Source organism: Pelophylax lessonae (genome assembly GCF_965119305.1).
Source record: "Pelophylax lessonae genome assembly, chromosome: 6".
In the NCBI taxonomy this organism is placed as follows: Eukaryota; Metazoa; Chordata; class Amphibia; order Anura; family Ranidae; genus Pelophylax; species Pelophylax lessonae.
This window is the reverse complement of record NC_138773.1, coordinates 182457171-182745528: the sequence shown is the minus strand read 5'-3', so window position 1 is coordinate 182745528 and position 288358 is coordinate 182457171. Positions and strand designations below refer to the sequence as shown.

General features: G+C 41.6%; 1 protein-coding gene across 1 annotated transcript; it reads left to right on the top strand.

Moving 5' to 3' along the window:
• Nucleotides 1-161002: 161002 nt before the first annotated feature.
• On the top strand, nucleotides 161003-288158 carry COL3A1 (collagen type III alpha 1 chain; the record flags this gene model as incomplete). Its single annotated transcript, XM_082261750.1, has 51 exons — nucleotides 161003-161024; nucleotides 194550-194752; nucleotides 198475-198534; nucleotides 207544-207651; nucleotides 211541-211621; nucleotides 230970-231029; nucleotides 232850-232903; nucleotides 235647-235700; nucleotides 241298-241351; nucleotides 241466-241519; nucleotides 242503-242556; nucleotides 244387-244431; nucleotides 245120-245173; nucleotides 246749-246793; nucleotides 246904-246957; nucleotides 250235-250333; nucleotides 250420-250464; nucleotides 251925-252023; nucleotides 255133-255186; nucleotides 255263-255370; nucleotides 256854-256907; nucleotides 256997-257095; nucleotides 259472-259525; nucleotides 259824-259922; nucleotides 260352-260405; nucleotides 260487-260540; nucleotides 262574-262627; nucleotides 263159-263212; nucleotides 263357-263401; nucleotides 264417-264515; nucleotides 264933-265040; nucleotides 265140-265193; nucleotides 267756-267809; nucleotides 268870-268923; nucleotides 269793-269846; nucleotides 269939-270046; nucleotides 270161-270214; nucleotides 271454-271507; nucleotides 272887-273048; nucleotides 273340-273447; nucleotides 273589-273696; nucleotides 275549-275602; nucleotides 275712-275819; nucleotides 276646-276699; nucleotides 276843-276950; nucleotides 280527-280580; nucleotides 280691-280798; nucleotides 281310-281598; nucleotides 284399-284586; nucleotides 284824-285066; nucleotides 287062-288158. 51 exons carry the CDS (start codon nucleotides 161003-161005, stop codon nucleotides 287206-287208), a joined length of 4344 nt encoding a protein of 1447 aa, XP_082117876.1. The 3' UTR covers nucleotides 287209-288158.
• Nucleotides 288159-288358: the final 200 nt, after the last annotated feature.

Sequence of the window (288358 nt, the reverse complement as noted above, 5' to 3'; positions counted from 1 at the left end):
GTCACATGATACCGGGGAGGGAAAATTGCTAATTGGGCCCAATTCGGACATTTTCTCCTAGGGGGTACTCACTTTTGTTTCCAGCGGTTTAGACAATATTTACAAAATCTTCAGGGGTGTAATCACTTTTGAGAGATACTGTAGATGTCTTTTATACTGTAGATCTACAATGCACTATATGATCCCCTAAAGGTGTCCATCCTCTCTTTGCCTCTGGCCAGACCCCTCCTCTGTGGTATTATTATGAAAGTGTGGACTGATTGCCACCAGGGATGCCATCTTATTTTAATCCTTGTATATATCCACAGATGTATCTATATCTGTGATGTTTATGTTAAAGTTTCAGCTGTCCTTACCCACCAAGAGGAAATATTTGGCAAATTTTTAGTACACTGTATTTTTAGTACACCTCCCACCATTTCCTGTAAGAAGCACATCCTGACCTCAGAAATGCATTCAATATGAAGTTCCCATATTTACCTACACAAAACAATAAAAATGCAGATTGCATTCAATTATGTATAAAGATTATGTATTTGGGTATTTGGGAGAAATACTTTGAAATCAGTGTATATATATTTGATAATCAGCATCTATGCTTGTATTAAACTGAATGTCTACGTGAATTATTCTTTAGAAAATGTGATAAAATATCTTTAGCTTTACAGAATAAGTGCAGTTGAATGTGACTAACTACTACTAGATATAACTACAGTTGTTGTTGACACACACAAAAGGTCATTCTGGAAAGGACTGTTGGGTCTTTGATCTGTAAACAGGGGTGTACACAAGAATATGTAGCCAACCACACTGCAATGCTCTGTAATTTAACACAATTTAGCGCTGCATAGCAGCTAACTTTCCTTACACATACTGTCAGCTCTCCCTAAACTACTCCAACACTCGCTGACAAATGGCTGCTGGGAACCTACCTTTTTATAGTGGGGATGGGTGCACATGCCTCACCCCTGTCATTGGACATTCTAAGGCAGATGACGTAAGCTTGTAGGTCAGTCAGTGCATTACGGGTTCAAAAAATTTGGCATGGTGAAACTCGTCATAAATGTACCTAATGCCCTGGATCTCAAATGTGCAAAGTTCGCCTTGAACTCATGGTAGCACTGTACCCAAACCTCATCCCTAAAAGAGATCCCATCAACAAACCATTAATTTAAACAACAATCATTCCATATAGGGTTTAATGTATTTCAAATATATATTTTCCTGCAAAAGCCTTTCTTTTGTTGATATCAAAAAGCATTGAGGCTTGCAGCTGGTGGCCCCATTTTGGATGCAATATGATGAAAGTTCCCTTTGCTTCTCACCAACTAAGGTTAGGGGTGGGGCAGAGGAGCTGAGCCAGCACAGACTGTAATAGGATTTGTCCAGATGAGGAGAGGGCTATGGTGTGCAAAAAGGGAGAGGGCTTGTTAGTCAATTGACGCTTACTGGAGTATGAATTCCCCATCAGGGTCAGAGGCACATTGCATGTCAATAAAAAGTAATTTATGGAAAGGAAAAAATAATAAAGTAAGCATTTAAAATATTTGATTTTTTTAAGGCAAATACTGCTTTAAGAACTCAATATATTAATTTTCTGATAATACTCTGGACTTTTCCTTTAAATGTTTTTTGCTCTGATGATGTACTCGGGAAAAAAAATGACAAGTTCAAGCATGAGCATGAGCTCTCTTTTCTATGAACCAGCTTAAAATATATGTTTATTGACCTTTTCAAATAAAATGTCCTATTAGATTCTAAAGTAATTTAAGAAGAACATTCACAAAAATTACAGGTTTTTTGACAAGAGGTATGTAATGCCCATTAAAAGCTTTGCTGAATGCAACGAACTGTGAAACCAATATGATTTTAGTATGCTACTACCTCTATAACATAAGCTAAGAGGGTGGTCGTAATGTGAGACTTCTGTGGGGGCCCCTCACCATGTTTCCTAGTACATTAAATTATTAAGTCCCAGGAAGTAAAGCTTCAGTCAAGAAAGCACAATATTTATAATATGGTGAGAATTGTTAAGAACAAAGTAAATCATCTAGAAAAATGTTTTCCGACAACCATCCTTAGGATGACAGACAGAACATGTGTTGCATAATCAGCCATGCAAAATGTAATGCATATTTTGGGTATGGATGATAATAAAACCCATAAAACACACGTACTGGTCATAACTCATGTTAGTAACATGTGTGAGATACATGATAAAGATGTTTTCACTCATTAAATTTCTCTCAGTGGCTATGTTATTTATCCATTTTGCTTCAGCCTATGTAGAACGCTCAGCAAAGGAATGTCACTTTGAGGCACCCAGGGTGAGATAAGTACACATGTAAGGCTTGGTAAGAAGAAAAGGTATGTCTATTGCACTAATGCCTGGGCTATCCTTCCATTTTTTTTTTTTTTTAACCATTCTCCATGTTTATTTTTTACGATCATGGAGTCGAATGGCTGTTAAACAAGAAAGGGCATTTACAGCTCGAGTGACCTTCAAATGTCAGTTCAGAATGGTATTACCATTGCTCATCTCTCAAGAATAGCCAGTGCTGTAGTAAGGCAAGATCACTGCATTAAAAAACTATCATTACTAAAGAATTATGTAATCTGACCAAAAAAATATCAAAAACTAACAGTAACATGGTTAGGAGACCAAACATATAAAAACATCTCTGACCCCTTTATCATAATCAAGATTGCACAAGAGAAAGTATTGTTGGCTCAGATGCAACATCCCAGGAATTATATCCGTTTACACCGTTTTTAAAAACTCCAGGCTTTCACACCTCCAGGGCTTCAAAAAGCTATCTCTGGGCAGGTGCCACCACTGAAGTCTTAGGGATATTGAAGTGACTCAGTATAGAGAAAGGGAAAATTATCTGAAGGAGATGGAGAAACTGAGATTTCATACATTGGATACAACTGAACAGATCTGTCTTATCAGGTTATGGCCCATAAATTAATACAATAAAGATTATTTTGGTTTTAGAGTACAGTATTTAGATACAAGGGACACCATTGGATCCCTGATATGTTTGAAAGTGTGGAGGATTGTTTATGTGGGCAAGTGCGTTTTGCACATTGTAAGACTAAAGTGGAGGATTGTTTGTGTGTGCAGCATTGTTTTCTATACCTTGAGACCAGAGTGGAGAATTGATAATGTTGGCAGCTATGTTTTTTTAAGCTGTGGGATAACAGTGAAGGATTATTCATGTTGGCAGCTATGTTTTGTGCACTGTGAGACAGGAGTAAGAGACATGGCAGACTGGGGGCCTAACATTACAGCAGCAGACATGCCTTCTTCCTCCCCCTTCAAAGGAAGTACTTATTCACTGCAGCAGTCACTAGCTGTCATATATTCTGCTTTAGCTCTACTTCGTCTTTTAAAATAGTAACTGAAAAATAGTCAGTAAACAAAAAAAAAAAAAAAAAAAAAATATATATATATATATATATATATATATATATATATATATATATATATATATATACAGTAAATAATCAAAAGTATTATTTTAGTGAAAGAATCCAGATGTATTACACACATTGGATGCACACTATGAAAGCAGCTTTAGTTTTTATCAAGGTAGAGAGTATTATATTACAGAAAAATACATAAGTATTAGATAGCAGACTCAAATTAGACAATATTAGCAGCTTTATTAGGTCTTGGTTTGAGAGATAGGGACAAGAGAAATTGTAAGTAATGACAAGCAAAACCTTGGTTTGATTCAGGTCACACTGAAAATATTGCAGGCAAACACACCAAATATTGTAGTGAGTGCATTTCCAGTATTCATTCATTAAACCTCAATTTAAACCCTTTGACATCGACCTAACACAAATATGCGGCCCCAATGGACTGGGCTTTTTGTAGTGGGGCCCTTATATTTGTATATCTCCTTTTGTGCTGGGAGCGCACCTCAGTGCCCTCCCAGCACAGAGACTATGATCTCACGGAGATCCCTGGGCCCTGTACTAATGATCGGAACCCAGAACTCCTGATTTCGGGTCGCCTTATCGCCGTGGTAGCCTCTGATTGGCTAGCACAGGGATCAGTCACTGTGAAGCCTGCCCATGTGTTTCTCTCTCTGTGAATGGAGAGGAACGATACACTGTATCTTTGTCTCTCCTTGCAGAGAGAAAAAAAAAGTGTGTAAAGAAAATAAATAAATAAACATTAAAAAAAAAAAAAACCTAGATCAAGGTTTGATCTTGGTCAGTGCCAGGGTTAGAGTTTGGGATAAGTAAGGGTCAAAAGTCAAGGTCAGGGTCAACAATATTTTTGGCAGGATTTTTTTTAACTTAGTAACAGTGTCTAGTGTCAGTGTGTTTTAGGTAGGACAAAAAAAAAAGCAAAATATGCACTTGTTTCTGTGCTATACTACAAGTACAAACAAAAAATAACATACACATATGTGGTATTGCTGCAATTGAAAGGAGCATGAGAATTTATTTTGGGTTGTTCTTTGGTAGTAGGTTATGATGGTAGCAAGAAATATAAAGCTACATTTAAAAAAAAAAACATATTTTTTGTACTATTTTGGGCCAGTTTTCCTTTGATAATAAAAAAGAAGTCAGTAGATATCCATACCCATTTATCACCAAATCAAAGTCCATTTTGTACTGAAAAAAGCAAGGTATAATTTACCTGGATGTACAAAGTAGTTGTGATGATATGTACGGTTTTACTAAGAAAACAAAGTTGCAAAATTGTGCTTGGGCATTAGAAATTTGTTTTACTCTTAGGCGTGAAGGGGTTAAAAAGGACCCCAACAGCCATTTTTAAAATCTAGAAAGCAACATTACAGTATGGTTTATTCCTAGTAAAAAAAAAAAAAAGCCCACAGAAGATTGCATGCCTGTCTTCCCAGTATTTATTTGCACTTAGACCCCAATCAAAACAGGGCCCCCAAAGGCAATTGTAAATCTAAAAATAATAGTACAGTGTAATTTATACCCAGAAAAACACCCCAAATATTTACCCCAAGTATGTACATAGTCTTTAAACACTTTTACTAGTGGAGTGAAGGTCAATACAGTCAATAACTAAGCCCATTACTAAGCCATTTAGTGTTAACTGTTAACAGGGCTCGCAGCAGTCAGCTTTTCATTAAAAAAATAAAAATAAAATAAAAATCAACATTTCAGTATACATGCTTAACAATAAACAATATCTTAAAAAAAAATTTGTATCTGTCAGGAAAATTAATCTGGGATGCCTTTTATCTTCTATAGGAGAGTACAAACACACACATGAATGTTTTCTGCAATCACCACCAGCATGTAATAATAGAATTACATCCCATTCCTACCACTATCCAGTGAAGCATATTATGACAGTACAAATAAGTGCAGTTATAATCCAGAGGCAAACATGCTGTCAGATGGTCCAGCTGCAAAAAAAAAAAAAAAACAAAAAAAAAAAACAAGGACAGGAACAGGAAAAGCAAACAAATGATGAAGCCCCATCCTCATAAAAATGACACTGCAGTACATTGACTTTAAGAACACTGGCCTACTATAGAGTGATAACTTGAAAGTCCAACCATGACTCACACCTAGTTATGTGATCACCACCTAGTGGCAAAAAAGCATAACACTTTTGACACAGAGTCCTTTTATGCAGCAGTACATACTGTTAATAACTTTACCATGGACATCAGTCCTAAAAAAAGAACATACCCTTATCAACTACAAACTAAGCACATGCAGGAGCAAAATTAAACTTTTCCTGTAAATCACCCACCAAGATTCACTGCCTTCTTTTTTCAGTAAAATACTGTTGCTACTGGCAAACAAAATAGAAGGCAGTAGAGCACAAAAACAAAAAACAGCAATGCCTTCAGAAAGAGGTATGTACTCCAACAGGACATATTCTCCTTCTTTGCAAAAGCAGAACCTACTGCGCTATCTGTGACAGTAACAACCATTATTTTCTCACCCGTATTTTGGGAAGTCTTCTCAGGAGCAGGTCTACTCTCTGGTTGAAACTCTGGTACACAACGTTGCAGGCCCCAACCATATGAAGCCAAAATGTAGTCCAGCTTGCAGAAGGTGGATGAGGGCCATGCACTCTTTAGAGGAGGCTGCCTCCAGACAGTATCTCTTTGCAGAGCATTAGCTCCTGGGCTCCCCAAGTTTTGCAAGATGTTGAAGGAGATTTCTGAGAGCAGTTGCTGTACCTATCAAGAAAAATCACCGCAATTGCATAATTGGCATTTATTGTTCTAATTTCTCACACAGCATCTTTTCTTGGCCAAATTGTTCATCCCACTTCTCATATAGATAGTGTTTGTTCGGTAGACTGTCATAAGAATCTGCTTTTACTTAGATCTCTTTGTTTATACAATACATACATAAGTAGTTGAAATATACTTTTATGTCCTTGTCTTTTTTGCTGTACCAAACACACATTTCTTATACAAAAGTAAATTTTGAACCTGGGCAAAAACGCGCTTAGATTCAAGACATGAATAAATCACTAAATATTCCTATCTGCAAAAACTTTTCTAAGGCGTATCAGTGTGATTCTGTATTAAGGTTCATGTTGTTGAAATACCAATTTAAAAAACAGTTATCATATTGTAAATCATCTGAGCATCACCCTTATTTGTGAATAGAAAGATGAACCTTTGGGGAGAAATATAGCCCTACAATTGTCAGTCCATCTGTCTGAAAAACCCAACACTGCTTGTGTATCTCCAGGTCATATAAATTAAAGCATAGTTTAAATTGTACTATAATATTACAGACATACATTTTCCAATGCCACTTGTAGAAGCATAACATTTTTTTCTCTAACATAGCCTTTGAACCATAATTATTTGTGTAGTCTGAACAGATGCTTTGACAGCCCTTTAGCTACATAAAATTTATAGTCAATGCTTCTTCCTTTCACCTGCAGAGCTCACATCCTCTCCCTCTGTCCTCAGTCTGTCAATAACGTCCTACTCCAAGTTTAGAGAAATTTCTTGGATATTAAGTTGTCCAGCTCCAGCTGCTTATATTTTAATCTATGAAGACACCCATCTGCAAAAGGAGCTTTCCAAATGTATCAAATCTCACAGCGCTCTGTCTTCCAAATTAACTGACAATCTTCTTCTCTGATTTTAAAGCTGAATTCCAAGTTGACATTAAAAAAAAAAATCTAATATTGTACGTATTCAATATAAATGATTAAATGTGTTTTTATACAACGTTAGCATACTGTATATGCCTGACTCTGTCTTAATATCTGTCTCCTGTGGGCTTTTGACACCTGTTAAGTTTTTATTGCCTTCTTTAACAAAAAAAAACAGCTCTTTAGGTGAACAATAGAAGACATAAGCAGAAAAAGAGCACCAAAGGTAAAACAGTTTTAGTATACTTCTTAATTCACAGAAATAACAAGACAAAAAATAACACAAAATAAAAGTGTTTCAGGAGCTACTATGCTCCCCCTTTATCAAGGCTCAAATTGTTGGTTGACTCAAGCTTCTTGTCATATGGACTTGTCTATATTACCATCGTACACATTCCTGGATTACAGACTCATCAGTAGTGGGTGCTATAGCGATTACCAGCTGGACACTGAATATATCACATGCCTGACGAAGGGGTCATGCGCGGCTCTGAAACGTTGCACTGATTATTTTTGTGATGTGATCTTTATGCAATAGAAGTTTTCAACTGCAAGTGAAGATCCATGGTGTGCTGGCTAATAGGTGTACTGTTCTTGTCATATGGTTCTTTTTAAAAATTATTAAATCAACAACAGGGTTGCTTTAAGGGGACTGAATAGAAAGGCATAAATTTATAAACAGAACATGTCTGCCCATTGATTGTACCTGTGGAAAGAGCACAACCAGGGTCAGGCTTCATAAAGCCAATCCCAGGAGTGCTGCTTGGAGATGGGAACACCTGAAATGACTGCAAGAAACTAAAGCTGGTAGTTTTGACTGTCAGTAGGGGGGGGGGGTGATACAGCCAATGAGGGATATCTGTTAGTAGGTGTGGGGAAGTAAGAAAGCTGGAGAAGGACAACTTGGCAGTGAAAATGAGGTGGCAGGGGAGTGATGAAGCAGCCAGGAAGGGATGTCTGTCAGCGGGAGGGGTGGAGGCTGCTGGGGGAGGGATGTGTTTCAGTGGTGTTGGGGAAATAAGGATGTATGAGATGAGGCAGTCGAGGAAGGATGTAAGTCATTGGGGAGTAAGGCAGCCATAATGGTAATGTGGTGGCCTGGGAGAGATGTCTGTCACAGGGGGTAAGGTAGGGCAGGTAGGAAATTAAGTGTTGTTAGTGGGGTAGTAAAGCTGCCAGGATGTCTATCAGTGATCTTTTGGGGGTGGAAAATCACTGGATGTCACTGGAATAGAGGGCAACTGGAGAAGCGAAGTGTAGATAGAGGTGAATGTTAGTGCAAGGGATGGGGTGGAATGTGGTGGCTAAGTAGCAAGATCTATCAGCAGAGGCTGTTCCTTACACAGGAGTCAATCCACCTCTTCATGAAGCAGCCTTCACTTGTAATTCACTGGGCAAATCATGAACTGCACACATATTATGTGCCTTCGGAGAAGAGAGAGGAGAATGACACATCCACCAACTCAACTGTATATCCTTCCACTTGCATTACATTGGTCACTGCCCCCCCCCCCCATTTATCACCTATAGGAACCTCAGTAGGCAACACCTTTCAGCTCACTATTGCGCAACCACCCACAGGATCTATTGATTGAGAATTCCCAGAATTAAAACCAGGGTAAGCGGTGCTTGTATGTGGCACAGCTTTGAATTTCATGAAGGACTGCAGCATTCAGCATGCAGCCAACTGTGCTCTGAACCTGAATTGGGGTCTGAGGCTAAACAGGCTATGTGTTGTCCTCTAGGGGGCTGCATGAGGTCTGTGAGTCATTTGTTGGGCACCAATGCATTAGATCATGAAATCCATAGTAATTGTAGTATTATTTAACCTGTGCATACTAATCGAAAGACAAAGAAAAAACAACATTAGTGCTGGGTGTCATGAATTCCATAATAGTTGAAAAAGTAAAAAAAATGTAATTAGTTAATTAGTGCCTAATTGCATATTTCAGTTCGACTACTTTAGTCAGGTATGGCTTCTGGTTGTACTTTTTTTTTTTTTACTGGATACTCATTGCTAATCATTATGGGGGATTCTCATAGTTGTCAGGATGTTATGAAAAGTCAGAACATATGTATCCAGCTTCAAAATGTGCAAAAAAAAAAAACTACATTTCCTATGATATTGTGTGTTTCCTTGAATAAAAAAAAAATTACTTTGGCTTTTTATTGTCATCATTTTTATTATTTTACTCATTGAGATTGATTTACAAAAGGTAATTAGACTGTTTATTTTGCATTGGAATATTCCACCGAGCTTAGGGAATATAAGGAAGCTCTGCCAACTTTCATCCTCCAATCACATGCAAGCAAAAATATTGTTTTTTTTTTTTGTTGTTTTTTTTTCCTTGAACATGATTGGGTATTCTCTGCAAAGGGAAATATTACACTTTCACTAAGCTCTAGGAAACATTCACACACAGCTCCCATTATAAAGTGAACGACCTTTTTGTCTTTAATAAGTCGACCCTCTACAGTTGCAAATTTAGTATATTTTAAAATTAATTGTAAATCAAACGTGTATACTAACATTTACCTATTCAATTCATACAAAACTCATATAACAATACCACAAGAACTTTTCTGTGAAACAAATAACAAAGAAGACCAAAAGTATATATACATATGTAAGTATAGACAGTGTAAAAACTCATATATTTGTGCCACAACACTTTTACATTAAAAATGGTGTTCATCATCATTATATATCTCCCAATAATCCCCACAGTAAAAGATAGTTCAAGTCTCTTATATTTAACTCTGATTCAGCTGTGTCACATTGTACACTTTCTAATGTGTCTGCGTATAAATTCCACAATTCTCCTCCATCAGTGCTGCTCAGGTGTACTCTCCCCTATTTAGATGGACCTCTTTAATAACAATAAACAAAATATAGCATACGTCTTATCGCTAGACTTGGTAGCAACTTTCTACCTAGTCCCTTTAATTATCCTCTCCAGAAAATTTGCTGCTCAGAAAAAATAAATAAGAAACTCCATAGTGCACACTGATTTCATTTTATTAAAAGTATTGGGAATTGTCTCTTAATGCGACTTTAGGAAAACTGCCCAATTACAAACCTCTTTCCCCTTTCTCTGACTAACACCATTAACAAGCTATAGATACATCCCCCCATTCTATCCCCCCCTTTTTTTTTTTTCTACCATGTCTCTATGTCCAACATTTTTACTGTACTCCGATGTCTTGCTTCCATCTCAACTTATCAGTTCACAGTTACATGGACTATTAATTCGACGAAGGTGGCTTTCATCCTCGGGCACAATATGTTCTCATTTGGGGCGTCCGAATGGATCCCACACCTGGTTATACTGACATTTCCATGGATGTCCTTGTGATGATGTTTTTGACTTTACACTACTATGAAGATTCATGTTGTATAACATACTGAATATCTGATTGTTTTCTTGCTTTTTATAATGTTACTTCAGTACTTGTGAAATTGTTACCCTTCTTTAAAAACGAATAAAAACATTTTTGGAAAAAAAAAGTATTGGACTACAAATACCCACATGTGAAAAACAAAGGCAAGCATACTGTGCATATATGTCTCTGTAACAACCCTCTGTCACATCAATAACTTTCTGTGTAGTGGGTGGTGCCAGACTCACTCTGGCCCGAGTAATAATTTCACAGCACCCTCCCCATAGGTTGGGGGTCTAAGCATTTGAAAGCACGCTTCCAGATCTTCCAATGACCCCCCCCCCCCCCCTCACCACCACTTTTATACAACACTAAGATTATCCTACAGAAGTTTTTCACCTGGTCTGAGTTTATTTAATTTCACCAAAGAAAAAAAAAATCCTTTCATGGTCACAATTCCTCATAATTCCTCTTGCACGTGTGCTGTTGTTTTACTCATGGATTTCCTATTCAGGCACTATCATGGAACAACATATGAACTGTAGAATGCCTACAAATTTGCCTCAACTAAATTCAAAGAAATGTTGATTTTGAAGATCTTCTTTTTGCTCTTCTCATGTCTCTTTAATCCACAATTTAGGTAACTAAAAATTTTAAACAATTACAGAATATCATGGAATGCATGCCTCTCTAGGTACAGTAATGTTTACTAATATCTGTTAGTTAATCTCTGTTTTTGCACCATATAGCAATGGAATGGATTACTTAATGTAAACTCTCACCTTGTTCTTTTATACTTTGTATCAAAGAAAATAGTATATTCAGCGCTGAACCAAAAAAAATATGAAGATGAAATCAGCAGCTGAACACTCAAAGGTAATCTATATCTCCTTCTAGAACAGTATAACATTAATAGTGCAGCGCAATTTCAAATGTCTCCTAAAATACTTGCAAAGCTCATTTATAAAATAAAGTCCATCATAGAAAGTCCAATGGTACAAGAGGCAGGTGTAACAGGCAAATCCTTGGTATTGAAATCAAACACCCCAGTGTTGGAACAACTTCAAGTCATGCAAAGGACATACAAGGTGTATTCAATCCCATCACCACAGCTATTGCTGCCTCTCACCTCCACTAGGTGACCCTGCAGGGTCTATGGGCATGTAAGCATGTAAAAAGAGAAGCGATCCTCCACTCTTTCACTATTGCTTCCAATGGGTCCAATGCGAACAACACCTCCCAGTACATAAAGGAGACAATAATGGGAGATCTAAGTGCTTTCTGCTTAAACTGCACACACTTTATTTAATAGATAAAAAACTTATGCACTCACATGGTAGTAGAGTATTTCATACATCTCTAATGATTATACAAGTATCGATGGCGTGAGGTCGGCGTATCCCTGCCTCTCTCCTACGAGCTTCCGGGATGGCTGACGGGTCATGCAAGATACTGTGTGTCTTTGGCCCTGTTTCAGGTCTGATTTCAGGCAAAAATTCTGACCTGATTTGTACCTGAAATGGTAAACAGGGATGCACTGGACCCCCTGCTGTGACCCGCACCTCAGCTAGTGTGAACCCAGCCTTAGAGTCTTAATGGGTGTCAGTGTGTGCGGGACCACGGCATGTATTGAATGAATCAGACTCCTGGCTTGTCCATCTAACTATGATGTACAGTTAGCAGACCTGAGAGTCTCAGACTCCTGGTCTGCCTTGCCCACTGTGCAGCATAGTTAGATGGACAAGCCAGGAGTCTGAGCCATCTCATACACATTTTCATCCCATACATGTCCTTAGTCCCACTCACATTGCCGCCCATTCAGACTTTATATTGTCTCAGTACTGTTTCAGGACTGTTTACTGTCTCAATAAAGCTAGCTCTTGCTATAGTGGGCAGACCGGAGAGTATCAGACTTCAGGTTCGACCATCCCACACAGGCCGGGAATCTGATTCATACCATACACATATTCATTCCACGCACACTCAAACTCCCACCCATACTGCCACTCATCCAGTGTAGTCCTCAGTAAAGAGACCTTTTACTGCAGTGGAGGACCAAAAAGTCTCAGATTCCCAGTCCGGTCCACCCACAGTCTGAATGTGTGGTAATGTGGGCAGGACTGTGGGCGTGTATGGGATGAATATGTTGATGGGATGAATCGGACTCCTTGCCTATGCAGTACAGTGGGAGGATCAGACTAGGAGTCTAAAACCATCAGGTCCAACCACTGAAGCAAGTGGTGATGTAATCACCTCACCACTCACTTTACTGAGAACTACGGGGGGGGGGGGGGGGGTGTACAAGACCAGTGGCCAGAGGGATAGAGGACACAGATGCCACTGGTCTTTTGAACAGGGTATAAGGGGAACAGAGGGCTCATCACAAGATAAAGAAGGCTGGAATTCCAACTTCCAAGGGGATTGTGCAAAAAAAATGCAAATAAATTATTTAAAGGTATAACACCTGTATATATAGCAGACATTTCTTCCTGGAGTGCAGCTTTTAAATAATATTTGAAAATACACATATAAAATGTTTCTTTTTCTCCCAAATATTTTTTACAAACTATGAAAAAAAAAACTATATTCAAAATGGTCAAAAATGAACATAAAATTGTAGTTTATATAAGGGATAGACCGATATGTTTTTTTCAGGGCCGAAACCGATATTTTGGTCACAACGTATTGGTATCGGCCGATATGGGCCGATATTTTGTACATTTAAAGTTTTGAAAAATAAAGACAATTTTTGACACAAATCTGGTACTGAACATATTAATTTTTGTTTAATGCTTAATGGCAGGCTTGCTGGCACCCTGTGGTGGGTGGCTGGCTGGCTGGCACCCTGTGGTGGGTGGCTGGCTGGTTGGCACCCTGTGGTGGATGACTGGCTGGCTGGCACCCTATGGTGGGTGACTGGTGGTCTGGCACCCTGTGGTGGGTGGCTGGCTGGCACCCTGTGGTAGGTGGGTGGCTGATACAGGGCCTATGGGTAGCTGGCTGGTACAGTGCCTGTGGCTGGCAGGTACAGGGCCTGTGGGTGGCTGGCTGTCTGGCACCCTGTCTGTGGGTGGCTGGCTGTCTGGCACCCTGTGGTGGGTGTCTGGCTGTCTGGCACCCTGTGGTGGGTGGCTGACTGGCACCCTGTTGTGGGTGGGTAGCTGGCACAGGGGCTATGGGTGGCTGGCTGGTACAGGGCCTGTGGGAGGCTGGCTGGCTGGTACAGGGCCTGTGGGTGGCTGGCTTGCTGGTACAGTGCATGTGGCTGGCTGGTACAGGGCCTGTGGATGTGGGTGGCTGGCTGGCACCGGGCTGCTGTGGGTGGGTGTATGGCTTTGATACACTCCTGCGAGGCTAATCCCGACTCCAGAAGAGGCTGTCCAAGGCGAGGGAGGTGGCCTAAGAAGGCAGAATGATGTCACAAAAACATTGGCAATATCGGCCAGTTCAGGGGCCCATTCCGATATATCGGGGAAAGTGCACAATCGGCCCCCGATATATCGGCCTTGCGAATAATTGGTCTATCCCTAGTTTATATGGTGGAAAAAATGTAACAGTTAGATCTACAGCTCAGAAAATATTCTTTGCAATTAACTGTATTAATCGACTTCCGGTTCCGGCGCCGTATGGGAGAGGAGTGAGCGCAGCGGCTCCGACACAGCCTTCATATAAAATCTCTCCGCACCGCTCACCGACTGCCTCCTCTTGGTCCACGGGTGCCGGTGAGTCTCCCCGCACTGCTCCGCATCGATGGACCGCTTCGTAGTCCACGGAGCTGCCGGCAACTCAGCTGTGCTGCCTCAGGATCCGCCGCTCCAGGCCACCCCCCTCCCCCTGGGCAATATGGCCGCCGTGCCTGTTCTGGATGGCGCGGCCTCGCAGCAGCAGCAGCAAACGGAGGTCACTTCCATTGCAGCCACAGACCCCCAGTACCTGCTAATGGCGCAGGCGGTGGCTACCATAATCGCACCCACTATAACTGAGGCGGTGGAGGGGGCGGTGTCCGCAGGGATCACCCAGCTGCGCAAAGAGCTGGATGACCACGCTAAACGCTTAACTGAGGTGGAATCTAGAGTCTCGGATCTGGAGGAGAAAATGCAATCCTCGTTCACCAATGAAGCCAAAACAGCGCAAACGCAGCAATATCTCTTGGAGAAAATTGATGACCTTGAGAACAGGTCTCGTAGGAACAACTTGAGACTCATTGGCCTGCCAGAATCCTTCAACACGGGTCATCTCTCTGATATTTGCTCCATCCGCATCCCCCAGGCGCTTGGTCTCACAGCTCCATGTACAATTGAATGTGCTCATCGCCTGGGAGCGCCCTCCAACGAGCGCAAGACCCCCCGCCTGGTCATAGTCCGTTACCTGAATTATGCTGACAGGCTGTCCATCCTACGGTCTTTCAAGAATGCCAAGTCGCTGATCCTGGATGGCAATAAACTGCTCTTGTTCGCGGACTACTCCCAGGAGGTGGCTCGCCGACGTAAAGCATTCCAACCGGCTTGTAATGCCCTGTTCCAAAAAGGCCTTAAATTCACCCTTGCCTATCCTGCTACTCTAAGATTCACTGATCAATTTGGCGAGTCAAAAGCCTTCACCCTCCCAGAGGAAGCCATGGACTACTTCCAAAACCACCTGCACCTCTCTATGGATACGCAGCCCTCTGCGGTTCCGTCTACATCACCGGCCCTTAGGGATGTCCGTAGCCCCCGCAAAGAGTCTCCTAAGAGGGGCCGCTTTTCTTCTAATCCATCTTACAGGGACAGACGCCACTGAACCTTTTATCCTCTTCATTACCTGATGCCTTACTCTGGCTCTGCCCGAGAGAACTCCATTGCCACTAATGTCTAGTCCTTTCATTACTGCCAATGCCCGAGTGAACATTGGTCTCTGTTGAAATTCTGGGCCCCTGAGTACCGCCATCTGTATCCGTACCATGTTTTGTCAATGTATTTGTCAGTACTTCGGTTATGATGTTTATGCTGTTATATTGTTATTCCTCTCGTTTACAGCCTTACCGAAGTTCTGGTTCCTCACGGCCTCAGCATCTGGGGTACCGTGCCTGGACTGTTATCTATTCCTTTTCCTGCAGCGCACCTCACCTGACACTAGAGTGAGCGGACCCAGCTATCATTCGGTAACGCTGTAGGAGGTGGTTCTATACGGAAAAAAGTGAAGTCCACATCTCTCATGGTATGTTTTACCTATGTGTTTCTTTCCCTGTTTGTTCTCACTCTGCGTCTTTTGGAGTGTGAACGGTACGAAACTCCTCCCCACTGCACCCCCCATTTTCATGCCACCCTCGAGTCACCCCTCATAACACCTTCCCATTTTCTCAGAGTGTCCCACACTGCTATTGTTGAATTACTACCTTCAGGCAAGCCACTCATCTTAATGAGTTACCCCCCTTGATTTAAACATAATCTCATGGAACGTAAAGGGTCTCCGCTCTCCTCACAAAAGAATGGCTGTTCTGCGTCACCTCCGCTGCCTCAATGCGGATATAGCCCTCCTCCAAGAATCCCACTTATCCCAGGCGGACATTGAACGTATGAAAAAACTGTGGGTGGGTCGGGTTTATGGTTCATCCTCTACCAAGGGTAAAGCAGGCGTGCTGATACTGATTCACAAGCGGGTATCCGCTGACATTTCCACCTTACACACAGACATGGATGGCAGACTATTGCTCCTCCTCCTGACACTGAACTCGGAATCCCTAGTACTGGCCAACGTATACACTCCCACCCCCACCTCAGTGCCCTTCTTTCAGCAACTCACTGGTCTTCTGGCTCCTCATCTTCATCTACCTCTTCTCCTGGGAGGGGACCTAAATGCAGTGATAGATCCTCTCATGGATAGATCATCCTCTACTCCTCTACTTCTGCGACGACCCGCATGCCCGGTGCCTCCCCCACCCCTCTTGCAAACTTTGTTGACAGCCTCCAGCTCACTGATATTTGGCGCCTGGCTAACCCCATTGATCGGTCCTACTCCTTTTATTCACCACCTCATGATTCCTTCTCCCGAATAGATTACTTTCTCGGGAATCACACCATCCTCCACTCGCTACACACGCCCGAGATTACTGACATGGTCATATCTGACCACTCCCCTCTTTCGGTCACCTTCTCGCTCTCTACCCTGGCATCCACCTATAAACCATGGCGCTTCCCCTCTTATTTGGCCGATAACGCCGACTTGCGTGCTACACTAGAGGACACATGGCGGGAATATCTCACACACAACGCTCAACACACCAATGACCCAGTCCTGCTCTGGGAGACGGGTAAGGCGGTGCTAAGAGGGCGCATTATCGCCTTCGCATCTGCTTACAAAAAAAGAGCGGCGGCTAGCTATCTCAAAGCTAGTGCGACTCTGCAAACAGCTCACGCCCGTCTCCAACAGCAGCACTCGCCCCTGCACCTAGCGCATTGAAAGGAGGCTAAACGGGACTTTGATATGGGCATTGTCACAGGAACAATTTCATAAATCAGTCCTTGACCTACAATACCACAAATTTGGGAACAAATCGGGTAAACTTTTAGCTCGCCTCTGCAAGGGGCAACACACTAACATGCCGATTAAGGCTTTAAAGGATCATACGGGCTCCCTAATCTCTTCCCCAGAAGGCATAAATTTAGTCATGGAAAAGTTTTATGCTACTCTTTATGACGAAGACCCCATAGATGAGGTTGCAGCTACCACATTTCTACAAAACGTCACCTTACCCGTGATCTCGGACTCCCAACTTTCCCAACTCAATGCCCCTATTGACATCTCGGAAGTCTTGGATGCCATCTCCTCTCTTTCCCCTGGAAAGGCCCCGGGTCCGGACGGATTCTCATCGGAATTTTATAAATTACTCAAGGAGATCCTGTCTCCCTCCCTGTTATCTTCTTTCCAGTCTATACTGGGGGGTGGTCCCTACATTCCTACAGGCTCCCAAGCATTCATAAAACTCATCCCCAAGCCGGGAAAGGACCCCTTGGAACCGGGGTCTTACCGCCCCATCTCCCTGATAAACCTTGACGCCAAGTTATTATCAAAAATTATAGCCCGCAGACTCGCGCTCATAATGCCCACTATTCTTCACCCATCCCAATCAGGCTTCACCAAAGGCCGTTCTGCCACTGCCAATATTCGTAAAGTCCTGGCTGTGCTGTCCCAACAACAAACTCACCCTCAATCAGACATAGCCATACTTACAGTGGACGCTGAAAAAGCTTTCGATAATGTCAGCTTCCAATGGTTACACTTGGTACTTCGCAAATTTGGTTTCTCTGGCCCCTTCTTTCACCTTATAACCGCTATGTATAAATCCCCAACCGCAAAAGTAGTCACCTCATCCCTCCTGTCTCATGACATTCCATTACACAAAGGCACTCGTCAAGGATGCCCTCTCTCCCCCCTCCTTTTTAATTTGGCACTAGAACCTCTCTCCCGTTACCTTGCGAACCATGCGCCTCTCTCCGGAGTTCGGATAGGTAATATGGAATTGCGATCCGTCTTGTTTGCCGACGACATATTACTGTTCACGTCTGACCCTGCGCAAGACATCGGGACGGTCAAATTCATTTTTGACAGGTTCAGATTGTGTTCCGGGCTTCGCATAAATTATGCCAAAAGTGAAGTCTTGTCCACATTGGCAAGACTCCTTCCTCCTTGTACAATTTGAATTACTCCCCTTTGTTTCTGAAACTCACCAGGGAGCTGGCTGGGTGGTCTAAACTCCCACTCTCCCTTATTGGGAGGTGTCACCTTTATAAAATGGTCTCCTTCCCAAAATTGTTATATGTCATCCAGACCCTGCCCCTACTAATCAAACACAGAGATCTGCTCATGTTTCAAAAAGCTCTTAAGGTATTCTTATGGTCCTCAAAGAAACCCCGCATTGCATTGCATAAACTATACCCTCCCCGACTCAGAGGTGGCATGAATCTTCCTAATCTCAGATTGTACAACCTGTGTAGCTTGGTAAGGGTAGGCCTTGACTGGATACATGGCACCTCTACGGTCTCCAATTTCCTACTGGAATCACAAGTGGCTTACCCCTACAGTCTTGGTGCTATTTTACATTGCAAACTAGGGGAATTACCCCTCCACCTACGTCAACATATCTTGCTCAGGGACACGGGTGCAGCATGGAAAGCACCACGCCAAAAACTGGGCCTCCCTAAACACTTATCCCGGCACCTACACATTGGTGGACACCCTGCTCTCTTCCATCTCAATTTGGAAAGGATCTACTCACTATGGGCATCCAAGGGACTACACTCACTGTCTCAACTTTATGACCCTGCCACTGGTTTCCCGCTCTCCTTGACTTCTCTCCAAGCCACATATGGAATACCCCCGATACACTTCCTCTACGTACACCAACTACATGCCTTTGTACACTCCCTGTGTTCTAGGTCAGCTGCACGCTTCGCCCCTGACCCACTAGATTCTCTGAATCTAAAACCCCCCTTGAAAATCTCACAGCTCTATCGCCCACTTCAACTCGAACTGGAATCTAGATCTAAAGACTTCAACACCTCCTCCTGGGATAAAGCACTTTCGATCTCAGACACAAAGCCTCTCCTGCTAGCAGGATTCAACGCCACCTGTAAGTACATCTGTAATGCCTTCTGGAGAGAGCAGCAACTTAAGATTTTACACCACGCATACGCCCCTTTCTCGGCTGGACTCCCCATATCAAGCCTGTTCCTGGTGCCTGTCTGCTCGTCCTACTCTTCTACACAAGATGTGGTCCTGCCCCCACATATCTAAGTTCTGGGACCAAGTAAAACTGTTGGCCCTCCGGGTCACCACCCTTCAACCCACCAAAGATCCTTTTCCCCTTTTATTTGGACACTTGCCTGGGGCGCCCAACCCGGCCTCAGGGTACGACTCCAAGCGCAGATCTAAGGTTTTACGAACTCACAAACCCTGGCTTGTCATTTGTTTTATGGTCGCTAGAAGAGTCATCTTACGCCATTGGGTGTCCTCCACACCACCCAAGGTTGGGGAAGTCAAATCAGACCTTGATGCTCTTTTACAGAAGGAACACTTGGATCTGTCCATTCACAAAGCTAATGCTGCCCTTTTCTGGAGGAAATGGAATGCCTATGCGGAACTTTATACGCATCTCCCCCGTAGCCCAAATGACTCAGACACCACTTCCTTATTTGGGAGACCCCCCCCCCCTCCCATGTATTGCTTGACTGGTTATATACTCCATGCTTATGTGATTGACACATGATATGTTGAAGTGCTCTATGTCCTTAGCTTGCATATAAGGTTACTCTCCCTTCTCTCTCCACTTTTGCTCACTCGGATTTCTCTTCCCCTTTTCCTACCCCTCCCCCCCCCCTTCTCCCCCCCCCCTTCTCCCTCCATTACTCCCCCTTTTTGGCTCCTCTAACTCTATTACTACTCTCCAAGTGCCTTAATTGACGTATGCCCTAGTCCCCTTGTTCTGGGGGCATGTTTAACCTGACGTCCCTTATCCATAAGATGCCTTCTGCATCAAGAAAATAGTCCCCCCCACCCTCCCCTCCCACCTCCCCCTTATGGTTGGATTTTTTCTTATTTGGTTAAATAGTGCTCCTGCGGGTAATGCACACTGTGGAATGTTAATGCTTGTTATATTTAATGTTCTGAGTTCCCTGCATCTGCACGATGTTCTGAATCTTGTTGTAAAATTTTGAAATGCAAATAAAAACTTCTTTAAAAAAAAAAAAAACGGTATTAATCTTTGCTTTGTCCTTGTCATTTGTTGTTTTCAATAAATATTCATAAAGACTTTTTCACACAGGGTGGATCCATCCGAGCGGAGTCCGCCTACTCAGCGGGGGATCTCTCCACTGATCCCCACTGAGCAGGCGGATGACAGGTCCTGTCCGCTCCGCTATGGAGAGCGGACAAGGACGGGGCCCGCTCTTCTCTATGGGGCGGTTGGATGGAAACGGACTGCATGTCCGTTTCCATCCGATTGTCATCCGATCCGACCCGCTGGACCGATGGCAAATTTATCACCATACGTCTGTTTTCAGTGGATCTTTTCGGATCGGATGCCAGGCGGGTGTCAGCAGACACATGTCTGCTGACATCCGCCTCCCCATAGAAGACAATAGGTGGCCCGATCGGATCCATCTGAAAAACGGACAGGCGGACCCAATCAGTCCGATCGTGTGAAAGGGACCTGATACACTCCCGCGAGACTAGTCCCGACTCCAGACGAGGCTGTCTAAGGCGAGGGAGGCGGCCTAAGAAGGCAGAATGATGTAACAAAAAAATCTGCAATATCGGCCAGTTCAGGGACCCATTCCGATATGTCGGGGAAAGTGCATATCGGCCCCCGATATATGGGCTTTGCGGATAATTGGTCTACCCCTAGTTTATATGGTGGAAAAAATGTAACAGCTAGATCTACAGCTCAGAAAATATTCTTTGCAATTAACTATATTAATCTTTGCTTTGTCCTTGTCATTTGTTGTTTTCAATAAATATTCATAGAAGACAATGGGTGGCCCGATCGGGTTCCTTCTGAAAAACTGACAGGCGGACCCAATCAGTCCGATCGTGTGAAAGGGGCCTGATATAGTATGTTATTATTATTGGGCAGCACAGTGGTGTAGTGGTTAGCACATTCACCTAGCAGCAAGAGGGTCGCTGGTTCAAATCCCAACCATGACGCTACCTGCCTGGAGTTTGCATGTTCTCCCTGTGCCTGCATGGGTTTCCTCCGGGCACTCCGGTTTCCTCCCACACTCCAAAGACATGCTGGTAGGTTAATTGGATCCTGTATAAAAAAAAAAAAAATTGGCCCTACTGTGTATGTATGTGAGTTAGAGACCTTAGATTGTAACCTCCTTGAGGGCAGGGATTGATGTGAATGTACAATGTATATGTAAAATGCTGCGTAAATTGACAGCGCTGTATAAGTACCTGAAATAAATAAATTTAAAATATTAAACGAAAGTGTTTAAGAGTAACTGTATCTGTTTTATTCATATAGTATATGCAAGCAGAAACATAAACAAAATGAGGAAATATTAGACATAATAAGGAATGGACATATGAAAGAACACACTTGGTTGCTTCTCACTCTGGGGGAGATTTACTGAAATTGGTGCACATATAATTTGATGCAGCTGTTTCTATTAGCTTGTTTAATTAAGCTTTGACAATAAACCATAGAAGCTGATTGATTACTATGCAAAGCTGCAGTAGATTCTGTGTGCACCAGTTTTAGTAAATATCCCCCTTCGAGTCCTTCATCATCATAGGTAGGAGGTAAAAGAGGAAAAAGAATAGGTGATAGTATTAATAAAAGTAGATATTATCAGAGACATAACTCAGAAGATGTTACAAAAGGCAATAGATCTACAAAAATATGAAGTACAGAAAAGGTAAAAAAAAGGAGGGGGGGGGAGTTAAAATACAGACTTTAAACAGAGTCAAGGGAAAAAAGGTTGAGGAAGGAGATAGAAAAAGATGGGGCAGTCTTAGAAAGAGGTCTATTGTGCTACAGTTTTCTTACCAAGGGCTGATATTGATGCTCTTTTACAGAAGGAACACTTGGATCTGTCCATTCACAAAGCTAATGCTGCCCTTTTCTGGAGGAAATGGAATGCCTATGCGGAACTTTATACGCATCTCCCCCGTAGCCCAAATGACTCAGACACCACTTCCTTATTTGGGAGACCCCCCCCCTCCCATGTATTGCTTGACTGGTTATATACTCCATGCTTATGTGATTGACACATGATATGTTAAAGTGCTCTATGTCCTTAGCTTGCATATAAGGTTACTCTCCCTTCTCTCTCCACTTTTGCTCACTCGGATTTCTCTTCCCCTTTTCCTACCCCTCCCCCCCCCTTCTCCCCCCCCCCCTTCTCCCTCCATTACTCCCCCTTTTTGGCTCCTCTAACTCTATTACTACTCTCCAAGTGCCTTAATTGACGTATGCCCTAGTCCCCTTGTTCTGGGGGCATGTTTAACCTGACGTCCCTTATCCATAAGATGCCTTCTGCATCAAGAAAATAGTCCCCCCCACCCTCCCCTCCCACCTCCCCCTTATGGTTGGATTTTTTCTTATTTGGTTAAATAGTGCTCCTGCGGGTAATGCACACTGTGGAATGTTAATGCTTGTTATATTTAATGTTCTGAGTTCCCTGCATCTGCACGATGTTCTGAATCTTGTTGTAAAATTTTGAAATGCAAATAAAAACTTCTTTAAAAAAAAAAAAAACGGTATTAATCTTTGCTTTGTCCTTGTCATTTGTTGTTTTCAATAAATATTCATAAAGACTTTTTCACACAGGGTGGATCCATCCGAGCGGAGTCCGCCTACTCAGCGGGGGATCTCTCCACTGATCCCCACTGAGCAGGCGGATGACAGGTCCTGTCCGCTCCGCTATGGAGAGCGGACAAGGACGGGGCCCGCTCTTCTCTATGGGGCGGTTGGATGGAAACGGACTGCATGTCCGTTTCCATCCGATTGTCATCCGATCCGACCCGCTGGACCGATGGCAAATTTATCACCATACGTCTGTTTTCAGTGGATCTTTTCGGATCGGATGCCAGGCGGGTGTCAGCAGACACATGTCTGCTGACATCCGCCTCCCCATAGAAGACAATAGGTGGCCCGATCGGATCCATCTGAAAAACGGACAGGCGGACCCAATCAGTCCGATCGTGTGAAAGGGACCTGATACACTCCCGCGAGACTAGTCCCGACTCCAGACGAGGCTGTCTAAGGCGAGGGAGGCGGCCTAAGAAGGCAGAATGATGTAACAAAAAAATCTGCAATATCGGCCAGTTCAGGGACCCATTCCGATATGTCGGGGAAAGTGCATATCGGCCCCCGATATATGGGCTTTGCGGATAATTGGTCTACCCCTAGTTTATATGGTGGAAAAAATGTAACAGCTAGATCTACAGCTCAGAAAATATTCTTTGCAATTAACTATATTAATCTTTGCTTTGTCCTTGTCATTTGTTGTTTTCAATAAATATTCATAGAAGACAATGGGTGGCCCGATCGGGTTCCTTCTGAAAAACTGACAGGCGGACCCAATCAGTCCGATCGTGTGAAAGGGGCCTGATATAGTATGTTATTATTATTGGGCAGCACAGTGGTGTAGTGGTTAGCACATTCACCTAGCAGCAAGAGGGTCGCTGGTTCAAATCCCAACCATGACGCTACCTGCCTGGAGTTTGCATGTTCTCCCTGTGCCTGCATGGGTTTCCTCCGGGCACTCCGGTTTCCTCCCACACTCCAAAGACATGCTGGTAGGTTAATTGGATCCTGTATAAAAAAAAAAAAAATTGGCCCTACTGTGTATGTATGTGAGTTAGAGACCTTAGATTGTAACCTCCTTGAGGGCAGGGATTGATGTGAATGTACAATGTATATGTAAAATGCTGCGTAAATTGACAGCGCTGTATAAGTACCTGAAATAAATAAATTTAAAATATTAAACGAAAGTGTTTAAGAGTAACTGTATCTGTTTTATTCATATAGTATATGCAAGCAGAAACATAAACAAAATGAGGAAATATTAGACATAATAAGGAATGGACATATGAAAGAACACACTTGGTTGCTTCTCACTCTGGGGGAGATTTACTGAAATTGGTGCACATATAATTTGATGCAGCTGTTTCTATTAGCTTGTTTAATTAAGCTTTGACAATAAACCATAGAAGCTGATTGATTACTATGCAAAGCTGCAGTAGATTCTGTGTGCACCAGTTTTAGTAAATATCCCCCTTCGAGTCCTTCATCATCATAGGTAGGAGGTAAAAGAGGAAAAAGAATAGGTGATAGTATTAATAAAAGTAGATATTATCAGAGACATAACTCAGAAGATGTTTCAAAAGGCAATAGATCTACAAAAATATGAAGTACAGAAAAGGTAAAAAAAAGGAGGGGGGGGGGGGAGTTAAAATACAGACTTTAAACAGAGTCAAGGGAAAAAAGGTTGAGGAAGGAGATAGAAAAAGATGGGACAGTCTTAGAAAGAGGTCTATTGTGCTACAGTTTTCTTACCAAGGGCTGATATTGAGATTCCAATGAGTTATTTTAAAATTCATTTTTAGGAATGGGATATATTTGACAGGGTGATTAAACCATTCTTTTAGGTGGGTAATGTCTTTGTCTTCTAGTGTTGAGGAAAGAAAAAAAGACCATATTAGCAAGATGACTTTTACCAAAATTGATGTGTGCTGAAGAAAATTGATGAGTAACGGGTTGTATGGGAAATGAATTGCAAGTTATGGCTTCAATTAGACAATTAATCTTTGGCTTGACAAAGTATGGCTACCAAAATGGGAACAAAGATTATAGTACTTACAGTAAGTGCATCTCCAGCGCCTAAAATATGCGGCTTGAGAATTGTGAAAGTTTTGGACTATTTTGATATAGTCTTGCAATAATTATTGGACTCTGCTTCTTATGGAACATTTGTAGGTTAGCTGACTAATGTCTGCCTGAAGCTGACTGCCTGAGAGCAATATTTCTATTTTTTCCCATTTCTTTTTCAGTGAAAATCTGAAGGTACAACAATAATGTCTAACCATTATATTATTTTACAACACCTAAATAGATTGTTATTGATGGAGAGTTTTTTTCTCCTATATTTTCCAATCATTCAGATAATATCTGATGTGAAAATTGCTCCATAATGGTAATAAGTTCTATTACAGCTGTCATTTTGGTGCTGATAAGGCTCAAGTCATTTGAAAGCTTTGGTTGGAATTTATCAGGACAGGAATTTGTGAGCTGCTTTTGCTAATGTGACTTTGTTGGTGTAAGCTCATAATAACTGATAAGCACAGAGTTGTTCTAAGTCAGTGATATATCTAGTAGAGATAGACACAAAATAATGTTTGGCCTACATAAAAGAGACAGCACCAAATCAATAGTGAACTCCAATTACAGTATTACAAACCTATTTATTAGAAAAAGTTTTTTTTTTTTGTTTACATTTTATGTGTTGCAGGCTTAAATAAAAAGTCCCCTTCATTAAGGCTTTAGATGATACCTGGACTGTAAAAGCCTAATTTAGAATTAATTTATTGGTGCTAAGATAACTCTAACAGTTTATATGAAAAAAGCCATATTCTGATGTCAGCAGCCACCTGAATTTATAATTAATTAACTAGAGAAGCGTTGGAATCTCTGTTATTTTTTTTTTATTTTTTGTTCCCACCACATTCTTTCTCTCTATATGTCATTGTGACCATTGTCACTGAGGCAGGAAGTGAAATCTAATAATTTTGAGTCACCAGATAAGGAATAGTGGGGACATCTTCAACCTGAGACCTGTTCTAAGACAGATATTTCACTTAAGTTTGTTCTCACTATCTTTAGTGTCTCTAAGACAGAAAGTGAAGGGCAATCTTTCCAATGGATCATAAAACGAAAACTGAAAGGAGTTTGAACCCTTCCCTACTCGATCCAAGACAAAAAAAAAAGTTTTGGCTATATGTACGCTTTAATTAATTGTAAAAGAACTAAAAAGTTAACAAAATATCCTAAAAATTCTTAAAGACATAATGTAAGAGAACAATTCCTAAGGATAGCAAGGTTTTATGAAATGTTTTCCTAAAACTAAGATGGCCCTTATGTCTTCTGCAGATACAAGTTGAATGTGGCTGCTTAAAGGACAATCAGAAGTAGAGAGTCTAATTTTGTAATCTTCATTATGGGACCTATTCATGTCTATATTTTAGTTTTATATAATATATTGCTATCATGCTCTATGTATATACTGACATAATTATATGTCTAACCAATTGAGTGTTTTTGGGCACAATGTATGTAATTAATCAAGTGTATTCTACAGATCAGTTTTACATATCATGCTTAATACAACTTACTGAAATGTTGTTATTTAAGAGAACCTCACACTAAATTTGTTAGCCTCAGTCAGGATGAGAAGAAATAAAGTAGGTATCACGTACCTGGTGCTAGAGGCCAATGGAGAGAGAGGGCTTCCCTTGCGGCTAAGTTCCAGACCCCCCTGAGGATGAGAACAGGAGAGGTCAGGCCCAAAGTAGCACGGGTCGCCTGCTGGATTGTGTGCAGGAGGATCCAGAGTACAGCTGGAGTGCTGGAGTGGAATCAGCAGACAGGTGGCGCCCGTGAGGTGTTTGCAGGACTTGGATAATGCTGAGACTGGAACGTGGTCGGGTGGATAGCCAAGATCAGGAGCCAGGTGGATATCAGAGCAAGCGTGGTCAGGTGGATAGCCGAGATCAGGAGCCAGGTGGATATCAGAGCAAGCGTGGTCAGGTGGATAGCCGAGGTCAAACACAGGAAGCAATCAGGAGACAGGTCAAGGACAAGCCGGGTTGGTAACAGGAGACAGGAACTGGAATATCACAGGGATAACACACTGGAGGAGCTGAAGATCAACCAGCAACTAAAATCACTGGCAGGTTTCCTTAAATAGGCCCAGGTAAATTGCTGGTAGTGCTGCTGGGTCCTAAATTCCTTCTCCTGCCAAAGTGCTGATAGCGCTGCTGGGTCCTAGAGCCCTTCTCCTGGTGTTTGTGCCCTGACAGTGCCCCCCCCTGACGGGCAGCCTCCGGATGCCTATTTGAGAAATTTTCTCTGGGTATTTGTCCTTAAACTCTTGGAGGAGTCTGGGGGCATGTACATTGGCTTCGGGTTCCCATGAGCTTTCTTCGGGTGGATACCCTTTCCATTTAATCAAGAATTGGGTTTGTCTCCCTCTCTTCCTGCAGTCCAGGATTGCTTCCACCTCGAATTCTGTGTCCTCACCAATCGTCACTGGCGGTGGAGGTGGCTCCACTCTCCCTGGAAATGGATCTGGAACAGTTGGTTTAAGCAAGGAGGTGTGAAAAACCGGATGGATCCTATATGAGTCAGGCAAAGATAGTTCGTAAGCCACTGGGTTAATTTCCCGTTTGATCTGAAAAGGCCCAATATACCTTGGCCCTAGCTTCCGTGAAGGGCAGGCCAATTTCAGGTTGGCAGTAGACAGCCACACTTTGTCCCCAACCTTGAAGGAAGGATTTCCCCTCCGTTTCCGATCAAAGTGTTTTTTGTAATCCACTTGGGCTTTCTGTATGGACTCCCGGAGGACCTGATAATTGTTTTGAATGAAAACAAGTCTGTCCTGCAAGGTAGGTACAGAAGTTTCAGGCATAATTTCAGGCAGGGCAGCAGGGTGGAATCCATAATTAGCCCAGAATGGGGACTGATTTGTAGCTGAATGGACAGAGTTATTATAGGCAAATTCCGCCAGCGGAAGCAGGGATGCCCAGTCATCTTGGGAAAAAGCTGAAAAGCATCGGAGGTATTGCTCGAGGGTTTGGTTAGTACGCTCCGTTTGCCCATTACTTTGGGGATGGTAGGCAGAAGATAAGCAGAGTTCCACTTCCAAGGCTTTACAAAGGGCTCTCCAAAACCTAGAGGTGAATTGCACCCCCCGATCCGAAACAATGTTCTTTGGTAGTCCATGAAGTCTTATGATCTCCTTGATAAACATGTGAGCGGTTTCCGCTGCAGAGGGAGTACCAATCATTGGTATGAAGTGGGCCATTTTTGATAATCGGTCTACCACAACAAGGATGGTCGTGAATCTTTCAGAGGGAGGAAGATCAACAATAAAATCCATAGAAATCATTTCCCAGGGGCGATTAGGGATAGGCAAGGGTCTTAATAACCCCCAGGCTTTGACTTTGTCACTTTTGCTACGTAGACATATGGTGCATGACTTGACGTAGGATCTACAGTCCCGACTGAGGTTAGGCCACCAAAAGGACCGCTGAATGAGCTCGTTAGTTTTACGGGCCCCAAAGTGCCCTGCAAGTCGGTGGTCGTGGAATGCCCTGAGAACCAGAGACCTAGCTTCTTGAGGTACAAAGATTTTGTCCTGGTGCCAAAGTAATCCACCCTGCCTCCTTAACGAGTCATGTTCGGATTCGGGGCACGATACAGAAGCTTGTTCAATGGATGCCTTTAGGTTAGGTTGAATCAGCAAAAAATTTTGGGCAGATAAGATAGTGCTTGGAGGAGCACATTCAGCAGATTCGGGGAACATCCTGGACAGGGCATCGGCTTTCCCATTTTTGGAACCTGGGCGGTATGTCAAGTGGAAATTAAATCTCGAAAAGAATAAGGCCCACCTGGCTTGTCGAGGTCTTAGGCGTTTTGCAGATCTTAAATATTCCAAATTTTTGTGATCTGTGAAGATCATAATTGGATGGTTAGCGCCCTCCAGGAGGTACCTCCATTCTTCGAGAGCGACTTTAATTGCCAGGAGTTCTCTGTCACCCACGTCATAGTTTCTTTCGGCCTGATTCAGCTTTCTGGAGCAATAGGCTACTGGGTGGAGCAGGGCCTTTGGGCCCTGACGCTGCGAGAGCACGGCTCCCGTAGCTACTTCGGATGCGTCCACCTCAAGGACAAAGGGAAGAGCTGGGTCAGGGTGTTGCAACACTGGAGCAGAGGTGAAGAGAGCCTTCAGTTTTTCGAAAGCCGCTTGAGAATCTTGGTTCCAGGAGAAGCGTGAGTGCAGGCGAGTGAGCTGGGTGATCGGGGCAATAATAGTTGAGAAATTCCGAATAAATTTCCTATAAAAATTAGCGAAGCCCACAAACCTCTGGACCCCTTTCTTGTCAGAAGGTGCAGGCCACTCCAAGATTGCTGATACCTTCTGAGGATCCATGGAAATCCCTTTTGTGGAGATTATGAGTCCTAAGAACTGGATAGATTGTTTCTCGAACTCACACTTTTCTGCTTTAGCATATAAGCCATAGGTTCTTAAGGTCTTTAACACTTTTCTGACGTGCTCTCGATGGAGTTCAAGCGAGGCTGAGAAAATTAGTATGTCGTCCAGATAGACGATTAAGAACAGGTCAAGGTATTCTCTGAAAATATCATTCACAAAATGTTGGAATGTGGCGGGGGCATTACATAGCCCGAAGGGCATCACAAGGTACTCAAAGTGACCAAAGCGTGTTCGGAAGGCGGTCTTCCACTCATCACCTTCCCTAATACGAACCAGGTTATAGGCCCCCCGCAAGTCCAACTTCGTGAAAACCTGGGCTGTTCGGAATCTTTGGAATAACTCCGGGACGAGAGGGAGTGGGTATCTGTTCTTGATAGTAATTTTATTAAGGTCCCTATAGTCAATGCATGGTCTGAGAGAACGATCCTTCTTCTCGACGAAGAAAATGCCAGCTCCAGCAGGTGACGATGAAGGGCGGATGAATCCTTTGGCAAGGTTTTCATCTATATATTGTCGGAGGGCCTCCAGCTCCACTTCGGATAACGGAAAGATGCGCCCAAAGGGGACTTCTGCTCCAGGTAGCAACTCAATTGGGCAGTCGTAGGACCGATGTGGGGGCAAGGCATCGGCACCTTTTTTGTCAAACACATCAAGGAAGTCAAGGTAGGCTGAAGGAACAGCATGACAGGGATCCGGTGTAGGTTGAACGGAGAGACACACTGAAGAGTTGACAGGCGTGGGGACGCCACAGTGTTGCTGACAATAGGAAGATGAGAAGATGATTTCTCCCTTGGGCCAGTCAATTTGCGGGTTGTGGGCCCGTAGCCAGGGTATCCCTAGGATGGCTGGGAAAATAGGAGACCTGATGACATCAAAGCGGAGGAATTCCCGATGGCCTGCTTCTGTTGTGGCAAGGACAGGGATAGTCTCCTGAGTGACTGGTCCAGAGCTAGGAGCAGTGCCATCTGCTAAATGTACATCAAGTCTTTGTTCCTTCAGTTTCAGGGGTATGCGCAAGTTCTTGGCTAGGTTGATATCCAGGAAGCAACTACAGGCTCCAGAGTCAATGATCGCCTGCAGCTTTACTTCCTTTCCATCCACCTGCAGAGAGATGGGGAGAATTAAATGAGTGGATATAGTCCCAGACAACTGAAGGTAAGAGGGGCGTGGAAGGCTGGACTTCCTTGGGCGAACAGGACAACTGCGAAGGAAGTGGCCCGAAGTCCCACAGTAGAGACACAAGTTATCCTGTCTTCTGCGTGCTCTCTCTTCAGGGGTTAAAGCAGGGCGGAGTAGGCCAGTTCGCATGGGTTCCCCATCGGACATATTCATGGACTGGGGAATAGAGGCTGGGAGTGTTGGTCCTGGGACCTTTGGCATTATCCATGTGGGTCGAAGGGTCTGAGTGCGTTCGGACCTTCGCTCCCGCAGCCGTCGGTCTAGTTGGATAGAGACTTGGATGAGACTTTCTAGTGAGGCGGGAGCCTCAATCCTAGCCAACTCGTCCTTGAGAGACTCAGATAAGCCTTGCCGGAACTGGTATTTTAGGGCGGCATCATTCCACCCAGTATCAGCTGACCACTTGCGAAATTTCACAATGTAATCCTCCACAGGTCGTCTGCCTTGTACAAGAGCATGAAGGGCCGACTCTGCGGTGGCCGTCCGTTGTGGATCATCATATAAGGTAGCCATAGCTTCAAAGAAGGTGAAAACTGAATCCAGGACTGAGTTCTTTTGCTCAATGAGATTATGAGCCCAGGACTGTGGCTCATCAGATAAGAGTGAAATGATGAAACCCACCTTGACAGTCTCAAGAGAAAAAGTCCTTGGTTGCAGGGCAAAGTAAAGGTCACAAGCATTTTTGAAAGCTCTAAATTTCCGTCGGTCACCTGAAAAGCGATCGGGAGTGGGAACTCTGGGCTCCGGAGGGGGTAAACCCATAGCAGGTGTGGCTGTAGCAGAACAACTGAGAGGGTGAAGGCGTCCTTCCAGCTGAAAGTAGCCATCTTGTAAGCTCTGGACTGTTTGTGTAAGAACTGTAATCTGCTGACATAGGGCCTCTAATGCGGAAGCACCTCTCTCGGCCTCAGACATCTTGGCTGGTTGATACTATCACGTACCTGGTGCTAGAGGCCAATGGAGAGAGAGGGCTTCCCTTGCGGCTAAGTTCCAGACCCCCCTGAGGATGAGAACAGGAGAGGTCAGGCCCAAAGTAGCACGGGTCGCCTGCTGGATTGTGTGCAGGAGGATCCAGAGTACAGCTGGAGTGCTGGAGTGGAATCAGCAGACAGGTGGCGCCCGTGAGGTGTTTGCAGGACTTGGATAATGCTGAGACTGGAACGTGGTCGGGTGGATAGCCAAGATCAGGAGCCAGGTGGATATCAGAGCAAGCGTGGTCAGGTGGATAGCCGAGATCAGGAGCCAGGTGGATATCAGAGCAAGCGTGGTCAGGTGGATAGCCGAGGTCAAACACAGGAAGCAATCAGGAGACAGGTCAAGGACAAGCCGGGTTGGTAACAGGAGACAGGAACTGGAATATCACAGGGATAACACACTGGAGGAGCTGAAGATCAACCAGCAACTAAAATCACTGGCAGGTTTCCTTAAATAGGCCCAGGTAAATTGCTGGTAGTGCTGCTGGGTCCTAAATTCCTTCTCCTGCCAAAGTGCTGATAGCGCTGCTGGGTCCTAGAGCCCTTCTCCTGGTGTTTGTGCCCTGACAGTAGGCTTCATGGCAATCATCAGATCATCACTAGAGTTGAACGGACACCTGGATGTCCGTGTTCGGCGGGTTCGGCCGAACTTGAAAAAAAAAGTCCGGGTGACCCGGACTTTTTCCGGACTTTACCCTGACACGAACCCCATTGAAGCCAATGGGGACCCGAACTTTCAGGCTCTAAAATGGCTCTAAAAAACCAATGGAAAGGGCTAGAGTGCTGCAAATGGCAGCAAAATGTAGTTAAGAGCATGGCAAGTGCTCTGCAAACAAATGTGGATAGGGAAATAACTTAAAACAACAACAAAAACAGAAAAATAAAACAATGGTGGATGTGGCGGTGTAGGTGAAAGCGGCGGTGGAGGGGGACGAGGTAGCCAACACTGCTTTTTTTAGTCATTTTAAATTAGGGTACACCCCAAAAGAGTGAGAAAGATCAAAAATATAAAAATGGCTGGGTAAGGTCGGTATCCATCTCTATTCTGCACAAGGTACGGAAAAGTCCTGTGGGATCCATGCCTGGTTCATTTTAATGAATGTGAGCTTGTCCACATTGGCTCTGGACAGGCGGCTGTGCTTGCCTGTGATAACGCCCCCAGCCGTGCTAAATACACGTTCAGATAATACACTGGCTGCAGGGCACGCCAGCACCTCCAAGGCGTGTGCACACATACTGCTCCACCATGTTGGTGAAATGCTGCCTCCTGCTAAGACGTTCGATATGAGCTGCTGGTGCTGCTGTTTGTTGTGGCGTGCTGACAAAGCTTTTCCACATTTCGGCCATGCTAACCCTGCCTTCTGAGGTGCTGGCGGTGCCCTGGTTGCGTTGACAACCTCTTCCTCCTCCTCCTCTGCCTTGGCCTTGTGCTTCCACTGTGGCCCCGCTGTCAGGTGGGAATGCCAGCAGCATCCCGTCTACCAGCGTGCGCTTGTACTCGCGCATCTTGCGATCACGCTTCAGTGAGTGAATTAAGGACGGTACGTTGTCCTTGTAATGGGGATCCAGCAGCGTGACCACCCAGTAATCAGCACAAGTTAGAATGTGGGCAACTCGGCGGTCGTTGTGGAGACACTGCAGCATGTAATCGCTCATGTGTGCCAGGCTGCCCAGAGGCAACGAAAGGCTGTTCTCTGTGGGAGGTGTATCGTCTGTGTCCTCTGTATCCCCCCAGCCACGCACCAGTGATGGCCATGAGCTGGCCTGGGTGCCACCCTGCTGTGAACATGGTTCCATCTCCTCCTCCATCTCCTCCTCCTCATCCTCCTCATCCTCCAGAACTGTGCCCCTGCTGGACAATTGTGTACCTGGCGTTTGTGGGTGCAGGAACCCACCCTCGGAGCCACTTGTGAATGACTGCCCTGAAAGCCTTGGAAATTATCCCTTTTCCTCCTCCTTCCTCCTCCTCCTGTGCCACATCCTCTTCAATCATCGCCCAAATCGTTTTTGAAGGAGGCATAGAAGTGGGATAGTTAAGCTGACAACGGCGTCATCGGCACTGGCCATGTTGGTGGAGTACTCAAAACAGCGCAACAAGGCACGCAGGTCTCGCATGGAGGCCCAGTTATTGGTGGTGAAGTGGTGCTGTTCCGCAGAGCGACTCACGCCCTCCGTGCTGCAGCTGAAAACTCCACTATGGTCTGCTGCTGCTCGCACAGTCTTTCCAGCATGTGCAAGGTGGAGTTCCACCTTGTGGGCACGTCACATATGAGGCGGTGAGCGGGAAGGCCGAAGTTACGCTGCAGCGCTGACAGGTGAGCAGCAGCAGGGTGAGAACACCGAAAGTGCGCACAGACGGCCCGCACTTTCTGCAGCAGCTCTGACATATCCGGGTCATTTTTAAGGAACGTCTGCACCACCAAATTCAGCAAATGTGCCAGGCAAGGGATGTGCGTCAAACCGGCTAGGCCCAGAGCTGCTATGAGATTTCGCCCATTATCGCACACCACCAGGCCGGGCTTGAGGCTCGCTGGCAGCAACCACTCATTTGTCTGCTGTTCCATGCTCCTCCACAACCACTGCGCGTTGTGTGGTTTTTTACCCCAAACAGGCAAGTTTTAAAACTGCCTGCTGTCGTTTACCCCTGGCTGTGCTGAAGTTGGTGGTGAAGGTGTTACGCTGACCGGATGAGGAGGTGGTAGAGGATGAGGAAGCGGAGTAGGAGGAGTTAAGAACAGGAGGCAAACTGAAGCGCCCTGCAATCCTCCGTGGTGGAAGGACATGCGCCAAATTGCTATCCGCCTCAGGCCCATCTGCCACTGCATTTACCCAGTGTGCCGTTAGGGAGATATAATGCCCCTGACCATGCTTACTGGTCCACGTATCGGTAGTTAGGTGGACCTTGGCACAAATGGCATTGCGCAGTGCACACCTGATTTTTTCCCCCACTTGGTTGTGCAGGGAAGGGATGGCTTGCCTGGAAAAGTAGTGGTGGCTGGGCACGACGTACTGTAGGACAGCCACTGACATAAGGTTTTTAAAACTGTGCGTCTCCACCAAACGGAATGACAGCATTTCAAAGGCCAAGAATTTTGAAATGCTGGCATTCAGGGCCAGGGATCACAGGTGGGTAGGGGGGTACTTCCTCTTCCTCTGAAGTGTTTGGGAGATGGAAAGCTGAACGCTTCCACGGGACATTGTGGGGATGGTTGGTGACCCAGGTGGTGGTGTTGCTGACAGATCGTCTGTTTGCGGGGTGGCAGGTGCCGGTATCACTACAGATGTGGCTGGAGCGGCCGAGACTGCAGCAGAAGAGGAAGCAGGATGAGCCAGAGACGTTTCTTGGTTTTGAAGGTGTCTACTCCACTGCAGCTCGTGCTTTGCACTTAGATGCCTGATCATGCAGGTTGTGCTCAGGTTGAGAAGGTTTATGCCTCGCTTCAGGTTCTGATTGCACAGCGTGCAAACCACTCGTGTCCTGTCATCAGCACATTGTCGGAAGAACTTCCACGCTAGAGAACTCCTTTGAGCTGGCTTTGGTGCGCTCAGTCCCTTGCTGCGTTGGGCAGTAGCAGGCGTAGTGTCTAGGGCACGGCCGCTCCGCTTCTGCACCCTGCTCCCTCTTCTGCTGTGCTGGTGGCTCTGTGCGACCACCGCCTCTTCCTCCAAACTACTCAGGTCACCTGCATGACCTTCATTCCATGTGGGGTCGAGAACCTCATCGTCCTCCACATCATCTTCCACCCAGTCTTCACCCCTGCCCTCCTTGTCGGTCTCCACAATTCTGAGTGCCGCAGCAGTTGGCACCTGCGTTTCGTCATCATCGGAGACGTGCTGCGATAGTCCATCCATGTACTCATCTTGAGAAATAAGTGGTTGGGCATCGCTGCACTCAATCTCTTACACTTCTGGGGCAGGGCTAGGTGGATGGCCCTGGGAAACCCTGCTGACAGAGTCATCAAAAAGAAGAAGAGACTGCTGCATGACTTGGGGCTCAGACTGCTTGCCTGATTTGCAAGGGGGTGAGGTGAAAGACGGTTGGACATCGGCTGCAGGTGCCAACTCTGACCTTTCTGCAGTAGACTGGGTGGGAGACAATGTGAAGGAACTGGAGGCACTGTCAGCAACCCAATCTACTATCGCCTGTACTTGTTCTTGCCTCAACACTTGTAGAGGCGCATGATGCCCTACCAAATACTGCTGCAGGTTCTGTCGCCTACTCACACTTGAGGAAGGTGTTTCACTTGTGCGTGTAGCTGGCACAGATCGACCACGTCCTCTCCTTGCAACAGGAGCTCTAGCAGCAGCATCACAACCCAGGCCACGGCCCCTATTTGACGTTCTCCTCATATTTCTGTAATTTATGATTTTGCCCTAGAAAGGTGTTTATTGAATAGTGGAACAAAACAACAACAGTATCGCACGGTGTATCTCACAGTCAAATGTGCAAACTATGCCGCAATTTTATTTTTTTTACCCCAAAAGGGTGTTTATTAAATAGCGGAATAGAAAAACAGTATACAAATATAACGGGTGTATCTCACAGTCAAATATGCAAAGTATGCCGCAATTTAATTTTTTTCACCCCAAAAGGGTGTATATTGAATAGCGGAATAGAAAAAAATTTATAAAACGGTGTATCTCGCACGTACAAACACAGACTAGGCCCCGATTACAAGGGTGTATATTGAATAGCGGAATAGAAAAAAGTATATAAAATTGGTGATTTTTCAATAGCACATGTGAACACAGCAGTGTCTTATGTTTTATGTTACGGTCAGCAGCAGGCTATGAAGGGAAAAAAAAATTCCCCTTTAAATTTGTAATTTTTAAATAGCAGATTAGTACAGACTATGCCGCAATTAAATTTTTTTTACCCCAAAAGGGTGTATATTGAATAGCGGAATAAAAAAAAGTATATAAAATTGGTGATTTTTCAATAGCACATGTGAACACAGCAGTGTCTTATGTTTTATGTCACGGTCAGCAGCAGGCTATGAAGGGAAAAAAAAAAAATTCCCCTTTAAATTTGTAATTTTTAAATAGCAGATTAGTACAGACAATGCCGCAATTAAATTTTTTTTACCCAAAAAGGGTGTATATTGAATAGCGGAATAGAAAAAAGTATATAAAATTGGTGACTTTATAATAGCACATGTGAACACAGCAGTGTCTTATGTTTTGTGTCACGGTCAGCAGCAGGCTATGAAGGGAAAAAAAAAATTCCCCTTTAAATTTGTAATTTTTAAATAGCAGATTAGTACAGACTATGCCGCAATTAAATTTTTTTTACCCCAAAAGGGTGTATATTGAATAGCGGAATAGAAAAAAGTATATAAAATTGGTGATTTTTCAATAGCACATGTGAACACAGCAGTGTCTTATGTTTTATGTCACGGTCAGCAGCAGGCTATGAAGGGAAAAAAAAAAAATTCCCCTTTAAATTTGTAATTTTTAAATAGCAGATTAGTACAGACTATGCCGCAATTAAATTTTTTTTACACAAAAAGGGTGTATATTGAATAGCGGAATAGAAAAAAGTATATAAAATTGGTGACTTTATAATAGCACTTATGAACACAGCAGTGTCTTATGTTTTATGTCACGGTCAGCAGCAGGCTATGAAGGGAAAAAAAAAAAATTCCCCTTTAAATTTGTAATTTTTAAATAGCAGATTAGTACAGACTATGCCGCAATTTAATTTTTTTTAGCTCAAAAGGGTGTATATTGAATAGCAGAATAGAAAAAAGTATATAAAATTGATGATTTTTCAATAGCACATGTGAACACAGCAGTGTCTTATGTTTTATGTCACGGTCAGCAGCAGGCTATGAAGGGAAAAAAAAAGAAAAATTCCCCTTTAACTTTGTAATTTTTAAATAGCAGATTAGAACAGCACTCTGTAGTAAAATATAGCTGAATGCTGCACACAACAGACTGATAAAAATATATATTTTTCTCCCTCCTCCTCCTCCTCAGTGGGCTCAAGTGAGGGCAAAAAGATCGTTCGCTGCACTACCCCCCACACAGCAAAATCAATGTAGATCGCTAACGGACGATTGTTCTGTCCTGTGTCTCCTATCTGTCCCTGCCTACTCTCTCCAGCCTGTCCCTAAAATGCTCAAATATCTTTCCCTGCCTACACTCCGACCTGTCCCTGCATTCTTTTCGGACACAATGTTGTTTTTCCCTGTCTGTCCCTAATCAGCAGCAGCCAGCACCGTTATGTGTGCTCTCTCCCTACACTAGAGCAGACTGACGCACAGCGCGCTGGGTCTCTAGCTTATAAAGACCTGGGTCACATGCTTCAGCTGGCCAATCACAGCCATGCCATTAGTGGGCATGGCTGGGATGGCTTCTAAGGCACACCAGTTAAACGCTTGTTGATTGGCTGTTGAAAGCCCGCCATTAAAAGCGCGCCATTACATACAAAACAGGAAATAAAATTACCGAACACGGATTTTAAACCCGAACATACAGTAAAGTTTTCGGGTCCGTGTCCGGGTAGCAAAAATCCAATTATCCTGTACGGACCCGAATAATACAGTCCGTGTTCGCTCAACACTAATCATCACTCATTGAGCTTTCTATTAAAGCAGGGTGGTGTTTCTAAGCATTTGTTTGTGATCAGGGGAAGTAGGTATATTCAATAAATCTATTTTTCTTTATATCTTGTTTATTTTAATCACACTGACCAAAACATTCCTGCAATACTTCAAACTAATAATACTTCAACTTCAAAAATAATCAAACTGAGCATTTGTATGTACGATCAAAGGTAATGCAATTGTGCAATGATTTACAAGAAAATTCAAAAGTGCAAGTAAAGAAACTCAAATGATATGGAATACTGACTATTGTGTAGATATTCTATATCAGAAATCATAATATTTTCCCTCTGTCTTGTGAGATTAATTCATTATGAATATGCATGACCTTATACTTTTATATAAAATAAGTAGAACAATACAGAGGTATGTCTTACTTTAATCAGTCAATGACATTATAACGTTTAACAACTCAGACCAGGACTGTTCTGCCTCAGTTTGATCTCTACAAACAATGTCAAAGTATTCCAATTACTCTACTGGCTGTATTCCAAGATAAATTGCAGATGTGTTCTCTCATAGAGCTTTCACCATAGAAATAACTGCTTATTATGGAGATGAAGTTGAACATGAATTGTGTCTTTCTAGGAGCGAACCATTTTATTAGAAGTAAAAGTGATACGTAATATAGACATTGTTCACAATGAAGAAGGCAAAATGAAAAGCTATGTTTTATTGGTTGACGAATCCAAGAAAAAGAGATCAAACTGGTTTATATTTTCCTCATTATATTCTTAATTAGCAAAAAAAAGAAACAATATAGAAAAATAAGAGGGACTTGCAAAGTATATGGGATAACAATGCGGTGTTAATACATCTTGATTTCTAATGAAAGGAGAAAGTTAAGCTTGGGGTGGGGCTGGGGAAAGCAGTGATAGGGTAGTAGGACAAGGGTGAAAGAGAATAAATGGGGCCCCTGAGGTTGTTAGAAAATTCTACAGCCTTGTGGGTAAAAGCACCTGTGGAGTTCATGAGTAGGGATGGCCTTACGGTTCGCCCGGTGGTCGGTTCGCGGCGAACTTTGCTCATTTGCAGCCCGCTGTTCGCAGCGGCCATATTCATTTACATTGGGGAGAGCTTTGACCGATGACACAGCCATCAGGTGGAATGGGACAGCCAATTGAAACATTTCAGCACATAGACATACCCCCTACCCTATAAATAGACCTGACCTGGCGGCCATTTCACATTCTGCTTTTAATCAGTGTAGGGAGAGGTTTGCTGTGTGCACCAGGGACAGATTGTCAGTGACACGAATCGCTCTGTTAAGGTCCACAAAAGTCCTTTTAAGGGCTGGTATTTGGTATAGGTGTACTGTCTCTTTTGTCAGTGTAGGGAGATGTTTGCTGTGTGCACCAGGGACAGATCATCAGTGACACAAATCGTTTTGTTAAGGTCTACAAAAGTCCTTTTAAGGACTGGTATTTGGTATAGGTGTACTATTCCTTGGTGTACAGTGCACTATATAGGGGTGTAATACACTTATAATATACTTTCTACTATAGAAAGCATATTATAGTAGATTTGTATTGTGCACTGTGCAGCATTGTGACTGGTGTGTTGAGTGTTTCTGCAGCAATACTGCAAACAGTGACAAAAGCACTTTTAAAAAAGTATTATAACTGGTGTGATAGATCAGTGGCCCCCCAATACCACATACTGAAGTGGGGTGTTATCTGAGTATACTTTTATAAGTGTATTTGTGTCCTGCAACAATATTGACTATTTTGCTGCGTTAACTCTGCTACACACAGTGCCAAACTCACTGGCCAATTTTTGTACAACTGGTGTGATAAACCAGTGGTCCCCCAATACCACATATTGAAGTGGGGTGTTATCTGAGTATACTTTTGTAAGTGTATTTGTGTCCTGCAACAATATTGCCTCTTTGCTGCGTTAACTCTGCTACACACAGTGCCAAACTCACTGGCAAATTTTTTGTAAAACTGGTGTGATAGACCAGTGGCCCCCCAATACCACATATCGAAGTGGGGTGTTATTTAACAGTATACTTTTATAACAGTGTATTTTAGTCCTGCAAAAATGTGGCCTCTTTTGCTGCGTTAACTGTGCTACACACAGTGACAACAGTTACTGGCCAATTTTTTTGTAGAACTGATGTGATAAATCAGTGGCCCCCCAATACCACGGATTGAAGCGGGGTGTTATATACATTGTTCCACATATACTGCGCTTCTCTAGAGACTTTTGTCACAGGGTAATTTAAAAAATGACAGGCAGAGGAAGAGGCAGGCCCTTACGCAGGGGTGGTAGGGGTAGTACAGAAGCAGTAGGCTGGAGCCAAAGTATGAAAATTCAGAAGGTGCTTTTGATTACGTAAAAGGACGCACCAGACTTGGTTGAGTGGCTCACTCAGCCTTCCTCTTCTGCACCCTCCTCATCCTCTCTATCTTCACTCTCTGCTGTGTGCACCCCCAAAGACACCTCCACCATATACCCTCCGCTTGAGTCACTGGAATTATTTTCCGATCCATCACAAGTCATTTGCGATGCGCAGCCATTGTTGGCATTGGATCAGGAAGAGGAGGTAGCAAGAGCCGCCATTCAGCAGTCTGACGACAGTACCCAGATCAGCCCAAGGAGTTTGACTGCTGGCTTGTTGGAACTGATAGCCTGCCAACTACTTCCATATAAACTGGTGGACCTTTCGGAAATTTGTGGCCATTGGAACACCACAATGGAAGGTCCCAGGCAGGGAATATTTCTTGCAGAAGAGCATTCCAGAGCTGTATGGCCATGTTCAGCGGCAAGTGAATGTATCTCTGGCACACAGTGTCGGTGCCAAGATACATCTGACCACAGACACATGGTCTAGCAAACATGGGCAGGGAAGGTATATAACTTTTACTGCCCACTGGGTGAACCTTCTGACGGCCGTCAAGCATGTAACCCGTGGCACCCGTGTAGATTTGGATGTACCGCCACGGATTGCATGCAGGCCTGCCTCTTCTTCTCCTCCTCCTCCTCCTCCTCCATCCTCCCTCTCCTCCTCGGCTGACTCCTCCTTTTCCGCTGCTACCGTCTCTTCCGCTGCACCACCCAAGATCCCCAGAACCTATTCAACATGCTAGGTGAGACGTTGCCATACTGTGCTGCGTCTTTTGTGCCTGGAAGCCAAGAGCCACACTGGTCCTGCACTCCTTTCAGCTTTGCGTTCACAGGCAGATCAGTGGCTGACACGGTCAATTTGACAGTTGGTAAAGTGGGGTGCGACAACAGTGCCAATCTGCTGAGCGCGCTGAATCAGGGCAAAATAACACTTGTGCCATGCATTGCACACGTCCTGAACTCTGTTGTGCAGCGATTCGTTGCCAAATACCCTGGGGTCCAGGACGACTTGCGGCAGGCCAGGAAAATCTCGGGCCATTTCAGAAGATCTAACACAGCCATGGCTCGCCTTGCCGACATTCAGCGGCGGCACAACCTACCTGTCAGGCGTCTTATTTGTGACTGCTCGACACGATGGAACTCAACGTTGCATATGCTTGATAGGCTGCTCCAGCAGAAACGTGCAGTTTAAGACTACCTGTACGAACTCTGCGGCAGGACAGGTTCTGGGGGTCTTGGGCTTTTTTCACCTCGCCAGTGGCTGCTCATGCGGGACGCATGCAGACTTCTGCGGCCATTCGATGAGCTCACCAAACTGGTCAGTCACGGCCAGTCACGGCCAGTCACGGCCAGGGCACCATCAGTGACATCGTACCTTACGCCTTCTTCGTGTCATTGATCAAGCCGTCGAGAAATAGGAGCAGGAAGATGAGGAAGTCGCAATGTTGGATGAATTCCCAGTGGGTGCTACTCCATCTGAGACAAGTAAACAACAGGAGTCTTAAGAGGAGTCAGAGGAGGATGGTGTCGGGGCGGATGAGGAGGAGCAAGAAGAGCATGCTTTAAACCTTTCTGGGATCCCTGGTGTTATCCGTGGATGGGGGGAGGAGAACGAGGACGACATTATCCTGGATGATGAGCTGGAGCCAGGCCACACCGCTTCCAGTTTAGTGCGAATGGGGCCCTTCATGCTCCAGTGTTTTAAGGGGGACCCCCGTATAAAAAGTATAAAAGGCAAGGGCCAGTACTGGGTGGCAACGTACTTAGACCCCCCGTACAAACAAAGAATGGCGGAAATGTTACCACCATCACAGAGGGCGGTCAGAATGCAGGACTTCCAGGCCTCGCTGCGAGAAATGCTGCATTCTGCTTTTGCATGCACTGGAAGAGGAATTTCCACTCACAGAGAAACAGTTGCGGGTAGCAATCCAACAGCGCCTGCAAGAAGAGGGCGGTTTGAAGATGTGTTGGTCATTTCAAATATGAGATCCTTCTTTCAGCCGACCCATCGACAGCTGTACTCCGGATCCAGCATCAGGGAACACCTAGACCGACAGGTGTCCGACTACATCAGGTTAACGGCCAATGTGGACGCTCTGAGGAGTGATGAACCCCTGGACTACTGGGTGGGCAGGCTTGACCTCTGGCCAGAGCTTGCACAATTTGCAATGGAACTGTTGGCTTGTCCCCGTCCAGTGTCCTGTCCGAAAGGAAGTTCAGCGCAGCAGGGGGATCGTGACCGTGCACTCGTCTAGCTCATGACAGTGTTGACTACCTCACATTTATAAAAATGAATGAGGCATGGATCTCTGAGGAATTCAACACATGTGACCAGTAGACCATGTTTGATTACAATTCCTCATGACAGGCCACAAATATCCGCCATCCACCCACAACAATTCATGGTCCTTGTCTTCAGTAAATACAGCGGCATAAAAGGAATTTCATGTCCATTGAATGCCTAATTTTTGGGTTCTTTCATGGCCCCCAATTATTTTTTCTATCAATGCCTAATGTACCTCCAGCCACAGAATACAACATTCTTAGCTGTCTGGTAAAACCATGTGGGCTAATTTTTGGGGCCTTTCATGGCTGACACTTACTTATTTATCCTGTGAATGCCTAATGTACCTTCAGCCACAGAATACAATGTTCTTAGCTGTCAGGTAAACCCACGTGGGATAGTTTTTGAGGTCTTTTATGGCCAACACTTACTTCTGTATGCTGTGAATGCCTAATGTACCTTCAGCCACAGAATACAACGCTCCTAGCTGTCAGATAAACCCATGTGGGCTAAGTTTTGGGGCCTTTTATGGCCGACGCTTACTTATTTATCTTGTGAATGCCTAATGTACCTTCAGCCACAGAATACAACATTCTTAGCTGTCAGGTAAACACATGTGGGCTAATTTTTGGGGCCTGGAATGGCCGACCCTTACTTCTTTATCCTGTGAATGCCTAATTTTTCAGACTGGAATTGAAAATCAATGGGTCTGTAAAAGTTCCACCAAATTGTGGAATGGATGCTGACTCATTTTACAGATGTGTGAATGGACCCTATATGTATTTGACATGCATTTACCGGCTGCTGTCAGTTCTGGCTGATTTAGGAAAAAAAAAAAAAAAAAACATTTTTGCTGTATAAAAAAAACAAAAAATAATTTCGGGCAATTTTTTCAATTGCAGAACTTCTGTTACAAGATTGTCCATGTGGTGGGACTATTTGTGCACAGCTAGTAAGTCTTTTGTGGCTGCAAATATGACCTAAAGGTTTTTAAAGTTTGCCTCCCATTAAAGTCAATGGGGTCTGCCGCGAACTTGCGGTTTGCAGACATTTGAGAAAATTTGCGGCTGACGTTCGCGAACCGCCCCGGCTGATGTTCGTCCATCACTATTCATAAGTCAATAAAACAACATTCAAAATTACTCAGGAGGAAGTGGGTAATCCATGGATCTCAGGTGTTGTAAAATTTGGCCATGGAATCCGAAAATTCTCTGTTATCTTTTCTTTGGAATATATTAAATAAATACTGGATTTCACCTCAGCAAATGTCAGTGTGTTGGATAGCCACACCTTCACTATAGACAATGTGGGCTATGTGGGACTTTAGATGAGACACCGGCAGGTATGCCCAGCGTCTCCATCCCTGTATCGGAAAAACCAAATTGAAAAGGATTAAAAGAGGTGCATGGAAGCCAGCCAGCAACCAGTCTGATGTACTCACCCTCCAGTCTGCCACTAACCAAGTAGACCTGTCTCAATATACATAAAGAACAGGGGTTTAGTTGACACGCATTTGCAAACGCATATGTAAGCTGCAGAGCCACGACAAGGCACCCTGTTTTATCTGCAGTCCCTAACACTTTTAAATGTAAGTGTCTCCACTCTGGGAGCACATGGATGCTAATGGGTGGATAGGAAGCAGGTGGGAGGGAGCAGCCCAAACTTCCCCCACCCCACCAACCAAGTAGACCTGTCTCAAAACCCCTGTTCTTTATGTATATTGAGACAGGTCTACTTGGTTGGTGGCAGACTGGAGGGTGAGTACATCAGACTGGGGGCTGGCTGGCTTCCATGCACCTCTTTTAATCCTTTTCAATTTGGTTTTTCCGATACAGGGATGGAGACGCTGGGCATACCTGCCGGTGTCTCATCTAAAGTCCCACATAGCCCACATTGTCTATGTAACTAGGGATAGAGGCACCTCGCCTACAGGCTGGTGCTTCATTTAAAGTCCCACCGTGCGATTTTCGTGCGTTTTTGGTGGATGCAGTCTAATTTGACCCCAGTTTTCTCATATACAGGGATGGAGACCATAGCATGACCTGCTTGTCTCATGTAAAGTCCCAATATTTTATGAAATTAGGGATGGAGGCACTGAGCTATACAGGCAAATTGCCTCATATAAAGTCCCAATCTGTGTTTTACACTGCATCCGCCAAGGGATTGGAGGTGTATGCTTCTCAGCTGGTCGTTTTCAGTTTGTACCATCTTAAGAACATTGCTATTAGAGCATTGAGATACCATACCAGTCGTGGAAGAAAGTGGGGTGGGGGAAGTTTGGGCTGCTCCCTCCCACCTGCTTCCTATCCACCCATTAGCATCCATGTGCTCCCAGAGTGGAGACACTTACATTTAAAAGTGTTAGGGACTGCAGATAAAACAGGGTGCCTTGTCGTGGCTCTGCAGCTTACATATGCATTTGCAAATGCGTGTCAACTAAACCCCTGTTCTTTATGTATATTGGGACAGGTCTACTTGGTTAGTGGCAGACTGGAGGGTGAGTACATCAGACTGGGGGGCTGGCTGGCTTCCATGCACCTCTTTTAATCCTTTTCAATTTGGTTTTTCCGATACAGGGATGGAGACGCTGGGCATACCTGCCGGTGTCTCATCTAAAGTCCCACATAGCCCACATTGTCTATGTAACTAGGGATAGAGGCACCTCGCCTACAGGCTGGTGCTTCATTTAAAGTCCCACCATGCGATTTTCGTGCTTTTTTGGTGGATGCAGTCTAATTTGACCCCAGTTTTCTCATATACAGGGATGGAGACCATAGCATGACCTGCTTGTCTCATGTAAAGTCCCAATATTTTATGAAATTAGGGATGGAGGCACTGAGCTATACAGGCAAATTGCCTCATATAAAGTCCCAATCTGTGTTTTACACTGCATCCGCCAAGGGATTGGAGGTGTATGCTTCTCAGCTGGTCGTTTTCAGTTTGTACCATCTTAAGAACATTGCTATTAGAGCATTGAGATACCATACCAGTCGTGGATGAAAGTGGGGTGGGGGAAGTTTGGGCTGCTCCCTCCCACCTGCTTCCTATCCACCCATTAGCATCCATGTGCTCCCAGAGTGGAGACACTTACATTTAAAAGTGTTAGGGACTGCAGATAAAACAGGGTGCCTTGTCGTGGCTCTGCAGCTTACATATGCGTTTGCAAATGCGTGTCAACTAAACCCCTGTTCTTTATGTATATTGAGACAGGTCTACTTGGTTAGTGGCAGACTGGAGGGTGAGTACATCAGACTGGGGGCTGGCTGGCTTCCATACACCTCTTTTAATCCTTTTTAATTTGGTTACACCTTCACTATAGTTTCTTTGGTGGCTGTGAAAACATGAGTCACTAGGGTAAAGTGGGATTTTGTGAGACCCTCCGATTTTAGGTTAGGAAGTGCACTACATAGACCCTCCTTCATAGTTCCAGAGGTATAGAGCAGGTCCACCATATGTGGAGGAATGTACTTGGTTCCCAGCAACCACCGCAACCATTAAAAATAAATAAAAAAATAAAACAGTTAGAGAATAAAGTTTAGGGTATTATCACTACTACTTTTGAGAACACGCCATGCCCCATTGAGGTGTGACTTACCAGTGTTTTCAGTACTCCCATCTGTATATCAGCTGAACTGTATCAGCTGCTGACCGGGGGGGGGGGGGCTTCCCCCATCTCAATGGCTCCCAACCATCCCCGCTACCCAGTACAAGGTGTGAATGGAAGTGTGCATGTGAGCCCGAGCATCTGTTTTAAGTATTTGACAATGTTGTCATACTTGTTTTATTAATTTGCGGTGAAGGTGTGGTGATTTTTTGCATATTGTTTTAAATAAATGTTTCAATAAAGTACAAAGTACTTTTTAAACAAGATATACCGCTGCTTGTTGCTTAAAAAGTGGAACTTCTGCTCATCTGCTTCCTCCCCCCCTCCCCCGGTGCCACATTTGGCATCTTTCAACAAGTACCATCCCCCGAAAGTTCAGTCTCCTTCCCCTGTCTCCGAGCCAATGAGAATGTGAAGCGCGCTTCACGCATGCGCAGTAGGGAACCAGCTCTGCAGCTCTGCAGCCAAAAGGCTTCATTGCCGGTTTCCCTTAGAATAAATGGTGGTGGCAACACCTGGCAGCCGATCCGAAAATTGGCTGGGGTGCCGACATTTCGGGCTCCCTGGGCAGGTAATTGTCTATATATTAAAAGTCAGCAGATACAATATTTGTAGCTGCTGACTTTTAATTTTTTTTTCCACAGCTGCAACTCCATTTTAGGCACCCCTCTGAGTTCCCATTATACTCCCTTTTTCTTTAACTACATAGACCCTCCTTTATAATTCCTGAGCTATAGAACAGGTACACCATATGTACCTGGTTCCCAGCAATCCCCGCAACCATTGAAAAGGAATTTAAAAAAAAAAACTTAGAGAAAAAAGCTTACGGTATTGCCATAAATAGACCTACCTTTTTAATAGTAAAAAAAAAAAAAAAAACATTGTTGCGCAAATATTAAATAAGAAAAAAAAAAAAAAAAAATTGAAATTCAAAGACTGCTGGGAAAAACAAAAAGGTATAACTGATTAAAAAAGAAAAATCTCAAATCCACTGTGACTACCACCCCATTGGTGATTCAATTTTAATATAAACAGATGAAAAATAACTGAAAAATAAATATCACAAAAGGAAAATTCAAATATTGCACACTGGTCATGTAAACTCCTGTCAAAGATTGTGTTGAGTCAGTTCATCATCCAAACCACAGGACAGTTTGAGGTCAGAATCCACTTGTAAAAATGGCAAGAGAGTAGATGTTGATCTCGCAATGATGAAAAAGATCTCATCACTATCTATAGTGGCTTGTTTAATTACGATAGTTCACCATTGTCTCACGCCCCTGCAATCAAAAACACATTGCAGAGCAAATGCAAATGCAAAGCAGAAAAGAAAGTAGCATAAGTTCTTAGAAGCAAAGAATATGTAGGTGAAACTTGTATGGTAGCACAGTTGGATAATTAATAGCATAGTTGTAGATTGCATGCAAACAAGAAGTAGGCGTAACACAGACAGACAAATCTCAGCAAAGGCATATCTCCGTAGATCAATAATGGTGAAAGTGAAATGTGCGCAAATTGAAAGTGGAGAAATGGAAAGCAGCACTAAACAGGTTAAAATAATGATGAATAGACAAATAAATAGTGCGCTAACAATATAAATTGAAAAAAATCAATAACTGATGAAGGGAGTATATGAATAAAATAATTCTCTCATATAAACGTGTCAGAACTATAATTATTACAAACAATAAATGGTCCTTAATACAAGTCCATGCATAGGTGAGGTTCCAACATAAAATGCAAACTATGGATGAAAAAAAGTCTCTCAAATGACGTGAAACAAATATGACATCAAAAGTGAAATAAATGAATCCGTGCCAAAGTGACGTGCCACAGTGTGCAGATAAAGGTGTTTCACATGAACTGATGTTCTTAATGCCATGGTGGCCTCTTACTGCAAAAGACTTCTAAATTAGCATTCAAGTGATGGACGTGACAAGGTGATAAGGTGATAAAACCCGGTGGTAAAGGTGGATTCTTACCGAAAATCAGGGAGATATGAGCTTGGACTGCTGGAAAACAGGAAATCAGACGAAGAATCCTGGAAGCTGATCCACTTCACAATGATATGGTTCCGATGTTTCAAGGAGCAATATCCACGGAGAAGGTACCCAATATAAAAAAAGAGGACTGATAGTGCATTACCCTCAATATTTTTAATGAAAAAGAAGGCAGCTACTTACATCAAATAAAACCATACACATACAAAACGCTCAAAATAAAACATGCACGGCCACCTGCAGAACAGTCCGTGACATATGGTGACGCAGCTAGCCCCCTCCGACGCGTTTCCACTTAGGAGTCGTCTACTGGGAATGGAGCTGAAAGCTGCGCTGCCATTCTCCCTGTTAAAATATGAAATGAATGGGCACTTCCGGTCCGGCCGCAGCGGGGTTCCGGGAGTCTGATGACATCACTTCCCGTGTTGCGACCTACTCATACGGCAGATGGAAACCAAGAAGTGAATCAGCAAATATGTATGGGGAAACGAAAAAAGAAAAAATATAAGAAAAAAATGTATTAGAAAGCTCAATGTGAAAAGACATTTTTTATCCAATGCCAATGAGAGGAATTATACATCATATAAGGTATCACCTTATACACATTCAGATTTGAAAAATGCTTCTCAATTCAACCCCCCCGGGGGTAAAAAGTAGTAATATCACTGTTTTCAGAGACTTGGATGAAGCTCAACTTCAATTCCGACCTCAGAAAGATTTTATGCTGGGGGTCAAATCACTCTGCCGACAATTATGCCCTTCAATTGGTTTATGTGCCATCCAATCACTAGTGGTGGGAAGTTCCGTCTCAGCGCTGATTCACTTCCTGTTTTTTCTTTCTGCCGCGCGAGGTGGTTTCAATACCAGAAGTGATGTCATCTCGCTCCCGGGTCCACGCTGCCGTCGTAGTGAGACAACAAAATGTGAGAGGATTGGTTTAGAGGCACTAATTGGGCCAATACATATGTAATGGGGAGCCTTTTTTCTTATATTTTTTCTTTTTTAGTTTCCCCTTACATATTTGCTGATCCAATTCTTGGTTTCCATCTGCCGTATGAGTAGGTCGCAACACAGGAAGTGATGTCATCGGACTTCCGGGACCCCGCTGTGGCCCGGACCAGAAGTGCCCATTCATTTCATATTTTAACAGGGAGAATGGCGGCGCAGCTTTCAGCTCCATTTCCAGTAGACGACTCCTAAGTGGAAACGCGTCGGAGGGGGCTAGGACTGTTCTGCAGGCGGCCGTGCATGTTTTATTTTGAGCGTTTTGTATGTGTATGGTTTTATTTGATGTAAGTAGCTGCCTTCTTTTTCATTAAAAATATTGAGGGTAATGCAATCAGTCCCCTTTTTTTATATTGGGTACCTTCTCCGTGGATATTGCTCCTTGAAACATCGGAACCATATCATTGTGAAGTGGATCAGCTTCCAGGATTCTTCGTCTGATTTCCTGTTTTCCAGCAGTCCAAGCTCATATCTCCCTGATTTTCGGTAAGAATCCACCTTTACCACCGTGTGTTATCACCTTATCACCTTGTCACGTCCATCACTTGAATGCTAATTTAGAAGTCTTTTGCGGTAAGAGGCCACCCTGGCATTAAGAACATCAGTTCATGTGAAACACCTTCATCTGCACACTGTGGCACGTCACTTTGGCACGGATTCATTTATTTCACTTTTGATGTCATATTTGTTTCACGTCATTTGAGAGACTTTTTTTCATCCATAGTTTGCATTTTATGTTGGAACCTCACCTAAGCATGGACTTGTATTAAGGACCATTTTTTGTTTGTAATAATTATAGTTCTTACACGTTTATATGAGAGAATTATTTTATTCATATACTCCCTTCATCATTTATTGATTTTTTTCAATTTATATTGTTAGCGCACTATTTATTTGTCTATTCATCAATATCTCCATAGATGCAATATTAGCCTGTAAAATATCAATAAATCCTTCAGCGTAAGACACATGCATATAGAGCTCATCCGTTGGCTATAGAGGGGCTATAATACTTCTCTACCACAGCTCAAAAAGAAGCCTAGGCACCATCTACATAGAAAATCTAAATTTATGAATGAAGGTGCCATGCCAATAAAATTGGTGATGACAGATTGTTCAATCCCAAGTATAATATATCTTCCATTGGTGGAGATACATACAAATAATATTTTTAGGCAGAAGCATGTAAATTGACCTATATGAATGCAAATAATAATAAGCATAATCATTTTTGTTTTGTCTTCTTGAATTTTCACTTACAATAAACTTATTTTTATATAACTACTTGCAGGTGCAGGGGTCTGGAATCGGCAGTGAGGGTAAGATCTGTTTGGCAATATTTATTTTGAAGTTTTACCATGACTTAAGACGCGGTATACTTGACCTTGCAGGATTTATGTCTGATTAAGTGACCAGATGGTTCTATTGCAACATTCTTATATTGTAAACCAACAGTTGTCAATTCTCTGTTTCGCTTTCACATGCCAAATATGAAGAAGGGCATCCCTGTTGGCCAATATCAATATTCTGTATTTCCAAAAACTGCTCAGGTGATTTAGCTTTTGAAGAACAGGCAAAAGACTATGGATAAGATTCAAAAGAGTCCAAGGAAGTACCTCGTACCTTGAAAACGTCATATCTGATGAAACATACGTCGGTCACGGCGTGCTGACGTCACCAATACGAGATTGAGGACGGGCGGAAGAGTCGACCGGCCGGCGGCTCATTCAAACAAACGCTCTCTATTTCTGATGTTTGTAAGTTGCTTCCCTTATTTTTTTTGAATAAATGTTATGGTTTTACACTATGGGGCTCCTTATTCTTTTTTATATGAACCTGTGACTTGATGCCTGCTGGGGATATCATTTGGAGGCATTCCTCCATGTTGGGACCTGCTGAATTCTATGATCCTGAGTTTACTGGCATTGGACATTGGCTTATTACTAAGTATATCTGGTAAGAAGTTTTGTATGTCGGTGGTGGTCACGCTCCTGACTGAAGTTTCCACACACCTTGGGAATTCCCTCAAACAAATTGTTATCTGATACTGGCACTTAATTGTGTACATCTGGTAAGCAGCTTGTGCATGTGGGTGTTGATCGCTTCTCTGACTGGAGTTTGGCACATACTTAGTTATTTGCAACTTCCTTTGGCTATACTCATTTGTATGTCTGGTAAGCAGCTTGTAATATCGGTGGAGGTCACTATCTTTCACTTCAGCACTTTATTCCTTATTAAGTGGATTGCATTTAAAGTGTAAATTTCACCAATGGGTGTACATTTGTGATATATGCACCCATAACACTTATATAGTGTTATGCTATGGGATCTTGTATCATTTTTTACACGCACGTGGTCCATGTTTGTTGAGCTTTTCCTGTCGACTGAGGTTGGAATTTATCCAGAGGTCTATCCTATTGAGGATCCTGGGAGCATACACCTTTGAATCAGGCACTTGATATACCTCAATCTGGTAAGCAGTCTGTGTATCTAGTGGCTGTTCCTTGCAATAGGAGTGATCTAACACTTTGGAATCTCACACGGACTACTGGATTGATCCCCAGGAGTTTTCCAGCAGTTTTTGTGGTCAAGATCATTTTTGACCTTTAGACATTTTTATTTGTCACTGTTGATTTTTGGGTCCTTATAGGGACTATTGAACTTTAATTAACTCTGCACACAACTTGCTTTACACACTTCCTGGTTGGGTGTATGTCACATTCAAGTTGTTGTTATTAGAGTTGAGCGGACACCTGGATGTCCGTGTTCGGCGGGTTCGGCCGAACTTTAAAAAAAAGTCCGGGTCCGTGTCCCGGACTTTTGCCGAACTTTTCCCGGACACCGAACCCCATTGAAGTCAATGGGGACCCGAACTTTCAGGCACTAAAATGGCTCTAAAACACCAATGGAAAGGGCTAGAGTGCTGAAAATGGCAGCAAAACGTAGTTAAGACCATGGCAAGTGCTCTGCAGACAAATGTGGATAGGGAAATAACTTAAAACAACAAAAAAAAAACAGAAAAATAAAACAATGTTCTTCATCTCTGAAGGACGAGGCCCATATGGAGTAGGAGGGAGGTTGAGGTGGTGGTGGATGTGGCGGTGTCATAGGCGTGCGCACAGGGTGTGCCGGGTGTACCTGGGCACCCCCTAATCACCTAGGGCACATATCATTATCGCTCTGTTTGCCAGTGAGGAGATGGGAAAGATCTCCCTCGGACCTGCTCTGCTCTATTTCTCTTTGCCAGCAGGGAGAGTAATGTATCGGGGCCACGTACATGTAGGCAAACACATGCATGTGTATTTAAACTTTGGGGTGCACACCCTAATGCAATAGGCTGCGCACACCTATGGGCGGTGTAGGTGGAAGCGGTGGTGGAGGAGGACGAGGTAGCCAACACTGCTTCTTTTCAGAAATTTTAAATGAGGGTACACCCCAAAAGAGTGAGAAAGAGCAAAAATAGAACAATGGCTGGGTAAGGTCGGTATCCATCGCTATTCTGCACAAGGTACGGAAAAGTCCCGTGGGATCCATGCCTGGTTCATTTTAATGAACGTGAGATTTTCCACATTGTCTCTGGACAGGCGGCTGCGCTTGTCTGTGATAACGCCCCCCAGCCGTGCTAAATACCCGTTAAGATAATACACTGGCTGCAGGGCATGCCAGCACCTCCATAGCGTAAAGGGCAAGCTCAGGCCATGTGCCCAACTTGGAGACCCAGAAGTTGAAGGGGGCAGACCCGTCATTCAGTACGTCTAGGCTTGTGCACACATACTGCTCCACCATGTTGGTGAAATGCTGCCTCCTGCTAAGACGTTCCATATGAGCTGCTGGTACTGCTGTTTGTTGTGGCGTGCTGACAAAGCTTTTCCACATTTCGGCCATGCTAACCCTGCCTTCTGAGGTGCTGGCGGTGCCCTGGTTGCGTTGGCGACCTCTTCCTCCTCCTCCTGCTCTGCCTTGTGCTTCCAATGTGGCCCCGCTGTCAGGTGGGAATGCCAGCAGCATCGCGTCTACCAGCGTGCGCTTGTACTCGCGCATCTTGCAATCGCGCTCCAGTGAGTGAATTAAGGACGGTACGTTGTCCTTGTAACGGGGATCCAGCAGCGTGGCCACCCAGTAATCAGCACAAGTTAGAATGTGGGCAACTCGGCAGTCGTTGTGGAGACACTGCAGCATGTAATCGCTCATGTGTGCCAGGCTGCCCAGAGGCAACGAAAGGCTGTCCTCTGTGGGAGGTATATCGTCTGTGTCCTCTGTATCCCCCCAGCCACGCACCAGTGATGGCCATGAGCTGGCCTGGGTGCCACCCTGCTGCGAACATGGTTCCATCTCCTTCTCCAGCTCCTCCTCCTCATCCTCCCCATCCTCCAGAACTGTGCCCCTGCTGGACAATTGTGTCCCTGGCGTTTGTGTGTGCAGGAACCCACCCTCGGAGCCCCTTGTGAATGACTGCCCTGAAAGCCTTGGAAATGTTACCTCTTCATCCTCCTCCTCCTCCTCATCCTGTGCCACATCCTCTTCCATCATCGCCCGAATTGTTTTTTCAAGGAGGCATAGAAGTGGGATAGTTAAGCTGACAACGGCGTCATCGGCACTGGCCATGTTGGTGGAGTACTCAAAACAGCGCAACAAGGCACACAGGTCTCGCATGGAGGCCCAGTTATTGGTGGTGAAGTGGTGCTGTTCCGCAGAGCGACTCACGCGTGCGTGCTGCAGCTGAAACTCCACTATGGCCTGCTGCTACTCGCACAGTCTTTCCAGCATGTGCAAGGTGGAGTTCCACCTTGTGGGCACGTCACATATGAGGCGGTGAGCGGGAAGGCCGAAGTTACGCTGCAGCGCTGACAGGCGAGCAGCAGCAGGGTGAGAACGCCGAAAGTGCGCACAGACGGCCCGCACTTTCTGCAGCAGCTCTGACATATCGGGTAGTTTTTAAGGAACCTCTGCACCACCAAATTCAGCACATGTGCCAGGCAAGGGATGTGCGTCAAACCGGCTAGGCCCAGAGCTGCTATGAGATTTCGCCCGTTATCGCACACCACCAGGCCGGGCTTGAGGCTCGCTGGCAGCAACCACTCATTTGTCTGCTGTTCCATGCTCCTCCACAACTCCTGCGCGGTGTGTGGTTTTTTCCCCCAAACAGGCAAGTTTTAAAACTGCCTGCTGTCGTTTACCCCTGGCCGTGCTGAAGTTGGTGGTGAAGGTGTTACGCTGTCCGGATGAGGAGGCGGTAGAGGATGAGGAAGCGGAGTAGGAGGAGTTAGGAACAGGAGGCAAACTGAAGCGCCCTGCAATCCTCGGTGGTGGAAGGACATAGCGCCAAATTGCTATCCGCCTCAGGCCCATCCGCCACTGCATTTACCCAGTGTGCCGTTAGGGAGATATAATGCCCCTGACCGTGCTTACTGGTCCACGTATCGGTAGTTAGGTGGACCTTGGCACAGATGGCGTTGCGCAGTGCACACCTGATTTTTTCCCCCACTTGGTTGTGCAGGGAAGGGATGGCTTGCCTGGAAAAGTAGTGGCGGCTGGGCACAACGTACTGTGGGACAGCCACCGACATAAGGTTTTTAAAACTGTGCGTCTCCACCAGACGGAATGACAGCATTTCAAGGCCAAGAATTTTGAAATGCTGGCATTCAGGGCCAGGGATCGCGGGTGGGTAGGGGGTACTTCCTCTTCCTCTCAAGTGTTTGGGAGATGGAAAGCTGAACACTTCCACGGGATATTGTGGAGATGGTTGGTGACCCAGGTGGTGGTGTTGCTGACAGATCGTCTGTTTGCGGGGTGGCAGGTGCCGGTATCACTACAGATGTGGCTGGAGCGGCCGAGACTGCAGCAGAAGAGAAAGCAGGATGAGCCAGAGACATTTCTTGGTTTTGAAGGTGTCTACTCCACTGCAGCTCGTGCTTTGCACTTAGATGCCTGATCATGCAGGTTGTTCTCAGGTTGAGAAGGTTTATGCCTCGCTTCAGGCTCTGATTGCACAGGGTGCAAACCACTCGTGTCTTGTCATCAGCACATTTTCTAAAGAACTTCCACGCTAGAGAACTCCTTTGAGCTGGCTTTGGTGCGCTCGTTCCCTTGCTGCGTTGGGCAGTAGCAGGCGTAGTGTCTAGGGCACGGCCGCTCCGCTTCTGCACCCTGCTCCCTCTTCTGCTGTGCTGTTGGCTCTGTGCGACCACCGCCTCTTCCTCCAAACTACTCAGGTCACCTGCATGACCTTCATTCCATGTGGGGTCGAGGACCTCATTGTCCTCCACATCATCTTCCACCCAGTCTTCACCCCTGCCCTCCTTGTCGGTCTCCACAATTCTGAACGCCGCAGAGGTTGGCACCTGCGTTTCGTCATCATCGTAGACGTGCTGCGATGGTCCTTGCATGTACTCATCTTGAGAAATAAGTGGTTGGGCATCACTGCACTCAATCTTTTCCACTTCTGGGGCAGGGCTAGGTGGATGGCCCTGGGAAACCCTGCTGACAGAGTCCTCAAAAAGAACAAGAGACTGCTGTATGGCTTGGGGCTCAGACTGCTTGCCTGATTTGCAAGGGGGTGAGGTGAAAGACGGTTGGACATCGGCTGCAGGTGCCAACTCTGACCTTTCTGCAGTAGACTGGGTGGGAGACAATGTGAAGGAACTGGAGGCAGTGTGAGCAGCAAACCAATCTACTATCGCCTCTACGTGTTCTGGCCTCATCACTTCTAGAGGCGTATGATGCCCTACCAAATACTGATGCAGGTTCTACTAACACTTGAGGAAGGTGTTTCACTTGTGCGTGTAGCTGGCACAGATCGACCACGTCCTCTCCTTGCAACAGGAGCTCTACCAGCAGCACCACGACCCAGGCCACGGCCCCTATTTGACGGTCTCCTCATATTTCTGTAATTTAAGATCTTGCCCTAGAAAGGTGTTTATTGAATAGCGGAACAAAACAACAACAGTATCGCACGGGTGTATCTCACAGTCAAATATGCAAACTATGCCGCAATTTAATGTTTTTTACCCTAAAAGGGTGTATATTGAATAGCGGAATAGGAAACATTTTATAATACGGTGTATCTCACACGTACAAACACAGACTAGGCCCCAATTACAATTTTTTGTACCCTAAAGGCAGGATGAGGAAGAGGAGTAGGAGGAGTTGGGAACAGGAGGCAAACTGAAGCGCCCTGCAATCCTTGGTGGTGGAAGGAGATGCGCCAAACAAATTTAAAAGGTGTATCTCACACGTACCGATACAGACTATGCCGTAATTTAATTTTTTACACTCCAAAAGGGTGTATATTGAATAGCGGAATAGGAAACATTTTATAATACGGTGTATCTCACACGTACAAACACAGACTAGGCCCCGATTACAATTTTTTGTACCCTAAAGGCAGGATGAGGAAGAGGAGTAGGAGGAGTTGGGAACAGGAGGCAAACTGAAGCGCCCTGCAATCCTCGGCGGTAGAAGAAGATGCGCCAAACAAATTTAAAAAGGTGTATCTCACATGTACCGATACAGACTATCCCGCAATTAAATTTTTTACACTCAAACAGGGTGTATATTGAATAGCGGAATAGGACAAATTTTACAAAACGATGTATCTCGCACGTACAAACACAAACTAGGCCCGATTACAATTTTTTGTACCCTAAAGGCAGGATGAGGAGTAGGAGGAGTTCGGAACAGTCAGGAGGCAGGCTGAAGCACCCTCAAATCCTCGGCAGTATGAGATGCGCCCCAAAAATTGGAAAGGTGTATCTCACACGTACCAACACAGACTATCCCGCAATTTAATTGTTTATACCGAAAGGTTTTTATTGAATAGCGGAATAGAAAATATGATCAAAAAAAGTGTATGTATCTCACACGTACAGAACCACACTAGGCCCCAATTACTATTGTTTGTACCCCTAAAGGCAGGATGAGGAGTAGGAGGAGTTTGGAACAGGCAGCACCCTCAAATCTTCAGAAGTATGAGATGAACCCCAAAAACTTGGAAAGGCGTATCTTACACGTACCAACACAGACTATCCCGCAATTTAATTGATACCCAAAGGTTTCTATTGAATAGCGGAATAGAAAATATGATCAAAAAAAGTGTATGTATCTCACACGTACAAAACCACACTAGGGCCCAATTACTATTGTTTGTACCCCTAAAAGGTAGGATGAGGAGTAGGAGGAGTTTGGAACAGGCAGCACCCTCAAATCTTCAGAAGTATGAGATGAACCCCAAAAACTTGGAAAGGTGTATCTCACACGTACCAACACAGACTATCCCGCAATTTAATTGTTTATACCCAAAGGTTTTTATTGAATAGCGGAATAGAAAATATGATCAAAAAAAGTGTATGTATCTCACACGTACAGAACCACACTAGGCCCCAATTACTATTGTTTGTACCCCTAAAAGGCAGGATGAGGAGTAGGAGGAGTTTGGAACAGGCAGCACCCTCAAATCTTCAGAAGTATGAGTTGAATCCCAAAAACTTGGAAAGGTGTATCTCACACGTACCAACACAGACTATCCCGCAATTTAATTGTTTATACCCAAAGGTTTTTATTGAATAGCGGAATAGAAAATATGATCAAAAAAAGTGTATGTATCTCACACGTACAGAACCACACTAGGCCCCAATTACTATTGTTTGTACCCCTAAAAGGCTGGATGAGGAGTAGGAGGAGTATGGAACAGGCAGCACCCTCAAATCTTCAGAAGTATGAGATGAACCCCAAAAACTTGGAAAGGTGTATCTCACACGTACCAACACAGACTATCCCGCAATTTAATTGATACCCAAAGGTTTTTATTGAATAGCGGAATAGAAAATATGATCAAAAAAAGTGTATGTATCTCACACGTACAGAACCACACTAGGCCCCAATTACTATTGTTTGTACCCCTAAAGGCAGGATGAGGAGTAGGAGGAGTTTGGAACAGGCAGCACCCTCAAATCTTCAGAAGTATGAGATGAACCCCAAAAACTTGGATAGGTGTATCTCACACGTACCAACACAGACTATCCCGCAATTTAATTTATACCCAAAGGTTTTTATTGAATAGTGGAATAGAAAATATGATCAAAAAAAGTGTATGTATCTCACACGTACAGAACCACACTAGGCCCCAATCACTCTTGTTTGTACCCCTAAAAGGCAGGATGAGGAGTAGGAGGAGTTTGGAACAGGCAGCACCCTCAAATCTTCAGAAGTATGAGATGAACCCCAAAAACTTGGAAAGGTGTATCTCACACGTACCAACACAGACTATCCCGCAATTTAATTGATACCCAAAGGTTTTTATTGAATAGCAGAATAGAAAATATGATTAAAAAAAGTGTATGTATATCACACGTACAGAACCACACTAGGCCCCAATTACTATTGTTTGTACCCCTAAAATGCAGGATGAGGAGTAGGAGGAGTTTGGAACAGGCAGCACCCTCAAATCTTCAGAAGTATGAGATGAACCCCAAAAACTTGGAAAGGTGTATCTCACACGTACCAACACAGACTATCCCGCAATTTAATTGTTTATACCCAAAGGTTTTTATTGAATAGCGGAATAGAAAATATGATATAAAATTGGTGTGATTTATCAATAGCACATGATAAGAACAGCAGTGTCTTATATCATTCAGCTCTGCTGCAGGCCACAATTTAATTTTTTTTAACCCAAGGCTGTATATTGAATAGTGGAATAGAAAAAAGTGTATGATTTTTGAAACCACTCAATAATAGCACATGGGAACTGAACACTGAACACAGCAGTGTATGATCAGAGTCAGCACAGCACAGCTGAAGGACAAACGCTGCACACAGTGACTGATAGAAAAAGACTTTTCTCCCTCCTCCTCAGTGGGCAAAAAAGATTGTGTTCACTGCACCCCACACACAGCAAAATCGATGTGGACCACTGACACCTGCCTATCTCCAGCCTCTCCCTAAAAGGATTGATAAGATCGGTCACTGCAAACCCCCCCACACAGCAATATCGATTGTAGAACACACTGTCTGACCCTAAAAATCAGCAGCCTCTCTCCCTAAAAGGATTGATAAGATCGGTCACTGCAAACTCCACCCCACACAGCAATATCGATTGAAGAACACACTGTCTGACCCTAAAAATCAGCAGCCTCTCTCCCTAAAAGGATTGATAAGATCGTAGATCGGTCACTGCAAACCCCCCCCCCCCACACAGCAAAATTGATCGTAGAAAACTGACCCTAAAAATTAGCAGCCTCGCCCTAAAATGCCTACAACTCGCCCTGCCTAACACACTCCGACCTGTCCCTCAATTCTATGCGGACACAAATGAGTTTTGCCTGCCTGTCTGTCCCTAATCAGCAGCCAGCACGTATAATGTGTGCTCTGTCCCTGAACTACACAGCAGAATGACGCCGCAGCGGCGCTGGCTCGAACTTATAAAGACTTGGTCACATGCTTCAGATGGCCAATCCCAGCTACTAATACATTTGTAGGCATGGCTGGGATGGCTTAAGGCACACCAGTAAAACGCTTGTTGATTTGCTGTTGAAAGCCTGCCATGAAAAGCGCGCCAATGCATACAAAACCCGGAAATAAAACGACCGAACACAGATTTTTACCCGAATATACAGTAAAGTTTTCGGGTCCGTGTTCGGGTAACAAAAAAACAATTATTCGGTACGAACACGAATAATACAGTCCGTGTTCGCTCAACCCTAGTTGTTATTATTATTATTTTTATTCACTGTATATTTCAAGTATTTAACTTGGTATTTTCACCATATATAATATTTTGTGTGTTATAGCACAAATTCACTGCTTAGCGCGGCTTACCTTGATATAATTTTTGTTTAAGTGTTTGTCACACTATAAGCTGCTGCTTATTTGTACATTAGCATAGCGCGGTTATCTTCCAAATTTACAAATGTACTTTTGTTGCACCCGGTGACCCAGGGGGACCCATATCCAGCAAAACGGCTGGGAATACTGCTACAGGAACCTGAGTATAGATACTTTTAACTTGGCCGTGAATTAGCACCAAAAAATAGGCACAAGTTTAGTGGCAAAATAACTCATTGAATTGTCAGGGTTATAATAAATGGTGGTTTGAGCATAAATGAGCACACAGAAGGTAGGTCCGGATACAGTCGTCAAACGGTATAATCACTATGCTAAGGTAACTTAGAATATAGTTCTGTACTGCTAGCATAGGCATGCACCTGGGCACTCCCTAATCACTAGAGTGCCCATTCCCCCTACTGCCCGGGCTTCCCCCTGCATTGGTCCCCCCTGCACCGCAGTGCTGCTGGCTTCCCACCTCTCCTCACCCCCCAGTTGCTGTGGGGGATGTTTCAGGATGGAGAGTGGGGGAAGGGGCTAGTAAATATGTCATTTATCAGTGCCTTCCTTTTCTAAATGAACACAGTGAACACACTCAGTCACTGTGTTTGTTGATAACTAAAGCATAGTAAACTACATTTACTACACTTCAGTTTGTGAATGAGCAGGAAGCCGCTCAGCACAGAGCACTTCCCATCCATTCACTGCCCAGTGCAGCTGAGGTTGCAGAGAAAGGTATGTGTATTTGAGCTTTGGGATGCACACCCTAATGCAGTGTTTCTCAACTCTGGTCCTCAGGGCACACTAACAAGCCAGGTTTGCAAGAAAACTGAAATACATCACAGGTGATATCATTTGCTGCTCAGTGATTGCAGTATTCTAGTCTGCATCTCCCCAAGGTAATACTTAAAATCTGGCCTGTTAGTGTGCCCTGAGGACCGGAGTTGAGAAACACTACCCTAATGCAATAGGCTGTGCACACCTATGACCACAAGACATAGATTACCTCATGATTTAGCAAAGTCAGCAATATAAAGTGCATATAAGCATTAGCTGCCATGTGAATAATAATACTATAATTAGTCTAGAGTGCACTAGGATATGGTGCAATATCTAGTGAGAGGTACCTCTTAGCGGTGTAGCAGCTGGAAAGGCAAAATCTTTAATTCTAACTCTTCAGTCGGGTAGCATTGGGGCCCAGTCGTATCTTTGGTGCCCATGAGAATAGTCCAAGTCAGACCTGCAGGTAGCAATAAGACTACTAGATGGCTGTATGGTCAGTTGATAAAGGGCTCAGTCTCCAACTCTCTCTAGAAGAAGATAATAAATCCCCATGGCAGCAACTCACTAGTCCCAGCAATATTGCTGCTCATCTACGCTCTCCATCCAGGTGACTCTGGCTGTCGGCACATCTGGACTCAGCACACCGGATTCCACTCAGGCCACCATTATGCAGCAGTGGTGGTGCACACTGGGCAGCATTGTGTACTCTCCAGGCAAGAGGAAGCCATGTCCTGTACAGCCTAAGAAAATACAGCTTTTTTCCTTATTTCTGGCAATCTCCCTCTAGGAAATGCATTTCAAAAGCTCTTGATCACAGCAGAGTCTCTCTCATCTTGACTACAGTTCCCACATTTCCCTCTTACTGACATAGGTGTTAACTAGTTCAGCACCTGCAGGTTAGCAGCTACAGAGAACATCTGCAGCCAGTGTTTCTCTCACTCTTCATCTTTGCCAAGCATCTGGCTAAATAACAGCGGGGACCAGGAGGGCGGGGAGGGGGTTTGGTGTTAGTTTACCTTTACATTTTTTCAGTAAAGACAAACAAATCCTTTAATAACGGCATGAAGTGGTGATATATTTTCTCTTGTGCAGCTGCGGGGATGTTATGTGGGAAAGACAAATCACCCTTTAAGGGCATGAATTTTAGAGTAGGAATTTTAGATCATGATTCTAATATGCCTGCAGGTAACTTAAAATCACCCCTATCTCACTATATATCACTATAAATCACTATAATCTTTATAAACACACAGAACATCCTTTATTTGGTTCTTTAATATAGTGTACCAAAGTCAGGGACAGCAGCTTATACAGGACCCCCCACACAGTAATGAGAATTTCTCCCTAATTCCTGTAATACATGTTCAGCTGTACTATGCCTGGGAGATGGATGAGAAACGCGCAGCTCCAGAAGCTGGACGGATTCTTCTTGATGCTGCCCAGGAGACCACAACAGAATAGCAGTGGCGGCCACTCTGCTTCTCCCTTCTGGCTCCAGAAGCAGGCAGTATGAAGGTGCAGTAGCTTCTACACCAGGCTCATTTGTATCTGGTGCCACCACCCCTTAACAAAAGATCTCAGCTAAATCAAGGCCCTGCAAGCATGGAGTTAAGAGCTCAGTAGAAATCTACTGAAGACTAGATATCCTCCTTTCCCACTTACAGCCAATCTTTCTTAGGCTCCACTCTAAAATATATGCTGTTGACTTTGGGAGCATCTTTTCAATCAGACATGATGTCCTGTATCTATCAGATCAAAGTGGACTTACACGATATTAGAAATGTGTGGTTTGTTTTGTTCCAAATAAATATTCAGACAACTTTTTTGTTATTCGGAGATTCGGATATATCCGAATCCCCAAATTACAGTGCAAACAAATTTTACTCTCCGAATAACAAAACAAAATTTGTCAGAATTTCCTAAATTTTAATTTAAATTCCACGTGGCCTTGACGCATTTCAGCAGATATGCCTTTCTCAAAAGATATTGCCAGCCTGTAAACAATGACTACATAAGCATCCAGCATGCATCTAGATTTAAGGTCTACTCCCCATGATGGGTACTCCTTTCCCTGGTCTCTGTGGAATGGGCAGGGAATGTATAATATACCTTTCTCTCCTATCTCTCCATGGAAAAAATATGTCTATTAGTAGCTAGGGTTTGAACCAACAGGCAAATGTTTCTCTTTGTAGCAGGAAGCCTGTTCTATACATGCTCACATCTCCTGTGCCCAGTAGACTAATTTTCACCTTCATGCCACCCCCAAATGTGGGTATAAAGATTTTCCTCATATATTGAAGACACCAGTTCCTGTGAAAAAGAGAGGAATGCTTATTGCCATAAAGAACACCATCTCCTTCACTGTACAAGATTCCTTATTAGATGAAGATTGCCACTACAATATTCTTTGCTGTGACCTTGACGAAAAACCATACACTTTGATGGGGGTCTAGGCCCCAAACACCCATTAACTCCACATTCTCAATTGCCAAAATATAGATATTGTAACCTTCTCATCTGCAGAGACCTCAACTTACACAAGATCCACAGCAAGATTCTACCTCTCCTGCCAATAGTTGGACTCCCTCCTTAAAGTGATTGTAAAGTGTCGTTTTTTTCTTCTATAAAAATAACAAACATGCTATACTTACCTGCTCTGTGTAATGGTTCTTGCACAGAGCAGCCTGGTATCTCCTCTTCCTGGGTCCCTCTTCAGCTCTCCTGGCCCCTCACTCCTGTTGAGTTCCCCCCAGCAAGCAGCTTGCTATGGGGACACACGAGCCAAGCTGCAGATCCATGTGTTCATTCAGACACGGAGCCCTGGTTTGACCCCTTCCCCTCTCTCTCTTGATTAGCTAACTGACTTTTATTGACAGCAGTGGGAGCCAATGGTGCCCCTGCTCTGTCTCAGCCAATCAGGAAGGAGAGTCCCAGACAGCCTAGGCACTCGTGGACTGCGCTGCATAGAGATGGGGCTCAGGTAAGTATTGGGGGGGGGGGGGTTGCTGGAGCAGCTGTTGCACAATTGTGCTGTTTTTTAATCTAGCTCCCCTATGTATCAATAAACCATAATGTACCTCAGTTGCAGAAAAATGCAAGCTTTCTTTTATTTTGAGAACAAGGCCTTACCTTAGCCCTTGTTGTGTTTCCTAGAAAGTTTCAGGGACTCCCTGTATACAGACAGAAACAGAGGAACCTATAAGACACAGGAAGGAGTTTACCAGCTTACCTCATTAACATACCTTCACCCATTAAAGTATTACTTTATTCACTATTACTTTAATACTGCATTCACTATATCTGGTCTCACTACACAGAACATGAAAATGCAACCGTTTTAGTAAGTATAAACTGCTAAATACCTTTTCTCATCAGCAATTAAAGCAGTCTTGTGACTTATATCAGTGTCTGGGTTAAGCTTGTTGGAGAGTTTTCATTCTGCTCTCACCATCCTATCAGGCTGCAGTGCTGATTGGCCCTGTGCTGATCACATGCACCCTCCCAAGAAAAAAAAACAAAAAACTCTCTAGCAGTATACACCAAACTGAGCATGTGCAGCTTGTCCCCTAGCTTCTGATCGATCAGGAGATGGATTGGGGACAGTGTAAGAAGGGGAGGAACAGAGAAGACTGGATCAACCAGCCTTTTTACGAAATGCAGAGGATTAACCCCTTAGGTTCCACAGTGAGTATAACAAGCATGCTTTACTGCATATACACACTGATTTTACTGTTGTGGGTTTAGTAACACTTTAACTAAGTTTTCACTGCACCCCCGGCATCTCTCCATGCATGCATTTGCCTGACTTCCTCAGGGGGCTTCAGACGAACTCGGACTGCATGCTAAACTTCCTGGGGCCATGAGGCACCCCTGATGTAGTGAAAGGGCCTGCCTAATGGGATACAGGGTGATTTAATAGATGGTGTGTCCACTATACAATCTGATTGCACAACATCTGTACAATCTCCTTTACATTTACCAAAACTATATATACAGTATATACAGGGCTTTTTTTCTGTGGGAACGCGGGGGAACGCAGTTTCGGCACCTCCAGCACTGAATGTATGCCATGGCAAGGGGTGCTGGAGGGTCTATTGATGCTGGCTGCTGGAGGGGATCTATTTTTGCATGCCAATCTAATGTTGCTGGTGGAGGATCTTTTATTACTGGGGGTTAATTGTTGCTGGAAGGCATCTACTGTTTAGGGAGGAGATCTATTTTATTGCTTTTCTTGTTATTACCAAATTCCAAACATTACACTACAAAATAATACTTGGCCCTATATTCTCCAAAATGGGCTGTATTGGGAGCTGGGTAGAGGGTGGAACCAAGGGTCAGTGCTCGGAGGTGGGTAGGGGGCGGAGACACAAAGTGACTTGGGACGGGATAGTTCCTGCACCTATTCTCTGAGAAAAAAAGCCCTGAGTATCTATCTATCTATCTATCTATCTATCTATCTATCTATCTATCTATCTATCTATCTATCTATCTATCTATCTATCTATCTATCTATCTATCTATCTATCTATCTATCTATCTATCTATCTATCTATCTATCTATCTATCTATCTATCTATCTATCGTATATATATATATATATATATATATATATATGTGTGTGAAAGAAAAGTGCGCTGATCAGTGATATGCTGCTCCCAGAAAAAATGTAATTAAATGTGTAATGAAGTGGTGCGCTATATCTAAATAACTGTGCAATAATTTGCAACCAATAAATTATACACCTTCGAAATCAAACAAAGAATATGGTGCAATGTGTACAATATACAATATTGTATAAAGAAAAAAGAAAAAAGTCCCAAGACACCAACGTGTCGATATTAGACAATCTTCAGTGATGTGATAAGTGACAGATGGTGTTGAAAACAAATGGTGACTTGAATTCCCTCCACCTGTTGGAATTCCTCCTTACCGGACGGAATAAAGTAAGTGCTCTCCTTAGCAAAATTAAACGATCCCAGTGCTCTAAAATCAAACAATGGTGATCCCCACCGTGCGTTCAAAGTGGCCCGCTGGGCTTCTTACCAGATGGATAGAGATAACATGCGTTGTTATACTCCTCCCAAACGAGTGTGTCTCTATATCCAGTTGGTATTGACGGCCTCTGATGGATATGGATACCAGATACTGCTACGCAGCTCTCAGGCGAATCAGACCTTGTATGCAGATGGCACTGACAGCCGCTTGTTCAAAGCGTTAGGAAAGATCGTTGCATTCCAGTATAACATGTAAAAAGAATACTGCTATAGTGCATTACCCTTATAGGTGTACTTTATTAAAATATATTGCATTTACATGATATCAGAAAAAACTTCGCATTCGTATTGTGGAGCGATGAGGGATTCCTGTATAGCTTGGGTCCGGCTGCAGCCCGGGTCCCGAGCGACGTGGTGACGGCACGCCTCCTGTCTGACGCGTTTCCACCTATTGGCTATCTTCAGAGAAAGGAGGTTCTCGCGCGCCGTCACTTCCGTCCTATTTATTCTAAAAGAAGCCGCGTCACTTCCGGTGTCAGCAGAGAAGGCGCCGGAAGTCGATCGCGGATCTTACGGCTTCAGTTTTCTAATGTATTGCACATAATAATGGTCCGATATCGGGGTGGCCTCCTATATCCAATTCAGATTAGGATAACATATTTACGGCACTGCAATACTCTACAGCATCTCGTGCCCCTGCTTTTTCCTGTGTTGGCTCCTCCCCGTCGGCCGCTCTCATTAATAAGTGTATTATTGAATAAAAACCTTAAAGGGGTATATTCCTAAATTAGGTTAAAATGTCCCTAAAATAAAAACACTTAATTTAAAATTATTTTAAAATATAAAATTTATGTGCAATTCCGACAGTGCCACCAGAAGTATTCTATGGATACTTTTATGGTGACGCCAATCGAATTCCCATTGGGATGTATTAAAAAACTGAAACCTTGATTCCAGCATATGTAACATCTTAAATACAATCAATCTTAAAATTAGATCATATGTTCATATTAAAATTATACATCTGTTAAAAACATGAACCTGCATGTAAATGTGTATTGAACATATATGAAGATGTACCATGCCCATGGGTGATATGAGGGAGTATATACTAGCTATATGTATATTAACTATTGTTGATGTGAGAATTAATATCCCAGTCTATGTTGTGGCCTTTCGGTCTATAACACTTCAGCTCATAAATCCAAAAGGTCTCACGTCTCGAAATAGACCTCTGTAGGTTGCTGCCTCTCCAGTGTGGGACATGTTTCTCTATCACTGTAATTTTTAGTTTCTTGGAATCCTTATTATGGCATGTGGCATAGTGTTGAGAAACACTGTGCCCTGGGAATCCATTATGGATATTAGTTAGATGTTCTCCAACGCGAATGCCAGCTGTTCTTATTGTTCTCCCTACATACTGTAGGTTGCACTCGCATTGGAGTAGGTAAATAACCCCTTTAGTGTCACATGTAATGAACTCTCTAATAGGGTATTCCTTCCCTGTTACAGAGGAACTGAATTTGTTTGTTCTCACAGTGGTGGCTTCTAAACATATGCGACACCTTTTGCAAGGATAGAAGCCCTTCATATTTGGAAATATCTCTGTTGTTAATGGCCTTTCTACTGGGTTCCTAGCTATCAGATCTTTCAGATTTGTCGCTTTTCTGAAGATTATCTTGGGTTGAGTCGGTATAACGGGTCCCAAGACTTTATCCTCTTGCAGGACACCCCAGTATTTCTTGAAAACATAATTGAGCCATTTATAATTACAGGAAAATTTTGTAGTAAATGCGTACTCAAAGTGAGGGGAAGTGGATTTAGTTTTGTATTTTGGTTCCACAAGGTTCTTCTGTTCCATAGGGGTAACGTTTACAATCTCTCTGTCCAATTCGGAGGTGTCATACCCTTTTTCAACGAACCTCTGCCTCAGAGTTCCTACTTGTTGCTGAAAGTCTTCCTGTACAGTACAATTCCTTCTGATCCTCCTAAACTGGCTTCTAGGCACCGAGCTAAGCCATTTAGGGTGATGGCAGCTATCTATGGCGATGAAGCCATTACGATCGGTTGGTTTAAAGAAGGATCGGGTAGCAAAGCCCGAATTTTTTCGATAGATCACCAAGTCTAGGAAGTTGATAGAGGTATTGCTGTATTGGTAGGTGAACCTGATACCCCAATTATTACAATTTAGGTTATCCATAAAATTTTTCAATGATGTTTCGTCCCCTTGCCATACAAGCAGTGTGTCGTCTATATACCTCCTCCAAATAACCAGTTCTTTGACACGATTGGTAAAAATATTTCGGTCTTCCCAAAGGGCCATGAACAGGTTGGCCAAGCTGGGGGCAAATTTTGCCCCCATGGCCACCCCTGTTCTCTGGCGGTAGAAATTCTGGTTATAATAAAAGTAGTTGTGATCCATCCCAAAAATTAGGAGATCCAAAATGAACTGCTTTTGTTTGAATGGAATTTCTTGGTTAGCATCAAGGAATGTACATACAGCTTCGTAACCCATTTCATGTGGTATAATGGTGTACAATGATGTTACGTCAGCTGTGACCAGCAATGCATCACCTTTAACTTCAATTTCTGTTAAATCCTTGATGCATTGGGACGTGTCTTTGAGGAAGGCAGGTGTCTCTTGCACTAACGGCTGCAAAAAGTAGTCAACATACTTTCCTATCCTCGAAGTTATGGATTCAATTCCACTAACTATGGGCCTCCCAGGTGGATTCTCCAGACTTTTGTGGACCTTTGGGAGGTAGTAGATAGTTGGAATTCTAGGTGAAACTGGGACAAGGTATTCTTTTTCCTTCTCACTTAAAATCCCCATATCAAAACCCTTGTGTATAAGTTTTTCCAGCTTCTTCTTATATGTGAATGTGGGATCACTTCTCAAGATCTCATATGTGGTTGGATCTGCTACCAGTCGATCCATTTCCTGGATGTAATCATCCTTATTCAGTAGCACGATCCCCCCACCTTTATCTGCTGGCCTAATCACAAGATTCTTCTTCTCACATAGGGATTTGATGCCCTTTTGTAGATCTCCTTGAGGCTTGAATTCCAACTCTTTCTCCTCCAGTTCTTTAAGCACAAGGTCCCTGAATACAGTAACATGATGACTTGGGACTCCTGGAGGGTTGAATAGTGAGGCATTCTTCAAGCCTGAAGGGATAATCGTGGAGGTTTGATAGGAGACGTAATTCCTCTCCCCAGCTTTTGACAAAAAATGTCTCTTTACATTGAGCTTCCTCACATATTTGTGGATGTCCACAAATGTTTCGAATTTATTTAAGGGTTTCTTAGGGGCGTATTTCAACCCTTTGCTCAGTGTATGTTTTTCCGAATCAGAGAGATCTACCTTACTGAGGTTGAAAATCCCTTGGGTTTCATAACTCTTAGTTCTTTTCTTTGAACCCCCTCTACATCCTCTGGTTATTTTCTTCTTTTTTTGGCCTTCTTTTGGCCCTGTCCTAAAAAACTCTTCTTATTGGTTGTTTTGGGTGTTCTAGTCTGTGGAGGTTCAAAAACCTCTTCCCTTTATTCATATCCATTATGTTGTAAGGGTTCGAATCTATTTTGAGTATATTGAGAATAGACCCGAGGCGTGTGGGGAGAATCATTGTAGTTCCCCATATAGTCCATTGAGACTCTTCTTGATCGCGATCTTGATCTTCTGGGCTGTCTCTCCCTCGAATTCCTTCGGTATTCCTGTTTACTCCTATAGGAGTCACGTCTAGGAGGTCTCTCTCTTTCTTTCTTATTATTATTGTTACTATCTCCCCCATTCTGCTGTCTCACGTTCTGAACTGAACTCATGTCTCTCAAGGGTTTGAATTTATCAAATCCTCTATGCCCTTGTTGTTCGGCATCTCTCTTGGGGGGCTCTCGTATTTTCACCTCTTTTCTGGGTACATCCTTAGGTTCTTTGAAACCGAACAGTTCTGAACTCTTCTGGGAGGTCCCTTCTCCTGGTGAGTCTTGAATTTCCATGTTATTTTCCTCTTCCACTATGAGGTTTAATTGCCATTTAAATACCTTTGAAACCTGGTAATCTTCCAAGTCCCTCAGGTATTTTTTTCTTTTTTTTGGCTTTTTGTTCTTCGTCTTCCATAGCTAGTATCTCCCTAAGTTCTTGGTTGTATACCTTGTATGCTTCCTCCTGCATGGACGGTATAAGTTTCTCCTTTGTTTCTAATATTTCTTTGTTTCGTTTTAAAACCCTCTTTCTTTTCCTATCAATGAGGAAGTTTAGTAGGCCCATACCTGCTCCATTAAAAAAATGGAACCACTCTTTGAGGTCTGGATCTCCTTGGTCTGGGTATAAATTCCACCTCAGACTCCTAGGGACCATTTTCTCCTGGACATATTTCTCGAGAAACGCTATGTCCCAGGAGGCATGTAATTCAGATATCATTACATTTTTCAGTCTCATAAAAATTCCTCTTAGGTCTGTGGTTTCATGGGTGGTTTTAGTAAAGATGTCTTCTACTAAAAACAGAGATATTTCCAAATATGAAGGGCTTCTATCCTTGCAAAAGGTGTCGCATATGTTTAGAAGCCACCACTGTGAGAACAAACAAATTCAGTTCCTCTGTAACAGGGAAGGAATACCCTATTAGAGAGTTCATTACATGTGACACTAAAGGGGTTATTTACCTACTCCAATGCGAGTGCAACCTACAGTATGTAGGGAGAACAATAAGAACAGCTGGCATTCGCGTTGGAGAACATCTAACTAATATCCATAATGGATTCCCAGGGCACAGTGTTTCTCAACACTATGCCACATGCCATAATAAGGATTCCAAGAAACTAAAAATTACAGTGATAGAGAAACATGTCCCACACTGGAGAGGCAGCAACCTACAGAGGTCTATTTCGAGACGTGAGACCTTTTGGATTTATGAGCTGAAGTGTTATAGACCGAAAGGCCACAACATAGACTGGGATATTAATTCTCACATCAACAATAGTTAATATACATATAGCTAGTATATACTCCCTCATATCACCCATGGGCATGGTACATCTTCATATATGTTCAATACACATTTACATGCAGGTTCATGTTTTTAACAGATGTATAATTTTAATATGAACATATGATCTAATTTTAAGATTGATTGTATTTAAGATGTTACATATGCTGGAATCAAGGTTTCAGTTTTTTAATACATCCCAATGGGAATTCGATTGGATATAGGAGGCCACCTATATATATATATGATCTAATTTTAAGATTGATTGTATTTAAGATGTTACATATGCTGGAATCAAGGTTTCAGTTTTTTAATACATCCCAATGGGAATTTGATTAGCGTAATCGATTAAATCGATTAAAATAATTTTAAATTAAGTGTTTTTATTTTAGGGACATTTTAACCTAATTTAGGAATATACCCCTTTAAGGTTTTTATTCGGTAATACACTTATTAATGAGAGCGGCCGACGGGGAGGAGCCAACACAGGAAAAAGCAGGGGCACGAGATGCTGTAGAGTATTGCAGTGCCGTAAATATGTTATCCTAATCTGAATTGGATATAGGAGGCCACCTATATATATATATGATCTAATTTTAAGATTGATTGTATTTAAGATGTTACATATGCTGGAATCAAGGTTTCAGTTTTTTAATACATCCCAATGGGAATTCGATTAGCGTCACCATAAAAGTATCCATAGAATACTTCTGGTGGCACTGTCGGAATTGCACATAAATTTTATATTTTAAAATAATTTTAAATTAAGTGTTTTTATTTTAGGGACATTTTAACCTAATTTAGGAATATACCCCTTTAAGGTTTTTATTCGGTAATACACTTATTAATGAGAGCGGCCGACGGGGAGGAGCCAACACAGGAAAAAGCAGGGGCACGAGATGCTGTAGAGTATTGCAGTGCCGTAAATATGTTATCCTAATCTGAATTGGATATAGGAGGCCACCCCGATATCGGACCATTATTATGTGCAATACATTAGAAAACTGAAGCCGTAAGATCCGCGATCGACTTCCGGCGCCTTCTCTGCAGACACCGGAAGTGACGCGGCTTCTTTTAGAATAAATAGGACGGAAGTGACGGCGCGCGAGAACCTCCTTTCTCTGAAGATAGCCAATAGGCGGAAACGCGTCAGACAGGAGGCGTGCCGTCACCACGTCGCTCGGGACCCGGGCTGCAGCCGGACCCAAGCTATACAGGAATCCCTCATCGCTCCACAATACGAATGCGAAGTTTTTTCTGATATCATGTAAGTGCAATATATTTTAATAAAGTACACCTATAAGGGTAATGCACTATAGCAGTATTCTTTTTACATGTTATACTGGAATGCAACGATCTTTCCTAACGCTTTGAACAAGCGGCTGTCAGTGCCATCTGCATACAAGGTCTGATTCGCCTGAGAGCTGCGTAGCAGTATCTGGTATCCATATCCATCAGAGGCCGTCAATACCAACTGGATATAGAGACACACTCGTTTGGGAGGAGTATAACAACGCATGTTATCTCTATCCATCTGGTAAGAAGCCCAGCGGGCCACTTTGAACGCACGGTGGGGATCACCATTGTTTGATTTTAGAGCACTGGGATCGTTTAATTTTGCTAAGGAGAGCACTTACTTTATTCCGTCCGGTAAGGAGGAATTCCAACAGGTGGAGGGAATTCAAGTCACCATTTGTTTTCAACACCATCTGTCACTTATCACATCACTGAAGATTGTCTAATATCGACACGTTGGTGTCTTGGGACTTTTTTCTTTTTTCTTTTTTCTTTATACAATATTGTATATTGTACACATTGCACCATATTCTTTGTTTGATTTCGAAGGTGTATAATTTATTGGTTGCAAATTATTGCACAGTTATTTAGATATAGCGCACCACTTCATTACACATATATATATATATATATATATATATATATATATATATATATATACATATATATATATTGTACAGATATTGTATAATTAGATTGTATAGTGTATGGCCACATTTATACACCTAAAATTACCTAGTTGCACTTTCAGTGTAATTGGTAACGGCACACCAAACACAGAAGCAAACACCAATTTTACTACATGAAAAAACAGATGACAAATGCTGTAAAAAATGTCCAACTCGCACCACACCAAAATGTCCCATGATCTATTTTTCCATGTGTAGCACAACACATTGTAGTCAACGGGCTGCCCAATGTGCGTCACTGGCAAAAAACAGTGAATGGGACCTGAAAGTGAAATTTGTGCATTTACACAGAAACAATAAGGGCTCCATTGACATATGCGTGTTTCCGAACGCATAGCAAACTGCACAGAAAATGTGTGCTTTGTCTTGCATTTCAGAAACGCTGCAAATGTGCATTGTGCTTGTGTTGTCATTACATGTTAAAGGCTTCTCGAGTTCTGCAAATGTACCAAAAACTGCGAAACCGCACCATGTTCCGCTTAAAAAAAAAAGTTCTGGAGCTTCTATGGGGTGATTATTGCGTGTAGGGCATCCCATTAAAGTAAATAGCCATATATTATGAACTCTGATTGTACAATCTCTGAACAATTTTCATTTCGATTTACCAGAACTATGAAATAAGAGGACCCACCTGACCAATCTATTAAATTTGTATCAAAAGAGACAGGCCCTTGTGCTACATAATTGATGGGAGATCTAAAGGAGATTGAACAATCAGATTGTATAGAAAGTGGGCAGAAGGTGGTATTGTAATGAGTGAGGTGTCATCCAGAGTGGTGAACATACCCTATTACACCCTCTTCTGTGATGCAACAAGGACGTGAAGGCTTCTGGGAGCCTACAGAAAGTGAAAGATGAGAAAGTGATAGAATCTGAAATTTTTTTTAAAAATACAATAAACTAACAAGATTTGAAACCCTCTGTGGATAAGGTAAGTGAAAGATAAGCACAATGGGATAGCTGGGCCAGAAATAACATTGGAAAATTCTTCTATTTATCATGAATACTGAAATTATGCCCCAAAAGGAGAACGTATCCTCTAAAGACCATATTCCATAATAAAGATGACATTGCTTCCATGCGTCTGAAAAGGATTTTACCTTCTCCTCTAGGAATAATATGTACTCACAAATTGATATGTTTATAGTAGACAAATGGTTACTTCAACAGATATCCTCTTCTATCATTTCTGCTATGTTCTGGTGAGATTACACAATGCACAGTGCACTATTACTATAGATCAGGGGTCTTCAAACTATGACCCTGCAGTTGTTCAGAAACTACAATTCCCATCATGTCTAGTCATGTCTGTGAATGTCAGAGTCTTACAATGCCTCATGGGATGTGTAGTTCCGCAACAGCTGGAGGGCCGTAGTTTGGAGATCCCTGCTATAGGAAGAGGATAATCGTGGCCCCATATAATAGAGATGTGATCTCTGGGAATATTTCATTAGCAATGGGACCTTGTTTTTAGAGATATTCAATGTATGGGCTGCACATAAAAAGTATATAGGGGGTATTCTCCTCCAATTGACTGCAAGGACTAAAAACAATACAAATCATGCCTTAGCAAAATTTTAGAGAACTGTTCTGGCCCGTATAATAATGTTCCCTATAGTGACCAATTGAACGGCTGCAAACAAACTAATTGTGTTCCCACAATGCTCATCACCAAAAAAATAAATGAATAAATGTTGCTGCACCTATTCCTTTACTTGTGCATAGTGATTATACCTCTTACTATCACATTTTAACTATAAACTATTCAAAGCTTCCTTGGTGTTCCAATAGGTGTACTGATGGTGCAAAATGATAATAAACGTAAGCATATATGATCAAGGACTTCCTTGGTGTCCCAGCTAATATGCTATACCCTACTGTATATACAACATGTGTACAATAATTAGGCACGTTGTATTTTTTAGGATTTTATTTCATTATTGAACAACTACAGTGCTCTCAGTCAATCCAAAATGTTAATAAACCTCAAACCTGAATATTTAAGAAAGTAAAAGTGAGGCTTTCTTATGAGGATATCTATGTGTGCACAAATATTGGGTGACTTTTAGTGTGCAGAATTACTATGCTACTAAATGAAATACAAACATTTTCCCATCTCACTCTGTTAGGCCCCGTTCACACTGTGGCGATCCGACTTGCCGGGGCGACCTCACAGGTCGCGGCGTGCAGCTCGCACCGCGACCTCGGAGTGGCCGTCACGGACTTCATAACATTGAAGTCAATGCAGGTCGCTCCAGGTCGCCCCAAAGAAGCTCCGGACCCTTTTTCTAAGTCGGAGCGACTTGTGTCGCTCCAACTTAGAACGGGTCCACAGCTTCTGTATGGCAGGCGACCTACGGCGACCTGTCAGGCGACCAGGTCGCCTGACAGGTCGCCCCAGTGTGAACGGGGTCTTAAAGTGAGAATAATAAACAAACAATTCAAAATGTACAAATAATCGTTTCTGACATTGCAAAAAAAAAAAACAGTGACCAATATAGCCAATGGGCTCTGAGGAAACTGGCGTTGTGCCAGTGAAACGCGTCAGCATCTACGTCATCTGACACCCTCTGATGGGACCGTGACCACCATGACCGCCGGGTGCCTCATGGCCGCAGCGATTACGTTCCCCGCCTCCTACGTAGGTGTGACTTCGGGCCGCAACTGAACTGTCCGCCCCTTGCTACAGGGGAGTTCACGGAAGGAGAGCCAGCTACTGGGAACACCGGGCCGGGCTGCACCGCTGCTGTGTCGAAATGGTCCAACTCTCCTGGGATTTCTTTCACGGCTTGGATCAATACTTCAAGGACGGTAACAAGAGGCACATGGTTCGCTACCTGGTGCTTACTGAGTGATACTACATTATATATTGTCTATATGGGATTCCTCCATGGTTACAAAGCTTATTTGTTTGCCTCCAACCTGTCGCCTATCTGGTACTACTAGATTCAGCCCTCACCACTGGACCTCTACATCCCAACAATTAATCCATTCTATGTGGTGCTTTTTTTCTACTCCTTATATGTGGGACTGTTTCTATAAGGAACTCTCTAATTACCCTGCTGGTTTTTGATCACTGCCATTGGGACTGCGCAATTTATTATACAGCTTTCACAGGCTTTTCATCTATTAGTTACTGCATACCCCATGTTACTAGCCCCTCTTCATACAACCCGGGTTGATGTTATCCCATTGTGTGTAGCCTTGATTTTAATTATGTTTTTATTCATGCTGTGTCACATTAATTCACACTGCTTTTGTTAGTATTGGCATATGTGCCTTAATAAAGTTTATAATTTTTTGATCTTCAATCACCTGGTGTCCCTAGTTGACTCAATATGGCCACCCTTCTTCTCAATAACAGTCATAAGCCTTCCATTCATGGAGTCTGTCAGTTTCTTGATCTGTTGACGATCAACTTTTTTTGCATCTAGGACACTTAAAGAGTCGCACATCAGTTTTTTTTCCATGTTTTTTTTTACCTACTTAAAGTGTAACTCTACTTTTGTTGAAAAAAAAAATCCCCCTCTGGGTGTTCTCTGAACATTACAAGGGTTTTACCAAACTTTGTTGCAGATTCCTACCTTTTATTATTCTGGAGAAACCATTGTTTGTTCCTCTGTGCCTCTGTGCTGAGTGGGTCAAATGGAAGTGGTTTATAATTATCTATCAGTTGTGGCAGCTGCAGGGCTCTAATGAGGAAAGCTGCTGGGCCTGACTTGTATCTTAGTGCAGACTTCTGGAATATATGATGAACCAATCACATAAGCAGGAAATTATGTTTCTGGGGTGTGGTCAGTACACATTCTGTGTATAGAACAGTTCCAGGTAGCCATATTGCATTGCATTTTCAGAAAATTGCAACAGCTGCAGATTGAAAAGGAAATGTAGTTTTTAATAATATTCAATTACAATATGATTTGTGTTGCAATTGTGTACGCTATATTGTTTTTTCTTTGTATCACCTTTCTAGCTAGGTAGGTGCTAGGTACAGCATCTATTGCTCCTGCTGCTTATCAGGGGAGCCTGATCTATTAGGTTACTTGTCACATGTTTCCAGGTGTGATTCACTGGGTCTAAGGGAGTGTCCCCACAGTATCCAATGAGGGAGGTTGTTGGACAGTGGAGGAAGCATAACCAGTGACACATCATATTTTATGGCAGTCCCAGTGGGGGGGGCATTCTGCAATGCATCCTGGGATTGGCCAAAAATAGGAGGGGACACGTGACAGGGCGTCTTTGGCAGAAAGCAAAGTCCCAGGAGGAGGTGGACGGCTGTCTCTCCTCCTTCAGAGTGAGAGGAAAGTGGTCTTAGGCAGTTGGACTTGTGAACCGGGTGTGGCGCTGAGCTGCAGAGGATCCAGAAAGCTGATGGAGCTGCTAGCAAAGTCTCTTGGGAAAAACAGTGTCCGTGAGTACTGAGGGACCTACCAAAGGTTCTGGCCCAGGAAGGGGGACCACTCCAGTGAAGTCAGGGGATCAAGGAGCTAGCTCACATGAAGAGTATGATAGTAAAGGGGGTGCCAAGTACAAAGCCCTGAAGAATAGGAACAAAAGGGGGTGCCAGGAAGGGCCCTGAAGTGTGTTCTGCAGTACAGTACAGCTTATCTAAAGCTTCCCATTTATCACTATTTCATCGCTATTGCCAAGGTGAAGCAGTGGCCTTGCCGCATTCAGTAATATTCAGTCATCCCAGCAGATTGTGCATAGTTACATAAGTTCAGGTATCCCACTCATTCCCTTCTCCTACCCAAGTTCTCAATAAAAACACAAAAAACAAAGCTACTGGACTGTTTCCTGACTGAGCTAAAACACTTGGGAAAATGTCGAATTGTCATGCTGTTGCTAATGGCAACCCAGGGGAACCCGTAACCAGCAGCTCCCAAGGGAGTAGTGCTACATCTTGATGATTTTTTATCCCACGGAAGTGAAGTTACCCTTTAACAAAATTTTGCCAGCCATACACAACTTGAAAAGTCTCAATAAAGTGCAACTTACTGAGGATAAAGTATCTTCCCTCTCCAAACATAGACATGAGCTCAGATGACTATTAAGTGACCAACGTGACAAATATGTGACAAATATGTCCAAGATCTCAAGCTTAACCTCTTTTAGACTGTATACTTTATATACATGGTGGCAAGGCTGCTCTTTAGCACCTCTGGGTCTAGGGCGTGCATGTGCACCACAGGAGACCCACTCCTGCTGTCATTAGACACAGCGGGAGCTTATCTGCAGGTACCGTGGACTCGATGTCCACCGGTACCCATCGATCATTAGGCAGAGGGCCAGAACACCGATCTGCTGTAAACAAGGCCGATTGCCCTTCTGTCAGTAGGTAAGGCATTGATCCTGTGTTCCTGCAAAGCAGGAACATGGATCAGTGCCTTGCCATAGTTCCATCGCCTGTAGACCCCCACAACCAGAGCCCAGGGGGAGGTACTGGTAGAGTAATAGGCACTGGTAGGTGACACTGATAGGCAGCAATGATAGGGCACTGATAGGTGGCACTGGTGGGCATTGATAGGTGGCACTAATAGGTGGCACTGGTGGGCGCTAATAGGTGGCATTGGTCGGCACTGGCAGGTGGCACTGACCTGCGCTGGTAGGTGGCGCTGGTGGGCACTGGTAGGTGGCACTCGGGCACAGATGATCCTCTCCTATTCTGGACTCATGTCCCTCTGATGTCCCTCTGAAAGCAGCAGCGATGGGCTTTTTTTTCTCCTCACTCTGACAGCATAAGGAGAAAAAAAAGCTGATCTCCGGCTGCTGTTTACATCATGTGATCAGCTGTCATTGGCTGACAGCTGATCACGTGGTAAGAGGTCGGGATTGGCCTCTTACTCAGATCTGGGATCAGCTGAGTCTCATGGACTCGCTGATCACAGAGTGAGCCGGGAGCGCACAGGCAGCTCATGCACGGGAGGACGTACATGGACGCCCTCCCGGCAATTAAGGTCCGCGCTGTATCTGTCTTTTGGCTATAGCGCGGACGGGAAGGGGTCAAGAGCAATATTTTGTCTGCCATTCCAGCTTGTTTCCCATGTCCGTCCACCCAGCTCTACACCTCCAAAATGTTATCAAAATATTTTTCCATAACCAATGGCATGCAGCAGGGATACCCTCTTTCGTCTTCTATTTTTAATCTTATGATAGAACTCCTTGCACAGGATATATGTTCTCACCCTTCTATTTCAGAATTCCAATTCCATACCAGGACCCACACAATTAACTTATTTGCTGATGATGTAATTTTACTCCTCATTTACCCGCCTAAATCATTATCTTGTGCCTACCAAATATTAAACCATTTTAGCAGCCTATCCCTCCACAAAATCCATTTTACCAAGTCTCTCATATTGGATCTGGAAGTACAGGCATTGACTTAAAGGATTTTGTCACAATCCCTGTCTTTTTTATTGAGCATTAAAGGCATACCATATCTAGGCATTTGTTGAACTCTGAACAATGCCACCTTAGTCTAATTACAAACCCCTCACAGAAAAGATAGCAAAGGAGCTCAAACATCTTTCACAGTTTTATATGTCATGGCCCGGGAGGCTAGCCTCCTTTAAAGTGTCTAAACGGTGTCATGAACTCTGCAAGATCCCTCAGGGTAACTGCAACAGAAAGCTATGAATGCTTTATGACCATAACCATCTGGTAACATATGTCAAAGGTTATTCTGTTCCTTGTTTGTTGTTTATCTATAGTGGGACATCCCAAATTTATTATAGGTACTTATAATTTGGCAATCTGTTTTAATTGGTTAGGGACCTTTCACATGGCCGCTCCGTGTGTCCGCAAATCATCCCATCCGTTTGCGGATGGTTTGCGGACATAATGTAAGTGAATGGCATTGCGGATGTCAGCGGAATACCATCTGCTGACATCCGATTTTCCTCCTTTCAGTTCTGTTCCGTTTTTTTGAATGGAACAGAACCCTATTTTTTCATCCGTGTAAAAAACGGAAAGGAAGGAAAATCGGATGTCAGCGGTGTCATCCGCTGACATTCGCAGTGCCATATACTTACATTATGTCCGCATATCATCCGCAAACGGATGGGATGATATGCGGGCACACGGAGCGGATGACAGAAATGTCATCCGCTCCGTGGAAAAAAAAAAAAGTCCCGCAGCGGACCTTTCACACGGAGCGGCCGTGTGAAAGAAGCCTAATTCTGTTTAAGCATTCCAGCGTTTGTAAATACTGTTGACCGATTATGTATGTGCTCTTTACACTATAAAACTACCTCTGTCACTAAACACGTAGTTATATTACTCCTTTAAGATAATAAGAGTGTCAGAATTTCTCCCGGTTTCACTGTAAAGCAGGTGGTCTTTGGCTGAATTCCACAGTATTATCTAAAGGAGTTCTGGATACCAGTTAAAACCCAACTTCAAACCTTCTCCGTTATATCCAAAACTAAAAACAAAGTTTTGGCTGAATGTACACTTGAACTGTTACAGACCCAGGATCTTACTTCCTTTTTCGGAGCTTAGAAAAAAAGAGGAAAAAATGCATTTCCTATAATATTTCCCAGTACAGCATTTACATAATTTGTGTACCCCCAAATATTTACCCCAAAATCTAAACAGCAAAGGTTGCTGATTAAAATGATATTTTATTTGTGCAACTTTTGTGTAACGTATAGAATGTTAAAGTTTATATTACTTTGTTTATTGCTAGTGCTCATGCTTGTGCATATTGCATACGTGATCATTTTAATGATTGATGGGCCAATGTTACATATTCGTGCGTGAGCATGTGCACACACCAATTAGCACTTAATTCCCAGTGGCCTATTTAAACTGGTCTATCACTATGAGCAGTTGCTGAATGGTCTTCAGCTTGTTCCTGTGTTCCCAAGACCTGATCTGCTGTACCGGCTTACCCGTGTATGACGTGGCTTGCCTTTGGACTTTACTTCTGCTCTCACTCTAGCTCTGTTACCTAACTACTCTGGCTTCGGCCAGTTTACTGCACCTGATCTGCCTGTTTCTGTATCTCTTTATTTGGCTGTTACTGACCTTGGCCTGCCTCCTGGACTTGCTTTGCCGAATGATTTGGTTCCTCACTGCCCGGTTGCTACTGACTGCTATCCGCCTCCTGGTTCTGCTCCCCTCTCTCACTCTGATGCCAAGCTGCTCCTGCAGCCTGTCATGAGGACTGCGATTACCAGCTCTACCCACCCACAGAGTGGACATCACCAGCCAACTACTACGGCACTTGTGCCACTCGCTTACACTCTCTCCACCTTCAGGAGTGTTGGGCGAAAGGTGCAAGAGAGGCCTCTACATGATTCCACTCTTCACCAGGTGTGTGATATAGGTGCACAGCAGGACCCTATACCAGCGATGCTCTTGGCAAGTGGAAAGGGCATTTGCTCTGTGTGTCCTTCTAAAATGCAGCCGTGACAGTGTCCATCAATACGGGATGGGTTAAGATGTAACTAAACTACAGTCATATACTCAAATGTACACAGTGCTCAGCAGAAAACTTAAGGTACCCCATGTGAAAGGCAAGCAAACCCAGTAAAGTGCTTAGCGTAGCCCAGAACAACCCACCCTAGCGTGGACCTCTCATGTGACCCTTACCTGGCACCTGCTTACCCCTTACAAACTTAATACAAGCAAAGGTTTGCCTTCCTCTTTTATAGTCTCAGGAACGAGCACCTCCTTGCTCTCATGTCCCTCTCAAATAGGCACTTCTTGGTTTTTGTTTGTTTGTTTTCCAAGACACCTAGCTCTTTTGGATAAAAACTGGAGAAGACGACATACAATTTTTTCTTGTCCCTGTGATGCCCATACAAATAACAGGGAAGCAGTTGCCCCCAATACTAAAAGGCAAAGAGAGCAATAATACCTCATTAGAAGCCCTAACCCTTTCTCATTTTACTAAAAATTTGTGTTTTTGTTAACTTTCCTGTCCGCAGTGTCCAGACAAGAAGCAATCTCTCCAATGTTGACACAGATTGATATAAAAACCGACATAGGCCTTTTTAACTACTCCAATCTATCCAAAATAAATGAAAGGTTTTGGCTGCATTTGGACCTCGAACCAAGACCTTTTTTTGTTTTATTTCCATTTTTTATAGACTTCTCTGGAAACATGTCAGTTCCTTTCTTTAAATACTGGAGTTCTGTCTTTCAGCTCTATCCTGGTGTGACCAGCTTTGTGAACACAGTTGGAGATATGCCAGTTATTTTCTTTGATCATTGGAGTTTTGACCCTTTGCCCTCTCTTGGTGTGACCTCATTTGTGAACTTCTTTTGGAATGAGGTGATAGCTAGATAGGATGGTCATGACTGATCTTATGTGTATGCACTACCTGCTTAAAGAAAATGCTGAAAGCACTATTAAACCCACAAACAAACATGTTGAGTCAGACTATTTAACACTAACAGTGGTGCTTACAACAATCAGCTTTTATTTATTCATGTTAAACCTTTATCCCAAAAGGTTAAAAAGTGTATCTAAATTTGCTAGTCCATCTTAGGCCTGGTACATACTGATCGTTTTTTTTCATTCAACCCAGTGGTAAAGTCAGCTCTTGTCTGTGCCGCTGTACTAATTATCTGATGTTAGTACAGCGACCTCCCCCACCAGAACACTCTGGTCAGCACTCTCATGCCTTGGTTTTCCAGTCAAATGGCCGACTTCTGTTGGACAGGCTGACATACACATGGGCCATTTTTTTTTTTAACCGGTTGATGTCTCCCAACATTTGGCCTGTGTGAACGGGGCTTACCATTCCCCTCCCCCGGATAACAATGCTGCTGTCTACTGCACCCCTGTGCTCATACATCCAGAGTGAGTGCACTCTAAAATAAATTTAGCCAGAACACCAGGTGAAAACAACGGGAAAAAATCCTAAAAACGAAAACAAATTCAGCCAGCACAACTAATGATTGGAAAGCTGCAACATATTACATTTTTGGTTTTGGGTCTAATGACGCTTTCATTAATGGATCTGCAGACTGGACCAGTTGTCTTAACTAGTACAGTGTGCCATAAGGGTGCTTTGCTTACCACCCTACAGCCTAATATAGCCCCAACACTCCAAATCACAAACAAAAACTGTTGGGTATTCACTAGTAATGTATGTTTTGGGTCTGATTTGTAAAGATCACATTTTTGATTTGGCTCATTTATCTCTACCAACTATTGTGTTAAGTCACCTAATGAATTTCAGATGTATTTAAAAAAAATGCTTGACTCCCAGCCACTGTCACCAGTAGCAACCTTATGATTTCATTGTGTTTATTGATTTTCTCCAGGTATTCTGGTTTCCTTGGAACAGCCAAAAACATGCTTAGCAGGTTAAATGGCTTCCTCCCAGATTGGCCCTACTGTGTGCATGACTGTATGACTGTAATAGGATTGTCAGCTCTCCTGAAAAAAGAAACCGATGTGGATTATGTACTTTGTGCAGCTGGAGCTCAGCCCCAACCACTCGCAATTCTAAGAAAGATATGTTCAGACAATATGCTTTCCTTCTGCAGATATGAATATTTTAGCATCCCAGTGGGGAATTTCAGCTAGTTCACTTTTCCTGGGTACCATCAATCCAACAGACAAGCTGTGAGGATGATTCAGACTGCAAATTATCTTTTCAAGAAGACTTTCAGCACAGATGTTGATCTACTCTTAGGACCACTTCTGCTCTATTACTTTTTTTACTTTTTTAACTATGTTAAAATTGAGTGAATTTGATAGTCTCAGAAAGTACTGTAGTCCTGCGCCACGAGTCCTCAGGACTGTTGTGGGTCCCACAGACGTACATTTTGAATGACTCCATTTTGTTGCATTTTAGGGTAAAAGAACATGTACTGTTTAACGTAACATGTTTGTAAAGCTGTTATTTAATTTTGAATAGCATGTGGAAGGTTTAGGACCTCTGTCAGGTTTTTTTTTTATAAATTCTTGATTTTTAGAGACAATGTGTATCATCTATACAGATGAAAAAGCCATCAATTGGCTGACAAAAGTGGTTCTTGCATGGCAAATGTTGTGTAGTACAGGTAATATGGATCATCACATCAGAGAGAAATGCAAAGAAGAATGTCACCTTAGGAAGCGATTGCCCAAAATTGATCCATCTCTTACAGATATGCAATAATTGACTGGTGGATTTAGGTGATATAAAAGGCGTATGTCACTGACAGAGAAGCATAAAGTGTCACTAAATCCACATCATAAAAAAACTATAAATAAATGCTGTATTACATGCTGTTCATACTCACTCAATCACTATGAGATTCATTTTCTATATTCTGAAAACAAAAACTGGTTGATCTTTTTGCTCTCTATCTCCACCTGCTGTCCATGTCCCAATTCAGCTAGGGATTTTGCAGCTGTGGTGGCAACTCTGCACATGCACCACTTTCAGCAAGTTTCTATGCCAAGCATTTCTTCCCTATCACATCTATAGAGTCACACATGTGGGCGTATACACAGTGGTAGATGACAGCCCCATCACTCCCTCCCTCCTCCTCCATGCCCACTAACCAGATAAACATGATGGGGGCAGGATATTACATGTAGATTGTTGAAGGCTTCACCTCTCTCTTATTCTAAGACACAGGCTGGAGGGGCGTGACACAGTCTGTGACTGGTAGACATCCTTTTTTGGCAACCATCTGACTAGTGGCTGAATGTTCTTAATATTGGAAAAAAGGGGGGCATCCGTCTCAATTAGTTAGCATACTTAGCCCACAAGGGACGAGGAGGGGAGAAAGCGGGACTTTGATGACGCCAAGACAAAATATACAATAGAAAGAATCTTTTTTTAGAAAACAATATATGTTTTATTGTTAACAAACCATATTAGAATGACCCCAAAAATGGGGGTAGATAGGAAACATATAAACCCATGTATCATGCCACAACATAGACTTAACAATATGGATACACATCAAGGTGCAATACCAAATAATTTTGTCCAAAGCGTTGACGCATTTTAACTTGCTAGTCTTCCTCAGGGTGATACTGGACATAGAAGTCACATTCGTTTTTTCTAAAAATATAAGCAACATATTCAGAGAATATACATGCATCACAAATCATAGCAGAGAACATACAAAATCAAAAAGTTTTTTTTACCAAATAAACAACAAGGTTACATAAAATACCAAATAACAACTGTGAACTGTTAGAAAAGGACAATTCGGTTTGTTTCTTTGCTGTTTTTAGAACATAATCCCACCAGCTGTGGCCTCCACCATATTGTGCCCTGCTCCTCGCCATAGGCCTCCTCACCACATTCTCGGCCATGTACCTTTATATCAGAAGAAGGAATGTCCACATGGTAGTTAGCTTCACTGCAATTTACTGTTTTTTTCAGGGAATGGCAAGACAGATACATCACTGGGATATACATTCCAGAGTCACTTGACATATAAATTCAATAGCATGAAGTGGACTATCTGCAGTATTCACAAGTGAAAGCATGTGCAGCATCACACAGACATCTCCCTCTAGTATCCCCTCTGCCCAGAGTCATCACTACTCCCAGGACTGTGTTCTCTGTAGAAATCTCCTATAACACCTCTCCCATGAACTCTCCAGAAGCCTCATACAGGGATCTTTTGCAATGTGCCCTTGCCCCCACCTCCTTAAGGGACAGAATTTCTACAACTAGTTCCTGCTGCATACAGGTCCACTCTTACCCTGTCCATGGCCTAAGCGCTGGTTACATCCTCACAGGTGTGCTCCTCTCCTCAAGAGAGTGGGCGCTCCTTTCTCACCTTGTTTATATATAGGAGCTGGCCCACCCCTGAAATCACTGTAGGATGCCAGTAGGATGCCATTAGCTAAAAGGGAAACTATCACTTTGTTTTAACTTTCCTCTTCAGTGGCTATAATGGGAACAAAACCATCTAGTGGCCAGCCAGCTAACTACACCTGCTTACATGTGTGCTTGCACCAGTCCAGGAGCCTGAACAGGTGAGATAAGTGGTTGAGTTGGTCTTAATTAGCTCTGATTTTACATCTAGCACATTTAATATGACACAAAGTAAAAGCAGCACATTCAATGAGACATATTGTAAAAGTGGCACATTTTAGAACAGGATATAATAATTTTATATTTCCCAGAACATATATAATAATATTTTTAATAAGCTGCTATGGAGGGGGCCCCTTAGAACCCCCAAAATGCATTGGCATTTTGTTTTATATGACTCCAATTTAAAAAAATCTAAATAACAGATTTTGATGCTATTCTTCATACACCTCCATCATTATACAGTATTGTATGTTGCATGTGACAACACTGAAGAAATGACACTTTGCTACAATGTAAAGTAGTGAGTGTACAGCTTGCATAACAGTGTAAATTTGCTGTCCCCTCAAAATAACTCAACACACAGCCATTAATGTCTAAACTGCTGGCAACAAAAGTGAGTACACCCCTAAGTAAAAATGTCCAAATTGGGCCCAAAGTGTCAATATTTTGTGTGGCCACCATTATTTTCCAGCACTGCCTTAACCCTTATTGAGCAAGATGTTCACTAGAGTTTTACAGGTTGCAACTGGAGTCCTCTTCCACTCCTCCATGATGACATCACAGAGTTCTTGTGCTCCTCCACCTTCCGTTTGAGGATACCTCACAAATGCTCAATAGGGTTTAGGTCTGGAGACATGCTTGGCCAGTCTATCACCTTTACCCTCAGCTTTTTTAGCAAGGCAGTGGTCATCTTGGAGGTGTGTTTGGGGTCGTTATCATGTTGGAATACTGTCCTGCGGCCAAGTCTCTGAAGGGAGGGCATCATGCTCTGGTTCAGTATGTCACAGTACCAGTTGGCATTCATGGTTCCCTTAATGAACTGTAGTTCCCCAGTGTCGGCAACACTCATGCAGTCCCAGATCATGAGACTTCCACCACCATGCTTGACTGTAGACTTGTATTTGTACTCCTCACCATGCTTGACATCATCTGAACAAAATAAGTTTATCTTGGTCTCATCAGACCACAGGATATGGTTCCAGTAATCCATGTCCTTAGTCTGCTTGCCTTCAGCAAACTGTTTGCAGGCTTTCTTGTGCATCATCTTTAGAAGGGGCCTACTTTTGGGACGACAGCCATGCAGACCAATTTGATGCAGTGTGTGGCGTATGGTCTGAGCACTGACAGGCTGACCCAACACCCCTTCAACCTCTGCAGCAATGCTGGCAGCACTCAAACGTCTATTTTCCAAAGACAACCTCTGGATATGACGCTGAGCATGTGCACTCAACTTCTTTGGTCGACCATGGCGAGGCCTGTTCTGAGTGGAACCTGTCCTTTTAAACCGCTGTTTGGCTACCATGCTGCAGCTCAGTTTCAGGGTCTGATAATCTTCTTATAGCATAGGCCATCTTTATGTAGAGCAACAACTCTTTTTTCAGATCCTCAGAGTTCTTTGCAATGAGGTGCCATGTTGAACTTCCAGTGACCAGTATGAGAGGGTGAGAGCGATAACACTAAATTTAACACACCTGCTCCCCTTTCACACCTGAGACCTTGTAACACTAACAAGTCACATGACACCGGGAAGGGAACATGGCTAATTGGGCCACAACTGGACATTTTCACTTAGGGGTGTACTCACTTTTGTTGCCAGCGGTTTAGACATTAATGGCTGTGTGTTGAGTTATTTTGAGGGGAGAGCAAATGTACAGTGTTATACAAGCTGTACACTCACTACTTTATATTGTAGCAAAGTGTCATTTCTTCAGTGTTGTCACATGAAAAGATATAATAAAATATTTTCAAAAATGTGAGATGCTGTATATCGGGAAGTGATCTTTCCTAAGGCAACTCATATATGTTTAAATAATGTCAATGTTTCCTACCACTTTATGGTTTTCCTACTCTGTTAAAGCAGAGTTCCGGCCTATTTTGTAACTTTAGTGATTCCTGGAGTGCTCGCTATGCTGATCAACAATTGGGCATTGTCCGTTTTTTTCGGGGGTCCCTTACCTTATTTTCAGGGCATTTTTGATTGTACTTCCTCCTTCTCCCCCCTCTTGTGGCCGCGGCCACCGACATCATTTCCGCCTTTGCATTGCATCCTGGGAGCTGTTTGTCATCACTCCCAGGAGGCTGGAATAAGGAAGAACTCGAAGAACACTCCCTGGAATCAGAAAGAAGGACACAGCAGATTACACTGTTGCTTCAGATGCCCACATCCAAGATGGCCGCGCTCACACAGCGTTTTTAAAAGTAAGATTTTGACTAAAATCCAATACTATACACCTTGTAATTATGAGAATAGCGGTTCTGTAAAGGGCGATGGATTAGTATTATAGGGGTATTTTTAGTTAAAAAAGGTATTTGAGGCCGGAACTCCGCTTTAAGTTTATTACTTTGCCATTGTAATACTGCACTGTGGACTTAGAAGCAAGCATGATGCATATGCTAAAAGTTATGATAAAGCCATGTATATGGTTCAGTCCTATAATGACTGTCTGGTGGTGTGTGAAAGAAAAGGGTCATCGCAAACCATGGGAAAATACATATTCTTAGAAAAGGAATATTGCAACAGCTATTACAAGAATGGGCATGTTTTTCATGAGAGCACTTTCTGCTTATTTATACAATGATCACTCAACAGCACAGTCAAGAAGTACAGCGTGTCTAGGGGAAACATACTGTACCTATAAACTGTCATGTTTAAAAATGAAATAAGATATGCCTATTGTTTTTCTACATCCAACAATAGGTTAACTATTTTATTAAATGAGGACATGATGTGATCTCTTGAAAACCACATCAAAACCAATTTAGACTATATTACCAAAAGTTGTGGGATGCCTGCCTTTACATGCACATAAACTTCCCAGTTTTTGTCCGTAGGGTTCAATATCGAGTTGGGCCACCCTATTCAGCTATAACCACTTCTACTCTCCTGGGAAGGCTGTCCACAAGGTTTAGGAGTGTGTCTTTGGTAATGTTTGACCATTCTTCCAGAAGCGCATTTGTGAGGTCAGGGACTGATGTGGACGAGAAGGTCTGGTTCGCAGTCTCCGCTCTAATTCATCCCAAAGGTGTTCTTTTGGCTGAGGTCAGGACTCTGTGCAGGCCAGTCAAGTTCCTCCACCCCAAACTCCCTTATCCATGTCTTTATGGACCTTGCTTTGTGCACTGGTCCAAATAATTTGGTGGAGGGGGGATTATGGTGTAGGGTTGTTTTTCAGGGGTTGGGCTTGACCCCTTAGTTCCAGTGAAAGGAACTCTTAAGGTGTCAGCATACGAAGACATCTTGGACAATTTTATGCTCCAACCTTTGTGGGAAAAGTTTGGGGATGGTCCCTTCCTGTTCCAACATGACTGCGCACCAGAGCACAAAGCAAGGTCCATAAAGACATGGATGAGCGAGTTTGGGCTGGAGGAACTTGACTGGCCTGCACAGAGTCCTGACCTCAACCAAAAGAACATCTTTGGAATGAATTAGAGCGGAAGTGATAAAATAAATGATCAATAATAAAGGTGCAAAATATGCAATGGAGCAGCACACAAAAGTGACTGTGAAAATTGCTGAACAGCAAAAGAATAATTAATATATAACAATAAAGGTGCAAAAATTGCAAAGAAGCAGCAAACAAAAACACTGTGTAAAAGCTAGCAACATAAGTTGCTAGCTTTTTCACAGTGCTTTCACAGTCACATACACATATTGTTATTACTTCTGGACACTCTTCAACTACTTTAAGTGTCTTGTGGCCCACCAATTTTAGAAATTGAGTGCTGGTTCCCCCCTTCCTTACTCTTGACCAGTATGTGGTGGCACTACTACAATCGGCTGCTAATTTCGGTGCTCCACATTTTCTTCTTTTTAACCACTTTACCACAGGAGGATTTTGCTGTCTTACGTCCAGGCCACTTTTTGCGATTCGGCACTGTGCAAATTTAATTGACAATTGCGCGGTCGTGTGACGCTGTACCCAAACAAAATTTTTACGTCCTTTTTTTCCCACAAACAGAGATTTCTTTTGGTGGTATTTGATCACCTGTGTGATTTTTACTTTTTGCGCTATAAACAAAAAAAGAGCATAAATTTTGAAAAAATAACAATATTTTTCACATTTTTTTATATGAAATTCCCCCCAAAAAAATGTAAAAATCAAATTTTTTTTAAATTTTTGGACAATTTGTCTTCTGCTACCTATGTTTGGTAAAAACAAATCACAATAAGCATATTTTGATTGGTTTGCGCAAAAGTTATTGCGTTTACTAACTAAGGGAAAGATTTCTGTCATTTTTGGTGTTTTTTTTTTAAACGAGTAATGTCGGCGATCTGCGATTTTTTTTGCGGGACTGCGACATTGCGGCAGACAGATCGGACCCTTGACTGACATTTTTGACACTTTTGGGGGTACCAGTGACATTACTACAGTAATCAGTGCTATAAATATGCACCGTTACTGTAAAAATGACACTGGCAGGGAAGGGGTTAATTTTATTGGAGAGGGAGGGGTTAATGTATGCCTGGTGCTTACTAACATGTGTGGGGGGAGGTGACTGAGTGAAACAGGGACAGATCGCAGGTTCAGCTATGCTGAACCCTGCAATCTGTCACTGTCTGTCACTTAGGAGATCCGCCCGCTTTGTTTACACAAGCGGGCAGATCTCCAAACTCGATTCCCCGACGATTGGGGAAGAGCAGTGGCGATCGCCGCTCCTCCCCTGGCCCGACTCCCGCTGTGAATGAATACAGCGGGAGTGAGCCTCCGGCGGCGCGCGTGCGCCGCCCACAAGGGGAGGAGTCCAGCGAAGTAGGTCTACGTCGCTGGACGATAACTAACCACTTTGCCGCAGTAGAGCTCGAGTGAGCGGTCAGCAAGTGGTTAATAATCATTTTAGTTATTCATTTACCTCATTGGTAGCGCATTGGTTCCTCACACTTTTTTAGAAATTGTTATAGGTGCAAAGGGTGGTCCAACTCAATAGTGAACCCTACGGACTAAGACTTTAAACCCATTAAAGTTCATGTTCATGTAAAGGCAGGCATCCCAATACTTTTGGTCATATAGTGTATATACTGTACAAGCCATGAACCAATGTTAGAGGCACATTATTATTACCATGAAAAAAGTTTGTCGGTTGTGTATATAGAACATACCTATTTAAAGAAGACTGCATATGCTTACATTTCAGATGGCCTGTTTCTTGAAAAACTGCCACTTTATTGCCCACTATTCTCTAACAGTATTCGACAGATCAGATGACAGATGGCAGCCAATTACATTACTTTTAAAAACGTAAGTGTGGAAACGGGGTACCAGAGGAACATATGAAATGGGAATGTGGCAAAATAACAAAACAAAGGGACGATGATATACATAAGCGTTTGTTTGCTTGATTGCTTGAAGATAGCATTGTCAGTTTTATAGGAGGGGGCACTTTAAGAACCCCCACAAGGTTAAAATGTCACAACAGATCCAGTTAAGATACAGTATATTAAATTGCTGTATTTTGTGACATGTCATTTGTTCATTTAGGGGCTATAGTCACATTGATGCACTCTATTTCAATGCATTAAACTGTCATTAAAGTGTAACTCCACTTTTGTTGAGAAAAAAACATTCCCCTCTGGGTGTTCTCTGTAGGATTATGACAACCTTTGTTGTAGATTTCTACCTTTTGTTATTCTGAAGAAATCATTGTTTGTGCCTCTGTGCTGAGTGGGTCTAATGGGAGTGGTTTCATAATTATATATCAGCTGTGGCAGCTGCAGGGCTCTAATGAGGAAATCTGCTGGGCCTGCATCCCTTTACACGTGATCTCCTATTGGGAGTATCTCACTAAAAATTACATTTTTGTTGCAGGGGATGCCAGAAATCTGACTTATATCTTAGGCAGACTTTTGGGAAAATTGGTGAGCCAATCAAACAAGCAGGAAATGATGTTTCTGGGGTGTGGTCAGTACCAGGGGTGGACTGACAACTCATGGGGCCCCCGGGCAATCAGAGTTCATGGGGCCCCCTATGTCCACACTTAAGCCACACAAAACCCCACCTACAAATTGCAGCTCAGCCACATAGAGTGGGCATTTAAATATCTACCACAGCATAGCCTGCATGGAAGTTCCTGGCTTCTTTCTGTAGTGTGTAGCCTCTCATGGGGCCCCCTACTGACCCTGGGCCCTCGGGCAGTGCCCTAATCCCCGAATGGTCAGTCCGCCCCTGGTCAGTACACATTCTGTGTACAGAACAGCTCCAGGTAGCCATATTGCATTTTCAGAAAATTACAACAGCTGCAGATTGAAAAGGAAACGTCATTTTAATAACATTCAATTACAATATGATTTGTGTCGCAATTGTATACGCTATATTGTTTTTTCTTTATTTGCTGATTTTTTTTTTCCCCATGAAAGTGGAGTTACCTTTTAAATCCACAAGAATAAAAATGTGTATATGCAGTAATGCATCCTTGTCACACTCATTTTGGCGCCTAAGGGGTTAATCCTCAGCAATATGTGAAGAAACCTGGTTGATCCTGCCTAATCTTCTTTTCTTTCACTGTCCCCAGTTCAGCTGCAAAATCTACAGAGCAGTGTTGGCAAGAAATTAACATGCCCTGTTTTATGTGTGTTTCAGTACAGGACATTTCCTCGGTGGTCAGAGCTGTGCAGGTCACATGACTATGACATCATACATGTGGGCGTATATGCGGATGAATGACAGCCCACATGAGTTCTCCTCCTCCATGCTTATTATCTAGCAAAATATACAATGGGTGGGATAGTGAAAGAGATCATAGATGTGTAGCTCCGCCCATACAATGTTGTTGATGAATAATAACAAAGCTTCCATTTCAAATATGTACTTGTATGATTATTTTATACAAGGCTGTAATGTTAAATCTATATTTTTCTACTGTATAAATAAAGACTTCTTTTTTCTGGGGCTGTCATGTGACCAGGACAGCACCAATCAGCACTGTCAGGGCACAAGGTTCACGCTTCCTCTTCTGATGTACATAGACATATAGAGCTGAATTGAAGCGCCTCCTATGATCTCTCCCAGCATTTGGCTCAACATTAGATGTAAATCCTGTGACCACCGTATACAGCTATGGCATACAGGTACTTTCTATCTTAGTTTAACCTCTTCCCGACCACCCACCGGCTTTTTACTGAGGCAGAGTGGCTCTCCTGCGCAAACCGACGTAGATCTATGTCAGTCGCACGCGGGAAGCTAGGGGGTGAGCGCTCCCATCCCCACTTGGCAGCGGGGAAGCCGATGCGCGGGTCAGGCGGCTCCGATTGCCACCTGACACCCATGATCCCTCCCTGCTGAGAAAAAGGGGCAGTCGGCTGTTGTAAACACAGCCCACCGTCCTTCTCCCTGTGATATGCTATAAAGGAAAACATGTCTCTATGGTCATCTCAAAAGTCACGCCCCCCACAGTTAGAATCACTCCCCTAGGTTCATATTTAACCCCTTGATCACTTAAACTGTTAACCCCTTCCCTGCCAGAGTAATTTTTACAGTAACAGTGCTTATTTGTAGCACTGATTACTGTAGTAATGTCACTGGTACCCCCAAAAGTGTCAAAAATGTCAGTCAAGGGTCCGATCTGTCTGCCGCAATTTCACAGTCCCGCAGAAAATCGCAGATCGCCCTTATTACTAGTAAAATAAAAATGACATAAATCTTTCCCGTAGTTAGTAGACGTGACAACTTTTGCACAAACCAATCAAAATACGCTTATTGCGATTTTTTTTTTTATACCAAAAATATGTAGCAGAAAACAAATTGGCCTAAAATGTTAAAAAATGTAGATTTTAAATTTTTTTTTTGAGGATGTCATATAGCAGAATGTGAAAAATATTGTTTTTTTTTCAAAATTGTCGCGTTTTTTTGTTTATTGCGCAAAAAATAAAAATCGCACAGGTGATCAAATGCCACCAAAAGAAAGCTCTATTTGTGGGAAAAAAAGGACGTCAATTTTATTTGGGTACAGCGTCGCACGACCGCGCAATTGTCCGTTTAAGTAATGCAGTGCCGAATCGCAAAATAGGGCCTGGTCAATTCATTAGGGGGCAAATCCTTCCGGTCTTAAAGTGGTTAAGGGCTTTTGATTGCTGTTCACTTTAGGTGCATTCATTAAATTATCTGGCTGGATCCATCCTCCTTTTTATCTACTCATTGATTTAACTAAATTTACCACTTATACATTCCACATTTGTTACATTTGGAACGTTTTTGCAGGCAGGTTTCTCGTTGTCCCACAGAGTGTTCCCAACGTGAACCCCTGCAAGTCAGTTCCTTCTGCCCCCGGGCGAAGGAACCCCTTTTTGGATAATTTTTGGACCTATGGAAATACTCTCTGGTGAACCCATATCCATCAGCTTTATGGTAAATATGCAAATGCTATTTTTATAGCTAGTTTATTATGTGATGTATATTATATTTCTAACTCCTCAATGCATTTTATAGATATCACATACTCCCTGAAGAAGACCTTACTTCATAGATTGAAACGCGTCGGTGTACCATCATGTTGGTTATGATTGTCAAATTATTTTTGTTTTTGTCATTACCTATGATGGATTAACATTGTAACCAGAGCTCATATTTTATCCTATGTAAAAACTATTTTTTTTTAAATATTTGCTAATAAGATAATTTTTTTACCACCGCTCAAGAAGATTTAATTGCTGCTAAAAAAAAAAAAAAAAAAACCCTGGGGGTATTTTTTCCTTTTTTGGCATACAGGTACTTAGCAGTTTACATTTTTAAAACCAACTACAAAATGTGGTGATCCGACTTGTGATCAGGACCATTTTAATGGAAAGTCGGAACCAGAAAAAAAAGATAATTTTTCTTATAATTTTTAGTAGCACAGGCATATGGCTCCGCTCCACCTGGGCGTTTTTGTTGCAGGGATTTATCAGGCATTTTTTGGGCGTCTTTGGAGGCATGCCTGCCTCCAAAGACGCCCAAAAAATGCCCGATAAATGCCTGCAACAAAAGCGCCCAGGTGGAGCAGAGCCATATGCCTGTGCTACTAAAAATTATAAGAAAAATTATCTTTTTTCTGGTTCTGGAAATGCTACAGAGCTGAAACATCACAGGTACACTTTTTAGACCCCCCAGACACTAAATCCAAAAAAAGTCATGCCTGCCTCCAAAAATGCCCGATAAATGGCCGCAACAAAAATGCCCAGGTGGAGCGGAGCCACTACCCTGCTCTATTAATAATTATAAGAAAAATTATCTTTTTTTTCCGGTTCTGGACATGCTACAGAGCTGAAACTTCACATGTATACTTTTTAGATTCCACAGACACTAAATCCAAAGAAATCTCATTTTTTTTTTCAATAATTTTTTCAATTGGCTCTCTATCAAAAATGACAATTTTTAAGAACTTTTTTTTGTGTGATTCAGCATGACCCAGAACCATCATATTCTGATTGGCCAAATACAAAGTCGTCTATCATACAAGTCGCGCTGAATACGCTGAAGTCGCGCTAAAAGTCACGCTAACAAATTGCCCCTTATGAGGCGACTTAGAGGTTGCGGCAGTGTGAATCGGCTCTAAAGGCTCAGATTTATTTATTTTTTTAAATAACAAACATGTTACATTTACAATGGATTTGCACAGAGCAGCCGCAAATCTTCTTTTCTCGGGTCCCCCTGGCCCCTTCCCCCTGCTGAGTGCTTCTATAGCAAGCTATGCTATGGGGGCACTCGTATGTGCTCGATTCCGAGCCCGCTCTATGTGTTAATAAGACATGCAGAACATGGCTCAGCCGAGCCCCCGCTTGCATCCTCACTGGCTGTGATTGACAGCAGCAGGACCAATTGCCTCGGCTAATGAGGAACAAGAGACCCGGGAGAGCCGCTGCTCCTGTGCACAGCACTAGATCAAGATTGGGCTCAGGTAAGTGTTAGGGCTGTGGGGGCAGCAGTACGCAGAAGGTTTTTTTTACCCTCAGGCATAGAATGCACAAAGGTAAAAAACACCTTTAGCCTTTACAACCATTTTAATGTATGCTTGTTAACATGCACTACGTGTTGCTTTGAGGGTGTTTTCAATTTATTATGAGTGGGGCTGCCAATGGAACACAAAGGATCAGGAAATGCATATGAGTCTTATTTTCTAGCACAGTGCACAACACACACATGACAGTGTCGGTTCACACATATATATATATATATATATATATATATCAGAAGAAAGGCTCCTAATCACTTTGTTTATTTAAGTGGTCACAGAATGTGGAGCAATTAGAAAATGCCGTAAATAATATAAGGTTTGAAAAAAATATATAAAGCGCTATGCTGCTTTAAGAATGGGTTACATTAACACAAACTTCCAACAACACAAAAATATCTTTCCTTTTAGTAAGCTGTGAGATAGCTGAGAGGGAGGCTGGGAAAAGTGAAGGGAGGGAGCGGACAGCCTTAGCCAGGCAGCTTTTCTCTGACTCATTGTTGATCTAACACAGCTGTATATCGTTGTACCTCTCAACAATGTGAGTTTGGTCCCACACCCCTCCTTGTTCCTGCACAACTCAACTGGCCGTTTTCCTTCTTGTTCATTAGTCTCCACACTACCATACCCCTAATGTGAATCCCAGGATTCAGAAACACAACGATTTGGTTGATTAGAGCAGAAAAGTTGAAGAATAAAATATATGTATCAGATATCATAAAAGTAACATTTTTTTGTTTCACCGCATTAAAAGTCAGCTTAACATTATTATTATACAGGATGTATATAGGGCCAACAGTTTGCACAGCGCTTTACAACAGTTGGGCAGACAATGCAGTTACAATACAATTCAATACAGGAGGAATCAGAGGGCCCTGCTCGTTAGAGCTTACAATCTAGATGGGGGGGGGGGGGGTCAAGTGAAACAATAGGCTATAACTGTGGGGGGTGAGCTGATGGGGAAAATAATAATACAGTTGTTGGGTGTGGGTAGGATAGGCTTCTCTGAAGAGGAGGGTTTTCAGGGATCATCTAAAAGCTAATAGAATAGGAGTTCCATAGGATTGGAGAGGCTCTGGAAAAATCCTGGAGGTGAGCTTGGGAGGAGGTGATAAAGGAGGTAAAGTGCAGAAGGTCTTGGGAGGAATAAAGAGAACGTTTAGGTCAGTATTTTGAGACTAGTGATGAATCTGGGGGCTAAGTTGTGGATGGCTTTGTAAGTTGTTTTTTGTATTTTGAATTTAATTAGTTCGGTGAGCGGAAGCCAGTGGAGGGATTGACAGAAAGTTATAGCAGACACTGAGGGATTGGTAGGGGGAGGAGTCTGGCAGCAGCATTCATGATGGATTGAAGGGGGAATAGCCTATGTAGAGGTAAGCCAATGAGAAGGGAGTTGCAGTAGTCAAGGCGAGAGATGACCAGGGAGTGAATTAAGAGCTTTGTTATGTCATTGGTTAGAAATGGACATATTTACATGAACCTTAGGACTTTCACTTTTATTTATAGAACAACCCTTTTGATAATGCATATAATAAAATAAAATAGTTCTTGCAGTGTCTACAGAAATGTTTGCTTTTACTTTAAAGGTACTAGTGCCCAGGGCAGCAGGTTTAGAGATAAAGGCAACAAGTCTCAAAATAGGCAATTTTTCCTTATTTTACTCCCATTTCCTGGTCACCTGTGGACATTAGTGGCCAAACTCAACAAATCTTTGAGAGAAGGATTTTGTTTCAGGGTAGCAGTGCCAATGTAACCTTGTACTTATTCCCCTGTGAGGGGGCCATATCTGGGGGGCCCACTTATTAAAAATATGGCTTACAGATTCATATGTCTCCTTCATATCCCCTACATACTTATTGAGGGACCAGATGTGGGGAAGATGCCCATCCCTCAACATTAGAACAATTTGGGTTTTCCATTCCTCAATTTTGAAAGGCATGTGACCTGGTATACTACAGGAAGGAAGGAAGGAAGGAGAATGCTCTTTTTCCTGGCCACCCAGGCTGCGTGCCTGGATGAGGGCCTAGGTGGAATTTTAAAAGTGTATATGTATATGTTTTTCTTTTACTGTATACTGTCTTTTTAAAGGGCTACATTGCACTATTTCCAGGCGCTTTAAAGGCATTGTGCATTGTGCAACCATGTTATTTAAATGATTTGTGCATTTTCAATGTTGCCCTTGAAGCACATGAAAAAAACCTCTCTCTATGTAATTTTTTTTAAAAAATTGTATTTAATGGTATGCATCAGGAAACAATAGCATGACATGAAATAACATTCATGGTCAATTACATCAATGTCAGTTTGCATTAGATATATGAGGAATGAATGGGGAAAAAACAAGTTAATGTCCAACACTCCACATCATCAAAAATAAACAACCGAACCTGAGAGTCTAAATACTGATGTTGGAGCAATCTATAATATAATTGATGACATGGAGGAGCCCATGGGGACTATATACTTCCCAGTAACGTTTATCAGCCTGCAGGCATGCAACTAAAGGAGGGAGGGGGGACAATTAGTTGTTATAACTTGTCCCAAGGCCTTCTTGTAGTCTGTCAGGGCACCACCCAAAACAAAAGTACTCAAAGACCTGGCAATCCTGCCAGTACTTTGCATAGCTGTAGGAATTCGCACTGGTGCATAAGAAATGTGCAGTTGCGCATTAGAATACGCATTGGCGAATGGGCACGCGCCAGACCACGCAGACACACTGGTGCAAAAACCACACATGCCACAACGTAGTTTGGTGCCAAATGGTCTTTAAATGGAAACCTGTCAGTGGCCATATGTCAGGCAAATGGCCGTAGGAGAACTGGCAACATTTCCAGTAATAGCAATGGACGCTCCTGGCTCAATCGACACAGCCCTCTACTGGCCGGTCAGGGAAATGGCTGTAGGAGAACTGGCAACATTGCCAGTAATAGCAATGGTCATTCCTGCCTCAATTGACACTGCCCTCTGCTGGCCTATAAAAGGTGGCCATAGGATCAGACTCATTGCTGGATTATCTCTCAGCTTCCTGTGTTCACAGTATAATCCAGCCATGTCAGAGGCCGACAGAGGTGCTTCCCCACTCGAGGCTCTGTACCAGCAGGTCACTGCCCTCACCCAGGCAGTACAGCGTCTGCAGGAGGGGTACTTCCAACTGGAAGGTCGACTACAACATCTGACAACTTCTCATGCGGATCCCAGTCCTCCATCCACCAGCACAGTTTCTGCTCCATCCCTAACGGGACATCCAGTTTTCTCCCACACTATGGTGGTTCCTCCTCCTGAGCCATGGGTGCCAATACCTGAATGCTTCTCCGGTGATCGGAAGAAATTCAGGGCTTTCAGAAACGCCTGCCAATTATACCTGGCCCTCCAGCCTAGGACTTTCACTTCAGAGACTGTAAAAGGTTGGGTTTGTGATTTCATTACTGTTGGAGGAGCCCCAGACCTGGGCCCATGGCTTGCTGGAGCAAAAGGACCCTGCTCTCAATTCTGTGGACACCTTTTTTGATTTAATGGCCCAATTTTATGATGATTCCCCAGCGTGTGGCTACGGCTGAGGCTACCTTGCATTCCCTCCAGCAGGGAAAAGGTCCCGCTGAAGATTACACAGTAGAGTTCCGCAAGTGGCCCGCTGATACATGTTTGAATGAGGCGGCCCTCAGGTACCAATACCGTCTGGGACTATCCGAATCTCTTAAGGATGAGCTGGCCAGGGTAGAGACCCCCACAACTCTGGAAGGACTGATTCAACTTACTATCCAGCTCTATAGGCACCTCCGGGAGCGTCAGTCTGAGCGCTCACAGACTTCTCACCCAACCTGGATGTTGCCTAGAGGCCCTTACCCCTTTACTCCAGCACCAGCACCTTCTCAAGCTACACATGCAGAGCATGAACCAATGCAGATTGGCCTGGTGCGTTCTTCACTGAGTGCAGATGAAAGACAACGCCGCCGACAAGCCAATCTTTGTCTCTATTGTGGAGGGTCCGGACACTTCCTACGAAACTGCCCTGTGAGACCCTGTAAGTTCCTCCCACAAAGTTCTTCTTCCAAGTTTCAGGATCTTCTCCTTCTCATCTGGTTCTTCCTGTGTCACTACAGGTGGCGGAAGAGGAGGTCCAGCTCCTAGCCATAGTTGATTCGGGGGCTTGCTGCTGTTTTATGGACTTGACTTTGGCAAGAAGACTCCGTGTACCCCTCTGCAATAAAGGTCAGCGACTTGAGGTGCATCTGGCCGATGGTTCCCTACCCAGCTCTGGACTAGTTACCTAGGAAACTAAGCCCATCCTTACGATAACAGACTCTGGCCACCAGGAATGTATTTGTTTTGACATCCTTTGCTCTCCCATGTTCCCCGTCATCCTGGGAATTCCCTGGTTGCAGGACCATAATCCACAGATCAACTGGGCCAAGAAGGAGATCCTTTCCCTCTTCCTACTGCCTGCAACACTGCTTCGTTCCCGAGGTTAGCAGTCCCGCCAGTTGTTCAACCATCCAATCAATTCCAGATGTTGGTCAGACTATACCTACAGTCTATCATGAGTTTTTGGATGTTTTTGATGAGAAGAAGACTAATGTTCTCCCACCTCATAGGCCTTACGACTGCCCCATTGAACTGCTTCCCGGTGCCGAGATACCCTTCGGGCGTATATTTCCATTATCCGAGGTGGAACTAGAGACTTTACGGCTGTATATTAATGAGAACCTTGAAAAGAGATTCATCCGCCCTTCTTCCTCCCCTGCTGGAGCTGGAATTTTTTTTTGTCGGGAAGAAGGATGGTTCACTAAGGCCGTGTGTGGATTACAGGCAACTTAACAAAATCACTATTAAAAACCAATACCCACTTCCCCTCATCCCTGAACTTTTCCAAAGGTTCCGAAGCGCCCAACTCTTTACTAAACTTGACCTACGGGGCGCTTACAATCTTGTTCATATCCGGGAGGGGGATGAATGGAAAACAGCTTTCAGGACCCGGTTCGGACATTTTGAATATTTAGTTATGCCATTCGGATTATGTAACGCCCCAGCCACGTTCCAGCACTTCGCAAACTATATTTTCCGGGAATTTCTGGACTATTTCCTAATCATTTACCTGGATGACATCCTCATCTTCTCTGCTACCCTGGATCTCCACAGAGCCCACGTGAAAAAAGTCCTTGTGACTCTAAGGAAGCATAAAAGCAGAAAAGTGCGAATTCGAAAAGTCTTCCATCCAATTCCTGGCTCTTATCATCTCTACCGAAGGAATCGCAATGGATCCACAAAAGGTGAAAGCTATCCTTGAATGGCCAGCCCTTTCAGACAAGAAGGGTGTTCAACCATTCATAGGATTTGCTAATTTTTACCGAAGATTTGTAAAAGACTTTTCAGCTATCATTTCACCGATTACTCAGCCGACTCGTCAGCAGACCAGATTCAAATGGTCCCCGGAAGCTCAGGCAGCATTTGACAAGCTCAAAGGACTGTTCACCTATGCACCAGTCTTACAGCACCCAGATCCAGCTTTACCCTTCGTATTAGAGGTAGACACCTCAGAAATAGCCACAGGAGCCATCTTGTCTCAGCGCCAAGGACCTAAGGCCCCACTCCACCCTATTGCCTTTTTCTCTCAAAAGATGAGCCCCTCAGAGAGAAATTACGACGTGGGTGACCGAGAACTGTTGGCCATTAAAACCGCCTTGAGTGGAGATATTTATTGGAAGGTGCTGCCCACCCAATTATGATCTTCACGGATCGTAAAAATTTAGAATACCTGAGGGCCGCTAAATGTCTAAGACCACGACAGGCCCAGTGGGCTTTATTTTTCTCGAGATTTAATTTCCACATAACTTACCGACCAGGCTCCAAAAACGGGAAAGCAAACGCCCTCTCTGGGGAACCAAGTACCATTCTGTTAGCACAAAATTTTTTCCTGATTCAGCCAGAATTAAAATCTTCAATTTAACAGGCATCCACCCAGTATTCGGACACAGGAATACCCCCCTTGCAGAGTCGAGACGGGTTTCTTTGGCACCAGGACAAAGTCTTCGTTCCCCAACCAATCAGACTACCAAGACTTTCCATGACCATCAGCTGGCCGGACATTTTGGTGTACGAAAGACCCTTGAGCTTATCCAGCGCTCTTTCTGGTGGCCCAGTTTAAGGAAGGATTGCCAGTCTTATGTTAGCTCCTGCGTTGTCTGTCAGCGCAACAAGGGGTCCAACACCAAGTCCTGGGGTCTGTTAAGGCCTCTACCCATCCCTGAGCAACCCTGGAAGATGATCTCATTGGACTTTATTGTTGACTTACCTTCCTCTGGGGGTTTTACTACCGTCTGACCAAAATGGCCCACTTCCTGCCCATGACTGGCACCCCATCAGCCCCAGAAACAGCAAACATTTTCATCAAGGAAATAATCAGACTACATGGACTTCCAGATAATATTGTTTCCGATAGAGGAGTACAGTTCACCTCCAGATTCTGGAAAGATCTTTGTAAGACTTTGTCCATTAAAATATGTCTTTCTTCTGCTTACCATCCCCAAAGCAATGGCCAGACAGAAAGAACAAACCAGACTCTAGAACAGTATCTTTGTTGTTTCTGTACTTTTGCCCAAAACGACTGGATATCCCTTCTCCCATGTGCGGAGTTTGCATACAATAATTCAGTACATGCCACCACTAACCAGTCCCCATTTTGGGCGAATTATGGGTTCCATCCCTCTTTTTTACCCAATACCCTTCCTGAAGCAGCTGTCCCTGCAGTCCAAGACCGGATTGATTCTATCCAGACAAACTACTTATTCCTTCAGGAGGCCATCCAGAAAGCACAAACGGATTACAAAAGGTTCTATGATAAAAAGAAAAGAAACAAACCTACCTTTAAAAAAGGGGACAAAGTGTGGCTCTCCTCAACCAATCTTAAACGTTCCTGCCCATCCCGGAAACTGGGTCCAAGATTCATTGGAACCTTTGAGATCAAAAGGGAGGTCAATCCTGTGGCTTTTGAACTGGTTTTACCCAACTCCTATAAGATTCACCCAGTATTTCATGTATCTCTGCTAAAACCAGTTGTACCCAGCCCTTTTTCTGGTAGGGATGAATTGCCTCCTCCTCCAGTCCTGGTGGAAGGCGAAGTGGAGTACGAAGTGGAGGCCATAATGGACTGCAGAAAGAGGGGTGGACAAACCCAGTATCTCATCAAGTGGAAGGGGTATTCTGCAGACGAAAATTCCTGGCAGCCTGCAGATAATGTACACGCTCCTAGACTGATCTGGGAGTTCCACAACAGACACTCAGAGAGACTGGCCCATCTGGGCATCCGGAGGCTGCCCCTTGGGGGGGGGGGGGCCACTGTTAGGGAAATGGCCGTAGGAGAACTGGCAACATTTCCAGTAATAGCAATGGACGCTCCTGGCTCAATCGACACAGCCCTCTGCTGGCCCGTCAGGGAAATGGCCATAGGAGAACTGGCAACATTGCCAGTAATAGCAATGGTCATTCCTGCCTCAATTGACACTGCCCTCTGCTGGCCTATAAAAGGTGGCTATAGGATCAGACTCATTGCTGGATTATCTCTCAGCTTCCTGTGTTCCTGTGCTTCCTGTTTCCTGTTTGGACTTCCTGTTGTGACCTCGGCTTGTTCCTGATTCCGTTTGATCTCCTGCTCCTGGTTTGACCCTTGGCTTCTTCCTCTGACCGTGCTTCTGTTACCTACCATGTATGACCCCCGGCTTGCTTCAAGACCTCGGCTATTCTGGTTGTCTCCTGTGCATTACCTCGGCTTGTACCACGGTTCCTGCTACCAGAGACTATTTCTTGGCACAAGGTAACCCGTGCCACTTGGGGTGCTACACCCTCTGTACCATCTCCAGGGGTGTGTCGCACTGAGCCGCAAGGGGAGCCCTCTCAGCACCTCGGCCTCGGATCAGGTAATCCTGACACCATAATTGCTGATTGATCAAGTGTGTTACCCTTGTGATATTCTTGTTCTTGCGATCTCCTGTTCCCAAGCCTACTTGTCCTTGACCTGTCTCCTGCCTGCTTCCTGTGTTTGATCTTGGCTACCCACCTTAACACATCTGCTCTGATACCCACCCGACTCCAGACCTTGGCTTGCACCCGAACATTCTCCAGTCTTTGCTTTACCTTAGACCTGCAACTTCTCATGGGCACCACCTGTCTGCCGCCTCCACCCTAGAATATCAGCTGTACTCTGGAACTCCCTGCACACAGACCAGCAGGCGAACCTTGCTACATTGGGCCTGACCTTTCCTGTTTCCACCCTCTGGAATTGCTGGAATTGAGCCGCAAGGGAAGCCCCCTCTCCATTGGCCTCCAGCACCAGGTGTGTGTCATAGTCATACCCTGCCATTAGTGCATACCAGGTGGCATTTTTTTTAATAATTTTGGGAATAGAAAGAGGACACTGCTAAGTGTTCAAAAAGAGGAAAAAGATGAAGGGGAAAAAAGAGGGGAGAGAGGAGGGAAAGGAAAGGGGGGAAGGAGGGAAGGGGGGAAGGGGGTAAGGGATTCACAGTGGGGCGACAGCACCAGGAGTCAAACCCACATTAAGGAACAACATCAGTTTAGGAATAAGATAAATACTCGTCTGAGAAATGAAAAATATCCCAATAAAGCCAGCGTGCATTATGTTCCTCCTTTTTGTCCCTGAGGCCAGCAGTCAGGTGTTCTAAATGTTGAATATCATTCACCCTGGCAGGCCATTGAGACACGGTGGGCAGGGATTGTTGCTTCCACATGCTGGGGATGCAAGCCCTGGCGGCATTCAATAGGTGTTTTAGTAATGACTGTATCTTTTACTGGACATAGGGGGCGGGCTAAGAAGCAAAATCGGGGTTGTCAAAAAGGGAGAAATCAGTACATTTGTGTATAATCTGCAGAACTTGTTGCCAGAAGAGGACATAAAATGTGGAGCAGCATGTCTACCTGAGTACCACAAAGATGGCTGTGTCCAGGCAACAGCGATACTAATACTGGCGGAGTCTAGTACCATCACGTCAATATTTTGTAAATAGTTAAGATTGTATTTGCTGTAAAGTGAAGACTTGTGAGCAAATAAAATAATTATTTTCTTTTGGCCCTACGTGAAAGTCATATTTAAATCTTTTTCCTACCTGCACAAAAAAAGGGGTCATGCTGCGATGTGGTTGCGAGAGGAAATAAGAAACATCCTCATAGGTCTATTCCCTTTACACAGGTTCTCAAAAGTTGTTAGTTGTCTACTGAAGCATGTGTAATCCAGAAGGGAGTGTAGGAAGTAAGACAGTTGTAATAGCTTCCACTGCCTTAGGATGGAAGTGGTTAGTGCACCAAGGTCAGATGGTCATATCCAGTCAGAGGAACCTAAAAAAGTAGAGGCATTGACCGAGTTCAAGTCTGGTTAGAGTTGGCAGGCCTTGCCCGTGTGGCCTGGAACAAAGTCTGGGTGGCCAATTACAGGTGTCAGTAGGAGGAAGGAGCTTGGTGTCACTACCAGCTTATAATATCTGAGAAGTTCAAGTAGATTGGGCTCAGTCAGGGGGTGTGAGTGAGGAATGCAAGAAAGCTGGTCCCCTGTCCAAGGGAGGCCAGCCAAGAAAAACAGTATTAACGCCTGCTCCAGGAATACTCAGAGCTTATAGAGAGTATGTCTGCATCAATCACTTTGGTCAAATATACTGCCAAGCAGTATATGGCCAGATTGATGATCATGTTAAGGACGTTGCATCTACCAAATCAGGAGATAGCTAAGAATTTCCATTTCTCCAAATCAGTGGAGAGGGATGCAAACAAGGGCTGAAAATAGACTAAAAAATAGGTTGGAGATTAGAAGGGATCCTAGTGCCCAGGTCCTGAATAGCTTGAGGAGCCCAGTGAAATGGAAAGGTACTACTGATTTGAGCAAGCGCCCAAGGGTAGGAGTAACATTAAGGGCTTCAGATTTTTGTAGATTAAGAGATCTAGGTAATTGGAAGTGGTAATTGGGTCTGAGATGTAAAACAGCAGGTCGTCTGCAAAAGCTGCAATTTTATAATGGTTAAGAGGATCTCCAGGCACCTATCAAATAAAATGAAAAAACTGCCACTCACCTGTCCCACGGTACAGCAGTGAGCTTACTCCCGGCTGTATTCATCCTCTGTCCTCCCTCGACGGTGCCGGCATCTTCACTATGGGCACCTGACTGTGACAGCTTGCGGCTTCATAGCCGGGTGCCCACTGCGCATGCACAAGTCATGCTGCACATCTTGACATGTGGATGGAGTTCTCTGGGTCCTGTCAGTGTCCCAGAAGACTGCAGGGGGGAGATAGGGAGGAGAATTTCCGTTGCAGCGCTTTGAACAAAAGTGGGAGCAGGTACCTGTCAAAATCGGGTACCTGCTCCCCCCCTCCACTTCTCAAATTTGCCAATTGTGCAAGATGAGCGGGGGACGAGTCCTAAAAGCAGAACTTCCCCTTTTGGGTGGAGTTATATTTAAGTGTCAGTAGAAAAGCCTCTCATGTCTGAAATATTGCACATATGTTGCGGAAAAATTTCCAACAAGAGTATAAACAGGAGAGGAGAGAGGGGGAAACCCTGTCTGGTATAATTACCAATGGCGAAAGATTTGGAATCCACGCGGTTCACTTGGACCGTAACTGTAGGAGTCGAATAAAGGGCAGAGACCAGGGCAAATGGGAGCTGGCATCCCTATGTGATACAAGTAAAATAAAAAATTCAAACTGCGCTAACAAATACAACTGAAAAAAAGCTGCTAGCACAATCAACCGACATAAAGTTGCTCAAAATCATGTGTAAATTCAGTGCAGCGCTAAAAAAAACAAACAGTCTATTGAGAGTAGACAAAATTAAAAGTGAAAATAGAAAATATATATAATGGTGAGTCCCAAGTGAGGAGGTGAAATTGACTGTCCAAGGTGATGTAAGAGATCAAGGAAGCAGATAGGTCCCCACACCTTCGGGATAAAAATCAAATCCGCTCACCAGAAGATGTAGACCCAAAATACCATACAGCAAATGAGTCAGGTAGGCTAAAGATGTTAACCATAGGTCACCCCAGCAACTGCTGTGTCTCTGGATGCTCCAATGTGTAACCGTGTATTCTGACCAAGGATGGCTGAATCTCCCAGTTAAACATTTACATGTAGGGATAAGTCAAACGACAAAAACATAGTGTAAAACCGCTAACAAAACAGTTTATTCAAAGGTGTAAATACACTTACAGACATCCAATGACACAGCATATTCAATGAGAATGAAGTTATGCTGTGTAAGGCATAGTCTGACGCGTTTCATTAAACCTGACTTTCTCAAAGGATATGGCAATATCCTTTTGTAAATATGAAATTCCAAAAGAGTCTGTGCATCAATAAAGACCACTGGTAATCCCACTTTGAACAGTGTGTATCTCGTAGCCCAAACTCCTTATAACGATAAGTAAAAGGTGCTCCATAAATCCCCACATGGACTGACACTCACCAGATAAAGTGGACCTGCTATTGTTAGCTGGGTAACTATGCACCTTTTGGAGTATCCCCTTCAGATATGTACCACCGTCCACTCTGCGGATAGCTTTTTCCTCTGTGCACCTTTGGGGTATTCCCCTCAGATAAGTGCCATCATCCACACTGGGGGAGCCTCTTCCACTTGTTAACACCTCTTCTCCGAAAAGAATACTTGTGCAGGTAGCTATGTAAACTGGTACTTGGTATAAACAGCCTAGGATAGGGCAAGATGGCCGCCACCACCCTAAATGCTGGAAGGCGGCACGCATTCTGCAGACCAGATGTTGCATCACTGGAAGTGACGTCACGGCACATAAACCACGCATCAACACATTTCATCCTGATTGAACATCTTCAGGAAGCTGGTTTACCGCCATCCAACCATCCTGGATTTTTAACCAAAAAGGCGAAACCCCTTCCAGCCTGGACAATCCAATCAAGGATAGCACACCTGGATACACCAAATGTGACTGCATAATTAAAACAATAAATATAAATGAAATATTAATATATAGTATGAATATCGATAGACAAATAAAAAACATTAAAAACTGTGGATAAATACCAATATACAGTGCTGTATTTGCCCCATTCCTGATTTTTTTATTTTTTTTTATTTATTTATTTGTCACACACAAATGATTCAGATAATCAAACAAATTTTAATATTACACAAAGATAACCCGAGTAAATACAAAGTGCAGTTTTTAAATGATGATTATAAGGGAAAAAAGCTATCCAAACCTGCTTGGCCCTATGTAAAATAGTAATTGCCCCCTAAACCTAATAACTGGTTATGCCACCCTTGATGGCAACAACTGCAGTCAAGCGCTTGAGCCTGAGGTCAGAAACTGATGGCTGGACATTTTCCTTCAGCATTTTCTGGTAGAGAGCAGAATTCATGGTTCTATCAACTATGGCAAGCCGTCCAGGTCCTGAAGTTGCAAAGCAGCCCCAGACCATCACACTACCACCACAAGGTTTGACTGTTGGTTGTCTGTTTTTATGAAACGCTGTGTTAGTTATACGCCAGATGTAATGGGACACACACCTTCTAAAAAGTTCAAGCAATCGCTGTAGACTCATCAGTGGCACTGCCCGTGGGAGAAGAGAAATATACAGTAAGTTATATGCAATAAAGGTTATATGCATAGAACTTATGAAAAGTCTTGGCTATCTCAGAGGAAGAATGGATCTTAACGCCCAAGTAAGTAGTCAAAGCTGGTATATATGATAAATTGCATTTGGCACAAATGGTGTTTGCTAAAGACCTACTGCACTTGCCACCAAATCCATAAAAATACAGACGAGCTTTCATAAGCTTGTTTTTGGCTTGGAATAATGAGTGCTCCCTGATCTGTTTTCTTATACAATTAAACTCATCTTCTAATAAATGATCAGGTTAGGTTTTGTGACGTTTCTCAAGGTCAAGTAATTGAGCCAGTAAGTGATGTAAATGTGGGTGTGCTGCTACCTGAACTAAACCTAGTGAAAATGAATGTTGAAAAAATAGGTGCGCTAAACAAGAGTGCTAAAATGAATTACCATATTGGCACATATAAACACAATAAATAAACAATCAAGTCACATGAATTGTGTAAAAAAAAACAATAAACCAAAGGTGAACGTGATCCAATTGAAAAAATGGGGAACCCAAAAAGGTGCAAAAACCAGTATAAGTCCAATTAATATAATCTTCACCAAATGTGTATTGTGAAAGGATGTGAGAAATCAACTTCGAATGATGTTTCCAGTGATATAAACAGTGATTCCCACCGCCGACAGGCTTTCCTCCTTACCAGAATAAATATGGTAAGATGCAGAGTAAAACTCAAAATAGCCGATTGGGAAGGAGGAAAATTTCACTGCAATTCCACCCTGTGAGATGACGCAAATTGGCCTCTTACCAGATGGTATATATCAAAAGCACAGGAAAAATCTCCTAAGTCGATGTCCCTTCTGCTGGTCGGATATCGGTAGTCCCCTCCGCTGACCACGTATGTCCGCTGTCTTCTTTGCTGCCACTCTCAGTGATGTCTCCTCGCTGTCTCCTCGGGACGAAGTAGCGAGGAGACATCACTTTAGCCCGCTGTCGGCTGAAAAAGGGTCACAGGAGTGCAGAACGAACTGCACTCCTCTAATCTATAGAAGTATGGTCAAAAAGTCATTGGCCATACTTCTCCTTAATCTTCAGTCAATCAATCTCCTTTGATTTTAATTTATATAGTAAAGTTGAAAAAAGAATACCACAACCTACTGATTAGGTGGAGTAGTATAAACATAGAAATCATTTTCCATCATGCCATTAGCCGATGGTACATCTGGTTTATGCTGTATTGACAGATAAAATAGAGCAATGATACAGATGGCGGTAGAAATCAACCTCATCATCAGTTACAGGACTCATAGTTGTGCGATTCCAAAAAGGTTCTCCAAGCTGGAAACTTTGCATAGCTTCAATTATTACCTTGAGTTTCTCTTTGCTAAGTATTTAAGCATGGTATTTATTTATTTTTTGGTAAGATAGAACAGGGAATAATTAGAACCCCCATCATGTGTTTTGGATTTTTGTAGTTTAGGGAAATTGCTTTTTATTTCCTTTACTGGAGACACAATAGAGAATGAGAGGAAATCTCCTATCCTGTTCTAGTGACATTGTGAATCTCCCAAGAGGCATCATAGACAGCAATAAAATCCGTAATATATCGTAACCCCCTCCCCAAAAAAAAATGTTGGCTTTAGATGTACTTTAACACAAACCCATAACTTGTGCTCTTATAGTAAAAGTTTAGAAGAGTAGTCACTCCTTTTGTTTAGCAGCCAGAGGTGGGACATTATACTTTTTTTAAATCGGAGTTCTGGCCACATACACATTTTTTAGATGAAAATACCCCTAATCCTAAATTAACACCAATTACACTAACACTAACCCCACATTACAGTACAGGACAGTAATTTAATTAAGATAAATTCTTACCTTTAAAATTGATTGCATAGCGTGGCCATCTCCGATGTGGGCGTCTGTAGCCGCTGTGTCCCCTGCTGTGACCTTCTTCCTGGCTCCCAGAATGCCGATCGCAATCTCGCGCATGCGCTGTAGATTGCGTTCGGCAATCAGAGTAGCCGGCCATTCCCATTGCATCCTGGGATTGATGACTCACATCTCCCAGGATGCAATGCAAAACCGGAAGTGACATCCGGGGCCATGGCCGCAGAAGGAGGAAGTCGGACAGAGATGCCCCTAAAATAAGGTAAGTGACCCCCCCAAAAAAAAAAATGTCCAATTCTTTTTTAACCTGCTTTTCCCCACAGGAATCCGGAAAGAAGAAAAAGAGGGTGGAACTCCGCTTTAAGCATTATCTACGATCAACATCTACTCCCTGTATTGAGATGCCAACTCAGAGATGACCCAATGTAAATCCTGTTTCTTGTACAGTTCTTAACTGTGTTCACAATATGTCTGATGCAGATCCTCCATCTACTGCATTCTCTTGTATTGTGATAAAGTTACAATGTTGTAGTCTGAATACTGGGGTAAAGGAGACTGAAGAAACTCTTCCTATTGCCTGCAGCATACTGAAGACATCATCTTAGACTATGCCCCTGCCTGAAGCTCAATAATGGATTATGAATGATAAAAGGTACAGCATTTTTAGAAAATGATACTGTTTATAGATTTTATTTATGTAGGCTTGTAAAGATGCTGACAGCTCGACTGAGCTCTCAAGGTCTCTGCACGCAGAGGGTAGAGTGAGGAAAGAAGAGGCGTTTTCTCTAGACAGCAGCAGGCCAGCAGAGGTGACTCACAGACATGACACTCTCCCCATCTGGCCTTTGTTGTAAAATTTGGTGCATTCTTGTCTCCTGGGTCTCAAGTATAAGGAGACTCCTCTGAGCAGATCTGATCCCTTCCAATTTCCCTTTATAATTTCATTATTGTTTTGAAACCTGAGTTGGTTTAACTCCCTAATGCCTGAAGGTGATACAAACCTAAATGCAGTCTGGCAGCTCTGGCATGTGTTATTAAAGCCGTACATATCATTTTTTAAGCATTAGCTGTATACAACGTATTTCTTGCCATTACCATGACCCACCACTAGAAAAAACTGAATAAATTCTCATATTCCTGCTATTTCTGGCAATATCTCATATGCATATATTATCTGTTGTCTGTACCTATAGCATAGGGTGACTAGACGTCCCCAGTTTCCGGGGATAATCCCCAGAATAAGGACACTGTCCCTGGTTCAAGTCTGTCCCCAGTTTTGTCCCCGGATTCAGGGCCAGGTTAGTGTACACAGGGCATGTTGTGGGGGAAGGGCTAAGAGGTGGCTGTAGAGATAATCTGTAAGAGAAGGGTTGCAGAGGTGAGCTATGGATGTGGGGTAGAAGTGTCCTATGTGCATAGCAAACCTCTGAAACCTGCACTCTATGCCTAACACTCTCCTGTATATTATGTAGTTCTGTGCCCAGCGCTCTGTGTGTTATGTAGTCCTGTACCCAGCGCTCTATGTATTATGTAGTCATGTGCCCAGCTCTTTGTATTATGTAGTCAGTGCCCAGCTCATTGTATTATGTAGTCCTGTGCCCAGCTCTTTGTATTATGTAGTCAGTGCCCAGCTCTTTTTATTATTTAGTCAGTGCCCAGCTCTTTGTATTATGTAATCAGTGCCCAGCTCTTTGTATTATGTAGTCCTGTGCCCAGCTCATTGTATTATGTAGTCCTGTGCCCAGCTCATTGTATTATGTAGTCATTGCCCAGCTCTTTGTATTATGTAGTCCTGTGCCCAGCTTTTTGTATTATGTAGTCCTGTACCCAGCACTCTGTGTATTATACAGTCCTTTACCCAGCGCTCTGTGTATTATGTAGTCCTGTGCCCAGCTCTTTGTATTATGTAGTCCTGTGCCCAGGTCATTGTATTATGTAGTCCTGTGCCCAGCTCTTTGTATTATGTAGTCAGTGCCCAGCTCATTGTATTATGTAGTCCTGTGCCCAGCTCTTTGTATTATGTAGTCAGTGCCCAGCTCTTTTTATTATGTAGTCAGTGCCCAGCTCTTTGTATTATGTAGTCCTGTGCCCAGCTCATTGTATTATGTAGTCCTGTGCCCAGCTCATTGTATTATGTAGTCAGTGCCCAGCTCATTGTATTATGTAGTCCTGTGCCCAGCTCTTTGTATTATGTAATCAGTGCCCAGCTCTTTGTATTATGTAGTCCTGTGCCCAGCTCATTGTATTATGTAGTCATTGCCCAGCTCTTTGTATTATGTAGTCCTGTGCCCAGCTCTTTGTATTATGTAGTCCTGTACCCAGCACTCTGTGTATTATACAGTCCTTTACCCAGCGCTCTGTGTATTATGTAGTCCTGTGCCCAGCTCTTTGTATTATGTAGTCCTGTGCCCAGGTCATTGTATTATGTAGTCCTGTGCCCAGCTCTTTGTATTATGTAGTCAGTGCCCAGCTCATTGTATTATGTAGTCCTGTGCCCAGCTCTTTGTATTATGTAGTCAGTGCCCAGCTCTTTGTATTATGTAGTCAGTGCCCAGCTCTTTGTATTATGTAGTCCTGTGCCCAGCTCATTGTATTATGTAGTCCTGTGCCCAGCTCATTGTATTATGTAGTCAGTGCCCAGCTCTTTGTATTATGTAGTCCTGTGCCCAGCTCTTTGTATTATGTAGTCCTGTGCCCAGCTCTTTGTATTATGTAGTCAGTGCCCAGCTCTTTTTATTATGTAGTCAGTGCCCAGCTCTTTGTATTATGTAGTCAGTGCCCGGCTCTTTGTATTACGTAGTCCTGTGCCCAGCTCATTGTATTATGTAGTCCTGTGCCCAGCTCATTGTATTATGTAGTCAGTGCCCAGCTCTTTGTAATATGTAGTCCTGTGCCCAGCTCTTTGTATTATCTAGTCCTGTACCCAGCACTCTGTGTATTATACAGTCCTTTACCCAGCGCTCTGCGTATTATGTAGTCCTGTACCATTTGCCAATAGAAAAAATATGTCCCCAGATTTAATTTTTAAAATCTGTTCACCTTACTATAGCAGGGTCAAGAAACCTAATAGCATGCAATTAGCTTTTTCTTTCATCTTTATCCTACATAAACACACAGGCAGTAAAAAATGATTATTTTTTCCTTAGACCCTTCAAAGTGTCTTTGGGTATGGTCATGGGTAAGACTCCCACAGTTCCCAACGCCCCCGATGGCTCTCATTTTATACAACCATATGATAAACCTTGAGCTGATTTGTGAGCATGCCAAGGTAGGGATCCCCCTTTTTTTGGGGGGGCTTGCTCCTCTCTTTACCTTCTCTTTTTTCTGCATTTGGGTAAACTATTAGACCATAACATTGTTTATTACTTTTTATAGATTTGCATCTGCTCCTGAGGAAGTGGAATATACTCCAGAAAAAGAGTCGAGCCATATAGATGCAACTCCTTTAGTAGAATCCTGCGTTTCTTTTGTTTGTTCATTTATAATAAATGTTGCATATTATAGACCAATAATACAAATGTAGAATTGAGATTTTTTTTAACACAATCAGCTCCTAATTCCATTCCTATTATTTTAGGGGCCTTTCACACGGGCTTTTGGCCCAGCAGACTTTTGCTCAGCGGGGATCAATCCGTTGATCCCCGCTAAGCAAGTGAATGACAGCTCCGTCTCCGCTTATTTTGCAGAGACGGAGCTGTCAGATCCCTGCTCCCCTCTATGGGAGATCGGATGAGAACTGACCGCCTGTCCATTTTTATCCGATCCAATCCTCCAGACGGAGGTAAAATTGGGTTTCCATCCGTCTGGATTTCATGGACCACATCGGATCAGATAGTAGCGGGTGTCAGCGGACATGTCACCGCTGACATCTGCTGCCCCATAGAGGTACATGGAGCATCCAATCAGGTCCGCCTGAAAAAAACTGACAGGTGGACCTGATCAGAAATCTCATGTGAAAGGGGCCTTAGTGCATTATGATCTAGCTGAATGATGATGCATAAGTTTATTACTTGAATGAAATATTGTAATCATGGACACATCTTTGCTGATAAAACTCTGTAACAATAAGATGTGTTTCCAACATTACGGTTTATTATTGTATTACATTCTAATTATGTATACATATGAATCAATGTACCTATAAATATCTACCAATTACTGACTGTAGACTATGCACCTCATTTAAAGTCCCAAATTGCTCTCTTTCTTCAGGTATGCACAGGGATGGAGGTATTTAGTTATGCATACTATATGCCTCATTTAAAGTCCCAAACCCTCTCCTTTTTAATTCCTTATCCAAAACAAAACCCGCTGGCCTTTGACCTCTGACCCTTAACAATGACCCCTGACATTTGACCTTAACATTGACCCTAACACTAACTTAGACCAAGTCCTGACTTAGTTTGTATGTACAGTATTTCGTTTTATTATGTTTTTTTATGCATATGTTCTTTTTATTTACACTTTCTTCTCTGGCCGGGAAAGAAAAAATACAATGTATCTTTTCCTCCATTCAGAAGGAGAAACAGAGTACAGGGGCAAATTTTACTGTGTCATTACTGTGATAGCCAATCACTTGCTATCAACGTGATCATGTGATCATACGCTGTCAGTGACAACCTGGTCTCTATAATGGGAGTGTGGGAGTGTACTATGTTGCATGCTTTCAGTCCAAGCCTCTGTGCTTGTATATGCAGCACCTAGGAAGAAGAGGGCCCACTGCAGCAATGACGCATATATGGGTTACATTGGTGTCAATTAGTTATCCACTTGCTGACCAGCCGCCGCAGTTATATGGCAGCAGGTCAGCAAGTTCCTGCAAATTGCCATACCTGTACAGAGGTCCGAGGGAGCGATCCTGGGGGCGCGTGCACCCTTTTGCCAGCAGGGAAGCCGTCGGGCACCCGCGATCACTCCCCATGAAGAGAGAATGGCGGTCTGCTGTTGTAAACACAGCAGACCGTTGTTCTCTCAGAAATCAATGCAGAGCTCCTGTGTTGCTCCTATTTAGGAACCCAGGTCTCTGTATTGATTTTACAAGACCACCCCCCCTCACAGCTGGAAAACACCCCCTAGGCTCACACATAACCCTTTGATTGCCCCTGGGTTAACCCTTTCCCTGCCAGTGTCATTATTACAGTAACAGTGCATATTGTTAGCACTGATTACTGTAGTTATGTCACTGGTCACCCCCAAAATTGTAAAAAATGTCAGTTAGGGGTCCGATCTGTCCACCGCAATGTCGCAGTCCCGCTAAAAATCGCTGATCGCAGCCATTACTAGTAATAAATAAATAAAAAATAACGACATAAATCTTTCTCCTAGTTTGTGGACGTGATAACTTTTGCGCAAACCAATCAAAATACGTTTATTGGGATTTTTTTTACTAAAAATATGTAGCAGAATACAAATTGGCCTAAAATTATGAAAATTTTAGATTTTTTTATTTTTTGGGGGGAATGATATATAGCAGAAAGTGAAAAATATATATTTTTTTTTTTTTCAGAATCGTTGCTATTTTTTTGTTTAACTCGCAAAAAATAAAAATTGCAAAGGTGATCAAATATGATCAAAAGATAGCTCTATTTCTGGGAAAAAAAGGACATAAATTTTATTTGGGTACAGCGTCGCATGACTGCGCAATTGTCTGGTAAAATAACGCAGTGCCGAATCACAACAAATGGCCTGGTGATTAACCCCCTCCCATCCGCGCTACAGCCTATATACGGCTGCAGCTCGGACTCGAATTTTTGGGAGGCCGTTTTTAAACGGCCTCCAGTGACACGCCCCCCCTCGCGCTCCCGCGAGCGCGCATCGGGGAGAATGGCCAATCACAGCGGCCATTCACCACGTGATCAAGCCGTCCAATGAGAGATGATCTCATATGTAAACATATGAGATCATCTCTCATCGCCGGCGCTCCTTCCTCACACAGACACTGCAGTGTGAGGAAGGAGGGGGAGCCGACAGCCGCTGGGGACACAGACAAATGTAATCAGGGCACTGATCACCAGTGCCCTGATTACTGAAGGTAAAAAAAACACACACATTGCCCCCCCATCAGTGCCCACCATCAGTGCCCCCATCAATGCCCACTATCAGTGCCCATAGTGCTGCCAGTCAGTGCCCATCAGTGCCTGCTCATCTAGGCACTGATGAGCACTGACTGGCAGCACTATGGGCACTGAGTGTGGGCACTGATGCTGCTGCCCATCAGTGCTCATCAGTGCCGCCCATCAGTGCTCATCAGTGCCACCCGTCAGTGTCCATCAGTGCCATCCGCCAGTGCCCATCAGTGCCGCCTATCAGTGCCCATCAGTGCCGCCCGTCAGTGCCACCTCTCAGTGCCCAGCAGTGCCACCTCTCAGTGCCGCCTATCAATGCCGCCTATCAGTGCGGCATATTAGTACCTCCTCATCAGTGCCCATAAGTGCCACTTCATCAGTGCCCATAAGTGCCACCTCATCAGTGCCCATAAGTGCAGCCTATCAGTGCCCATAAGTGCAGCCTGTCAGTGCCCATCAGTGCCGCCTCATCAGCGCACATCAGTGAGGAAGAAAAATTTATTTTCAAAATTTACTCGCAGAAAATAAGAAAAACTTTTTTTTTTTTTCAAAATTTTCTGTCTTTTTTATTTTTTTTTTGTAAAAAATAAAAAACCCAGAGATGATTAAATACCACCAAAAGAAAGCTCTGTTTGTGTGAAAAAAAATGATAAAAATGTCATATGGGTACAGTGTAGTATGACCGCGCAATTGTCATTCAAAGTGTGACAGCGCTGAAAGCTGAAAATTGGCCTGGATGGGAAGGGTGTTTAAGTGCACGGTAGGCAAGTGGTTAAGGGGAAAAATCTTCCGGTCCAGAAGTGGGTAATAATCATTTATCATGATTACTTACCAAAACTGTTTAGTTCCTCATCAGTGTCACAACCAACAAAATCATTAAGCTATACTTTGTTCAATGGGCTGCAGCTAACAAGGGCAGCAGATTCAGTTATGTCCTTTGGTAACATCTTACCCGCATCACTCTACTTCCTTATCAAGGCAAGCATGGTTGGTTGTTTAGGCTACACCTCTCCTTTTCAACACCTCCAAATGTCAGCACTCATTTTTTTTTTTTTGTTCAAAATAGAAAAATATCTTTATTAAATATCCAGTGCAAAAAAAAAATAAAAACCTAGTTGACGTATTTCAGCTGTATGCAGCCTTAGTCATAACCACATTGTAACAGGAAACAGAAAATGCCCATCCCCTGTGAAAACACTTAAATCAAATTAAATGCTTTTTTTTGGGAACTCAAACAAATATATATACACTGCTCAAAAAAATGAAAGGAACAATTTTCAATCAGAGTATAGCATCCAGTCAATTACAGTGCATCTGGAAAGTATTCACAGCACTTCACTTTTTCCACATTTTGTAATGTTACAGCCTTCTTCCAAAATCGATGAAATATATTATTTTCCTCAAAATTCTACAAAGAATACTCCATAATGACAACATGAAAGACGTTTGTTTAAAATATTTGCAAATTTATTAACCACTTGCCTGCTGGGCACTTAAACCCCCTTCCTGCCCAGGCCAATTCTCAACTTTCAGCGATGTTGCACTTTAAATGTATATTGCGCAATCATGCATCACTGTACCCAAATGAAATTTTTATCATTTTGTTCAAACAAATAGAGCTTTCTTTTGGTGGTATTTATTCATTACTGGGGTTTTTATTTTTTGCTGAACAAACAAAAAAAGACCGAAAATTTTGAAAACAAACACCCCCCCCCCCCCCAAATTTTGTTTATAGTTTGTTATAAAATTTTGCAGACAGGTAATTTTTCTACTTCATTGATGTGTGCTGATGAGGCGGCACTGATGGGCCCTGATAGGCCCTGATAGGCACTAATAGGCCACACTGATGGGCACTGATAGGTTGCATTGGTGGTCATTGATAGGCGACACTGATGGGCACTGATAAGGTGGCACTGGTAGGCACTGATGGGCAGCACCGATGGGCACTGATGGGTGGCACTAAAAGGCGGCACTGAAGGGCACTAGTAGGTGGCACTGAAGGGCAATAATAGGTGGCACTCATGGGCACTGATGGGTACTAATAGGTGACACTGATGGGCACTGATAGGTGGCACTGATGGGCAATGATAGGCACTGGTAGGTGACACTTATGGTCAGCACTCATGATGGGGCACTGATTGACACTGATATGTGGCAGTGGTGGGCACTGATAGGTGGCACTTGTGGGCACTGATAGGTGGCACTGGTGGGCACTGGTAGGCGGCGCTGTGGGCACTGGTAGGCCCTGGTAGGTGGCACTGATATGTGGTGCTAGTGGCTACTGGTAGATGGCGCTGGTGGGCACTGGAAGGTGGCACTGGTGGGCACAGATGCCCCTCTCCTCTTCGGGACCGATGTCCATCTGACAGCAGCGGCGATCGGCATTTTTTTTCCTCACACTGACAGCGTGAGGAGAAACAAACAGCTGATCGCCAGCAGCTGTTTACATCACATGATTAGCTGTCATTGGCTGACAGCTGATCACCTGGTAAGGGGCCGGGACCAGATATGCAATGAGCCGAGTCTCATGGACTCGCTGATCACAGAGCGAGCAATGCGTGCTCCGCAGGGAGCGAGCAACACGCGCTCCCCAGGGAGCGCGCAGGCAGCTCATGCACGGGAGGACGTACATGGACGCCCTCCTGGGAATTAAGGTCCGCGCTGTAGCCGTTTTTCGGCTATAGCATGGACAGGAAGAGGTTAAAAATAAAAAAATAAAAAATCATATCTACATAAGTATTCATAGCCTTTGCCATGACACTCAAAACTGAGCTCATGTGCATCCTGTTTCCAATGATCATCCCTGAGATGTTTCTACAACTTGAGTGGAGTCCACCTGTGGTAAAATCAGTTGATTGGGCCTGATTTGGAAAAGCACACACCTGTCTTTAAAGGGACCACAGTTAACAGTGCATGTCAGAGCACAAGCAAAGCCATGAAGTCCAAGGATTTGTCTGTAAACCTGACAGGACAGGATTGTATTGAGGCACAGATCTGGAGAAGGGTATAGAAAAATGTCTGCAGCATTAAAGGTCCTAATGAGCACAGTGGCCTCCACCATCCATAAATGGAAGAAGTTTGGAACCACCAGGACTCTTCCTAGAGCAGGCCACTCAGCCAAACTGAGTGATCGGGGAGATAGCCAAGAACCTGATGGTGATTCTGACAGAGCTCCAGCGTTTCTCTATAGAGTGAGGAGAGCATTCCAGAAGAACAACCATCTCTGCAGCACTCCATCAATCAGGCCTGTATGATAGAGTGGCCAGGCGGAGGCCACTCCTTAGTAAAAGGCACACGACAGCCCACCTGGAGTTTGCCAGTAGGCACCTGAAGGACTCTCAGACCATGAGAAACTCAATTTTCTGGTCTGATAAAACAAGATTGAACTCTTTGGCCTGAATGGAAAGTGTCATGTCTGGAGGAAATCAGGCACTGCTCATCACCTGGCAAATACCATCCCTAAAGTGAAGCATGGTGGTGGCAGCATTATGCTGTAGGGGTGTTTTCAGCAACAGGAACTGGGAGACTAGTCAGGATTGAGGGAAAGATTAATGCAGCAATGTACAGGGACATCCTTGATAAAAACCTGCTCCACGGCGCTCTGGACCTCAGACTCGGGCTAAGGTTCATTTTCCAACAGATAACAAAGGGGTGGCTATGGGACAACTCTGCGAATGTCTATGAGTTGCCCAGCCAGAGCCAAGACTTTAAACTGATTGAACATCTCTGGAGAGATCTGAAAATGACACCCCCTATCCAACCTGATGGAGCTTGAGAAGTCCTGCAAAGAAGAATGGGAGAAACTTCTTAAAAAAATCTGTGCCAAGCTTGTGGCATCATACGCAAAAAGACTCGAGGGCGTAATTGGTGCCAAAGTATTGAGCTGTGAATACTTATTTACATGTGATTTTTTTTTTTTTAATAAAGTTGCAAAGATTTCAAACAAACTTCTTTCATGTTGTTATAATGGGGTATTAAAGAGGAAGTAAACCCTCCTCTACAACTTGTACCTATAGGCAAGCCTATGATAAGGCTTACCTATAGGTACTGTAAATATCTCCTAAACATGCACCGTTTAGGAGATATTTACCTTACATGTCGCCAGTGACGTCACTGGCGCATGCGCTCTGAAGGAACGGCCGATCGTGCCGTTCCTTCAGAGCCCCGTGCCGTGACTGTCGGCTCCCGCGCGCGTGCGCGGGAGTGACGTCACCGCGGCTCCGGCCAATCAGATGGCCGGATGCCGCGATCCCGGAAGACGGGCGACTAGACATGTCGCCCGTCATAGAGGTGAGTGAGCGGCACGGCGGGGGCTCGTTCTGAGGTAAGTATTGCATAATGAGCTAATATGCGATGCATACTAGCTCATTATGTCTTTCTTTTGCAGGGTGTAAGAAAAAAAAAAAAAAAATTATACGAGTTTACAACCTCTTTAAGACCCGGTTCACACTCATGCGAGTGCCGGGTTCGCATGTAATGTCGGAGCGCACTGCTCCGACATTACATGCGATCAGCTGTGCGGTGCGAGTTTAGCCATACAGTTTGTATGGCTAAATTCGCATCGCACCCGGTGCAAACACGCACAGGAGGCATTTTTGCAGCCGCATCAGGATCGGATCGCACAGCGGTTCACACTTGTGCGATCCCATCCTGTGCGAACTGCACGATCGCACTGCGATATGCGATCAAACTGGGGGTGTCGTTAAGATTACATTGACACCCCCAGCGTATCGCATATGGCAGTGTGAACTGCCGGGGGTGCGTGTGCGATGCGGGAAAAGGCTGCGAATTCGCAGCCTTCCCGCATCGCAATAGTGTGACCCGGCTCTAATACCAAATGCCATTAAAACCAATGCCATCTATTTTCGGTGACAAGTTCACAAGTGGTGGTGTTGGTTTCTTTCTCACTGAAGAACTGCACGATTGCATAATCTTTTTTGTTCACTTCTATTCATACACGATTATATGGACTTTTTTATGAGGAATATGAATATTATATTCATTCGTGTTTAATAATCAATATTATTTTTGACACATTAATTAGCGCAACCTTTTTGGTATTTGTATTTATTGTATCTGCCTTACACATTTGGTTGCAGCTTTTTGTTTTCATATGGTTTGTGTTTTTCTAATTTCATTTATTTGTCATTTCTGATGTAAGCGCAGATTCCCCCCCCCCCCTTTTTTTTTGCCATAATGTGGTATTGTTTGTAGAATATTGAGGAACATAATGAATTTAATCTATTTTGGAAAAAGGCTGTAAGTTAACATAACAAAATGTCGAAAAGGTGAAGCCCTGTGAATACTTTCCAGATGCACTGTAAACTCCTGGGATATTGATCTGGTCTGTTAAGTAGCAGAGAGGGTTGTTAATCAGTTTCAGCTGCTTTGGTGTTAATGATATTAACAACAGGTGCACTTGATGGGCAACAATGAGACAACCTCCAAAACAGGAATGGTTTTACAGGTAGAGGCCACTGACATTTTTTTCCCCCTACTCATCTTGTCTGACTGTTTTTCACTAGTTTTGCATTTGGCTAGGGTCAGTGTCACTACTGGTAGCATGAGGCAATACCTGGAGGTTGCACAGACAGTCCAACTCCTTCAGGACAGCACATCAAAACATCAAAACATCAAAACGTGCTATTGCCAGAATGTTTGCTGTGTCTCCCAGCACAGTCTCAAGAGCATGGAGAAGATTCCAAGAGACAGGCAGTTACTGTAGAAGAGCTGGGCAGGGCTGTTGAAGGTCTTTACCCATCAGCAGGGCTGGTATCTGCTCCCTGACTGCTGTTAGGAATGGGTATGAATTCCTTGGACTCATCGTACGACCCTACGCTGGTGCAGTGGGTTCTGGGTTCCTCCTGGTACATGACAATGCCCGACCTCATGTGTAGAGTATGCAGCCAGTTCCTGGAGGATGAAGGAATTGATACCATTAAATGGCCCCCATCCTCGCCTGACCTAAATCCAATAAAACACCTTTGAAACATTATGTTTCGGTCCATCCGACGCAGCCAGGTTGCACCTCAGTCTGTTCAGGAGCTCAGTGATGCCCTGGTCCAGATCTGGGAGGAAATGGTTCAGGACACCATCTGTCGTCTCATTAGGAGCATGCATTTACGTTGTCAGGCATGCATACAAGCATGTGGGGGCCATACAAACTACTAAGTACCATTTTGAGTTGCTGCAATGAAATTTCAGCAAAATGGACTAGCCTGCTGCATTATTTTTTCACTTTGATTTTCGGGGTGTCTTTGAGCCCTCTGTAGGTCTATAATTTTCATTTCCATTAAACTATGTGGCATCCTTTCATTCCTAACACATTACCCAGTCCATATCAGTATAGATATCGAGCATGAGATTTTTTCCCATTGAGATATGTGTTTTCAAAGTGTTTCTTTATTTATTTATTTTTTTAATAGTGTACAAAGAAATGCAGGAATAAAATGTTGAAACCAAAGTGATATTGCAATAATAGCCCACCTATAACCAACTATATGCTATATTACAGTAAATAAACATAGCTCCAAACTGTCCCTGATTTCAAAGGACTGTCCCTCATTCAGAACAAAGTCCCCCAGACCCTCTTTCGTCCTCATTTGTCCCTAAATTTCAATCGCCAATATAAAGTAATAGTAGTGGTGAAAAAAGCACTTGTGGGTTAAACTAATCATTTTATTTGTATAATTTTCCTTTCAGGGGCGTGGCAGGGGGGATGTGTCCCTTGCTTACATACTTTTGCTAATAGGTGTCCTTTGTTCCTGTCTTAAAAAGTTGGGGGGTATGAATAAACAATACTGTTAAAAGCACCTAAACATGTAAAGCCAAGTCCCATTTGCTTTATTTTACTTTATTTACTGTGTTGTATCAGCTTTTATCCTTATTTTAGGTATGCATTCCATAATATTCTCATGCATTCGTGCTTTCTAGGTGATCTGCATCTGAATTTTTCAGCTCTAATGCAAATAGAATAGTACCCCCTTATCTGTCTGCCTTTTAACAATATTTTCACTCCCATTTGATCCCACATTTATATCCTGCCAATACCTTATCTTCTATCTCCCACTGAATTCCAGACTTCAGGAATTTGTACAAATTCCATCCCTACTAAGCACACAATAGTACATTTGCACCTCTGCAAATTCAAGTACTGAAAGGAGAGCTGCAGGCATAATGTAGTGATACTTAGTTGGAAGGTGAAGTACTTTTTAGAGGTACTTCCAATGCTCATAATAAAAAAGTTTTTACCTATGACTGTTTATTTGGTGAGTTTATCCTGCGGGTATTTTGTCTTTAAAGATGCATATCACCCTATAAACTGTTCAGATTTGTTAGAGTTTTACAATGCCTCAAAGGACGTGTAGTTCTGCAATAGCTGGAGGGCCATAGTTTGGAGATCCCTGATCTAGATAGTTACTTCATGCCTACCCTTGATATTACCATAAACATTTGTGGATCTCGGTAGTTCCTTAATGCCTACCCTTGGTATTCCCATATGCAGAGATAAATTATATAAACCTTGCTTTAAAGTTTAAGTTCTAACATCTATTGTAGTTTGCTCATGGCCTGAAAATCTGAATATGATAATAGTTGTCAGGAAATAGAGTAAAGTTCTTAGCATTGCCAATCTGATACATAAGGCACCTAAACATTACGTTAAGCATTTCACATTTCCCAGGAGGCATAGTCCTTCACTGACGAAAGAGGAGGGGGCACATCATTGGGAGTCCTGCCGGGTGAACCTAGAAGAGCTGGTAATCTCTCAATGATGTCACACACGAAGATGGTGGCACGGTACTGAGAAGAGATGAGGATCTCAGCAGGACAATGCTGGATCTGCTGGATGAGTGAGTACCTGAAGTATAAAGAACACAACTTAGGTAATCAAGAGTTTAAAAAGGGGGGGTTAAAGAGCCACTTTAATCACCACTGTTTGTATACTTTTTGCTATATATAAAAAAAACTTTGCAAATAAAGAATCTTTCTTCATAAAATTGGGCCAAAATGTATTCTACTATGTTTCTGTGGTGGAAACATTGATGTGCGCAGCCTATTACATTACAGTGTGCACCCCAAAGCACAAACACACATGCAAGTAAATCAGCAGAGCAGTGAACTGTGTCAGTAGAGTAGAGATTGGTGTCTGTAGTTTTTATTTTTAGTATCTTTTACAATTTTATTTTTCGAATTATTTTTTACATGATTATTATTTTTTAGTTTTTACATTTTTTTTAGGAGCCCCGTTGGGGGGCTTTGGTCAAATATCAAGGTACACACTGTGTGCACGGGTCGAAAAAAGAGGCCCTAAAATGTAAGGTCAGTACAAATACCCCCCTTTTCAGAAAGAAGACAGTGCAAGGTATTTATTAAGAGGCATGGTGAATTTTTCAAAGTTGTAATGTTTTTTTGCTCACTTTGGAAACTGAAGAAATAAAAAAAAAAAAAAAACTTTTTTTTTCAGAGTTGTCATTTTAACAAGTTATTTCTAACACACAGCATAGGCTAACTTATGCTTCTCATCCTGAAACACATTCTGCTACTCCTCCAAAGTGTAAGTCTGTTTCTTCTCAAAAGGTGTGATATTTTTTCACAACCTAGACACATAGAGGGACCCAAAATCCAGGGAGCACCTTTAGGCTTTCAAGGAGCATAAATGACACATCTAATTTCATGACTACCTATTATATGTATTGAGTTCCTGAAGTGCCAGGGAAGAGGAAACATTGACAAAATCACTCCTTTTTGATAAGTAAGCACCCCAAGGATTGTTTTCTGAAAGGCATAGTGACCTAATAGTGCAACCAGTCACAGAGTCCCAAATCACCACACCAGTTCAATTGTCCAAAAATGTGATAGGTAGTCAGAAAATTAGATGCTTAATTAATGCCCCTTAAAAGCCTGAAGCTGCTTTTGGGTCTCTCTATGTGGCTAGGCTGTGAAAAAATCTCACACATGTGCTATCGCCATACTCGGAGAAGTAGCAGAATGTGTTTAGGGGTGTATTTCTAAGCATACCTATGATTTTGTATTAGAAATGTCTTAAAAAAATGATAACTTTGTGTAAAAAACACATTTATATTCATTCTATGTTTTCCACATCCAAAATTTGGGATGTTTTGATGCATTGGCAAAGAAAACATATCAATGGACTGCCTTCATGCAATGCACCTTAACCACTTAAGAACTGGAAGGTTTTACCCCCTTAATGACCAGGCCATTTTTTGCGATTCAGCACTTTTTTACTTTAACAGACATCTGTGCGGTCATGCGACGCTGTACCCAAATAAAATTGATGTCCATTTTTCCCCATAAATAGAGCTTTCTTTTGGTGGTATTTGATCACCTCCGCGTTTTTTTTCTTTGAGCTATAAACAAAAAAATAACATAGGCAGACCGCCGTTCTGTCTCCATGAGGAGCGATCGTGGGTGGCCCACTGATTGGCTCCCCCTCTGGCCAATCGGCATGTGTGCGCGCTTCCAGTGGCCCCACTATCTATTACATGAAGCGACGTGCAGTAAAACTATGGCGGCTGATCCGCAAGTGGAAAATTTGTGCCAAAATGGGCATTAATGCACCACATATAATGGGTCCTAAAGATTTTCAGCAATTGAACTGCCACATAGAATATCCTCCTCGTCATCAACATTCAATTGCAGGGCAATAATAATCTACTTTACCAGTTCCAGACCACTCCATAACAGATATACTGCTAAAGGGCAGCCCTCCCATGCAGAATCACACACACACATATATATTTTTATGTGTGTGTGTGTGTGTGTGTGATTCTGCACTTCCAACTAGGGTGTGTGCGTGCAAGTTCTGCTGTGATTACTCACAGCAGAAGCCAACCTGCAGGTACTGGGCAGTGGATATTTGCCGGCACCCACCGATAATCAGGCAGAGACACAGAGCAGAGCTCTGCCTATGTACACAAGGCACAGCTCTGTTCTGAAAGGGGGCAGTAATGGATTTTGTGTATCTGCAAAGCAGGGAATAGAATCAATCACTTCCCCCTAGTAAAAGCAGCACATACAGTACACAAAAACTGGCTAGACACACAGTTAACCCTTTGATCGCCCTGGATGTTTAACCCCTTCCCAGCCAGTGTCATTAGAACAGTAACAGTGCATAGTTTTAGGACTGATCACTGTATTAGTGCCACTGGTTCCCACAAAGTGTCAGTTAGTGTCAGATTATCTGCCGCAATATCGCAGTCCCGCTATAAGTCAGTGATCGCCACCATTACTAGTATAAAAAAATTAAATAAACAAAAATTCTAGTACATTTACCATAGCTTGTAGACATTGTAACTTTTGCAAAACCAATCAGTATATGCTTATTGGGATTTTTTTTATCAAAAATATGTAGCAAAATGCATTTTGGCCTAAATTTATTAAGAAAAGTGATTTTTTTTTTATTTTATTTTATTGGATATGTTTTATAGCAGAAAGTATAAAATATTGTTTTTTTTTTTTTTTTCAAAATTGTCAGTCTTTTTTTTGTTTTAGCGGTTATCAAATACCACCAAAAGAAAGCTCTCAAATGAAAACTGAAGGAAAGCATTGATTTAAACGACTTCACTGCTTTTTTTGTGAACTTTAAGAATGACTTTCTCCTTGTAAACTAAAGACATAGACTGTAGACAAAGACTAAAGATATCAAGATTTTAGTTTTTGCTGTATTAAAAAATCAAGATTTTAATTTTTTGCTGTATTAAAAGAAGCAAAATTACCAGTATTGCATTTCTCATGGCACACAATATGAAAGGCTAATTATACTTGTATGTAAAGCATGGTAGAATGTTAATTAGGGAGATATCTTATTCCCTTTAGGGATTAAGAATGATCACGCTTCATGGAATTTATTTTCCTTCCTCAGAATCAATTAAACTTTAAGGGTCCTGAGGGTTCTGCAAAATGTTTTTATCTATTTATTTAGACAGTTATCTTTTATCATTGGGCTGAACTTCATAGGAATTTGTCTCTTTTTTTTTTTTTTTTAAGATAATTATGCAACTGTGTACATGTGTGCTTTTTCCATGATATTATTCTCCAATATCAAAATCTTACTGCATCCACAGATTTTTGATTGTATAAATGCTTTTAGTTTTGTAAATTAGGAAAGAAGAAAATATGTTATTAATACAATAAAATATGTTATCATTTAAATCATACAGTGGACAGAACACTGATATTACAGTAAGGATAAAAAAAACTTCTGTGTGCCCCCTTATACTTACCTGAGCCAAAACTTTCTCCAGCAATGTGCATGTGAGCCTCAGCTGTCCAGGGACTCTCCTTTCTCATTGGTTGAGACAATCAAAGTCAGTTAGCCAATGAGGAAAGAGAGAGGGTGGGCCGAACGGCGGCTCCATGTCTGAATGGACACACAGAGCAGCGGCTCAAGAGCGAGCCTGTTTGGGTGTCACCATAGCAAGTTGCTTGCTGTAGGGGCACTCGGCAGGAGGGAGGGGCCAGGAGCGCCAACGGGGGACCCAAGGAGAGGGGGGTCTGGGCTGCTCTGTGCAAAACCAACTGCACAGTGCAGGTAAGTATAACATGTTTATTATTTAAAAAAAAAAAAACAAGACTTTAATATCACTATTTTACTGAAATGGGATGCTTTTTTGGGGAGTTTCCTTCACTTTCTGCATTGTAAAAAGGTTTTCCCTAGGACAGATGAATGTAAAAATGTTAGAACCTCTGACAATTTTTATTGCCATATGTTTACCTGTTGCAGATTTTTTTTCACTTTCTGTCTGGTAAAAATGTCCCCAGAAAAGAATGTAAAGGAAAATCCCTCTAACAGAACACTGGATAGCAGTAAAACCATTAACCTTCTTCCCTATTCTATCCACAGCTAAAAAAAAAAGTTACACATAAATTCTGAGATTTAGTTGTAAACCAGTCATGGGTAGGGATGATCGAACTTTTGAAAAGTTCGGTTCGACCAGAACACCCGAACTTCCCGAAAGTTCGGGTCCGGATTCCAGAACCCCATAGAAATCAATGGGACCCGAACTTTGGTAATCAAAAAACACCATTTTGAAGCCCTAAAACCCAATAAATACCCCTAAAAAGTGCCTAGGGTTCTGAGTCATGCCCCAGGGACTACTAATCACACAAAAAAAGTTCTTAAAAACTGTCGTTTTTGATAGCCAATTATTGAAAAAATTATTGAAAAAAAAAATGAGATTTCTTTGGATTTAGTGTCTGGGGGGTCTAAAAAGTGTACCTGTGAAGTTTCAGCTCTGTAGCATGTCCAGAACCAGAAATAAAAAGATTGTTTGTCTTAGAATTGCAGTAGAGCAGGGATAGGGCTCCGCTACTTTCACACCTGGCCGTTTTTGTTGCAGGCGTTTATTGGGCTTTTTTGTGGACGTCTTTGGAGGCAGACATGACATCTGAACTTCTGTGTAGGGGTATATACATACACACATATATGTATATATACACATACACACATATAGGTGTGAAAGTAGCGGAACCCTATGCCTGCGCTAATGAAATTATTTGCAGGGATGTGGCTCCGCTCCTATCACACCTATATGTGTGTATGTATATATATATACATATATGTGTGTGTGTATATATACCCCTATACAGAAGTTCAGATGTTATGCCTGCCTCCAAAGACACCCACAAAATGCCCAAAAAAAACACCTGCAACACTTTCCCTACAGAAACTAGATTATTAAATCTAACTATAGTGGAAAATAGTACCCTAACTACACTAGATATCCCTTTCCTCACACTAATAATTGCTAAATGACACTTTTGAAGCAGGAGTAACAGAACTGCTTCCACTCTCTTCCACAGCCCCTGTATTACAGTGCTAGAGATTTGGCGGGGGGGTATGTTATATACTGGGGGGCTTATTCACTACTGATTGGCCTCTGGACCCCCTAGTCACTCCAATCACATTCCTAGCACCCTCCTGCCCTCTCAATTGGCTTTTTCTGTTTTTTCTGATGGTTCTGGTCCAATCACTGGCTTTTAAAGCCCAGTTCCTGTCCCATTGCATTTTGGTCGGTTCTGGTTGCCGAATTCCGAACTTTTTCCGCAAAAAGTTTGGAATTCGGCCGAATTTCGAACAGTCAATGTTCAGGTCGAACCGATGGTCAACCCGAACCGTTCGATCATCCCTAGTCATGGGCACACTTGCTTCAACATGTCTACATTAAAGGACCAAGCCTATTTCTGACATTTGTTGTTTACAAGTTAAAATCAGTATTTTTTGCTAGAAAATTACTTAGAACCCCCAAACATTATATATTTGTTTAGCAGACCCCCTCTTCAGTCTATTAACCTTCTTAGCGGTATTCCCGAGCGTGGCTCGGGGTTAAATTTCAGAGCCAAAAGCGGTAACCCCGATTATTTATTTGGATTGAGACACATAAGCACCTTATATATATATACTATTTATACCAAGTGACAATATTTTACACATTTTTGTGATTATAATCTATATATAGAAGCACTTTGTATATTTTAAAATTTTATATATTTAATAGACTGAAGAATTGTTTTCATAATCCCTGAAGCGCAGTACAACCCCCCTATACATATAGTATCTTTTTGTTGGTATCAGTTACCGTATATGCGGCATCAGGGTGATATAATCATTCCAGGATAGCGCATGAACCATACTCTTAGAGTAAAATATAATATCTATTTACTATATATTGCTAGAGGTCGACCCATTTCACAAACACTGCTTCCTCAGGACCTCTTTGTCTTGGCAGCAAAGAGCATGTATAGACAGTCCTAACTTCCTATAACAGCTCCAGTTTTATCCCACTGGTCAGTGATTGGTGAAAAAATTAAAACATCGGCTGGCAGAGTTGGGGCCCTTGAAAAAAGCATAACAGTTCCCAGAAGACATGAGATCAAATTGTATGATGTTAGTCTTTTAACTTTCTCGGGGCACTCTTCTCTGGGTCTCCGGACACACGCTCTGATTCAGTAAAAGTCCAGTTATAGTCATACAGGGATACAAGTTGCTGATGCTTTCTCTCTCTTGATCGATTGAGGCAATCCCCTTTTTCTGTCCTTACAAATGGCGGGAGTGCTCTCTTTTACAGTCTGATCTTAGCCAAATCACACCCTCCCAGGGAGGGAGAAGGTGCACTGCTTAGTCTGTTTGCTTCTCTGAGTTCTCATCTGATTGTGATCAGCTATGGCAGGGACCCATTCATCCTGCAGCAGCAGCTCAGTCTCTGCATGTTTCCAGGACTGTCCCTCACAAGTAGCATTACACAGAGTATGACAGCAATAGCAGTCTCTGATCAGATCAACCCTCTTCTCCCAGGCAGCACAGCTTCATATAGCTTCAGCAAACTCTGGCCACATACAACTGTTTCCCCTTCACTGCAACCTTGTCGTGGTCTCCCTCAGCTGCTCAGCACAGGAAATGGGCACAGCTTATTGACTTCCTCCATGCATTCTGCAGGCTGGTGGCGCAACAGAGCTCCCTTTTGTCAGCAGCCCAGGTCACTGTCCCCTTGCCCTGTTCAATCAGCCAATCACTGTCCTCCAGATGCAGGCAAGATGGCTGCCTCCTGCACTGAAGGCACTCCATAGACAAACAATACAAAGTGATCTCTTTAAAGATGACTGCTGCACTTCTTAATTCATGAAAATTCAGATATTAGCTACAGTCCAGATTATACTTGAATACATAATTTGGGTGTAATCCTTGAGCAAGTGGGGTCATTGAAAGTCACCAAAACTTTAAAGCATAGTCTACCTTTCATACCATAACTAAGGGGTGGAAATAAAACACTGTCATAATCCCCAACCCAATTTGTTTCTTCTGGAATGAGTACTGGAGGACAATTGTACCTAGTATTTTTAAACTGACTGTTTTGCAGTATTACCAGTACTACCCCAAAAGCCTGAGAAAATGGTCAAAGTCTTTTGGGGATTAATATCCCTGCTGGAAACAGGAATTTTGAGGACTAGTTTTACCACAATGATACTTGAGTTTTGTTTTTTATTTTGCTAGAGTCAGAAAGTGGGCAGCATTTAAAAGTCAATAGATAAGAGGATATCTGCATGCTATCCATAAGTGCCACTGAAAGGTCTGAGAAAGAGGCATTAAAAGAACCATCAACAATTGGGCTTATACAGAAATCTGAAGTCTGACCAAAGCTGACTGACATCACACACTTTACCCAACTATTGAGTGTGCATCTTATGACATCACACAGCTGACGGGATTGAAACGTCAAGTAACCTCTTACTCATTGGCTCAAGCTGAGTTGCTACACAAAATAGAAAAATAAGGGAAAAATGTATACATCATTTATATACTGTATACTGTATTATAATAATTCAAAGCTGAACTTCAAGCAGATATCAAATACATACATTTATGTAGCCCTATGTTTATCAATAAATTATTAAGAGCCCATTCAGATCAGAGACCATGGTGGTATGTTAACAAATGCGCTGTAATGCGCCACTTGTACACCATTTGAAGTCCAACATATTAGCTGCTTCCTGCCAAACAGTTACAACTCAGTAATTTTCAAATATACTGTATTTACCATAGTTAGTTTGTAAACTCTATAACTTTCACACAGACTAAAGAATTTACACTTGAATAAAAATATACATACACATACATACATATACAGGTACATAGTGGCGCAAGCAAAGGGCGTGTGGAAGCTGATAAATGTCTATAGAGTAGTCTTACATACTTCCCTTATTGTCCATTTAAAAGATGGGATGCGATCTCTGGGCTCAGGGCCAGCCTGAAGGGGAGCAGAAGTGATCTCCAAACATGAGTAAGAGTATAAAGGTTTAATTTTGCAGGATACAATAAAAACTTACATTATAGTAAGTGGATGCAGGTACATGGATGATCTGGTGTCCAGGGTCTGCATGGGGCCGCCTCTTTGGTCAGTGAGGTGCCTCTCGTCTCGTGGTCCTGTCCAGGAGGAAGTAGTGATGGCGTGAGAGGATGAGTGTGAGGGCTGGGCCGCAGGTGGGCCGCAGCGTCTGCCATCTGGGAGTCACCGGCAGAGGCCAATGAAACAACACTGTTTTCACTGGCCAGAAAGTTCAGGAGGATGAACAAAGCGTAAACAAAAGAGTAACTGTTGTTCAAGGAATGCAGTAGTCTGGAGTGGATAGCTGGGAAAGGTGTCTTGTAAGAAGAGTATCTCTGGGTTGTGCAGAGGGGTCAGTACAAGCAGCAGGCGTTGATATAATTAGAATCTTTACAAAAAGTGCAGCGCTAAAGTAATTAGAATAATAATGTGACAAGTGAAAAAACACAAAAAATGATATACAATATAAGCAAAATAGTGTCCAAAATATTGAATAAAGTCCCAAAACAAAGATGCAAATGAAAATGAATCCACATGCAAAGTGTTGAGAAGAACAATCCTTTTCAGTGACACCCAGGGAAAAGTGAAGGATGGGGACACCTCTGTGCACAAGTATCACAAGAAGCTTACCAGAACTCCTTGGCTACTCAATTTAATGAGACAGCCTCTCCCAGCAAGATGTTATACTAATGTCACCAGCGGTTGTCAAGCTCCAATGCTTCATAATAACTCCATCATATAAGCATTAGTATATAAAAAGAATAAGAGCCCATAGCGTAATTCCGTAACATATTATTAAAAGAATACTACTCACAATGAGAAGGTAAAAAACAGGTACAGGTACATAGAACGTGCTGTTTCCAGGACCAGGTAGCGGCGTCCCGCAAATGTCCAAAGCAGCATCAAGCAATGTAGAGCAGCCGGCTCCATAAGGGGGCGTGTGGACGTAGCGTCTGGAGTCGCCAACGTTTCGTCATCAAAAGACTTCGTCTGGGCATAGCATCTTGCTAGGAGAGGCTGTCTCATTAAATTGAGTAGCCAAGGAGTTCTGGTAAGCTGCTTGTGATACTTGTGTCATTTATTTAATTTAGCGCAGGAATTTTTTTTCCCCTTTATGTTGATATAATTAGCAAACTGACAAATGATTGGTCCAGGAAGCAGACAGAAATTTGGTCAATAAACAGGCCAGGGTCAGTGCAGGCAGCAGGCAGATATGTGGTTGGCAAACAGTCAAAGAATTGATCCAGAAAGAAGGCAGAAATGTACTTAAAAAGAGGCCAGGGCTAGTTCATGAGGCAAGAAGAGACATGGTCAGTTTGCAAGCAAATGATCAGCCCAGGCGACAGGCAGAATAAATAGGGTAGACTAGGGTAGATAAATAGGCCAGGGTCAGTTCATACGGCAAACAGAGACGTTGTCGGCATGCAGGCAAAGGATTAGTCTAAAAGGCAGGCACAAATGTGGTCAATAAGCAGGGCAGGGTCAGTGTTGGCACTAGAAAGAGACATAGTCAGCATGCAGGCAAGGAATCAGTACAGGTAGCAGGTAGAAACACAGTCAATAAACAGGTCATGGTCAATTCAGATAGCAGAATGCAGGCAAAGCATTTGTTCAGACATGGTCAGGCATGGACATGGCATTTTTCGGTCCACTTGGGTGGAAGGGAAAAGATCAGGGAAATGTCTCTCATGCAGCTTCCTGACTGCATTGGATCAATTGCTTTCAGGTGCAGGGCCATCCTGATAAATTAGGGGCTGTTAAAAAATCTTCCTAATATTTTAGGAAGGAGCCAGGTCTTCCTATTGACCAGGATGTACCACAGTGTTTGTTTGCTACAACTCAGTAGGGTATTTAGTGTTTGGTGACATAGTATACCTGACTCTTTTAGCAGGGACCCCTTCATCTTCTCAAATAGAGGTGGCCATTAATGATGAACAGCTACTATCCACAAGTTCAGACCTCAAATCTCAGTCAGACAATGAGGTTTCCTATCCACGGCTCTCATCAATCATAGTAAGAATTTGAAAGGCCTCCCCACTATTGTACCAGCTGTACTAGTACCTGATTACACTCTTGTGCTGGTTGATGATCAGGATACCTGTTCCAAATACCAATGGTTCTAAACAATATTGTACTGGTGTGGCTGGCACTCAAGTTACTGATGAAAGTGTTCACTGGCACTGTGGCTAGGGGCTGTACTGAGATAAAGCAAAGTGGCTAGGTGTGTACCTTTGTAAGTGCCCTGCAATTGTGTGCAAAACACATGGTTGTGGCATGCTATTGTGGAGTAAATCAGGTGATAAGGTCAAATGTCAAATTCTCTCTGAAGAGCAATTCAAATGCTGACCGCCCCTCAGAAAGCAAAACACATATGAATCAGCCCTCAATTTTTTAAAACTATTTTTTAGGATTTTTTTTCTTTTTCATTGTATTTATTTATTTATTTTTACATGTTTTTTTTTAACTGCCCTGTTGCCGGGGCTTTGGTGAAATATCAGGGCTCTAAACATACCCCTGATCTCTCACTTTTGAGACAGGGAAAGGGAATGATTCATCAGTTTTTCTTTCTCTGCAGCCTCAGCTGTACTAGAGATGAACGAATAGGACGCACCCTGAGGCTTCCTGATCATTCACAAAATGAAACACAGTAAACACTGTTTAGGGGGATGGGGGTGCAGACACTAGAACTAATCCCCCTGCAGCGCAGCCTGAGGGAGGAAGAGAAGAAAAGCTGTCAGTATTGCAGGGGGAGCCGCAAAAGCATCAGTGTCAGCAATAAAGCAGTACAGCTGGCTCTCCTGCTCGGCAGGTACCCAGGTTCCCCATTTGAACTGATGTGGTCCCAGGCTTAGTACAGGGGGCCAGCTATATTGTCTTATTCTCAGCAGCCTGTAGAGATTTCCACTAGGGGGACACAGAGACATGGGGGCATGTAAAAAATATTTGTGCTGGGAGGAGTGACTTGGTGATAGGAGGATTTATGCTGGGAGGGAAGGAATGGGGGGAAAAGCATTTTTTTCTGAGAGGAGCGATTGGGGAAAGTGGGATTTGTGTTGGGGTTGATTTGGAGGGGAAATGAATTTGTGCTAGAAGGGGAATTTGGTGTGGGAGGATTTGTGTTGGGAAGGGGGATTGGGGGATTTGTGCTGGGGAATTTTTTTTTTGGTGGGGGTGATGGAGACCATACATGATTTTTTTTATTTTCTTTCAACCAGCAGGTCATTTCCTGACTACTTATCAAATTTTTGGATAGTGGAATCACCTACAAAATGACTCAAGGTACAAACACTGCAAGGTATTTTCTAAAAGGCATTTCTTTTGAAAATGTAATTTTTTTGCCACATGTTTTTAAAAAATGCAGGAAAGAAAATATTTTTCTTTTACACAAAGTTGTCAATTAATAAGATATTTCTAACACACCATCATAGGCATACTTAGAATTACACCCCCAAACACATTCTGCTACTCCACCCGAGCATGGCAATACCAGACTTTTTTACAGCCTAGCCATATAGAGGAAGCCAAAATCAAAGGAGTTTTAAGGCAGTTGTCTCTCCCCTGGCATCCTTTTATAAAGCCCACTTGGTCTGTACGGATCCATCTTGGCAACAGGGGTTTAACCCTTTTTGCTCATATTTTTGAGCATACCTTAAATCTTTATTTAATAGCGATAATGGCCTATAAGTTGAGGATAGCGGGGGGTCCTTACCCTCTTTTAGTAAAACTGTAACGTATGCAGTTATGGATTCCTCTTGCATATTCATCCTTTCACTCAATGAGTTCAAATATTCACTCTAGGAACCAATTGCTTCTGGAAAATCCATCTGGGCCTGGACTCTTGCCACTTGCTATACCTCAATCGCTCTAGGGCTTCCAAGTTGTCTTTAGGTAACTTTGGGAGCTTCACTGTCTTTAGATAGCTTTGTATGGCTTTCGCTTTCTTTTCACTGGATAGAAAAGCGGGCGGATCTCCTAAGTGACAGGCAGGGTCAGATTGCAGGATTTAGCATAGCTGAACCTGCGATCTGTCCCTGTGTCACATAGTCCCCTCCCCCCACACACGTCAGTAAGCACCAGGCATACATTAACCCCTTGATCACCAATAAAAATTAACCCCTTCCCTGCCAGTGTAATTTTTTCAGTAACAGTGCATATTTATAGCACTGATTACTGTAGTAATGTCACTGGTACCCCCAAAAGTGTCAAAAATGTCAGTCATGGGTCCGATCTGTCCGCTGCAATGTTGCAGTCCCGCAAAAAAAATTGCAGATCGCCGCCAGATCGCCGCCATTACTAGTTTAAAAAAAAAAACAATAAAAATGACATAAATTTCCCATAGTTAGTAGCTGCGATAACTTTTGCGCAAACCAATCAAAATACGCTTATTACCAAAAATATGTAGCAGAAAACAAATTGGCAAAAGAATTTAAAAATTTTTAATTTTTACATTTTTTTGGGGGGGAATTTCATATAAAAAAATGTGAAAAATGTTGTTATTTTTCAAAATTGTGGCTCTTTTTTTGTATATAGCGCAAAAAGTAAAAATCGCACAGGTGATCCAATACCACCAAAAGAAAGCTCTATTTGTGGTAAAAAAAAGACATACATTTAATTTGGGTACAGCATTGCACGCCTGCGCAATTGTCCGTTAAAATAACGCAGTGCCGAATCGCAAAATATGGCCTGGTCAGGAAGGGGGTAAAATCTTCCGGTCTTAAAGCGGTTAAAAATATGCTCATTGAGAATTTTTTTGTCAAAGACATGTAGCTAAATACATTTTGGCCTAAATATATGACAAAAATTGAATATATTGGACATTTTTTAACTGTCAAAGTAGAAAAATATTGTTATTTTTTCAAAATTGTCGCATTTTTTTATTATTATCGCAAAAAATGAAAAACGCAGAGGTGATCAAATACCACCAAAAGAAAGCTCTGTTTGTGGGAAAAAAAATGATGTAAATTTTTTTTGGGTACGGCGTTGCATGACCGAGCAATTGTCAGTTAAAGTCGCACAGTGCCGAATCGCAAAAAGTGGCCTGGACGTAAGACAGCAAAATCCTCCTGTGGTAAAGTGGTTAATAGTGTATTTATCTTTTCCCCCCTTTCTCTTTTCTTTTGTGCCCCTACTGCTATCAATATACCTCTTATATACACCTTGTGGGCTTCCCACACTGTTACAAATTAAGTTTCTCCTGGATCGTTAAGAGAAAAGAACATATCTATCTCTTCTCCAACTTCTATAGTACCTTAGTGTTTTGTATAAGAGAATTGTTTCATCTCCACAGGCAGCTCTTTTAAGAGTCTGCTGTTATAACCAGCATTGGAGGTGACGATCTAATGACAGCTTGACGCTGAAACACGTACTGTGAGGATTGGATTGTGATAGAGACAAAGCGTGTTTACTTTAGTATGGGGCTGACATTCTCAGATTGTAAGTGCAATACTTTTTATGTTTTTAATAAATACGAAGTTAATGTAGTACCTACCCAGTTACCATACCAGGAGGTCCGGGATGTCTGCAATAAAAATAATGTGAAAAGAATGTGAAAAGAATTAAAAAAAAAAAAAAAAAAGAGGGAAAAATATACCCTTTTCTCCTTTTTTTTTCTCCCTTGCTACCTTGTTACTTAGGTGATTGGCTCAAACACACTATTTGTCTAGGGATCACCCCCCCCCCCCTAAAAAAGGGTTGTGAGGGGATTCCCCTATAAATAAATGTTACATTTACAACTTATGATCCCTTTAATTTAAATTTTATCACATAATTCTTTACTCTGAAGTTTAGAAAGATAGCATAATTCAACATACCCTAAGATACTTTTGACTAGCACGACTGCCATCGACACATATGAGTGTCACTTGGTTCAGGCTCCAATTCTCAATTCTTTTGAATGAACACACCTCTTCTTTATTCTTGATATTCCCTTGCCTATCTATTCTAGGGAGTAAACGTGTGCCAAACCAACCGCTGTGTCCCCCCTATTCCTTATATACTGCTTACCACCTCCCTACCCCCCCCCCCCCCTTCGCTTCCTCCCCCTTGGTCTCCTATATGTTTGCTACATGCATGTTTTGTTAGCTATCGTTTATATGATGAATCGGGTTGTAAAGGATTACACTTGCAGCTCTGATAAAGTTTGTATGCCAATTGTTGATTTCTAGATGTATACCATTCCTGTATTTTGTTACTTCTGTTTGTACCTTAATAAAATAAAGTTTATGGATAAAAAAAAAAAAAAAAAAAAATGTGGATCAATTACCTCCCCATCATTGATTGTCCAACTAAACTTATTCCAGGGGCAGAACTACCCTTTAACCACCTTTTCAACCTGTCTGAACGTGAGTTAAAGGTACTCAGCTCACTTCTTAACTGTCACCTCAGGTATTCCCGTCTCCCAGCTGCCCTCCTTGCATTGGCTGATGGGGACCTGCAGTTTTCTGCTCTCTCTTTACGAGTGCCAATCCCAGAACACAGAAGCAAGCATTTTTCCAGAATAACTGGACAGGCCCTAGGCATTTTATGTTCAGGCCCTTCACATTTTCATTCACCTGGGTGTGCTGTGTGATGGGCTGTGGAAATCTCAGGGCTGAATGGGCAGAAGTACAAATATTTTAACAGGTAAAACATCTTCCATATGTGTATCTTATCATGTATCTCATGTGTATTAAGTGGATTGCCTGAAGTTAAGCTTTAAGCCTGGACATTTAGATTTTTGTATTAGTCCACATCTCTTTAAAGGGTTGATACACTTTTACAGTACAATTGCCCATGCATTCCAACAACCCCAGTACATAAAAAAGACTGTTAAGTTTTTAAAAAATAACTTTTCGTTGTCATACCTGTAGACCATGTGCTGAGCTCAGCAAGTGCTGCACATGCATGGGTTTTGAATGAGCCAGAGCACCCAATGTCAGATGTGATCTGCCATCAAGGCAGGAAGATTTGCCTACCTAACCACACTACCTGTCTTTGGGTCTGTGCACCTGCTCTTGCACGCCTGTCAAATTTTGACATCTGGCTGTGTTCATGCAGCTGCTGCATCTGCATCCACTTCTATAGGCTACTTGCATGTAGCTTGGGGTAGATGAAGGCGCAAAGCAAAAGGCTCATGCATGCTTGATTGGTGCCAGCACTTGTCTGAATAAGCCCTTGCAACGCATACTCTGATTGGATGAAGTGATGAGGCAGAGCAGTAATGTCACACTCTCTACCTCATCCAATCAGAAAATGTTTTGCATTCATTCAGAAAATAAAAAGCATTCTCTCAACGACAACTGTGTTCAGCGGTTGACCTCCAATGTTCAGAATGCATCAGGACAGCTGCTTGGTGTAGGACCCAGAAGTAAGTGAAGATCACTGGAGCAACGATGTCTGAACGGCAATGCATTCCTCTGGACAAATAGTGTTAATGAATGAGCATTCGTTTACTGTTTGTTTACATCTATACCCATTCTGGCACGCTTTTTTAAACATACAAGGGTAGGTTTAGATCCACTAAACCGAATGTAAACAGACATTAACGGACTATGTCCATTAATGTCTATTCAGTTAAAACCCGTTTATCAAAATATATTACTTTTATTTATTTTTTTTTGTCTAAAGTCAACCTATGACTCAGGTAGTGGATAGAGTAGGAAGTACATCCCCTTCCTTCACATGGAGAACATGGCCAGAGACATGTCCCAGGAGCACCTCATAAACCTGGTGCATGAAAGGCCACAGGACACAACATGTCGGGATCACAGTGGCAGAGTGACAACACAGCAACTGTGGGAATATATGTTTCAAATTGTGACACCAAATTGGTTCACCATGACTGCAAACAGTGTGACAAATGTGATAGGTGTGGCATGCCTGCAGCATGCTCCCTCCTATTGTCAGTGTTTTGATGTTGTCAACATGAGAAATGTTGGACTGCCATGCATATCACATATGTACTGTTCAGTCTCTCACTGCAGTTGAGCAAAAGCGTGTCCCAATCAGCTCATCCATGAAGGGCATCACTGTGTAATGTTCTGGTACCTTTGGGTACCCTAATTACTCTTTCATAAGTGTATGCGCCCCACCATTCTCTTTTGGTAAGGTGCGCATACACCTTTAAGACTGATGCTGTCATCACTGAGCGCCGGACTGGATGGCTATTTAGATCGCCGGCTCTCACTCACATGTGTTCGTTCAAACTGCTTTGTGCCTTGATGCTAACCTGTCTTGAAGCTCTCATGCTTGCAAGCATACCTCGCTGTCGGAACCACGCTGCGCTGATCCCTGTATCCCGCTACCGGATCATCCGCTCTTGCCGAACCTCTCCTCTGCTACATTTGCTATTAGTGATAAGTACCCCACAGGGGAAACCTCTATAACCTTTATACTAAAGCTTACACTATCTAGCTCTGCATACTAAGGACTATTACTACATCTGCATTATCTAAGATTGCTAGCTCTTGAGCCTACTACCACCTGTTCTTGCACTGGGTTGATCTCTCTTGTATGTCCACCTGCTACTCTGTCATCTGCTACCATACATGATTGCTAAACCTATCTGCATCCCATCTGCTACTATCTTACTTTCAAGAACATTTCCTTTCAAGTGTCTGTCATCTACCATCTCTACCCAACCTGTCTCTTCAGCCTATCATCACTGTGTTACTATATACATAAGTCACTCTAGGAAACATCTTATTGAGTGTGTGTATTTACTTGCTGAATTGAGATCCTCCACACATGATGAGTCATTGGGAGTTGGGATTGGTGTCTCAGCGTTTCTCTACATGACTACTGAAGTGGAATCCACATCATACGTAAAACGCAGGAGTGTTACACACTGCTGTGTCCATCTCAACGAGTTTCTTAATGTGGTTGGTCTAACACGATAAATCTTAGAGGATAAAAATCTTCATAAAACATAAAACCCCTTGACGACGACTGCTGAAGTCGAAACGTGCGTCGGGTGGCGTGCTAAGCGACGCGTGCCGCAGCGAGGAGGATACAGAGCGGCCATAGACCGAGCACTTGACAGCAGGATGCCTAAGAACTGGCAGGGAGACTCTGGTTATTCATGCGAACATTTCTTCTGAACCCTGTAAGTGGCTCTTTTTAGTGGGAATAAATCCTTGTGAAGCAGTCTGCGCTATGTGATGTTTTTTCTTTTTCCATATTAAACACACACTATCTCTGAGCCTTTGCCTATGAATTGGATATCTGAGTGAGAAGTCTCTGATCCTTCATTTATGCGCATTTGATCCCTGTTGTGGGGATCAACGACATCTGGTAAGGAGTGGTGGTGTTTTTGAGTGCTTTTCTGGTGGTGGTTTACTCTGGATTCGCCTCTATAAAAGTGAAGATACATCTACATGGACTGCTTCCCCATTTTCACGATATATGTTATTGGGTTTAGCGCTACATTTAGTGTCCGATAAAAATCTTCAACATATGCCAACTTAGCACTGCAATGATGCCTTAGTGTTCATCTGAATATGTTGATTAGCATTCTGTGCACATGATGATTGTGAAAGGCGAGGGGCATGCTGACTCCTCCACAGACAAATGGAGGAGAGTACTAATGGCTATGTATAGGTTTTTTTCTTTGCCCCTTTTTATTCAAAATTTTGCTCACTGCATCTTACAGGAGAAGCAATTAACACTAAATGGCAGACTGTTTCACTGTTTTAGAAGAGAGTTGAAGGATGAGGAATTATAGAGTCATAGTGGTTCTGGAACAACTAAAAAGAAAAAATTAGTCTACATCGAAATGTTGTCTATCCTAGGGAAAGTCATGGATGTTAGATTGTAAGTGAAGTTTTGATGTTCCATTCGGTAAATGAAAAATGTTGGTAAGATTTTGTAACTATATGTTCCATTCCTCTTTTTTTTATTACATTATCCAACATCTCTGAGGGTTAGTACAACGTAGAAGAAAACCCTGATGAGACAGAAGCAGTGAAGGGAGGTGAGGAAACTATTACGCAGGAGGGAGAAAGGCACTTCCAGTCTGTGGAGGAGACAGGATGTCCGGGCCCTTCGCCAAGATCCATACATGTAAGTATACTATTAAATAATTAAGCACAATCAGATGTACACCAAGGCATCATTGCAATGCTCAACTTGCATATTATCCTTTACAGATTGGTCATGACAGGTCAACAGCATCAAAATATTTTTGACATGGAAAAAAGACTGAAAATAATGAGATGAACCAAGCCATGAAGTCCTTCATGAATGAGATGAGCACCTCTAGAAAAACAGGAGAGAAAGGATCCATTCTGTGATACCAATAACGCAAATGCGTCCTTCTTGAAGACAATTTATCATGTGCTACAAAAAGCTCCAGTAGAGAGGCAGTTGGAGATCCATCTGGGTATATTTGATTATGTGGGGGGATGTGTTAGAGCCACCGTGTCATAAAGTCCATTGCAATCTTTGCCAGGCCAGCCATATCGCCAAGCTTATCCACAACTCCCTTTCCATTCATACAGCTCTATGCACCATACCCACTTCTACCTTATTTTGCCCATCTCCCACCCCTTTTTATCAGGATTTGTAACTGACCAGCACAAAAAGGCTTTGTTAAATTTGCATATGCGTTTTAAAAAAATGCTTTGATAAATAAAAATAAAAAGAAAATCAGCCTAAAGAAAGTTTTAAGTGGTTCTAAAGGCAGAAGGTTTTTTTTCTTAATGCATTTTATGCATTAGGATAAAAAAAAACCTTCTGTGTGCAGCAGCCTCCCCCAGTTCCCCTAATATTTGCTTGAGCCCTGTCTCGATCGAGCAATGTTGCACGGGGCCTCGGCTGTCTGGGACTCTCCCCCCTCATTGGCTGAGACAGCAGTGGGCACCATTGGCTCCTGCTGCTGTCAATCAAAGTCAGTGAGCCAATGAGGAGATGGAGGGGGTGGTTCTGAGCTGTGGCTCAGTGCCTGAATAGATACACAGAACAGCAGCTTGGCACAGGTGCCCCTACAGCAAGCTGCTTTCTGTGGGGGCACTTGGCAGGAGGAAGGGGCCAGGAGCTCCGGTGAGGGACCTGAGAAGGGGAGGATCTGGGCTGCTCTGTGCAGAACCACTGCACAGAGCAGGTAAGTATAACATGTTTGTTATTTCTAAACAGAAAAAAGCAAGACTTTAATATCACTTTACGTTGCATAAAGTTTGTGCATTTTGTATAGATGTTTCTCATATGGAAACTGGTTATGAAAGCAGAATAAAGCAAATCTGTTTTTAACATATCATGTTAGTTTGTGTATTTTTAAATGCTAATAAACAAAAAAAGATCTATGAAATATGTAAATAGCAGAAATAGCAAACATCCAATTAACAAAACTTCATTAGTTCCCATATGGCATCAAAGGACGTTTTTGGGGGAAATATAAATAACAAATGTTTACAGTATCACACATATTGGTATTGCCATGGAACCCCTCCTAATGGAGATATGAAGTAATCTGGAAATTTGTTCCGCTTTGCTATGTAAGAGCTCCTTGTGCACACTCTGCTATACTGTACGTAGGGCAGGTTGATCTCATCCTCTTCTTCAAGGTTTATACCCTCCTTATCATGGAAAATATTAAGCAGGACACAGCAGCCCTGAATTCCTAATGCAGCATTTTCAAGGCTAAGTTGCATGGTTGTTTGGAAAACACTCCATTTACTCGCCAATATGCCAAAAGAGCATTTAATGAGGCGCCTTGCGCGGCTCAGCCTGTAGTTAAAGATCCTCTTCTTATCGTCTAGATTTCTTTTTGCATAAGACCTAAGTAGGTATCTAGAAAGTGCAAAGGCCTCATCTGCAACAAGCATTAAAGGTAGTTCTGGTTCTTCTGTTCCAGACAGGGGCTGATCAGATGGTATGTTGAATCGCCCTTCTTTAGTCTTCTACCTATTGCTGACTCCCAAAACACTTTTGAATCAGAACTGCTGCCATATGCCTCAATGTCCACTGCTATAAATGTATAATTGCTATCACAGATAGCCATGAGAACCAATGAGAAATATCTCTTGAAATTATAAAATCTTAATTTCAAACCAGGAGGCATTTGTATGTGGAGTCCAAAATCCATCAGCTATTCTTTGCCACATGTTTTCATCTGGTAATGGCATCGCTGATTGATACAGCTCTTCTCATATGGCTAATAGTGATGAGCAGAACATCCCCTGGTTCGGTTCGCACCAGAACACAGCGAACAGAGGAAAAGTTTGTTCGAACAATTGAACTCTATTGAAGTCTATGGGACTTGAATGTAAAAAATCAAAAGTCCTAATTTTAAAGGCTTAAATGCAAGGTTTTGCCCAACTAAGGCGTATGAGGGTCCGGGCACTGACCTGGGGAACATGTATCAATGCAAACATTTTTTTAAAAAATTATCGCTTAACCACTTTAGGACTGGAAGGGTTTGCCCCCTTCCTGACCAGGCCATATTTTGCGATTCGTCATTGCGTTACTTTAACGGACAATTGTGCGGTCTTGCGACGCTGTACCTAAAACAAATTGCCGTTCTTTTTTACCCACAAATAGAGCTTTCTTTTGGTGGTATTTGATCACCTGTGCGATTTTTTTTGTTTTTTGGCGCTATAAACAAAAAAGAGCGACAATTCTGAAAAAAAAAACAATATTTTTCACATTCTGCTCTATAACATTCCCAAAAAAAAATTTACAAATTAAATCTTTTTAACAATTTAGGCCAATTTGTTTTCTGCTACAAATTTTTTGTAAAACAAATCGCAATAAGCGTATTTTGATTGGTTTGCGCATAAGTTATCGCATCTACTATCTACGGGAAAGATTTATGTCATTTTTATTGTTTTTTTTTTACTAGTAATGGCGGCGATTTGCGATTTTTAGCGGGACTGCAACATTGCAGCAGACAGATTGGACCCCTGACTGACATTTTTGACACTTTTGGGGGGACCAGTGACATTACTACAGTAATCAGGGCTAAAAATATGCATTGTTACTGTAATAATGACACTGGCAGGGAAGGGGTTAACACAGTGGGTGATCAAGGTTAAATGTGTACCTAGGGGTGTGTTTCTAACTGTGGGGGGCGTGGCTTGTGAAATTATCATAGAGACCTGTGTTCCTATATAACAGGATCACAGGAGCTCTGTGATCATTTCAGAGAGAAGAACAGTCAGCTGTGTTTACAACAGCTGACCGTTCTTCTCTCTCAGCGGGGAACGATCGCGGGTGGCAGGCGGCAATCGGAGCCGCCTGGCCACTGCATCGGCTTCTCCGCTGATGAGCGGGGGTAGGAGCGCGCCCCCAGCTGCCTGTGCGTGACCGACGTATAGCTACGTCTGCCTGCCGCAGTATAAGCGGTTAAAGTGAAACTATAACAATGATAAAATTCCTAAAAAATATCGTGCCAGGGGGGTCCCCTTAATGTGCCTGTAAAGTAGCGCATCCGTACAATGTATGTAGCCTGCTGCAGCAATACTGACATTTTATTTAAACTTGCTTGCGGCTGTAATGTGTAAAGTGCTGGAGTGTCAATGGAGAAAGGATGCGCTGTATTGTAGCAGAAAATCATATCTGCTTTACAGTAATCTGTGCAAGTGTGCTTTCAAGTTATAGTCAAGAAAGCATTGTCCCGGGATGCAAGGATTGGCGCGTCAGAGCAGGGTTGTGTCAGTACATGTGCTGTGGAAGAAAATTGTCTGCCGTGCAGCCGGTAACAGCAGGACAATGTCTAACAGCAGTGAGGGAGTTTGGTTGGCTTGTGAATGGAGAAGTGTAACTGGAGCTCAAGTACAGACAGAAGAGGCTGATGTGTGTTTATCTGTGGCAGGAAACACAATCTGCATTGCAGTACTATTTGTGCCGGCTGGGCAGCGTTATGGCAGCGGCGAAGGGAAAGAGCACGCCAAAGAGATCTGCCTTGCAGGAGGAGCCATCGCCAGAGAGTCAGCTAGTCTGGGGCACTAAATTCTGAGTGCAACAGTTAGTAAATTTCCCCTTGTGTGTTTATATATATAGGTATAGAGTTCTGGTTCACACTATGCGGTGTGGGAACCGCATGCGATTTTGAACAGGAATCACACTGCATTCCTTTTCAAATCACATGTGATTCTTCAAAAGTGTGATTTAAGCCATTATTCTGTATGGTTCAAATCACACCAAGTCCGCACCAAAATCATGCAGGACCCTTTTATTGGCCGCACCAGAATTGGATTGCATCGGACCGTTCACACCCATGCAATCCGATTCTGCCTTTTGCAAACCTTTTTCGAGGTGTGGTTAACTTAACATACACCCCTGCAGCGGTTTGCATAAACGGAGTGCGATTTGGATGTGGTACGGAATTACCACAGAATTTGCTGCGAGTTCGCAGAGCACAAGTGTGAACCGGCACAAAAAGAAAAATGTGGAAACTGGATTTTGTTCCACTTTTGTTATAGTTGATTGGTTGATATTTGCTGTTGGTTTTAATACAGTAAATGTGCATACCATTAACTCATTGTACTCATAGTTCACACAATGTATGCATTAATAAGTAAAAAGTATGCATTTTTGATTATCCACAAACAGGATATGAGAAACTGTGAGCATCAGTGTGTGTGTGTTTTTCACATAACATAGAGAAAATGCAGTAGATGTAAATGGACAAGGCAAAAGGATGAACAACTCAACTGGGTGTGTATCCCATGCCTGCCTCTAATGGCCACCACTCTTCCTAATACTGTATACCTCGTGCAAGACAGCTAGCCATTTTAAACTCTTCCTTTCCTAGATACCCCATACCACAGTACAACCACTGAGTTTGCAGTTTAATACAGTAAATGGTCTAAGCAGTATCAAACACTGCTAAAGGAAGGTAAGACAGTGTGTCTCTCTTTTATATCATTTTCAAGGAAATTGTCGATTTCATACTTTTGCACAGCTATCCAGATACAGTATTCTTTTCATGTCAGTCATAAATATGCATGCAATTACAAAAGTGTTCATAGAACATAAAAGCAGTTTTAGAGTACTGGAAGGCTAGTGTATATGTCCATAGTTTTAGATGCATAAAATAGTGACACAAGGAAATGTCAAATGCCTTACTTGTGTTAATGCCCAAGATTCCCAGTCCACAATGTAATCATGTAAGGGTGGTTAAATTGAGGTTTTTAACCATTATGATATACCAAAATGAGAGATGGGCTATCCACAGTTCTTGAACCCACAAAATATCCCATAATTACTGTGCCCAAGAGAGTTTCCAGGAAACACATAAACCTCAAGACAAGGGATCATTAAAAAAAAAAAAAAAGAAACCTTTTCAGTACATATGCTTTTCTGCTCACAGAAATACAGGATATACTTAGTAATAACATTTTGTATTAGTATGTTAGTCTACCTTAAATAAGAACTTCATTAAATAGCGCAGGACTACTTGGCAGTTGGTAACTATTGAGATAATGAATACTTCTGGTCAGGAGTATGTAACATGCATCACAGTCTATGGGTATAGTAGTCAGGACTGTTAAATGTACTAAACAGCTTACAAAGTTCAGCAATAAGGAGTTTTTTTTTTGGGTATCCACTGTGCAGAGTGTATAGTACCCAATTACATTGGTGGCAAATGGAAACGTGGTCCCTTACAATGGTCATGGTGCCCCTTAACATTAGTGGTCAATGATAAAGTGCTCCCTTACATTGGCATTCAGTGTAGGCTCCATTGGTGTTTACTGGTGTAGTGTCCACATGTTGGAGATCAGTGGAGGCCAAAAAGCTCACTGATGTCAGTAGTTACTTATAAAGAGCTTGATTGCCTAAAAGTAGTTGTTCAGTGGTTTATTGAAATACATAAAAACAAAAGAACACATGACCTAGCGCATTATCAGAATAATTTGTTGTTCTTTATTCATTCTCATCTCTACGTCCAGATCAGAGCAGTATGTAGCATTGGGATGAATCCAAGAGCCCAATGCTACATGCTGCTTTGATCTGGATGCGGGATGAGCTTTTACATCTGCCCTGATCTATCAGGATGTGAACTGAGAATTTATACAACTAGTAAGGTTCTAGCCTTGGTGTTTCCTCAGCCAGCAAGGCATTTGATATGTCTGCACATACAGTATCTCACAAAAGTGAGTACACCCCTCACATTTTTGTAAATATTTTATTATATCTTTTCATGTGACAACACTGAAGAAATGACACTTTGCTACAATGTAAAGTAATGAGTGTACAGCTTGTATAACAGTGTAAATTTCCTGCCTCCTCAAAATAACTCAACACACAGCCATCAATGTCTAAACCGCTGGCAACAAAAGTGAGTAAAAGTGTCCATATTGGGCCCAATTAGCCATTTTCCCTCCCCGGTGTCATTTGACTCGTTAGTGTTACAAGGTCTCAGGTGTGAATGGGGAACAGGTGTGTTAAATTTGGTGTTATTGTTCTCACTCTCTCATACTGGTCACTGGAAGTTCAACATGGCACCTCATGGCAAAGATCTCTCTGAGGATCTGAAAAAAAAATTGTTGCTCTACATAAAGATGGCCTGTGCTATAATAAGATTGAAAATAGAAAGGAATAGTGCGCTTCTAAAGCAATTGCGTATAAAACAATGTGAAAAACAATGCATATAAATATTAAATGCAGATGATCAAATAAACTTGAAAAAGAGAATGGAGTCTCTCAAAAGAATATGAAAAAAATTTCAACTTCAAATCATAAGAGATGAAGACATGATAAAATGGTGATATAATAGGATCGAGAATCCAAAAGTCTTCCACCGAAGTGTGATTCAAATCATACTGTGCATGTGATTGGCCCCTTACCACAATAAAATGAAAACGTGACTTCAGTGACACCCAGTGATAAAGATGTATTCTTACCAGATGATAGGGAGGTGTGAGCTTTACACTGATGGATAGAGGATCCTTAGATGGAGATGCATGAGTAGTTCTCCCTGCATATGTTACTCCAGGACCTATCAGCTCCCCTTGTTTGTGGAGCTCAGGATGGCTCGGTGGCAAAAATACCAGTAAAGCTATTCCCAAATTAAGGGAAAAAGGACTATAGTGCATTACCCTTAGTAACTATTTAATGAAAACACTTACATCAATATAGACATACAAACGCGGGACAGTGGCTCCTTAAAAGATCGTGGCCGTCTGCAGAATGGTCCGCGACATGTGACGGCGCGGCTTGCTCCCCCGACGCATTTCCACTTACGAGTCGTCGGCTGGGAATGGAGCTAATAATAATATAATAAGATTGCCAAGACCCTGAAACTGAGTTGCAGCATGGTGGCCAAGACCACACAGCAGTTTAACAGGACAGGTTCCACTCAGAACAGGCCTCGCCATGGTCGACCAACGAAGTTGAGTGCACATGCTCAGCGTCATATCCAGAGGTTGTCTTTGGGAAATAGATGTATGAGTGCTGCCAGCATTGCTGCAGAGGTTAAAGGGGGGAGGTCAGCCTGTCAGTGCTCAGACCATACGCTGCACACTGCATCAAATTGGTCTGCATGGCTGTTGCCCCAGAAGAAAGCCTCTTCTAAAGAAGATGCACAAGAAAGCCCAAAAACAGTTCACTGAAGACAAGCAGACTAAGAACATGAATTACTGGAACCATGTCCTATGGTCTGATGAGACCAAGATAAACTTATTTGGTTCAGATGGTGTCAAGTGTGTGTGGCGGCAACCAGGTGAGGAGTACAAAGACATGTGTGCCTTGCCTACAGTCAAGCATGGTGGTGGGAGTGTCATGGTCTGGGGCTGTATGATTGCTTCTGGCACTGGGAAGCTACAGTTCATTGTGGGAACTATGAATGCCAACATGTACTGTGACATATTGAAGCAGAGCATGATCCCTTCCCTCCCTCCCTGGGCCGCAGAGCTGTATTCCAACATGATAGCGACCCCAAACACACCTCCAAGACTACCACTGCCTTGCTAAAGAAGCTGAGGGAAAAGGTTTCGGACTGGCCAAGCATGTCTCCAGACCTAAACCCTATTGGGCATTTTTGGGGCATCCTCAAACGGAAGGTGGAGGAGCCCAAGGTCTCCTCACATCCACCAGCTTTGTGATGTCATCATGGAGGAGTGGGGGTGGACTCCAGTGGCAACCTGTAAAGCTCTGGTGAACTCCATGCCCAAGAGGGTTAAGGCAGTGCCAGAAAATAATGGTGGCTACACAAAATATTGACACTTTGGGCCCAATTTGGACATTTTCACTTAGGGGTGTACTCACTTTTGTTGCCATCAGTTTAGACATTATTGGCTGTGTGTTGAGTTATTTTGAGGGGACAGCAAATTTACACTATTATACAAGCTGTATACTCACTACTTTACATTGTAGCAAAGTGTCATTTCTTCAGTGTTGTCACATGAAAAGATATAATAAAATATTTACAAAAATGTGAGGGGTGTACTCACTTTTGTGAACTACTGTATTATGCTCTATGCGGGTGCAATTATTGCTTTAACCACTTGCCGACCGCTCACATGGAGCGTACTGCGGCAAAGCGGCTCGTAATCGTCCAGCGACGTAGAACTACATCGCTGGACTCCTCGCCTTGTGGGCAGCGCGCGCGCGCCGCCGGAGGCTCGCTCCCACTGTATTCAGATACAGCAGGAGTCGGGCCAGGGGAGAAGAGGCGGCGATCACCGCCGCTCTTCCCCGATCTTCAGGGATCGAGTGAGGAGATCCCCCCGCTTGTGTTAACAAAGCGGGCGGATCTCCTATGTGGCAGGCAGGGACAGATTACAGGATTCAGCATAGCTGAACCTGCGATCTGTGCCTGTGTCACACAGTCCCCTCCCCCCACACACCTCAGTAAGCACCAGGCATATATTTAACCCCTTGATCACCAATAAAGTTAACCCCTTCCCTGCCAGTGTCATTATTACAGTAACAGTGCATATTTATAGCACTGATTACTGTAGTAATGTCACTGGTACCCCCAAAAGTGTAAAAAATGTCAGTTAGGGGTCCGATCTGTCCGCCGCAATGTCGCAGTCCCGCAAAAAAAATCGCAGATCGCCGCCATTACTAGTTAAAAAAAAAACAATAAAAATGATTAATTTTTAACTAGTAATAATAACTAGTTAGTAGCTGCGATAACTTTTGCGCAAACCAATGCTATCAGGTCTGGCTATCTTCTGTGTAGATATTGATCTGATATATATTATATTAATACTATCCAGTAAAGTATAACCAGTGAATAAATGTGGGTTTAAACTCAAATCGTATATAATACCTTTTTTGTGTGAAATAATATGGTGTGAAAATTCAAATAAAAACCCCAAAAAAATGATAATAAATGACCTGTCACAAAATATGAAGATAGCCAGACCTGATAGCATATTATCCACAACAAAATTATAACAATCACTTAAATAAACCCACACGCCCACCATTACCAGCGCCCATTTTCATTGTTTAAGTATTCAAAAAAATTTTGGTACCCTTACCACTCAAATAAAAGGGTAGCAGGTATTCCTACGCATATAGGGCTACTTATCAAAACCAGGCACCTTCACCTTTATAATAAACTATTTCAAGGTATAAATGTGCTTGATTGGCCAGCAAACAAAAAAAAAGAGAAAAAAAGGAGAAAACAAGAGAATGGGAGAAAGAGAAAAAAGAGAGAGAGAGAGAGAAGGAGAGAGAGAGAGAGAGAGAGAGAAGGAGAGAGAGAGAGAGAGAGAGAAGGAGAGAGAGAGAAGGAGAGAGAGAGGGAGAGAGAGAGAAGGAGAGAGAGACAGAGAGAGAGAGAGAAGGAGAGAGAGAGAGAGAGGGAGAGAGAGAAGGAAAGAGAGAGAAGGAGAGAGAAGGAGACAGAGAGAGAAGGTGAGAGAGAGAGAGAGAAGGAGAGAGAGAGAGAGAGAGAGAGAGAGAAGGAGAGAGAGAATAGGAGAGAGAGAGAAGGAGAGAGAGAGAGAGGAGAGAGAGAGAAGGAGAGAGAGAGAAGGAAAGAAGAAGAGAGAGAGAAGGAGAGAGAGAGAGAAGGAGAGAGAGATAGAGAGAAGGAGAGAAAGAGAGAAAAGGAGAGAGAGAGAGAAGGAGAGTGAGAGAGAGAGAGAAGGAGAGAGAGAAAAGGAGAGAGAGAGAAGGAGAGTGAGAGAGAGAAGGAGAGAGAGAGAGAGAGAGAAGGAGAGAGAGAGAGAGAAGGAGAGAGAGAGAGAAGGAGAAGGAGAGAGAGAGAAGGAGAGAGAGAGAACGAGAGAGAGAAGGAGAGAGAGAGAGAAGGAGAGAGAGAGAGAAGGAGAGAGAGAAGGAGAGAGAGAGGAGAGAGAGAGATAGAGAGATCAAATGTAACCAGGAGAGATTTCTATTCACTAAAAAGGCAGGCACCATTTTACCAGTACCACATAAATTTTTTTTTACGGATGCCTACCTAGCTACCTTTGCTATAACAAAATACATATCATAAATGGCGACCTTAGACTCACCTATAATGTGCTGTGCAGCTGTGGGGGCAGGCAGGCAGGGCGCTGTGGTGGCAGGCAGGCAGGCAGGGGGTGCAGAGGCGTACCTACAGTCTCCAGCGCTCTTGGCGAGAAGCTGTATCGACATCCCCCCCAGAGAGAGGGGGTTTGACAGAGAGAGACAAAGGGGGGGGGGTTGACAGAGAATGGGGGATGACAGGGAGAGGGGGAAGGGGATGACAGGGAGAGAGGGAAGGGGGTGACACAGAGAGAAGGTAAGGGGCTGACAAGGAGAGAGAGGGGGATGACACAGAGAGAGGGAAAGGGGGTGACAGGGAGAGAGAGAGGGGGTGACAGGGAGAGAGAAAGAGAGGGGGTGACAGGGAGAGAGAAAGAGAGGGGGTGACACAGAGAGAGAAAGAGAGGGGGTGACAGAGAGAGAAAGAAAAGGGGTGACAGAGAGAGAGAGAGAGATAGGGGGTGACAGAGAGAGAGGGAGGGGGTGACACAGAGAGAGAGAGAGAGAGGGGGTGACACAGAGAGAGAGAGAGAGGGGGTGACACAGAGAGAGAGGGAGGGGGTGACACAGAGTGAGTGACAGGAAGAGTGAGAGAGGGGGGTGACAGGAAGAGGGAGAGAGGGGGTGACAGGAAGAGTGAGAGAGAGGGGGTGACAGGAAGAGTGAGAGAGATGGGGGTGATAGGTGAGAGAGAGGAGGGTGACAAGAAGAGTGAGAGAGAGGGGGGTGACAGGTGAGAGAGGGGGTGACAGGGAGAGAGGGAAGGTGGTGACAGGGCGAGAGAAGGGGCTTACATGGAGAAAGGGAAAGGGGGTGACAGGGATAAAGAGAGGGAGTGACAGGGAGAGAGAAAGAGAGGGGGTGACAGGGAGAGAGAATGAGAGGGGGTGACACAGAGAGAGAAAGAGAGGGGGTGACACAGAGAGAGAAAGAGAGGGGGTGACAGAGAGAAAGCGAAGGGGTGACAGAGAGAGAGAGAGGGGGGTGACAGAGAGAGAGGAGGTGACAGAGAGAGAGAGGGGGGATGACAGAGAGAGAGGGGGTGACATAGAGTGAGTGACAGGAAGAGTGAGAGAGGGGGTGACAGGAAGAGTGAGAGAGGGGATGACAGGAAGAGTGAGAGAGAGGGGGTGACAGGAAGAGTGAGAGAGAGGGGGGTGACAGGAAGAGTGAGAGAGAGGGGATGACAGGGGAGAGAGGGGTGACAGGGAGAGAGGGAAGGGGGTAACAGGGAGAGAGGGAAGGGGTGACAGGGGAGAGAGGGGACTGACGCGGAGAGAGGGAAAGGGGGGTGACAGGGAGAGAGAGGGGGCTGACATGGAGAGAGGGAAAGGGGGTGACAGGGAAAGAGAGAGGGGGCTGACATGGAAAGAGGGAAGGGGGTGGCAGGGAGAGAGAGGAGGCTGACAAGGAGAGAGGGAAAGGGGGTGACAGGGAGAGAGAGGGGGCTGACATGGAGAGAGTGAAAGGGGGCTGACATGGAGAGAGGGAAAGGGGGCTTACACAGAGAGAGGGAGAGGTGACAGGGAGAGAGAGAGGGGGGTGACAGGGAGAGATGGGGTGACACAGAGAGGGGTGACATGGAGAGAGGGGATGACATGGAGAGAAAGAGAGGGGGTGACACAGAGAGAGAAAGAGAGGGGGTGACAGAGAGAGAGAGAGAGAGGGGTGACAGAGAGAGAGAGAGAGGGGGGGTTACACAGAGAGAGTGACAGGAAGAATGAGAGAGGGGGTGGCAGGAAGAGTGAGAGAGGGGGTGACAGGAAGAGTGAGAGAGGGGATGACAGGGAGAGGGAGAGAGAGGGGGTGACAGGGAGAGTGAGAGAGAGGGGGGTGACAGGTGAGAGAAAGGGTGACAGGGAGAGTGAGAAAGGGTGGTGAGAGTGAGAAAGGGGGGTGACAGGGAGAGTGAGAGAGAGAGAGGGGGTGACAGGGACAGAGGGGGAGGGGGCGACAGGGAAAGAGAGGGAGGGGGGCAACAGGGACAGAGGGGGAGGGGGGATGACAGGGTCAGAGGGAGAGGGGGGACAGGAAGAGTGAGAGGGGGGCAGGGAGAGTGAGGGGGGGGACAGGGAGAGTGAGAGTGGGGACAGGGAGAGTGAGAGGGGGGAGAGGGACAGAGGGGGAAGTGACAGGGAGAGACAGGAGGTGACAGGGACAGGGGGGATGACAGGGACAGAGGGCGGGGGGATGACCGGGCAGAGAGGGGGGATGACAGGGACAGAGAGGGGGGGTGACAGGGACAGAGAGGGGGTGACGGGGACAGAGAGAGGGGATTATGACAGGGACCGGGGGGGTTACAGGGACAGAGGGGGGGAGACAGGGACAGAGAGGGGGATGACAGGGACAGAGGGGGAGATGACAGGGACAGAGGGGGGGTTACAGGGTAGGGAGGAGTAAGTCCGGTCATCTTACTCACTCAGTTTACCATGTAGCTGCCGGCTGCCTGAATTAAACTTTCCCGCCCACACATCTCCTTCACATAGAGCTCGCACGGGCTTCACTGTGTGTGGGCGGGCACAGGGACAGAGAGAGGGGCGGGAGAAGGCAGAGCAGATGCAGCCTCTCCCATTCCTGGAGGGGGGGCTGCTCACTGGAGAATGAAACACACACACAGCCACAGGCTGAACGAAGGAGCCACACTGCCTGCTTCCAATCATTATGGAGGTAGCTTCAGCCGGCGCCCCCCCCTTTTCAGCAGTTTGGAGGCGCCTGGGTGCGGTGCACACCGCGCACCTGCCCAGGATCGGCCCTGCCTTCATAGTCTTTGGAACCTGTTAAATATAATTATATAGTGGCTCTCTATTTCTTGTCTCCTCTTACGTAGATTTAATGCAGGGCCTCTTTAAGTGTAGGGGAGTCAAGAGGATTGCCTTAGACCCTGAGCTTTTGAAGGCCTTCAGTTTTTTGGAAGTGCTGTCAATTCACTCCTCTTCTGTAGATGCAAAGCAGCTGTTGGTGTTGCAACCAAAACATACTAAATTTCAACACATGGTACAAGAACGATCAACAGAGCCCTCTCTCCCTAAAGTCAACTGTTACCACTAAAATCTTTTGCATAGATGCCCTACTAAAGTATTTTCAAGTCCAAAAGAGAATGGGACTTTCACAACAAGACATCAGCATTGAGGCATTAGTGAGTAGGTTCTCTATCCCTATATGCAATGTACCCCTGAAAAAATGAAATTTTTCCTATTAATAGTATGTTAAATATCTTTATCTTTGATATTATTCATTTTTTTGGCTAGCTGCTTTTGTAGCTTAGAAAGTCTTATCTAAGCTGGACAAACAGCTTCTTCCTGTTCTTCACTGACTACACTATCTCCCTTTATCTGAATTTGCTAAGCTACCTTTCACTTCCTGAAAAGGTTGCCGGTCTTTCTTACACAGGCATGCCTAGACCTGCCCAGCCCCACCCCCATCCCTCCTATCCTTCACCACGATCTCCTCCTAACTTCATAGCCCTGTTTAGGCAAGCGGCTTCTCCTAAGAGAGAGGGGGGGGGGGGGCTTCTGTCTTTAGATGACTTTGCATTGGTGCACAATATATGAAAGAAATAAGGTACAACGGAACATTTTTGAAAGTTTAGAAGTATAGAGATCAATTTCTAATGCTCATTACATGTGGGTAATGAGTCTTAGGCTCCACTAGTGTAACTTGTCATGTGACTTTGATTTCAATGACACCCATTCCCATCTATGCCACTTTGAAAAGTAGCGAATTTGAAAAGGTGCCTGCACAACTTTGATGCGACTTTGATCCGGGGGGGGTGTAAAGTTGGATCAAAGCTGCACTCAAGGTCACACTCTTAATTGCACAATGTAAGAGTTGCACTAGTGGAAATGTAGCAACTAGACTAGTGCACGACTTTGGAGTGCGAACTTGATTCTAGGTTTGATCCAACTTTACACTCTCTGGATCAAAGCTGCATCAAAAGTTGCATCAAAGTGGTGCAGGTACCTATTCAAGGTCCCTGATTTTCAAAGTCGCATAGATGAGAACAGGTGCCATTGATATCAATGGGCTGTGACTTGTCATGCGACTTTGTGTGTCCAAAGTTGCATGCCAAGTCACACTAGTGGAAATGGAGCTTTAGTCAACGTTTTCACTACTGCGACTTAGAGTGCAACTTTGATCCAACTTTACACTCTCTGGATCAAAGTCGCATCAAAAGTTGCATCAAAGTAGTGCAGGTATCTTCTCAAAGTCGCTGATTTTCAAACTCAAATGCATGGGAACGGGTGCCATTGATTAGTTTTACTAGTGGAAACATAGATTTAGTGTGGTTGCCTGTGCTATAATCATTGTAGACTGTGAGCTGAGACCCCAGGGCACTTCAAGCTACACTTACAGCCCCCCACTCCCCCCACCCGTGTCCAGCTTCCTTCTCCTATGGTACTCTTCGTTCAAAGCCCAGCACTGCTTTACTGTCTATGTGTAGCATTAGGCTGTACTTCTGCTTTAAGGTCCCATTTTATATTGACCCAAGACTGTCCATAAATATTACAGGCCAGTTGGGCATGCAGGCATAATCCATTTGTCCTTAAGAAAGAACATCCCCAAATGCTCCATAAACCTGCTAGGACATTTTAGTAAGTGAGGGATAATGTAGAGGGGACTGGGAAATCAGAAGTTAGTGGAATATGTAGACACTGTCAGTGCTGCTTATCTCAGGGGAGACAGATACCCAATAGGTCAGGTTTTTCATCGCAGTTTTCAGTTGATGGCCATTTGCCTGCCTCCTTAGACATAAGATCACAGACATGGCCAGGACTGTATTTACCATAATGGCACTCATGAGTCAATACATACGGAGAACCAAACCTCAACATTTACAAATTGTGAAGATTTTTTCCTTATCTCATTTCCATTTTCTGATCACCCTTGGACATTTGTGGCTAAATTTAATAGGAAAACTGTAAGGGAAGAGGGTGCATGCAGAGAATAGTCAAAAGATTCATTATAGTTTAGTAAACCATTTCCCGTTTTTCCTACCTTTGTGCTATGTTTCACATGTAAAGGAAACCACATGGCTGGCAAAAGGGTTTATTATTGAGTCGGCCCACCCTTTGCAGCTATAACAGCTTCAACTCTTCTAGGAAGGCTGTCCACAAGGTTTAGGAGTGTGTCTATGGGAATGCCTGACAATTCTTCTAGAAGCGCATTTGTGAGGTCAGGCACTGATGTTGGACAAGAAGGCCTGGCTCACAGTCTCCGCTCTAATTCATCCCAAAGGTGTTCTTTTGGGTTGAGGTCAGGACCCTGTGCAGGCCAGTCAAGTTCCTCCAGCCCAAACTCGCTCTACAAATTACCAGACTGCAGGTGACCTTGTTTCTCATTTAGCTCTCCTTCCTCTCTGAAACTTGTGCCCTTTACCTCTCCTTTTCACAGTTGCAGGCTCTCTCCTTAAACTTTTCTTCACCCCTCTTTTCCACCCCACAATCTGTATATATCACCCTCACCTTTCCTTATTACTGCACTCATCACCTCCTCCTAATTCTAATCCCACATACTAATAAACCACCAGGATGCTGAGGCACGTCTCCTCATATACAGTCAGGTCCATAAATATTGAGAGATTGACACAATTCTAATCTTTTTGGCTCTATACACCACCACAATGGATTTGAAATGAAACAAACAAGATGTGCTTTAACTGCAGACTTTCAGCTTTAATTTGAGGGTATTTGAACGGTGTAGGAATTACAACACATGTGCCTCCCACTTTTTAAGGGACCAAAAGTAATGGGACAGATTAACAAACATAAATCAAACTTTCACTTTTTAATACTTGGTTGCAAATCCTTTGCAGTCAATTACAGCCTGAAGTCTGGAATGCAGAGACATCACCAGATGCTGGGTTTCATCCCTGGTGATTCTCTGCCAGGCCTCTACTGCAACTGTCTTTAGTTCCTGCTTGTTCTTGGGGCATTTTCCCTTCAGTTTTGTCTTTAGCAAGTGAATGCATGCTCAATCGGATTCAGGTCAGGTGATTGACTTGGCCATTGCATAACATTCCATTTCTTTCCCTTAAAAAACTCTTTGGTTGCTTTCGCAGTATGCTTCCGGTCATTGTCCATCTGCACTGTGAAGCGCCGTCCAATGAGTTCTGAAGCATTTGGCTGAATATGAGCAGATAATATTGCCCGAAACACTTCAGAATTCATCCTGCTGCTTTTGTCAGCAGTCACATCATCAATAAATACAAGAGAACCGGTTCCATTGGCAGCCATACATGCCCACGCCATGACACTACCACCACCATGCTTCACTGAGGAGGTGGTATGCTTTGGATCATGAGCAGTTCCTTTCCTTCTCCTTACCCTTTTCTTCCCATCACTCTGGTACAAGTTGATCTTGTTCTCATCTGTCCATAAGATTTGTTGCTCCAGAACTGTGAAGGCTTTTTTAGATGTTGTTTGGAAAACTCTAATCTGGCCTTCCTGTTTTTGAGGCTCACCAATGGTTTACATCTTGTGGTGAACCCTCTGTATTCACTCTGGTGAAGTCTTCTCTTGATTGTTGACTTTGACACACATACACCTACCTCCTGGAGAGTGTTCTTGATCTGGCCAACTGTTGTGAAAGTTTATTTCTTCACCAGGGAAATAATTCTTTGGTCATCCACAAGAGTTGTTTTCCGTGGTCTTCCGGGGTCTTTTGGTGTTGCTGAGCTCACCGGTGTGTTCTTTCTTTTTAAGGATGTTCCAAACAGTTGATTTGGCCACACCTAATGTTTTTGCTATCTCTCTGATGGGTTTTTGTTTTTTCAGCCTAATGATGGCTTGCTTCACTGATAGTGACAGCTCTGTGGATCTCATATTGAGAGTTGACAGCAACAGATTCCAAATGCAAATAGCACACTTGAAATTAACTCTGGACCTTTTATCTGCTCCTTGTAAATGGGATAATGAGGGAATAACACACACCTGGCCATGGAACAGCTGAGCAGCCAATTGTTCCATTACTTTTGGTCCCCTAAAAAGTATGAGGCACATATACAAACTGTTGTAATTTCTACACCTTTCACCTTATTTGGATGTAAATACCCTCAAATTAAAGCTGAAAGTCTGCAGTTAAAGCACATCTTGTTTGTTTCATTTCAAATCCATTGCGGTGGTGTATAGAGCCAAAAAGATTAGAATTGTGTCGATGTCCCAATATTCATGGAACTGACTAAATCGTACTCTCATATTACCTCCCTCACTCTTCTGCTTCTCCTAACCCCTGGGAATATATCCCCAAACCCTGGGACCTCTGGAATGCCCGCTCTGTCTGCAACAAACTCACCACTGTTCATGGCCTCTTTGTCACTAACTCCCTTAATCTTCTTGCTGTCACCGAAACCTGGCTTCATGAACCTGACATTCCTTCTCCTGATTCCCTGTCCCATGGTGGCCTTCTATGGACTCACTCGCCTAAACCTAGTGGACACAAGGGAGGTGGAATGGAAATTCTCCTATCCTCACAGAGCACTTTCAAGGTTCTTCACTCCCCTCCTTCTCTGTCCCTCTCATCATTTGAAGCTCACTGTATACATCTATTCTCTCTCTAATTTCCTTAAGAATTGCTGTGATATACAGACCCCCCTGGACCATTATCAACTTTCCTTGATGACTTCTCTGCCTGGCTACCCTACTTTCCTGCTTCTGAAATTCCCACAATCCTTCTCAGTGACTTCAACATCCCTTTTTAATACGAACACTCCTGCTACTTCTAAACTTCTAGTCTAACCTCCTCATTTGACCTGAAGCAATAGGTACAGGCTTCTACGCACTCTGATGGCAACACCCCTAACCTTGTATTCTCCTACCTATGCACTCCATGCAACCTCTCCAAGAACCCTATTCCTCTCTCTGATCACCACCTTATTAGTTTCACTCTCTCCGTGTCTTCCGCCACCTTTCCCTCCAATCACCTGTAGAAACCTTCACCGCTTTAACTCTTCTCTGTTCTGCTACTGATCACCTTTATGACAGAAAGTGTTGTGCAAGGGAACGACCTTTTGAGTATGGAGTTTCCACGCATCCATGGAGCACTACACCAAGACTGCAGGACTACCCCCCCCTTCCACTGCCACTTTGCACTATTTAAGGGGAATCGGGTACCTGGTTTTGACAGGTACCCACTCTCAATTCCAGGTAAGATCGCCACTGAAATCTACGAGTATGTCCAGCTCCTCCTCCTTTCCCCGCTGCCTTGTGGGACACACATAGGTCCGAGAAGAATACGGGACCATTCAGAAAACCCATTGCGACTCACGCATGTGCAATAGGATGGCTTCACTGCCATTTTCCCTTGGTGAAGATGCCGGTGCCTGCACCCGAAGCTGATTGAAGATTTGGCTCGGGTGCCAACACCACTGAATCCCTGGACGGGTAAGTGTCATTATATTAAAAGTCAGCAACTACAGTAATTGTAGTTGCTTACTTTTAATTTTTTTGGGGGAGACTGGAGCTCCTCATTAAGTATGGAGAATGTGACTGTGACAGGTATGTATTATCCTTACACTGAGGCCCCTTTAAACAAGACTCTGCATCCATCAAAAACCCTACATCCACATCAGATCAGGTAGAGCCATAAACAGTAATCTCCAATGATCATATAAAAATATAGTGATCTGGACTTTTAGAGGTAACTAGTGCTAAAAAATGTCTGGTGAAAGCGTTGACCCGGCGACAACCAGAGAAAGTGGTCAGGAGGAATTTGATCAAAGCAGTCATTCGTTTACCACTTCAGAGGTCTTTGACATGTTTAAGGTAAGGGGAGAAATACTGTCCAATACCCTGCACACATGTGCTGGCACAGAGGAAACCACAGGAAGAAATGCCCCTGCTGTAGAATTCATTACTTCAGACATAAAAGGAATTGATCTTTGGATCAACAAGAGCGACTTTTACATTTCTACTTCTAAGGGATTATGCATGCTTAGCCACCCATGGAGAAGTGACTTAAATGTAACCAATGTTTTTGGACTTAGACTATAAGTTTGCACATTTGTCTTTGTTTTTGTGTCTTCCAGGTTCAGAGGACAAAACATCCACATTCATAATTTTATATTTTGTTAGTTCTATCTCACCTAAAAGTATTTTTTTCTGCTGCTGTACTAAACTGTATCATGTTATTATTATTTTGATGTCTGCTGACATATAGTTGTGGTTTAGAGCCACATTAAAGAAATATATAAATAATAAATGCTTTTTTTTTCTCTGCAAAAATATGTGAACACACACCTGCAGCGACCTCCCAAGTCCCCCTGTTATGGTTAAATCCTGGGGAGTTCTGATGAGCAAGACTCCTGACACTTTCAAGTAGTGTCAGAATTTTCAGCTAAGCTCCACCCCCACACATTGCTATTGGCTAATCAGTATAAGGCGCCATTCACACTTGTACAACTCCAAAGTCACTTGACTTTAAACTAGTCATCGACCGATATCGGTTTTTCATTGCCGATACCAATACCGATATTTTGGCCAATGCATATTGGTATCCGCCAATATTAGCAGATATTTTTGTACATTTATAAAATATATATATATATTTTTTTTTGACAGGTACTTTTGTGGAGGGATCTGGGAGTCTAAAAGACCCCAAACCCCTCCTCTGCACTTAAAAGCATTTAAAACGCCAAGTTTGGCCGTTTTGAATGCTGTCATTTTTTTAAAATCTGGTGCCAGACAGTACCCAGAAGTGATGTCACTCATGACATCACTTCTGGGATTTTGCATGGAGACCCGCTCAGAGTCGAATGCGGTCTTCGGTGGCCATGCAGGCTGGTTGCCCGGGTCTCCCGGTGGTATGGGAGACCCGGGCGAGCCGCGGAAGGCAGCGGGAGGGGGGGACGTCCCCTCCCGCTCCTTGTAATGACAGCCGAGCGGCTTCTCAGCCGCATCCGTTGTCATTACATAACAGGCGACTGTCGGCTATGGATGCCGGTACGGGGTGATGCCTCTAGCTGCAGGCATCACTCTGGTACATGCACTTTCCCGAAATATCGGCAATATCGGTAACCTCCGGGGCCGATTCCGATATATCGGGAAAAGTGCATATCGGCCCTCGATATATCTGATTTGCCGATAATCGGTCGATCCCTACTTTAAACTGCATCTTTGGTGCAACTTTGATGCAACTTTAATGCAACTTTGACAAAACTTTGGATGGGTGTGACTTGGATGCAGCTTTGGCTTTGACCAGTGATAATGGATTTTGGATTTTGGATAATGAATTTTGCACAACTGTTGCATATATAACATTCAGGTGCCACTTTCATGCAACTTGTGAGGGTTTACATTGCAGTCTATGGAACTCAAGTTGCAGGTTGCAAGTAGGACAAAAGTAATGCATGAACTACTTTGAAGTCGCTACAACTTTAAGTTGCACAGATATGAATGGTTATCATTGGAAAACTTGGGGTACGATTGCACGACAAGTTGCACAAGTGTGAATGGGAACTTATGGGCATCTTCACTGATCTCCCTGCATGTGCACTTTATGCCTGCAGCAGTTTGACCCCCATTTAATAAGCACAATATTTTGTATAAGTAGATTTTCAAAGAGAGCATTTTGGCTAAAAACTAACACATGGAGCACACAGTGGGGTTGATTTATTAAAACTGGAGAGTAAAAAATCTGGTACAGCTGCGCATGGTAGACAATCGGTTTCTAACGTCAGCTTGTTCAATTCAGCTTTGACCAAAAAAAAAACCTGGAAGCTTATTGGTTACTATGCAGAGCTGTACCAGATTGTTCACTCTCCAGATCTAATAAATCAACCCCAATGACTAATACAGAAGGGTAGCCAAACGATTCAAGACCAAGCCTATAAAAGTGTTGCCAGAGTCAGCTGCAGAATGCGTCTACTCAAACGCACTGCCCAGAAAACAGTATAGTGCCTATATTTGCTTAAAATTACCAAACTTACACAGAGCATGTAAGAAACACAACCACCTTTTTTTTATATATATAAAATTAGCACTTCATTTAGTTAAAGTGGATTTAGGTAACTTTTAGCCGACTGGAAAAAACTCTTTGTAAGCATCCTAGATTTTAAAATGAAATGTTACCAGATGCATTGAGTTGTTTTTTTTGCATTGGACAAGGTATTAATAATGACATTTCCCAGCTTATAATGTTTACAATGAAACATTGCAAGTAAAACACAAAGCCAGATTCCAGTAAAATCTGATTAGACTGGTTGATATGAATCATATAGAAAAATATATCTGCGCAAATGATGAAAATATAGGAAATAATCAGCAGCTGTGCACAATCCAGACACCAGATTATATAAACACAAATAAAAAAAGTGCAGCGCTCTAAGTGATAAATTAATAAATACATAAAATAAAAGTCCATGCAAATAGTTTCATCAAACACTGTGAAAGATAGGAGACCCCTCTATTCGTGATGAAAAGATTTGCAAAGATGCCATCAGCCTGTGATTTCACACCCCGCTTACCCTAATGCTTACCTTTAACCCGACGTGTTTTGTCATACATGACGTCATCAGGGGTCTCCGAAACACGTCAGGACTTTTAGCCGACTGAAAAAACTCTTTGTAAGCATCCTAATTTTTAAAAAGAAATGTTACCAGATGCATTGAGTTGTTTTTTTGCATTGGACAAGGTATTAATAATGATATTTCCCAGCTTATAATGTTTACAATGAAACATTGCAAATAAAACACAAAACCAGATTCCAGTAAAATCTGATCAGACTGGTTGATATGGGGTTGACTATGGGGTCCCCGAAATGTGTCGGCTCTAGCTATGAACACACACTACCATGCATGCACAGTCAATGTCAGCCATCTTAATTACTGGTTGGAAGGTTATTAATACTACATGCTTCTCCTAAGGCTTTTATACGTGTTACTCTTTTTTTTGCACTATATTAAAATTTAAAAGAGATTACACTATGTGGGCTGTTTTACTTTCATGAAACCCTGGTCATCTGAGCGCTCCTTGGTGTAACTTTTCAATGAGGGACGCGGATGCTGCTTTATTGTGTTTGATGCCATCCATCTGATTGAGGGGACATCTCCCTGGTGATTTGGATTCAGCTTCCAATTGTAAACAAAGTGAATGTGACCTGCCTTATTTGGGGGTCCATGCATTAGGGTAAGCGTGGTGTGAAATTACAGGCTGGTGCTCCTTGGTGTAACTTTTTGAATGAGGGACGCAGATGCTGCTATATTGTGTTTGATGCCATCTATCTGATTAAGGGGACATCTCCCTGGTGATTTGGATTCAGCTTCCAATTGTAAACAAAGTGAACGTGACCTGCCTTATTAGGGGGTCCATGCATTAGGGTAAGCATGGTGTGAAATCTAAGGCTGGTGCTCCTTGGTGTAACTTTTTGAATGAGGGACGCAGATGCTGCTATATTGTGTTTGATGCCATCTATCTGATTAAGGGGACATCTCCCTGGTGATTTGGATTCAGCTTCCAATTGTAAACAAAGTGAATGTGACCTGCCTTATTAGGGGGTCTATGCATTAGGGTAAGCGTGGTGTGAAATTACAGGCTGGTGCTCCTTGGTGTAACTTTTTGAATGAGGGACGCAGATGCTGCTATATTGTGTTTGATGCCATCCATCTGATTGAGGGGACATCTCCCCGGTGATTTGGATTCAGCTTCCAATTGTAAACAAAGTGAACGTGACCTGCCTTATTAGGGGGTCCATGCATTAGGGTAAGCGTGGTGTGAAATCTAAGGCTGGTGCTCCTTGGCGTAACTTTTTGAATGAGGGATGCGGATGCTGCTATATTGTGTTTGATGCCATCTATCTGATTAAGGGGACATCTCCCTGGTGATTTGGATTCAGCTTCCAATTGTAAACAAAGTGAACGTGACCTGCCTTATTAGGGGGTCCATGCATTAGGGTAAGCGTGGTGTGAAATCTAAGGCTGGTGCTCCTTGGCGTAACTTTTTGAATGAGGGATGCGGATGCTGCTATATTGTGTTTGATGCCATCTATCTGATTAAGGGGACATCTCCCTGGTGATTTGGATTCAGCTTCCAATTGTAAACAAAGTGAATGTGACCTGCCTTATTAGGGGGTCCATGCAATAGGGTAAGTGTGGTGTGAAATTACAGGCTGGTGCTCCTTGGCGTAAATTTTTGAATGAGGGACGCATATGCTGCTATATTGTGTTTGATGCCATCCATCTTATTGTGGGGAAATCTCCCAGGTGATTTGGATTCAGCTTCCAATTGTAAACAAAGTGAATGTGACCTGCCTTATTAGTTGGTCCATGCAATAGGGTGGGCGTGGTGTGAAATCACAGGCTGGTGGTATCTTTACAAATCTTTTCATCTTTTCATCACTATTCACAAATAGAGGGATCTCCTATCTTTCACAGCATTGGACGGGACTATTTACATGGACTTTTTATTTTATGTACCGTATTTATTCATTTATGACTAATAGCGCTGCACTTTTTTTTATTTGTGGTTTGTTTGATTATTGCCTTTTGGCTCTTTGCACTTTATCCCTTGCACTTTAATAATTCTAATAGCATGTACCTATGTTTTCAATAATTAGACAATGAAAAGAATCATTGTTGGTACTCAGTGTGTGGCAACAGAAACAAGAACATCTGCTGTCCCTATATTTAGCGAGAAGTGAAAATTTGTAATCTACTCATTCACACAAGCAGCATTTCTCCAGATGTGTTCTTTAACATCTCTTCCTGCTCTGTAAGGTCATTCGCAGGTCTCTGCATGTTAACTCTTCTACAACTTCACTTGGCAGAAATGTACGGTGGAAGCCCTATATGGGATGCTGCAGCATTGAATGGGTTTAGTGATGGAAACACCTCTCAAGTTTCAGAAAGGGGCTGGGATTTAATACATGCCAAAGATTTCCCTATTTAAGAACACTGCAAGGGAATCTCTGTGGCTAAGTTCTGTTTAAGGGCCCATCGTTGAAGGGGGTAGGGGAACAATTGATGGTGCTAATTTGAGAAGATTCTTTTACATATTTCATCCCCTAGTCTGCACTTAGAGTCTCATGTCTAACATTTAGACATGATGAGCTTTGTGCAAATATCCGCCCTCCTCTGCATCCTTGCAGTGGCTTACCCGTCCCTTGTTTTGGCACAGCAGCAAGGTGAGTAACCGTCACAATTTTATATTCTTCGCTCACCTTACTGTACCTAACTGCTCAGATATCCAGGGGTCTGAACGCAAGCTTACTCAGAAGGAAAAGCAAACTTTGTTTAGTTTTCTTTTTTTTTTTATGTTTTACTGGTTTATATTTGTTTTTTTGCAATGTCGTACTACCTAGTACATTGAAAATAACATGTTATGCAAACTTTACTTTTAGTTGCTATCTACTTTTTTTTTGCAAACAAGCACACTGAACTTAAAAGAGCAACAGGTTGTAGAGGACTTAGATGTGCTTGTCTGATGCAGATACTACATCCTTCTCCATCCCTGACGGCAGTGTAATCTGACCTTCCCTAGGACAGCTAAAACAACACCATCGAGGCAGAGAAGGACCAAACTTTAACAATGTGTGAAAACTGTGCAGCCATGTGGTTAATAAATCCCTGCTGGAATCACGACTGGTTCATACAAAAGCACATGACATTATTCAATAATAGTAAAAAAAAGTAACTTTTTTAAAGAAAACTTTTTCTCTTGAAGTAGCATACTTTCCTCTTACTAGCTTACTTGCAGTATTAGTATACTGATCACTTAAACAAAAAAAAAACATACTGTTTTAAAGGACTGCTTTTAACCAAAATATTCATCAGATACACAAAATCTTTACAATGCAGCATGCATGCTGCGGCTTGATTTATTTGATGTTTGCTTGCATATAAGATTTAGTTACTTAAATATAATATGGAATGCAAAATACTGGGCACCCTTCTTTTACTCTTTTTTTTTTTTTTTTAAAGGAACCCCTTTTTTTTTTTTATAAAACAATTATCTTTATTCATTTTTTTTCCGTACAACATGAACATATAGAATACAACATTTCTTTTACTCTTATCAATATACCATATTTAAAATACTGTAAAGTGTTAATCAAAATTGTTAAAGTTATGCAAATAAATGTTACAATATTTTTTAAGCTGCAAATATATAAGAAATGATTTAAAAGGAAAATATAACCCATATGGTCTTAAAATGTGCATTGATTTTAGAAAATTGGTCCAACTGGTTTTAGAAAATTGGTCCTGCTGATTTTATAAAATTGGTGCAACGAAGATGTAATTTGTAGCAATGTTTGAGTTAAAAATTCTTAAAATTTACTTTTACAAACTTTTACAAAAATTGCATCCTATGAATGTTATCTAAAAGTATACATTTTTTTATTCAGTGTTGCAGCTTATTGTAAAAATGATGAAAAGATCACAAAAAAAATAAAAATTATAGGCTCATAAACGCAACTGCATTCTGTAGGTGTTTGGGTATTTGAATGTTATTATTGTAAAGCTCTGCTACCTACATGAACATGTTTCTCTAAAGTTATCATCCCAGCAACTGGCTCTTTGTGTTAAATCACAGCGCAGGATTAATGTGTCACGACTAGCTGTAACAGTTTCCATGTAGTCATAACTTGCTCTAGGCTATGAATATTCATCCTATGTTGTAACAGCTGGAAGGCACTGTGTAAAGTATTCCCTCTGTAGTCTGAAAAAGCTGGCAATGAGCAAAATATGATCTCATGAGTTCTAATGTACAGCATGTCGGTATAGAAAACCATTTGCAAATGGGATTACATTTTCTCTTCGCATGTCAAGAAGCATATGAAATAAATCCGAGACCTATATCCTGTACTAACTAATATTGTTCTTTTGTTACAAGACAACCCACGGCTAGTGTTCATTCAATCATTTTGTATTCCAGATTTCCAGTTTCAGAATCTGCTGACCTTTCTTAGGAGGGAGTGACTGAGAAAGGGAAAGATTCTGAAACCGATCTAATGTCGCCATCTGGTGGCTCTTCTTTGTAATTTCTGTCTATGAAAGACGTGCCACACCTATTTTCATTGCTCTCAAAAGAAATACATATTGGAGATCATTATGTTTTAGTATCTTTTCTAAAGAGACGATATAATCTAAAGATAATTGTCTATGTAGAATTCTTACTGATTTTAAATTTTTATTTTATGGTATGTATTCATATGTACATTATTACACAGACCTTCTCTTCTTTGCAAAAAAATAGACAGATTAAAGAAGCAAACATAAAGTTTAATAACACATGTATGAGTGCATAACATGTAGAAGTAACTTTAGCAATGACAGTCATTATAATAATGTTCATGATGTTTAACATGAATTCTCTAGCAATACAGCTACATAGATTGGTTAATGGTAATAAATAAGCCTAATATACCCTAAAGCATTAATGGCAAACTTTGGCACCCTAGATGTTTTGGAACTACATTTCCCATGATGCTCAACTTTAATGCAGAGTACATGGGAAATCATGGGAAATGTAGTTCCAAAACATCTAGGGTGCCAAGGTTCGCCATCACTGCCCTAAAGCATCACTTATGTGTATATACTTTGAGAAAAAATACCCATGTAACAGAATGTATAGTTTTTGTCTCATTTGCCCTGTGCTGGCACAATTTCAACACCTAAAATGGTATGCATTGACACATCCTTATTGCCATGGATGGTGGCAGCCTTTTTTGCTGGTATAGGAAAACAAATCATTTTAATGAAGACACATTGACCACACTATGCCCTGGACCCTAAAGTTAATTTGTGGACAGGCTACAGAAATTCAAGTATTTTAAACCTTTTTTTTACTGCTTGTTTAGAATATATACTTAAAGAGGTTGTAAACTCATTTAAAAATTTTTTTTTTTTTTTACAACCTGCAAGAGAAAGACATAATGAGCTAGTATGCTTCGCATACTAGCTCATTATGAAATACTTACCTTAGAACGAGCCCCCGCCGTGCCGCTCTCTTACCTGTATGACGGGCGACATGACATGTCGCCCGTCTTCCGGGATCGCGGCATCCGGTCATCTGATTGGCCGGAGCCGCGGTGACGTCACTCCCGCGCACGCGCACGGGAGCCGACGGTCACGGCACGGGGCTCTGAAGGAACGGCACGGTCAGCCGTTCCTTCAGAGCGCATGCGCCAGTGACGTCACTGGCTGCATTAAAGGTAAATATCTCCTAAACGGTGTAAGTTTAGGAGATATTTACAGTACCTATAGGTAAGCCTTATCATAGGCTTACCTATAGGTACAACTTCCTGAGGAGGGTTTACTTCCTCTTTAAATAGCCTGAAGACAAATTAGCTTTCAAGAACAAATTTGGTGCATAATATTGCAAAGGAAGATAATAGGACAGGCAGATACTCGATTTTCTTCTTCTTTTAAAGTATATTGTGAATTTTACATATGTCTAAATGATAAAACAGATACATACATATTCGCCAGCACACCAAGGATCTTGCACAGCAGTCCGAAGAAACTTTTTATTGGATCATATCAGGATAGGTGCAACGTTTCGGAGTCACACAGGACCCTTTGTCAGGCATGTGAAGAGGGGTCCTGAGTGACTCCGAAACGTTGCACCGATCCTGATGTGATCCTTTTGCAATAAAAAGTTTTTTCGGACTGTTGTGCAAGATCCTTGTGGTGTGCTGGCGAATATGTATGTATCTGTGATAGATCCAGTGTCCAGCTGGCGATCGTTGGAGCACCCACAACAGATGTGCCTATATCCAGGAAGGTGTGTGATGGGAATATAAACTATTCTGAATGATAAAACATGCTGCACTTTCTAGACACTCATACTTGTTCATGTATACAGAAGTGGGATATGAAGTCTGAATGGCATGTAATAGTTGGTTTACTAAAGGCAAATAGACTGTTTTGCAAGGGAAGTTATACTTTGCCAAGGGAGTTTCCCCAGAGCGTAGTGAATGAGCTGAAGCTCTTCTGACTTCTTCATCTAATCATGTGCAAGGAAAAATGCTGTTGTATTTTCCTTGCATGAGATGGGTATCCTTTGCAATGTGAAAGTTAACCACAGTCACTAAGCTCTAAGAAAAAATGCTTTGAAAAGTGAAACTTTGCTTGCAAAGTGAGCCGTCTATTTGCCATTAGTAAATCAAACCAATAGTATCAAGATGCAGACAGATTGGATTTAGCATTTTGGCTAAATGGAGTGAAGCTTTTTATGGTACCCATGTTAAAATGTCTTTGGTGGTAAAAAAAAAAAAAAAGGATGACAGCATGATTTTGCAGTTTTCCAGCAAGTTCTGGAAAGTTAGTGATGTTTTTCCACTCTGCAGTATGTACGGGAAGGAAAATCTACAAGGTATAATTTTTTTCCCAGCTTGTGGTTGATTAGTCTACTGCAAGCTAGAAAGCTATAAAACCAATGCTTTGCAGTTACAAAAGTTCTTAACATTAGGTCTTGGAACAGAATATCTTGGATAGATCTCCTTTCTGCTGTAGTTCTGGCCAAATATTGAATTATCCTGCTGGATACCTCATGGCTGCCCACCTAAACTGGGAGGGGGGGCGTCAAAGACGCTGCTTCTGTTACTTCTATGGAAAGTTAATTATATTCCATAAAACAATGGCTGCCTGAAAGCAACTTGAGAGCATACATCCTGAATTTTGCAGAGATTGATTATGATCTAAATTTTACCATCCTGCACCATGTTCATAGTTCAGGATGGTAAATTTTGCTGATGATGTACCATATAGGTCTAATTTGTTTTTTTTTGCTATGCAAAAAACCTATACAGAGGAACTGGAGGACATGTCAACACATGTCTGTGAACAAGAAACCTGACGAGCAAATGGCTAAAGACATTGCCAGTCAGTCTTTGCAATACCCCCAAGTCTGTTTTGGGTCATTTACTTTGGTAAGGTTGTGAGACAGGTTGAAGTAACTTAAAGTGGAGCTCCACCCAAAAGGGACAGCTCCATTTGTATGTTTCCTTCCCCCTTCCGCTGCCACATTTGGCACCTTTCACAAGGGAGAGGGGAGCGGGTACCTGTTTTTGATAGGTACCCATCCCTTCTTCTGGGAGACCTCGCCGCGGCGAGGTTCCCCCGGAAGCTTGGCCCCCCCTCCTCCTTCCCCCGCCATTGAGCCATTCACAAAGCGCAGCGCACTTCACATATGAGCAATAGGGAGCAGGCTGTGAAGCCGCAAAGATTTACTGCTGGTTTCCCTTACAAGGAATGTTGGCGGCAGCACCTGAGAGCCTATTGGAAAATTGACTGGGGTGCCAACATCAGGGGATCCCTGGACAGGTAAGTGTCCTAATATTAAAAGTCAGCAGCTACAGTATTTGTAGCTGCTGGCTTTTAATTTTTTTGGTGGTGGGGACAGAATTCCTTTTTAACTGCTTGCCGACCGCCGCAAGTAGATTTACTGCGGCGGTCAGCCCCTGCCAGGCAGAGTGACGTTAATTAACGTCACTAGCCTGGGAGGGTCTGGGGAGCGAGCGCGCGCCCGCGGAGGCGCGCTCCCGCTCCCGCGCGGTCACGCACCCCCCCGCGCGTGTGACCAGCGGACCCGATGTCCGCCGGCCACTCGGCGATCGTCGGGGGAAGAGGGAGAATGTCAGGCAGCTTGTGTAAACAAGCTGCCTGTCATTCTCCTCGCTGTAAAGACACTGATTACACGGATCTAGTATGTAGATCCGTTGATCAGTGTCCTTACAGCTAGAGCCACAGCCAATCACAGTAAGAATCACGCCCCTAGGGACACACACAGCCCCTCCCTCCCAAATAAAGTTAACCCCTTCACTGCCAGTGTATTTTTACAGTAACAGTGCATATGTATAGCACTGATTACTGTAGAAATGTCACTGGTAACCCCAAAAGTGTCAAAAATGTCAGTCAAGGGTCCGATCTGTCCGCCGCAATGTCGCAGTACCGCAAAAAAAATCGCAGATCACCGCCATTACGCGTTAAAAAAAAAACAACAAAAATGACAAAAATCTTTCCCTTTGTTAGTAAACGCGATAACTTTTGCGCAAACCAATCAAAATACGCTTTTTGCGATTTTTTTTTACCAAACATAGGTAGCATAAAACAAATTGGCCAAAAATGTTAAAAAATTTTGATTTTTACATTTTTTTTGGGGGGAATTTCATATAAAAAAATGTGAAAAATATTGCTATTTTTGCAAAATTGTCGCTCTTTTTTTGTTTATAGCGCGTGATCAAAAAATCGCACAGGTGATCAAATACCACCAAAAGAAAGCTCTGTTTGTGGGAAAAAAAGGACGTCAAATTCGTTTAGGTACAGCGTCGCACGACCGCGCAATTGTCCGTTAAAGTCACGCAGTGCCGAATCGCAAAATACCCCCTGGTCTTTTAGCAGGAAAATCCTCCGGGGCTTAAGTGGTTAAGAGATGTTCTCAGCATTCTCCAGTTCAACACAGTGACATGTTTCTTCCATTTTCCATAGTTATTACTAAATACATTGTCAATTTTCAGTTAACTCACATTATCCCATTTCCCCTTTTCCTCAAACTGCAATTTTCAAAAAAAACATCAGCTGTAGTCTGTAAAGGAATGCTGTACTGTCATGCTGATATGCAAGGGAAGTTTGTCTTTGTCTTTCAGTTATGCATTAATGCCTCTCCACCGTCTCCATTACTTTATATTTATCAGCTTTTCACAGATAACAGAAGGCCTGGATTGTGTAAAGAATTGTGTAAAGGGCCTAACTTCATTTGTTACTTACGTAAATCTTAAAGCGTATGTCAAAGCAAAAACAAATGCAGTATTTCTTTGCAATACTGAACATGAACATTTTCTCATGCTTGATTTAACCACTTAAGCCCCGGAGGATTTGGCTGCCCAAAGACCAGGCCCTATTTTGTGATTCGGCACTGCTTGAATTTAACGGACAATTGCGCGGTCGTGCGACGCTGTACCCAAATTAAATTGGCGTCCTTTTTTTCCCACAAACAGAGCTTTCTTTTGGTGGTATTTGATCACCTGTGCAATTTTAACTTTTTGCGCTATAAACAAAAAAGAAACAATAATTTTGAAAAAATAACAATATTTTTCACATTTTTTTTATATGAAATTCCCAAAAAGAAATGTAAAAATCAAAATTTTTTAACATTTTAGGCCAATTTGTTTTCTGCTACATATTTTTGGTAAAAAAAATCGCAATAAGCGTATTTTGATTGGTTTGCGCAAAAGTTATTGCGTTTACTAACTAAGGGAAAGATTTTTGTCATTTTTATTGTTTTTTTTAACAAATAATGGCGGCGATCTGCGATTTTTTATCGGGACTGCGACATTGCGGCGTACAGATCGGACCCTTGACTGACATTTTTGACACTTTTGGGGGTACCAGTGGCATTACTACAGTAATCAGTGCTATACATATACACTGTTACTGTAAAAATTATACTGGCAGGGAAGGGTTAACTTTATTAGTAATCAAGGGGTTAAGTGTGTCCCTAGGGGCATGCTTCTAACTGTAAAGGGGCATGGCTAGTGATGTAGCCACAGAGACATACGATCCAACATAGCAGGATCGTATGATCTCTGCAGTTAGATCAGGGAGAATGACAGACGGCTGTGTTTACATCAGCCGCCTGCCTTTCTCCCTCTGCACCGGGAGATCGCGAGTGATCAACGGACATCTGGTCCGCCAGTCACACGCGCGGACATGTCAGGGAACGAGCAGGGGCGGGAGCGCGCCTCAGGCGGCGCGCGCTCACCCCCTAGAGGCTCTCAGGCAAGCGACGTAGTACTACATCACTTTGCCTGTACGGGGCTGACTGCCGCAGTAAATAGTCGTGTGGCAGTCAAAAAGTGGTTAAAGGCTCTGTAGAAAAATACCCTTGATGTCCCAGAAATTCACTCAACTTCTAAGCCCTGTTGTGGGATGACAACACAGGATTTTGTCTCCCTGCCCAATTGTCTATTGCTAAACTACTCAAATCCTCCCACTTTCCTATTCTCTACAACATAAAGATTAAATCCTGGTACATACTATAAGTTTTTTTTGGGTTGAAAGTAAAAAAACTGTCACCTCCGGTCGGAGCCACTCTACTAACTATCCGTTATTAGTACAGCAATCTCCCCCACTGAGCTGTTGTGTTCTGACAGGGAGATGGTCAACCCCACCCCACCAAAACACTCAGGTCAGTGCTGTCAGCCATTGAATGGGAGCCAGTTGACCACTGGTTTTCCAGCATGCACGTCCAACAGAAACCGGCCAAACTACCTGGTTTCTGTTGGACTAACTGCTATACACATGGGCCGTTTTTTTTTTTTAACCGGCGGATGTCTTCCGGCATTTGACCCGTGTGTCCTAGGCCTAATTGTTCTTTAATCCAAGATAAGTATCAATAGGACTAACAACACTTCTTGAGATAACACATGAAGTGTGCAAGGGACACAGGGCAGTAGAGTTGGGCCGAACACGCCCTGGTTCAGTTTGCAGCAGAACGCTCAAACATCGCAAAAGTTCGGACCCAAACCGCAAACCCTATTAAAGTCTATGGGAACCAAACTTGAAAAATCAAAGATGCCCATTTTGAAGGCTTATATGCAAGTTATTGGCCATATGGTATGGGGGCCTGGGTACTGCCCTGGGAGACATGTATCAATGCAGAAAAATATTTAAAAAAAAGATTGTTTTTACAGGAGCAGTGATTTTATTGATGCTTAAAATGAAAAATGAATCTAAATGTAGTGCGGGGGGGGGGGGGCCTTAGTCTGCCTGTAAAGCAGCGCATCTGTACCATGTACCATCTGTACTATCCAAATCCCCCTTATGTGAATGAGTATAGGGTACATAGTACCTCTACCTGTTAGTCAAACAAGTGTCAAAAAGAAATAAACACACACACACAGTTTTTGACAATTCTTCTATAAAAAATAAATGTCCTCTGATGTAGATTCATCATCAATCATGACGCTCGCCACCACGGCGGGCCCAAAAAATTAAAATAAAAATGCCTTGACCACAAAGGCTAACCTCCGACTACCTGATAATCTAAAATTGAACTTTTCTATTGGGAACAGTTTTTTTAAGAGGGGATCTCCTCTCAATTAGGAAGACTTTTGTTTTCATTTCCAAATGAGACACAGAATTTAAGGCCCCTTTTACACGATTGGACCAATCGGGTCCTCCTGTCCATTTTCGATTGAGCCACCCAATGACCTCAATGAGGAGGCGGATGTCAGCGGACATGTGTTCGCTGACACCCGCCTGACATCCAATCCGACAAGATCTGCTGAAAACAGACGAATGGCGATACGTTCGCCATCCATCCAGCGGGTCGGATCAGATGGGATTGGATGAAAGCAGACAGGCTGTCCATTTTCATCCATTCTCCCCGTAGAGGAGAGCGGGACTCTGATAGGGTGGTCTCTGCACAGTGAGTGGAGATGGACCTGTCATCCGCCTGCTCAGCGGAATCAATGAAGCGATTCCCGCTGTGCAAGTGGAGTCCGTTCAAACAGGTCCACCCCATGTTAAAGGGGCCCCAAGGTTTTTACCCTTCACTGCTGTATCCAAAACAAACAAAAAAATGGTTTGGCTTTAGATATGCTTTAATGTTTAGGGTAGTTTAAACAGGACTAAATAGGAACTTTTTGCATGATTCAGTGTAGGGGTGGGTACAGAAACAACATTTCTTAAGATATCAGTCATTAGAACTATAAAACATCAATTAATGCGGATATGTAATCATTAAAACATCATGAAATGCATCCAGTGTACCAATCTTATAAATTCCTCTGCACATTAGCACTCTGGAACTGGGAGATCGTGGGCAGGACTGGGGGAAGGAAGGTGACCAGGATTGTCTTGCTAGACTATATTTTAGAAAAGTCAGGTCACCAGACTGATTTTGCTGTCAGCAGGGAGGTGTAAATCTCATGGCTGCAGAAGCAGGAATACAGATCCTTTGTGAGTAAACCGCTCCTACAACTGTACTTCAAGTATGTAATAAACTGTTTTCCTGGAATTCAGCTTTCAGGTACGATAAAAGTTGTAATTGATTATATCAAGAGATTTTAGCAGAATCTCAATTCAAAATATTTTCAACATTTATTTTAGATTTGCATTTGTCTGGAATTCCTTGTTAAATTGTGCAGTCTTTCAGTTATTTTTAAAAAGGTAAAAAAAGAAGAAGTTTGAGGTATATAAAAAAAAAAAAAAACATCTATACTCAGCATTGGTGTGATGCTGCAGCTGACCTACGTTGGTTCTAAAGCCCCGTACACACGTACTGATCGTCTGCCGAACGATCGGCCGTCTTTTGTCCAGGGCTGTCGTGTCTGTTGAAAACTGCAAAAGACTGCACACGAATTTTGTCGGCCAAAAACAGCCGACTGCAGAAGTGATGTCATGTGATGGTTAACTTTCCTTGTCTTTTTTCTTTTCTGAGCATGCCCAATCTTGCTAATCGGCTGTCTGTCGGCCGAAATCTGTACTGACTGGCGAACAATCGGCCGTTCTGGTGACGGACAACAAAAATTTTAAAGTCTGCACGACAGATTCTGTTCGCCCGAAAATGCGCTGTCGGAAGCATCATACTAACAAGCCTACAATCGGCTGATCGGTCGTCGGCCGAATATTTATGGCCGACAATCGGTACGTGTGTACGGGGCTTAAGCCTGAGAACTGAATGATCATATGACAGCTGATTGCTCAGTTCCTAGGCCCCTTTCACACTTGTGCAACTTGTCATGCAACTTTGGACATCAGAGTTGCATGACATGTTGTTCCCCATGTTTTCCAATGATACCCAGTCATATATGGGCAACTTAACCACTTACTGCCCGCCCACTGTCAAATGACGGCGGAGCGGTGCAGCCTGCGGGGACGCGGTTCGGCGATCTAGGCCGCACCATGTTGCTAGGACACGGCGCGACCCCGATCTTGGTAAAGAGCCAATGGCATAGCTCTTTACCCATATGATCGGCTGTGTCCAATCATAGCCAGTCACATGTAAATAAGGAAGTGCCGTTTATCAGCTCTCCTCGCCTCACACTGTGAGTGTGTGTGGCGAGTAGAGCCGATCAGCAGCTTCTCCTCAAAGGGGAGACTAGGACAGGTAATCAGGGCACTGATCATCAGTGCCCTGATTACAGAAAAGTGAAAAAACAGTGCCAATCAGTGCCCACCACCAGTGCCCATCACCAGTGCCCACCATCAGTGCCCACAGTGCCCACAATCAGTGCCCATAGTGCTGCCAGTCAGTCCCCATCAGTGCCTGCTCATCTGTACTGCCCATCAGTGTCCATCAGTGCCGCCCATCAGTGCCCATGAGTGCCACCCATCAGTGCCGCCTCTGAGCGCCCATCAGTGCCACCTCTCAGTGCCCATCAGTGCTGCCTTTCAGTGCCCTTCAGTGCCGCCTATCAGTGCTCGTCAGTGCCGCCTATCAGTGCCCATCAGTGCCACCTCATCAACGCACATCAGTGAAGGAGAAAAATTACATTTTTTAAAAAATTACTCACAGAAAATAAGAAAAACTTTTTTTTTTTTTTTCAAAATTTTCTGTCTTTTTTTTTGTAAGAAATAAAAAACCCAGCGGTGATTAATTACCAGGAAAGCTCTATTTGTGTGAAAAAAAAATGATAAAAATTTCATATGGGTACAGTATAGCATGACCGCGCAATTGTCATTCAAAGTGTGACAGCACTGAAAGCTGAAAATTGGCCTGGAAGGGGGTGAAAGTGCCCTGTATTGAAGTAGTTAAAGTTGCAGCAACTTCAAAGTAGTTCATGCACTACTTTGGTATGAATTTCATGCAACTTGAGGGACTTCGATGTTAACCCTCAGAAGTTGCATGAAAGTCATACCTGAATGTTATACAATGCAACTTGTGTGCAACAGTTGTTTATTAAAACTGGTCAAAGCCAAAGTCATATCCAAGTTACACCCATTCAAAGTTGCGTCAAAGTTGCATCAAAGTTGCACCAAAGTTTCATCAAAGTTGCACCAAAGTTCCATCAAAGTTGCACCAAAGTTCCATTAAAGTTGGACCAAAGTTGCACTCCAAAGTCAGAGCAACTTTGGAGTCGTACAAGTCTGAAAGGGGCCTTAGTCTGCGGAGGGTAAAGACTGTCAGTCACTGCTCTCCGCTTTGCTCCTTCAACATTTATTGGAGCGCCGAGCTGTGGAGTTGGCTTTCAACCTTACACTGAAAGCTGGAGCCAGGTGTCAATCAGGCAACCAGGTGGATCTTGACAATATTTCAGAGCCTGGCATGGCTCTGCTACATCAGATGATAGTAGGCTACAGCTCGCTGGCAACAAATTTCTGGGTCACAGGAGTGCAAAAGTAAGTGCACTCCTGTGATCCACAAGAGAAAGATGGACAAAAAAAGCTTTGGCCATACTTATAAATCTTTTTTTAATATGTAAAGGCAGGGAAGACTGATGACTGTAAATCAAAGATCTTAGGATGCTCAGTGCCATGAAACTGACAGCAGCCAGCAATAAACTTCCATTGTGCTCTCAATATGGTGATTGTGTGTTGGATTATTTTTTTGTTAATTGCTATGCGATTTTTCCACATAAAACACTGACATGATTCATAGAAAAAAGGACAATGAAAGTGATCAGAACGATGCTCATTTTCCAACATTATTGCTTGTAAAACATTCAGCTATGGAGAATGCAGCCTCTATGAAGAAACTGTTCACATGACACCATCTGGTTACAGATCATTTTGCAAAATAGGAGCAATTATGACTTGGAAGAATTTCTTTGCATTTCTACTAACATGAAACACTATGACATCAAGTAATTAAAAACAAATCATTTTCACAAATAAAAAAAAATCTGGAAACCATTTTATTTTGTAAAGATTACTAAATATTTAAAGGGAATGTCATATGACTCTATTTGTTGTTGTCAACTGAAATGGCGTGTATGCATTTAAATCATATCTATATTTTAGTTGTGGATAGAGTAGTGAGGGGTTAGAACAGCTGTCATGTTTTTGTTGTTGTCCATGTCCCCAATAGAGAAATTCACTCTATTTGCCCTGGTAAGTGGGATGGGAAAATCAAACATTTTTAACCACTTCTAGACCAGAAGGATGTACCCACTAATGACCAGGCCATATTTTGCGATGCGGCACTGCGTTAAATTAACTGACAATTGCGCAGTCGTGCGACGCTGTACTCCAATAAAATTTATGTCTTTTTTTCCCACAAATAGAGCTTTCTTTTGGTGGTATTTGATCACCTGTGCGATTTCTATTTTTTGTGCTAGAAGCAAAAAAAAAGCGAAAATTCTGAAAAAAATATATTTTTTTTTTACTTTCTGCTATATAACATTCCCAAAAAAAATTAAAAATCAAATGTTTTCATCATTTTAGGCCAATATGTTTTCTGCTACATATTTTTGGTACAAAAATCACAATAAACGTATATTGATTGGTTTGTGCAAAAGTTATTGCGTCTACAAACTAGGGGAAAGATTTATGTTATTTTTCTTTATTTATTTATTTTACTAGTAATGGCGGCGATCAGCGTTTTTTGTGAGACTGCAACATTGCGGCGGACAGATCGGACAACTAACTGACATTTTTTACACTTTTGGGAGGACCAGTGACATTACTACAGTAATCAGTGCTAAAAATATGCACTGTTACTGTACTAATGACACTGCCATGGAAAAGGTTAACATCAGGGGCAATCAAAGGGTTAAATGTGTCCCTAGGGGGTGCTTTCTAACTGTGGGGGGATGTATTTACTGAATGAACACGGAGACCTGTGTTCCTAAATAAGAGGAACACAGGATCCCTGTGCTCATAACTGACAGAACAGTGGTCTGCTGTGTTTACAACAGCAGACGGGCGTTCTGTCTCCATGAGGAGCGATAGCGGGTGCCAGGCTGCAATCGCAGCCGCCGGGCCCACAAATTGGCTTCCCCTGTGGTGAATGGGCGCTCCCCCACTAGCGGTTCCACGAAGCGACGTACATGTACGTCGTTTCACGGGACAGAGCCGACCTGCCGGCAGCGGCTGGTCGGCAAGTGGTTAAACTGTTACCTTAACAGCAATAGAGGGGAAATCCTCCATTTGGCATATTCTTCCAGCAACAACTTTCTAAGATATTCTCTTAACTTCCTGTTGTGTCAACACACTGGAATATAGATGGCAAAAAAAATTTAAAGGGTTTTTAACCATTCCCTTACTCTACACAAAATAAAAAATATATATACTATATGCTGTATATATGAGATACAGCAGTGGTATAAGTGCCATAAATATTATAGAGAGACTCTTTGGAATTTATTTTACTTCATCTGACACCAATAATAGTACCTATTTTTTTCCCAGTGACACCGATGATGGGACCTTTCTGTTTCCATTATCTCTTTAGTGTAGGACTGAGTTTGTTTAAAACACTGCAAACTAGGGAAAGGTGCAACACTACGAAACCTGCTGCAGTAAAACTGACATTTATAAAGTAAAAAAAAAATGACATATAAATTGCTGACAATACAATACCATTGCTGGCAATACAAAATAGTTTAAAAAAAAACAGCATAGTGGTCCCCCAATCTATACTAGGCCCTTTGGGTCTGGTATAGATTTTAAGGGGAACCCCACGCCATGTGCCCATGTTAATGGGGACAAGGGCCACTTCCCGACAACCCTGGGCTGTGGTTGTGGGAGTCTGTGGGCAAGGGGCTTATCGGAATCTGGAAGCCCCCTTTAACAAAGGTTCCCCCAGATCCCAGCCCCCTCCATTGTACCACATCCATTCACCAAAAAAGTGTCAAAAATAAGTTAAGACAGAAGGCAGTTTTTAACAATTCCTTTATTAAAAAAACCAATGTCCCCAATGTAGATACATTGTCAATCATGACACTGCCACCGCCACCGCTGCCGGCCCCGAAAAAAGAAAAAAACCTGCGTACTCAATGAAGGCTAACTGCCCACTGCACCACTGCAGGCTCTACAATTTGACAGTTCTTATATAGGTAAGGGGCAGGGCCACCTGGTGACATCACCTGGTGGCACCCCCCCATGTGTGGTCACTGGCCGGTGCATGCTCGATTGGTGACATCACAAGGGGGTGGTGCCACCACCCAAAACTCATTCCCATGGAAGGACAGTATCCAATGGGCCCCTAGTTAAAGGGGGCTTCAAAATTCCAAAAAGCCCCCTGCCCACAGACCCCCCGCAGGGTTGTGGGGAATAGGCCCTTGTCCCCATCAACATGGGGACAAGATGCTGTGGCAGAGCCCCCATCCCAAAGAAGCCCCCAATATTAAAGTGTATGTGTCCTGGTATGGTTCAGGTGGGGGGCACTCCCTCACACCCCTTTCCCTGGCCTGCCAGGCTGCATGCACAGATAAGGGTCTGGTATGGATTTTGCGGGGCCCCTATGCCGTTTTTTTTTAAACTTTGGCGTGGGGTTCTCCTCAAAATCCAAACCAGACCTAAAGGTCTGGTATGGATTTTGGGGGAATCCCACGCTATTTTTGTTAACATTTTGGCATGCGGTACCCAAAGTGCCTGGTATTGATGGGGGGACCCCCACGTAGTTTTTTTAACAATTTTGTATTGCCAGAAATGGTATTATATTGCCGGCAATTTAAATGTCATTTTTTTTCTTTTCATTCAGCTGTCAGCGGGGAAGCCCGTTGACAGCTTATAACTCCTTTGACAGCTGATGACTCCAATCCTTTGTTATGAATTCTGCGGTCAGCTTCCCAGCCCATTCCTTAACAACCAGCTATTCACTATGTCCTGATTGTGCAAAGCTTTTGAGAAATTCAGGGCTTAGAATGCAGTGTGCAGTGCATTGTGGGTTGCTCAGCAGGCGAACATCCCGCCGAGCGATCTGCAAATTCAGGTGTTTGCTGAACAGGTGAACAGGCGATGTTTGGGTTTGCCCATCTCTAATCCTCAATCAACAGCTACCCAAACGTAGCCCTACCTAATGCTTTCTGTATTGCCAGCACTGCATCTGTTGCTGAAACTCCCCCATTGTGAGCTGCAGTGTCTGGGAAAGGGAGCAGGTGAGACAAAAATAAAGAATTGATTTCGCTTCTTCAGGTGAGTTAAAGAAAGGTTTTTGTTTAGATCATAAAGCTTATGCATAGCATAGTAACTAGATTTGGAAAAATTTTGAAAAGTCACAAAGGAGCTTTCAATTGTACTTTATGTTCATTAAAGTGATTGTAAATGCTCTTGAAAAAAAAAACAGGTTTATACTTGCATGCTTTGTGCAATGGAATTGTACAAATGGCCCCAAACCTCTTCTTCTTGTGTTCCCCGCTGACAGTCCTGGCTTCTCCCCTCCGCCGAGTGTCCCCACAAAAAGCAACATTCTATGAGGGCACTTAGGTGGGCTCCCTCCTGTGTCTCATTTTCTGAATCTATTGACGCAAACAGTGAGACTCATCCCTGCCCCCTACTACCCCACTTCCTCATCACTGGCTTTGATTGACAGCAGTGGGAGCCAATGTCTCCCTCTACCTAAGCAAAGCCTGATAGACCAGGAAGTGAGGGGAGGGGAGAGAAGAGCTGAAGATGGGCACAGCGCTGGTTTGAATGAGGGCTCAGGTAGACAAAGGGGGAGGGGGAGGTGAGGGGGATATTTATGCTTACATTTTTTTTTAAGTTAATGCAAGGAGTGCATAAATGTAAAAATATTTAGGGTTTATAACCACTTTAAAACATAACACTCATTTCATTTTGAAATCACTGCAGTCGTGACCATTGGGACAACATTTTAGTGAATGTGTGTGTGTGTGTGTGTGTGTGTGTGTGTGTGTATAGCTCAAGCTGACTATGTATGAGCAAATAATGTTCAGTTAATAAATCTGGACATGACATCCTTGCTACATCCTTGGGGGTTCAGAGCCAGCCAGCAAGCAAGCTTTAAACCTGGTTAAATAGGCCCATTGTCTGTTTTCTGTCAACTTGACAATGGAAAACAGAAGATAAGTCTGGCTGTAGACATTTGTTAGCTGAAATATGGAGCATTGACTTTGGACATGAAATTTTGGCAATGTTTACTGAAAGTGAATGCCTTAAAGATTAGCTAAGAAACCACTTCCATTTTCCATAATTTATGCCCTTGAACAATGTTTGTGTTAGAATTAAACCAGAAAGCTATGTCTTAACTCCACTGAAGCTCTCTCCCTTTCCCACAAGGTTATTTAAGCAGAGTTCACACGTTAAAAATGATAATACTTAAAGAAAAAAGGACTATTATAATGCTACATAGATAATGAATACTATTAAAGTATCAAGATCTAACTGGTTGACATTTAATTTGCTAAAATCTATATTTAATCACTATGCATTCTCATTTCCCATCTGGTTCTTTCCCTGTTAGTGGCTACACAAAGAAATACAGTGATAAAAATCTGACTATATAGTGAGTCATGAGTTTTTCCATCTAATTTAATTTTAAGGTCAACTATAACATTTTTTTGTGAAAGCTTAAAGCTCACTGAAGCAAAACATTTTTATTTTTATTTGTTTTGGATAAACTTGGAAAGAGCAAATGCTCCTGTCAAGTTTTTATTGCTCTCCATGATCCAATTTCACCTCTCTTCCTGACCCCTTTGAAAGCAGGGCAAAAAATTAGGGAAGCATTTGTCACAGAGGCAGGAAGACATCCTGGGTTTTGGTGTATTCTTGTCCCTACTGGGGAGATTTCAAATAACTGCCTGATCATGTTCTAACATTTCTTTATCAGGGAAGATGTTTGAATTGAAAAACAAACATCTATAGCAGGGATCCTCAAACTAAGGCCCTCCAGCTGTTATGGAACTACACATCCCATGAGGCATTGTAAAACTCTGATATTCACAGACATGACTAGGCATGATGGGAATTGTAGTTCCTGGAGGGCCATAGTTTGAAGACAGCTGACGTATAGCATAGTTTTAATTGAATTATGACACATTAAGAATGAGAAAGTGTAATAAGATATTATTTTACAGTTCACTTGTATTTTGTCCATATTTGGCAAAGCATTAAGTTAATTTTACTTCGGGGATCCATTAGGAGGATTTCCTTACACATCTAAATGGATGTAGCTCCCCCATCTGTCTTTGGTGTCTGGAGATACTTGATACTTCAGAGCGTGGGGGGGTTTGTAACACTCCCATTCCCTTGAGTGCTCAGTGTCTGACCAGCCAGTTGCAACTTGGACTGCCATATTATAGGGACGTGCACAGCCTGTGTAAAAGCTGACTAAGTCAAAACTTTTACAAGAATTTGGGGCATTCTTTCAGCAGACTGGGGTAGCAGGAGAGCAAGTAGAAAGTAATGGAACTTACAGTAAAGTATACATGTTTTTTTTGACTAGTATGGACAAAGTTTTTGTTAAAGTAAATCTTCTGGCCACTTAGTATGAACAGGTAAGATTTTCATCTCAGAGCCCTGTGGAAAGAAGAATCTAAGAATATCTATAAGCAGGAATAGTTTGAAGGAACAGAGAATTCCTGTACTGATATAAAGGAATACTACCAGACATATACTTACAGGTATCACAAAGAATATATATATGAAAAAGTGCACTTATTGCATTGACACCAAATTTGACACCAGTCACCACAAGGCAAAGGAGAAGTAGGTTTCCACTTAAGTATTGCCTGTCTGGCATAATAGGATGCATAGAATAAGAAATGTTTACCAATGCTTTTTAGTGGAAAGGTTATCTTAGATACCTAATATAAACATGGGGGGGTTTAGTGTTAGGGAACGCCCTACACCGACGCAGCCTAGCTATCACCTAAAACCAATAGTCAAGAGCTAGGAGGCAACTCCATACCACGATTCAAGGTGTCAATGTCACACCAACATTTGTTGCAAATAGGGGAGAGGGTTGGCCTAACACAATGCAACCTCTGGGGAGTGTATCATATTTAATGAAGACATTTCAGTTGAACAAATTGGTCTCTAGCAGAGATTATCAGTTTAGTGTATTTTGTTACCCATCTTCCCAATTCTCCTCACAAAGGGTGGGTATATCGCCCTTCCACTAATGAAATAAAGCAGAAGTTTTGAAGCTCTGGAAGGTCATGAGTAGGTTATAGACAGAGGATAGAGGTTTTAGGAGGCTTTGTGTCCTTAGCAAAGATTTAAGGGGGTTTTGTTGAAGGGAGGTTGAGTGTGGGAATTAGGCTCTAATAGAGTATCTGACTTGACAATATTGTAAAAAAAGGTCAAATATGAAGTCGGTATTAAGGAGTCAAAGGTGTGGAGTTCACCTGCCTGGATAGTTGGAGTGTGGAGTTGTTTGCCTTTGAATATATAGCTGGATTTCCTGGAGGAATAATAAACCACCAACTAATAGGGACCAAAATGATGCCAAACAATAATATTGCATATTAGATTGGGCCAGGCCTGCCTTATCTGCGCTGATGCCATTATTATCAAATGAAATAGAAACCTTTGAATGCCATACATAATGAACACAATGGTTTTAAAATGAACAAGGTTTACATACAGAAGGAAAAAATAATAATAAACCCAATTTACAGAAATACTGTTGCTATTAAAAGAAAGGGAGGGCGGCATTGAAGTGGAATTAAACTCCGCTGTTTTGTCATTATATAAAATAGGGATCAGCTTTTAGGTCAAATCAAGTCTGCTTACAATTTGGAGAACTATTGTACAAACTGGCCATATTAAGCCAGTTCACCTATGTGAATCCCTGGTTGCTGCTTGTACCAGGGATCTGTCATTTAGCAGTGGTAGCACTAAAAAGACAAGAAGAAGAAATTGTTATTGATCATCAGCTTGGTTGGGGATATAAAGAAATACTACAACAGAGAGAGAGTGCTGCTCAAGTGAAAGCTGTTCCACCTTCAACAGTCAGGTGCGCGTCCAGTCCGCGGTCCTAGCTACATCCAGGTAAAAGAGAAAGATTTGACAGCACTCCGACATCGAAGGTGAAAAGTAGATTTTATTATGTTAATGTCTTGACAGCAGTACAAACATCATGGACAAAACAGGCATGGGAAAAAGCAGTTGACGCGTTTCACAAACTAATTTTGCTTACTCATAACTGATTAGTAAGCTAAATTAGTTCATGAAACGTGTCAACTGCTTTTTCCCATGCATGTTTTGTCCATGATGTTTGTACTGCTGTCAAGACATGTTTTAACATAATAAAGTCTACTTTTCACCTTCGATGTCTGAGTGCAGTCAAATTTTTCTCTTTTACCTCAATATAAAGAAATACCCAGGTGTAATGCACCTCCAAACTGCATGGGCATTATTATGTGTTCCTTGTACTATTTAACTCAGGCAAGCAAGGCTGGTAGCTATAAATTACACATTAAACAGTACTATTAAATAGCTGTGCAAAATGGCAGAATGGAAACCCTGTAAAACCCTTTTCAATCAGCCTGTTGTATTCAGTGTAGCTTTGATCTGTTTTGTGCTTTCTATTACTGAATGTGCGCCAACTATATCAAACATCAATAAAAAGCAGCGGTTTGATCATAACTCAGCATGTTTTATATAACTCTGCCCCATGTTTCTGTTGGCAGTGCAGAACTGATATAAATCAACTTTCTTCAAACAACAATGTTCCAAATAATAACTTCAGAATGTTAAATTCTTCTTAAAATATGCACTTTATTTTAAAAGTAGTGTTTTTAAATTCATACACGGGAGTCTTGTGCAAAATCAGAAAGTAAATGTTCTAAATCCAAAGTGCAATATAAGATGGGAGACTGATTAGAGCACAAAAAAACAATGTAATCTGATCTAAATCAGTCAAATATTTGTTATGGACAGAACCTGGGATCCAAAAACAATTTTTTGGGTGTGTACTGGGGTAATTATCCTAAGAGTTTTTACTAAATCCCAAAAGTAATTTATTCATTGAGGGGGTACTGGTGTATTGCTAGCAGGTCTTGCAACACGAGGCATGCCTTCTAACTGCAGTAGGCACGGACAAAAAATTAAACCCATTGTTTAATATTAAAGTGATTGTAAAGCTTCTTTTTCTAAACAAACATGTTATACTAACCTGCTCTGTGCAATGGTTTTGCACCGAGTGGGCCCAAATCCCCTCTTCTCGAGCTTCCCTTAGTGGTCTACCGACATTTGCTGCAACAAGAGGTATATTGGATATATAAAAAACACACAAGAAAATCCTGGCGCTGAAAACTGAATGATCAGAAAGCCCAAAAACCTGTGGTCTCAAGCTGTAATGGGATGGACGGCCATGTGTAAGGTGCCAGTTAGTCCATGTCAGGGGTGCAGCTGTCCCATGCTCAGATCCAGCTGAGAAAGGTACAGAAACACAACAAATGGATGGGAATATAAGCGCTTCCAAAAACAAATACAAATGGGCACAGGAGTCACTTATGGAGTATCACAATGATGAATGGTCACAATGACCATTTTATCATTTCATCATTGTGACACTCCATAAGGGACTCCTGTGCCCATTTGTATTTGTTTTGGGGAGCACTTATATTCCCATCCATTTGATATTTGGATAGTTAGACTACAGATTCACATTCCCCCTTTTTTTCTACCTTTTTTCTTGTTCATGTTTCATTATCCATTTATTTTTTTGTTTATGGTTTGTTTGGCATTCTTTACATATCTTTTTTGTAATTTGGATGATGTAATTGTTTTTTTGTTTTTTTATTCATACAGTAGTCCATTTGGGTAGATTTATTTATATTCTATTTATAATATTCTTATATTCTTTATATTATTTACTTTTGTTCTTATATGTATACTTGTTTTTTTATAAATATATATATATACGTTTTAGTATTGAATAATTTATTCCTCGCTCCTAGAGTCATGTGAAGCCAGGAGGCAGGATGGGTAGTTATGTTTGTACTATTTATAAGACTCATATACATCTGTTTGCTAGCCATAATTAAAGCATGGCATCTGAAACAACATGACTGTATACATGACTTTATACACAAACGTCAATAAAGAGCATTTGATCATAGCCGATTCACTGAAGCGTCACTTTTTTTTTTGCATATTATCTGTTGCATCCCTATTGGAAAGATTTTTCTGCTGCTCATGACTTCCTGACAATATTATCACCAGGATGCCAAGTAATAAAAAATCCTCCCAGTAAGGCTCCAGACACCAATAAAATCCTACCCTTACCTACTACTTCAAAAACTAATATAAGTTTTGGTTGGGGCTAGGGTTTGAAACAACATTTGAGATATGCCATAGTCGTAGTTAATACTAACTGAGCCTAAAATATATCTCCTTGAGAGACCATGATCCTTCCTCTGTGGTGGTTGGAAACATGGTCATGTCATGTTTACTAAAGGTAGAGAATATTGTTCAGGCAGAGCCATTGGTTGACCGATTGGGCCTGAGCAACTGTTCCTGAAGCCCCTTTAGCAGAGACAATAACATGATTACTGGAAAAGCCTGAAAAGTTCCAATGTTTTAGGGAAAGGTAGGTTTTTTTCAGAGGCCTATATTGTATTTACCCATTGTGAAACCGTTCAGCACCCAGCGTGAGTTCTTCCATCAGTATACAGCTTCCTCCAGTCTGGACATATGAACCGGATATTATAGCAGGCCATACAAGACTAGCCGACAATAGCTTGTATGAGAACTGGAACTGTTAATTGAAAACTCATACAGAAGTTATATACCACACCAGGTCAGGTGAGCCTGCATACATTATCGTATGCAAAGGAAATTGTATAAAGAAATATAATTAACATAACTAAGAAACAGCCAACATAAACTATGCTCATTCACCTCTAGCATCTAATAGCTGACGGTGATATAATTACCATGAGCTAATTAACTAGTCACTTCGCTAATTAACTGGTCACTTAAACCACAGACTATTCGGCCCCTACAACCTGGATACAAAGTACTGTGCAATACACATTCTTACAAGTATAAACACATAGATGACTTAATTATCAAAATTAACCATGGGACTGCACCCTAGAAGGCAAACCATGGGAGAGACACACATTTGTGTATTCTGTCCCCTAGACAAGTCATTAGAAAACATGTCACAATTAACAATGGGAGAGACATGCTTACAATAAACACACTAGAGCACCATAGACCACTAGCACTGGGTGCTTTGCTGATTATATTACTATCTGCTTCGAGTCTCTCAGTCTGATACAGGGGAATAAATCTTCATATATTTCTTGAGGGATATTGTGGTTAAATATTACTGTCCCATTTGAAGTAATCCAAACCAAACTCTCTGCATCCATTATATAGCTGTCCATCATTTTCTCAGAAACATTGTGCCCCTAATAGACACAGAGTGACTTACACATAAGAGGGGCCTGGGGAGCTGAACAAGGAGTTTCCCGACCTCTCTAAAGTAAGCTGGGTTCCACGGACCCCCTCTCGAATATCTTTAATGTAGTTTAAGTATAGGCATATTAAGTATAGATTCATATTAAGGTTACTGTTTTGTATTTTCTATTGACGTTAGACTTCTTTTGGGTATGTACACATGATGGATGACAAATGGGGGGGGGGGGGGGGTGATGGGTCATCTGCTCCACAAGTGATTCGGGACAAAGGTTAATGGGGTAAGAATCTCTACTCCCATCCCCCATGACATGGGGGCATGCTTCCTTATTAGGTGTTATTTTATAGGAAATATAATACTTTCTCCAATGAACAGTAATGTCCTACAAGGTCAACTGACCAGAGGTCCTCCATCTGGCAGGGAAGGGTTTGCAGGCTTCCTGGTTTGGGGATTACTGCACATTCCTCAGTGGCTTCTGGAATGAACTAGCAAATGGCCTTTCAGACAATAGAAAAATCTGCAAATTCAGCACTAGCTCAAAGTACAAAGATTCCCAATAGGCTATCTTTGTGGTAGGCTGTAAGTTTGCCAAACATATCACAAAATAATTGAGAATCCCATTGCTATTTGCTAAAACACTATGAGACATGAGTACCCCTCTGCAAATACTGCCCCACTCAAATAAACGTTTTACAGTAAATTGGGTAATGTTTTTCGGTATATCATGAAATTATTATTATTATGTTTGAATTTATCATGCTAATACCATAAAGTTAAAATGCATTCACTTTCCAATATCTAAGCATATTCAGCACAAAGAGAAGAAATGTCATCTTTCTTGGCATTTCATTCATAACATCCAAATTAAATTTTGTAATAGCAGTATACATTAATGCAATTTAATCCTCAGCCCCTCAATTTGCAAAGACAGCTGTTTTTAGCTACACATCCGCCCATATAATTACATTTCACCGTGCCAATATGTTCTCATGAATACATTTAACAACTGTTTAGGACCCTTTGTTCAATGTGTCTGTGCAACGTATGCTTCATTGTGCCATAACATTCTGACAAATAATCCCCATCTGCACATGATAATCATACACTAAATAAACTAAATCAGCACAGATGTAAAAACCCCAAAGTAAAATTATTCCACAATGAAATATCTGCCAAAACAGCACTTTTTCCTTTTTTATTCAGCTGATATCTCATTTCAGTTAGGTTTAAATCAGGTATGCTATTTATTAGCTCCAGATGTGCAAAAAGAAATGCAACTCTGCCATCTGCTGGACAAATGGTGGTAATACAGTGGTTAGTTTTTTCTGTATTTCCAAAGCTGGGCTCTGTATTAATAAACTCAAGTACAATTATAATTGTACAAGTATAATTTCTAGTACAAATATGTTACAATGAAATCATACTGCAGTTTTCTTTTAAGTTCATTATGTGTCATTCAGTCTTACAGTATATCCATATAGTCTGTTTTACATATTTAGTCTATATTGTACTAAGACTGGATAAATAATCTGGTTATGGTGATGGGACTAAGAAGAATGAAAAAAGCTATGTCATACCATGTGACATGTGTGATTTTCATGAACAATCCAGAACTACTGTCATTTTAATTATTATTATTCAGGATTTATATATAGAGCCAACAGATTGCACAGCGCTTTACAGTATAAAGGAGGCAGGACAATTACAATATTAAGTGAGTGTGTGAGTGGGGACGCTCACAATTGCGATCACTAACCGCCTGGGAAGCAGGCAGGGAGCCGTGGTCTTTTGAGCATCAGCATTAAACCAGTACCCTGGCTCAGAATGCTCAAGCAGCGCCCAGAAGATTGAGGTGGGAGATCTGGATCTGGGTGGTGCTGAATGGGTGGTATTGACTGTATTTAGTACAGGCTTCAACAGAGAATTTCTGCATCCCCCCATAGCCCACTGGATATGAGATATGAAAGATTCAATGTATAAGCTGGACCAATGTGAGTTTTAAGAAAAAGATCATTCCTGGAGTTCAGCATTAATATTCAGATTATAAGTATCAACATTTAATAAATACTTGAAAGAAAACTTAGAAAATTGAACAGTTATGAACTAATATGTAAAATCGAAAGCATGAGCAGAAATTACGTATCATTACTTAAATTTTATCTCCATTCAGCATCACCCAGAGCCATCTCTCCCACCACTTCTTGGTTGCTCATAACAGATCCTCCAACCAACATACCAGCATCCCATTAGTACAATACCAGGGGCCTCAGCAACATATAAGCAGGCTCAGGCAGTGTCGTGTGATAGGGAACCACAGAACAACCAGACAGAGAGTATGTGCACACTGGAGACACCGACAGCATCTGGCAGTGGAAATGGCTTGAAAGCAAAATGAAAACCTGGCACTTAACAGAAGAGATGTTGTAGATATACAGCACTAGTCCCTGCTCTGTCCCTCCTCCTCTGGAACTTCTCCCTATATTACTCCGTCTGTTCTTAACCTACCCACTACACTAAATATGCACCGACCTGAAGGGGAAAGTGCTTTTTTTAAACATTGCCCGCCTTAAAGATGGCTGCCAGGGCAATGGGCCAAACAAACAGTTGCAGATCTACAGAGGCCCCAGAGGGACCGGGTTCACCCCTTCAACCTGTGCCCTCTGTGCACAGTGGCTGCTATAGTGCCACTCATGCAGGTAGACTGCACTACACCTGCCTACATCATTATGGCACTGCAAATAGCTATCATGGGCAAATCTACTTTCACAACTGCATCAGGAGGTGTCTGGTACAGTGGCAGCTGGCGCTCCATGGGCCATGGGGGCGGCAGACAGGCCGTGCCATACACCACCCCCCCGGACCACACCAGGCCGAACACAGTACACACAGCATTACAGTACAGGACCCACAGCATAGCATGACATGACAGTAAACAACCCCCCTTCCCCCCCCCCCCGGCTCACTCACCTATCTAAAGAAGGCGAACAGCAGCGGTGGCGGCGGCAGCCTCTTTCCGGTCTTCTGCATCTCCTCTTCCCTCCTCCTCCATGCCCAATGGCATGGCTTCTCCTTTTGGCCAATCGGAAAACGGGTCTCAGAACCTGCTTCCTGATTGGCCAGGAGGAGGATCCATATGACAATAGCGAATTTTCATTCGCTATTGTCACACAACTGGGAAATTTTTCTAATGGATAAACAGACAGCATGAAAATAATCACTCTTCACTGTATCCAGAAAAATGTAGCTGGAGGTCAACTTACAATTCAATTGCTATTTCATATGTAGGATGTAAATAGAACTCCAGGCAGATTTTTTTTATTTCTTTTTTAATATTGTATACAGTAGGGTACACAAGGGTTAGTACCCCAGTCAGCATTACTTTAGTCTGTTTCTCCATCATAGAGAATTCCCTTCCCAAAATCCCACCTTTGACAGTTGTCCTTGGTAAAGGTGAATCCATTGTATTCCAATGCTTGTACTCCCGTTCAGGTGACAATTGTCAAATATAGAATGTCCTCTCACTTTCTGTCCTAGTGGCAATGGTCAGCTTGACTAATAGTGAGGAAGAATATTCCCAGCCAGAGGTTCTAAGCCTTTTTCAGACCACTTTAATTATAGCCTTGTGACAGCATATGTCATTTCTAGAAATACTTCTTGCAGGGTCTCTTTATCACTGAAGCCTAAACAGTTAAAACGTTGAAATTAATAATTTGATTGCTGGTCTTTTGATGCTTAGTCATATGCTTTAGTATTCAAAAAAAAAAAATATTTTTTTTTTTTAGAAAGTGACCTTCTTATACATTTGCCCACTTAATAACAAAAATCCCATGGCATAAGGTAATGTGCTTTGGGGATAGTTAAATTGAAAAATTGGCTTTTTGACAAACAACACCATAGTTTAATGAAGAGTGCAATGTTTTTTATTACAATATTTTATTACCACCTCACAATAATCATCTTGTCTTGATGTGATTTAGTTGTGATTGGATGCTATGGGGTATTTAACTTAAAGAAGATCATACCCCAACTACTAAATTCTCATATAATCTTGATAATGTTTATGTTAAATTAAAAAATACATTTTTAGATTTGAAGATATATTTGCAGATGTATTTAAAAAAAAATAAGGTCCTTGTACAGGTATGTCCTGATATAACAAAGTCCTGCCTGTCTCCCAATTGCTTTCCATGTCATTGTGGCAGTCACATGTGCTTTCAGTGGAGGCTATAAAGATTTATATTTTATAAAGATTAATTATATAAGATTTATTGCACAAACATGGTACACGTTTGTCACTATCAAGAAGCTCACCCAAAAGATATATAATTCCAATTCAAATTACCAAAAGTTACATGGTGCTGTTTACTATACTATTGGAGTGTGAAATATGGAATACTATTGGCGGATACATATTACAGACAGGAGTGGATGAGTTTTATACAGTCTTGTGATTAGCAAACTTCTTCAACACTGAATATCCAGCTTGGAGAGATAAGCAAAATGCTGATGTGATTTGGCAGATGGTAATCCAATATGACTATGTATCCCTACATTATCTCCAAAGTTGTCTTCAGCTCAAAGGTGGCCAAAATCAGACATGTATTTGATGTGTATAACCATAGATGGGAATAGGGTGTGAAATCCGAGGCAATGATCATATGTTTTTTTCCCTGGTGGTACAAAATGTTCATTATTAATCAAGCAAGAATTTAGCATTTTGGGAAAAGGCAATGATTTACCACTGTCTGATAGATATATAGTCTTGCCAATTTCTTTACCTATTTTTAATTTTCTTACCTACAGAAGTAATAGTGGACGCATGTACTCATCAAGGACAAGTTTACGCAGACAGAGATGTCTGGAAACCAGAACCTTGCCAAATCTGCGTCTGTGACAATGGAGCCGTATTGTGTGATGAAATCTTGTGTGATGACGCTGAACCAGAGTGTGAAAATCCTGAGATTCCATTTGGAGAGTGCTGCCCAATATGTCCATCACCTCCAAGTGTAAGTATCATTTAAAGGAGATCTGTACTGACAGTACCAGGCAAATCTTCATTGCTCACCTTTGGAACTGCTGGTTGCCTGACTATCATGATGATCTGCTAGCTTCAATATTTTACCAAGCCACTAACAAAGAAATTATATGATGATCAGTAATTCTGACTTAACCACTTGCCGACTGCCTAACGCCGATCTACGTCGGCAGTCAGCCCCTCACAGGCAAAGCGACTTAGGTCTACGTCGCTAGCTTGTGAGGGTCTAGGGAGCTTGTGAGGGTCGATGTCCGCCGGTCACTATGCGATCATCGGGGGAGAGGGAGAAGGTCAGGCGGCTTGTGTAAACAAGCTGCCTGTCATTCTCCCCTGTGTATGAAGGATGATCATACGGTTCTACTATGTAGAACCGTTGATCACTGTTCATACATCTGAAGCCACAGCCAATCACAGTAGAAAGCACGCCCCTAGGGACACACATAGCCCCTCCCTTTCAAAAAAAGTTAACCCCTTCACTGCCAGTGTATTTTTACAGTAACAGTGCATATGTATAGCACTGATTACTGTAGAAATGTCACTGGTAACCCCAAAAGTGTCAAAAATGTCAGTCAAGGGTCCGATCTGTCCGCCGTAATGTCGCAGTACCGCAAAAAAAATCGCAGATCGCCGCCATTACGCGTTAAAAAAAAAACAACAAAAATGACAAAAATCTTTCCCTTTGTTAGTAAACGTGATAACTTTTGCGCAAACCAATCAACCAAGATTTTTACATTTTTTTGGGGGGGAATTTCATATAAAAAATATGAAAAATATTGCTATTTTTGCAAAATTTACGCACTTTTTTTGTTTATAGCGCATGATAAAAAACTCGCACAGGTGATCAAATACCACCAAAAGAAAGCTCTGCTTGTGAGGGAAAAAAGGACGCCAAATTCGTTTAGATACAGCGTCACACGACTGCGCAATTGTCCGTTAAAGTCACGCAGTGCCGAATCGCAAAATACCCCCTGGTCAGGAAGGGGGTAAAATCTTCCGGGGCTTAAGTGGTTAAGGTGAAACTTTTTGAAAAAATAAAACATGGGCAAAGAGGTAGTTTTTTTTATTGCAGAAGAGGCATACTTTGTGGTTGATTTACTAAAACTGGAGAGTGCAAAATCTGGTGCAGCCGTGCGTGGTAGCTAATCAGTTTGTTCAATTAAGCTTTGACCAAAAAAGCTTGGAAGCTGAATATTTTCTATGCAGAGCTCCACCAGACTTTGCTCTCTCCAGTTTTAGAAAATCAACCACTATGTCCCTTCTGCATTAAAGTTACTTACCTGCCTGTCCAGCCATGTACAGTGAGTTGTGCATGCACAGATCATTGTACAAGTTTGGCAATGGTGAGATGACTGAACTCCCGTGCATGTGCTGGAATGGCATCATCTCGGCCTGGCTAATGAAAGCAGCCATAGATCGATACCTGGAAGCCAGCCCCCCAAAGGTGTCAGTAAGTATAGCTCTGCTTTTTTTTAGCTGCTGGATACTTGTTCCAGGTTGTTGACACAGAAAGCAATGAAAACAGAGAAAGCCAGGAAACACCCACATGTTTCATTTAAAGTAACTCTTCCTATTACCCAAACAGGTAAACATAATGGTAGCTTAATATTCTGCTCCATCAGCTGTTTCATTCGCACTCTGGGCCTCCAGCATTCTGACATGCACCCTGCACAATGCTCCAGTCAACAACTCCCATGCTACCTATGCAACTAAAACATTTTAAGTACATGTCTTAAATGTAAGCGCAAGCCCTCAATAAGAACGTTTTGAATGTGTTCCATGAGTGCATAGAAATTTCACACACACGCACATTTAGAAAACTTCCATATTAATTTCTATAATCCAAACCAAGAGTAAGCAATGAAAACTGTATGTTTCCCAGCACAGGCTTTCTGCGGGCCTCACCTGTTCATAATCAGTGCATTCCAGCTCACTGATGCATAACTAGAGAACAAAAATTCTGCTCATGTCTGTCCCCTAGGACCTAGTTATTCCCCCCTTCGTTTCTGCCATTTTGTGTCTCACACAGCAAGGTGAAGGTGAAACCAGGGTTCCAATTAAAAATAGCACACCAAAGATACATCCCCCCTGTAATGGTCATTGTCACTACTCTCTGTATGCATAAGCTTCTTGGTTAAAGATGGAAAGAAGGGTGTAGCTGTCGACTTTGACAACAGTCTAAATTTGAATTTCAGTAACATTGCTATTCACTCTGCTAAGTCTGCAAGATTTGGAGAAAGAATGAGTGCATTTGTACCAGCTAATGGAGTGGAATATAAAGATATGACTATGTTTGCATGCTTAGGTAATGGAAAAGTTCCAATAACCTTTAGCCTAACCAAAAGTGTAACCCTTAACTGAACCCTAACTCTACAATGTAGTCTAACACTTAATTGCCTTAAACAAAATCCTATCTTAAATTTTTAACCCTTAATACATCTCCAAACCTAACTCCTAACCTTTAGGCCCCTTTCACACATACGGTCCATTCAGTTCATCAATTTTGTCACATTAAAATGTATCAGTTTTTCATCCGTTTTTTTACATCCACTACCAATGCAAAAACGGATGAAAAACGGACAGTTTGTCCGTTTACATCTGTTTTCCGTCCGATCTGTTTTTTTGACAGATGAGGGCATTCATCTGTTCCAAAAAACGGACATTGACGGAAGCAGATGAAAACGGATGTTAACGGATGATCATCCGTTTTTACATAGAGATGCATTGATGTCCGTTTTTCATCCGTCAACGGATGGATGAAAAACGGATAAATGGACTGTATGTGTGTATTGGGCCTAAGGCCCTTTTAACACATATGGACCATTCATTTCATCAGTTCAGTCACATTTTTTGTCATCATTTTTTTTCAGTCAACATCAGTTTCACATCTGTTTTCATTTCCATTCATCTCTGTTAGACATCCGATTTGCATCCGTTGTTATCCGTTTTTCATCAGTTGTCATCCGTTTTTCATCAGTTGTCATCCGTTTTCCATCCATTACCATCCGTTTTGTTTGTCTGATGGAAAATAGGGCTTTTATCCATTCAATAAAACGGATGTTGACGGAAGCAGATGAAAACAGACTTAAATGGATGATCATTGGCTGTCATCCCTTTTTCCATAGGAATGTATTGGTGTCTGTTTTTCAACAGATGGATGAAAAACAGAAGAACGTTCTGTATGTGTGAAAGGGGCCTAACTCCTATGAATTCAGACTTGGTTTCTGTCTTGAATCATGACAGTACTGTGCCAAACACAACAGCACTGAGGGGTATCCCATAGCTTTTATTATTTCTTTTTAATTACCTATTTAAGAATAAATCAGTAAAATCAGAGATTCATTCAGGCCAATTTAATAAAGGGGTTGAGAATATTTGCATCTCTACTGGTGTCAGAAAATCTTCCGTAGCCTATTACAGCACAAACATTTGGAAAGATGCAGAATGTGTTCCTGAAGTGAATTGCACTGGGACTTAATTTATGTATAGTTTACAAATGGCACTCACGACCTGTTACATCTCCCAGTCCCCTAGTCCACCAATACTATTTGCTCTTTAATGAAGCATAAGTAAAACATACTAATGTAAGCCTGCTCCATGCCTGGATTTAAGTGATAATTCTACAAATGTTTGAATAGTTAAAAAGTGTAACCTATAAAGAAAATGTAAAGCTTTTCTAAATTTTTATCTACCCAGCCTACCCCAGTTCGACCAGTAAATGGAAACAAAGGACAAAAAGGAGACAGAGGTGAAAATGTAAGTTATTTTTTTCAATAATACGTCTCTGCAAATTATAATTGTTTTTTAGGTGTATTAAGCCTAGCCTCCTGGTGACCACAAGGTCACTGTTATTTAAATATCTACAGTAAGCCTGTAACACAACAACACGGATACAAATTAGGTAACTGTGACTTCACTGTTGAATTATACATATAGGACGCTATATAAATGATAAATTGTAATTTACTGTTGAGATATTAGTGTATGACCCAATATAAATGATAAGATTGTAAAATGTAATTGTAAACTAGTTAAATTCCTGACTTCTGTTCCAAAGACAAAAAAAATTACAAAAAAGCACTATTTTTCCCTTTGATCAGTGTTAGTTTAAAAAAAAAATATATATATATATATATATATATATATATATATATATATATATATATATATTATTTTCCTATTTAAATGACAAAAATTATGATACAAAGCATTGCAAATTTATTTACAAAAAGGCTTTATATTATAATTAACCATAATTTAGCCCCTGCATGGGCGATTCCTATGCTTACTTGAATTTTTATGTTCCTTTTCAAAACAATAAACACATTGAAACAGAAAAAAAGGCTTCTTATTAAATGTTCACTCTTTTTAATGCTACAATAAAAAAATTGACAAACAAAATTTATGAAAACAAAAAGAAATTTTAAGGGTTAATAAAATAAAAATAAGGGAAAAAATATTAGGTCAGGAGAGAAGGGGGAAAAGGAGTTAATTGGAGCTGATTTGGGTAAACCGAGAATTAATAAGAGGTTGCATAGGCAAAAAAAGGTTTTTACTTGACAGCTTGTTTTTACTGACTTCATATGCAGAGCAAAACTCATCCCTTTGATCAGCAAATAAATGAACCAGAGGAGATACAAAAGTAACACTGTTACTTCATATCTCTCGGTCTTGCATCTGCATAGCATGTATAAACACTTGATCAGAAGATCTGTTTTTTACAGCAACAGCTTTAAGACCCCATTTACACTACAGTAGTGCAACATGGTCTATCAAGTGTTGTCATCCTAAGTGCATGGGGCAGTCCAATTTTTTCATAGGCTGCCTTACATGCAACAAACATGGCAAATAAACTTGTGCATCTTTTTTGCTTTGAACTTTTTTAATTGTGCATTTTTCAAATGTTTTCACATTTATTGCACATTCTAGCGCATGCAAAAATGTGCTTCATACTTGGTGCATTGGGGGTGCCATTAATTATTGATAGCACAGCACATTTTGTGTGAAGGCATGCAAAATTCTTTGATTTTGTGCATGCTCAGATGCTACACTAGTTTGAGGCTCGGTTCACACTATTGCGATGCGGGAAGGCTGCGAATTCGCAGCCTGTTCCCGCATCGCACACGCACCCCCGGCAGTTCACACTGCCATATGCGATCCGCTGGGGGTGTCAATGTAATCTTAACGACACCCCCAGTTTGATCGCATATCGCAGTGCGATCATGCAGTTCGCACAGGATCGGATCGCACAAGTGTGAACCGCTGTGCGATCCGATCCTGATGCGGCAGCAAAAATGCCTCCTGTGCGTCTTTGCTGCGGGTGCGGTGCGAATTTAGCCATACAAACTGTATGGCTAAACTCGCACCGCACAGCTGATCGCACGTCATGTCGGAGCAGTGCGCTCCGACATGACATGCGAACCCGGCACACGCAGAAGTGTGAACCGGGTCTGAATGTGGGTAATAGCTGCTGTATTTACACAGCAACTCTAGGGATTAATGATATTAGGCATTTTCCCTGAATTGTATGTGGAATGCAGAAGATTTTAATAAAAATTCACCTTTTTGGTGGAAGACATAATTTGGGTGATTTTGATTGCTTCTATGGTGCAGCAGACTTTACGTTGCTCCTCCTATGGGTTACAAAAACGTAAGACTTTATACTCCCCTTTCCTGTAATTTTCCTTTTGTGGTGCATCTTTATGGCAGCTTACAATGGGTTGTGTCTCCACCCCCCCACAACCTGATAGGACTGGTTAACTATAAGCCAAAGACAGACCCTGCTCACAGCATACTCTATAACTCTCACCAATTGTGTGGGAATCTGCAATGCTGCAATGAAGATGCGCCAGGAATGGAAAATTACAGAAACACGAGTATACAATTTTTTGTTTTCCTGGCATATCATGGCAGCATACAATGGGAACTAACTTGCCATACAGAAGGGAGCAAGAAAAAATTTGTAATGGTCAGTAGCATAAGTATGCGCCTGCACAACAAATTTTCCAAATTGCTGGGCTGGGTTCACACAATAAAGGTGTTCTAGAAGGACCATTTTGCTGACTTGTAAATAGCCTCAGGAGACACTCAGCAATGCGCTGTCCACAGAGTTGGCACTGCCATAGTGGAATGTGCTTTTCTGTCTTCCAAAATAGAAAGGTCTTATGAAGAGTATGCGCTTTTAATTGGTTCATCAATCTAGAAGGCGACTATGTGTGTTGATGCTGACTGACCCTGCCATTAAGTCATGTGGGATCAGATTTCAGCTTTCCTGAATGAAAGGTTAGCTGCAAAGCAGGCCATCAGAGTTAGACCAACATCCAGGGGTTGTATGTGGTTCTCCTGCTTCACTGAAGATAGTATATTGACTTCCTGGGTAAAGTGGAAGGAGAAAGACACCTTTTGGATAAAAGAGGTTTGGGGGTTTTAGGACTATTCTGTTAGGGTAGAACTTTGAGTGAGGATTCTTGAGAGCCTGCAGCTCTGACATCCTTTTCACAGAGATTGTAGCAACCAGAAATACAGTCTTCAGGGATAGATTGCAGAGTGTAGCAATTCTGTTGGATATAAATGAGGCCTTGATAGTGCATCGAAGATCATGGGCAAGTCCTACTTAGGGAACAATGGTTTCCCGGCATATCTTTAACTTCATTGCATCACTAAAGGGTTAAGGTCTCCTTAAACCCCTGAAAGTGCAGACAAGTCTAAAATTTGAACTTTAAACATATTTAAACCTAGGTCCCTGTCCAGCCCCACTTGTAAGAACTTCAGAACCTTGGCTGCTTTTGGTGATAAAGGCTTTTGCTCCGTGAGATCTGTAAATTTTACCTATATTCTCTGGTAATTCTTATTCATGGGGACCTCTCTGGCTTGATACAAGGTAGCTATAACCTGCCTTGAGCACACATTACTTGGTAGCCTCCGCCTCTCAACTTCCATGCTATCAAATGTAGTCTCTTGGGGCTGGATGGCAAAACTGGCTAGAGAGAGAAAATTCATCATCTTTGGCAGAGGCAGTGGTGACTTAATGGTTAACTTTAGGAGAGACAGACACAAGAGCCTTCTCAACCAAAATGGTATCACTGCAATTATCTATACTAGAAGTTCCACTGGCATTCTAAGAATTTTACCCTTCCATTGCTGTCTAGGCACAGTACAACTCTTGTTACTCTTAATAAAGGGTTGAGAATGCCAGTTCAAGAGCATTCAATACTATACCTCTTAAGCTAAGCATCCCATGACCTTGAGCAGCCTGCTCTTTAAAATGCATCCCCCAACCTTCCTAGCTGGCATCTGACGTGTTAATGTTACATTCGGAAACAACAATTGGTCAACTAAGAAGAACCAAGGATACCCAGGCACTGTTTTGCTGGAAGAGACCTCGTTACTAAAACATCTTTGACTTTGTTTATCAGAGGACGGATCTTCCCTTGTGGAAGTTGTACTGAATTTTTCTGTGTATCCAAAAATGCCTCCAAAAACCCCATTCTGTGGGCTGGGCAGAGGCAGCTCTTCTTCCCATTAATTTGCTATCAACATTTTTTAGATTGTGTAGCAGAGCATACCGATGCTGGATAAGCATCTCCCGATTGCTGGCTAGAAGAAGGATGGCATCCAAGCAGTGGTGTATTCTCATCCCCCTAGCTATTGCAGACAGTAGGACCTTTATGAATGTCCTGGAGGAGGTGGACAGATCAAAGGAAAGGCACTGAAGCTGGAAGTGGAACTGAAATGTAGGATGGATTGGGACAAGTAACTAGGCATCTGATAAACCTACAGAGAGCATCCAATTTATTGGAGATTCTCTATCTTGAAAAACTCCAAGTTTCTGTGCTTGTTGAGTTTTTGATTTTGAGGTTTTTTTTTTTTTATTAGGAACAGAGGTGAACCGAATCCTCATCTCCTCTGGGCACTTTGGAACCTTCACGATTGCTCATTTTTTAATTAACCACTTTACCACTAGAGCATTTTGCTGTCTTACGTTTGGGCCACTTTTTGCGATTCGGCGCTTTGCGACTTTAACTGACAATTGCGCGGTCGTGCGACTCCGTACCCAAACGAAATTGACGTCCTTTTTTTCCCACAAAAAGAGCTTTCTTTTGGTGGTAGTTGATCACCTGTGCGATTTTTACTTTTTGCGCTATAAACAAAAAAATAGCGTTTATTTTGAAAAAAATAACAATATTTTTAACATTTTTTTATATGAAATTCCCCCCAAAAAAGATGTAAAAAAACTATTTTTTTTTAAATTTTTGGCCAATTTGTTTTCTGCTACCCATGTTTGGTAAAAAAAATCGCAATAAGCGTATTTTGATTGGTTTGCGCAAAAGTTATTGTGTTTACTAACAAAGGGAAAGATTTATGTCATTTTTGGTGTTTTTTTTTTTTTAACGAGTAATGGCGGCGATCTGCGATTTTTTTTGCGGGACTGCGACATTGCGGCGGACAGATCGGACCCTTGACTGACATTTTTGACACTTTTGGGGGTACCAGTGACATTACTACAGTAATCAGTGCTATATATATGCACTGTTACTGTAAAAATGACACTGGCAGGGAAGGGGTTAATTTTATTGGAGAGGGAGGGGTTAATGTATGCCTGGTGCTTACTGACGTGTGGGGGGGGAGGTGACTGTGTGAGACAGGGACAGATCGGATGTCCAGCTATGCTGAACACTCCGATCTGTCACTCCCTGTCACTGAGGAGATCCGCCCGCTTGTGTTTACACAGGCGGGCGGATCTCCACACTAGATCCCCGATGATCGGGGCAGAGCAGCGGCGATCCCCTGGCCCGACTCCCGCTGTGAATGAAAACAGCGGGAGCGCGCCTCCGGCGGCGCGCGAGCGCCGCCTACAGGAGAGGAGTCTGGCGACGTAGGTCTACGTCGTCAGACGGGATCGTGCCACTTTGCCGCAGTACTATTCCAGTACTCAGTGGTAAAGTGGTTAATTCAGCTACAATTTGGACCAGCATTTTTTGCTTTTCCATCAAATCCGGAAGCATGGCTGGCTGGAAGTGATCAGAATGTGGACATCCCTTAAATGTCCACCAATGGTACACTGACATAGCTGATATGGCCCACTGATTCTGAATTTTTTCGATCTAGGTGTGTGCGCAATGCTTCATCTGGCTCCTACAGGCACCCCTGGATGAATGCAGCCTTAAAAGGACATTTGCTGTTCTCCCAAGACAGGTGCCTTAGATTTTTAAGGCATCAATAAGGAAGATTGGGTACTTCTTCAGTTTCCTTTGCAATCTTTTCCCGGTCCATACGTTTTTTCTTCGTATATATCTAGGAGTTGCCAACTGTATGTTGGACCTTTCTGATTCTTCTTTTTTTTTGTCAGATGATATCCACCCTGACCTGCCCGTAGTCTCTCTTGAGTTGGCAGTATCCAGCCTACTCCCAGATAGATTGGAGACATTGTCTGGTATCTTGCACCAGTTTGATTTTAAGGTGGCATCCGCCAACCATGGCTTCAGCCATAATGCCCTCCTTGCAGTGACCGCAGGTAACTTTACTTTTGAAGAACATCAGATGACAACTACTGAGGCTTCCACCACAGAGTCCTGCCAATTTCAGCTCTTACAAAGCTATTACCACCTTGTCTTTCTCCACTTCCCACAGAAGGGCTTCTTTAATATCAAACGTCCAATTCAATATTGCTCTCCCTACTGCTGAAAATTTCATTCCTGGCCTGCAGGCACCTGCAGACACTAGAGTACATAAGAGTACTTTCGAGCTAAACCGAATTCTAGGACTAGAGCATCCTTGAACGTAACCACAAGGTGACGTATCTTGCCAGTCGCATTAATGATGTATCCACCATCGGCAGCAGATTGACCTTCCTCTCTTTTAGGGGATACCGTTTTGGCAACCTGTTGTTTATACAGGCCTTTTTCTCTAGCCCCTGATATTCTTCCTGGATGAACCCCTCCAGTCCTTCAATAAAGGAAAATGAGACCAGATATGTCTTAAGATTTGGGAAGTACTTTCTAACCTTATGTAGAATTTCTTCCACTTCACCCCAGGCAATTGCCCCCTTAACTGCCCTTGCAAATGGCTCTATTAGGCATTTCAGCTGCAGACTTATGAGTAGAGGCTTCATGTATCGACTCCTTGGCAGATTCTTTAATCAAGGCTGCTACTTCCCTAAAATCCCCTTCTTTGTCAGTTTTCGCTTCTTCCAAACAGGCTTGATATACTAGCTTGTCAGGCAATGACTTTCTACCACAAACACAGCAACCATTAGGGCTGGTAAGGGGAGCAATGCTAATGAGCGCTGAGATAATGGCTTTGATTAACATTGCCTGGATGTCTGCACCTAAATGGAGACTGTTCTGGCCTTTAAAGAGCTCCCTCCGACTTGAGGTCCTTTCAGGGCTGTATGCTGCTTGTTTAAGGGAGATTTTACATACTAGCTTGTAAGGGCAATGACTTTCCACCACAAATGCAGCAACTATTAGGGCTAGTAATCTGTGATGTTTGTGTATGGAGAGCAATGATAATGAGAGGTGAGATAACGATCTTGATCAACATTGCCTGGATGTCTACTCTTCGATGACAGCTTGTCTTGACCTTTAGAGGGTTCCCTCCATCCTGAGGTCCTTACATGGCTGTAGATTTTACAACAGTATTTGCTCTCTTTTTCTTAATATCTTTACTACTTACCTAATCCCTTTACCTTGCAAGCAATGGGTGTTCTGACTAGGCAACAGTCTCCATAGAAACAGAGCAAAGCAGCAGACTGAAATAAAAAGCAGAATGACACAGTGATCCCAGAGCAACACTAAGAAGGAGATTGGAAAAGCCCAGGAAAATGCCTTAAAAACTGAAATAATACCACCAGACTATGACCACATAAGCATCCAGCATGTGTTGCCGAAATTTGCCTTAAAGTGTTACTAAACCCAGTTATTTATTTTAGTAAATACAAACTGCTAAATACCTTTTCTCTTCTGCAGTATATAGCAGTCTTGTAACTTCTATCAGTGTCTGGCTGAGCACTGGGTAAAGCTTGTAGGAGGGATTTTCATTCTCCCATGATTGTCCTATGAGGCTGCAGGACCCCTGACCCGCTGTCTGGACAGTGCTGATTGGCTCTGTGCAGACCACATGTACCCTCCCAAAAAAAAAAAAGCTCTCTAGCAATAAACACCAAACTGAGCATGTGCAAAGTGACTCCAAAGTCTTTGTACTATAAGCAAATTGATTACGGACAGAGGAAGAAGGGAAGGATCAGAGATAACAGAATCAAACAACCTTTTTACACAATGCGCAGGATTAACTTTTAGGTTCCAGAGTGAGTATAACAAGCATACTTTATATACAGACTGATTTTACTGTTGTGGGTTTAGTTTAAATCCATTAAAAACTAGGGCCCTGGCAATCAGTGATGATATCAATGCCTGAGCATGCTCAGATTGCACCTCAGTTCCTGGTATCTTTTTGGAAAAGGGCAAGCCAGGAAAAGCTGCCCACAGGGGCCGCACACATCATGTCCTGCTGTCCATGCACTGAGTGTACTTGCACTGCTGGAGCCATCTTGGAAATGGCAAATGCCCACAAACAAAAAAGTGCAGGAAAAAAAAAACCCAGACAAACAGGCATAAGAAAGGAAACAAGGGAAAAAAACTTACACTTACTCCAAAGCTTGTTTAAAAAATGTCTTTGAAAGTCCTGCACCACCAGAATGGGGCTACAACTATATAGCTAATTTACATACCGTACAGGAAGGACTTCCACCAAAGAGAGGCTGAACCTGGCTGGGTTGACAAGCAGTAAGGTAAACCTTGTGACTCCAGTCTTGATCAGGTGAGGATAAAAAGGAGAATTCTGCATGCCGGGTCTGTCTTGGATTTACAGTTAACCAGTCCTATCAGGTTGTTGGGACGAAGCCACAACCCCCCATTGTATGCCGCCATGATGTGCCAAGAAATGTCTTTACAGCTATCCTGGACCTGTTATTGTTCAAAACAAAGGGGTTGATTTACTAAAACTGGAGAGTGCAACATTTCTAATTTTAGTAAATCAACCCCAATGTCTTGTAAGCGCCGGTTCACATACACGCGACGCTACTTCCCAGGGCGACCTCCGAGATCGCGGTGCGAGCAGCGCGCCGTGAGCAGTGCGCCGTGACCTCGGAGCGGCCGCCACGGACTTCATAACATTGAAGTCTATGGCGGTCGCCTCCTGGTCACCCCAAAGAAGCTCTGGACCCTTTTTCTAAGTCGGAGCGACTTGTGTCGCTCCTATTAGAACGGGTCCGCAGCTTCCCTATGGGAGGCGACCTGTGAGGCGACCAGGTCGCCTCACAGGTCGCCTTAGTGTGAACGGGGGCTAATAGCTTCACTATTTTATTTATTTTTTAATAAAATTTAAAAACAGACAATAAAAATAAACAGTACATAAGTAAGTAACAATGCTGACTAAAATAAACTAAACTACCCTAATTCATCCTAAATTGTAAAAGTAACTTTTTGTAAAGCAAATTTTAACTAAAAAGCTCATGTAGCGAAATTAGGGACTTCCGCTTCAGCAAGATTATGCAAGGGGCAAAACAATTCCTTCAATGCAAATGGAAAGGGATCTATAAGGGATCTAAAATTTCCCTTTAGCCAAACCAACAAACAGAGGTTTAATGCAGTTTTGCAGGCGCACAAAGAAACACACGTCTTAAAGCTTACACCTGGTAGTGAAAAATCACAGATGCAATTTTGGAAGCATTGCTGTATTGAACATTTTAATTTCATTCCTTATCAGGGCACTCCTGGCATTCCTGGCAGAAATGGTGAGAATGGCAGTCCTGGTGTACCTGGTCCTCCAGGAGTTTGTGAAGGCTGTCCTTCCCTAAATAATGGCGGAGCTCCGGTATGTAACCTCTATTTTCATTTTCACATTACACACTTCATGGGCAGGATCTATGAAAAAAATACTGTACACATTAGTATTTTCATACAAATTATAATCATATTTTTGGTATAAGTAACAAAGGTGAATGGGCTTATATGATTGCTGGTAACTTTTGTACATTTGCTAGTAATATTAAAGTACTAATATATCTTCTAATTTATCTACGTTTGGACAGAACACTCGCTACCCTTTCCTCCTATATTTCTAGGATACTATACAACATACACAAATTGATTTACTAAAAGGAAATACACTGTGCACTTTGCAAGTGCAGTTTCACACATTTTCCCCAGAGCTTAGTGAATGTGGTAAAGCTTCACTTTGTAAAGAATACCCAATTGGGTGCAAGGAAATTTAAAAAAAAAAATAACTGCATGTTTGCTTGCACATGATTGGATGATGAAAATCAGCAAAGGTTCACCACACTCACTAAGCTCTGGAGAAAATGAGGGCAACTGTACTTTCAAAGTGCAAAGTCTATTTGACTTTAGTACTATAGAGCAAAACCATTGTCACTGCATTGTGAAAAAGCAACATGCCACACTAAAACATACCTATAGTCAAAGTTTTTTTTTGTTTTTATTTCGAATACAGCAGGAAATAATGAAATTATTAAAATCCCTTCAGGGTATTGCCCTGTAAACAAAACATGAAAAAATAGGACCGTTAAAACTCCCCCTATAGCCCTCTAAGACCAAGTTCCCTCAGTAGGTCCTTGGTTCCTAGTAATTTGCACAGGAAAAAATAGGAAACATCTCCAAAGTGAGGGAAATCCTTTCTTAGGCTGGCCACACATTATACACATTTTTATTCAATTTCCTTTAGATTTACCATCCACTGTGTAGTGCAAGGGCCTGCCTGATTGCATAAAAATTGAAAGTGTTAAGGTTTGGCCACATGTTATATGGTTTAGGTAAATCTAAAGGAAAAGTGTACAAGGAAATTGTATAATGTATGGCCAGGCTTAGACAGTTATCACAAGAACAACTGTCCCCATTGGAAGATTTCCTTTATATAATACTGTTCTAAAAACAACACAACATCTTGGATTTTCTCTCAATTTCTGTTTCAGTGATAGGGATCAAAGAACAAATCAAGAAAGTCACTCTCCTTAACGGGGACATAAACAGCAAAAAAAAAAAAAAAAAAAAAACCTGACAGTGGTTTTTTAATCTTTTCCCTCTATCAACCAAAAAACTAAAACAAAAGTTTTGACTTTGAATAAAAATTTCTGAAGCAAGCTGGTTTTTGAGTGTTCTGTAAATGATTTTGTGGTCAGAGAGATAGCATCTCATGGAATTCTTTATTTCTGACATACTGTCTGAATTTCGCATTATCTGGGGAGTCCAGCACATTCTAAAGGCAAGTAGAATAGCATGTTATCTCACTGAATCTTTCCCTCTTTTTGTACACTTCAAGGGAAATAAAGAAAAGGATAAGTCTTCTAGTTTTAAAGGAGTTGTAAAGTCAGAAGTTTTTTTTATCCTAATGCATTCTATGCATTAGGATACAAAAAAACCTTCTGGTTGCAGCAGCCCCCCTTTGACTCCCCTAACACCTGAGGTCCTTCTCTGTCCAGCGATGTCCCCGGGTGTGTCAGCCGTATGAGAATCTCTCTCCTGATTGGCGTCTGCTGCTGTCAATCAAAGCCAGCTAGCCAATCAGGGATGGGCCGGGGGTGGATTCCATGTCTGAATGGACACAGGGAGCTGTGACTCGGCTCAGGTGCCCCATAGCAAGCTACTTGCTGTGGGGGCACTCAACAGGAGGGAGGGGCCATGGTCACTGAAGAGGGACCCGAGAAGGGGGGGATCTGGGCTGCTTTGTGCAAATCCACTTTATAGGAAAAAACAAGACTTTACAATCACTTTAAGATTACAAGAGTTCACATTAAAAGCCGTCCATACACAGCAATACGTTTTAAGTGTTACATTTTGTCCCAGTGCAGATATGCAATAAAGATAGACAGGGTAGCTTTCTTCGTACCCCTTGTTCTTAGCGAGCCATCTGCATTTATGTCTATCCATAAAAGAGGCTGCAAGCAAATGGCAATAAGTTACTAGGGAGGGCTGCAGAAATCATATGGCTTGGGATGTGATTCAGTGGGTCACTGCATTTTGGAAGGCAAACATGTTCATCATAGAGCTAACCTTTGGGCACTGCTGAACTCCCCAAAGTATAGCAATTGCAGACTGTATCCCAGAAATAAAAAGGATCCTGTGAACCAAAGGAATGGAACACATGAAGGCAAAAAAAATATCAGCCTTTACAACCACTTTAACCAATGGACATTACAACATTATACTTTGTTTTTCCATTTTGAAAAGAGACTGATCCTAAAGTTAAACCCATAGTTTGTTTGAATCAATGTGTGTTTGCTCATTTTTGAATGGTCTCATGTGTTAAACTCTGCTTTTTGAAAAACATGAGAGAAAACATAAAGGAATAGGTGCAAAGGAGAAAACCAAAAAAGTCCAAAAAAGTCCAAAAGAGTCCAAATATTGACCATATACTGCAGTAGAATAAAAAGTCCAATTTTTTGGGAACAACCCAACATTTGGGATTGGGGACTTTTACTTTCACTTTCAATGATAATAATAAACAGGACAATCAGAGAGGGTGAATCTCCTTAACGGGGTCACAGACAGCAATAAAAACTGACAGGTGTTCTAATCCCTCCCTACTATATACAAAACAAACAAAAATAAGTTTTGCTTTTAGTTATACTTTAAAAACAATTGAATAGCTCACAAGTTAGGCTATTCACATTTCAAAAGGATAATGCAGGCTCATCAGTTAAAACTATCAGAGAAAAATGCCAACTCCTTAGTGAAGAAATGCCAGAAATCTCGGTGTATGCCACTGTCACAGGACGGGAAAGCTGGCCGGCAGCCATCCATTCAATGACCAACCAGAATGTTTGTGTTGCAGGATGGGCCGGGAAGGGGGATGCAAGCTTTAATACTACCAGAAAGTGGCAGAGTTTTCTCCAACCAGAATGACCCAACATTTGGGTGGAGCTAGGGTTATAAAAGCTGCTGCAGTACTGTGATGCTACCTCTACGTTCTTGCACTTTATACCTGCTAACAGCTTTTTTTGGTGACGGGGTTTATATTTGAGTTCTCATAGCAGACAATTATTATACATCTTATACTCGACTGATATCAGCAAGATGATTGTTGAATGGTTGCTATGTCATTGCAGACTTTGCTCTTAATGCTTTTCTTTTTAAGGGTACATATGTTTTTAAGGAAAATGGGCTGGATACAAAATTTAACACAAAGAGGTTGATTTACTAAAGGTACATAGGTTGTTAGATTTCCAAGGGAATTTTCATTATGCAAGGCAATTTTCTTTTTAGCTAGGTAAATAGGGTGACATTCTGCTTACTTCTACATCCAATCACGTGCAAGCAGAAATGCATCTTTTCTTTCCTTGTAATTGATTGGGTATGCTTTGCAAAGTAATTTCTCACCCTATTCACTAAGCTAAGGGAAAAATCCATTGCAAAGTGAACAGCTTATTGCCTTAAGTAAATCTACCCCAGACAAGCCTAAAGATTTGCTTGATTGCCTGTGTAGTAAATTAAAAAGTCAACTGGCGCTGAACATTTTATCTAAAGATTTACATATTTTACACACTATAGCAATAAAACATCACAATAAATGCACAAAAACCCAGTAAAGTATACAGTTATATACTGCAAATATTGGTATCTACATTATTTTGTGATAACATAACATTCAATAACATCACTTTTAAATACATAGAGGGACACCTATAAAGGAAATATTTATGTATCTTAATTATTATTTTATTTTTTTTAACATTATTGTCTTTTTACAGAATTACAGTCCTCAATATGACTCCAAATCTGGATATGATTTCAAATCTGGCTCAAGTAACATGGGGGGTCAAGTGATGCCTGTAAGACGCTAATCTTCATTCTATCCCACTTAACTTTTCTTTTTCTTTCAGATATATTGTAGTGAGGACTGTAACAGATGTTTGATCAGGGAACTAAATACCTAAAACTCTTCAGGAGACTAATTTGCTAAAGGAGTAAATGAAATGATGCAACGAACCTGTATGCCCTTTAAATACCCAATCACGTTCAGGGTGATTGTCTAAAATTCCCCTGAGGTTGTTTGGGTGTTTGAAATGAACACAGGCTCACTGTGCCAACATCAAATGTATTCCATTTGCAAAGGAATATTTCAAATGTGTGCAACTTGCAGAAAATGCATTTGGATATGGGTATTTTATGACATGGTTCTGTATTATGTTATTTAATTTGGAAAATGGACACAGTTAGTTAATGACATAAAGAATTTTCATTCCATGTGGCAGGTTGGAGTAAATTCTAATATTGCTCTTGGTTCTTCGACCAATTGCATTGTTGATTTTCACATTTCTGTCCAAAAAAAATGATCAAAGGAAATTATGTTAAAAATTGACTAAAAATTGCCCTTCATGCTGCATTATCTTCTAGATCCACCATTTCACTTTCAGGTGTTTCATGCAAGAGGGTATCCTTTTTTTAATGTACCAATAGGCTAAAAGGGATGTGGGACCATCAAAATAGTTACAGTCAGATGAGCTGAGCTCCAGTCAAGTAGCCAAATAGAATTGAAAGACATATATGTGAACTGCCTGACCTGCCAATGGATTTGTAATACTTTCCAGCCAGTCCTGTGATCTAGACCAGCCTTTTTCAACCAGGGTGCCTTCTGGGCTCATCAGGGGTGCCTTGGCAAAACACCAACAAAATTGTTTTCAAATGTGGAAAACATTTTGGGGGAAAATGTACAAGGTCATAGATAAAGAAACTCCTTTGTCCACGAGAGGAGCCACATTCAGGGCAAGGTGATGCCAATGAAGAGGCAATATGAATTTATTATGTTGTTGCAGTATTTTTTAACCAGGGTTCCATGGCACCCTGAGGTGCCATCTGATTTCTTTAGAGGTGCCTAAAACTGCCCCAGGCGAAAGATGGGGAGAAAAGGAGGGAGAACAGAAAAGTCTTGGAAAAAAAATTGAATAAAAAAAAAAGTTATGAATAGTATTCAGTACTAGAGTGCAAAGGTGGAGGAATAGATCACCTCCAACTTTGCGTGTCCTACGTGTGTTAAAACTGTTGCGATATGTAAATATTATAGTTTAGTGTTTTATATTTTAGAATGGGGTGTCTCCAGAATGTGCAAAATTTTAAAGCGTGCCTTGAAAAAAGGTTGAAAATCACTGCGCTAGACAATCCTACCAGATAGGACAAGCTGGTCCTATGCCTTTCTGCAGACAACACTAATTAGCAGCACTCTCCCTGTAACCATGTTCAGTGTACAGACTGACATCACTGTTGGAAGCATTCGAGCCACGACTGTCTTATTTTTTTTCTAGCTATCTGGAGTTAAGCTTTAAGGGAAAATTAAACAACTAAATTTGACCCCTTAATATGACTGGGTATAGCAAAAATGCTTTTTGGCTTAGGTAATTGACTCCACGCAATAGAAACATAGTTTGCAAAACTAGTGGCAAATCACATGTACAAATGACTCATTCATTGTTTACTTCATTCATTGCTAACAAGTTGACAAGGTATGTTATGTTGCTTAACCACTGTGACTAATTTTAACATATATTCTTGCATTGAAACATAATTTCATCATGAATCAAAGCATGGAGAAATAACAAGAGTTTACATGTCTACTAACATTTAACAAACTTTTTTTCTAATCCAATTATCAGATAATTTCCCAAACATTGGGGTCAATTCACTAAGAGAAAGATGTGGTAAAATAATGCATGCGGAAACAATTATGCAAATGTAGTAAATAACTACTGCAGTAAGTTTCAATAATGCGGTAATTAACACATATTTTTAAGCAGTAATTTTATCGCCTTGAGCTGGTTGCTTAGGAGTGGGCCGGGAAGTCGGCCGCCACATCCTTAACAACTGGGTTCAACGGGTTTCCCGCTGACAGCTGAATGGTATGAAAACATGCCAGCAGTTAAAAATGATGAAAAAACAGCGTGGGGTCCCCCCCCAATGTATATCAGGCCCTTATTGAAGCATGCAGCCCAGCAGGCTAAGAAACGGAGGGGATGAGTGAACACCCCCCCTCCTCCTAAACCATACCAGGCCACGTGCCCTCGACATGGGTATGGGGCTTTTCCCCACAACCTTGTATGGGGTCAAGGGTATTTTTTTCTTAGAACCCTGGGCAGTGGTTTTCAGGGTCTGCAGGCTGGGTAATTATCAGAATCTGGAAGCCCCCTTTAAAAAGGGAGCCCCCAGATCCCCCCCCCCCCATGTGAATGAGTATGAGATACATTTTACCCCTATTCATTCAGCCAAAAAAAGTGTCAAAAAGAAATAAAATCACACACACACACACAGTTTTTGACAATTCCTTTATTAAATGTTTTTTTAAATGTCCCCTGAAGTAGATCCAACATCAATCACAACACCCGCTGCACCATCATACCTGCATAAGAAAAAAAAAATCTCTGGCCCCGAGAAAGGCTACAGTCGCTGACAGCTGATGAGTCATCCGTTGTTAAGGACATGACGGCTGGCTTCCCAGGCCGGCTACTTAGCAATCAGCTTTTGAGGGGGACCCCATGCTGTTTTTTACAAATACAACATGTTATACCACCAGCAAAACTCTGGTGATAAATATTGCATATTTTTTTTACTCTATGTTCCGTTTGTGAATGGGACTTAAGAGCTTACTGCATGGTTTGGCGATATTTACCAGCACATGCTTCATTTTTCGGTAAATACCGCATAATCATTTTTTTTTTTTTTTTTAGTTAAATAAACTTTTTTTACCGCATTTTTGCAATATCGGTAAATGTAAATTGACCCCATAGTGGTTTTTGAAAGGTTTTCAGGGCCTGTGAACATGTACTCACTGTATTTACTATATGAGGTTAAATAAGGAACAGTTCACTGAGGTGGATAATATAAAAAAATATATAAATGAATGCATGCAGTACTCAAAAACACTTGGTGAATGTGTGCAAATATATAGAACACTGGGATATTTTTTTTTTCTTATTTATTTTACATGGTGGTACATTTGGATAAATTAAGTATATATGGATTTTTTGCACATAATTTTATTTAACATACACTGTGGAGTCTTAAAGGAGAACAGAAGGACACTTTTTTTTCTTTTTATTTATTTTTCATAGTGGTACATATGGACAAGTTGAGTACATATGAATAATTTTGTGGACTCATTTCTGGGAAGTTTTGTTAGAAAATACATGGACACTTTGTCTTTCATATTATTCTTTTATTTTAGGTATTATAGCAGTGAACATATGATTCTGTTCTATATTTTTGCACACATTCACCAAGTATTTTTGAGCACTGCGTGGCACTAATTTATATATTTTTTTATAGTATCCATCTTCTGGGAACACATGAGTGTCAGCAGAGGTACTTAGGTTCATGTTATTTCTGTATTTTTGAATTTTCACTAAGGGAGAAATTGCGCATGGGTATTTTTTGTTTTATTTTGAGTTTGCTGAGATGGATGAGTTATTTCAACCCTGTATGTTTTTTTTTTTTAATGCATTCTTTCTCCTAAAAATTGGCAATTTACAAACACACAAAATTACACACTACACATACAGTATATGTATGTGTATATATATATATATATATATATATATATATATATATATATATATATATATATAAAAATTTCGCTGTTGGAAGACAGCTATCACCTGCATGAAGTTACCCTTTTTCTAAAGGGAGGATACCCTTTTTGAATTGACACATATGGTCAAAATATTGTTAAAAAAATCTATAAAATAACATACATGTGGTAGATTCCACTAATTCCCAGAGACTTTTGTGGCAAATAATTTGCCAGTAGGTCTTCCTGGCTTTGCCCAACACACAGACAGTGGACTCAATCCAACAAATGAAGGCAGCACACCATCTGATCCCACAGATTTTTTAACTTTACTCAATAACATGGCACTCACATCTCTCATTACTTCTCCCTCTGATGCGTTTGACTTTAAATAGAGTTTGACTGTTCATACCCTGAAGTGCAATACTTCTTTGCAGCATTCCCTGAAACAAGCAACCATAATGCTAATGTTATTTTATTTTTTTATAGCATTGACATTTTTCAAAATGCTTTTTATATTACACATTCTTATCAGTCTCTGCCCTTGAGCTTACAATCTAAAATCTCTCCCCTTCATGCATACATGCACACACATTCTAGGGCCAATTTAGACGAATGCCTCATACACACGCAACGATTATAGGCCGACCGATCAGCCGACTTTTGTCCAGTGTTGTTGTGTTGGTTGAAATGTGCTCTAGACTGCACACAAATTTTCTCGGCCAACAAAAATCTACTTCAGAAGTGATGTCATGTGCTGGTTTACTTTCTGTGTGTTTTTTCATCTCTGAGCATGCCCAGTCTTGCTCATCAGATTTTTGTCTGCCGAAATCTGTACTGACTGACGGAAAATCGCCCGTTGTGTTGATGGCCAACAAAAATTTTATAGCATGCACACCAGATTTTTTTCGTCCGAAAAGTCGCAGTCGGTTGTTGGAAGCATCATACTAACAAGCCAAAAAACGGCCGATCGGACGTTGGCCGAAAATTCACGGCCAACTATCGGCAATGTGGTTAATGCGTTAATTGGCTGTAGATTTTTATTACAAGTTAAACTGTTATAGGTCCCATTAGGTAAAAATACAACAAAAAGTAGATTAACTTGCATGAACTGTAAACCTCTACATAGCTACAGATATTTATTATTTTATTTCATTCAAATTTATTTACAGGCAGTTTACTTAAATGTTTAACTTCCCAATTAACTCTTCTTCATTAGAAATACGTATGTGTTGCATGAAATCTTTTAACAAGTACTTTTTATTTTACCTAATGATGACATTCATTCCTACTAAATCAAACTCATCTAATCCACAGTCTGGAGGAGGTGTTTTTCCTAACATGTCATATAACATAATATGTCTCATTATGTGCTACTGATCTACATTCCATTACAGCATTTATTTTTTGACTGCAGACTATGTTAGGTGGACCAGACAGAAGAATTTGGTGACACTCTATACTCCTGTTGATTACCTTTACCATTATGGATCTACATGTATTTTAGTTATTAACAAAATACTGTCTCTATTTTACATGCTTTTTATGAGTATTGCTTGACATTCTACAGTAGGAGCGAGTAATATATTTACACACACACACACACATACATAAATATATAGGATGTTCTGAGAAAGAGTTTGGGAGAACAATGATTTGTTCTGCTCCCATCCAACTCAGGCTTTTGCTTCTTGCCATCTGGTATTAGGTGTTTCCCTCCACGTTTTTGAATTCTCCATTGTATAAATACAATACAAATTCATCAGAGAGAGTGTGTCCTTTTTTAAAATGTCCACAACCGGTTTGTAAGCCGAAAATGCAAATTCACATCCTGTCATTGGAGCCTTTGGGGTTGATTCACTAAAGGCAGTTCGCTTTGCAAGGAATTTACCCTTAGCATAGTGAACTCTGTGGACTAACTATCATCATCATGTACAAGCAACCTTTTTTTTATGCAAACTGAATTTTCACCACACTTACTAAGCTGCCTTGCAAAGTAAACAACCTATTTTATTTTGGTAGTTATTCCTCACTGAGAGATTTAAAATCAAATATTTTTCAGGATAGGTTAACCTTTGATAAATGTTTCATGTTACACCCATATTTAGGGTGTAACATGTTCCAGCACATGTCCCCTTTACCCTGCTTACCCCATTCCCCTGTGACAGTAGACAGTGGTCCCCCCCAACCCACCCCACAACCGCCTCTCAACCGCTGTCACTGTTAACAGCAGCAGGGCTCATCATTTATTCATAGAAATCTGTGAATGAATGGACTACAAGTCCAGTTTACCACAGGGGCAGACACCTTGTATTCTTTAATGGACTGCTAGCAGGCTGCTCAGCGCACTGGTAGTCTATTGACACTTCCTACAGCTCTGAAACTGACAGCCCATACAGAGATAGGGGCACATGTCATTGCAGTGTCTGCAGGAGCCTGACATTGCACCTACAATCCACTAATCAATGTTCTGCCAGCTCCCGTTAAAAAAAATAATAAGTGCACATTTTTTTTCCTGCAAAAAATGCATTTATTGTGTTTTTATTTTCATAAAAGTGAATTTAGCCTTAGCCTTTAATGATGTCCCAAAGGATTTAATAGCGAGTTAAAATTTCAAACTGTATAAATGCATTTTAATTTATTTTAAATGGTAGACTTGATCTACTAAATATGGGCAGGCATACATTGGATTTGCTTGCTTACCATGAAAAACATAGCTACATTAGGAAATACTGATCTATGTACTATAAAAAGGCATAGAGAAGTATGACTTGCTTTTCAGCAGAATTATTTATTGCTTGGACTTTGCGCTTCAAAGGAGCTAATTTATCTGCAGACAGTAAATGGATTAAGCTGAGAACTGGCAAAGAATTTTCATAAGACTGTTGGGATAAATAAAGTACGTCCTTCTGGTGAGCTTTCAGTGTGGTAATTTACCAATGACATCTGTTTATAAATGATGTTTGTAAAAAGCTTTTTGTTAAAGTAAAAATAACATGAAAAATGCATAATTATTTACATTCCTCATCAAATATTGTCACGGTTGAGTTTATTTCCAAACACCTTTGTTATTGATTCAATTGAATGAATGGAAGATAATTCATTCCACGAAAAACACTTGAAAAGTTCAAACTGCAATATTTAGATAAAAAAGTATTTTAGAATTTGTGACGCACATGCATATTTTCAGCCCTAGGATCTCTGCCTCTTGCTATACCTAAAGGCTTGGCCATACCATACCATTCTAAATCCAAGGACAACAAAATATTCCACCCAGGGTGATTAAATACCAAAAGAAAAGTATTTGCATGTTTTCTTTTTAATAGCTCAAAAGAGTAATGAAATCTACCTTGTGAGGGCTTGTAATTACATGGGTCCCAAGGGGTGACTTCCTACTATTATTAATTAAATTTGGCCTAACTTTTGTGCAGTCAACATGGGTATTAGCCTTAGATAGCAGGACTGCTGTGGAGTCTCCAACTGCAACATCCAATGTCTAAGCACTGATTCTGTCAATGCTTTTTTACTAATAAGCAAGTTACGAGCTTGCCACTATTACTTAAGTAATGAATTCCAGACCTACCATTAACAACTAAAAAACTTTCAAGAATAGTTTGTAACATGCACATCCCAGATCCAGTATCAGAGCCTCTATTTCTGTCAAGGTGAGAAGTGGTGTTGTGATTGGGTTATCTGTGGCCCTGATCAGGACATCAAGACTAAAAATGACCAGCATTCTTTATATACAAAGGCAAATCAATGTTACCAAAATAATCAGGTACCTCAGGGAACTTAGGCCTAGTAAACACAATGGGATTATGTGACGAATTATCATCCTTTTTTTTTTTTGTTTTTGGGATGCTAGTCTTGTCAAATCAAAAAGGAATAGAAAATTCTCGTAAGACAGAAAAAAATTCAGAAAGGATGTAATTTTTTTATTTCATTTTAGGAAGAAAACTGTGTTGATTAAATGAAAATTGCACCATCTGGTATTGTGCGAGAAAATTTTTCGCATTTGCCCCTTCGGAAAATTTTGAATGACAGCTTTGTACTAACGATCAGAATATTGTATGATCGCTTTGAAATCTGTATTTTTTGTACGATATTCTGAACCTGTGTATGGGGCTTTAAACCAGACTCTCACCCAGACATATTCAATTTACATATTTAATCATTGTGAACATGTTTATTGTATGTTTACCTCTATATCTTATTTATTGAACAAAGCAATGTTCACTAAAAGATAACTTTTAAATGTCTTTCCTAAACAATACAGTCTGCTCCTTCTGTACTTCCTTGCAGTACAGACAAGCTCAAGCCTTTTTAAGATAGCCATTCCATAAAAAGATGAGATTCTTGAATAATGATTATGCTCACATACGGATTACTGACTCTGCAGCCACCCATGGGAGAATCTCTCATATTAAAACTGTGTATTAATACACAACGCATGAACAGTTCCACCTGATTGCCACAATTTCATAAACTGTACATATGGGTCTGACAATGCTGACTCATAGAGGGTAATCCTTTCGACACTTGACACCAGGGCCCGCCCAAGACATTGTGCTGTCTGAGTCCAAGAATTAAATGCTGCCCCCCTCCCCCAAAACAAATCACGCCCACCAAAAGGCCCCGACATCCATTATTTTATATAAATATAACATTTAGAAAATATTATATATACTGTTATCTTCTTCCATAACTCACCACCAGACCAGTCCACCAAACACCCATGTCTGTCCTCAGTCCTCCTGTCACTCCTGTGTCTGCCGCGGCCACCGCCCTAGAAGATCCAGCCTGCCCTGCATGAGATGGAGTGAGCTGGTGTCTGATGTCTGTCTTTACGCACACCACGATTACATGAGAGACGTTCCCAGGAGGAGACACTCCGCCTCCTCATACTCATCAGTTTGCACTACAGGTGGCAGTATGAGATAGTGAAATGCCACCCGTTAACCACTTGCCGACTGCGCACAGTATATTTACTGCGGCAGTCGGCCCCGGCCAGGCAGAGTGACGTAGGTCTACGTCGCTACTTCCTGCCGGTCCTGTGCGCGCTCCCGCGCGTGCCCGCCGACACCGATGGCTCGATTGGGTTCAGAACCGATCAGTCATCAGGTCCAGGCCAATCATTTTTGGTCTGGACCTGTTGATCGGTCCTGCCCAATCAGATCTCCCTCTAAGCCTGTGAAATGTAAACACAGGCTTAGAGGAGATGTGCCCTCCCCCCACAACGGTCTTTTTGGATCCAGCGTGAGAGGAGAGCACATCTTACTGTGAGTACTGCACCAAGCACACCCACACACAGTTAGATAGGCACATTTCACCCCCGATCGCCCCCCCGATTAACCCCTACAGCACCTGACACAACACACACTATATACAGCATATAGCATATACCTATATACCTGTATAAGTGTGATTTGTGAACAGGTGTAACACTTGCGACCCCCCCTTTTCCACTTGAATTACCCCCCACCCCCCCCTAATAAAGATTTGAGCCCCTGATCTCCCCTGACCCCCCCCTGATCACCGCTAGTTAACCCCTACACCCTCTGTCACATCAGCACTAATACAAACGCAATATACGGTGTTATTGTATTTTTGTATTAGTGTGATTGTGATCAGAATTAGCGCAGGCGACTAAGTTTCTGTCCCAAGAAGGTTTAGGGTCCCCGCCACCCGCCCAATAAAGATTTAAGCCCCTGACCCCCCCCTGATCACCCCTACACCCCCTGCCATAACACACACCGTATACAGTATATAGCATTTTGCTATATACCCGTATAAGTGTGATTTGTGGTCAGGTCTAGCGCTTGCGACCCCCCTTTTTCCACTTGAATTACCCACCACCCCCCCCTAATAAAGATTTAAGCCCCTGATCTCCCCTGACCCCCCCCTGATCACCGCTAGTTAACCCCTACACCCTCTGTCACATCAGCACTAATACAAACGTAATATACAGTGTTTTTGTATTTTTGTATTAGTGTGATTGTGATCAGAATTAGCGCAGGCGACTAAGTTTGTGTCCCAAGGAGGTTTAGGGTCCCCGCCACCCGCCCAATAAAGATTTAATCCCCTGATCCCCCCCTGATCACCCCTACACCCCCTGCCATAACACACACTGTATACAGTATATAGCATTTTCTATATACCTGTATAAGTGTGACTTGTGACCAGGTTTAGCGCTTGCCACCGTTCCTTTTATCCTTAGGATACCCGCCAGCCCCTTCCAATAAAGATTTAAACCCCTGATCCCCCCCTGATCACATCCCGTTAACCCCTACACCCTCTGTCACATTAGCACTAATACACACATAATATACTGTTTTTACTGTATTTTGTATTGGTGTCATTGTGACTTGAGGTTGCGCTAGCTAGCTAGTTTCTTTCCCAAAGGAGGTTTAGGGTCCCCGCCACCCCCCCCCAGATCCCCAGCGCATAGTTTAGAAGTAACCCCTTGATTGCCACACACGCACGCACGCACGCACGCACGCACCTACACTTCCCTTTCCAGTATAGTGTTTGAACAGATCAATATCTGATCTGATCAGAACTATACTAGCGCCCCCATAGTTTAGGGTTCCCAAAACGCGGTGTTTGCACGATCAGTACTGATTCCGGCCAGCACCTGCGTTTAACCCTTTCACCCAGGCAAGTGTAGTAATCAATAGATTACTGTCACTTGCAAAAAAACACAAGACACAAAACCGCTGTGTTAGCAGAGTCAGGCCTGATCCCTGCTAGCATTAGCAGTTTTTTTTGTAGCGCTTGAAATAATCTTCGACAACCAGGTGCTTTTATTACCTGTGAGTCGCATCACTGTACGAGTAAATTTAGTTGCCAAAATGACCAAACGTTCGTACAGGGATGAAGAGCTTCTCAGTTATATGCTGACCGAGTCATCTGATAGCGAAGGGGAAGCTACAATGACCGAATTAGTGTCAGTATATGAACCTGATGACGGCAGCGGCTCCCTGACAGATAGCTCCGACGACAGATGGGTCCCTGTTAGACCCAGGCGTACCCGACCCCATTCTGAAGTTGTTGAGATGCAGGAATCGCAGGGTGCTCGTATGGAGCAGAGTGTGGGTACTAGTGCCGCTCATTTTTCTGGCGACCTGGCAAGCGCCAGCGGCCTAGTACAACCTGGACCTAGTACAACCAGCACTGCAGTAAGACCTGGTGACGTGGCGAGTCCCCTAAGTGCAGTTGAAGCTGGTGCGGTGGCTAGCACAAGTAGTGGCCCGCAGCCACCGCGTATTCGTAGACAGGCCCGTAGAGCCCATAGTGCCCTCCCTGATGCGCTGGCATATCCTAATTGGCAACCCACCGATACTACAGCGCCAGTACTTCCCCCATTCACCGCCCAACCTGGAATCCACGTGGAGACAGCTGGTTTTACGCCCCTAAACTTTTATGAGCTGTTCTTCACGGAAGATCTTTACAGATCGATTGTGGATCAATCAAATTTGTATGCACAACAGTTCATCGCCGCCAACCCAAATTCACACCTTGCCAGACAATTCGGCTGGAAACCTATAACGGTTTCCGAATTTAAGATCTTTCTGGGCCTTTCCCTCCACATGGGCATAACTAAACAGAGTGAATTGCGGCTATATTGGTCCACTAGCCCAGTTCACCATATGCGCATGTACTCTGCCTCCATGTCCAGGGGGAGATACGAGCAAATTCTGCGATTCATGCATTTCAGCGACAATGAAATCTGTCGTCCTCGGGGAGACCCTGAATACGATCGGCTCCACAAAATTCGGCCCCTCATAGACCACTTCAATCAGCGGTTTGCAGCCTTGTTTACCCCCGAACAAGTTGTCTGCGTTGACGAGTCCCTGATTAAATTTACTGGCCGCCTTGCTATGAAACAGTACCTCCCCAGCAAGCGTGCCAAGTACGGGGTCAAACTGTATAAATTGTGTGACAGGGCCACAGGCTATACAGTTAGTTTCCGGGTCTATGAGGGAAAAGATAGCTGTGTGGAGCCCCCCAACTGCCCAGACTACATAGGGAGCAGCGGTAAGATCGTTTGGGACTTGGTGTCACCCTTATCCGGAAAGGGGTACCATTTGTACGTGGACAACTTTTATACAAGCGTGCCACTATTTAGTCACCTTCTCGATTTACAAATTGGCGCATGTGGCACCGTGCGACCTAATCGCCGGGGCTTCCCCCAACGGCTTGTAAATTCCCGTCTTAGTCGGGGGGCGAGAGCCTGCTTGAAAACGGACAAATTGCTTGCGGTGAAGTGGAAGGATACACGGGATGTTTATGTTCTGTCCTCCCTTCACGCAGACACGACGATCCAAATCACTACGGCAACTGGCGTTGTGGAGAAACCCCTCTGTGTCCACGAATATAACCTTAACATGGGAGGGGTGGACCTTAACGACCAGCTTTTGGCGCCGTATTTAGTTGCCCGTAAAGCCAGACGCTGGTACAAAAAAGTGTCTGTTTACCTTTACCAATTGGCTATGCTGAACGCCTTTGTCCTATACAGGGCGTCAGGACGAACTGGATCTTTCCGGGAATTCCAGGAAGAGATCATCCTTGCCTACCTGTACCCAGGAGGCATGCCTGCCCAACTTCCCCTTCCAGATGCAGTGAGCCGGCTGCATGAGAGGCATTTTCCTTATGTCCTCCCGAGTACCCCTACCCAAAGATACCCCCAAAAAAGATGTCGTGTCTGTAGCAGGCGCGGATTTAGGCGTGACACCCGTTATTATTGTCCCAAATGTCCTGACCAACCTGGTCTCTGCATCGGGGAATGTTTCGAGCGCTACCATACACTAGTGGAGTATTAGCGTAGGGTACAGCACGACACAGTGTAGGGCACATAAACACAGGGTCTCGAAAGATGTTGGATGTCCATCGACATTTTGAGAGACCCAAGCTGGAAGAGAAGATCGCAGAAGATCGCAGTCCCAAATCAAGAAACAGTTAGAAAAATAAAAGGATCCAAAAACTGTTGTGTCAGTAATTTTATATGTCCTTCTCCTTCCTACTGTACTTTTTTCAATGTCCTTAGTTTGTTTTTTCATTCTTTTGTGACCTGTTTCTCTTGCAGGTCCCTCGTCGGCTACCACGCATTGATTTTATATATTCTGACACAAACAGCGTTTGCGCTCAGCATATATGGATACCTTTGCTGATAGCAGCTGTGGTGATTTTCTGATTTCAGCACTGCAGTTAAAATCCTATTTTGGTATACGTGGATAGCGCCGTGTATACCCATCATTAAATTCAGTGGGTGGTTGTTTGGGCGGTTAATGATGAGAATCCAAAAACTTTTGTTGTGTCAGTCATTTTATATGTCCTACTCTTCCTACTGTACTTTTTTTTAATGTCCTTTGTTTTTTCATTCTTTTGTGACCTGTTTCTCTTGCAGGTCCCTCGTCGGCTACCACGCATTGATTTTATATATTCTGACACAAACAGTGTTTGCGCTCAGCATATATGGATACCTTTGCTGATAGCAGCTGTGGTGATTTTCTGATTTCAGCACTGCAGTTAAAATCCTATTTTGGTATACGTGGATAGCGCCGTGTATACCCATCATTAAATTCAGTGGGTGGTTGTTTGGGCGGTTAATGATGAGAATCCAAAAACTTTTGTTGTGTCAGTCATTTTATATGTCCTACTCTTCCTACTGTACTTTTTTTTAATGTCCTTTGTTTTTTCATTCTTTTGTGACCTGTTTCTCTAGCAGGTACTCGTCGGCTACCACGCATTGATTTTATATATTCTGACACAAACAGTGTTTGCGCTCAGCATATATGGATACCTTTGCTGATAGCAGCTGTGGTGATTTTCTGATTTCAGCACTGCAGTTAAAATCCTATTTTGGTATACGTGGATAGTGTCGTGTATACCCATCATTAAATTCAGTGGGTGGTTGTTTGGGCGGTTAATGATGAGTAATACTACGCATTATTCCTGTGCTGATTTCTGATAGGTTCTCTTTTTTTCCGTTCAGCCCACAGGCTGCATGAAAAAAAAAAAAACCTATATGCCAAACAAGGACCAGCAATGTACTGGTACGTTGCTGGACTTTGAGTGGTTATACCAGGATGATGCCTGCAGATTTAGGCATCATCTTGGTATCGTTTTTTACAGCCAGCGGTCGGCTTACATGTAAAAGCAATCCTAGCAGGTAATTGGCCGCTAGACTGCTTTTACATGCAGTGGGAGGGGCCTCCCCCCCCCCACCGCCGCCTTCCGCAGCCTTCCGTGGTTTTTCTCGGGCTCTCCTGTCCCACCGGTTAACCCGAGAGTGCAGCCGGTGGTTCAATTGTCTAACCATAGAGCTAATTGGAGATGAGAATGGCTCCAATCATCTCTATGGCCTAAGATGCCGGAGGCTACGAGCATTTCATGACTTCTGTTTCGCCAGAAATAAGCAGGGCCATTGGGAAATTGGGAAAGTATTTTATCACACCAATTTTGGTGTGGTCAGATGCGTTAAGGTCAGAGGAGAGATCTAGAGTCTAAAAGACCCCAATTTTTTCAAAAAAGAGTACCTGTCACCACAGATTGCTATCATGGGGGATATTTAAATTCACTGTGATAACAATAAAAATGATTTAAAAAAAAAAAAATGAAAGGAAAGGTGTCAAAATAACATAAAAAAGCAAAAGAAAAAAGAAAAAAAAAAAAAAAAAATTGAGCCCCCCCCCTTTCCCCCGGTGCTTGCGCGCAATGGCGCACACAAGCGGTGGTCTAGTGTCATATGTAAACCGCAATTGCAGCATGCATGTGAGGTATCGCCGCGATCGCCAGATCGAGTGCAGTAATTCTTGCAGTAGACCTCCTCTGTAAGTCTAACGTGGTAACCTGTAGAGACTTTTAAAGGTTTTTAAAAATGTACGTATGTTTTTGCCGCTGCGCAGGCATGCGCAATTTTTAAAGCATGTCATGTTAGGTGTCTATGAACTCGGCATAAGATCATCTTTTAAATTTTACCAAAAAAATTGGAATTATATAGTGTATTTGTGCAATAAATTAAAAAAAAATGTATTTTTTTCACAAAAATTGCGTTTGGAAAATCTGTGCGCAAATACCGTGTGACAAAAAAATTTGCAACATCCACCATTTTATTCTATAGGGCCTCTGCTTTAAAAAAATATATAATGTTTGGGGGTTCAAAGTAATTTTCTAGTAAAAAAAAAATATTTTTTCATGTAAACAAAAAGGCACAGAAAAGGCTTGATTTTCAAGTGGTTAGAAGAGTGGGTGATGTGTGGCTAAGATTGAGCATAAAATGCCGGGACAGTTCAAACACCCCCCAAATGACCCCTTTTTGAAAAGTAGACACCCAAAGCTTTTTTCTGAGAGGCATGGTGAGTCCATGGAGTATTTTATATTTTGCCACAAGTTTCGGGAAAATTATTATTATTTTTTTTGTTGTTGTTTTTTTACAGAAAGTTGTCACTAAATGATATATTGCTCATGCATGCCATGGGAATATGTGAAATGACACCCCAAAATACATTCTTTTGCTTCTCCTGAGTACAGGGATACCCCATGTGTGAGACTTTTTGGGAGCCTAGCTGTGTACGCGACCCCGACAACCAGTCCACATCTTCAGGTTTTCTAATGGCGTAAATTGCTGATTTTACCCCTGACTACCTGTCAGAGTTTCAGAGGCCCTGAAATTTCAAGATAGCACAAAACCCCCCCAAATGACCCCATTTTGCAAAGTAGACACTCCAAGCTACTGGCTGAGAAGCATGGTGAGTCCATGGAATAGTTTATATTTTGCCACAAGTTTCGGGAAAAAAATTTTTTTTTATTTTTTTATTTTTTTTTTACACAAAGTTGTCAGTAAATGATATATTGCTCACACATGCCATGGGTTTATGTGAAATGACACCCCAAAATACATTCTGCTGCTTCTCCTGAGTACAATGATACCCCATGTGTGAGACTTTTTGCCAGTCTAGCCGCGTACAGGACCCGGAAAACCAATGCGCACCTTTTGGCTTTCCAAGGGCGTAAATTGTTGATCTCACTCCTTACTACCTATCACACTTTTGAAGTCCATAAAAAGCCAAGATGGCACAAAACCCCCCCAAATTACCCCATTTTGCAAAGTAGACACTCCAATCTATTTGCTGAGAGGCATGGTGAGTATTTTGCAGCTCTAATTTTTTTTGGAAAATGAAGAAAAAACAGAAAAATGCATTTTTTTTCCTCTTTTTTCAATTTCCAAAGCTTTGTGACAAAAAGTGAGATCTGCAAAATACTCAACATGCCTCTCTGCAAATAGCTCAGGTTGTCTACTTTCCGAAAAGGGGTCATTTGGGGGGGGGTTGTGCTGTCTTGGCATTTCATGGCCTCCAAAACTGTGATAGGTAGTCAGGAGTGAAATCAACAATTTACGCCCTTGGAAAGCCTGAAAGTGGAGGTTGGTTTTCGGGGTCCTGTACTCGGCTAGACGGCAAAAAAGTCTCACACATGGGGTATCCCTGTACTCAGGAGAAGCAGCAGAATGTATTTTGGGGTGTCATTTCACATATACCCATGGCATGTGTGAGCAATATATCATTTACTGACAACTTTGTGTAAAAAAAACAAAAAAAAAATAATAATAATATATTTCCCGGAACTTGTGGCAAAATATAAAATATTCCATGGACTCACCATGCCTCTCAGCAAATAGCTTGGGGTGTCTACTTTCCAAAATGGGGTCATTTGGGGGGGTTTTGTGCTATCTTGGAATTTTAGGGCCTCCGAAACTGTGATAGGTAGTCAGGAGTGAAATCAACAATTTACGCCCTTGGAAAGCCTGAAAGTGGAGGTTGGTTTTCGGGGTCCTGTACTCGGCTAGACGGCAAAAAAGTCTCACACATGGGGTATCCCTGTACTCAGGAGAAGCAGCAGAATGTATTTTGGGGTGTCATTTCACATATACCCATGGCATGTGTGAGCAATATATCATTTACTGACAACTTTGTGTAAAAAAAACAAAAAAAAAATAATAATAATATATTTCCCGGAACTTGTTGCAAAATATAAAATATTCCATGGACTCACCATGCCTCTCAGCAAATAGCTTGGGGTGTCTACTTTCCAAAATGGGGTCATTTGGGGGGGTTTTGTGCTATCTTGGAATTTTAGGGCCTCCGAAACTGTGATAGGTAGTCAGGAGTGAAATCAACAATTTACGCCCTTGGAAAGCCTGAAAGTGGAGGTTGGTTTTCGGGGTCCTGTACTCGGCTAGACTGCAAAAAAGTCTCACACATGGGGTATCCCTGTACTCAGGAGAAGCAGCAGAATGTATTTTGGGGTGTCAGTTCACATATACCCATGGCATGTGTGAGCAATATATCATTTACTGACAACTTTGTGTAAAAAAAACAAAAAAAAAATAATAATAATATATTTCCCGGAACTTGTGGCAAAATATAAAATATTCCATGGACTCACCATGCCTCTCAGCAAATAGCTTGGGGTGTCTACTTTCCAAAATGGGGTCATTTGGGGGGGTTTTGTGCTATCTTGGAATTTTAGGGCCTCCGAAACTGTGATAGGTAGTCAGGAGTGAAATCAACAATTTACGCCCTTGGAAAGCCTGAAAGTGGAGGTTGGTTTTCGGGGTCCTGTACTCGGCTAGACTGCAAAAAAGTCTCACACATGGGGTATCCCTGTACTCAGGAGAAGCAGCAGAATGTATTTTGGGGTGTCAGTTCACATATACCCATGACATGTGTGAGCAATATATCATTTACTGACAACTTTGTGTAAAAAAAAAAAATATATATATATATATATATATTTCCCGGAACTTGTGGCAAAATATAAAATATTCCATGGACTCACCATGCCTCTCAGCAAATAGCTTGGGGTGTCTACTTTCCAAAATGGGGTCATTTGGGGGGGTTTTGTGCTATCTTGGAATTTTAGGGCCTGCGAAACTGTGACAGGTAGTGCAGAGATGACATGAACAATTTACGCCATTAGAAAACCTGAGAGTGTTGATTGGCTTTTGCGGTCCTGTACACAGCTAGGCTCCCAAAAAGTCTCACACATGGGGTATCCCCATACTCAGGAGAAGCAGCAGAATGTATTTTGGGGTGTCATTCCACATATACACATGTCATGTGTGAGAAATTTATCTTTTAGTGACAACGTTGTGTAAAAAAAAAAAATTAAAAAAAAAAATTGTAATTTTCACAAAACTTGTGGCAAAATATAAAATATTCCATGGACTCACCATGCCTCTCAGCAAACAGCTTGGGGTGTCTACTTTCCAAAATGGGGTCATTTGGGGGGGTTTTGTGGTATCTTGACATTTCAGGGCCTCCTAAACCGTTAGAGGTAGTGAGAAAATGCAATGAAAAATGTACGCCCTTTGAAATTCTGATGGTGGTGATTTGTTTTTGGGGACCCCTACACAGCTAGGCTCCCAAAAAGTCCCACATATGTGGTATCCCTGTACTCAGGAGAAGCAGCAGAATATATTTTGGGGTGTAATTACACATATACCCATGGCATGTGTGAGCAATATATCATTTCAATGACAACTTTGTGTAAAAAAAAAAAAAAAATTTTTTTTAGTCATTTTTCAAACACCTGTGACAAAAAAATGAAATATTCAATGAGCTCAACATGCCTGTCAGGACATTCCTTAGGATGTCTACTTTCCAAAAAGTGGTAGTTTGGGGGGGTTTTGTACTGCCCCGCCATTTTAGCACTTCATGAAATGAGATTGGCAGTCAGAAATTAAAGCTGCGTAAATTTCACTATTTACACCATAGTTTGTAGACGCTATAACTTTTGCGCAAACCAATAAAAATACGCTCATTGATTTTTTTTTTGTCAAAGACATGTAGCTAAATATATTTTGGCAAAAAAAAATGACATAAATTGAGTATATTGGATATTTTTTAAAAGACAAAGTTGAAAATGTCATTTTTTTGCAAAATTTTCGCTCTTTTTTTATTAATATCGCAAAAAATAAAAAGCGCAGAGGCGATCAAATACCACCAAAAGAAAGCTCTGTTTGTGAGAAAAAAAGGACGTAAATTTCGTTTAGGTACAGCATTGCATGACCGAGCAATTATCAGTTAAAGTCACGAAGTGCCAAGTTGAAAAAAGGGGTCTGGTCTTTAAGCTGCAAAATCCTCCGGTGGGAAAGTGGTTAAGGTGTCATAAACCGATGACACAAAAAACTGCTGGAAAAAAAATGTTGGGTGTCAATTTGCTGCCCCTCTCAAAGTTCTGCCTGGGTCCAATGGACCCAGTGGGACCTATGATAGGACCGGCCCTGCTTGACACCAATACACATTTAAAGAATATGGTATGTAATAAAAACAGATATTTCAACCCAGAGAGACAATACAATTAGGCTTGTGTGAACCCCACTTTTTTATATGTATATACTGGGTAACATTCAAAACTAGTTAAACTACAGACTGTTTTTTTTTGGTTTAAGATTATTTAGCCTTATGTTCCCAACATCATACAAAGATAAAGAAAATACACAATACATACAGGTCCTATTGTACATTGTCAAGCTAAGCAGGATCTCAGTTATAAAGCTTTATTTCAAGTCTAATGGTCATTAACTACAAATTAATGTAATATACCACTTCTCTTTTTCTATACAGGGTTTTCCTGGACCTCCTGGCCCACCTGGACCATCTGGCCCTGCTGGACAGCCTGTAAGTATAATGACTGCTTCATCATTAGAATGTACAGTAATCTTTGCCTTTGCTATCCATTTTTATAGTGTTGACATCCAGTTTAATTCGTTTTATTTTAGTGGTTTGCTCAGGTGCATTTTAGTACAAAGAGCTAAAAAAAATATGTAAATATATATATATATATATATATATATACACACACACACATATATATGCAGACAGACACACTCACTCCACTGTTTGCCTGCACATTTTTCCTCTCTGGATGAACACACATGGATCTCTGCAGTCTCCTGTCATCTCTGCCCTCATCCAGCCCCCCTCCAACTCTGAAGCTCTCATTGGCTCTCCTATGACTCATCCATCCCTCCCTTGCTTGCAAACTCTCAAGAGAGTGAGAGAGACAGCTGTGCCTGATGTCATTAGCTTAGGCTTTTGACCAGACAAGAAAGAGGAAGTGGGCTTTATAAGGTATTTCCTGGCAGGAATAAAATGTCTTACTACCCAAAGTTAAAACAACAAGGGCAGAAGATTTAATAGATGGAAAGATGAAAAAATGACTGAAGAGCCTCTTAAAAAAATAATAGTGTAACATGCACAAAAAATATATTATGTAATCTAGTAGGATAGCAGTATAATTTAGCTTAAAATTCCATTTCTGTATGTGACTAACAGTAGACTTTTTATGGAAAAGAGAGAAATTTTCATCAGCTTCTTTATAAGAGATTGTACACTACAACTCTTTTTCCCATTCAGCTATATAATATCAGGGATATGAAGTAGATTGGATCAAAAGCAAAGTGGGATAAATTTAGCTGCAGGCGTGAAGCAACGCATCTAGACCACAACATGTGAACACCCCTGTCTGCTGCCCTTACAGCTTAAGAGGGGTGACAAAAACACAGCTCACCTGCTTGTTTTTACCACCCCCAACTGTAAGTCTATACAAGCTCTTACAGAGCTAGCAAACCTATGCAAATATATCCAGGAAATGTTTAGGCATATTCAGAAAAAAAAAAAAGTGAGGTTCCCTTGGTTAACATAAAAATATTGCTATTACAAATGATCAGTTCCAAAATTAGAAGAAGAAACATCCCACCAATAAAACATGAAGCATAACATGTTTGGAAAACATTCTCCAGATATTGTTATATTAAATAATAGAGATGAGTGAATCTTGGGTTTCAAGACATTAATAAGAATTGCAAATCATGATTTGCTCTACCAACATTTACCACTAGCCATGCTCCATATCAAGTAGGTCATGGCCACTTACTTTTTTAAATTGTGGAGAAACTGAATCTGGTAAATAATTTACATATCTTTGTTTTAAGAATTCAAGTCAAATAGTTAAATTATTTAATAAGAGCTGGGCATTGACATTAGTTAGCCTTCACCTGTTCAAATGCAGACTAGTCATTCCTGTTAAAATGTATGCAAATAGAAAGTGATGAGCAGATAATTCTCTGTGTCTCATTGACATCCCATTGAAAGAACAGCAGATGGTCAAAAATCTGGATCCAAATTGGATCCACATTGGATCCAAACCTGCCAATCGCTAATTTCACCTAAAGGGATCAGAAAGTCTGCCACTACCAATTCACATGAGAGTCAGCACCCTGTCTAGCTGAAATATAATTAATCAAGTAATGAATATCCACTAACTTTATGTACTTTTACACAATAAACAGACAATGGATGAACTGGAATATATTGTAATCACTGCTTTGGCATTCTCTGCATGCTTAGTTATGTCTGCTTTTATAGAAATATTGACAATAGAACAAACGTTTATGGAAATTGACATAAGTTTGCACTAAAATGTCACTTTGCTTTAGGGACCTCATGGCTATCAAGGACCCCCTGGTGAATCTGGACAGACTGGACCCCCTGTAAGTACCCGTATTTGAAACATGCAAAAACAAACAATTACACATGCTTATCTAATAATAGTTAGAATGTCAGTAACATAAAACCAAAGTTCTAATGCATGTTACATTTGTCATAACAATTGTTATTGTTAGCCATGAGATTTATTTATTTTTAAGCTTTTTTAAAGTTTTTTAATGCTATTTTGGGTGTATTTAGCTGCATGAGCTAATTACACAAAATTGATGGCATATGGGCCTAAACCATGGATGTAGCAGATGAGGGAAGAGGGATGCTTACCTAAAAGCCACAAATTAAATGGATTCTGGAATGATATTTCGTTCTTAACACATATCACCCTCTCTCAGAGCGAGGAGTTAGTCATGTTTTTGGGCCAGCTCAGATCTCTAATGACAAGCGATAACGTCCCTAATTTCCAGAGGAAAGGTTGCTACTGCCTAAAAAAGTAAGCTTGGCCCCCAGAAGCTACTACACAAGTAACAAATCATTGGGTAGGATGGACAAGAAAACCCTGACCCTCTCGCCTGCATGGTTTAGACATTTAGGCATGGTGCATGGTTAAGGCCTTTTACTATTTAATTTAATGGGGAAAAAAAGCTTACAAATTACATGGTAAATATTTTGTATGTACATTTTGCGAAGAAAATTACTTTTTAATGATAGTTGACATTAAATAAACAAAACTCTTCTACACTTTTGTGCAGTAAGTGTACAAAGTTCTCTATTCACATATATAAATGTATTCCCTTTGAGAATTAGGAGAGCTGGACAACAGCAGGATATTTTAAATCAGGGAAAATTGGCCAAAATATACAAGAGACAAAAAAGCAGGCAAGGTTATACAGTAGTTGTGTAGAAGTGGCCAACAACAGGACATTTTTATTCAGGGACAATAGGTCTAACCAGAGTATGCCTAACCTTTGTTTTTATTATAGGGTCCAGTGAATATGGGTGATATTGTATGGGGAATTTGGCGCACATCGATTTCACTCATAGTTTTTTTGTTTTGTTTTTTTTTTGGGGGGGGGGGGGGGGCAGTTCCCTTTTCTTTCAACAAAAGGCAGCCACAAGAACAGATAGGCAATACCCCCAAACCTAATAAGGGCCATATAAGTAGAAAAATAAAAATCAAGAAACCTCAAGGAAAAAAAAAACATCAAAATTCCACCCCTAAAACAAAAGCTTACTTTTTAAAGGGAACTACTGCAGCAAAAAAAAAAAATGTAAACCAACTTATCTGCAAAATAAATAAATTAAAAACCCCAAATATTTCACTGTAAAACAGTAGCCCACGTGGGAAGACTTCTTACAAAAAGTACCCACCCTCTAAAAGTGAGAGGGCTGGCACATAACAAAGCCCTCATTATTGGTTTACCTAAGCCAGCTGATTTAAATTCAAATGTCCCTGCAGCACCTTATGGTTAAAAGCATTTAGCCCAGTGAAATTCTGCATTCGTTTGCTTGAATTGAGGACAAGCGGGTTACGCTTCAAACCCATGGTAGACCTGAGCCCAAACCTCATTCCTAAGGCCCCTTTACACTGTCCGTCCGTCGGATGGACTCCGTTTATCTCAGCAGGGGATCGATCTGCCGATTCCCAGCTGAGCAGGAGGATGACAGCTTTGTCTCCGTGCTGTGTGCGGAGATACAGCTGTCAGTTCCCCATGCATCTCTATGGGGGAATCGGATGGGAACGGACCGTCGGTCCATTCCCATCCGATCCGATCCGCTGTACGGATGGAAAATAGGATCGTCTCCACTGACATCCGATGCCCCATAGGGATGCATGGGGGACCATTCAGATCCGCCAAAAAAACGTACAGGCGGATCTGAATGGTCCTCCTGTGTGAAAGAGCCCTAATAGTGACCCTGTGTGCCCCCAATCATTTGTTTCTTCGTGTGACTACAGTAAAAATAAATATTATTGCTGGCTAGGGGTTACAGGATTTTGCACATACTCATTGCACTGTGCATTACTTCATTATATAAAGCTGGCAGTTTCACAATCTGCTAAGGTTTAAAAGGAGCAGCCAGCTGTCACACCAGTTTGCTGGTTGGATTTTATTTTTTTTAATATGTAATTCCATTAAAATGGTATAGGTCAAAAATGTAAAAATAATAATATTAACAGTATTGACTTGAAATTCAAATCTTACAATTGAGAACGGCTTCTTATAGCCATTTTGCCATTACAGAACAATCCTGGGCAACAAATGTAAGAAATCAACCAGCTGCTATTGTTATCCAGAACTGCAGCTGTTGTAAAATCAGAAAATAATAAATTTTATGTCCTTTGTAATCTCTGCAATCAGCACTTAATCAGTTCACTGAAAGCTTTTTTGATGTGTGGATTTGTATTTCTGTACTACCTGCTGTGAAACATCCTCACTGTACCTCCTGTATCACCTATTACAATCACACTTTGCCTTTGAATCTGATTGGTCTGGGAGAATCCTGTGACATCTTTACATGAGGTTTTCTGTATGGAAAAAGACATCAAGGAGCCTGCACTGGGCAGCTCATCTGTATTCCCATCAGGGGTTCACAGATCACCAAATTTCAGATAAGGGAGTGGTATGGACCACTATATCTGGATATCTAGATAAAAATTGGACCAGGTAGACTATAGGTAGACTAGAAATATCTGGATAAAAATTGGTCCAGGTAGACTGTGCTTCCTGCTTGCATTTCAAAATCAGTTTTTCAATGTTTTGTATTCACTATGATGTATTTCTGTAATTGTAGGGACCTCCAGGTCCATCTGGACTTACAGGGCCTCCCGGTCAACCAGGAAAAGATGTAAGTATATTGTCAATCTCTGACAACAGCAAGTCTTTATCTTTACATTAATGTCATAATATGTCAATTATTGAACTTTTGCTGCTACAAGTTCTGGCTTATGTAGTCTTTCCCCCAACTGAGCCAACCACCCATTTAGATACTGCTTGCCTTTAGTATTACTCTTCCCCAATCAATATTTTGGTTTGTATACATAGGCTAGTAACAGCAGAATAAGCTGTCTCCAGCACGTGCTGTCCGCCCTATAGCAGGTTCACTGCTGCAGGGCAGCAGCTGTGCGCCGGATCACGTATGTATATATATGTGATTTGGCATTTCCACCTGCAGGGGGCACGTGCATGCTGCCAGCGTGCCGCTTCTGCTATGAAGCCAAACTGGGGGTGGCAGGCACTTGATGTCCTCCGGCATCTGCCAATCCTCGGTAAAAAACACAGAACAGCAATCTGCCTATGTAAACAAGGGGGTAAGGGATTAGAATCCAATTCTTCCCCTATTATAAAAAAGCACACAGTGTACACCAAAACACTGGCTAGGCACACATTTAACCCTTTGATTGCCCTAGATGTTTAACCCCTTCCCATCCTCTGTGCTCATTCAGTAAATACATCCCCCACAGTTAGAAAGCAACCCCTAGGGACACATTTAACCGTTTGATTGCCCCTGGTTAACCTCTTTCCTGCCAGTACCATTAGTACAGTGACAGTGCATATGCTTAGCACTGATCACTGTATTAGTGTCACTGGTTCCAAAAAAGTTTTAAAAGTGTCAGTTAGTGTCCAATTGTCTGCCTCAATATCACAGTGCTGCTATAAGTCACTGAATGCCACCATTATTAGTAAAACAAAATAAATAAATAAATAATTAAAAATACCTGTTTATATCCCATAGACTGTAGACACTATAATGTTTGTGTAAACCAATAAATATACACTTATTCTGATTCTTTTTTTTTTAATACAAATATTTAGCAGAATACATATTGGCCTAAATTTCAGAAAAAAACATTTTTTTACATCTCCGCTGACACCCACTGGTATCCGATCTGATGTGATCCGTGAAATCCAGACGGATGGAAACCCTATTTTCCATCCGTCTGGAGGATCGTATTGGATAGGATTGGATGAAAATGGACATCCGATTTCCTATAGAGGAGAGCAAGGATCTTACAGCTCCATCTCTGCAAAGTACTCAGAGACGGAGCTGTCATCAGCCTGCTCAGGGGGAACCAGCGAGTGGAAAGCATGCTAAAAATGCACGCTTGACATCTGTTTGATATGTGTTTATGGTGTGTTACAATAGACCTAAATGGAAGGGGTTGAGATGCTTCAATTCCTTCCAAACTTGACATGTAGCTTCATTTCTGAAGCACAGAAATGCAACATGACCTCATGTTTTCATAAAGTGAACAGCTCTAGGGGCTGTCCCTATTATCTCATGCAGACTGCTTTACTAGGTCTTTGAGGAATGTTAAAAACGCACCTCAAACTCCTGCTTTTAATGTTGGCTTGAGCAGGGCCTTGAGCTACTATTGACAACAACAGCTGCAGGAAACAGGAAGTTTATGTTCCGTGTCAAGGAGCCCAAGGGATTATGGGTAATGGAATTTGGGGATCCTGTACTGGCATCCAAGCATGGATGGCTCCGTCCACTCTGTCTTTGTGTTGTCCTCGATTAATATATGGAATAAAGATTTGGCATCTCTACAGTGTAGTGTGCTGCCAACTTTATTCCCATTACTACATTGCGTTGGCGAGCCGCGGCGAGCACCCAACGTGGGGACTGCATCATGTGGGTGATACCTTCACCTGGAGTGGTACAACTTTTGTGTTTAAAAGGATAACTTTGCTACATATATCAATCTGCAACAAGCTAGAAACCTCTCACAATCCTGCTTTTTACCATAGTCAGCCCACAAGAGGCTGTATGAGAGCTTGGCCCTCACTGACAGGACAGCTCTTTCTGCTGTTGCTTCCCTGGCCACTTCAGCTCCAGAAGGTTTACCCCCCTTCACAATCAGGCCATTTTTTGCGATACGGCACTGTGTTACTTTAACTGAAATTGCGTGGTTGTGCGATGCTATACCCAAATAGAATACATGTCCTTTTTTTCCCCCAAAACAGCTTTCTTTTGGTGGTATTTGATCACCTTTGCGGTTTTTCTTTTTTGCGCTATAAACAACAACAAAAAAAATGACAATTTTGTAAAAACAAAATATATTTTTTGTACTTTTTGCTATAAAACATACCCAATAAGAAAACATAAACAATCCAATGTCTTCATTAATTTAGGCCAATATGTTTTTTTCTACATTTTTTTGGTAAAAAAAAATCCCAATAAGCATATATGAAAAAGTTATAGCGTCTACAAACTATAGGATATATTTTTGGAATTTTTTTTATTTCTATTTTTTTCTAGCAATGGCGACGATGAGCAACTTATAGCAGGACTGCGATATTGCAGAAGACACATTTAGACACCTAACTGACACTTTTTGAGGACCAATGACACTAATACAGTGATCAGTGCCAAATAATACGAACTGGTACTGTATAAATGACATTGGCAGGGGTTAAACATTGGGGGGAGATCAAAGGGTTGTACTGTGGGTAGGCAGAGATCCGTGTTCCTGCTTAGGAGAAACACACTATCACAGTATTCCCTTGTCACAAAACAATGATCTGCCTTGTTTATATAGGCAGACTGCCGTTTTGTCTCTCTCGTGAACAATCAGTGGGTCCCGGCAAATGCGACGGACCTGCTGATTGGCTCTCACTGTGTCCAATCACAGAGGAAGCGGGTGGCCTGCGGCGCACGTGTGCACCCCAGACTCTTATGTGAAGAATCATGAACAGGTACGTGATTCTGCCCAGAGCGGCCGACCTGCCGCAGGTAATGTATGTGGGGCAGTCGGGAACTGGCTAGATCCAAACAGGTCTGTCTTCAATATTGATTTGACCCTGGGGAATCTTCTTGGGCCCTCCTGAATTCATTTATCAACTATTTGTGAACAGTTTGGGCTTAAGGGGCAACTGCTTTGGGCCCCACAACAATGACTGGGCCTGGGGCAGCAGTCCCTTTTGCCCTGTGTTAAAGAACCCTGGATACAAATCATAATAAAGTATTTATATGTTAGCATGTCTCACTGGTGAAGTGCCCCTAAATGCTTGGTAATAACTGTAGTACATTAAATATTTATAACAAATAAAGGAAACCAATGATAAGACATATACAGGGACTGCCATTGCTGACTTACGATGAAAATGCTGGTTGCCTGAACGTAATGTTGATTTAGTGCAATGACCCGGAGCTAGTTTGCAGCAAGTGAAATGAGAACTTATCATTAGCATACTTGTTTTGGGTCAGTGGCTGAGTAAGTACTGAAGCCAGAGAGCCAGTGGGGGTTATTTACTAAAACTAGAGGGTACAAAATCTGGTGCAGCTCAGCATAGAAACCAATCAGCTTCCATATTTTATCGTTAGAGCCTAATTGAACAAGCTAAAGCTGATTGGCTACCATGTAAAGCTGCACCAGATTCTGAGTGCACCAGTTTTAGTAAATCAACCCCCAGTATGGCAACCAGGCAATTCGGATTTTCGCAAGACGGTCAGCAATATGTATATTTTCTCATTGTTTGTTTACTATAGTAGTACTAAATGTAACTATGTGCATCTGTAACTGTTTTTAAGTCACAAAAAAATTTTCAACTTGCAACATGTATTTAAAATACACATTTATACAAGTGTAAGTGGTTATATTTTTTTGAAAGAAAAGCCCACATTCCCGAGTAACTGTTATTAAACCAAAAGCCCAGTAGATGGCAGTGTTGACTTTCACATTAGTTTTACCGATAATTTAGCTGTGATTTAATTTTTGGTACATGCTGTAGCTCAAATGTATGAATTTAAACATTATAAAAGCATTGTAGAATTTATAAAAAAAAAAAAACATCAGAACATCTATAATAATACATGAACAAGTTTTGCATTTTTTTATCTTAGTTGATTTTATGTGAACTAACCATTTATTTATGATTTTACCTGCTTTGTCTTAAAAAACATTAAAAGGAAAAGTAGTGTATGTATTCCAGCAGACTCATCCTTTTCTTAAAAAAAAAAATGTAAGAATCAATGTGCTCAACCTTTTTTTATATCAGAAAGCATTTGTTTTATAGATCTTTTATCATTTACTAAAACTCCAATTGGTTCAGGTTAATTTACTAGAAACTAGTAAACTTAATTTACTAGAAAGACAAATGTACTTGTATAGAATACCTACCATTGGCTGAGAACTCAGGCTCTTAGGGCACTTGTATGTTCAACTTCTGAAAGGGCCAGTTGTATCCGTAAGACTATATAAATGTATCTACTCTAATCTAATCGTATTATATAATTCCCTCACCATTTAGTTCTTACTGCTTTTAGTATTAATCTAAGGACTTAAAGAGGTTGTAAACCCATGAAACTTTTTTTTTTGCAACCTGAAAGACAAACACATAATGAGCTAGTATGCATCGCATACTAGATCATTATGCAATACTTACCTTAGAACGAGCCCCCGCCGTGCAGCCCGCTTACCTGTAGGGCAGGCGACATGTCCAGTCTCCCGTCTTCCGGGATCGTGGCATCCGGCCATCTGATTGGCCGGAGCCGTGCCGACAGTCATGGCACGGATCTCTGAAGAAACGGCAGCAGCAGCCGTTCCTTCAGAGCGCATGCGCCAGTGATGTCACTGGCTGCATGTAAGGTAAATATCTCCTAAACGGTGCATGTTTAGGAGATATTTACAGTACCTATAGGTAAGCCTTAATATAGGCTTACCTATAGGTACAAGTTGCAGAGGAGGGTTTACTTCCTCTTTAAGCGGTAATGGGCAGGTCCAGCCGACTTACACTCCTGTAGCAGATGATGCAAGTCTGTAAAGAAGGGTCACACACCGCTGGTAACATCCAAAATAACGTTTATTGGAGACTGCTAAAATAGAACATGGTTCTGCCATGGTGTCCTGTCTGATCAGTCTCCAATAAAGTTTCTTGTGGATGATACCATTGGTGTGAGACCCTCCTTTCGACTGTCATAGAATTGTATTACTCTCATAATAATTATAAGCAGCAGATATCCAGAGAACCCCACTCCCAATTACATCAGATAGCAAGAGCATCCCCACCATCAGAAGTCAAGGGTCCCCACGCCTCCCTTACATCAAAGTGCCAAACCCTTACATTGTGCTGCTGCCGGGAAGAAGCTGAGGATGGAACTGCAGGAGAGGTGCGAGGGCCACAAGAAGTGGTCTGGAGGGCCGGATTCGGCCTGCGGGCCTTGTGTTTGACACATGTCTTGGAACATATTGTACAAGTGTATGGAAGGGACTGTTGTTTTGCGGAAGGTATAAAGTGAGCCACTTTGCCCAGTTAAAACCAGCAAATGTCTCATTGTAGCAGTCATCAACATGTTAGTTGTACCTCTTGGTTTTTTTTTTTTTTTTAATCATTGTTAGCGTCAAGTACTATAAATGCTATCTGTATTATATTAACTTAATTTAACGCACAATCTATCACTTTAGAACTAATTAAAGGTCTGTTTTTATTTTATTTTTTTAGGGTGAATCAGGCCGACCAGGCAGACCCGGAGAACGTGGAGTGGCTGGAGCCCCTGTAAGTAATTATGCTTTCTAGGCTGTGGTCAATCTATGGCAGAAGCAGAACCCAGCAAACTTACAATGTGCAAGAAGAAGAACTAAAGCTTTATTTTCCTATTGTTGTTTACAGGGCAATAGAGGACCACCTGGCATGTCTGGTTTTCCTGGTATGAAAGGCCACAGAGTAAGTGTGTACACCAATCATATCATGCAACTACATTTATACATAATGTCCTTTAGTTAATCACTTGACAAAGTACAAATATCCCCCCCAACGACCCCTTTTTTGGAAAGTAGACAGTCCAAGGTATTTAGTAAGAGGCATGGAGATTTTTTGGAAAATGAAGAAATAAATAAAATTTGTGTTTTTCTCACTATTTTTTTTTTTTTTTTTACATTTACATACCGTCACCACTGCAATACAGGGTCATCAGATGACTAGTGTGGCAGTGATCAGGGATACTGACTGGTGACCATATGTTAAAAAAAAGATATATATATATATTCAGATATATCTATATATATATAGATATACATATCTATCTATCTATCTATCTATCTATCTATCTATCTATCTATCTATCTATCTATCTATCTATCTATCTATCTATCTATCTATCTATCTATCTATCTATCGATCGATCGATCGATCGATAGATAGATACATTTTTATAAAATTTAAAAAAAAAAATTTTTTACATGCTTTCATCTGAGTACCATAGTGATACTCTGGGTGTGGGGGAGGGGGGAGTAATCAGGGATTTGTTTTTACACTGTTGGCTAATTACATGGTATAGGATGCTGTGATTGGCCCAGGTGCCATGTGATAGCTGTGAGTCAATCACAGCATCACAACAGTATTCAGGCTGTTCATCAATGAAAGCCATTCATGAGAGTTTGCTTACATAATATCATGTGATTGCTAAGCCCTGTGATCTGCTTTGTTCAGCAGACACAGTGATCATTGGATAGCGCCACTGCGTGCTTTAGGGGGCACACTAGTGCACATGTGCTAGGCGACTTATGGGCGAGCCTGGCTGTGCCACTTGTCCACAATAAATGTATTGTGGGTGGACAGCAAGTGGTTAATGTTGTGTCTAAATGCTGTATTATTAGTAGACTAGACTTGTATAGTACAGTTTGCATTAACTTTCTTCTATTCTACAGGGCATTGATGGAAGGGATGGTGCAAAGGGTGATACTGGTGCTCCTGGACTTAGGGTAAATAAATGTTTATTATGTATTTCATAAGGAATATACAGAATATAGTAAAACTGAGGCTGATTATGACAGTAGTGTTCATGAACAAGGCTTTATTCTGTTGTTCCAACATTCACCATTTAATTCCACTGCCAATTCTAAAAGTAAAATGTATAACTATTCTACCAATAGAAATAAAAACATGCCATAAACACTACTGTAGCAATGGACTACAGTGTTGCTGTAGAATTTTTCTTATTTGTTTTTTTTACAATTTGTTTGGCTTACGTAAAGCAGCAGAACCCCTATTGGCTTTTTTCTGATAGATTTCGCAATGACAAAATGCTATTTCAAGCAGTAATATGCCTGCTTTGAACAGCAAATAGAAATTGGCCAGTCATTCACGGAGACTCTTCCTGATTTTATTGATGCCAAACATTGCTAGGCAATTTCTTTCAAACTGGACACTTTTAAATAGCAAAAAAATTTTATTCAGGGATAGTAAGCCTAACTGGTGTATACGTAACTTTTTTTTTTTAACTATCGGGGTGGGGGGCAGTGAATGTGAGTGATAATAATGTAAGGTAATTTAGGTGCGCACAGGTATTCCCTGTTTTTTTCCAATTAAAACTACACCATGCTGCAAACAAAAGCAGCTACAAGAACAGATGGTCAGTAATAAGTGATTCATGCAGATTGAGTACCCTAAACTTAAAAAAAATTAATATCAATGTAAGAGAAAAATAAAAAAAAGAGAAAACCCTTATATACCACCCTGCAAAAGCTTTACTTAAAAAGTCCCTATCAACATATAATAAAAACCAATATACCATCAAAATAAATGAACCCCAAAACAGTATTACCTTATACAAAAGCCCACTTTAATTAAGAGTTCAGCTGTGCTAAAAAAAAACAAACAAGTAAATTGAAAAAAAAAAAGGTTCTATCAACAGAATATAATAAACAATGTACCCCTAAAATAAATGAAAACCCTAATAGATGAAGCAAAAGCCATTGTTTAAAGGAAGCCTTGCAGCAAAGCAAAAGCAAAGAAAAAAGTTTGCTATAGATGAACAGCTAAAAGTAACCATTGACCTAAAATCAACCACAAAATACAGTTAATTCAAATAAAACTGACCCTAATCTCTTCCTGTGCAGTTTCCTTTCCCTTCAGCAGCTTCCAGTACCTTGATACTATGGCTGCTCTGTATCCCCTCTTTTATAGTGAGGGGCCTGTCTCATTCATTGGCTCTTCTAAGCTTGCTAGCCATTGTTTAAAGGCCATACAGTGGATTATGGTTTAAAAAAACTCCTTGGTGAATCTGCACAAAAAATTGCCAGGACCAAACATCTTGAACCCATGGTAGCGGGGAACCCAAATCTCATCCCCACTTCACAGTATAAAAAGCTACAGAGGTCAGGGATATTTTTCTAAAGCTTTTTTTTTTACCAGTTGTTAGGAATATGTAAACTCTTTCATTTCCATATTCTAGGCATAGGTGCAATCTATTGCTGGTTTCACACTAAGACACAATATGGCTTGCTACTATGTGCATTGGAGGTACCCAACACACATGCACAGTATCTGCCAATGCACCTACAATACATAGCTGGCAATATGGTGCAGTAGATAGCTAAAGGTGGTGGTGTTTTTTTTTTTCATGAATTTATGCCTCAACAAGTGTGAAGGATCGATCCATTAAAGTACTCAAATATACATTTTATTAAAACATAACAAACTTATATTATTTCATGCAATAACCTGCAAGGTTTCCAAATACCCGCAGGATAAAGTTCTCATTCTAACAGGTAAATAAATAATATATATATATATTTTTTTTTTTTTTTTAGGGAGAAAATGGTGCACCTGGAGACAATGGATTACCTGGCAATGCAGTAAGTAATTTTGTTTTTTGTAATAAATAAATATATCACGTTTCAGGTTCATTAGCAATTTAGCCTTGGCACTTTGCATGTTTGCACTTTTTTTGTTACATAGCATGTTAGAATGTGCACAATTTAATTTGCCATAAAACATAAAGACTACACACCAATTGAGGCTCGGTTCACACTACTGTGATGCGACTTTGATGAGAATTACAGTGCTATTATGTGGTGCCACTTTGATGCAACTTTTCACATTTTATGGGCTCAAGTCACACTGTAAATCGCACCAAAGTAGTGCAGGAATCATATCCACAATCACAGCGATCTGAGTCGCGTTGATCAGGGCACTATTGAAAGCAATGAGATTTCCCTTGGCATGTGATTCTGTTCAACTCAAGTCGCATCAGAAGTCGCACTAGTGTGAACCAGCACTAGTGAAAAATTGTCAAAGTATGCAAAAATTTTAAGACAGCAAACTAAAGACAAAAACATGACACCACAAATTTGATATTAATATTCAAAAACATTTAAAAATCAAAATATATCAAGATATTAGTTAATAAAATTATTTTATATTTAATATAATAATAACAACAATATTTTTGCATGCTCATGTGTGTTTAATAAACAGGAAATGAAACATGACTATTATTATTATTACCATTAAGCACCTAAATAATGTTATATTTCTTTTTAGGGTCCAAGAGGTCAACCTGGTGAAAGAGGTCGTCCTGGATCTCCTGGAACAGCTGTAAGTTACCTTTGCTTGAAATACATTTAAATCATAAGTTAAACTTAATTATTTTGGTAATTTGAAATAATGGCAATGTATTAGAATGTGGGCATCTTAATGCAAGGAATGAACATGCCTTTGCTTCTATTTAACAGCCATAGTCATGGAGAGTCATGGTGATAATTTAGGAAGGATTTTGTTGTCAACTGACGTCACTTAGCTGGTGCAGACTCTAGAGGGATCCAGATTTTAATGTTAAGATCCACCCAGGTGCCTGAGTGGCAGCTGGCTCAGCCTCTCACAGTGTTGCTTAGAGTCTGAGCCAGCTGCTCCTGCAACCTCCACAGACTGGTGCTCTAGTGAGCCCTGAAGGGGCAGAGCAGAGAGCCATTGACTTAGTGTCACGGGCTCTCTGCTCACTGAAAACCAAAAACTGAGTGATCAGTGGTCTTTAATCACTCAGTTCTCGAGGCAGAGCCAGCAGGGGACATACTTGGTAATTATGAATGTTTGGGTTTTTTTATTCCCGTGCTTCTCCTATTAAAACACAGCAAATACAATATAACCACTACTACTGATAAATCATGAAATAAATACAACATTCAAAAAATAAATAAATAAATAAAATTCCAGCTAAAGCCTAAACTAGTCTTAAAAATGCCCCCCCCCCTCCCCCCAACACCTATACCAACTACTCTTTGGAAAAAAGATGTATATACGTATGCTGACAATGGCTGCACCATGGGAGCCTATGGGGGATGTCATTGGTCCAAGTGTTCCCAGCCATCATCAGGCACTTTCTCCATTCCCCTGAAGCTGTGGCTGGTTGACAATTGTTTTAGGACAAATTAGGCTTTAGGTAGAATTCTACTGTAAGTGATTTACATTTATTCAACTCAACCTGATAAGCTAAATTAAGACTTTTTAAGAATTCATAAAAAGGAATCAAGAAAAATTCTTCTAAAAACACTTCTTTACATAGTCTATAAATAGGCCTGTGCTATTTTGTATAATGAATTGCAATTTTTCCCTAACACATTATGATATATAAAAGTAATATGGGTAGTGTTATCATTTAGACCACATACACAATTGTACATATTATGTGCAGTAACATATGCAAAACCACACACAAAATGTATGCCGAGGTCCATTAAAACATAGTCACTGCTCTGATAACTCATTCATGTTCTGTAAACAATGGGGTTGATTTACTAAAGTTGGAGAGTGCACAATCTGGTGCACTTTTAGTAAAACTGGTGTGCTTTTAGTAAAACTGAAAGCTAAAATAGGTAATATGTGAAAAGGGGACTGGCTCTGGATAGAATACTGTGTAATTACTAATATTCAATACCTCTGTAAAAAAAAAAAAAAAACTTGAACCATTATAAATTGAGAGAAAAATGTTCTCAGTATACATCTTGGCAATGAGAATATTAAACCTGGAGTGTACAGGCAGGTAAAGCTAATAAAAAGATTTTTTGATGTTTAAAAGTACTATTACCTGAAACAAAGTTTTTGTATTGCAACAGAAGTTCAGATAGGACATATAAGTTATATTCATTAACATGTTTTCATTTTTTTGTATTTCAGGGTGCACGTGGCAATGATGGAGCTCCTGGATCTTCTGGTCAACCTGTAAGATTATTTTATATTAGTTTATGTCTGTATTGTTTTATTAGTTATTGTATTGCCATTCTTCTGCTTAGTAATGTATTCATTAAAAAGATAACCTTTTTTCTTAACAGGGTCCTCCCGGCCCCCCTGGTAATGCTGGATTCCCCGGTGGTCCAGGCCCCAAGGTAATTGTGACGTAAAATTCAACCAAAGGACAAGAGAAAAATGCAGACCTACTAGTTATATATTTTTAAATACAAAAAAAAAAAAAGGTAAATCTATACAGCATTTTTGAAGACAGGTGTGATACAAAATTGTATCCTTTTAAAGATGGCATACTATAGTGAATGTGGCTTTAGAGCTGCTGAGTAGTAAGCACGAGTAACATGATTACAAGTGTTAGTTTTTGCATCATCTTACATGATTATTATGGAGATTGATATTAAACACTAGTAATAAAAAGAAACAATCTATATTTCCTCTCAAATGTACTGTATGCTCCTCAGATAAAGAGTCAACACAATTCAGTGGGCACCACTCCATCAAAGATTAGTCATATCAGAAAAACAACAAACAAGATGATAGGTAACTGAGTGCACTCAGTTACCAATCATCTTTTCTCTTCTTCCACTTTATCAAGCAATAACCATGACTTACTAAATTAGTAGAGCATTTTTATTTTCAATAAAAACCCTAGAAACTAAATTATGGACTTTGACGGTACCACCTTAAGTATGATAAAATATCAAATATTTATTATACAAGGATTAAAAACATTTAAACATTAAAACGACTCATGTACTAAGAGTTGTATGATAATGTATGGTAGTTTCCTTATCATCCCTGCTATAATTGGGTGATGGGTTGCTTGCTGTGACTTTGACGCGTTTCACGGGTCGCTGCCCGCTTCATCAGGAAGAGAACTACAGCTAAGCTCTATCATATAAGTATAAGCAAGCATACAAAGATAAACACAATAGTACTATGACCAGTTGATGTCAACTTTCATAGCAGATAGGACAGTTCATCAGGCATATGTCTACTGTGTCACCATAGGCCATGGTACAAACTTCAATAACAGGTCTTGGAAATGGTAGATATCTTGGTGATTATTAGATGCCTATAATGTGTCCAGAAGCCCTGTGTATAGTGCCAGGGAGCCAGCCAGGGCCAGAGAGGAAACTGCTGTGTCTCCTGTCAAGCCTGTTGTAGTGTTCGCAAAGACACTTGGTGTCTAAGATTTAGAAGGTACCTTTGGGTATTCCTTCCTCCCGTCTAGTATTTTTAAAATCTTTTTACTTTTAGTGAATAAGGCAAAGTAAAGTGAAATTAATATCCAATCTTGTGCAAGGAAAATTAAAAAAAAATTTGGATTTGGGCTTGCACATTATTGGAAGATCATAGTCAACACAACAATGCCCAGTTCTTTAAGCTAAGTCAAAATGTACTTTGTAAATAGAACATTAACTTAGCTTAATGAACGAGGTGATGTTGTATTGACTTTAGTTATAATATCTTGTTCAAGTGAAAATCTATTTTTTTCCCCCTTGCAAATGATTGGCTATTCATTACAAACTTTTTTCCTCATTTCACTTAATTTACTTAGATAAGGGAAAATGTACTTTGAAAGTAAACATGCTCTGCTCTTGGCATTTAAAGTGAAACAAAACTGTCAGTGGCCTCAATTCAATACTTAGAGTAACGTGCACATGGAAGGGCTTGGCACAGAGCAAACAAAACAAAATTTAAAGTGAACCTGTGGCCAGGTAATGGACATTCAAATATTTACTAATTCTTAAAGCAACCCTGTCACTATCTGGCCAAAGTAAGACTGGAGTAACCCAGTGAAAGAAAAATGATTTTGTTCTTCCAGCCATCCCCTACATCACTAATGTGTTCTGTAAGTACAGAGTTCATATACATATAAGTTTATCTTTTACCTGCCAAAGAATTTGTAAGTTTGACCAACCATTCTTGTGATACACAAACCTCTGCCAGTCCAAAAGCTCACTCTCCTACCTCCTACCCCCTACTGCTTCTTACCATTTATTTAAGATTTTCATATTTTACATACAGATCAGTCCCTTCCCTCAAGGAGCTTATAATCTAAGGTCCCTATTTTACATGCATACACATACTAGGGCTAATTAACATACCACCAAGTTTTTGGAGTGTGGGAGGAAACCAGAATACTCAGGGCAAGAGAACATGCAAACTTCATGAATAGAGTGCCGTGAGATTTGAAAGAGTGGCCCTGGTTCTAGAAAGACAGAAGTGCTTCCCTCTGAACTACTATGCCAAACCACCAGATTATTGTTTCTCTATGGAGTTACCTACTGTTTATGCTATTATAGTACCTCCTGCTGTGTCAGACCCTAGCAATCAGTGAAGTTCATGCTTATGATTGAAGAGCTCTAGCTTTGACTCAGCATGGGGGCATGTCAGAACTCTGCAGAGAGAGTTCTAATTTCAAACATAGAGTAAGGGCCCTTCTTTAAGGATTGCTTGCACAGGACAGGCCTTTCTAAAGAAAAGACTTTGCACACCTTTTATTTTGATTCACTCGGAATGTGTTTAGCTGATTTTAACTGAAAGTTCAGATGGGTTTTAATTATTTTTACAGACCTTCTATTTAAATGGATAAGTTCACCGTTGAAAACAATAATAAATGTACATTTTTGGTGGTAAAAAAATTGCATTTATAATTCTTTTTTTTTTTAATAATAGACTGTCACTGTAGCTGTCTGCCCTACCTCCGATACGGGCAGACAGTTACTTTAGTCAAAGAAGAATCAATGAACTACGAGGATGCTCACCATCACCAGCGCCCTTGTAGTTCATTGAGCACTACAAGCCGTCAGCCACAAAGGATGCAGGTACTTGTAGTCTATTCATTCACAGAACTCTGTGAATGAATGAAGAGGCCGTGTTGGTGGAAAAATGGGTGGAACATGTAACATGTTTCTTAAGGCGATCTTATCCTTTATTTAGCCTTACCATGGAAAAAATGATTCGGATTTCCTTTCATGATTATAGAAATGTTTTAAAAAAAATGAAATTTGAGAAAATCCCCAACCATGCTTATATGCTTTATTTAAAAAAAAAAAAAAAAAAAAGTAATAGCTCTGTTTTGTCTCAGGTGTGGACTGTTTTTCTGTCAATTGTCCTTTTTCTAGAAGGGTTGGTCTGTCTGTGATTGTTGTGAGCTTCTGTGGGTTGTTGGTCAGCCAATTTAAAAGCATCCCCAGTAGCATATAATTTTTCTTTACCCGAGGTCACTTAACCCATTTCAACATTGCAGTAGCTGTGGTACATTTTCACTACTGGAATACTATGGTTAAAAATGTTTAGTCAGTTAGTTTAGACAGAAGTGGTCTGATGTGCTTTACATGTCAGGACTATTTTTCAGCCTCAGAATGACCCTGATTTGAATCTAGAACTCCCTTTTATGTCATCCTGCAGGGTGAAGCTGGATCCCCTGGTTCTCGTGGTTCTGATGGTGCTCCTGGATCTAGAGGTGAAATTGGACCCCAAGGCCCAGCTGGTTTAACAGGCCCTTCTGTAAGCAAGTTTTAAATGAAAATATGTATTTTACTTAGTTTGGTTTAATAAAAGTTATACATCAATATATTTACTCTATATTTTAGGGTCCTCCTGGCAGAGATGGAAATCCTGGCGGTAAAGGTGAAATTGTAAGTGTCATTATATCTTAATTAAAAAGCGATGCAATTTTAAGGGGTGACTGCCTGTCAGTCCCATTAGTCTGAACAATAAAATAGACTTAATATTGAAGACAAGGGTCTATACCCCTTCAACATCACATCTTGTATTTTTATTATATATACTAAAACCTGTAAGGTTTTTCATTTTAAAATTTTTAAAAGCAGTTAATATAATGTTTTACTTAACGTAAGGCCTCAAGAACACGGACTTCAAAAACGCTGCTTTTAAAAGCGTTTGACTTTTTTTCTGCCTCCAAATGCCCCTCTATATTAGCCTATGTATCCATGCACACATTGGCATATACAGGGATTTAGAGGCTGGAGCATTTAGAAGCATAAGAACAACCCTATCACTTGCAGGTTTATAAGTACAGTGATTGGGCAGAAAAAATAGCAAACGTGCATAAGCTTGCATGAACACGAGCTGGGTTCAGGCGGATTTGAACTTTATTGCATTCTAATGGCCAGACTAAATTAATAATCTGGCCAATAGAATGCATTATTGGTAAACTCGCAAACACACATTAACGTACATGCAAAATGCAGCTTTAGTCATGTTTTTTTAAGCTTCTTTTTATTCCCCTGGAGCAAAGGCGTCCAGGGGGAGGAAAAAAAAGTACTGCGTGCATGTAATTCAAGTTTTTTAGAGAACTGTACACCATGCATATTATCTTTACAGGACATTTTTGCCATATCAAAAACAGCAAAAAAATATGTATATATATTAGTATGTTATCAAACGAGAAGACATTTCTGTGCACATTGTATACATTAAAGTTGATAAACTAAAGGAGTGCAACGTTCACTCTACCCAATGGGGAAATTTATTCTTCAATATTCTAATCATGTGTAAGGAAATTTGGAAAATAGATAAGTGAAGTGAACAACAGCTTCATTGTATTCTGATCATAAATGTAACCTCATTGGTATTTAATGCAATACCATTGTTTATTATTTACATAATACATAGTATGCATGATGGTAATTGTTAGCTCATATGTCATGGGGTAAAGCCATATAGTTACCCCTGTCCTGATGCCGATTCACACCTGAACTCCATGCAATACAGTGTCCACATTTTAGTGTATTGAGGCACATTGCGTTATACAGCCTGTTTAAACCGAATGGCCTATAACACACCTCATCACACAAAGAATGTAGATCTTGCTGCACAGGCAAAGCAGTGCTGATGTTGTAGCATACTGCAGTTTTCTTGAGGTATACTGTAATGTCCATCAAATGAATGGCACCAGGGTGCACTAATGAAGAGACATTGTGCCATTGTCACAGTGTAATAGTATAAACGGGTGCCTAAGAAGAATAGATAAGATCAAGATGATTCTTTCATAGTTTTATTAGGGGACCCAACAATATAAACTGACAGACCTGTTAAGATATAATTGATTGACCTATTGACTTTATATTTAAAGGGTCCTGCTGGTATGTCTGGTGCTCCTGGTTTGAGTGGTGCTCGTGGTCCACCAGGTCCCCCTGGAACTAATGGAGCACCTGGTTTAAGAGGTCCTTCAGTAAGTACTGCTAATAGTGAATAATGTACTTTATCAGTAACATTGCTGTTTTATACAGAAAGTTTCAAATATATTTTGAGATTTGTGCATTTTTTTCTTAGTTTCTCTTTTTAGAAAGCTAATATGTATTTTTTCTTTATACAAATACTCATTTGCACCAAATGTACACACTTACTAAGGATATTTACTTGCTAAAGGTGAATAATTAAATTGTGCAATCATCAACCAAGTCTGATAAAGTTGTCATGAGAAATAATGTAGAAACTACTCATAAAATGAGCAAAGGGGTGTTAAAGTAATCCCATTCATTCATATAATGCTGTGTAAATGTATCATAATGAGAAGGAGACCTTTTAGAATATTCCAGGAAATAAAGTCCGATTGCTCTACTGGGCACATTTATAAAGCATTGAATACATCTTTCATCAAACATTTATTGGTGGTAAATTAATCACTGTGATTTGAAGCACCTGCTCCTGGAGATGCCACCTGCGGTGAATGTTTGTTGAATGTCCGATTCTATGCTTTAAAAATGTGCCCCTAAAGCAGGCCATACATGGGTCGAATCTGAAGGAATTTTATAATGAAAATTGTAACTAAGAATTCTCTTTAGAATTTCGCACCATTAGTGGGCAGCAGCAATGGCCGATTTTTGCATGGCTATTAAATTTGAATTATTGGCATGTTGGAAGTTTTTGGAAAAGCGAAGGAATTCTGATCAATGATGGGAGAATCATTCGAGGTGAAATTGAAAGCTTGGTTGGTGGAATTTCAAAATCAATGGTGGCACCATTGGATCACAAAATGCACAAGTTTTCTGATTTTCGATTTTTAAAAGAAAATTAATTCGAAATTCGACCCATGTATGGCTGGATAACGTATCTCAAAGATAGCACTCTAACTTACTAATTAAAACTAACAATTGAAGCTCAACTCAGAGAATTAAAAAAAAAAAAAAAATACCTTTAAAGTGGTGCTCCCTCCCACAGGGCAAGAGTTAAATGCTTCTTGGGTCTAAGGGATCAGGAAAAAAAAAGCTGCTATACTTACCTTACTTCTCACTCTGACAGGCTCCTTCCATCTCTGTGACCATTCCCCTGAAGCATCTTCTAAAAGACGCTATGAGCCATGGTCGCACAATTATGTCATCAGGTACAATGCTGGGCCAATATCCCTGCACTGTATGTGAGGATAGCAAGGGACCACTTACAAACTGGAGCAGAGTAGAAAGCTGAAGCCTGCCAGAGTAAGCAATAAAGTAAATATTGCATCTTATATCTAATATCCTACAGGTAGAGGCAATGTATCCCTTGCAGGGCTGTGGACCCACTGTAGTTTTTCTTTAATTCCTGCAGTTAGGCGTTAAATAAAACAGAGATCATACTTGCATACATTTAAAACATTTTTTAAATCCTCACCTCCACTGCAAGATACATCTGTCGTGTTGCATCTACAGATGTATAAACACAGGAATATCCAATATGTAGCAATAATTACATCGGAAGATAGTCCATAACAAAAAAAGATATTTGATTCTGCTTAAACAAATATTTTCTTGAGAATTTTAGACTGGCAAATGTTAGACACTTGAGAGTGTTAGACTGGCAAAATGTGTACATAAACATCTATTGTGCTTTGCAATTGTTACTAAAATCAGGGTATAGTTTTTAACAAGCAACAGATCAATGACAACCTCTTAACGTTTTTGTAGCTAAAACTTTTTCAAGTTTTGTTTAAACTAGAGAAGTGTTGGAACCTCTGTTATGTTTTGTATTGTAAACAAGAGCTGCGCTTACCCTTAGCCCCCGTTCACACTGGGTCGACCTGTCAGGCAACCTGGTCGCCTGACAGGTCGCCGTAGGTCGCCTTCCATAGAGAAGCTGCGGACCCGTTCTAATAGGAGCGACACAAGTCGCTCCGACTTAGAAAAAGGGTCCGGAGCTTCTTTGGGGTGACCTGGAGCGACCTGCATTGACTTCAATGTTATGAAGTCCGTGCCGGCCGCTCTGAGGTCGCGGGGCGAGCAGCGCGCCGCGACCTGTGAGGTCGCCCCGGGAAGTCGGATCGCCCCAATGTGAACGGGGGCCTTTCACTATAAAAGTGCAAATGTGTCAAAAAAATTAAATCAACTCAAATAAAGAGCATATATACATTATAGTAAAAATAAATCATTAAAGTGCATAAAGTCTTTCAAAGTAGATGTAAAGTCCCAAAAAGTGACCTTGCAACTTCTTATATCCTTGTGAAAATGCCTTCAAAAAGTGCGTCCGTGCATCCACAACTGCTCCACACCAATTCACCATCTGGGCCCTCACCAGGGTATGCACTCCTGCCTAAAGTAGGTTCAAATCACTACCTCAGTATAAACTCAGGGGGTCGATTTCGGTAGGTGAGTGCATACCCTGGTAGGGGCATAGATGGTGAATTAGTATGGAGCAGTTGTGGATGCACGGAGCACTTGATGAAGGCATTTTCACAAGAAGCTGCACGATCACTTTTTGGTACTTTACATCTTTGATTGATTTCATGCGCTTTAATGGTTTATTTGCACTTTAATGTATACTGTATATGCCCTATTTTTGTATTGATTGCACTTTATTGACACATTTACACTTTTTTTGAAAGGGTAAGCACAGCTCTTGTTTACAATAATAGCTTACTATATGGTGTATGAGCCCATAAACCATTTTTAAAACAGCAGCCTTTATTATTCATTTTATAATTTTGCATTAATTCTTTGCGCAAGTGATTAAATATATATTTTTCACTTTGTTATGTTTTTCTATTGCTGCCTATGTCCTTGATGGGTAGATTAACCCTCTGTCTCTTCTGTGACCATTGTCACTGAGACAGAAGAGAATGGGAAATTCAAAGTTCCACAGTTGTCAACAGAGCAGAAGGTGATGGGAAATCCTCCAATGAGGACACCTGATTGGGTGACAACTGTAAAAGAGAATTAATATGTACTGTATATATATATATATATATATATATATATATATATATATATATATATATATATATATAAATAATAGCAATGTATATACTGTATATTGGATGTACTGTAAATGCTCTAGAACAACATTTGTGTTGCTTGGTATTGTTTTAGGGAGAAAATGGCAAAGATGGCGGGAAAGGAGAGACTGGTCCAAGAGGAGAACGTGTAAGTATGAGTCTGTATCACTTGCTTTCTCACTACCATAACTTTTGTGTTCCTATTTAAATCTTATTTGTTTTAGGGGGAGTCTGGATCTCCGGGTGCACCTGGACCTGCTGGAGAAGAAGGCAAAAAGGGAACTAATGGTGAACCAGGCACTAATGGTCTACCAGGAACACCAGGAGAAAGAGTAAGTTGTAACACACAAATTTTATATTTTAATGTGCATTATATAATTTGACCATACAATTTGAGTAGCTTCATTTTGTTTACTATATTTACAAGTGCAACATATAGATTTCTAACATAAGCATGGAATAAAGTACTCTTTGCAGGTCCTAAACTTAAAAGCTTAGCACTATAGGATGATCTCAGGCACCACACTGCCTACTAAGGGCAAATAAGTCTGTTCACTTTGCAAGAGAATTTTCCCTTAGCTTAGTGAAGCGAGGACAAGATCTTCTGACTTCCATCATCCAATCAATTGCAAGCAAATATACTTTTTGTATTCTTCTTAAACAGGGATTGGGTATTCTTTGCAATGCAAATACATTTTCACCACATTCACTAAACTAAGGAAAATTTCACTGTAAAATGAACAGCTTTTACTAAATTATTTTATTTGTTGTTATATGTGGTGGCTCTATGAGTATAGAAGAATACCTCTTGATCCTGATCGATATTCTGTATTATCCTGTGTACTTAACTGAAATCACAAACAATGTTATCAGGTTTATATGCAATCCTATATGAACTATAAGGCCCCTCCTACTTATGTAATGGAATTGTAGAGTAGAGAAAGTGTTTGAAGTCCAAATCTGGAGAGCAGCCTAGGGGTACAATGCTTAAACGTTTTAAAAATTGGCTTGGTTGTTTTTGGCATGGGAGGTTTTGTTGCCAGAAATTTTAGTACACTGTTAGTTTTGGCCCAGATAAAATTGACTGTATTGTTTTCATCCCAACCAAAAATAACTAATCACCCTGAAACAATAAGAGATGTTGTATCCTTAACTATAATGTAACCTCTAAACATAGCCTTCAACATTCGTCTAATCCATCAGCCACACCATTACTTGAACCTGATCTCCAAACTTTGTTTGAGTCTATACCCCAACATTAACCTTTAAATGCAGGTAAAATGTATACTATCACAGTGATAGATACTAACATCACCTACATTTTTTTTCCTCGTGAAAATTGCAATCACAACAATGCTAGCAATCATATCTCAATTGATCAACTACATTGCACTGTAGGGTGTGTTGTGGGTCTGCCGATGCTGGATGCAAAAAATATGGAATCTGCACTAGAGGTTTAAAGGACTATTAGGTATACTTACTGGGGTTGGTTCATATGGTTTCTTTTTTAATTTTTAGGATTTTAGTAGTCAGAAAAATATCTCAATAGTGCACACTACTATATGAGAACTCTTGGACATAATTTGCAATTTTTTATTTGTGATTCTGTTAATGTACATTGCTGAAAAACAGAAATAGTTTGAACATTTTGGAAATCTGCTTGCTGCTTCAAAACTCAAAATGAAATCATTTTGAAAATGTGAAATAAATGTTATAACTTCACATAGTGTGAAATTTTTTGAAGACTATCATACACATAACAATACACATATGCACATTAATGTCCACTTTACACATTTTTGTTTTCCATTTTAGGGTACACCAGGTTTCCGCGGTCCCCCAGGTAGCAATGGAGGTCCAGGTGAAAAGGTATTTAACAAGATCCTTCTCAGGCTATTCTATTATTATGTAATTATATTATAGCTTTTAAGCCATTATAACCATCTGTGTATTAATAGGGACCTCCTGGAGAACGTGGAGCTCCAGGCAACGCTGGGCCAAGGGGAAGTCCTGGTGAATCTGGAAGAGATGGAATGCCTGGATCCCCAGGAATGAGGGTATATATGTATTCTATGTATTTATAATCAGAATTTATATTTAATATATATTACAGTCGCATTTTGATTTGCATAATTACATTATATGTGTAATTATATATACATTTTTTTTATTTTAGTGTACAAACCCCAGATCAAAGGAAATAATATAAACACTTATTCTTATGCAAATATAACCGTTTTTACTCATTAGGATAAAAAGTTTAGAGGCTTTACCTAACTAGAATCGGTATATTGTTACTTTTGTCATTGATTGCAAAAATGCATGGTCATTTTGGACACCTGTCAATGTAAAATCTATCTACCCCTGAAAATGTTATGTTAGTTGGAAGTCAATTCAGTCAACTTCCTGGCTGTTTGCTGCCTACCACCTAGATCAGGGGTGAACAAAAAGAAGAAATGTCTCCCCTGGGACTTTGTTGCAGTTAAAAGGTTAACAGCAGTGAATGGTATGTAACAAAACAAATTTTATTTGTATAAAAAATATAAAAGTTGCGTAAACAATAGGCAAATGACTGCACTCTTGACACCTAGATTAGGGGTAGGTAACCTTTGAGAGGTGGAGATCTACTTGAAAAAGCAGCCAGCAAGGGCTAAGTAAATAGTAAGGATGACACGGGGAAAACTTAGAAAAAAATATAATGTCACTGTAAAAATAACTTACCCTACCTTTAAAGTTAACTTCAATGAACAACTCATTCACTTTCAGTCACAATTTTTCATACTTGGAGAGTAATTGCTTACCCTCAAAAGCCTGATACAGTAGTCTATCATGAAGGCAGAACATCTGGTACTGCAGGATGACTTGTTCGACTAGTTTTAGGTCTGCATGCAGAGCAGTGTATAGAGGCATGTAATAGGAAGGGAGGTGTGTAGGGTGGTGTATAGAGGTCAGTAATAGGTTAGGTAGGGCAGAGCACAGGAGTCAGCAGTTTGTAGGGCAGATCATAGAGGTCATTATGACTGAGTAGAGGGTTGGTAGAACAGTGTACAGGGGTCAGTAGAGCAGTGGGCAGTGTCAGTCAGTAGAGAAGTGCATGGTGTCAGTCAGTAGGGCAGAGATCAGGGTCAGTTAGTAGGGCAGAGGATGGTGACACTTAGTAAGGCAAGGATGGTGACATTTAGTAATGCAGGGGATGGTGACTGCTAGTAGGACAGAGTATGCTGTCACTTGGTAAGGTATGGTGTCAATTAGTAGGGCTGTGAATGGTGTCACTTAGTAAGGCAGTGGATGGTGACAATTAGCAGGGCAGTGAATGGTGTCAGTTAATAAGGCAGTAAATGGTGACAGTAAGTAGGACTGTGGATGGTGTCAGGTTTTGGATGGTGACAGTTAGTAGGGCAGAGAATGTGGTCAGTCAGTAACAGAACAGATAGCAGAAACTTCCCTCACATATAGAGAAGGGAAACACCAGCTTCACAATACATCTGGTTCTCCTGGCATGCTGATTGTGGCCCTCCTCTCTCATCCATCCCATGTGATGTCACACACAAGCGCCTGAGAGACATGAGAGAAGGGCTGCACACAGTGTAGTTATTTCCCTGCGCCGCTCTGCAATGTGGGAGGAACAATTCAAGGGTCGGCAAAGCAGGATTGCTGATCTACCAGTCACCTGCCCACGATTGACAGGTAGATCGCAATCCATGGGTTTCTGACCCCCGACCTAGATCTTTAAAACACTCCTAGTACAACTAAAATTGTAATAAAATGTTAATCATTTCAAAGATTGGTTCCTGCGACTATGCTAAGGTTAAGGGTTGATTTAAAAAATATGATTTAACACTTTAAAATAAATTCAACTATTTGGTGCAGAGAAAAGCTAATAATTTTTTTGTAAATATATAAACTAATACCATTGTTATCTTTTGAATGCCCCACTACAACTAGTTTATCTATGTTACAACAGACTTCAGTTCTTTGACTGGAAGAATAAGCCCTTTTAAGTAGTTCTACCCTGTTCAATGAGAGTGCTGTAGTGGTGGAAAACAATACTTTCATTTGATAATGGGTGGAAGTTGGTAGAGCATTATCCTAAAATTAAGCATATCAAGCCTCTAGTAACAAAGTGAATCAAGTTTTTTAGGGGCACACATTTTAGAATTGTATGTGCAAAAATACTGATAGCAGGCATATAATCTTTAAAGAACTATTGTGTTATGAAATAACTGTAGCCATAGAAATATTGTCATTCAGCAAGAATAACTTTCATGCCTGAATGCTTATCAACCAATTTATAAATTATAGTTTTATTTGGTATAGAGATGTGTTAATAATATTCTTGTGATGGACTTTACTGTCAAACTGTGGCGGCAGAACTATCACTTTGTTTGATTACCTATTTTGGATGCTAACCATTGCCTTCTTCTATATTGTAGGGTTCTACTGGAAGTCCTGGTGGTCCTGGATCTGATGGCAAACCAGGTCCCCAAGTAAGTTTGGTATAACATCAGTTATACCCAAAAACGTTTAACTGATGATTATTATCTTAGGATAAAATAATATGTTACAAAATGTAACAGTCATAGTAAATACAAATATTCATACGTTGATAACTATTGTTAATTAATGTTAGGTTTATAGAACAAAGATTAATGCTTTTTATATTGATGTATGTTCTGGTATTTTATAAAAATTGGCATATTTGTGGAAAATATTTAATTGCCTGTTTTGAAATACTATTGTTATGAATATTCACCACCATTTAAAATGTCCAATCTTCTACGTAAGGGTCCTCCTGGAGAATCTGGACGATCTGGCAACCCCGGTCCACCAGGGCAAAGAGGTTCCCCTGGAGTCATGGGTTTTCCTGGTCCAAAGGGTATTGAGGTTAGTGCTTTCTAACATTTATAAAACTACATACTTATTGTGAATTTTATAAATTTTATAAATGTTATACCTTTACAAAACTGATATTTAAAGTTTGCAATGCTTTTGGCAAGTTAAATCACTAGTTAACAATTTGCCTTGGCATCCCAAGTGGCAGGATATCTCCACTAAAATTCCCAGTTTTTCTAGCTGCTTTGGTGATTACATATTGAGATAAACAGTACAGGTAGAAAATACAGTTATAAAGAACTGTTTCTCTGGCCTTTTGGGGGGAGAGCACAATTTATTAGGAAATACTTGCAACTGGATTATTCGAGAGATTTAAAATGTTAGTGGGTTATTAAACCCATGATTAAACCCTTAATTTTTGATTATTGGCCATTAACATATGATATCACTTCTATTTTAACTATGTGTGTCTTGTTTTAGGGTCAACCTGGTAAAAATGGAGAAAGGGGTGGTCCTGGATCTCCTGGACCACAGGTGAGTGCTGTGCGTTTTATATTAATTCTATTTCCAGTGTTTTAATTACTATTATCTAATATGCCTTTTTATTTTTATCAGGGTCTTCCTGGAAAGAGCGGTGAATCAGGAGCCCAGGGTCCTCCAGGTTTAGCAGTAAGTACTATTATAGCTATATAGAATGAGTAGGAATACATATACTCATGTTTCAGAGGTCCAGTCAATATTCAAAGTTAGGGAAAATTGAATACACTCTAGAATACCACCTGATTTTTTTTCAATGAAAGTTAAAATAATAGCACACACTTTATTTTGTTTAATTATTAATGTTTTTGAAGGGCAAGGGGGAGAAATAATCTTTGACAAATACAAGAAATAAAGTTTTTTTTGTAGGATTATAAGAAATAACATTTACAATTTAACAGGGTTGTAATGTGCATTCGTTCTCCTGCCTAAACATTGTACTTTGGCCATAGTTTAAAATATTACTGTATGTTATTATTACACAGGATTTATATAGCGCCAACAGTTTACGCAGCGCTTTACAATAAAAAGGGGGAAAGCACAATGTACAACACAGTTCAATACAAAAGACTTAGTAGGGCCCTGCTCATGGAGCTTACAATCTAATGGGAGGGGGAGGTGGTACAAAAGGTAGTGGCTGCTAGGGATGATCTGATGGAGGGGACTCAAGTACAGATCTTTAGGGAAGGTGGGGTAGGCTTCCCTGAATAAGTGTGTTTTTAAGGATAGCCTAAAGGCGAACAGGGTAGGAGCCTACCGGTCATACTGGGGCAGGGAGTTCCAGAGGATGGGAGAGGCTCTGAAGAAGTCATGGAGGCTAAAATGGGAGGAGGTAAGAAGGAAGCTAGAGAGCAGGAGGTCCTGGCAGGAACAGAGAGGGTGATTTGGGTGTTATCTGCAGATGAGGTTAGTGATGTAGCTGGGGGTGAGGTAGTGTAAGGCCTTGTATGCTGTGGTTAGTATTTTGAATTTTATACGATGGGATAAGGGAAGTCAGTGAAAAGATTGGCAGAGAGGGGAAACAGTCATGTATCGGTTAGTAAAGTGTAATAATCTGGCAGCAGCATTCATGATAGACTGAAGGGGGAATAGTCTGTGTAAAGGTAGGCCAGTAAGGAGGGAGTTGGGAAATAACCAAAGAGTGAATAAGTTGTTTTGTGGTGTCGTTAGTTAGGAAGGGGCGAATTCTGGAGATGTTACGGAGGTTAAGGCAGCAAGATTTAGCCAGGGATTGGATGTGGGACTGAAGGAGAGGTCAGAGTCTAGATTGTGGGGGGACCAATGGTTGTATAATTGATCTCAATGTTAAAACCGTGTGGAGGGGATCGGGGAGGAGGAAATATTACAAGTTCAGTCTTAGAAAGGTTGAGTTTGAGGAAGTGGTGTGGCATCCATACTCATATGTCACTCAGTAAGTTTGTGATGCGTGAGGAGATTGAGGCAGTGAGTTGAGGAGTTGAGAGATAGATCTGGGTGTCGTCAGCATGAAGGTGGTAACGGAAGCCGTGTGAGGTTATCAACTGACCCAGGGAAGAGGTATAGAGAGAGAATAGGAGGGGCCCTAGGACAGAGCCTTGGGGTACCCCAACAGAATGAGGAAGAGGAGAGGAGGAGATGTTGTTGTATGTGACGCTGAAAGTGTGCTGAGATAGGTCGGAGGAGAACCAGGAAAGAGCAGAGTCACTTAGTTTAAAAATGAAAGATGTTTCAGTTTCAGCCAAGTATCACTTACAACCTTCTAAAATGTCAAACTTAGTTCTTGTGACTTTCACCAAGTAAGTTGTTGTTTTCAAGAGTATTTGAAATAGAACAAAAACAGTGACTAGCCTTGAAAATAAATTGAATATTTATGTGTAGTTTTATTCACAATAATGCACATTATCAGCTCTGTAATATTGTTACTGGAAATGTTAAAGCTGATGGCATTGTGGTGTTTTTTGTCAGAAAATCATCAGCATAATTGATTGTTTAGCTATTGCTACAATGATACTTGGAAGAAGACATGACATGCCATCCCTGGTGGTGGATTAACGACATAAGTGACATTGTAATAAATTGCTAAAACGCTACCTGAGAAGCTACTAAGAAGATAACAAACCGATACCTAGTTCCAAACACTAATAGTTCCTATTTGCTATTACTAATATACAGTTTATATTTTGTAGGGGCCTCCAGGTGAGCGAGGAGAACCAGGAGCAACTGGACAAGCTGGCTTCCAGGTATAGCCAGATTTTTTTTACCTGTTTATAAAAACAATTCATTCTCCAGCCTGCCTTTCAAGTAATATTTATATTCTTTTAAAACACAAATGAGTGATATAATTCTATCTTGTGCATGCAATTAATTTTCAAATTCCTTAAGGCCTTAGTGGCATAATGTAATTATTACCTTCTATAGCTAGTATAGCCACATTTTTGCATCTAGCTATACTAGTTTGTAAAACATTTTTTTATACAAAGCGCAAACATGTTTTTTTTTAGGCAGGTTAACAGTTATTTATATTTTGAATCAGACACTGGATATCTGGATGGAAGTAATTTGTGCAGTCACTACACTGGATATTTCAGTTCCTTTAAAAAAGCCATAGAGTCTTATTTGTTTAATGTTATATCAGAATTTAGTAAAAAAAAAAAATATGTTCATATATGTTGATTTCAAATCGGGTACTAAAGATTGCATGAGGCAAAAGTTTAAAAGATGGTCTGAATCTATTCCTTTGGAATCATTTTATTCATGTATTATTTTGACAGGGTCTGCCTGGAGCTCCTGGACCCTCCGGAGAGAATGGAAAACCCGGTGAAGCAGTAAGTTACCCTTTCACTTCCTTATAATATCTAATCTATGTGTACCCTATACAAATTATTTATTTGGATATAAGTATTTATGTATTTTGAATAAATTAAGTAAACTGCTCCATAATAAATATATGTAATCTATGTTATTTGTAGGGACCTAAAGGTGAAGTTGGTGCTCCTGGAACCCCAGGTGGAAAAGTGAGTTACAGATTCATGAATCCTAATTAACATTTCAATAGACTGTATGCCTTTTAGGTGATAGTGGGTGCCATTTTTTTATGGAAATATATGCTTTATTCATCTGACCCTGGCTATTGCTTATTTTTCTCAGTCATTACTTTATGATACATTCACAATGGATGCGGTCATTGTATATTAAAGATATCTAGGGGAATACATTTAGAATATAAGCCTTGGGTGGTAATGATTTTCTATATAAAAGGATACCCATCGGAAAATAAGTACATGCTCCATGCTGTTGATTTTTGGGGTTTAAGGTGAGATCAGTAATGTCCTATGTGTGCTGAACCCTTTTTTTGCAATGTTCAGGACATTAGGGGTCATACTGAGTCTGCTTACAAATAAAATAAGACCTCATGTTTTTTTAAGTGCTGCTAGTGTAATTTATATAGAAAATGATAAGCTCCAATTAGTGCTCATGCCACAACACCCAAAATACTAAATGGACATGTTTTGGAACATCCTCAGAAATTAGGATCTACATAAAATTGACCATTTTTTTTTCAAGAAATAAATTTGTGATGCGATTCACTAATTAACCAACAGTGAATACTTGTTAATGGAAAAGCAATTATGATTTTTTAAGGCTGCTGTTGCTCATATACAACTACAGTACCCAACCTATGGGTGTATGGCCATTATATGGAAGTTGGTTGTCTTTAATACAACCTTTCCTATTGGTTTCTTTTTTACCTGAGTAACACATTAGACTGGTTAAAACCCATCACGAGAGTGGATATAGTTAGTAAAAGGGTTGTCAAACTCTTTATAATAGCCTCAGAGTGCTGCAGATAAGGTGAGATGAGGACTGCTTGACATTGTGTTTAATTCTAAACAAGGTGGTGTCCATGGAAACAGTACTAGCAGTTAATGCTCTTTCTTTTAAAGAACCTGCCAGGTGCAAGGTGGGTGGTGCTAGTATTGGCTTTTTTTTTTTTTTTTAATACTATATAATTAATGTTCTCTATCTCAGGGTGAAAATGGCATTCCCGGTGAAAGAGGTCTTCAAGGTGCTCCTGGAGCTCCTGGTACTAGAGGTGCTTCTGGTCCTCCAGGTCCAGATGGTGGGAAGGTAATAACAGAAATAAAAAAATGTAAGATGAGTTAATGAGCCTTTAGGAAATGTAGTAGTTGGGGTAAAATCATGTTGGGTATAGGCATTTGAAATTTTTTTTATTTGCCGATGCATTCTCTTGATTAAGTTCACTTCTGTATAAGGTATGTACAGAGAATGGAAAATAAAAGCATGGAGATTCAGCCTTGAGGGCTCTCATTTAAAATATCAAAAATACCACTTCCCAACCAATGCATACATATGTGCACATTTATGCTTTATATACAGTAGAATGCTGCACCCATTTAATCCATTTTGTTTATTCTTTTGAAAAAGGAAAAAAAAAAATATAACACAAAAATGATATATCTAGAGACAATAGAGCTTATGTTGTTTAAAATGCATTTTCAACTCACTGATGTGGAACACTCACAGGGACCTGCTGGACCACCTGGGCCCGGTGGAGCAATGGGACCACCTGGTCTTCAAGGCATGCCTGGAGAAAGAGGAGGCTTTGGAAATCCTGGGCCAAAAGGCGAGAAGGTCAGTATTAAGCTTTAATTTATGTATTAATTTTTTCACACAATATATACAGATGTGTTTTGTCCTAATTAAATAACAAAAATATTCTGTTTTATTTAGGGAGAACCTGGAAGCAGAGGCGGAGATGGATCACCTGGAAAAGATGGATTGAGAGTGAGTTTGTGTAGCCCAGTATAATGTATTAGAAAACACATCTGCTCAGATGTGTGTTTTGGGTCCTGCACAAGTAAAGGACATTTTGTTTAATGTACATGATGATGTACATATGACACATAGGTAATATAGCATTATGGCAAGTAAGTAACATGTTTTTATGCTGTCAGATTTATAAAAGCTAACATCTGTGTTTCAAATCAGTCTTCACCAATTTTCAAAGTGTTTTGTTATTTATAGGTGAAATAAATAGGAAAGTATGAACAAGACCACTTGATAATGGTGGTAGTTCCAAATCAATACACTCCTTAAAAAGCATGAAGGAATACAGTCAGTCTTGCAGCTTCCCTTAGCAGACACAGATAGACATCACTACTTATAAGAGAAGACAACACCAACCTTGTGCATAAAATAGTATTTCCATAAATACATAAAAATATTATTGAACATAGAGCTGATTTTATCTCTTTAATAATTGTCATTATTTGATTGCACGAGGTCCGTAATCTCTTCTTCTCTTGTATTGTTAATACTTCCTTTTATCTTTATTAAAAGGTGAAATGAAAGGTCTGATAAAGAAAAAATGTCCTCAAAGTACTCTTATTGTCAGATACTTTCTATCCTTTTTGCAGATGCAATTGTGCAAATGAAAAGATGATTCTGATTAGCAGGGAATGGAAAAAAAATCTTATTGTATTTACATACTTAGATTGGAAACCAGTTTGAAAAAAGACAACATGCCCATCGAGTTCAAACAAAGAAAAACCATTAGCAATCTTTGCAACCCTAAACCTGCAGTTAATCCAGGGGAAGCCAAAAACTCTTATAAAGCATGGTCCAATTTCTTCCAACAGGGAAATAACTCCTTTGGGATTCCCAAAGGCAATTAGATACTCCCAACATTCTAAAACGTTACTACTAAATATTTGTGACCACTCTTTCCAATTACACAGCCTCTTCTGTTAAGCCAAAGTTTGGCTTTTTTGTTGAGCTCCAAACACTTTTATTGTGTGTAATGGTGTGTATCCCATTACTCACAGGCAGCTGCTTCTGGAAAAAAAACAACCAATCATAACACCCTTTAGAGCCATCAGATACTGTCTTGAGCAGCTATCTTCTGGGGTTCTGGGGCTGTAAAGAGGTTATAAACCCCCCTCCCCAAAGAAAAAAAAAAGAAGCTTGCAACACAAAGTCATAATGAACTAGTATGCATTGCATACTAGTTCATTATAAAATACTAACCTTAGAGTGAAGCCCTGCAGCGGCACCCCCACACCACTGACACGGCCACCATCTTCCCCGGAGTTTCTTCTGGGTTTGTGGGCTCTGGCGCTGTGATTGGCCAGAGCCGCGATGATGTCACTCCCATGCATGCTGTTCCTTCAGAGCGCATGCGCCAATGATGTAATCGGTGCAGCGTACAGTAAATATCTCCTAAACGGTGCAAGTTTAGGAGTTATTTACAATACCTATAGGTAAGCCTTATTATAGGCTTACCTATAGGTACAGACCAACAAGGGGAGTTTACTTCCTCTTTAAGGTTATCAGCAGACTGTGCTACTGAGAAAAGTTGTGCTGCTCTCCCACACCCTTCTTCCCTCTCCATTCACAAAACTCATATTATTACTCTCACACAAACAGCGCAACTATTCTCACACAAACAGTGCAACCACACTGCCATGCATTTTTGTAGGGTGCGATTTAAAATTCATGCCAGCTTCTTTTTTTGCATGTTTCACAAGCATAGAGCTGCCTATTAAAAATGTAACAGGAGGGAACTCGATCGCACTTGGACACATTTCCTTGTGTGGATGAGCCCCCAGACTGACATGCCCCAGGATTGTGAGCCATTCTAAAGGGTGCTTTGACTGAAAAGGAAAGTGGAAAAACACTGCTTTAGACCCTGTTTATATTAATGCTCAGTAAAGTGCGTTACAGATGCATCAAAATGCATGTTATGTGGCATTCCACTGTTTTCAATGGGACTTGGTCACATATAAGTGGTACATCATAAAAAATACTTTAGATGCATTTATTTATCTGTCCTTGTGCATTGCGGGCCAATAATTGCAATAAACCTAAAGAAAATAAATCCACTTACAAAACATTTGTGCTAATAGCACTATTGGTATAGCTAATAAGCAGTGATAATCATTCGCCAACTCACTCTGAACTTGCTGAGGTGCCTTCTCTCATGTGATGCAGATCTTGGACATAGTAGACTACAGGGCTGCAGAAAATAATATTATTGATTTATTGATATATTTGGGGTAATGTATACTGTAGCAGTTTAGTATTGATAGATTTAGGGGTGATAGGGAGCATAGAAGCATTATTAATACTTTGTTATTATAATCAATAAAATATTTACTGTGCAATGTCTCTATAACTGTTTTACATAGATAGCTAAATAATGCCAATACATTATGCAACTTTTTTTTTTTTTTTTTTAATTATAAGCGCCTGAGAAAAAAATACAGCCACAACCATCATAAACAGTTTACATTTTTTTGAGATTCAGTAGAATATACTTGTCTTAATTTGTTTTATTTTTTTATTTAGGGTTCTGCTGGCCCCATTGGCCCCCCTGGTCCTGCTGGTCCATCTGGAGACAAGGTAATGCGCCTGTGCAACTTTGATTTGTTAATTTAACCATAATTATATTTTAATTTAGGGTGTTTTAGTTTGTAATCTGTAAGCCATATATTTAAGGACAAATGTTTTATTTAAAGGAGAACGTTGGAAAAAACACATCATTTAGTAAGAGATAGGTAAATAACAATGTCTGACTAATATTATGTCTATTATATTTTTGCATGTACTGTCCTGAAGAGTACAAATGAACCACAACAGTTTTTAGCTGTTACAATCCAAAGGCCTCCTTGGTATTTCTAAGCATTTAAAGAATAGTTCTAGAAGCCCTTTTTCTGCCGTAGGTGCTTAAATGTAAACATTTAGCAAATGGGCTTTTGAAGTTCAAATTAAAACAAAAAAAATTCTGAGTAGACTTAAAGTGTATCTAAGATAAAAGCAAAAACAAAGCATACTGGTTAGTGAAAATAAAATATATTTTAATAAAACAAATTATAAAGTTGCCCCTAAAAATGTTAACTTGGATCAAGACATAAATCTCTTTCAGCAGGGTACCCGGTGACAGCAAATGTTGCTATGTCCACTTACACTAGGCAATTGGCATAAGGAGAGGGCAGGAGTGCAGATAACAAGCTTCTGGAAAAACCCTGGAGAGAGTCACTGAAATAATTCGCTAGTTAGCAAAGAGCCAAAATTGTATCCTGGAAAATGAAGAATTTCACCAACATGCTTTGACGCCATGCCCCTGCATGCGAGCTGGTCAAAACTGCTAATGATGCATGCCCCCTCTTCTGTTCTCTATAACATAGAGGGGGGGGGGGAGGTTGTAGTCCACAGTGAGAGCTGGGAATAATGTTAACTAAAAAAGACTGCAGATGCAGAACAGGTAGAGTGCAGAGGAAGATAACAGCTCACAATATTTCTAGCAGGATCAACAGTGTGATATTTAAAAAAAAAAAACAAAAGTGAGCAAATGCAAGTTCACTGCTAGGGTTTGCATACATTTTATGTGATCTTATGTACATTTACTTTTCAATATATTTCTTTTGACTAAAGTTCTTGTTTTTTGTATTTGCTTTTACAGGGTGAAGGTGGTCCAGCTGGACCTCCTGGGCCTGTTGGTGCACGTGGTGGTCCTGTAAGTACTTTAAACCCTTTTTTTTTCGCTTTAGCTTAATGATTTAAACAGGAAAGTATAATTATTGCAGATGACTAATATCAAGATAAAATATGATAGTTAAACTTGAGACAGACCATTTACAAGGCAGGAGCCTAGGAACCAGTCAATGTCCAATGCCCAAGGATCCCGGCTACAACCTTTATGCTCCTGTAGTAAACTAAATCTGTTCACCTGCCGATCACTTCATAGGCAGAAATGCAATTGTAAGCAGATGTCTGTTGAATAGGCAGTACAGGCAGTGCATACGGAGTGGCTCCTCTGTACCTATTGCAACCAAGGCCAGGTTAAGGGCAACTGATGCCCTAAGCAAAACCAAAAAAAAATGTTTCCCTTGAATCCCCTTTAAGAATGTCCTTTAATTATTGTATCCCTCAGTGTACACTGACAAAATCTGAATACACTTTCAACATTTAGTTGATTTCTCTTCCACCTTTTCCCCAACAAGTCTTTGGGGCTTGTTCACTCCAGAACAATTGCATTATTCAAAGTTGCTCATAATGACATAACATTTTTAAAAAGTTAATATCCATTGGGAATTGATTGAATAACTGTAGGTTGATACACCCAAAATGTAGAATGCCTACTACTGGCCTGGAACAAGCATGTGATTAGTGAAGTATTAAAAGTCGTAGTTATTTGTATCATACCTACTTCCTATATTCCACACATGACTGTATCTTACACAAACACAGTCGGATGTAGCGGTGCATATTCTAAATCAACATGATAAACAAGGCAGGGATGCAACAAATGAATATGTTTTTAAGAGTCAATATATATTTTTCTTGCTATAGTAAATGTTTTTTTATCTACCTTATTAATTATAGGGGGAGCGTGGTGAAAATGGACCTCCTGGTCCTGCTGGCTTTCCTGGAGCTCCTGTAAGTACATAAAGAGTTATCTGTTTCATGTCATGTAATCAGTGTAATTCTGGCTTGGTTTATTTTGTGCTAACATTTTGAATTATTTTCAGGGTCAAAATGGAGAACCTGGCAGTAAAGGAGAAAAAGGTGGTTCTGGTGAACGAGGTGAACCTGGTCCTCCAGGTGCTGGTGGCCCTCCAGGTGGACCTGGTCCTGCTGTAAGTACTGATGTACTATACTATTTATTATTAGTCCCTCTGTTAGAATGGTAAGCAAATAAGCTCAACAAAAGACTGTAAAACTGATATTTTTTTTCCTTTCATTTTTTACAGGGTAATTCTGGTCCTCAGGGATCAAAAGGAGATCGTGGTTCTCCAGGATCACCTGTAAGTAGTCCAGTAGAAGTGTGACTTTTTAATATATGTATGTGAGTTGGGCATAATGCAGCAGGAATTTATGCAAATACTGAACACCTGTGTACAGGGTACACTGAAGCATATTAAAACAACCTGAGAGCCAAATAAGGCTTACACAGTACATCATGACCTGGAAAACATTTGCTTGTAACATGAGAGGTGCTATTTAATGTATTGCTTCATTACAGGGCATGTTTTATACATTGAACTCCTAAGACAATATGTCTCCAAAGGGGAAACTTAAAATGAATAACAGATATTTCTATCTGCTCTCCATTATACTCCACAATGTAAGTCCACATGAAAGCAGCCTATTATTTAAATATGGGCCACATTTCCCATCATGTGGTGCCCAATGGAGTTTTCCCAGTAAATGCAGAAAGTAGAGCTCCTTAATTAGAGGAGTTCCAGTCACGTGACTTTGAACTTATCTCTCTTTACTCTCCTATTCATTTTTATTTTACTCCACTGGCTTCACACTGCCAAGCACAACACAACACATTGCTGTGCTTTTAAAAGTTCAGAGTTTGTTTTTATCTTTTCTTTTCTAAAGCAGCAACATGGCAGCAGGATAGCCATACCACTGCTTTTTAGATAGACCACATATTGTTTCAGAAGCAGCTCAGTATTACCACATATCTGAAAATGAGTGAAGTATCAGACAGTAATCCAGATATGTTTCTAGGATACACAGTAATATACTACAAAGGGGAAATAGACTTCTGGATAACGTCTTGTTTTGCATGATAAACTGGTTTAGCATATGAACTTTGCTGAACCATAATCCCTGCATGTGAACAGTACCCTTTGACCTAATGTGCCTAATTTGGAAAAGGCTGATAGTTCTGATTAGTATACAGTATTACATATTAATAGTAGGGAGACAAAAGATTAATCTTTCCTTGGCATCAAATGCAAATGACCTCCGATAGTAGAAAGGATACTCTTGGATAAATTCATAATTTACATAACTAGAATCATTAACAGGGAATGTCCTGAAAGATTTATTGTATAAAGATTATTAAAGATTACTGTACTAGTATAATATTACATTTTCCAAGCCCACAAGTGCACAGAATGTAAAATGCATACTTGATTATATAATGAAACTATACCTTTTTCTTGTTGCAAATGTATAGTTAGCTTGAAAATCTAGTGATATCAACCTTAGTATTTGCAGAAGTGACATTAAACATTGTTGCATTACAGGGCACAGCTGGTTTCCCTGGTGCTCGTGGTTTACCTGGACCTCCAGGTTCTAACGTAAGTATTTGAATATGGCCTTTCCAAAAAAGTATATATATGCTTATTGTAAAAAAAAAAAGAGCCAAGGATTTGAGTGGGACCGCTAGCACTGCCCTTCCTCTCACCTCCTGTACAAAGGTGCACAGGGGGGTCTTGTAACTCTTGGCCACTCTATAACAGTCAAGAGCCACAAGTGTTCAGATCAGGCATGCACAGTTAAAAAGGCTGTGTAGCAATGGCAGGGTAGACTTTCAACTGCAAATGTTCACAAGAAATGTGCAGTGGATTGATACACCAACAGTCCTGAAGTGGGAGTAAGGTCCACGCCTCCTAGTAAATAAGGCACATCCTGCACAAGGACTGAAATGTCCAGCCCCACAGCAAATTCCTCCCCTGCCTTCCACTGCTGCTGATTGCCTTTTAACCAGAAGATCCCCCCCCCCTCCCCGGCACTCCTTCCGCAGAGGCATAGTGGAGTTTCCCAGACAGGACAGGGAGCAGCGTCAGTGACAATGGCCCAACCCTGTTCTCTCCAGTCAGCACCAAACACCAGCCTTTGCAGCTAGCAACACAAATCAATCTTTTTGGTTCCTCTCTATTCTCTGCAGCCAGTAGGCTAGAAGCTTTGCATCTAGAAGTACAGAGTGTCCCACCATTGGGCTTAGCTTCTAACCCTAAACATTAGCTGGCTCCTGAGCCCTGTAGTCAGCTTTTTATAGCTGAATTGTGTTGCACCCTCCTCTGGCTGCTAATGTGCTAGAACATGGGTGCCACCCGGAATCCTCCTTTCCCATCTACCTTACAATCCTCATGTCTCCCTTTGCTTGCTGACATCTATCCACAACAAACTAACACTCCCAACCTCCCTAACTCACACCCCTGAATACCTCTCCCCCCTCCCCCTGCCACTCCACAGTCCATCCTGTAACCCCATGCTGCCCCCTGTCATACAGCTGACCTTTCTTTCATGCACATATAGCCCACCATGTTACCCCCTACGTTTCTCTCCTTCATTTCTTACCCTATTGAACCATTCTTAAACAATATTTCTAAAACCCCTTGCCCGTTCTGGAATGGGTACATGTTTGCTAATTTAAAAACATAAATAATCTCAGATATAAGGCAGCATTACATTCAAACTTCACACAGAAGTCCTAGAATGGTTTGGTAATCTTCAGGGGATGCATACTACTAGGAAATTTGTTGTCAGTTTTAAATGTTGCACTCACCTGTGTTTTCCTTATATGTACATTTTATTTTCCCAGTAATGTACAGTATGTATGTATGTATGTAGGTATGTATTTATTGTTATAATGTAAACAAGCATTAATGTATAGAGTGCCCTTCACAATGTTTCATTCTTTCAGCTGTTAAATTGTTGTTTTTCTATTAATCAGGGCAATTCTGGTGCTCCTGGTCCTCCCGGGGGCCCTGGAAAGGATGGTCCAGCTGGTCCAGCTGGCAGTACTGGTCCTCCCGGTAGTCCAGGTCCTTCAGGTCTTAAGGGTGAACCAGGTACACAAGGAGAAAGGGGATCACCAGGAAATCGAGGAGAACCGGTAAGCATTCTTGATCTTGAGTTATTTTATTTAAAAAATTTAAGGAAACGTAGTTAGTGTGAAAACCTTAAAAAAAAAAAAAGAATCAATAGTTTCTCTTTTTTTATTAGCTGTAATATTTGTTTCCTCTAGTAAGGAACCATTTTCCTGACAAATAATTCATAATATCACTCTGTTCTTTATGGAGAAAATATAAAGTGAAGAAAGACAATTAGTTATACCTAAATGCATATTAATATAAAACTTTATTCTGAATTGTAATCTAACTATTTACATATAATTGTTTTACAGGGTGCTCCAGGTCCTTCAGGTCTTAGTGGTCCAGTTGGCTCTCGTGGTATTGTAGGATTACCTGGATTACAGGGTAGGCCAGGAGGTCCGGGTCCTCAAGGTCCTAAGGTATAGCTTTTTAAGCCTTTCTTTAACTTTGTGTGGAAAAAAAGTATGGTCAAATAGTAAAACATTACAGTCAATCAATCCACAGAAAATACATATGTGATTCTATTTACTTAAATATCTTTTCTTGTTCTCCTTTTATAGGGTGAAGATGGAAAATCAGGTACCAATGGGTTTCCAGGTGAACGTGGTTTCCCTGGTTCACCAGGAGCAGCTGGAAATAATGGGGCCCCTGGAGAAGCTGGAAGAGATGTAAGCAAATTAAAGCTTGCTCCATTACTTTGCCAAAGTTAACAACATGGGAACTCGTTTTATGGTTTAGCCAGTAGCAGTTATATGAGGCATAGCTAGTTTAGGCATATGGATTGCCCTTGAAGGAAATCTAGAGGTCTCTGCATTTGTTTATTGTAAATAGTAAGGCTTTCAGTTACCCTTATTATGCCATCATAAATATGGATCACTATACAGTATATGGCAGTATGCCCCGGGCTCCATTTGCTCAGGATATCATAGAAGCAGATGAATCACCAGAGCAAAGTAAACTCTTCTGTAGTGTTACACAGCACTATTGCAAAGCCAAGACAATCCAAAACTTCCAGTTTTGGGAGTTTTCATTTGGCATGATCAGGTTAAAAAGTCACTCAAGCATTTTAGTTTCCTTGTTACACTGTGTTAAGCCTAAAACACTTTGTGAATACGGTTTTGTAACTTATTATACTATAACTCCAGGTTTGGGAATGTCATTACCACCAGTATAACTTCATTTAAGATGGTGATTGACCAGCATTCTCAATTATATATAAGTATTCTCAGATCATATAAAATATTAGTATCCTCACAGCAGATAAAGGCGATCAGTCTAGTCTGCCCCTTTATTCTACTTATTGGCGATTTTATCTTATGATATACTGTATCTAAGTTTACTGTTGCGTTATTACATTTTCTAGCTTATTTTATTTTTGCTATTTAGAAATGACAACATATTTCATTATAAGTAAGCTTTCAAGGATAAAAATGGGACTGAACCACTCCTTTGTTTTGATTCTATTCCGCTGCAGTTATCTTCTCTGCTGGCAGCACCTGATAAGTTATCCTTCATAGACATACATAAGCTGTCTTTCTAGTGTTTCCAGTCTTGAGAGATGCCCCTATGCAAGTCTATAAGGGTCCACTGTGCAGTCATGGCCAGCAGTGAAAAGATTTTGATTCAACCTGATCAAAACAAAACTGTGGCGTGGCACAGGTTGCAGCTGTACTACTAAGGCAAGTAAACAGTTGAACATGAAGTTTTTTGTACTATTTAAGAGGAAGTAAACCCTCCTCTGACACTTTTACCTATAGGTAAGCCTTTGATAAGGCTTACCTATAGGTACTGTAAATATCTCCTAAACATGTACCGTTTAGGAGATATTTACCTTACATGCAGCCAGTGACGTCACTGGCGCATGCGCTCTGAAGGAACGGCCGCTGGTGCCGTTTCTTCAGAGATTTGTGCCGTGACTGTCAGCTCCCGCGCGCCTGCGCGGGAGTGACGTCACCGCGGCTCCGGCCAATCAGATGGCCTGATGCTGCGATCCCGGAAGACGGGCGACTGAACATGTCGCCCGTCATACAGGTAAGCGGGCTGCACGGCGGGGGCTCATTCTAAGGTAAGTATTACATAATGAGCTAGTATGCGATGCATACTAGATCATTATGTGTTTCTCTTACAGGTTGGCAAAAAAAAAAGTTGTACGGGTTTACAATCTCTTTAAGCTCTGGAGGTCTGGGAGCATATTTTATCATCCATGTCTCAGTGGAATTTGCAGACAAAGTTTCCTTTGCAAGCAAAATGTTGACATATTTGACCCATTGGGAAAAAAGTTTAAAATACATGAAGATAAAGTCATGACAGCTGTAGAATATACCAATAGTGTGTTGGTGCACATGGCAGCAGCGCTAATCACTAGTGTCCTAGTTGAAATTTTACTAGACTGTCCCATGGGTACACGTTGACCATTTAACATTGTTCTACTTTCATATGCAGACCTACAATGCATTAAAAACATTTTTTTTCTGCAAAGCAGTGTGACTTTAAGATTTATTATTTTTTTCTTCAATTTAGGGTAGCCCTGGCTCCGATGGTTCACCTGGACGTGATGGATCACCTGGATCTAAGGTACATATCAGTTCTGTAGTTCTCCTTACATAACTTAAACATTATTTTAAATGTATTTGTTGTGTTTGTGGTATTTATTTATTTTTTTCTTCTTTTTTTTTTTTTACAGGGTGATCGTGGTGAAAATGGCTCTCCTGGTACTCCTGGATCTCCTGGTCATCCAGGTGCCCCTGGCCCTGTTGGCCCTGCTGGAAAGAATGGCGACAGAGGAGAAACTGTAAGTTGCAGTTGATTTTAAAATGAGTGAACTCGGTTTTAGATTTTAATGTTTTTTTAGTTGTAAAATACACTGTGGGGGTTATTTACTAAAACTGAAGAGAACAAAATCTTGAGCAGCTCTGTATAGAGGCCAATTAGCTTCTAGGTTTTATTGCCAAAGCCTAATTGAACAAGCTGAAGTTAGAAGCTGATTGGTTACTATGCACAGCTGCACCAGATTCAGAGTGCACCGGTTTTAGTGTATCTCCCTCACTTTGTGATTTTTTTTTTTCTAGAAACCATTAATTTAGTAAAACTGGTACCTATAAATTTCTGCCACTTAATGCCTAAATTAATGGGGATGAGATGATCACAGAAAATATAACATAGCGACAATATACAATATATTTGTGTTTGCTTATAGCATTGTGCACTCATTGCTAACATTTTAATTCACAATAAACCACACTACAGCTGATTTTTTTTGTATGCATTTGTTTCATTGGTCCACCAAGAAGGACTTAATTAAACTGTGCCTTGCCTATGCTGTGAAGTGCAAAAGGATAAGTTTAATGTTGGGTCCTACCGCTGTTTTTACTCATTTACCTTCACTCCCACACCATTCTCTTCAGCCACCAGAACTGAGAGTGCATATGACTCACTCTCCTTTCTCCCAGGTGATAACGTAATTTTTAGCAATCCTTGGCTCTGTCAAATGGTGGCTTGTCACAACACATTGGTGAAACATGACTTCCTGTTGTATTTTTTCTGGTTTCTGTTGGTCTTTTTGATTCCAACATTTATCAAGTACATCTTTAATTTTTCATTTCAATTTTTCTATTTAGGGTCCTTCTGGCCCTGCTGGCCCATCTGGTCCTGCTGGTGCACGTGGAGCTCCTGTAAGTTGACAATGGAATTTTGGCCATTCTTTTTCTTAAAAGCGGTTCATGTAATACTTTCCATTACTCCAATTAATAATTATCATTAAACAAACATATATTGTAGTGAGTTGCTTTCCTAATAATACATATGACTTTTTTAGGGATTACAAGGTGCACGTGGTGATAAGGGTGAAGCTGGTGAACGTGGTACCAATGGAATGAAAGGTCATCGTGGATTCCCTGGCAACCCTGGCCCCCCTGGCTCCCCTGTAAGTTTCAATGGAAGGAATCACTTTGTAACCACAATTGTGATGTAACTTTCATTACATTGTATAAGTTGAAAGCAAACACCATATTGGTTCACTGTGATAGTTATGGCTCCTTAAAAAACATACTTAAGTGTAAAGTAAGAAATACAAAGTAACCACAGACAAATGTACTAAATTTGCTACTACATTATTTAATCACGTATGGCAGCTTGTTATAAATTATACTAAATTGAGCACCTAATTGCGTTGCTATTTATTACAAACGTTAACAATTCCAAAATACATTGGTCTAGGGAGATGTAAAATATATTATTTAAAAAATGTATTTTTAATTTTAAAAAATGTCACTAGCAACTATACTATATATTGCCAGCCTTATCTTTTAGGAAAACCTATGTTTTGGGACCTTGTTTCATGTTACATCCATATTTAGGATGCAACATGAAACATGGTAACGTTCCCCAGTCCTCCTCATCCATACTGCCCCAACTCCCCTCCCATTTACCTTTTGTTTAGGTTTGAATTTGGCATGGCTGTGCACGGTTCTGCCCACACAACTGTGGCTTCTAATTACAGAGAACTGTAAATGGAGAGACAATAAGTCCCATCTGCCACTGCAGCAGAGGGACTTATAGATCAAAATGGAGCATCAGTGCTATGATGTCACTGCACTTGTAGTCCATTGTTTACCTCCTTCAGCTCCATAACTGAAGATTCATACCTCAGTACAGATGGGGATGGAGGAGGATTCTGCTCAGTCCACTGATCACAGTTGAAATGTTCCAGAGGCTCCAATGTAAGAGTTCAATGCACACTTTTTTAAATAATGTAGGTGCATTTATTAAAAGGGGTGAAATTTGGCTTTGACCTCCGGAAGATTTTACCCCCCTCATGACCAGAGCAGTTTTTGCTATTCAGCACTGGGCTATTTTAACTGCCAATTGCGCAGTCATGCAACACTGTGCGCAAATTACATTTTTATCATTTTTTTTACACAAATAGAGCTTTCTTTTGGTGGTATTTGATCACCACTGGGTGTTTTTTTTTTTTTTTTTTTGCAGTATAAATGAAAAAAGACACATTTTAGAAAAAAATAATATTTTTTTAATTTTCTGCTATAAAACATATCCAATACAAATTAAAAAAATCAAATTTCTTCATGAATTTAGGGCAAAATTCTGAACACATATTCTGCATTCTGCCACATGTCTTTGTTAAAAAAAAAATCCCAATAAGTGTATATTATTTGGCTTGCATGAAAGTTAAAGCATCTGGTATAGATACTGGATTATTCATTTTTTTTTTTACTACTAGTAGCTGCGGTGACCAGCGACTTATAGTGGGACTGTGATAGTATAGTGTAAAATCTGACACTAGCTGAAACTGGCTAAGGGGATACACTAACTGACTAACTGACACTGACATCAATAGTGACACTAATACAATGATCAGTGCTAATACTATACACTGTCACTGTACTAATGACACTGGCTGAGAAGGGGTTAACATCTGGGGGTGATCAATTGCTTAAAGGTGTGCCTAACAATGTTTACTGAGTGTGTTATGTGCTGCTTTTTATAAGCGATCTTCCTGATTTTTCCTGCGTGGCAGGCTCCCTTCTCTGAATGACAGAGCAGATCAGCGTGTGCCGGCGATCAATCATTGGCCGGCACCTGCTGATCTGCTTGTGCTGTAACAACTCACAACACAGCCGTTGTGGTGGGCATATGAGTGCCCGCGCCCGCTACCTGGAAGCGCTGATCACGTAGCAAATAAGTGATCCAGAACAGAGCGACCACCTGGCTGCAGTATATTTGTATGGGGCGGTTGGCAAACAACTTCAACCCAAACTAATACATTTGATTTGGATAGAATGGAGAAGGGCCATAGCTCCTGTCCAGTTTTTATTGGCTATTGTGTTATTACTGGGGAGTAGAGATAGGCTGAACACCCCCCTGTTTGGTTCGCACCAGAACATCTCAAACAGGGAAAAAGTTCTAGCGAAAATGCAAACTCTATTAAAGTCTAGATCCCAGATCCCGCTTCCCCATGTGAATGGGTATCGGGTACATCGTACCCTTACCCATTCACCAAAAAAGTGTAAAAAAAAGAAAAACCACAGAACACAGTTTTTGACAAGTTCTTCATTAAAAAGTGTGTCCCTCTATGTAAATCCATCGTCAATCACGACGCCCGCCGGACCCGAAAAATAGAAATAAATTAAAAACACTTCACCTCCTAAGAGGCTACTCTCTGTATGCCTGATCTTCAGCTTTGACAGTTATTTTATAGGCAAGGGGCAGGACCACCTGGCTAAGTCACCCGATGGCACCGCCCCTTCTGATGTCATGTGACCAAAAACACACAGCCAAGGCAACAAAGGAGTGGTTTGAGAAGAAGCACATTGAAGTCCTGGAGCCATTCTCCAGACCTTAATCCCATAGAAAATATGTGGTGGGAGCTGAAGGTTCAAGTTACCAAACATCAGCCTTGAAACCTTAAGACTTAGAGAGGATCTGTAAAAGAAGAGTGGGACAAAATCCCTCCTGTGATGTGTGCAAACCTGATGGCCAATTACAAGAAATGTCTGACCTCTGTGATTGTCAACAAGGGTTGTTCCACCAAGTACTAAATTGTGTACTGCAAATGGGTCAAATACTTATGTCACTCATTAAATGCAAATGAATTCATAACTTTTTTAAAATGCGTTTTTCTGGATATGCTTGTTGTTATTCTGTTGCACCTTCTGTTATTCTGTAGCACCTCCTAGGTATACACTTACCCCTTTGATCGCCTCTGAGTTAATCCCTTCCCTGCCAGTGTCATTATTACAGTAACAGTGCATATTTTTTTAGCACTGAGTACTGTAGTAATGTCACTGGTCCCCCAAAAATGTCAGTTAGGGGTCCGATCTGTCCACTGCAATGTCGCAGTCCAGCTAAAAATAGCTGATCACTGCCATTACTAGTAAAATAAATAAATAAATAAAAATTACATAAATCTTTTCCCTAGTTTGCAGACACGATAAGCTTTGTGCAAACCAATCAAAATACGCTTATTGGGATTTTTTTTACCAAAAATATGTAGCAGAATACAAATTGGCCTAAAATGATGAAAACATTTGATTTTTACATTTGTTTTATTTGTAATGTTATGTAGCAGAATGTGAAAAATATTGTTTTCTTCAGAATTGTCACTCTTTTTTTGTTTAAAGTGCAAAAAATAACAATCGCAGAGGTGATCAAATACCACCAAAAGAAAGCTCTATTTGTGGTGAAAAAAGGATATCAAATTTTTTTTGTGTACAGCGTCGCACGACCGCGCAATTGTCCATTAAAATAATGCAGTGCCGAATCGCAAAAAATGGTCCAGAAGTGATTAAAATAAACCTACCAATAGAATTATAGACTGATCATTTCTTTGTCAGTGGGCGAATGTACAAAATTAGCAGGGGATCAAATACTTTTTTCCTTCACTGTAATATAATCCTTATTGTTTGGTAAACTAGATAAGTACTATTCTGGCTTCATGTTTTATTGTGAATGAATGATCTGACAAATCAAACTTTCATTGCAGGGACCATCTGGAGAACAAGGTCTTGCTGGATCTCCTGGCCCCTTAGGTCCTAGGGTATGTACTCCATTTATAATAGCAGTGGTATGCAAGTGAAAAACAGTTATAGAAATGAATGCAGTTATAGAATTATGAATTATATTTTAACCTGTACATTCATGTTTTAGGGTCCTCCCGGATCAACTGGATCTCCAGGCAAAGATGGCACTTCTGGATATCCAGGACCTATTGGCCCTCCAGGTCCTCGAGGTAGCAGAGGAGAATCTGGTCCAGAGGTGACTTTTAATTTAATTCATAGTTTAGCTTGTCATCAATTAACATAAATGAGACTCATATCATGCCTTGTGGTGTTGAGACACAAATATGCAAACAGAAGATAGGCCCCTTTGTTTACACAATGATTAAAGGAGTAGAGCAGGTCCTCTTTGTAAAGTGAAATTTCACTTAGCTTAGTTAGTGAAGTAAAGCTAAATGGCATTTGGGTTTTTCAAAAAATACCCATTCATGTGCAAGGGAAATAAAATAAAAAAAATCAGGATTACATTATTTAAGTAAGATTCTCAAAAAGTCTTAAGATTTTCATTTTATGTATCTGTTACCCATATATATATATATATATATATATATATATATATATATATATATATATATATATATATATATATATTAATTTCTAAACAACTTTGTATTTTTTGTATATGCACAGCTAGTAGTATAATATTTTTCAAAATACAAAAAAAAAATATTTATAACACATTAGGTTAAAATTTCATGTACTTTTCCCAGGGTACAGCTGGTCAGCCTGGATCTCCAGGACAGCCTGGTCCCCCTGGCCCACCTGGACCTTGCTGTGATGGTGGCGGAGCTAATCAAGGACAATATGGTGGGGAGAAAGGACCAGGTGCACCATACTATGGCGACCAACCATTTGATGCAACTACCACTACTGAAATTATGACTTCCCTTAAAACAATCAACAGCCAAATAGAAAACATTATTAGTCCAGATGGCACAAGAAAGAACCCTGCCCGTAACTGTCGTGATCTTAATTTGTGTCACCCAGAGTATAAGAGTGGTAAGTAAAACACAAAGATGCACATTGAGCTATTATTTTTAATACACATCCCTATTTCTTCTTGTTTTAATTAGGATGCATGCTTAGCAAATGCCAGCCAGATGTCAAAAAAGACAAAAGCCATCTAAGCACTGCTCACTAGGTTCCTGTAGAATATACACACTTAAGTTTGAATGAGTAGCAGGCTTACACTCTGCAAACCTGAATTAACACCTGTAGTTTCTACTAAACGTAAGAATAAAGGCATAGAAGAACCACTACTCCCCCAGCTTACGTAAAAGCTCCCAAACCAAAGACCCATATAATGTCAATAAATGTAATCTTCATTGATTGGTTGATTTCCTGTGTTCAGTTTCTGTGTTCCCATTGTTTACTGTTTAACCACTTTACCACCGGAGGATTTTGCTGTCTTATGTCCAGGCCACTTTTTGCGATTCGGCACTGTGCGACTTTAACTGACAATTGCGCAGTCATGCAGCGCCGTACCCAAACAAAATTTACGTCCTTTTTTTCCCAAAAACATAGTTTTCTTTTGGTGATATTTGATCACCTCTGCGCTTTTTATTTTTTGCGATATTAATAAAAAAATGCGAACATTTTGAAAAAATAACAATATTTTTCTACTTTGACAGTTAAAAAATATCCAATATATTCATTTTTTGTCATATATTTAGGACAAAATGTATTTAGCTACATGTCTTTTACAAAAAAATTCTCAATGAGTGTATTTTTAACCGCTTTAAGACCAGAAGATTTTACCCCATTCCTGACCAGGCCATATTTTGTGATTCGGCACTGCGTTATTTTAACGGACGATTGCGCGGTCGTGCAATGTTGTACCCAAATTAAATGTATGTCCTTTTTTCCCCCATGAATAGAGCTTTCTTTTGGTGATATTTGATCACCTGTGTGATTTTTACTTTTTGCGCTATAAACAAAAAAAGAGCGACAATTTTGAAAAAATAACAATATTTTTCACATTTTTATATGAAATTCCCCCAAAAAAATGTAAAAATCAAAATGTTTTAACATTTTAGGCCAATTTGTTTTCTGCTACATATTTTTGGTAAAAAAAATCGCAATAAGCGTATTTTGATTGGTTTGCGCAAAAGTTATCGCAGCTACTAACTACGGGAAATTTATGTAATTTTTATTGTTTTTTTTTAACTAGCAATGGCGGCGATCTGCGATTTTTTTTGCGGGACTGCGACATTGCGGCGGACCGATCAGACCCTTGACTGACATTTTTGACACTTTTGGGGGTACCAGTGACATTACTACAGTAACCAGTGCTATAAATATGCACTGTTACTGTAAAAATGACACTGGCAGGGAAGGGGTTAATTTTTATTGGTGATCAAGGGGTTAATGTATGCCTGGTGCTTACTGACGTGTGTGGGGGAGGTGAATGAGTGACACAGGGACAGATCGCAGGTTCAGCTATGCTGAATCCTGTAATCTGTCCCTGCCTGTCACTTAGGAGATCCGCCCACTTTGTTTACACAAGCGGGCGGATTTCCACACAAGATCCCCGACGATCAAGGAAGAGCGGCGGTGATCACCGCCTCTCTTCCCCTGGCCCAACTCCCGCTGTGACTGAAAACAGCGGGAGCGAGCCTCCGGCGGCGCGCGCGCGTCGCCCACAAGGGGAGGAGTCCAGCGACATAGGTCTACATCGCTGGACGATATCGAGCCACTTTGCCGCAGTACGGTCAACGTGACCGGTCAGCAAGTGGTTAATTTTCATTGTTTCATAAACAATGTGTCCAAGTGCATACCGTGTTTCCCCCGAAAATAAGACCTACCCTGAAAATAAGACCTACTGTTATTTTCGGGGAGGGCTGCAATATAAGCCCTAGCCCGAAAATAAGCCCTAGTTTAGTGTTTATAAAACCCTAGAATCTGCTCTATTACTGTTTTATATAATGTCCACTGTGTGTTTCTGTAACCTAATTGTGTGAAATATCTTCGGTACAGCGCTGCTTCGTGCTCAGCTGATGTCCTTGTGTTCTCCTTTTCTTCTCATAGCTGTCAGCGGGGGATCTCAGCCCCTCCTTTCTGCATTGTTCAGAGCGGGTCATGGAAGCGCAGAGTATTATATTATAATTGTGTGAAATACCTTTGTTACAGCGCCGCTTGGCGCTTCCGTGACCCCCAGCTGCCAATGGGGGAGAAGAGAAGGAGAGCAGCGGGAGATCAGCTGAGCGCCTCTGTACCGAAGGTATTTCACACAATTATAATATACGGTAATACTCGGCGCTTCCGTGACCCGGCCGTGACCGGCTCTGAACACTGCAGAGGGGTGGGGCTGAGATCCCCCACTAACAGCTATGAGAAGAGAAGGAGAACAGAGGGACATCAGCTGAGCACCAAGTGGCGCTGTAGCGAAGGTATTTCACACTATTAGATTACAGAGACACACACTGAACATTATATAAAACAGTAATAGAGTGGATTCTAGGATTTTACAAACACTTTTACTAGGTTCACACAGGGGATTCCTGACAGGAAGGGAGGGAGACAAGATAGCACATTACACGATAAGACCTACCCCAAAAATAATCCCTACTTTGTCTTTTGGTGCCAAAATTAATATAAGTCCCGGGCTTATTTTCGGGAAAATATTCTTAGCAGAAAATGCAAATAAAGCAATAGTGTGCAACAACCTTGTTTTTTAGAATGTCTTACTTATTCTATATATTTATACCTTAGATTTATCAAAGACTGCAACCAATAACATCTACAGCTTTAAAACTGTTAACACTATAAACATATTTTGTAATACTTTAACATTTTGTAGGAGAATACTGGATTGACCCCAACCAAGGCTGTAAAATGGATGCCATTAAGGTTTTCTGCAACATGGAAACTGGTGAAACGTGTATAAATGCCAATCCACGTAGCGCCCCACAAAAGAAATGGTACACCAGCTCTGGAACTGATAAAAAACATGTTTATTTTGGAGAGTCTATGAATGGTGGTTTCCAGGTAAGGCAAACATATTGTTTTCCTCTTTACATTTGCCCTTAATTTCACTTTAAATTAGTTGGGTTTTTACTGCTAATCATGGCTCTCTTAGAGAAATTTACCCTCACTTCTTGTCCTGCTGACAACCTTTTATTAGACAGGAAATGAGGGAGATTCTCCAACAGCAATACAGGCAGAAATAAAAATGCTTCTCTTAAAAGAGTTGTAGTTTACCAACTGGTATTTCTGTTTTTGCAGTTCAGCTATGGAGACCCACAGCTTCCAGAAGATATATCTGATGTCCAGATGGCATTCCTTAGAATTCTGTCCAGCAGAGGCTACCAAAATATCACTTACCACTGCAAGAACAGCATTGCATACATGGATGCACAAAGTGGAAATGTTAAGAAGGCTGTGAAATTCATGAGCTCAACCGAAAGTGAGCTTAAAGCCGAAGGAAACAGCAAATTTACATACACTGTTTTGGAAGATGGTTGCACTGTAAGTTTTTCGAAACTTGTATTTCTAACATGTTTATAGAGTCTTGCAATTTACAAAAAGTAACAAATCCTTACAAGAGGAACTATGAAAGGAATGAATGCATTTGTTGAGAACAGGAATCAAAAGAAAGAAAAGACACAGAAATTATCATCTAAGTGGTCATGGTACCTTAAAGACCACCAACCTGTTTCTTACATCTCTCAGGGATTTTTTAAATATATTTTATTACATTTTCCTTTGATAACACAGTGTAGAAAATCAGAAGATTAGGAAGTTTATGCCATAATGTAGGTAGACACTGCCAAATAGAGTATCCATTTTCCATAGATCAATGGCAAAATTCAAAATAGCACTGTAAAGAAAATAAGATCTTTCAAACACAACTAACAGTAGCTACATCCAAGACTGATACCATAGTGGGGTACTATTCCAAGACTCAATAAAAAAGGAGCAGAAGCTCAAGGTGTCCCCCAAGGTTTTGACTCAAATCTGGTATGAAAAGGATCAGCTGTTTAAGTGAGCTAGATAATCATAAGCAGAGGCGTAACTAGAACCTTCAGGGCCCCGGTGCAAGAAACCATGAAGGGCCCCCCCCGGACCCCTGCCTGGGGCCCTTCCCTTCAAGCCTGGGGCTCTTCCCACTGATCTTTGGACCCTTTTCTTTCGTTGTGGGGCCCTTTATTACGGTCCCGCAGCGGGACCCTTTCACAAGTCCTGCAAAGACAGCAGAACAAAAGTGAACTGGATAGGAGGAGTGGCGGGGGCAGCATACAGAAGGACAGTAATTTCTCTACATGCTGCCCTCACTGCCCCTCCTATCCATGTGTACAGGGGAGCTGCATAGGCCCCCCGGAGCATGGGGCCCGGTTGCAATTGCACCCCCTGCAACCCCTGTAGTTACGCCCCTGATCATAAGCTTATAGAAGTGTCAAACATAATAAAGAAGGTGTAAGCTGCAATCAAATAGAAAAATTAGTTATCTGAGCATATATAGCAACACTTCACTATATCATCACTATATCATAAATGAGTGACCAAAAGTTGAGAGCTATTGATTGTTTATACAGCAGGGTTACCCTTTCAAGAGGCTGGGTGGAATGAACCTAAGGACAACAAGTAGAAAAATAGTCCTTCTGAATAGTGGTTTTGAAAGTGTTAGCCTACTCCTCCACATAAGATGACAACAAGGATGATTTTCCCAAAGCCATGAGAGTTGCTTCAATGAATGCATTCCACCTGGTGTGGAAATGTTTAGTGAAGGCATAGTTTTGTAGCTCCATATCCAGATTTTCTCTATATAACAAAAGTCTCAGATCCTTTTTTGATGTCTGTGAGGGGTCGATGTGGTGAACCATTTTTTTTTTTTTTTTTTAGAAAGGCAATGCGGGCTATGTGTAGGCAGACAACAAACACTCTGTGCTCTCCTGAGGTTGATAGATGTGGTGCCTCACAGACTTAGGCATGGTGGCTCCCAAACAAAAGGAGGAGTGAATCTTTTGGAAGCTGACAATTGGTTACTTCATGGATGTAGGCTATCACTTTGTCCTAGAATGTTTAGATGTGAGAGCAAGATCAAAAGCAACGGATTAGTGGCAGCCGATGGATAAAACATAGTGGACAGGAGACAAGTTGCTGTAAATCCTTGGTTGATAAGAAAGGGATGAATGCTCTATGCAGGAGCTTAAATTGGAAGCCATCTCTCAGGAATTTTAATGATGAAAAATCCCCAACAGTAGTTAGTGTCTCTACCTTCTTCCACAAATTAACTATTTGAAATAACTAATATTTAATTAACTATTCCTTATTTCTTACAAATAGTAAATTAAATCATCCACGTGCATTTAGTAACCCTTGCAGACACCAGTGGAATTTTTTTTATGTAGAAGTGTGCGCCTATTTACTAGTTTTTAACCTGCTATATACTAATATAATAGTATTATCTAACAAATATCAATACATTGATCTGCTGACATTTTCCTATTTTTTTGTCAACAGAAACACACAGGAGAATGGGGTCGAACAGTATTTGAATACAGAACACGCAAAACAATGAGGTTACCTATTGTAGATATTGCACCAATGGATATCGGTGGACCAGATCAAGAATTCGGAATTGAAGTTGGCCCTGTATGCTTTTTGTAATTTAGGATATTTCTGAAATTTAAACCACATCAAATGATCTTCACTCCGTTTGCGTCCCTTTAAAATTTTGTCACTCGAAAGAAAAACTGCATTCCAATAATTTATTTTCCAACGATTAATGAAAAAGGGATAGTTTGGTAGAGAGGGTTACATTTTTTTTTTAATTTTTTTTTTTTTTTGCAATAACACAAACTAAATGCTTTTGCTCTATTTTTTGTACAAAATTCATATTTTGAAGACATCTAAATGGTGCTATAAAAAGGTTAAAATCATTATTGAAAACACTGTGTGATGTACTTTTTTTTACATTTGTGGCCAATTTAGAAAGCACTGATCAATCTATACATCAGACTCCACCCATCTTTCTAACCAAGATGAAGTTCACATCATGCATAAAGAACTTCCTGTTTCAACTACCTCATCATGGACAGAGGATGGGTAGGGTTTGATGAGGCAAACAAACTTATGAAATACAAGGAAGCCATGAATCAACAAATTACAACTAAGGCCTGATTCCTGAATGTAGTTCACTGATACTGTTTTTATTGACTGCTTTGTCCAGAACAGATTGATTAAAAATATTCAGTATTTCAAGGTGCTTTCCGTACTTTCCTGTTATTGCTGGCCAAGACCACTAAGGTAGAAGGGAAGTTTAAAGATCAAACATCATGGTGCTAAATGCTAACATGTTCCACTCTAAAACTATGCCAAAAAGATATTTGTTTTGAATAAATGGTAATAAAAAAGTTTCACAACAACAGAAACATGTTTGTCTTCTGTTCAGAATTATTGTTGGCATTCACTTTACCTGAGGTGGCATATTTCAATATTATTCAGCAGCTTTAGCCGCAATAACTAAGATACAGATGACAGACATTATCCACCTCTGTAAACTTTTTTATATGGCTGTTGAGTAAAGAGACACATAATAAAAAATGATGTACAAAATTAATCTGGGCCTGGTGTGTTGTATTTGCTATGGAATGGAATGAATGGAGTGTGAATTTTTCTTTTCTCTGAAGAGTGTTTTGTTTATATTGGTGCACGTACCCATAAATTTCACTGGACCCACCATTTAGCCATTTCTGGGCAATTGTGAAGAGGTAAAAATACTAGTTTCCAGGGCATCAATGGGCATATTCTTGCAGGC